Here is a 288,358-nt window from a genome sequence, read left to right on the forward strand (position 1 = left end):
TTTAGGAACAGAAATGGTTCAAGCAGGCCCTTAGGTCTCTTTTGACTGTCTTCTGTTCTACCTATACGTCTCCTTCTTGCTCTCACTTGCCTCTTGAGTGTTATTCTCTTTCTTTGTCTTTCTTTCTTTTTCTTAGCACCTGCAGCATCCTCAGGAAGTCGTGCCATTTGTGCTTAAAAATTTTACCATTTCATTTGAAAAGGTTACTGCAAAACTCAATCATTTTTCCCCCTCAGGCTGAAAATACCAGGGTTGTAACTGCAATAGATATTAAGGTATTTATGTGTCCCCATCAATATTCAGATTGGTCGGCAATAAATGTAGTTTTTTTCATTGGCAAATTCTTAAACTAGTACTCCAGTCCTAAATTTATGACACTTCTGCTCTGATACAGTGATCGTGCAGATTCTTCAAACCATCAGATTCATCCGCTCAAAAGAAGTGTACTGTATATAAAGTATTCAATTGTCATATTTAAGTAAAAAAGATGGAAATTAACTAGTTAAAGACAGACATTTTAAAAAAATTCTATCTATGCCACACACTAGATGATTTTCAAACCTTAACCGATTTTAAAATCATGGGAGACCACAGACATAAAGACAGTTACAACTCATTTTTAGGCTTATAATCCTCGAAATGGACATGTAACGGAGGCCAGCGCCTGCCTCCCATGCCGGAGACCTGATTCGAGTACTGCTTTGAGCAGGTGCCAGTAGCACCCGGGGGGGTTACATTGGTGCCGTGACCGGATGTGAGTGTCGTTTAGTGTGCACGCACACTAGATGATTCGATCAGACTACGAGTATCACAGCACTGCTGGTATCACTTCAGAGGCAGCCCGATCAAAAGTCCTAAATAGCAAACATGTTATTTATATTTATGATTTGAGTTCAGGAACACTCCGTCTCGATAGGGAGCAGTTAAATAATTGTAATGACACCACACAATAGAGGATTTTTTGGACAAAAAAATGTTTGTAACAAGCCTCGAATGGCCACACTTCCAGATCATTCGGGGGTTGCAAATTGGGCTTAAAATCAGCCTTAAAATCTTCTAGTGTGCTGCCATCCTTAAAGACACTTGCTGTTTTATGAATACTGTGAATTCAGACAGTATTTTTTCCACATACAGTATAAAGTACAACAGGGCTAAAGGCACTCTGCTCAAATTGTATTATTGGAGAAAAATATATACGTTTGTACTGAACATTTATGGAGCAACAGATTTTGTGTAAAAACAAAAATAAACCATACAAGTGGTTTATTTTCTTTAAAAATCTTTTGTCTAAAAATGTATGAGGGGTAAAAGCATGGGGTAAAAGGCTCACCAGTATGGGGTAAAAGTCACAAAGTATAGATACAAATACAAAAACTAAAATAATGGTTTTTTTTTGTTTGTTGTTTTTTAATAATGTCTGAGTTAATACTTGTTTAAAACAATCACTTTAGCAAAGTTTGTACTATTTTTCTGCTTATTTTGATAAATAAAATAATTATTTTTTGTTCAATAAATATACATTTATTAAAATATGGTGATATAAAACATGGACCATATGTCAACTGCACCATATGTCATATATATGATATTTATCATCCAGATCTAACAATGTCATGTCAACAAATGGAGTCAACCTTCTATTAATTATCATGTTAATTATTGTGCCTTTTAGCTCCAACAGCAGTGCCACTTTTTGTCCCAAATACCTTTCTTTTACATATTCTTTAGTTATTTAAAAACTGCTGTTTTAATTTATCTTAAAACTGAAAATCATTAAGAACACCTTAATATATTCAAGAATTTTAGCGATACTCATTTGCTGCTTAAATCTACAACATTTTAAAAAACATCAAATATTAGATCAAGTAAGCACAGAATTGGCTTTGTGCTGCTGTCCGCGATCACGTCAGGGACCAGCCAATTTTGCACGTGTATCTTGAAAAGGGAATGTTTTGGAAAGTGCTACATCATGTTTTTCTGCCATCTAATGGTTTAGAGGAAAATAATATCAAAGGCGCCTTTTACCCCGGGGCGACTTTAGCCCCGCTGTACCCTACTATTTATCACCTACTAGCCTATATAATAGAGAAGTCCTCAAGTTCTGATGCAGCCTATGCACTATGTACTCTACCGTCTGGCATATGAATTTTAGAAGGTTATGATGTCATCCAGCATTAGAGTTACTTCTTTATCCTGGTAAAAAATATTACAGACGTCGGCGCCTATAGCCTTGTGAGCAGCACGGCAGCATGTAGTGCCCACTTTGCTTCCTGTCTCCTCTATTATGTCCTAATAAAAGACAAAAATACCAAAAAAAAATAAATAAATCAATCAATATGTATCTCACTAAATTAAAGCTAAAATCATGTATACATTTTGACAGTTTAGAATTTTAAGCGACATATATCTAGTCAAACTCATGAATTGAAAGGGAGCCAAAGCTGTGAACTTTACCCATCCCTGTTATACACACTCTTTTAGCAACTGACATAAAACCCCAGAGAACGCCTTCAATACACTGACATTCATTTTATTTTATTTTTCATGAACACCTTTTCCCCCTCTCTCCTTTTTCATTAAGTGCCCTGTCCAATCAATAGGCTCCCACTACAATTTCCATCTTTCTTATTTTGAAGTACTTGCATGGCACACAAAAGATTCACCATATCTGCATGGCACATGCTGACTATTGAGGCCCAAACACATGTGCGGAGTCACACATACACACGGTAATGAGTGAGAGGAAGCTGAAAGAGCCCTATTCAGATGTCGGGCATCTGCGGGGAGCTGATCTCATTCTGTGGGGTGTCACGGGGCAGGGCCGCTAAGATTACTGCATAATAAATGGAGCCGGAGCAAAGGCAGCTGTTAATTACCAACGTGTGCGTTCAATGGGTTTCTCTTGTCCCCCATCATGTCCCTTTTTGTGTCTTTAACCCCTCACCTCCATTTCCTTTTTCTTTCTCCATCATCTAGAGGTTCAGCCATTAAAAAAAAGATGCAGAGTCAGACAGACATGCAAAATAGAAGACCCAATACATTATATTCTGATACTTTGTAGTAGGACTTTGTAAGCAGTGGCTGCTTGATATTGTAGAATCTTGTATTTGCAATGTGAGGCACATTGAGCTGATTCTGGTCCAAATCAAATGTGTTATTTATTTATTTAGTTAGTTAGTTAACTAACTCCCTTAAAACACGATTTTTACACTCACGCTAGTTTTAATTTGTTTACTTACAATGTTCAGCTTTCAGTGAACAGTTCTTAAAAGAACCATTTTGAAGAACATTTTAAAAATCTAAAGAACCCTTTTCGACTAGAAAGAACCTTTTCTGCATTTGAAAAGTTTCATGGATGTTCAATGGTCTTCACAGAACCATCTATGCCATTAAAGAACCTTTTTTATTAAAAGTGTGTATATTGCATATTAACACAAAAATCCAGCATTTCTCAAACATGACATGAGTTTGAGTAAATGATGATTTTATTTATTTATTTATTTAGGTGAAGTATTCATTTAAGTCATGCATAAAACGAAAAAATAAAAATCATCTCCTTGGACATTAAATTATCTGTATTTGCGAGCAAAGGATGCACATTTTGTGTGTATATGAGGCTTTATCTGTGTTCTTCTGCAACATTACATTTGCACAGTCAACAATCATTGAATTACTGTAAATGCTAATTAGCTTCCACCATTATTTAATTAAATGACAATGTAAAGGTACTATAAAATAGCCTATTCATAGACCAATTTGGTGTTTGGATCATTCTACAGAAATGTCCACTTTTGATATGACAAGATGTCTTAAAATGTATTTATTTTTTATAACATTTAAACCTAGATCACATTATTATATTACCTTTTGACTTTATGAATACACATGCATATGTGTGTCGATGACAGCATAATGATTTTTTTGTGCATTTATTTACCCATAAGCAAGGTAACACCAGTGACAATTTTCATGAAAAATGCATGTTACAAAATGGCTGCTGCAAGGTATCAAACCACATGTTGTCAATCATGGTGTACTCACTAAATTAAGTAGTTTAGTCCATTTGTAGGTTTTTACAGTTTCTTAACAATAAAGGAGGTCATACCAGTGACTTCAACTAAAAGCTTCATATGAAATCACAAGATAAATAAGAAAATGTCTGATAAGTAAAAAAAAAAAAAAAAAGAGACAGTGGACTTATCATGGGCCTTTCTTTATGGATCTTCAGGAAATAGGAAAAAGGAAGTCAAGTGATGTCATCAGTGTGATTTTTCTTTCAAAATAAATATTTTTTGTTAAACGGTAACACCAGTGACAATTCCAGGGGACCACTACATTATATGATGCCATTTACATCATATATTTGATAGTTATGAATATATTATGGTATTTTAAATGGTAGAAAACTAGTTTTTGACCTTAAAATAAAGCACTTTCCCTCTGTACATGGCTGTGGGGACAAGCAGTTGGTGCTTGAAATTCAAAACAAATATTGCCACACTGATAGCTCAAAAAGGTCTAATTGTTCAAATAACATATTGTTTCAATTTAAAACATAAAGAAATTACAACCCTAAAGTGTTTTTCATTGTAATATTTCTGTAAAGGCTAGAAACAGAAGAATGGACATTTCCATAGAATGACCTGTTTGCAAACAGTGATGACTGTGACGGTGGCAGAAAATGACAGTTTTCAAGTAGCGATCTATGGAAGCCATGGAATAAAAGAATAAAAAAGGTACATTTCAGTTTATATTTCAAAATCCTGACTTCATTCTTGCAATTCCGTGATTATATGTTCTTATCATCTTCTGATAAAAAAAGCGTCATTCTCTTTTTTCCCCTTGACTCAAATCATGAGTTTATATCCCACACGTATGTTTTTTTTTTCTTCAGAATTGACAAACGTGCTATTGTTGAGTTAAACTGAGATATAGGGTAAACAAACCTGCATTTGAAAAAAAAAAAAGTCAGAATTGAGAGATAAAAAAGTTAAATGTTACGTAAAATGTTATAGGTTTGAATAGAATTTCATGCTGTAACTGTAGGGCTAATACCATATGTTCTCTATGAACTGCATATGTGAATATTATGTAGACCAATTGTTTAAATCAAATTTATGCTTTAAAAGAAGAGTAATCATAGTCTGTTTAAAAATCTGCATTTAGCTTCAAATGACGTCTTTGACAAAGGTACAACAATAAATCTTTTCTCTCACTCAATGGATTTTACCCATTTTCCTCCACTTGTTACCAGGGTTTTTCTGCCACCACAATGCGCAAGCAGCTGCAGGTGATGTAACTGTGATGTCTACTTCAAATTGGTCTATAGTATATATGATGAAGCAACAAACAAAAACATTCATGGCATCCCAATCAGTCCCAATCAATGAAATACATTTTAAGCATCTTTTAAAAGCAACACATCTATGTAATGTCTTTACACTGCTATCAGCCAAATTGTGCCTCTTTATCCACTTTAATGCATTTAAATTTATCTGCCTTGAGTTGCGGTGGGCAACTCTGGCATGTGTCTTAATGTTTACTGCTATAATTTACCTGCTGTTATAAACTACATCAGCCTCCATCTGCCTGCAGTCACAAGGTGAAAATAGAAAAGCTTTGCTGAGCTCACAGGGAGAAGACCAATGTGGTGTGTTATTAACACCTGCCCATGACATACACACAAGACAACAATAGAGAGCAAAAAAGAATAAGAGAGTGTATTTGCTCATATTCTAAATCAATTTAGTAATTTGTACAAACCTTTAACCTTAAGTATTATACATCTCAGGTTACTCATCCTAGAATATTTGTGCTACAAATATGAATGAGACCTCAGATCAGTAATTTGTTGAGCTATTACTTTGCTAAGTGATAAAGCTTGCAGTTTTTACCAAGCAGACTATAAAAGTCAAACAAAATCTCTTAGACTTATTAAAAGAGGAACCTGGGACAGAATAGCAAAAAGACCCCCAAGACCCTAAGAGCTAAAAACTATTCAGATCGCCATGCTACAAAGTGCTGCCAAGACCAGCTCATTAGAGACCAGGCTGAAATCTCGTTCTCCAAGACAAGACCTAAAGAGGGTCTGAACAATTCAAGAAACATATACATCTTATTGGGGTGAATGAAGACTGGTTTTGCATCAGTCACGCAAATTTTTACGATACACAGTGCAAAACCAAATCCAAATAGTCCAAAACAAGTCCATGAAATTATGGACTTGAGATGGACTTAATAGCGAGTCCATTCTCAACTACTACAGCACTGCTAAAAACCACAAAGATTATCTTAAAATCCTTACAGCAACATCCTGGCCACCATTTAGGATACTAACACCTCCACCTTTATTAGACAGTAGCTGAATGCTCCTGAGGTCACTGTGTATCTGGCTTGCATAGAAGTTATTTTAATTTCTTCTAATTAATCTTGATGCACACACACACTTACACATTATTGAACTATTATTGAATTTAGAGGAATAAAAGAGTTTTGCAGGAATAAAAGACAGTGCAGATAAAAATAATACCATTAAATTGCATCCAACTTAAACAAAAGTTTGGGAAAGTCAATCATTTTTATCCCAAAAAAGTGTAAACAAGAATTTTTTAGTAAACAGATATCTTATCTCCATAATTAGGTCCAGAGGGGAAACGTGAGTTGTTTGACATTCAAACTACTCACTTTAGACAGCAAGCCAAGTTTACCTTTATTGTTTTTGTCGATGTAGATAATATACGAACAGTTAAAATGTATGTAAATTAAGACATCTGTTCCTTTTTCCAGGCATTTATGCCTAAAACCATGTGTGATCCATTCTTCAATGGACTGTGGGCATATTTGACAAATACTGTAGTCATGCAACATATGGAAAGCAGTTGGTTCAACGGCAAAGGAGCCAATGTAGATTTGCTCAGAGTACATGACTGCCAAACTAAGGCTGCAACCAAGGAAAGTTATTTTATTTAGACACACAACCTGGTCAGACAGTGCAGCAGATGTCTCCTTTGGATTCCACAACCTAAGACATGAAGATATTTGGTGTGTGTGCAGCTCAGAAAAGTATATATGGAATAGCGTATTACAAACTTTATATACACACACATCAGTCACATTAAACCACTAACAGATAAAGTGAAAAACATTGATTATATCCTTACAATGGCACCTGTCTAGGGGTGGAATATATTAGGCTGCAAGTGAACAGTGAGTTCTTGGATGTGATTTATGTGTTGGAAGCCAGAAAATTGTACGTTCAAGTGACAAAATGGTGATTACAGCTTTGAATTCCAAATAACTGAAAAAATGTTACATTACTGGTATATCAAGAAAATGTGGTACTTGCTTTTGCTAAACTTGCCCCTAGACCATAGGTCTTCAACCCTGCTCCTGGGGACCCACTGCCTTGCAGAGTTCAGCTCCAACCCTAATCAAACACCTGATCCAGCTAATCTTTAGGATCTTTTAAAAAGTCCCAGGCCAAATGTGCTGAAGCAGGTTGAAAATAAACTTTGCAGGACAGTGGGTCCCGAGGAGCAGGGTTGAAGACCTATGCACTAGACCAATTTGGAGTATAAGTCACAGTTACATCACCTGCATTGTGGTGGCAGAAAAACACTGGTACCAAGTGGAGGGAATCAGGTAAAATCTGTGGAATAAGAGAAAAAAAAAATTATAGAATACTGTCGTCAACGATGCCATTTGAAGCTAAACAAAGATGTTTAAACGTTCAGACTATGGATGAAACTGCTATCTGCTTGTTAAAGGAGAAGTCCACTTCCAAAATAAAGATTCACATATAATGTACTCACCCCCTTGTCATCCAAGATGTTCATGTCTTTCTTTCTTCAGTCGTAAAGAAATTATGTTTTTTGAGGAAAACCTTTCAGCATTTTTCTCCATATAATGGACTGCTATGGTGCCCTGATTTTGAACTTCCAAAATGAAGTTAAATGTGGCTTCAAATGATCCCAGCCAAGGAAGAAGGGTCTTATCTAGCGAAACGACTGGCTATTTTTATTAGAAAAATACAATTTAAATAATTTTTAATCTCAAATGCTCTTCTTGCCTTGCTCTCCCTGAACTCTGTGTATTCTGCCTCAAGACAGTAAGGGTAAGTCGAAAAACTCTGATCGTATTTTCTCCCTCAACTTCAAAAATCATTTCAAAATCATCCTACATCACTGGAGAAGTACCGACCCAGTCTTTGCAAAGTGAACATGCAAAGACGATCAAAGACCCTTAACAAAAAAGATAAAACAGTGATATAGGACAATTTCGAAGTTGACTTCTTTAAGTCTGACATCACGCATCACCATTTCCGTGTCCAAATACTTCAGATGTCACGAGAAAAACAACAAACAGTGCTAATATACACTCACAATGTGATACAATACTACCAAAAAAATTATAATCCTCCCCTTTAACTCCATACCGAAATCCCAGATAGCCAGACAATGAAAATATACATCTAAATAAATAAATATAAAAATTATTTGTGTTCAGGACTGTGAGCATGGAGACTGTAGTGTATACCGTAAGTTTGAAAAAGTTTAGCTTAAATGTTTAATGTAAATAAACAGTGCTCATAAACAGCTGTTGAGATAGTATTCGTTGCATTCGTTGGACACCTTATGTCACCACTTAAAAAGCCAATTATTAAACAATTTGTCTACATAATATTCACATATGCAGTTCATCGGCGACATATTATATTAACCCTACAGCATGAAATACTATTTAAACATTTTACATAATATTTACCTATTTTATCTCACAATTCTGGCTTTTTCTCGCAAATGCGAGTTTATATCTCCTAGTTCGGATTTTATAACTCGATTTAACTCAACACTAGCAAGTTTGTCCATTCTGAAGGAAAAAAAAACAGAAGTGTGGGATGTAAACTCATTATTCTGAGCCGAGGGGAAAAGAGAGAATGACAAGTTGATTTTTCTTAACAGAATTGTGAGATATAATCTCGGAATTGCGAGAATAAAGTCAAAAATTTGAAATATAAATGCAAATGTACCTTTTTTATTCTTTTATTCCATGGCTTCCATAGTCTGCTACTTGAAAATTGTCATTTTCTGCTACCAGATGTGTGTTTCTCAAAAGCATTGTTAGACAACCGTGGTGTCGAGTCCACAGACATTAATCTACCATCCTGTCTGGTTTGTTTGTCAGACAAAATAGCCGATTCTGCATTATAATTGGTAAGAAATGGCCAAAGTGATTCAAACGACAGAGATTCATCCATGTTATGGTTGTGACTAGGTATAGCTCATTTCCCCAGTGCATTGTGTTAGGGTGGTTAAGAAACAAGTCACACTGATGTACTCAAAATTTACTCATGGGTGTTTGGAGAACCAATGGTTTTGGGTTTGCTTGGGTGTTCTGAGTGGCTGCTATAGGGAGTTCTGGGTTTTTACAAGGTGGTTTATTACTGGTCTAAGTAAAAAGAGTACTCTATGATATTTTGGTGATACAGTATTTTATTCTATTCTATCCAAATGTAGCAGGGCTCGAACAACTGACAGCCAGTATGGAAGGTGGACGCACTAACAAGAAGCTACAAGGTTTACGTGCACAGCCCTACCAGCTGGCCTCTGTTACCCCTTTTTATCACCTGACAGGTGAAAATGCCAGGTCAAAAGTGAGATACACTTGGGCACTTAGTGGGTTTTTACTGATCGGATAGCAACTTGATTTGTTAAAACTGTTCCATTTACACTTTGTTATCAGTTTATCTGATTATCTGATTATCAGTTCCCGTGCTATATGCAAATTAACGGAAGCAACAGGTATGAGCTGCATTTATTTATCATTAGCTAAGCTCAAGATAACAGGCGGCAAGTAAAGAGAGAGCTGCATCGGCATTGGTAAAATAATGTAGTCTCACTACTTTTAATAAAGATGATTGTGTGTTAGGAGTCCGCAACTACAGCAATGTGTGTTGCAATAGCACTATCATATCTGGGTATAACGTGGCATATAGGCTATTGCATGCTCTAACACCTTCATTTTATTTTTTACGTGGTCTTTTCAGATATGAAATGACCAGGAGTAAACAGGCCCATTCTGTTCATAACACAAATTGTGTTGGACAACTACTTGATACTTGGGTTAGGGTTTGTATGAGCAAGAGTGATAGTAATGTTTGCACAAGTGCCACCAGTAACCCATAAAATGTTGTTTTTCATTGTGTATTTACAGAGTTACAAGACAGATTTACTTCTGGAAACCAACCTTGCTTCAAACTCAGCAGCATTGTAGAACATGACACATAACCTGAAAGAAACCACGAAGAGCCTTGGTAAAGAGCCATTGCACCTCTATTTTTGGCTCCAATTGGGGAATCCAGCAAAGAAAGTCACTGTGATGCCCCTGAAGACAACATCATGATGTTATTAACTAGGAATCCATCTTAATTAGAGTTTTCTTTTACAGCAAACAACAGCAGCCATTGTAAATAAAGTTCAGGCTGAGCTGATTGTGACCTGAGCTCAGGGTTCCTGTGGGCTGAATTTGGGCTCTCAGTGGCTCTGTGGGAATGAAAGCTGACTAGGGCCCAATTGTGATTTATGTCAGCCAGAGTTTGTGGAGCAGCGGGTTGCCAAGAGAAGATGAATACGAGACCCAACTGCAGGAGACAATCTGATTACACCACACGGCGGCTTTTCATCTTCATTTCACCACACCAAGGCCCAGTTCAATGGCGATGGAGGAAAGCCCCTGCAGTCACCTGAAAAAAAAAAAAAAAAAACTGTTCAAGATTATGACGATGGCTCAGGAGATGAGATGGAAATATTCTAATTATCATTCCAAAGGTTGTGGTGTGAATAACATTTACAAATTGACTAGTAGCAGTTTCTTTGGAAATTGGATCTGACATCCATTTTAATAGATTCCCCATGTCTGGGGGATGTTGCTGAAAAATAAACCTTGATGACTCACTGGTCTTAGCTGGTTAAAGCTGGTTTAGCTGGTCCCCTAATATAGCTATCGTCAAGGTTAGTACGTAGCCTTCTAGTCTCCTACCTGCCAGTTTCGTCAGACCATGCTTTAAAATGTATCATATGAACAGTACATACAGTATGTTTAACAAAATATCAAGTATAACTATAGTTAAAGCTGCAAGCAGCATTGAAAGGGCCCTCGTACCCAGGCTCACTGCCACCTGGTGGCTTTAGAAAAACTGAGAACGGTGATATGCATTTAAAGTGATAAATATATAAGTAATATCTTGAAGTCACTGATATGTGCCAAACCTCCTGCATGTTTATGTCAGTGTAAAACAAGTCATTCAAACAAGTCAAGGAGTTTGTTACAGCGTAAAACATGACACTTCTGCCAGTAGGTGGCGTTATAACTATAACCGAATATAGGCATGTGTTCAGGACATGTCAATTTTGGTGCAGATTGGACATTGTATGCCTGAATAACAACTTTCTGTTTCATAACAAAACATCGAAGTTTGTCAGTCCGCCACCGACACACCCTTCAACGAAAATTCAATGCCACAAAGGGCTTTAGATTACACTGACCAAATTTGGTGTCTAGGAGGACTTTTGAAACTTGCAGAGAAAATTCTAAATAACAGACTTCCTGTTGGGTTTCGGACTTCGTACCAGGGGATTTTTTTTTGAAGGAATTGGTGTGTTACATGTGTCTACCATATTTCATTCATAAATGTGAAACATAGCTTGAGGGGCAGAAAATTTATAGGTGGCGCTATTGAAGAAGAAGAAGAAGAAGAAGAAGAAGAAGAAGAAGAAGAAACTGAGCAATTCCAATAGGGTTCTTGTACCACCGGTGATCGGGCTCTAAAAATATTGTCTAAAACATTTCCTGAAAATGGTAGAAGACATCGGAATTGGATCTGGATGTGATATTTTATCGAATTCCTCTTTCAGCAGTGAAATTCTGCTAAATATAAACTGGGGGTTTTGTGGTCTTAACTGGTTTAAATTGTTTTTTCTTGGTCTCCCAGTCTATCCATGTTGGTGTTTAGCTGGTATATTGTATATGGTCAACCAGCTGCTCTCACTACCTTACTACCCCTCCTTAATAAAGTGTTTAAAAATATAACCCGGGTCAAGGTTTTGATTGTCGAGACTATGTACTGATGATGTCATTGTGGCCGTTACTTGAAGTAAAATAGACCATCAGACACTCTCTCAGTTTTATATTCTTCAACTTCTTAGGATGACTCAGAGGACACCATTTTTCGTAGCATGCACATGGCCCTGCAGGTGCATTAACAGGTTATTGACTCAACCTTGAGCACAGCACTGAAAGATGTGATTGCCTCGACTCCCTTCACACAGATCAAAGCTCTACTGTTTGAAGCTGAGTAGACCACAGAGACCATGAGCCAGAAAGAAGACCTCCGTATTAAACATAAATCACTTAGCTGAATGGATGTCTTACCAGCAGTGACACAATCTAACAGGCTAGAGTTAAAAAGATTGTGAAAATGCTGATGGCTAATTTAGAAGATCCGTGAACAATCTGCAGCTTACTAACCTGCTGAAAGACAACAAGAGACAGGGCACTACTGGTCACTGGGAAAAGACCTTTCCAATGTGGAGACTGTCACCGGCTGACAGGGAAATTATTGAAGGGTTAAGAGGTGTATGCAAGGAGCAAAATGGAATTTTTACCTACCAATGGTGGTATAAAGTACGGAAATTTACTGGCTATAAATATTTATTACTAAACATGAAACTGTACTTTGCATTTTTATTACAAAATATAATATATAGCTGTGTCCCTATACAAATGGCATTATTCTTTCTTGCCTATCTGTGACAAACAGCTCCAATCATTTTGCACCATTTACAAGTCTTTCAGCTACATTTGTCAAAAACATCAAGACACATTGATGTGATTTTGTTGCAAAATATTTTATTTTTGCATGTTAATGTGAGGACTGCATGTAAATTCTCAATATAAAAATCTTGCACCATAGATAAAATGATATAAATAAACGAATAAACACATACATACATACATATATACATAAAGTAAGTAAGTTTTGGTAACAGTTTACAAGAAGGTGCAATTATAGTAAGTTTGTTCCATAAATTGATAATGACCCATTCATTAATTTACTAATTTTACTTTAATTTTTAATTTACTTTAATTAATACATATATTATTGTTTATTGTTAACTATGCCAGTTCACGTTATTAACTATAGTTATTTAATGTTTAAATGTTTTAAAATACAGTATGTAGAAATGAACATTAACCTAGATTAATGAATGATGTAAAAATATTGTTTTTTGTTGACTGATATCTTATGCACCAACTAATGTTAACGAATTGAACCTCATTTTAAAGTGTTATCAGTTGTTATCTGATGTGCCAGTCACAAAATATAACTTCTTTAATAGTTTGTCTTTGCTTTTTACATTCTTATGTTCTTTAGAATTCAAATGTTGCAGTTTCTAAGAAAGTTTCCAATTAACATGTTATGTGTGACTAGCGAGTGTTAATTTTTGACCTAATTATCCCTAAAAATTTTCAAACCTCTCATCGTCTTCTTCATTTCTTCATTGGTCATCCTGCTTGATCCATGCTAAAATAGAGAACTTTCCATTTACACTAAGTACAGTTCTGTTGGTTTTGAGGAAGATCAGGTTTTGAGTGGAGCAAAGATTTGTGAGTTGAACTTCATTTGCTTCAAGAGACTGAATATTTCCCAACTGGTTACTCCTCCAAGACCTGAGCAAAATACACCACATCTGATAGGATGGGGACCATGTCCAGTATTGCAGATGAATGCCATGACACCTGTTCAGCAAGAGAGGCCATGAGAGATTGACTTACATACTGTACTGGACACTAGCCAGTGTGTCATGTCTTATTTTTGCTCAGCCGGAGGACCGGAATGCCAGTTGTGGCAGCTTCATAAGTGTGCCTTTGACACTTCATTGACTCCGGCTGCTGTGCGATGCTGACTGCGAGATTGAACCTTTTTTGCAGTCAAAATCCCACATGACTACAATAAGAACAAGGTCAATAAGTTTGACAAGGACCCACAAGCTGTTTGCAGTGTCATTTACTTTACAGTTTTATTACTTCTACCTATCCAAACCAAAGACAGAGCCCTGTGAAAGGAAGTATTCAGTTGAAAGTGACAGTAAAGACTTTGCATTGATGCAAAAAAGTAAGTTGCCACAAAAATATTAGGCAGCGCAAGTGTTTTTAACATTGATAATAGGAATGTTTCTTGTGATAGTTCACCCAAAAATGAAAATTAGCCTATTATTTACTCACCCTCCAGGCATCCTAGGTGTATATGACTTCCTTCTTTCAGACAAATGCAGTCGGAGTTATATTAAAAATTATCCTGGCACTTCCAGCTTTAGAATGGCATAGCAAGTGTTTCTCTTCATCAATCCAAAACAAACCCAATAAAGTGCATCCATCCACAATAAAAAGTGCCTCACATGGCTCTGGGGGGTGAATAAAGGCCACCTGTAGCGAATCAATGCATTTTTGTAAGAAAGATATCCATATTTAAAACATTAAAATAATTTTAATCTAGCTTGTGCCAACTGCTCAAACACAAGAGCAGCTCCAGGTAGGATGGCGTGATACGTTGGCGTTGTGCATGTGCCACGGACGTGCCGTGGAGAAACCAAAACAACAGTCATGAATTTGAAGCACAAAATAAAGAAAAATGTTGGAGGATTTCAATATAAACCAAGATGAGACTGTTTCCTTTACTGAAGTAAGGAAACTTTGCTTTCTTTGCTTCTGTAAACAAACGATGGTTTTTGCACAGGCACATGCGCAACGCAGACATTCTATGTTATGCGCCCAAAGCTGCTTCCGTGTACAACTGCTGGCACAAGCTTGATTAAAGTGGTTTTTATGTTTTGAATATGGATATTTTTCTTACAAAAATGCATCGACAGGAGGCCCTTATTCACCCCCCGGAGCCGTGTAAAGCACGTTTATGGATGGATGCTCTTTACTGGACTTGTTTTGGACTAAAAGGACTGAAGTTTGGACTTCAAATTGGCCATGAAGAGAAAGACTGCCATGATAGAGTCTTGGAAATGCCTGGATAATATTTAATATAACTCAGAAAGAAGGATGCCTGTAGGGTAAGTAAATAATAGGCTAATTTTCATTTTTGGGTGAACTAACCCTTTTAATGGGAAATTGCCTATTATGATATGAGCCTAGGCAACCCATCTTTTCCACATTTTTTTTTTTTTTGTCTCGTATATGTAAAGTAACTCTTTACTAAAGTTTCTCTTGATCAGTTAGAAGAGTTTTTTTTTTATATAAAGGAATGTTGCACATTATAAGGTCAAACTTGTCAAAACTGCCCTTATGCTGCTAAATGACTCAGCCAAGAACATTCTACTCCCTCCTGAATTATCATCTGGATGGCAAGATCTCTCCAACTGTGCCCAACATCATTAGGGATTCTCTAGGTTTCTCTGCAGGCAGCATATCCATCATTAAGATTAATGCCTTACCACATTTCAAATTCCTATTTTCATGCCAAGCCTCTGTCCAGCTTCTGGTTGTTTTGACAGGGGACATCCAAAGATATCTAAATTCAACAGAATGCCCTAAAATACACTTTAGTAATTTAGTATGACCAAACATGTATGTTGATTTTCGATATTAAACTGCATTTCTAAACTATTTCACTTAGAATGTCCGGAATTAATTATCACCGCGGCAAAGGGTGTTATATTCTGTAGGCTGCAACAGATGGTATATGAAAAGATATCAATATGATTTGATTTCACACTTCTGGTATCTTCAGGTAATTTTTGACCTATGTTCATTAGAGTATATGCATTAAATAGCCTACAAAAGTACATAATTACAATATGTAAGTTTAAAAAAAAAACTTTATTAGGTGGAAACTGACTTTTATGAAAGCTCAGTATTAGAAAGCTTATGAAAGACAAATTATTTAAATGAAATAACAGCAGCTTTTGTGCTTATTTATAATTGTTTTATTACAATGTTATTACTATGTTGGACTGTTTTTTAAAAATGTTTTTAATTGTTTCAATATAAAAGAAAAGTATTCAAAAAGAACTATTCAAAATATTTTGATCAAATTTATACCATGTCTCAATAGCCAGTTTGTTATTGCTGTTAATTTATCTTGAAATAATACATATTCCAATATTTAGGCCATGCTTAGTGGTCTCTAAAATCTATGCGCTGATTCTTAGTACAACAGGAACATTAACCATGTAAAATTGCAGTTCATAATAAAGCTGACATTCAATTGACGAGTAAAAGTTTTATTTTACAGGAAGAGAGACAGACAGAGGATTCATAGTTGTGACATAACTAAAGCATATTTGATATTATAAAAAAGAGATAAGCATTTTCATATGTCTAACCCACACTTCTCGCTTCAGTAGGTAATACCTGAATGTGAACACAGCAAAGTAAACTGCACTTGTCAAACAATTTCCTTTGCGTCTTAACAAAAATGGTCACATATCTGTCTACACACTGTTCCAATATAACAGCCGCTTCCATTTCCAACACTCTCTCTCTCTCTCTTCATGTGCCTCCTGTGGGCAGTGTTGTTTTATTGGGAACACCTGTACTGCCTGCTCTAAATTAATTTCTAAAGGCTGGTGGTGAGGGAACTTCACCACCCAAAATAAATTCAACTCGCAGGGGAACCAACCAGAGGAATCAACTTTCTAAAGCTACACTGATGGGAGATGTAGTTCTTCTGACACACTGCACTATTTGTTAGTCTGAGAGTGTATATTTGTGCCACAAGGAAGAGACTTTAAGTAGAGACATATGTCATAAGAGAGGGAAAAAAAATTTAAGTGAATTGAAGTGGTGCTATTAGCACAACAGCCCTGTAATCATCTTTACACAGTGTCTTTTCATAGCCCGGCTAAACGAAAGAGCTTGGTCCTATAATTGAGGATAATATCTTATTATTTCAAAGCCTTCATGTACTTGGGATTGGCTTTGAGAGCTTTAGATATAGTCTTATGATCTGATAATGCTGCTCAAGGGCTTCTGGGTCGCCTATTTTAAGGATCGTTTTGAGAGCGAATACAATGAAAGCAGTACCATAGAGCTCTTTGCGTAAAAAGCCCTCTGAGCTTTATTATGACAGATAACTGTATTTACGAATGAGAACAACTGAAATGTTTCGTAATTGTTGCCTGTGCAAATTTGTATGTGTTTTGTGTACTGCTGAATAAGAAATGGCTCAATAGTTGGTCCACATTCTTGACAAAATCGTAATTTCCCATTACTCTGTGTATGAGAATGATAATGGAGTGATCCTGTCTGTTAAAATGATGTAATTACAATATACAAGGTTAAAAAAGATGTTTTTGTTGACCTTGTACTTAGGTGGAAGACTTTTTTATGAAAGCTCGAAATTTTTCCACTTGATTGTTTGGACAAAATAATCAAATGTAATACAAGACATGACTTTAGCTTTAATATAGACTTATAAACGTAGACTTATAAATGTTTTATACGAAATTTATTACAAAGTTATTTCATAGTTGTTGTTTTGTGTTTCCAATGAGACTTCAGCACAGCATAAAAAACATAAATAAAGCATCAATTATGCTTCACAACAATATTGAAACAAACATCCTTTGTTTCCATATGTTGTGTTACTGCCAAAAAGCTTCATTGTTATGAAAATATGAAGTTTATTTGCAAAATCAGATAACACAGTTTTTTGTTTTTTTTTTAATTTTCAAAAATCATGTTTTTTTTTTGTCATGGTTTTGTTGTGTTATTTATCTGTTTTTTTTTTTTTTTTTTTTTTTTTTTTACTTAATCAAAATAACCCAACTACAGTTTGATTGAGATTATTTGGAATGCACAATGAAAAAACAGGACTTTTGAAAATTGTTAAAAATGGAGTTATCTGTTCTTGCAAATAAACTCTTCATATGTTATTATGATTTGATTTCACACTTCACGTTTGGTCATGTTTGACCTGTTTTCACTAAAGATGCAATAATTATGGAACAGTATTCAAAGAATTATTCAAAACATGTTCAAATTTGGACCATATCTGAATAGCCAATTTATTGTTGTTGTTGTTGTTGTTGTTATTAATTTATAATGTTAATTTATTTTCAAATATAACACTGTTATACATATTCTAATTTCTATACATATTCTAATCTATATTTAGGCCATACTTGATACTTGCACTGATTCTTAGTACAACAGGAGCATTAACCATGTAAAGAAATCACAGCAGCTTTATTATTCACTTATAATTGTTTCATATGCAATTTATTACAATGTTATTACTATGCTTTTTTTAGTTGTTTTGTATTTCCAATGAGACTTCAGCACAGCATAAAATACATAAATAAAGCAGCAATTATGCAACTAAGGAACATCCTTTGTTTGCATATTGTTGAGTTAGGCTAAAAAAAGCTTCCTTTTTCACTGGATAACAAACAGAAAGACATATGAAAATGCCTAACACAAGCTTTTTTCTTCTTTTTTTTTTTGTAATTACTATAGCTTCTTTCACACAAAAATTGCAGTTTGAAGTTTTTTGAAGGTCAGCATACAGAAACATTTCAATGAACACATTTAGCAGTGAATCAACCATAATTGTTGCAGTTTTGATCATGTGCAGACCATCTATTTGGGCTTGTAAAAAAGCAATTAGCACAGCTTCTTTCCCAGAATTTGGCGTTTGGAGAAAAACACTGCTTTATAGGACTTTTGATTCCCAGAGTGGAACAGCAGAGTAGTATGTAAATACCACAGCTTAAAGTGCTTTTTCCAGCTTCCCGTCACCACAGGAGCACACATTCACCAGGTAGGGGGTCTTCAGCATCACATAAAGAACAACTGCTGGGCTAGTAGAGGGTCCAACACATCCAAAGTAGTTCAACCCTCTGAGAAGCAGCTCTCATTCCAACCAGAACTCTAATTTAAAAGCTCTCACCACCATTACAAATGAGTCTCACAGAGCACAAGAGAGACCACACAGCAGCCGGCCAAATCTCTCCTCTCTCTCTCTTTAAGACAAGAGTGGCTGGTTTACTCGTTCTGTGAAATACAACGGGTGTTAAGTAGATGTGAAGACTCATAGTGTCCATGGGAACCCCTCGAATGGAAACAAGGCCTTTTAGGGGGACCGCTCCCATGGTGCTTTGTATCTGTAGCCGTGGTGGCTCAGAGCCGTCCAATGGGAGTTCTTACGCTCTGATTGTCTGGTACAGCTTACAGGGAAAGAAGCCGCAAAGACCCAGGCAGGAAGGCCATAATGGGCCAAAGATGTGTCTGTGAACAATGGTGATCTCTTAGTATGGCAGTGGGGAGATAAGCAGCATTTCTTTTGCTTGGCATGGCATTAAAAGCACACTCACTGTTTCTGGAGCGATCACGGCTGGTGAAGGCAAGAAACAGCAGCCCTGCAGGTTCATATTATTGCCGCATGAGAGTTGGATGCTACGAGAGTGCCGTATGGTGGTCGCTTGCTAAACTGCAGCAATGTGCTACGCTTCACTAGCCAGTAAATGGACGATGTACTGACTGATATACCTGTACCTAACAGCAAAATGTTCAAAGAACAATCATACTATGGAAAAATTAAAGTAGACCAAATCAGAGAATGTATAATATGAAAATGTATAATACCTGAAGAGAGCTCATTCCTGTGAAACATTCATTCTATTCAGCAGTTAAAAATAAATATAAAAAGGACAGCACATAATGCTAAAGTTTTGGATATGGGCATGGTTAACTTTTATTAAGACTGTAATTTTGTCTTTTTTGGAACAGTGGTTAGGCTGAACATTATAAGTACAAGTTTGGTTACCACAAGACTTGCCCTAAATGGATAGTTCACTCAAAAATGAAAATTCTGTTATAATTTGCTCAAACACATGTCATTCCAAATCTATTTGACTTTCTTTCTTTTGTGGAATGTAAAAGTAGATATTTTGTGATTTGATCATGTTTCTGTTTTGTCAATTCAATGAAAGTCAGTGGTCACTAAATTTGGTATTCAGTTACTAAATCTTCAAAATATCTACAGAAGACTGTCTTACCTATAAGGAAAGACATGCAGGTTTAGAATGATGTGATAGCGGGTAAATTACAGAATTTACTTGACAATGACAATGACAAATAGGTAGATAATTGCTGGTTATAAATCTCATTTGTATGTTTTTATATGATCTGCTTACAGTTCGGTTAAGACAAAAAATACTTTTTTTAAATAGTTTTTGTTCCATGCATATAGCTTAAGCGCATAGTCAAACATGTAACCTTTCAAAGTAGACAGCCAATTGACGCACGCACACTAGATTTTTTTTCTTTCTTTCTTTCAACTGTTCAAGTTATGGAGAACTTGTACCATTAAAATACACTGACAACCACCAAAAACAGGTGGTGATAAGAAAGTCATGCGATGAATCAAAGCTCATTACAAGCAGCTTTTACACAAGCTGAGGAGGTAAATGATAATATAGAAAGTATAGAAAGTGCATAGCTTCATATACACAAATACAAAACACAATCAACACACAACACTAAAAACATAGCTCACTTTAAAATGAAAATTCCGTCACTAATTACTTACCTTAATGTTGTTCCAAACCTGTAACCCCTTCGTTCATCTTCGGAACACAAAGATATTTTGATGAAATCCGAGTGCTTTTTTTTTTCTCTGCATAGACAGCAACACAACTGAAACATTTTATGGACAAGAAAGCTAGTAAAGATATTGTTGAAATAGTAACATCAGTGGTTCAACCATTACAAGAATACTTTTTGTGCAGAAAGAAAACAAAAATAACGACTTTATTCAACAATTTCTTCTTTTCTGTGTCTGTCTTTGACACACATTCACAAAAGTTCCACAACGCACGCTGATGCAGGACCTGGCATTCTGACGTAGAACGTCCATCTCTCTTAGTTCATCGTATGTATATTCTGGTTTAAATAAGTGGGTAATAAGGCTGGGCAAAAAATTGCAAATCATCCTCACTACTGAAAAATCAGACATGTTTACAAAGAGTTTTATGTACAGCGTGCATCTTCTTCTGCTTATAAACAATGCACAGTGCATCGTGCATTGTACGTCAGAACGCCGGCTCCCGTGTCAGCAGCACCACACATATGCGTTGTGGTATTCTTGTAAATGGTGATGAATACTGACACAGAAGAGAATAAATTGTTGAATAAAGTTGTTGTTTTCTTTGCACACAAAAAGTATTCTTGTAGCTTCATAACATTATGGTTGTTGCTGTCTGCAGGGTCAAAAAGCTCTTGAACTTCATCAAAAATTCTTAATCTTAATTTGTGTTCCGAAGATGAACACAGAAGAGGTCTTACAGATTTGGAACGACATGAGGGTGAGTAATTAATGAGAGAATTTTCATTTTGGGGTGAACTATTCCTTTAACAACATATAAAATAAAACTTAATTTTAAGCAATTAACAGGTTTTTACCATAGATTTTTTAAACAGTATTTTACTATTAAAGTCACATTCATTTTTGGTTAGAAAAATCTGGGCTGCTACAGTGGCTAATTCTGTAGTAACCCAGAAATTATACATTTAAAAATACAAGATGTAAACAACAGTGTTGTGGCAATTTAGTTGCAGGCGACCATATTTTCACCTGCTTAGTGGCAACCTCGAAAAAAGACTTCCCTGATATGTTTCATGGCTTCCTGTATTTGCAATGTAGAAGCTAAAAGGTAGTTTCAAGCATCCTAAATCTATTTCCAAATACAGGGGTCAGTGGCTCCATGAATGAATTTAATACCTCTTTGTGGAGTTTGGTACCTGAGGTTTGATAAATAGCCCTGACCTCTTCGAAACGCAGCAGAACTAATGTAGCATCACGGTGTGCTAGTGTTAGAGGCTGGGTGCAGCACATGCCCTCTTCATTATTCAAAGGTAAAGAGACCCCCGGGCATCCAAGACAGTCAAGCGAGTCCACTGGCATGATGGGAACGAGAAAGCAGGACTCATCCGTTGGGAATGCCGTGCTTGGTTCCAGCTCGAAGGAGTAACTTAACCCATGCCTCCTCACCTCACCTTACCTGTTCCTGGCAGACAGTAGTTTTTTAAAATTTCATGACAGTGACAGCTGTTTGTTCCATTAAACTCAGGCTTGATTCATATACGGGCTGCTATACTGTCAAAATGATTTTTAGGAAATATTTTTGTCATGTTTTCCAGTACACATAACTTCCTCCTTAAAGAAGATGTATTCATCCAACAAATCTTAGTGAAGACAATGCTTAAAAGACTTCATTTTTTTTTACATTTTCATTGACATTGACATTTTATTTTAGATTTATGCTTTAAAAATGCTTAATTCAGAATATAAATTCATAATATATCTGATTTAATATCTTCACGCTGTTTAGCTTCTCAATTTTTTTTCTTGTTTTAAAAATTATATATATTTTTTATATAATTTTTGTAAAATTTATATATTTTTTAGACAAAATACTAAGTCTGAACACATCACATAGCTATTATTCATTATTTCTCTCCCTTTTCTTATTCTTTCTAGATGCTTGATTTTCTAAATGCAAGTCCTATGAGTTGTTTGTAGGAAGTTAAAGGTTTTTGAATTCCAAAATCTGTCTTTTAGGGACAGTCTTTGCATCAGTAGTGACTATGTTGCCTTAAAAAAGTGCTGTGGGCAGCTCACTAGGTTTTGAAAAGATCACTAGTCCGTACACAGTCAACCTGCATTCTGAAAAAGATCCAAGGGCCACTGGGTAGCATCTGGCAGAGACAAAAGCAATTCTGGCAGCCCTCTGACCCTTCACTGGAGTCTTCCATTCTGTCATGCTGTGACATAAGCCAGCCTCCAGAACGATTTCATCTATAAACTCCCCAGTTTGGTCTGACATGTCTCGCCATCTCACAAACAAATAATAAAACCTTCTCTGCCTGGGTGACAGCAAGAATTAAAGACACCGACAGGCCCCAAAGAGCAGAGCAGGGCGTCCCGTTTCTGACAGCATGCGACAATGTGCGTATCAACACTTCAGATGCTCATGTTTATCATGACAGGTATACATCTGTACAGACACTTTTGTCAACTTGGTAATTTCTCAAATTCACTTAGTTATGAACAAAGCAGTGTGGGAAATTGCTAGGATGATGCTGTCAGAGATGCTGCAGCAGTGCCTGGTGCTGACAGGATTTCCCAAGACTTTCTTTCCTGATTGCAGCACAACATGACAGAATTTGCAGTGACTTTTCTCAGAAATGGCTACTTGCTACCTTTTTGTGTTGTTTTGCAGTGAATTTCACTAATGATCAGTATAAAATTACGTAATTAAAATCAATAACAGCGGAGTTTAATTACCGGGAAATATTGTAATGCAATATAGCTGAATGTGCAGTAACAACAAGAAGTTCTTGCATTCATATCTGTCATTCCAACCTGATCACATGAGAAAAAAAAAAAAAAAAAAAAAAAAAAAAACTTATTTTAATTTTTTACATTTATTAAAGCATGAAGGTCCACCCCTTACTTCACCCCTATAATTCAAACAATAAAGCATGTGGAGCAGCAGCCATGGAAGACAGGCACTGATAAAAAGTATGGGTAATTCTATAATTAGGGGTACATTTAGAATTTGACAATGTGAAGAAAAAATATTTCCTTTTTTCCAGAAATGACCTTACGTAGCTTTGAAACAAGCTATATTGTATAAAGTGCTATATAAATAAAGGTGATCAGGAATATGCACATAAAATACAATCTATGTTTGCTACTGTCCACCATGTTACCTTTATTGGGTAACACAGTTGACAGGTAACTTAGTTGACATTTTTAATGTTTTGGGCCTATACTCAACAAAGAAGCCTAGAACTACTGAGCATATGGTATGTTTGGAAAAATATTTTCATAAACAAAACATACATTTAGTTAAACTGTCTTGTTAAAATTTGCAGCAATAGTACTTATGTAACACTGTTGACAGTCAATTAATTCACTCTTGACAGGTTTGCTAGTTTTACCAATATTAGGGGAAAGAGAGAGAACATAACTTCTAGTGTTTCATCCATGTGCTTCTAGAGGAAATATCATCATACTGTGCAAATTATGCCAGAATGGGACAAACCATTCCTTTTTGAGGGGGGGGGTTTCTAGTAGGTAACTTAGTAGAAGATATGGCTTTTTCAAAATATAGTAGTATGATTGGGAAAAATATAGAAAATTAAGCTTCAGGACTTCACGAACATGAGATATACCCACAATTATAGAATGGCCCATATACATTGAATGTCGCTTTGGAAAAATTGTCTGCCAAATGCATATATAAGCAGGGTGTATGAATGAGATTGTACAAATTCATGTAAAATAGTTACAAATTGCCATGAGATTGTGTTGGTCATTTTGATTGTCATCTCACAACTGGAACACAATAATAAATTAGATTTCAGTTTGTTTCCAACAGTCCCTCTCATATGCCCTCAGAACATTTTGAGCAATTATATAGTCTGGTCAATTTCATGCTAGGCGCTATGCATTCATTTATAGTCCATTGTTTAACTACCTATTCTTGTCCACAAAGTCATATCATTTAAGTCAAATAACCATTTTTACACCAACAGACATAACTCTCAGGCTTAGCAAACTGACTATGAAAAATGGATGTTTGAGAATCTAAAACCACAATCCGTCCAACACACACTAGTTTTACACTTGAGGCCAATAAAAGGTGTTCAGATGTCTGTGAGAAGGTTAGCTGGTTTTTCAGCACAACTTGGCTAACAGCTGTGCCTTGTGTTTCCGTTTTGACTTTAACATCTGTCGATAAGAGCCCAGTGGTCCCTTGCCTCTGATGTGTACGGCACATAAGATCATTAAAAACAGGCAGCCGTCACCCCATGTGCAGCAGTGCAGCGGGCATGACGGGTAAACAGTATGCTAGCTCATTAGCAATAGACAATGCAGACAGTTTCGGCTTAAAGCCGCCATCAAGAATGTGAAAGCGATGGATTTATACCCAGAGCGAAATCAACAGTGGAATTAATTCTCGAAATGGGGAGGATGAGCTAATGTCAAAATCTGATTCATTTATTCATAAGTAACCTTCAACACTAGGCGAGAGGTGACAGTGAGATGATGAACCAATCAGTGTGGAGATTTACTCAGTCTGTCTCAACATTCACCCTGCTTATCCTGAGAGAGAGAGTAAGAAAGAAAAAGATAGAGACAGAGTGATTATTCTCATGAAAACATCAAAAAATACATTTTACATTTAGTAAAGGTAAAGGGGACACTGTGATGAACTGAGCTTCCCAAAAAGTTTCCCAAAAGTCTATTAGCCCTTTATGGACGCAAATTCCATAATTTCCAACCTATTTCAAGGATTTATGTTTTTAAATCCACAGTTCAAAAGAACGTTCACAAACAACTTTGCGTTGTGTGGTTTGAATAGCCATCGACCTGTGGTTTGAGTTATTTAGTCATGTAATAGTGATTTCATACATTTTAACACAATTTATCTTCAACAACAGATACAGCATCCATCCTATCCAGATACATCCACTAGGTTTTTTGGATCCACCATGATACAATTCTAGCTTGGAAACATCCTGGTTTCGCGCTCTTCATGGTGCCATTCATAAATATTGTATTATGACTTAAATGCATTAAAACATTTGGAAATAAAGCAACAAAAGACAAAAGTAGATCAGATACTAAATCACTTATATATCTTATCAGTTCATTGGCCGTGTTTCAATGTTCAACTGATTCATTAACAAAAGTTATTACTCCATTACATGTGTAACATTTACGTTCTACAGTCTGTTATTGGACTAACGTGGTTCAAACAGCAAATGTGCAACAAAGTTATGAAGATTTCAGGAAACAGATGCGACTTCTCGAATGTGTCATACCTGGTAGTTTTTCAGTGAGTTGCATCATTGTACAGGAAAATCATCTCTGATCTAGATCAGCATCATATCTATAGTTATCAAAAGACAGTTATCAAAAGAAAAGTATGTATGATTCCACACTGAGGCTCGACAGGACAGGAATAATCTTTTCCATCATTCTGTTTCATAGACAGGCCTACTGGCTTTCATCTGTGTTATTGCTGACCCTCAGGGATGTGTCACATCAGGCACATCATGCTAATGCTAGTATTCAATTAAGTACTTATCATTGATAAAGTGTGTTCTTTTAATGAGTTTTGTTTCTCCATCATCATATCAGGACGGTTGCATCACCCACCCACACCTATGATGTACTAACGGCACTCAACCCTGGTGAAAAAAACAGCATATGCTGGTAGGTATGTTTTGATGCTGGGATGCTGGTTAGGTATGTTTTGGTGCTGGTTTAAGCCTGTCCTTTGCTGGTTTATGCTGGTCCTTTGCTGGTTCATGCTGGTCCTTGACTAGCAACATGACCAGCATAAACCAGCAAAGGACCAGCATAAACCAGCATCAAAACATACCTACCAGCATATGCTGTTTTTCACCAGGGAAGAAACTGATTTACATGGGTGTTGATAAAGATATGAAACATGTTCTAGACAACAGCACTTACATTATTTCTTTACATGATTCTACAGGAATCATTCTTTTAAAATCTGATGGCTACTCAGCTCAAGTGGCCTCATGAGTTTTTAAAGTTTCCATTGGAATACTCACTTTAGATTCTTGATAGAAACAGTAGGTCAACTGGGTTACTTTTTTGACTGATGTTATTTTGTGGACACATTTTTTATTTTATTTTCATTTATTTCTGTACAGCCAGTAAGGTAACCTAGAGATAAGCACTCGTTTTAGTGACTTGGACACGAATTGCATTTTAATGACATTCAGGCTGGACTGCAGACTTGACACAAAACGACTTTAGACTTGACAAGACTTCAGACTTGACAAGAAGACTCGTGAATATTTTAAACAGAACTCGAGTCTTTTATCTTTAACTACTGATACCACAAAGAAAGAACTGGTGATTTACTTGCATGGTGTTACTATTTATGCGTCACATTTTTCCCTGTATGTTGTTGTAGATCGGACTCTTATCATAGTATTTGATGACGTATGTCCGCGTATTGCGCGTACATTTCGAAATGTCAGAACTGTTTGAAACATGGCGGGAGTCACCGTGTCATATGTTCTTAAATTTGGTTTTTAATAATGTGTCAGAATCAGGAACTTCATGAAGATAGGCAAAGAATGTGGGGAAACATATCGGAACGACTGCATCAAATTTTATTAGACATCTAACAACACATCCGAGGTTAGTAGTAGTTGTAAGCTATATCTACCACGAATCTTTCAAAACTGTTAATTTATTTAATCTTTTTAATTTATTTTCTATTATTTATTTATTGTTATATGCATGTATAAATGGTGTTTTGCATGTAATGTCACCATTTTGTACCTAATGTTGACATATTTTTTGTACTTTATCTTTGGTACCTTAACATTAATAATAATAAGAATAATAATAAGTAGTAGTAGTAGTAACATTTACTCACATATGCTGCCGGTTGTCCTTCCTGTTAAAAACATGAAAGAAAAATCTAGATTTAAACCTAGCAAGACCTTTTATCAATCTTTTTGTAATATAAACGCTTTTCTCTCTCTTTATGTGTGCGCGTCGGTTTGACTTTGATCATAATTCAAAAACTGATGCTTCAAATAAACATTTTGATAGTCTCTAAACATGTATCCAGAATCTGCATAAACCCAGATGGAACACCTCATAAAAGTAATTATGTCTAGTCTACTTACTGTTTATTTAACGTGTTAATTGGTCTGTTTACTGAGAAAAAAAAAAGTGCATGTGGGTTCATATATGATATGAACTATATCATATAGTTTAGGAGTATCACATGGGCAAGAGTGTAGCAACACAGCGGAGTTTCGTTCTTTAATGAATCTACCTTAAGTTCTTGAATGAATCAACTGAGCTCAGTGAGCAAATCATAAAGGCAGCCACTTGCTTAGTTTCAGAATGAATCATCAGTTTCATTCAGAATGAATGACTCTCTCACTCTTTAAAACAGTGACTTTCCGCCACTGGAGGTTTTAATTCCATAGTTATCATGTTATATTTCAATATTCATTTTTGAACTTTTTCAGTTTATTAGCATTATTTACACAATGTTGAATCAAAATATTTATTTCTAAAGCTACTTTTTGTATTGTCTATTCAATTCTTTACTCATCTAATACAATAATTTTAAATGGTCTTTTGGTGGGTATATTCTCAGCTAAAATTGATGTGCAATTAATTTGCCATTAATTAGAGATTATTTTGAATATGAATGGGCCTCTTCAAATGATTAATTTTTCATGTTTTTGTATTTTTGTATCTTGGATTGACTCTGTGTATACAGGCAGACAGAGAAAGATAAGCTGGAATCCTAGTAGTATCCCTGGAACATATATTTTGTCTTTAAAATACAACCTTGTAAAATAGAATATTTAATGATGAGAAATTATTTGCAATGATTAAAGAAATGACTTCAGAGTTGACTCAGACTCATGATGAAAGACTCAAACTCCAGCTTAAAGACTCGAGACTTGATTCGGACCTCAAATGAAAGACTTGTGCACATGTCTGATGTTGCCACACTACTTTACACTGTGTGCAGAATTATTAGGCATGTTGATATTCTGGTCATATTTTTTTCCAAACACATTTTACCAATTCCAAACCACATCAGACTTAATAACTACTGTTAATTTTGTGTTTAATCATTTATATGTGATATATAATTGTCCGTGAAGGCTGGAAGTGAAAAACTCCTTATATTCAGGTGTGCAGAATTATTAGGCATGTTTTCGTTTACAGCTAAAATGAGCCAAAAAAGAGATTTAACCCAGACTGAAAAGTCCAAATTATTAAATGCCCATGAGAAGAATGCAATACTAATGCATTACAAGAATTTGCAAAGTTAAGGCTTGACCATTGGACAGTGAAATGCTAGTTGAGTCTGCATGCTCAGAAAAAACAGGTGGAGAAGAAAAGATGCATGTTAACTGCAAAAGAATTAGGAATTAAGGTGAAGAATTAGGTGTGACACCATCAGGAACCGTTTCCAGTTCTCCAGCGCCACCATTTTCCAGAACTGCAACCTACCTGGAGTCTTCAGAAGTATAATGTGTCAGGTTCTCAGAGACTTTGCTTGGTAAAAAATCCTAAAAAATGCCCCTGACTTAATAAGAATAACAAGCTGACGTCTTGTGAAATACATGAAGACAGTTTTTTTATATGCTTTAGAGACAGATAAGTTGAGAGTGACTCTTGAAGGACAAGCATCACATCCTCTTGTACCTCTGATTCAAGAATTTATCTTCTAAAATCTGGCAGTAAGTTTTGGGAGTTCATTTTAGTCCATCTCTGCAAGTCAGACTTTTCAGGATAAGAGACTAAACATGAACTCCCAAAACTTAATCAGAGGCACAAGAGGATGTGATGCTTGTCCTTCAAGAGTCACTCTCAACTTATCTGTCTCTAAAGCATATAAAAAAACTGTCTTCATGTATTTCACAACACGTCAGCTTGTTATTCTTATTAAGTAAGGGGCATTTTTTAGGATTTTTTACCAAGCAAAGTCTCTGAGAACCTGACACATTGCACTTCTGAAGACTCCAGGTAGGTTGCAGTTCTGGAAAATGGTGGCGCTGGAGACTAAACGGTTCCTGATGGTGTCACACCTAATTCTTCACCTTAATTCCTAATTCTTTTGCAGTTAACATGCATCTTTTCTTCTCCACCTGTTTTTTCTGACCATGCAGACTCAACAAGCATTTCTCTGTCCAATGGTCAAGCCTTAACTTTGCAAATTCTTGTAATGCATTAGTATTGCATTCTTCTCATGGGCATTTAATAATTTGGACTTTTCAGTCTGGGTTAAATATCTTTTTTGGCTCATTTTAGCTGTAAACGAAAACATGCCTAATAATCCTGCACACCTGAATATAAGGAGTTTTTCACTTCCAGCCTTCACGGACAATTATACATCACATATAAATGATTAAATACAAAATTAACAGTAGTTACTAAGACTGATGTGGTTTGGAATTGGTAAAATGTGTTTGGAAAAAAAATATGACCAGAATATCAACATGCCTAATAATTCTGCACACAGTGTATTGCCTATACCTATTTCTGTATATACATAAAATTGGCATATTTGGATATATGGATGCTTTTACTTGACACAGCTAATGCGTTTTAAATAAAAAAACATATTATCACATTTAGAGTAGTTGGTTGCTAAGGCGTCCTGTTTGCTTACAATCCATGTCAAAGTAATTTTAAGTTTTATCATGTATATAGAGTAGGTTTACTGTAACTTCATAACAGATGATCAGAACTGCACATCACAGTCTCTTCTCAGCTCCACAGAGCAGATTTTTCTTCTCTTTTCTCCCTGCTCTCTTGTAAGGGTCTGTTAGATGCCTTTCACATGTCTTTCTCAAAAGATCCTTCAAAGGTTCTTTAGTCATCGTTTTTTTTAGTTCACATTTTATTTAACGCTTTATGTAATTCCTTGTAATTGTTAGTTATTTTCTGCTCGTTTTCTTTATTTTTAACCAGGATTAGCAGGTTGTATTTCTTTTTTATTTTATAAAAAATGATTGTCTTTCTATTTTTTTTTCTAGCTTGTTGTGAAACGTTTTTCAAAAGAGTAGCTGGATTTTTGTTTAAACCTCAGATGATCAATGCTCATTTGTATCTTTGCCAGCACAGTTTATGTTCATTAGCTTTGGTGTCTTTATTTACTTTTTGCATATGTTGCAATGGTATGTCATACAATTCCTAGCATGATTTTTATCTAGATTTTTGAATTTTATGAGATGTCATTAAGTAGTGTGCATCAGCTCTTCTATGAAGTTCCTATGGATATTCTATTCAGCACCGAGTTAGCAGTCGGTTTTGAGTGAGTGAGTGCTTATGGTCATGTCCCTGCGCTGCTGTTGCCACTTTTAACATTTGTCTGTAAAATATGGGTGACTCATAAGTTGTGAAATGACTATGGCATGGCCTCCTAATGCAATAGCAGGGTCACCTCTGCCACAAAGATGATGATTGCCACATCATTCAACAACCCGGCATCAATCTGTGTGTCCGTTATTGGCCTCCAGAGATGTCCCAAACCCTCTGTCATATCCTTTTCTCTCCCCCACATATCCCTCAACCTCTCCTCTCTACCCTCTGATCATCTAGTCTACTCTCCATCAGATGATGATGGATCTGAAGCGTCACAGAATCACCATGTTCCTCACCATTTACAAACTGCCCTGTCAAAAGCGACATAGAGGTCACGCTTGCCAAAAATACCCTGCCTTCATCATCATTTGAAACTTTTAAGTCATTATTCACTGAAAATCTTGAATTCCACAAAAGTTCTGAAAGCTTATCCTTGAAAGAAAAAAAGCTTTTCACTGTGTCGCCATTGGCAATAAATAGCACTGATTCAGGCTGCATGGATAATTTCATTAGAGGTACCACAAATAGATACTTTTATGATAATTGAGTTAAATTGGCTCATTAGAAACATACTTAACCCTAAAGCCTACTGTATGATATTCATAGCACAAATTTCCAAGGCCTCTAAATCAACATGATCAAAACTTTACTGAATTTTTTAAGGGGGTTCAAGCATGTAGCACTGAGGTCTGTGGTCCTATGTCATAGAGTGAAAGAGGTTCAAAGACAGCCGTTGTCATGGTCTTGTCAAGTCAAGTCAAGTCACCTTTATTTATATACCGCCTTTAACAATACAGAATTGCGACAAGGCGGCTGTACAGTATTAAATAGGAAACAGTACATCAACAATGCCAAAGGCAATATTAAACACTCACTTTATAGGTAAAGGTAGTTAATCAAAAACAATAAAATAAAATGCAATATTGTGTCTTGTGACCAAAAAAAGCCTACGATCTTTTTCTGACAGTGTCAGAAATTCAGCCTGATCATCGCAAGGTGTGTTTGCTGCCACGATCCACGTTTACTGACCAGCCAATAAAAATACGACATAATATCAACGTGACATGGTGCTAAAACTTAAAATTGCTTACCTCAAGCTCCTATTCCTTCCTCTTTCGCTGCTTCCACTTTTTTTCAGCACACATAAAAACTGAAACTGCCAAAGTGTGATTTATTATGCTCTTTTGTTTACCACTAGCGCATGCTGATGACGTTTTACGCTGCGATCAAAAGTACGAAATCGCTCATAACTCTTAAACCATCAGTCACAGACTCAAGTGTCTCATGTCGCTGGAATCCTCAGATTTGATCACGAGCCTAGCAAAACTTTCACGTATTTTGAATTTTTTTGAAAAACCTGCTTTTATTAGTCCTAGGTTTTCGCCAGATTGGAACCAAAACAGTGCACAAAGATTCCCTGGAGAGTGAGTATCAATAATTATCAAAAAAAAGTTGAACTTTCGACTCACCGTCGCAAAGGGATGCCAAAACGTTCGAAGAAGGGCCACTTTTAGTAAAATACCTACAACTCCTAAATGGAATAAGATATCTTTGCCAAACTCAGAACACTTGTGTAGGAGCTCAATCTGAGGCTACAGGACAAAATTTGCGAAGCTTAGCTACTTTGTGGCGCTATAAGAGGGGAAAAACAACATAAAATGGCTAGATACCTATGCAACCATTTGTCCTACCAACATAAAAATTGCTGAGCACGGTCTTGATGCAAAGTGCCACAAGTGTCTATAAGGACATTCGTATATTTCAAAAAAAACATGGCCGCCATTAGTCGATGAATTTTGAGCGCCTATTAGACAAGGTTAATAGAGGCCGATCGGAATGAAACATGGTGGGCCCATTTGACTAATGGCCCCAAAGGTCTGTGAGAAATTTGAAAGAAATCGGCCACTGGGGGGGCGATATCGTATGATATGCACAATATCATACGATGTGCGATATGCACAATATTCATATCGTATGATAGAACTCCTCATTCCGGACAACTTTGCCTCTAGAACCACTCCTGTCAATCAGATCAATTGTTAATAACCAGTGTAATCAATAATCAGTCACCAAGGCTCACCCCAGTCGGCCTGACGGGGGCACTACAATTCCTAAACTCCTAAACCGTCAGTGGCGGGCTTAAGTGTCTTATGTTGTTGGAATCCTCAGATTCGACCGTCACCCTGGTAACATTTTCGGGTATTTTGGAATTTTTTGGAAAATGTAAAAAAAATCGTAAACTAGTCTTAGGTTTTTCGCCCGATCGGAACCAAACAAGTGCAGAAAGATTCTCTGGAGAGTGAGTATCAATAATTATCAAGAAAGAACGTTCACCTCACCATGACAAAGGGTCGTCAAAACGTTAAAAAGGGGCAGCGCCACTTTTAGTAAAATTCCTATAACTCCTGAACTGAATGAGATATCTTTGTCAGAACACTTATGTAAGAACTCAATGGCCGTTTCTCAAATGGAAGGCAGCATCCTCCGGAGGTCACATTTGTAGGCTGCATACATCATAAAGAGGATCTTATTTTATAATATTAACAGTTATAAATTTTACCATTAATCTTAGTGAAGTGTAAATTGTTGTGATATGCTTATGACTCGCGAATGTAATGCTGAAATAAACTGGGATTGATGACGTATACAGCCTGCTAATATGACTTCCGGAGGATGCAACCTTCCGGTTGAGAAACGGCCAATCTGAGCTTACGGGACAAAAATCGCGGAGCTTGGCCACTTGGTGGCACTATAAGAGGGGAAAGACAACATAAAATGGCTAGATACCTATGCAATCATTTGTCCTATTAACATTAAAATTGTTGAGCACGGTCTTGGCGATATTGGGGGTTGATATTGTATTTTTAACGATTGTACATTGCATGTTTTTTCACGCACACAGGCAAAATATTCATATTATATGATAGAACTACTCATTCCTGATAACTTTGCTCATCCTCTAGAACCACTGCTGTCAATCAAATTGTTTGTTAATAACCAGTGTAATCAATAATCAGTGTTATTCATTTCACCTGTCAGTAGTCATAATGTTATACCTGATCGGTGTACATTTTTTAGTCATGCTGCTAAGAGGACCAATGACCACAAACACACTGCAAAGTTTCAGAAGACCACAAGTGTTTGTAGAAGTTTTCATTACCTGATGGGACTCACTCTCCAATTTGTGCTCACTCTTCAAACTGCAGTGACTGACATAGTAATATCCATAGCAATGGACAGGTCAAAATAGATCCACATTAGGGCTACAGTACCCTTAATAATTTCACCATCAGTGCACCATTACCACCAAATCACCATCATTCATTTCTGGAACCATGCAGCATGCTGGGGAAAACAATCAAAAGTATCAGTTTTCTGTTTATAATAATTATAATAAAGCAAAAATCCACAAAAATATACTGGAGTAAAGAAAACTGTATTGAATTACAGTAATGAAGTTGATCTTGAAAATAACGTTTTAATAAGTCTTTTATGAATTTAATAAATTCTTTTTGTATTTTAACATACTGTAGTCACTATACACTGTCATTCTCCAAAAGAAAATCTACCTGGCTGTCACTATGGCTTCCATAATATTTTCAGTAATTGCTACTGACTCTTAAAATAGAATTTAATCATTCATCTTTTCCCCATTTTCTGAAATGAGCAATACATTGGAAAAACAACAATGTAGTTAAACATAATGATAAACAAGAAAGAACATAATATAAGTTATTCGCTCTCTATCTTGGAATGCAGCCTAGATGTAAATGTCTGTGCCAGTTTCTTGTGAAGGCTTAAGTAGATACGGACTGAATGACAGCCAGAATGTTTTAAATTGGATGGAAATTCTTCCATAAAGGCACAGCACAGGCATTGAGAACCTTTTTGGACATTAATAGGACTCTGCTGTAGGCACTTGATAACAATAATAGGCACTTGAACCTCTGCTGGAAATAACATTTGTGGTTATGTGCATTACACGCTCCACAGAGCCTTTTAAGACTACCATAATAAAAGCATTTACTGCTTTATACAGCCATATTATGTGATTTACAGGTATTTCTCTGCATGTCTATCTGGTGCTTTCAACGTCTATCTGGTGTCACCTCAGTGCCGTCTAGTGGCTGCTGGTCAAAATGTCTCAGATGGTAAGTTCACCCAAAATATGTGAATTTGAAGTAAAATGTGGGGCTTTTAAGTCAAAAATCATTCAAAAATGTACAAAATCAACAGACAGACACATATAAGTCTATACAATTAATTAATTTACTTAAATTAAAAAAGGTGTACAACACATTATGATTTAACAATATACATTGTTCTATTCAAATCAGAACAGAACATTTCTTATATTACTCTACTTTTGTATATAAATTCCTTTTTAGTCATTTGTCTTCAGACAGCCAGAAAAAACACATAACAAATAATAACAATAATTCACATCTGTCAGATGAGCTCTGTAAATGTTATTTTGCAGCGAAAATATTGTGAAAATAGCAAACATTTACACAGTTAACAAATACTTTATCAACTACTGCCAACTTGAGCACCTCCAGATACACAATGACATTTGATGCTTAGTTAAACAGCCCAACACAGCGTGTTGCTTTTAAAATGTATATTGTGTGTATGAACCTCATGAACAAGCGTCATATTCCACCACTAAATTAAAAAAAGGAAAGAAATTAGGATCAAGCAAGTGATTTTTTTTTTTCATTGTGAAATTATTCAATTAAGTATCCCCAAAATTCTCACTACCTAGTGCAAAAAGGAAAAGAAAAGAACAAAAAAAACACACTAAAATTTGCATAAATTTAAGGCAGTACAATATTACCATGACGTATAAATAATTCAAAAGCTGCAAAATGTAATGTCTATTCCATTTTCTTTCACATTTGAATGAAATATGACCTGGGCATGTACTGTATTAATTTACTCATAATCAGTTTCTACGTTCTGATACATTTTCTAAAAGCATTTGTACCCAAAACCGTAAGAAGATGAGAAAAAAAAAAAAGACAAAAATGATATTGTTCCAGTTTTCACACCCCTGGGCTGGGCCGGTTAGCAGGGATCAAACTGGTCTGGACTGGATTTAGACCCAGCCTGTGTAAACATCAGTTTAAGACAGACAATGTTAAAGAAGAGTAGTTAAAGAAACAACATTTGGCAAAACTATTAGTTACCCGATTCATTCTGTGCTTCATTAGTGCAATCCAACACAACAGCCATCATGCGGGAGACTTCCAAAAGCTCTAAAGGGCCTTTGGTAAAATACACTGATTCATCTTTGGGAGCTGAGCAACATTCAACAGTCCCTCATGTGTTTGAGTAAACTAACAGATGTATGGGAAGACAAAGTATGAACAGTATTTTCTCATAAAATGGTGATCTTTGGAATGTCTTAGATGTGGCCCTGAACATTAATTTTCAGCTACTTATTTAAATGACCTCTTAATGTTATAGTGTGTCTGTGCAAAAAAGCTCTTCTGTTGCGGGTAGACGACCGAAAAGTGCGGCCCACTATAAATACAATTATACAATTCATTCATTTAGATTTCTCTTATATTCAAAAATGGAACTTGTTATGGTAAATTGCAAAATTAGAGGCTATTGCCATTGTATGGCATTTACCACTACATCCATCAAGGAGATGTCTTGTTGACTTGTTGTGCCAAAGGATGGTTATCAATATTTCATACAATAGCTGTTCTGAAATAATTATAGCTGAAGGTCAACCATTTTCCCCCTAATGTTAATTAAACCAAAAGCAATCAAATATTGTAGTTAATGGTGTCTGGTTCAAGATGAGCGCAAAGGGTGAATCTCACAAAAACTGAAATATTTTCAAGTCATATTTTGCCTTTAACCTCTTTGCTTTTTTTTTAAAAAAAAAAACATTACTTTTATTATCCTAAATTCTCATTACCGTAATGTGGAAAAAATCTCATTTACAATAAAAAATAAAGTACATAATAAGTCTCTTAGCATTCTTTTGATTTTGGAGTAAAATATGATCTGGATATTTCTCAGTGAGATTCACCCCAAAAATTGTTAAAGGAACACGCACTATTTTTGAAAATAGGCTTATTTTCCAACTCCCCCTAGAGTTAAACAGTTGAGTTTTACGGTTTTCAAATCCATTCAGCCGATCTCTGGAGGTAGCACTTTTATCATAGCTTAGCATAGATCATTGAATCTGATTAGACCGTTAGCACATCGCTAAAAAATGACCAAAGAGTTTTGATATTTTTACTATTTAAAATTCAACTCTTCTGTAGTTACATTGCATACTAAAACCGACGGAAAAAGAAAAGTTGCGATTTTCTAAGGCGATATGGCTAGGAACTGTACTCTCATTCTGGCGTAATAATAAACGCTGATAGCACACGTACATCTCGGAGACGTCTATTTGACGTCTGCATTTAAATAGACATCTTTTAGATGTCTTTAAGATGTTTATTATTTAAAATGTATGTAAAACTGACATCTTACAGATGTCTGCCAGACGTTTGTACACAGCAGATGCTTTCCAGATCAAGAGATCTTTAACAGACATCTTGCAGACGTACGGGGGCTATGTGGGAAGGAACTTTGCTGCTAGCAAAGGCTAACTTCCGTCAACATAACCAAAGTGACCACCCGCTAGCACAGGGAGACTATTTTCAGACACTGCGTAATATCATTACGCCTGCTGCACCCATGGTACGGCAGCAAAGTTCCTTCATTATTACGCCGGAATGAGAGTATAGTTCCTAGCCATATCAGTCTAGAAAATCGCAGCTTTTCATTTTCCGTCTGTCTTAGACTTCTAGTACAGAAGTGTCAAGTTTTAAAAAGGAAAAATATCAAAACTCTTTGGTCATTTTTGAGCGAGATGCTAACGGTCTAATCAGATTCAATGATCTATGCTAAGCTGTGCTAAAAGTGCTTCCGCCAGACCCAGAGATCGGCTGAATGGATTCCAAAAAGGTAAAACTCAACTGTTTAACTCTAGGGGAGTTGGAAAACGAGCCTATTTTCAAAAATAGTGGCGTGTTCCTTTAAGCGTAGAATAAGATTGTCGTCAAGATGAGTTTAGAGTCGCTTTTGTGAACATAAAATGTTCTAAGACTTTTCTGTACTGAATTTAACTTCATTTAGTAACAGTTTAAAGTGACAAAACATTAACAAGTAATTCATCTTTAAGACAGACATACGTGAAATACTTGGTAAAAAATGTTCAGTAGCACTTTATTTTACAGTCTTGTTCTTTATGTATGTACTACATACTTAGTATTAATTATACAGCTAACCCTAAACCTAAATTTAACCCATATTAAGTCCAAGTAGTTACCTTATACTATTACTCAGTACTTGCTTGTGTAAGTACACAGTTAAGTGTACTACTGCAAAATAAAGTGCGACCAAATCAACACCCTTCATATCTAGTGATTTCATATCAATGATTCCACTGACTGCTACAACATCATGACATTACAATTTAAAAGAAAGGCATTTTAAACCATTTAAAACTACACTTTCCCAAAGTTAACTTTGGGAAGGTGTTCTGCTAAAAAGACATGAAGCACACTTTGCTGAGAGGTGAGATTTAAGTGAGTTTGTGTGTGTGTTTTGCGCACACAACAATGTAAACAAATGTAAAGAAAAAACAAGGCTTTGTTTATCAGTCTTAAAGGTCATTTGCACTGATAGTGATTTGCAGTGACAAAGTTCATTTGCATTCATTTTCAATAAAAGTTTTCAATTCCTGGCAATTTTATAACTGACCTGCTGACCACTAGCGTAAAATAAATTTGAGCTGAGAAGGTCAAGATCAAAAACTGTGCACAAAACGAACTATACTTTTATGTTTCCTCAAATTGCTGAAGTCTGGTTTAAAAAAAAATAATAACTTTGTCATTTTTTTGCTGCAAACCACTGTAAGTGCAAACACACCTTATAATAAAATTACTGCAAAATTACTTTTTTATATTAATCAGTATTTTTGTCTTGTATTTCCGTATAAAATATCAAAATTTTGTTTAAAAACAAATTTAATTGAGAAGGAAAATACTTTGTTTCAGAAAAGCATATCTTAAATTAGTTTTTTGATTTGGTTTTACCTAACAAATTGTGGTCAATTGGCTTTTTTAAAACAAAAATACTGATTAAGACTTTTAATTCAGTGTTTAAAGTGTTAAAGACCATCCTGTGTGATTGGCTTTCTTAACAAAACCTCCCTGTAACGTCTTCCAGGCTAAAAGCAGACATGAAATCTGAATCACCGAGAGACGAGTACAAAACACAAGTCTGTACACTGATCAGTGTGCTCATTTTTAAAAAGCCAAAAAGGTCACAGTCACATGATGAGAAGCCGCCCGCATCCCTAAGGTTGGTAAAGTCTCTGCTTTGAGATGCAGAACCCTCGCTGGAATGTCAGCTCGCTGAATCTCCTGCCCAAATTACGGTCTGTTAAAGTTAACCAGACAGGAAACACTGGTCTTGTCTTTTTCCAAATGAGATATCCTCCAGAAGGATAAAGGGCGAGTTACGTCTCAGGGTTGGCTGTGGTCATGATCTTCATGTACTGGGTAAAGATCGTCTCAAAGGCCTCGTCTCTGTGTATCATGGCACCAAAGACCAGTGGCTGCGAGAACAAGATCAAGAGTTTCACTGTCAGACTTTACTTAGTTATTAATCAAAGCAACAAGACAGACAGCCTAACTGTTTTAATGAGGGTAGTAAAGTATATCCAACTTTAGGAGCATACATATAGTACATTGACAATGCGATATGTGACCCTGGACCACAAAATCAGTTGTAAGTAGCATGACTGGTTTTTCTTTTATGCCAAAAATCATTAGGATATTAAGTAAAGATCATGTTTTATGAAGATATTTTGTAAATTCTGTATGGTAAATATATCAAAACTTAATTTTTGATTAGTAATATGCTTTGCTAAGATCTTCATTTGTTCAAGTTTAAAGGTGATTTTTTTTTTGGCACCCTCAGATTCCAGATTTTCATCCAAATATTGTCATATCCTAACAAACCAAACATCATTGGAAAGATTTCAGTTGATGTATAAATCTCAATTTTCAAAAACTGACCCATATGACTGGTTTTGTGGTCCTTGGTTACATATATACTATACAGCATATCCCAACTGCTTGAATGCTTATATTGTCGCAAAATGTATACTATTTTATCGCCCAGCTCTAATCTGCTAAATGCAACTTTTAGGCATGACGATATTATAAATATTAACAGCATGATTTTCTGTAAAGCTTAAAACAATGTGTATTAAAAAAGCGGTGTACAAATAAATTGAACTTGACTTGACTACCTTCTGCGTTGACGGGGTGGCAATAGAAATGCCCATTCCAGACCCAGGGAGAACTGATAAAACTTTATACTGTGGAAAAAGAAATCCAAGAGTTAATCTAATTGTAATTGTACAAACTCTTTAAAAATGACCTTTTTCCTCAATACATATTCAACCTGATCTATTAAATATAGTAACAAAATGGTGTAACATGGGGTGGGGGGTATTATGAATACAACATAGTCCATGTGGAAAAAAAAGTGCTACTTAATATACTAAAAATTATGGGTAACACTAGTATTTCACAATGTTAAGTAGCTACTTATTATCATGAATATTATTAGCATATTGGCTGTTTATTAGTACTTATAAAGCACATAATCTGCATGACCATATTCTACATCCCTAATCCTAAATTTAACAACTATCTTACTAACTATTAACAAGTAGCAAATTAGTAGTTTATTGAGGCAAAAGTTGTAGTTAATGGTTTGTTAATAGAGAGAATTGGACCTTAAAATAAAGTGTGACCAAATTAGGCTTTACAGTAGTCAACATTTGAAGTGGATCAAAAATGTTCATGAACGTTGTCCTAAGATTTTAGGACAACTTTTTTTTCAAAAAAAGTATTTAGTTACCACTTGTAGTACACTTGAATCCATCTTTAATACACTAGTACACTCAACTGTACTACAAGTGGTAACTAAATACATTTTTTGAATACAGAGATAGAATGTTAAAAGCACATTTTGGTTCATATTCATAGTGTCCCAAAACTGTACATTTGAGTACACTTAGATATTTTTAAGATTATCATAAGAAGTACTAGAGAATCATTTTTAGTATATTAAGTACAAAATTAGTGCGTGAAAATAAAGCATTTTAAGTACATAATAGAAGTGTACATTTTTTCTTCAACCTGTTAATTTGGATCAACTTCACCATCATGAAAATTAAAAAAAAGTTTATTATTGTTCTGTCATCAAAATTCCAAACCTGTAGTTTTGCCTTCTGTTAAAAACAGAAGATATTTGAAAAATGTTTGAAACCAAACAGTTGATGGTAGCCACTGAATGCCGTAGTATTTTTTCCACACTATGAAAGTCAATGGCTACCGCCAACTGTTTGGTTACTAAACATTCTTCAAAATATCTTCTTTCGTGTTCAATAGAAGAAAGAAACTTATACAAGTTTAAAAAAAATAAGTAAATAACGACAGAATGACAGAGAGGCTGGAACTACACAGCTTTTCCCCAGATTTTTGGCTGGTTTTCAGTCTGGACATGTTTGACACCAGCTGACGAAATTCATTGTCAGTCTGCAAATTCTGTTGCTCCAAACTGCAAATCTGAACAAAAGTCATGCATTGTATTCCATTTATTAAGTATGAGAATTTCATTATTTTCAGTATTAAGTATTTGCATGTTAATTTTATTATAGCTGAATTATATTATATATGTTTCAGATTAAAATGAGCTTTCCTGTAGCTCAAACAGTAGAGCATGGGTGCTAGCAACACCAATGTATAAATGTGTACCTTGTTTTGTTTTGTTTTTTTTATGAAAAGGATCTGCCAGATGCATAAATGTAAAATGTAAATATATAATTTATAAACCTTAAAGTGTATGTATATTTAATCAAAATTGCCTTTTCATGTGAGGTTTTTAATGCAGGACTGTGTGCAGCCCATGATGCAATGCTGCCACCTGCTGTATGACACAAAGGCATAGTGCTCATATTCAATAGTCAAAGGTCCATAAAGCTAATAAAAAAAGCTATTGCTTTTTTCTGAACAGCTTTTTCTTTAGTGTTAGTAAGTGTACGCAATTTAGATTTTTTTTATTTTTTCTCGGCTTTTATACTATAGTATATAGTATAATTAATAAATTGATATAGTTTAAGTAATTTTAGTACTTAAACATTTATTTCAGACAGTTTTTTTAAGTGTTAGCTTCAGCTTTTATTTCAATTACCGATAATTTGGTTTTTCATTTTAGTTAAAAATGTCAACATTTGCACAACCTTCTGGATATCTGTGATGTCCACCAGTTTGATGACTTTGTTCTTCTTTGAAGACCCTGATCTTGAGCTGGAACTCTCAAAACACAGGTAGCTGTTGGATGGACAACCAATTATAATTATACATCAAACGATGACTGCAAATAGTGTGTGAAACTATTCATAACAGCATGAAAGAGAGTGAAAAGAAGTGCCAGCATGGCTGTGCTCAACAATCACATAATGAGCAAATGTTTCTTACTTTTCAGTGACGTAGAGCATCCCATTACGTATGTAGTCAGTTGGCATCTTCCTGTCTCTGTTTATCAGACAGCATCTCCATCCATTCTCACACACTGCAAAAGAATACAACACTAAATCAGAAATGTAAAGAGAAGTGAGTAAAAATCAGTTTGGCGCATCTAACATATGTCTGTTTCCTTTTTTCGATTTAGTTTTCAAGTGCTGTTTTTATTCGGGATGGAAAGTCTCAAGATGACAAGAAGTATAAGAGAAGTCTCACCAGGCAGAGGTCTCTCATTTTCGGGTAAGTTGAAGATCTCATGGAATGCTCCTTTCTTTGTGCTGTGTGAGCGACCACTCTCTTCCTCTCGGGTCACCCCGGCCGGGATGGTAGCTAAACTACTCCGTGATACCACCGGCTGGATCTAAACATAAAAAGGAGGGATTTTAACATAGAGAGGGAGAGAGTTGTTTTCCATTAATGTTAAGCCTTGGTGATGTCAGAAGGATAGTTGTGAGAAAACATTTTTTCATTTTATCTTCTGGAAAACATACACTAATCACACGCAGCAGAAATTCTAACATGTATTAGAAGTAAATATGGTTCATTTTGATTTCCTGTTCATTTTAAGGTCACAACTGTTCATTACTAATACTGTCAACATGATGTAGTTAGTTTTTTTAGTATGTTTGTGCATTCATGTGGGTAAGTTGGGTTTTTTGTCAGTGTAATGATGTTTTAGGAGAAGCAGCTGCCATTAATCTCATACAAAAGGACATGTAGTATTTACACTGTACGTTACAACAGTCAAACTACTTTCTTTCAGTGTTCTAAAGCCAAACATTCAACTATTTCTACCTCTAATGATCTAATACTGCACTACTGTGGAAACCAGGGTTAAACTAAAAATGAAAAAAAAAAATAATAAAAATAATAAATAAATAAATAAAATAAATACATAAATAATTACACACAAAAAATAATAATAATATATAATTAATTTACTCTATTAATAAAAACTATAATAGTATCACAATGATACTAAAATAGCACTGGTGGAAAGCAATCCTTTTTGTCTTGAATGACACTATCTATGCACACACAGAGCATACCCATCACTTAGTCTGTGAAAATGGATTCAAAATGCCATATTAGCTGTACACATTAAATTAAACTGCAGTAGTTACAGTACATAAGATTATATTAAGTAAAGCCAATTAATACGAAATACAATAGGTAGATGAGTCAGCTAATGAGATTAAGTATGACTTTTTCAATAAAATGTGAAAAGAGTAAATATTATAATAGGGTGAATTACACAAAATCTGTCAAGAAACGCCCATCTGATATTTCACCACATAATAACAAAGAAAATTGTATTTTGACAATATAGTAATATTTTTGGCAATATGGTAATGAGAATGTGTGATAGGGTTGTGGTTTATTGTCATGAAAGTGATGTCACAATGGTTAAAACTAAAACTGGGAAAGTGCTATTTTAGTATCGTTGAGATACTATTATAGTTTATAATATTATAATAAATTAATAATATATCTTTAAAAACATAATCATATATATATATATATATATATATAGTTTTATTATTATTATTATTATTATTTGTGTATTTAATTCCCAGTTTTAGTTTTTAGCATTGTGACATTGCTTTCATGACAATAAAGCACAACCCTAACACACATTCTCATTACCATAATGCCAAAAATACATTTACGTGTGTGTGGTTTTATTTATTTATTTATTTATTTATTTTTTGGTAAAATAATTTAATAAATGTAACATAAAAAAAGAAAGAAAAATACTCCTATTAGGCAAATTATAGTTGAGGACAGAAATTATAGTTTAGTACGAGTCTATTGTGTATTCACATAGTGTTCTTACTCACACAAGCATATTTCCTATATAATATGCTTAATTGTAATGAAATAAATGTAACAATAGGAAGAAAAAAACCTGAATGTTTGAAAAAAATAAATAGATGTATATTTATTTTTGGATTTTATGGTGATATACAACCAGGACATTTCTTTGGTAGATTCACCCTGTAACGTCAGTTGGACCATTGGAACTATATGGCCATTTTGATCCATTTGAGCACAGACAAAATTCATATCACGCTTTGCATCTAGATCCAAACACACAAAGGTAAAGAAAGGTCAGCTGGTTCCATCACACACACACACGCACACAGGTGCTGGCAGAAGCACATCACAAACCCTACCTTCTCACACCCAGACAGCTGAGAGAGAAAGACAACAGATTATGTGTGACTGTCATGTCAACTACCTACACTGATGTTTCCCCTACGAGGCAACACCCATCACTCTCATACACACGTATTTACAGCGTCTGACACTTTGAAACAAACGTATGACATTTAAAGTGTGAAAACACCCAGGAGGCTGGTGTTAGAGCATGACATTGTCTCTTCCTCTCTCACCCGTCGTGACACTGTGGCATTGCTACGTTCTTTCAGTTGAGGGTCGGTGGGCAGGTTGTTCCACATGATATATGGAGTGTCATATTTATCTCGGAGTTTTGGGCAGCTCTTAAACAGGAAGTCTATAATAAAGAACTTGATGCCCGCATAAAGCCCTGCCAGAGAAAAGACACACAACAGGAGAATGATAAAATAACTACAATTTTAGACTGCTGGATTTCAACACAAATATCTTTTTAGATAACTTTCATTTTATGGACCATGATGGAAGCACACTTAATTTCCTGGAATGCTCATTTGCTTAAAAAAAGAGCAAAATTTTAAGGGCTGTCAAACGATTAATCGCATACAAAATAAAAGTTTGACTTTGCCTAATATATGTGTGTGTACTGTGTGTAACTATTATGTATATATAAATACAAACACATTCATGTATATATTTAAGAAACATTTACAAGTGTATGTATTTATTATAATTGTTATATAATTTATATTACATATAAATAAAAGTATTTTGTACATAACATTTCTCTTAAATATATACAATAATTTGTGTGTAATTATATATACAAAATAATTACACACAGTACACACACATTTATTAGGCAAACTCAAACTTTTATTTTGTATGCGATTTAATTTAATAGATGCACATTACTGTTCAAAATTTGTAGGTTGAGAACACTATTTATGCTCACCAAGGCTGCATTTATTGGATCAAAAATACAGTTAAAACAGTAATATTGTGAAATAGTATTACAATTTAAAACGGCAGTTTTCTATTTTAATTAATTAGTTTGAAATATAATTTCTAGTTTTAATTAATTAGTTTGAAATATAATTTCTTTTTGTGATGACAAAGCTGAATTTTCAGCAGCCACTACTCCAGTCTTTAGTGTCACATGATCCATTTATCATTATCAATATTGAAAACAGTTGTGCTACTTAAATTTAGAGCAGCAAAACGATTAATCACGATTAATCCATTCAAAATTAAAGTTTATGCTTACATAGTATAGCTGTGTGTACTGTGTATATTTATTATGTTTATATAAACACACACACATACATGAATATATTAAGGAAAAGTATGTTAGATTTACATGTAAAATATTTATATTTATATATAATATAAATTATATACAAGTGTTTACATACAAGTACACATACAAATATTTCTAAAATATATACATATATGTGTGTATTCATATGTACATAATAAATATACACAATACACACACATATGTGACCCTGGACCACAAAAGTCGTAAGTAGCATGGGTATATTTGTATCAATAGCCAAAAATACATTGCATGGGTCAAAATGATAGATTTCTCTTTTATGCCAAAAATCTTTAAGATATTAGGAAAAAATCATGTTACATGAAGATATTTTGTAAATTTCCTACTTTAAATATATCAGTTGTATTTTTGATTAGTAATATGTATTACTAAGAACTTAATCAGATTCCAGATTTTCAAATAATTGTATCTCGGCCAAATATTGGCCCCTATCCTAACAAACATACATCAATGGAAAGCTTATTTATTCAGCTTTCAGGTGATGTATAAACCTCAATTTCAAACAATTGAGCCTTATGACTGGTTTTGTGGTTCAGGGTCACATATAGTATATACACAAACTTTTATTTTGAATCGATTAATCACGACTAATCGTTTTGCAGCTCTACTTAAATTGTGAAAACAGTAACTCTTTTACATTTTTTCCAGGATACTTTGATGAATAGAGGTTAAAACTGTATTTATTTAACTTTTTTTTAAATCAATGTTTTCTCTTTTGATTAAAAAATGCATCCATACTGGATAGAAGTATTAACTTAAAAAAAAAATTAAAAAGAACAAACGAACAATACCTTGTTGCTAATGGTCTCTTGTTAACTACATTCAGATGATAGCATGTTTGTACCATTATCTGATCTGCATAATTCCTTTGGTGCTTAAATGACTCAAAGCACACAAATAATCAACCCAGTTTGTGGTTCATAATTCATGCTGTGCACAATTCAATGAGCTCCCCCTGAGGAAGCATTTGTCTGGAAGGTAATGTGCTCCGAGTAGCTACTGCTACACAAGAGACTTGTCTGTATTTGCTATAGAAGCAACAATAAGCCATTTAGAATGACAGCGTGTGTTTGTGTCTGATTGTTATTAGTGAGCATGGGGTGTTTATGTACATGTGAAGAGTTATGGGTAATGATTCTCACCGATCATGAAGCCCATCAGCTTGTAGGGCAGGACACAAGAGGAGATGAAGGCCACCCACAGAGCGATGTACAATTTCTGAGTGATCTCAGGCTGAACCCACATGAACAAACTGATGTACACGTACGCACACAAACATCCACCCATAACACAAACAAACATGGAGAAACGATCATTAGTTTACTTTAGGTCACGTACGGTACAGAGCCCTTATTTCAATGCTCCTACAAAACTCTGTGCGCCCCCCTGAGAAACTTTGCATATTCTTCCCATGTCATATTATTTCCATTGCCAAAAATATTATGAGTTTGAAACATAAATGTTTTGTGAGTAAACATAAAAGCATTGAAATATAATTTGTTCTCTCATCTCATATTTTTTTCTATCACTGTGATAGAAACCCCTACAGCATTAAAAGTTAAAACAGCTACTTACTTTTTGATTTTCTCCAAAACATCTGCCATCTTACCAAAAAGATTCTGTTGAAAAATGAATTGCATGTCAGTCAAAAAGAACAATATGCAAAATAAAATTTGAAATGTGTCCATAAAATTTCAAATCACAGATGTTAAAAAATGAACAGTTATTTATTACGACTATATATCAGATTATAGAATAAAAGTCCTCAAAAACTGTTAAATAATATGAATGGGTCACACAGGTCTGATCACAGCTCATGCACTTTTTGCATTCTCTCAAATAACTTTATAAGGTGTATCCTGGGTTACTTTTAGGGATGCGTGATATTGGATTTTTGCCGATATCCGATACGCAGATATTTTTAAACTCATTTTGGCCGAAAGCCAACGCCGATACCGATATATTTACTTTTGTTTGGAAACAACACCAAGTCTCTCCTGTGCAGAAAGTACAAGCAAATTATTTTTCATTTCGGTTAGTTTTTAATAAGAACTTATTTGTTAGAATTAAATAAACAATAATGAATTAAATAAACAATAATGAAGTTCTTTTATAATGACAGTACATTGACATTTTGAAAATAACTATATTTATATACATATATTTACTATATTTATATAAAATAACTTTTATTTTATTTTATTTTATAATTGAATAAAAATAAAATTTTAAAATGTAACATTTGTAGATGGTCTAAAAGCAAAAGAGTTGTAAAAATCTTTTAGAGCTTTATATGTTAAAAAAATATAACATATAACACAATGAATAAATCAGTATATATAAAATTATTTAATTTACAAGTGTCATGTTTGTAATTTTTTTTTTTTTTAATTCATTTAGCTTCTGACCTTTAAATCAATACATATTCATGATTTTATCGACATTACTGCTTTATTTAATCAGAAACACATTTTAAATATTATTTTTGTATTTTGTTTTCATTTTATTAGAAGTAGGCTAACAGTGCCCCCTCAGATTAAATGGCCTGATCCAAAACAGTGAATCTAATCATTATTCAGGCAAAACTTTGCTTCCTAAATGAGCGACCCTGCTGATGTGATCTAATCACTAGCCGACCCTCAGCACATGCGAGTTATTCCTCTTATCGGCAAGACATATCGGCATAATTTGTCATATTGAGCCGATGGTGATTATTTAAATTTAAAGCCAATATCAGACATCGGTATGATAATATTGCGCATCCCTGGTTACATTTTAAATAATATTAAAGAAATTTACATGTATGCTTAAAAGTTGTTGGCAGCTTATCCTTCACTATCAGGCCAAAAAAATACATTAAACTAAAATTTTAGTTCTGTAAAGAAATCCATAAATAATCTCAAAAGCCTTCAGATCAAAAAAGTTCTCAGAATCAGGAGAAACAGTAAAGTGTGTCAAAATTCTTGACCAATAGTGTAAATGCAATGGACAGGTTTTTATTAAAATAAAAGTCTAAAAATATATAAGCATTCAAGTTTAGTTACCTGTGCTTTTTGTGCAACATCGAGAACTAACTGAAACTTTTCAGACACAGTTAAGTCTTCCTTGGGAGGTTCCTGGAAGAAAAAATAAAAATTATATATGCACAACATAAAAGCAAAAGTTACTGAAACGGTCAAATATTATCCAGGAAAAACATTCCTACCACAGGTTCAGAAACTTCAGGCACAATACTCCACTGAATTCTCCATCCTCTATAGAAAACAGACCAATGTTAATCAATTTGTGATGCATATATGCTTTAATATAAACCAAAATACATATGTATGTATACAAAATGTATGTTTATTCTGTGACAACATACAGGCATGGTATTAATACATAGACTGTATATGTACAGTGCTAATGACTGTCTGAGTGGATATTATTTCTATCAAATATGCCAGTATGAGTACTGATCTTTTGATCTTGTTATTGAAAATCTCAGCCAATATACAACAACATCCTCACATATTTAAATATATGTTAAATCTAGGTAACATTTTAAATTTAACACAGTTTCAAATACATACTAGTAAAAAAAAAAAAAGGAAATATCATCTTACCTGGCTATGAGGTAGTTCAATGACAACCTCAGAATGGCTAAGAATAGAAACAAAGGAATAGCCCAGCCATGCCATGCTGCATTCATATAAATCTGTGGCGGACAACAAAAATACAACACTTATTATCAGTTATTATTGGGTACAAAAACTTTGAAAAACATCTTTAAGTTAAGCTGAAATAAAATAAAACCTAAATGTGACCCTGGACCACAAAACCAGTCATAAGGATCAATTTTTTAAAACTGAGATTTATACATAATCTAAAAGCTGATGTATATAAGCTTAATAAATAAGTTTTCCACTAATGTATGGTTTGTTAGGATAGGACAATATCTGGCCAAGATACAACTGTTTGAAAATCTGGAATCTGAGGGTGCAAAAAAAAAAAAACTAAAAAAAAACAAATGAAGTTCTTAGCAATGCATATTACTGATCAAAAATGAAGTTTTGATATATTTATGGTGGGAAATTTACAAAATAGCTTCATGGAACATGATCTTTACTTAATGTCCTAATGATTTTTGGCAAAAAAGAAAAATCAATAATTTTGACCCATACAATGTATTTTTGGCTATTGCTACAAATATACAGTGCTACTTAAGACAGGCTTTGTGGTCCAAGGTCACAAATATTAGATTAAAAACTTATACTGAATGAAAATTAGAATAAGTTTATGTACTACAATTGCTAAGGTACCTCAAAAAATATACAAACTTAAAAAAATAAATAAATGAAACCTATTTAGTAATATTAAAATAACCTCAAAGTTAATGCAAAATAAAAAAGTAAAAAATAAATTCAACTGATATAAAATATTAGTAGAACCTATAGCAGTATATAAAAAAACAGTAAACTAAAACTGGTACAAATTTGTTACATTTTAATGAGAAAATAAATAGATTTTGTCATTATAATTACATAATCTAGTGGTAAAAAATACAGGAGCAATTATGTCACTCTCCCACCTATAAATTACAAAACTAACATGCGTGTCTAAAAGAGATGGAGGATGTGTAACATGCAATATATATTTATATGTGTAAACATGGAAAACCAATAGTCACTCACAATGAAGGCAATCGCTGATGTATATACTGAGTGCCAGTTGGATAAGGCGGAAAGATTCCGTAAGAAATTTGTCACCGGTCTGGCACCCCGTTCTAGAATTAAATAAAAATAAAAAGATAAATACAGCTGAAAAATGTTCAAAAATCCATGAAGTAATCCATGAAGTGTGCAGCCTAAACATCAACAAAACCACGGGAACAGTTTAATACAACAACAAAAAAAGACTTACTAAGTCGTCGCATATTTTCTGTTAATCTGAAACGAAGACAAGACAAATTTTCAAGCAAAAGCACATAAGAACCACAACACACAGTTACATTTTGACAGATTCTGAGTGATGCTCAAATTAAGAACAGTTTGAGGTATTATTCATACACAAACAGTGAGGGAAAAGTGACCTTGCCTTCGGCAAACACCACTGATTTCTTCTACCGACCACAGCCTGTCTTGTATTTTTATAGCAAAGTGACACTGAAACCGTGTAAATCAATGAAAGCAGACAGTTGTGGCCAGCGCACACTCAATACCTCTCTTCAGAGACAGATAGATGTACTTCATTGATCCCTAAGGGGACATTCAGGAGACATAAACTTAATAGCCTCATGTATAATTGAGGCAGTTACATGCATTGACTGGACATCAGACCCAGAACTCCTGCTTGGCAAGTGTGAATTTGACCACAAACCGCGAAACCTTCAAAGATTCTGAACAGGGTTCAAAATAACTGCCTCAATGAAGTAAACCAAGTAGATTAAACAGTGAATCTCTAAAACTGGACTTTATAGACTTCAGTGCAGTTTATATAATAAGACAGAAATAAAAAAGAGCTTTTACAGAGTCTGTTCAATATGTTGTGTACCTTGGTATCTTTCAGATATGAAAAATTGAAAATACATGGGTTTGTGGTCCATTATTTGTAATATCTTTTAACTTTTTTTCTATTATGAAACTACCAGCTTCTTAGGGAAAGTTCTGAGCAAAACCAGGATTTTTTTTTTGACTCTTTGTTAATTGTAGAGTCCTGTTTCACTAGTTCGGTTTGGTTTGGTTGGTAGTATAAACTACAGGTCGACCGATGTATCGGTTTTGCCGATTAATCGGAACCAATAGTTCATTGCCGGAACTATCGGTTATCGGAAAAAATCCATGGCGATAGTTTTTCCAAGTTAGGTCTGTTGCTGGAGCGGCTGATAAGGTTCTCAATTATACAGCAAAGTCCCTATAGTCTTTGTTATTCAGCACTGACAGCACGTGTCGTTTGTTTAGACACGTGACACTGTTTGCTGCACAGAGCAGGACACTTCAAAGGCAGATTTAAAACACTGACAACGAAACCCCGTGTACAGTATACTGTAGTGCATGTTTTCATATCATTACTTAGTGATGAATTTGTTGACTAGATGCTGCATTAGTGGAGAAAGGACAGCAGTATACTTTTGCCCGTTTGGTGATTAAATAAAGTCTTGTAGACCGCCACTTGAATTGAACGCGACGTGTCCGGTGTGTGATACCGGATAGCTACGAGCTTTTCTAGACGCAGCGCTGCACTTTTGCCCTTTGTGTGAGTAACATATTTTTTATATTTTAATTAGATAACCACAAATGTTCTAGAATAGAAGCATTTAAATTGTGAAAGTACACAATATCCATATGTATGCAATTTCAATACTGTGGCCTTTGTGTAGATATTTAAAGATGGCCATCTTTAACATGACTGTTTAGCATCTTTAGTCTATTTGTAATATTAAGATTGATAAAAGCTTAAGAATAGAAGTATTTTTCCTTGTTAGAATGTGTTAATTTAAACATTTACTGATATATTTTGAAATTTCAGTTGCTTTTGTTAACATTAATGAACAGTGAACTAACTGTAATGATCAATAGGTGATAATTCATATATTTTTATTCATTTACAAAGTATGGTTCAGCAGGCTACTTTTTTTTTTTTTTTCTATTTATTCACTATTTATTTTCCGCTCAGCAGCCATTCGATTAATCGGTATCGGCCAGTGTGGTCCAACCTAGTTATCGGTATTGGTAAAATCCGATATCGGTTGACCTCTAGTATAAACTGTAGTAGAACTAATTTTTAATTTTTAATAAAGATTAATTATTTATTTATTCAATTTATTTAGTCCAGTAGAAAAGCATATAATATGTATCTCTTATTTTGAAGGCTCCTTGTAAGTTTCTGGGTTCTTCAAAATGAAAGTGTTTAAAAAACATAAAAGACCTTAAAAAACTTTTAAAAGCACTTATTTCACTTGTATCAAATGGATAGACCAAAATGAGATAAGCTCTAATAATAATAATAAGGTGATAATAGCAGCTATAATACAAATATGTCCAATTTTTGCATTAAACAAATAATATTCCTCTACATAAGCCATCAGAAAGGGATATACATTTAGCTTCAGCCCAAAAAAGGAGGCCAGCTCTTCAAAATTGAACAAGATCTTCAAAAGAGGGATGAACCATGTAAAGAAAACCTTAGACATGTAACAACAAAAAAAAACATATATGTGTTGTAATGCCATCTAAATCTCACATGTTAAAGTCTAACCTTCTGAGAAATGCATTGTTTGATAGAACCAGAAGGGAACATATGTTAGTATATATGCAAACTTTTATTTTGAAAGGCAAATTAATTTTCTGGCGAAAATAAAAGCTCCTTGTTATGTCAGTTGATTTAAGTCCTGCCCCTTTTGAAGATCTCCTCTCTGCTACTAAACTTATTCTGACTAAAAGCATCCTGGCCACAGGGGGGGCAGATGTTTACTAGACAGAATCAGGATCTCTGGGACATGGTAATGGAGCAGAGTATTGCAGTTTCACATCTTTCTTCACTGACCTTTTAGCACTTAGTGGCTCCTCAGCCTCAACCGTGTTCTCCTCAGGCTGGAAGCGAAAATCCTCTATATAAACCCCAAAGCGTTCATAGAGCCAACTCTGCAGCCGCGAACACACTGTCTCCTTCTGCTGTTTGTCTGCAGAGAGAGTTTAAATATGTATGTCATTCAGACGACAAAACCAAATCTCTATTAATCCTACAGTGGGCGTACTGAGATAGAGGGAGACCGAAAGAGAGAGAGAGCAAGAGGTTTGTGCTCTACATTCTCATTTCCTGCCTTAAACAAAAGGGGTTGGTCTGGCCTAGATGGTCTACAAATTTAGACAAGTGCCTAAAATAACAGCTGAAAGCTTCCTGAAGCAGAGATTTCAGAGTCACTAACCTAAACCACAAACCAGCCAGAAAATCCAAAACCTCAATACAGGATTAGAGCCCCAATTTGAATCCAAATGACTGACAGATAAATAGGGAAGGTAATTATTAAATCCTGTTAGAAAGTCTCACCAGGTATGCTTTTTTAATTTTTTAATAACATATTTACCTACGACAGCGTTTTAGTGCCACATAAACACCCCCCCCCCCCCCATGTTTCAAGAACAAAGCGAAATGTTTCGAGAATAAAGTCAAAATATTTAAACTTTATTCTTGTAATATTTCAACTTTATTCTCATTAGAATAAGGTCAAAATAGTCAATATTTGATAGGGAAGGGAATTTGGATAGGGAAGGTAATTATGAAATCCTGTTAGAAATTAGGAGATTAGGGTCCATATGAATTTATGTCACCCTGATATTTAACAGTCTCACCAGGTTTGCTTTTTTAATTTTCGTAATTTTCTTTACTTTTTTTGGTAGCAGGCAAATTTTCAGATTTTGCTTTTTTTTTTTTTTTTTTTAAGGGTAATTAGGATACCACATTTACCTATGATGGCATTTTAGGGCCACATAAAAAAATAATAATAAAATAAGATTATGAGATTAAAGTCGTAATATTTCAAGAATAAAGTTGAAGTTAAAAGAATAATGTTGAAATACTACGGGAATAAAGTTGGAATATTACAAGAATAAAGTCAAAATATTTTGAGAATAAAGTCGGAATTCCAAGAATAAATTCAAAATGACGAGAATACAGTCGAAATTACGAGAATACAGTCAAAATATTTAGAGAATACAGTCGAAATATTTAGAGAAAAAGTCGAAATATTTTTCGAGAATGAAGTCGAAATATTTTTCAAGAATGAAGTCGAAATATTTTGAGAATAAAGTCGGAATATTTCGAGAATAAAGTTTAAATATTATGAGAATAAAGTTGAAATATTTTGAGAATACATTTAAAATTACGAGAATAAATTTGAAAAAATTCCAAAGTCTTAGCTTTCAAAATCTGTCAGTTTTATAGCGAAATACAAACACTATGTCTTAATAATAATGTGTTTTTCACACTCTTTAATGTGGTGTGACAGATTTCTGTATTCGCTTCAGTTTAAGCAGCATGTGAGTCAATCATCTTTCCAATTACACTAATGAGACATTTGTTTCATTACATTTTTGGTATTAAAATAAGAACAAAATAATAACTGGCAAGAATGCTAATCTGAAACTGTTTTTGGTCTGAAATTATTTGGTTAGCTTCACAATTCCATAAATGTATGTGAATTTTTTAAAATACAAAGCTAACAAAGTCTTTCTGTAATAAGCATAAAATTTGACAACAGTAAACATTGGTAAAAATAGAACATTTTCAGTAAACAATTTTTGTTGATACTTTTCAAAATGAAATAAAAAAAGTTCATAATAACAGTTTAGATACATACAATTATGCCTTAAAATTTACTATTGAGAACTGATCTAAAAATAGTAAGGTGCAGAAGTATAGTGATCTTAAAAATAAATCATTTTGTTACTTCTGATGTCAACATTGAGGATTGTATTACCTGTGCCGTTAGCTGCAGGTGGCTGCTGTTTCCGTGGAGGCTGAGGTGGAGAATCTTCACACCTTAATTAGGAAACACAAACTAAATTAAGTTTCAGTTCAGTTCTCTCAGTTCAACTCTACTTTTCTGAGCCATTTTTAACCATCTGAAGTCAGTTCCCCTCATGTTCACCTAGGTATTCTTAAACTATGGACACAAAATATTTTTGTCTGCAATTTGTCTGTCATTCTACAGCCAGTGTTTTTAACAACACAAAAGTAGTAAAAATGGTTTTTGTTAATTGAAACATTTTTAGTCTAAGCTAAAACAATATAAAACAGTTTAGGTTAATTATCATAAACTTCTACTCAGCGTAGTTTAGCATACTCCTGTGCAAGCTCAAAATGTGCTGGCAATCAAATCTGAATCAATTAGTTGCTGAAATGACATCAGTGGAAAGAACACTCTGTACTGACATATTGCTGTGTGCGGCTGTCTACGTATAGACATCGACTTCCTGTTGAACGGTCAGCGGGGGTGGGGTGTAGTGGCTATTTTTATAGCTCAGTGTGTGGCGTGGGCAGCCCACTGCGGTTAGTCCTACTGTGACAGCCAGACAGAGTACAGGACCGGGTCACTGAACACTGCCAACACTCATCAATTTATCACAGACTATAGAAGGAAACTATTAAAAAACCTAATGCTACCATAATAATTTTCTATGAAACAACAACTTAATTCAACTTTCCGCTTTTCGTGACTTTTTATTCTTGATTTTGTGCATTTTAATTACACATCATTCAAACAACCACACAGTAAAATACTGCTTTTTTGAGGTTGTAAATAATTTTGAGTTTTACATCAAAATACTATTTCATTTATTCTACTTCAAAATTCCATGTTTAATTCAGTGTGTTACTTTGTGAAATTTACTAGCAATTTCCGAATTGTTTCAAAGTAAGTCCTATACCTTTTTTTGGAGTGCAGTTGGTAATTACGGTAATGTGTGATCTCACAAGCCTCATAGGATTAGTTCACTTCCAGAACAAAAATGTACAAATAATTTACTCAACGACTTGTCATCCAAGATGTTGATGTCTGTCTTTGTTCACTCGTAAAGAAATTGTTTTTTGAGGAAAACATTTCAGGAATTTTCTCCATATAGTGAATGACTATGGTTCCCGCGAATTTGAACTTTCAAAATGCAGTTTAAATGCAGCTTCAAAGGGCTTTAATGATCCCAACCGAGGAGGAAGGATCTTTTCTAGCAAACCGATTATTTTCTAAAAAAAAAAACTCAAATGCTTGTCTTGTCTAGCTCTGCGATGCGCATGTGTACTCTGTGCACTCCGGTTCAATACAGTTAGGGTATGTCGAAAAACTCTCATCTCATTTTTTCCACCAACTTCAAAATCGTCCTACATCACTACAGAAGTACCAACCCACAGTGTTTACAGAGTGAACGTGCAAAGAAGGTCAGATGGCCTTTACACGAAAAGGTAAAACAGCGATGTAGGACTATTTTGAAGTTGGAGGAGAAAATGAGATTGAAGTTTCTCGACATACCCTAACTGTCTTGAACCGGAGTGCACAGAGTACGCGTCGCAGAGCTAGACAAGTCGAGCATTTGTGGTTAAAAAGTGGCTGAATTGTACTTTAAAAAAAAAAAAAAAAATACCCGAACGCTTCGCTAGATAAGACACTTCTGCTTTGGCTGGGATCATTTAGAGATCTTTGAAGCTGCATTTAAACTGCATTTTGAAAGTTCAACCTCGCGGGCACCATAGAAGTCCACAATATGGAGAAAATTCCTGACACGTTTTCCTCAAAAAACATCATTTCTTTATGACTGAAGTAAGAAAGACATCAACATCTTGGATGACAAGTGGGTGAGTAAATTATCTCTAAATTTTTGTTCTGGAAGTGTACTAATCCTTTAAGAACAAATGAAGGCACGGATATTAAAATTCTGCCTGACAGCAATGAGCGAATAATTAAATAAATAATTTTACTATTTATTTAAAATCTACTATTTTGTTTATTTATTGGTATTGATAAATTACAAAATATTCTAATGTCAAATGACAACTGATATGGTATTAGTATATTGTGCTTCCCTAATACAAATAAAATGATAAATCAATAATAATGAAATAGATACAAATTCAGTTAAATAAAAAAAAAAGATCATTTGTTAATAAATTAGGCTACAATAAATGTGTGTACAATAAAATGGTAAAATGTGGAATTTCAAGAATTATTAACCAAATTGAGCTCAGTGGAACTAATTCCAAATACGAAGCAGTTCTCTATTTCCAATCCCCAGTACTTAGTGTTTGCATAGAATGTTGCATGTTTGTGGCCTAAGGCTCCTGTGCTCCTCATCTATTGTTTGACACTTTATGTCAACTCTGTAAAGCTTATTTGTGTTGGTGTGTCTATATTTGAGTTGGTTTTTCACCTGGTCTTCAGGACATCACTCATTTTCTGTTCCAGGTCAACTCTTCTGCTGCGTTCTCTCTCCAACTCCTGCTTCAGGGTCTCCACATTGGTTTCTTCTCGTAACTTCCGCAGTTCCTCCTCTGAAAGAAAAATGAATTGCCTCACAATTTAATGAACCATCTATAATGAAGACATTACAAAAATATTATCTAGTCAAGGATAAGCGTTAAATATTGAAGTGTGTACATATATCTTAACTTACAAAAATTTCTTTTGATATATACAACAGTAATACCATGGTATTTTTTGTAAATGTACCATATAAATAGTGACAAGACAAGACAATTTTACTGAAAAATGCCATTGTACAAACCTGTTCATTGGTTAATTGTGCATTACCTTACAATAAATGGCAAAAAATAATATAATTTTACTGTAAATTGTTCTAAAATGTTTTAGAAGTATATAAAAAAACAATTTACAAATAAAATGTATAATAAAATGTATATTTATGTGTAAACAACAAGCCAATACATTCATAATATTTTAAAGTATCATTATAAAAACATAAGTATGAATCTGAATTGTATAAACCAAATTTGCCCACTTACCCTGGAAGGTAATCGCCTACAATGTCCTACTTTGATGTCTCTAGTTTCACTTCACACACTCTTTTCATATATATCACGTGATTAAAGGGCTGAAATCAATATTTAATGCCTATTCATTTTGTTCTGATAGTTATTAAGTTGCTTTGTTATGAACAGGATTATGCACACTCATTCAGCAATTATCACAAAACACTCCTTCTGGGTGATCCAAGATGTGTCAGCTTCACATTGAGGTCAGTTTGAGACTTTTCTCAATATCTCTTCCTCTCATCTGTTTGCAAGTTTCAGTAGTCTAATGTGCCGCTGTGAGCCTGCAGCTATGTATCCAACATGGTCTTTGTTCCCAGATAAGCGTTATAAATATTTGAGTGCTAATATGAGCTGCTCTCATACAGAGCACCATAAAGGAGAGAATGAGGTCTGAATGACCATCAGCGCTCTATAAAACTCTAGTACTCTAGTTCGGAGTGATGGCCATTAGTGGAAGTGCTTCTGTCTGACACATGGTTTCAGATGAGATGAATGCTGTCAGTGTACAGAGGTACATCACTAAGCAGTCAGTCAATTAATCTATAGCAATGTTTCTATTAACAGCTTTTAGATTTTAACAAGCCTGAGCTGCCTAAATATAGATTCTAACTAGAGTAAAAAGGCCTGGAATGTTAAGAGAGCACCCTGCCCTTGTTAGTGGTGTTAGATAAGGTAAGCATCCCTATTGCTATTGAGATAAAGCAAATTTAGTGTTGAACTTTGGCATGTGATGTTTGTTCTGCATATGCAAATGCATATCAAACCACAGGGCTTATTGAGGAGATGTGTACTATTACTTTTCAAAAAATATCCAACCAGCGTTTTTGCCTTGTTGATGATAAATTAGTTAAAAATCACGAGAACTTAAGCATAGAACGCTTAGCCTTTCAAAATACACTCCATTTATAGTAAGCACCATCACAGGCGACTTTGCGCACTAGAAAGTTTCATCCTTGTCCAGTGTCTGCACTATTTCTCTCCAGAAGTTATGAGCAATAAAAAAAGCCCCTTTGCCGGAACGAATTTGGTAGTAACATTACCAGTAAATTACCAGTAATGTGCTCTGTGTGAAGGCAGAACGAGATTGCCGGTATGAGCTTGTAGAAGTTCAGAATAAGCAGACTAAGATGTCTACTCTGGGCCAATCATTCTGACGCATTTAAGCACTTACTTAATGCTGCATAGTTAAGTTTGTAGTCATCTATTACAATGTCTCAGGGCCAAAAGTGGCTGAATGAATGCAAAGGTTTGACACAGACACACACATACAAATCAACAAAAAATGTACCAGTATTTTGAAACTGATGTGTGAATGGTGCTTTACCAGTAAAAATATGGAACGACATTGCCTTTGTGAATTTTTTGTATTTACTGGTAAAGTAGTTCCGGTAATTTTCCGGCAATTTATTGGTATTACTGTATGAAAGGTGCTAATGTCTTCATACTCAACTAATATAGAGCTGTTGTGGTCAAAAGTAGTGTGTTGTTCCATCTCCTTTGTTTTTTTTTTTTTTTTAATCAACTGTGAAACAACGGTCTGGGCCACTTTTGCCACCTTGTGGATAAACTAATTAGCGCTAAAAATTAAGGCACATGTATGAGCTGAGAAAACATAGTATGCACAATTAGAAGAAAAAACATTTTTACGCATTGAATCTGACATCCCTTACAAAAATTAACCATGGTTTTATTATAGTAAAATTGTAGTAACCATGTTTTTTTGGCATACTGAATCCATGCTGAAAAAAACTATAGAAACCATTACAGAAATTCTAATGGTTCCAATAAAAATAACATTACAACTATTACAAACCATCAACTATTAACTATTTAAAAAAAAAACAACAACTGTGAAACAACAACAAAAAGGCAACAAATTACCAGAGACAGGGACCAATACAGTTTCCATTAAAACAGGTATAAGTCCCATTATTATTAATAAACCCATTACAAATTCTGTGATGGTTAATAGTTAGTTATTTTCTGGTCCTTGACCAGCAACATGACCAGCTGAGGACCAGCATAAACCAGCAAAGGATCATCTTAAACCAGCATCAAAACCTACCCCGCCAGCATCCCAGCATCAAAACTGTTTTTTTCAACAGGGTATTAAAAACACAAACCAACACATTCCTACCTTGAAAGTTTATCCAGCTAATTCAGGAATTGAAATTTAGGTGTTTTTTTACAACCAGATACTGTGCAATGTTGTTGCATTTTCAAACTTGGACACACTATTGACGTAAAAAAAAAAAAAAAATTTAGTATATTTCAGCATAAATACACATCGTTAGACAGGTAGTGAACACATATAGTTAACATTTATAATTAATATTCAGCTGAAATGTTCTTTCATGTATCAGAACAATGTGTTTAAAGAGAATAAAAATAATATCAAAAAGAAACTGGTCCTGCCTGTTGCTGATTAATTCTAGTGGTGACGTTCTACAATGTTGTGTATAATCATGTCACCAGAAGTCTCAATATGCAGTGAGCCAGGGTACTTACCAGTGACCGTATTCGTGTACATGATATACTGATTCACGTGCTCAGGAGCTAGGGAGCTGACTGAGACGCACCCTTAGAACATCTTAGCAATGTCTTGGCAGCCACTCAAAACACCCTAGTAACTGCACAGAATGTGCCAACAATCACTGAAAACATCCTAGCAACATTAGCATCGCAACACCTCTCACAACACCCTAGCATTGTAGCAAAAATTGAGTCATAAGAATTAAATTGTTCATGCCAAAAATTCTTGCTGAGTTCTCTTGCCAAAGGATTATTCAAAGCATTTTTAATCTTGCTGATGGCCAAATTACACAATGTGTCTAATCAACTGCAACCAACATCTTTGGATCTGTCTCCATCATCACAGACAGGCCACACTGAGAACAGACTGATCATGATACACCAGCAGTCAGTAAATCTGCTCCAGAATCAACATTCTGTCTGCAATTCTCATTGATCTTCATGCCACAAAAAGAATCGGCCTGTTCAGCTATAAAGATCATATATTTCGGCCTTTTGTTTTCTTACTCGAAGGCTGAATCATTCGTTTGTCTGTCATCAGTCTGTTATGAACTCCAGTAGGCTATATGTTGAATGGAGTGTTGAAATTATGTGTTGGAAAGACATGTTAGTCATATCACAACATTGCCCGAAATGTCCTTGGTAACTGAACCTTGGAAGGACAAATTGTACAAAATAGAAATACACATTTACACCCATTAGCTTTAGCTTAAGTGCAAGGGCATGACTAGTACAATGTCTGGCTACTAGGCTATATAGCCAGAATATAGACAAAAGCTGCCATTTGTATTGCATCAGAAATGTATTTAAAGGTGCACTATGCATCATTTTCTGAAAGACTTACATAATCCCCCTTAATCATAATTTATGATGACACACTAGAAGTGTGTGTTGGAGCATGTCTACAGAGACACTGCCCTGTACCTGTATTATCTTCTTGTTATGCTGTGCTTAGGACGTTTCTCTGGACTGCAACCTTTGGCAAGTGAGTTTGTAGCCCCCAGAAAATAGCAACAGATGGCACAAGAACAGGATTTTTTTGTCTGAAGCTTAAGAAGCTGTACTAAGTTCTTCTGCCTCCTGTCTCTTGCTTGACAGATTACTAGGCATTGTAATTATGTTTTATAATGACACAAAATTTATGTAATACATTACATTGTAAAATATATTAAAATAGTTAATTTATTTGTAATAATATTTTATAACATTCCTTTTTAGTGTATTTTGATCAAATAAATGCAACCTTGGTGAGCATAAGAGACTTTCAAAAACATTTTACTGGCTCCAAACTTTAACAGTAGTATACACAGATCAGGCATAACATTATGACCACCTTCCTGATATTGTGTTGGTCCCCCTTTTGCTGCCAAAACAGCCTCGACCTGTCGAAGCATGACTCCACCAGAGCCCTGAAGGTGTGCTGTGGTATTTTGCACCAAGATGTTAGAAGCAGATCCCTTAAAGGAGAAGTCCACTTCCAGAACAAAAATTTACAGATAATGTATTCACCCCCTTGTCATCATTGGGAAACATTTCAGGATTTTTCTCCGTATAATTGACTGCTATGGTGCCCCGATTTTGAACCAAAATGCAGTTTAAATGTGGCTTCAAACGATCCCAACCGAGGACGAAGGGTCTTATCTAGGGAAACAATCGGTTATTTTCATTAAAACGCTTGTCTTGTCTTGCTCTGCCTGAACTCTGTGTATTCTGGTTCAAGCCAGTTGGGGTATGTCAAAAAAACGTATTTTCTCCCTCAACTTAACTCGACAAAAATAATTTCAAAATCATCCTACATCACTGCAGAAGTACCGACCCAGTCTTTGCAAAGTGAACATGCAAAGAAGATCAAACACCCTTAACAAAAAAGGTAAAAGCGATATAGGATGATTTTGAAGTTGAGGGAGAACATGAGATGGGAATTTTTCGACATAACCTAACTGTCATGAACCGGAAAAAAAACAGTTCAGGCAGAGTGAGACAAGACGAGCGTTTGACATTAAAAAGTATATAAATTGTATAATTTTTATGAAAATAACCGATCACTTCACTATAGAAGTCCACTATATGGAAGAAAATCCTGAAATGTCTTCTTCAAAAAACATAATGTCTTTACGACTGAAGAAAAAGAGACATGAACATCTTGGATGACAAGGGGTGAGTACATTATCTGTCAATTTTTGTTCTGGAAGTGGACTTCTTCTTTAAGTCCTGTAAGTTGCAAGATGGGGCCTCCATGGATTGGGCTTGTTTGTTCAGCACATCAAGTCATTCGAATGCATCTCAGCATTTAAATACAGCTTCAAATGGCTCTAAATGATCACAGCCAAGGAAGAAGGGTCTTATCTAGCGAAACGATCTGTCATTTTCGAAACAAACTGACAATTTACTTTTTAACCTAAAATGCTCGTCTTGTCTAGGTCTGCGTGAACTGTGTTTTTTTTTCTGGTTCAGTACGGTCAATACAGTTAGAGTATGTCGAAAAACTCCCATCTCATTTTCTTCCCCAACTTCAAGTACTGACCCAGTGTTTACCAAGTGAACATGCAAAGATCATCAAATGCCCCTTACAAAAAAAAAAGGAAAACCGCGATGTAGGACGATTTTGACGTTTAAAAAAAAAATGAGACAGGAGTTTTTCGACATACCCTAACTGTATTGACCCGGATTACACACACTACGCGAGCATTTGAGGTTAAAAAGAATATAATTTGTCAATTTTTTCCGAAAACGACTGATCACTTTGCTAGATAAGACTGTTTTTCCTCGGCTGGGATCGTTTAGAGCCATTTGAAGCTGCATTTAAACTGCATTTTGGATGTTCAAACTTGGGGGCACTATTGAACTCCACTATATGGAGAAAATTCTTGGAATGTTTTCCTCAAGAAACATAATTTCTTATCGACTGAAGAAAGAAAGATATGAACATCTTGGATGACAAGGGGGTGAGTAAATTAGCTGTAAATTTTTGTTCTGGAAGTGAACTTCTTTTTTTAACCCCCAAATATTTACCCTAATATTGTTTATTAAATTCCCTCATCATTTACTCATCCTCATGCAAACAAAGATTGTTAGACAAATAGTCCATCAATGAACCCTCTTATTAACAATGAACCTGTCGAATGTCCCAGCCTATTGTGCGTAACAGGATGTTTAGTGCAACATTTAACAGTGATAATAGCTGGGTCACAGCATATCCTTGTCTAACATGGACCAAAATGTTGGCAGATAGTCACACCCCTCCTTAAGTGTTAACAAAACTAGTGAGCTCCCTCACTGTATGCAGTTTACATAAGCACTTAACAGCTACCTTAGCCAGCATCCTAAAACAAAATCAAAAATTTAGAACTAAAACGCTCTTCAACAGCAGCCATTAACTTTGACAGCATTAACAATATAGAAATATCTTTAGTCACTTATTGTTTAATTATGCCACAGAGCTGTGGTTCCCAACTATGTTCCTGGATGCCCTCCAACACTGCACATTTTGCATCTCTCCTTTGTCTGACACACCCATTTCAGGTCTTGGAGTCTCTACTAATGAGATAACGATCTGAATCAGGTGTGTTTGATTAAGGAGACATGGAAAAAACAAAGTGTTGGGGGGCCTCCAGGAACGTGGTTGGGAACCACTGCCAGAGAGTATAAATTAGCAATAGTTTCTTGTAACAGAAATGATAAGCAATATGACGCCAGTGGTAAGATTTCTGGGAAGGTAATGAAATATAAGCCACTCTGTCTCTCTTTTTGGTTCTCCCTCTCCCATCACTCTTTTTCTCTATTCGTAATAATAGCTCTTCGCAATGTGCCTCATGATCTCTCTCCATGTCAGTAAATTCACCTCACCCCCACAGACAGACAGGAGTCGCCGTCAGGCACCAATAACAGAAGTGGAGCAATCTACTGAAGTGCTGATAGTTTTCCATCCTGTACAACAAAGCCATTTCAGAATGACCACACAAACCAGCCAGATAAATAGAGACATGAGTCATTCTGTGTGATGTATTTTAGGAGTACACATTGCATTTTAGTCACAGGAGATTAAAAATTTATTCTGTTTTTATACATTATGGATAGGTTGAAAATTGACAGAATATATGCATTTTTCATCTGTGTTTACAACTGCCCTTACAAAAAAATGGCTGTGACTGTGTTGCAGTAGAGTGATGATATTGTAGTAATAAATTAAAGGGTTAGTTCACCTAAAAATGAAAAATGTGTCATCATTTATTCACTCTCACGACGTTGCACACCCATACGACTTTCATTCATCTTCAGAACACAAATGAAGACATTTTTAATAAAACCTGAGACTTATGACTTCATGATCACAAACCAGACATTCACTAAGCTGAACACGTAGTGAAGATATTTTGAGAATTAAGAATTATGGTTTTGTTTTCGCAACCAAACACTGGAGTCGCAAGGTTTGTTTTTTAATGAGCTTCTAAATGAGAGTTCCCTGAACTTCTTAACATATGAGTGCATCACTTTTTGCATATCTTTGAATGTAATGTACTGTAAGATAAATAGTACACTGTCTGTGCACTCATATAAAATGTGACATGACTTTATAAAACTAGGCCAAGGAAAACTGCACTTCATGAGAACTGGCACATCTTTTAATTATTATTTTAATGACATTAACATAAAATATATTGCATTAGTAAAAGCAGTCATCTTGCCGTTTACTCATTCAATATGAATAATCGCATTAATGTAAACACATCATAATACCATGTTTTAACCAGCTGCAAAATGGTGCAACACACAATAAATGGTATCTGTCAGTGTTAATCAGAGTTTGTGTCCTAGTCAGCCACGACAACAATATGTGACAAGCGCGACAGGAAATTATATATTACAAACAGTTTCTATTTCTGCACCTTTGCATCTGGACAAGATAAACTGTATGTCCAAAGATGATCATCTCAGGTACTGATTATATGCTTTGTATAGTGTTAAAAGGTATAATCTTAATTAAAATATCATTGTGCATGACTATAAGCCATAATGACAGCTTCAATGGCTAATTTACCTCGGATCTTGAATATAAATGAAAGGAAGCAAAGTGCTTGTCCCTGGAATCTTATAGCATTGCATTTATGTGCATACAGTAGCCTCTCTGTAATATTTTAATGTCTATAATATTATCTCTTAGCAACCACTTAAATAGCATTAAATAAATCAGATGTACAGACATAAAAGACATACTGTACATGTATGCAACTGGTCTGAGTATTTTCAGTATCTTCTAAGACTAGTTTAGATCTAAATATACTTAATTCACATACAGTAAACCAACAATATTTACCCTAAATAAATGCAGTGACAAACTGCGTATGTGTACCTCAGTTTCTGAGTCAGAGCACTGATAAATTAATAGCACACATACACAAGCTAATTTCATCTCCACCCGTTCAGACCTTATAAAAGATTCAGGAGCTCTCAGAGCTGGTACGCACACTCAAACCGGACTAGCCGTGTGAGGCTGTGAGGTCATTTTATGTATCCATCCCCATCCATCTGTCCCTGAATAAAACCTCATTGACTTCCTTGCTAATGGTTTCACACTGGGACATTATGAGTGTTGGCAGAACAACACAAAGACACACTGCAAATTACTTTGAGAGCTCACTGACAGTGTCTATGTTATTCTCAAACATTTAAATATAAAAGCAATTACACAAAGACTTAAAGGGGAAAAAAAAGTGACATTCTCAGGCCAACCCATTTATCTCCCAGTGGTGGATCCTGACAGAGGCGATACAGGATTGCGCCCACTCTCAGTTCTGTTTGAAACTTTAATTGAAATTGCTTCCTTACGAATAACTTTTTTTAAGTAGCTCCATGAGCTATTTATCCTTTCCTGCAGCCGACCGCTCCATCTCACTTCTGCTGCTGTCTAGGCAAACCAAACACAGTGGGCGAGGGATGTATTAATATCCATGTGCTGCAAAGGTTGAGTTAATAAAATCAGTAAAAGTCTAAAACAAATGCAAAGAAAAAGCATCCAGTTACTTCGGTTTCTTTTTCTGGGATTCAAACATATGGCTTTTTGATTTCAGTCCAAGTCTCTTATTTCTTGACCAACAGATCTTTTTTCTTCCTATTTTAATACAACGCAACATAGCTATAAGACAAAAGCTATGACAAATCAGTCAATCAAAAGAGCCTTTGAGTGCGCTCTCTCCAAACATTTTTTCACACGTGCTAACTCAATTAATTAATTAAATAACAGCTGTCTTTGTAACTTAAAGGGATAGTTAACCAAAAAATGAAAATTAACCCATGATTTAATCACCTTCAAGCAATCCTAGGTATGTATTCCTTTCTTCTCTCAGATGAATACAATTCAGAGTTATATTAAAGACCACGGGAACCAGATGAGTCCTCTGCGTCTGGTCAGAGAAGAACTGGCCCCCCGACTGAGCCTGGTTTCTCCCAAGGCTTTTTTCTCCATTTGTCACCGATGGAGTTTTGGTTCCTTGCCGCTGTCGCCTCTGGCTTGCTTAGTTGGGGACACTTTTTCAGTGAATGGCTGGTGAGTCTTAGAAGTCCAATAAAATGCATCCATCCATCATAAAAGGCACTCCACATGGCTCCAGGGGGGCCTTCTGAAGACTTATCAACAAAGTCAACAAAAAAAATTGTCGACAAATATGTTTGTTGTCAAGTAGTTGTTTGATTCCATATGACCTAATGTAAGAGCCTGCAATAATGTGGTTTGACCAGAGTGGTGCTGTAGCGCACAACTGTAATTCAGCCCTCCTAGATGCAATTCAAGAGAAGACGACACATAGTGCGTCAGATCATTCCTCGACAGCAGTATTTGAGTATCTTATCCTTTTTAAAGCATTCAAATTGGATTAGCGGTTCAAAAGTTATTACACATTTAAGAACAATAGTTATTTTTAACTATTTTTTTTAAGTTATTTGTCTTTATTTGAGGGTAAATTAGTGAAATAATTGACGATTAGTCGATTAATCGTTCCAATAATCATTAAATTAATCAATTGTTTGTTGCAACTCTATTCTAAAGTGAATTGCTTTGCTTGTGTAAGAAAAATATCCACATTTAAAACTTTAGAAACCATAATCTCCAGCTTCCCGCTAACTGTCGTACATGCGTTAACGATAAAGTGGCATTCCAAAGGATGAAGTAGGGTGTAGTCATAGCATAAGCTCCGGTGAGAATATGCTAGTCTTGTGAGAACCAATTTTGTTTTTTTACAGCAAAAAAAACTTTTGCTCTCTCCACTGCGCTTCTGGGTTCGTCACTTTTGGGTTCATCACCATGTTCGTCTACGTCCTGCTTCATCCGCTGAAATGCCACGTTTTTCCGTGTATGACAGTAAGCAGAAGCTAAAATTTGCAGTTTATAAAGTTTTAAACATGGATGTTTTTCTTATACAAATGCATCGTTTGCTTGTTCAGACATGTGGAGTACTTTTTACGATGGATGGATATACTTTATTAGACTTCAAAATCTCACCAGCCATTCACTGCCATTATAATGCTTGGAAGAGCCACAACATTTTTTTTAATACAACTCAGACCGCATTAGGGCTGTAATGATTCCTCGATTCTTTGATTCCAGAGTAATCTGCAAAATAGTGCTGCATTCTACATATTAAACCCATTTAAAAATCATAATAAAGCATGATGCTATTAAGAAATCACAAGTGCTACAATTCAATTAAATAATAAATGCGATGCACGTTTAATTTTATATGCGCTGTAATTATTTACATGCATGTAGGTTACATACGTGCATCTCAGAGAAGCTCCGTTCACAGCAAATGCTGCTACACAAACTGTTATCATTTACATGTGTGGAGCATCTAAAACTCCATCTCTGCATGTTGTTGTGAGTTTGGGTTTATTATAACATTCATCTGGGAACGTAACATGCGCTATTTCATCAGATTTGTAAGGTAAATCATTTATAAACCTATGCTAACACAGAAGAATACATCATTATCTTTCTCAATATGCTAACTGTTCATTGTGATATCAAAATAAAAGTGTAAACCCTCACTCTGAGTTTACACGTACATGTCCACATATTCAAGCAATTACAGTGGCTGTAACTTTTCTGTCATAAAGAAATGCCCAAATATTAAGATTTGTTACATTAGATTTGTTGTTTATAATACATTAAGTATTTTTACATTTTTGTTCGATAAAACCATACATATACTTGCTTTTGCTACTTTATTATTGCCTCATTGCTATTATATATGCATTTTACGTCATTTTAAAGGCTATTGTTCACTTTGGTCTAGTTTTAATACTACCAAAAATATTAGTTATACTTTTCTGATTACTTGATTAATCATCATGATTACCAAAATAATCGTTAGTGACAGCCCTAGATTGTATTCATCTGAAAGAAGAAGTGAGTAAATCATAGGGTAATGTTCATTTTTCCCTTTAAATTATATTTTAAAACATGTCACATGAGTCAAATCGGTATCAATTACATAATACAGCTGGCAAGTTTATGCATGTAAAGACTACTATAGCAGGGCATTAACCTTAGTTGTCTTATGATGCGCTGAGAAAGTCCCGCCCTGTTTTTGGGTCCCAGCCCATCTCTGACCATCAGCATAAAGTATGATTTAAATCTTATTCTCATAAAGAAACCACTTAGACAGGAAAAACACTGTTCGGCCAACATGTAAAGACAGCAACTACTTAAATTGGTGATGACATAATAGATGACCATCAGAGACCAGTTCAACATCAGTGGCCAAAAGAAGAAGAGCTGACCAACCTCGAACACAGCCTAAAGCAAAGTTCACAAGCGGCCACTTGTAGGTTGCTGGTCTTAGGAAGCTTACATGTGCTCTTACTAAGCTTGGCAACAATTCATGTAAACCTATTAAGAACACAGCAGAGATGAATGACCCTCGCCTGGAGAAATACTAACAACACAGGTAACAAAGCTAACAGCTAGCAAAATCCCTGTTAGCTCAGAACAAATGTTCTACTAATGCTATCAATTCTCTCATTTGTTCTCTGCTTGTGTAATTAGCATTGACCAGTGGCCTGGTTTGCTGTTCTGGTCATACTGTCACACTTCATTGCATCATGGGACTATAGCTTTGGGCATGACCTGTTTTAGTGTTGTCACAACACACCATCAAACTCTCAGCCTGTGTGTTAATATGTGTGGATGCCACAGGACAAGTATATCAATTATCCTAAATAGTACACCTTTAAAAAGCACTCCACGTACAGAATTAGCAATAGAGATTGGAGTACTTAAAGAAACAGTACATCCAAAAATAAACATTCGGTCATTAGTTACTCGACGTTCCAAACTTCTTTGACTTTCTTTCTTCTTTGGAATACAAAAAGAGGATTTGCATTGCATCGCAGGTTAAATAAATTTTCAACTATTCATTTCAAAGCACTATAAATATCTCTTAAAAGTAGTAACTTGTACACACAATTCCTGTCTACTACATTTGATAGGTTTTTGTGAGAAAAAGATGGAAATTTAAGTTGTTATTCAAACTGGTCTGAATGATTTATCTACAAAACTGATTGATTCTGATCTCACAATCAGCTCATTGAGTAATGATCCAGACAAAGTGGTTAACTAATCAGTAAAAACTTACATTTCAGTCTGTTTATCACAAATGATTTTCAGCAAGAATAAGGGGATGAAGACCTTGGCTAAAATAGTGTTAGCCACTTACTTAGGCTGAGGTTGTCTTTGAGGTCATCTGTGATTTCATCGCAGAAGAACTCCATATCTGAGAGAAAAGGCCACCATGCATTAAGACCTCATGACCAGTTAAAGCAACACACAGTCTCTAATGTTCAAACAAAGTTGCTTTCAGTCATCAAGACCCCAGTGATTTTCTAAATCAGCAAACAAAAGGCTCCTTGAGGTTTATCCTTGTATCTTGGTGCACCAAATACAAATACTCATGACCAGTTTTCCCTGTTGCGAACTAGTCCAAATGGCAGGAAATGTATCTAGAAGCTGGCATCCGTTAGATTATGTAAGTGTTCATCCACTACTGCCTACTACAACCCTTATGACAACAATCATAAAATGCAGCTCAGTTGACTGCATCTAAACCCTGTGGGTGGATTAAGCACCTAGAGGAAAACTACTGGTCCTTACTGATTGAGGTAAAACAAAAGCTCTATTCACCAGAGAAAGCCAGTGGCCCATTCTGACACTTTGTTCACATTGTGTAAGGTCTTTTTCACAACACTAAGCAGCAAGTTGTTTGAAATAGAGCCATGTGCTACGCAAAGACCTTATAGTGACGTACCAAACTCAACATGGTCATGTAATTCAGTCCGGACATTTGCATGACTCAGGTTAAGTAATGTTGACCATGCTGTTGTTAAAAATAGATCCATTTGAATTTTTTCCATTCATAATTTGCATGCTCACATGCTCACACCTATTTATAACTCTAACAGTGCTGCACCATTAGGAATAAGGGTTCAGGTTTCTCTGAACATTTTTTTTTAAGATCTAAGAGTATTGGTATAACTTTGATATTGTTTCATACAGTGCCTTGCAAAAGTATTCATACCCCCTAATTTTGTCACCTTTTTTTAAAGTTGAAAAAAAAAAACTGAAATAAGTAAATTGCATAAGTATTCATACCTTTAACTCAGTACTTAGCTAAGGGACCTTTATAGCCTCAAATCTTTTAGGGTATGATGCAACAAGGTTTGCACATCAACATTTGGCAATTATCTGCCATTCTTTGCCTCACCTCTTCACCTCTCAAGCTCTGTCAAGTTGGATGGAGTCTGGCAGACATTTTCAGGTTTCTCCAGAAATGTTTTATTGGGTTCAAGCCTAGGCTCTGGCTGGGACACTTAAGGGCATTCACAGAGTTGTCTATAAGCCACTCTTGCCATATACTTAGGGTCACTGCCCTGTTGGAAGGTGAACCTTCTGCCCAGTCTGAGGTTCTCCATGTTCTGGACTAAGTTTTCATTATGGCTATCCAAATATATTTTGGAGCATTGAGCTTTTCTTCTACTCTGACGAGTCCCTCAGTCCCTGCCACTGAAAAACAGCCCCACAGCATGAGGCTGCTATCAGAACACTTTACTTTTGTGATGGTACTCTGCAGGTGATGAGCAGTGGCTAGTTTCCTTCAAACATGGTGCTTGGAATTGAAGTTTATCAGACCACAGAATCTTGTTTCTCACAGTCTGAGGGTCCTTTAGATGCTTTTTTGATAATTTAAGGTGTGTTTTCATGTATCTTTGAAGAGAGGATTGAGTCTTGGCTCACCACCATAAAGCTCAGATCGGTGGAGCGCTGCAGTGATGTTTGCCCTTCTGTAAGTTTCTCCCATCTGCATATATGATCATGGAGTTCAACTAGAGTGACCATCAGGTTCTTGGCCACCAATGTAGCCAAGGCCCTTCTCCATTAATTGCTCAGTTTGGCCAGGAAGCCAGCGCTAAGAAGAATCATGGTTGTTTCAAACTTCTTCCGTTAAGGTTAATGGAGATTATATGCTTCTGTGAACCTTCAGTGCAGCAGTATTTTTTCTAAACTCTTCCTCAGATGTGTGGTTTGATGCAATCCTGTCTCTGAGCTCTACATGCAGCCTTTTTTTTTTTTTTTTTTTTTTTTTTTTTTTACGTCAGGGCTTGGTTTTTGCTCTGACATGCATTTTCAGCTGTTAGACCTTTTATTTAGGCGTGTCCCTTTCCAAATCATACCCATTCAACTGAATTTGCCACAGGTTCACTTGACTCGAAATGTAGTAATATCTACAAGCAATATGAATGCCCCTGAGCGAAATTTCAACTGTCCCAGATAAGGGTATGAGTACTTTTGCAATGGAATGATTTAAGTTTTTTATTTTTAATAAATTTGCTAAGATGTTACAAACCTGTTTTTCGCTTTGTCATTATGCTGTATGGAATTCAGATCGATGTGGAAAAATGCAGTTTAACATAAGGCTGCAACATAACAAAACATAAAAGGGTATGAATACTTTTGCAAGGCACTGTGTAATGCCAATCCCATGGGGGTCATGGGGCATGACATTTATTTACTGCATAATCAAGCAGATATTGTCTTTAGAGATAAATGGATAGGCCAATGTTATCTGCTTTTCCAAACCAACATTCTGTTTCTAAGAAACTTCCTGTGATGTATCTTATCTGTCTGTTGGTACACAGGAACTAGCTACTTCCTGTACCTCAAAGGCCAATAACCATTTCAATCATCATTTTCTACTTTGATATCATCAAAATATATCATCAGATAGCATAGGATGAGGAATTATTTGTTTGTGCCCCATTATTTCAGGTCTTGGTTTGAATTTGGTGTTAAACCTTGACATTTGGAGTCTTGTCTTTGTTTGGCTCTTAGGGTGTTTGGTATTAGTTTAGGTCTTGGTCTAATGGGTGCTGGTATTGGTCTGAATATGGTGTTTGGAAGTCTCATATTGGCCTTGGTCTTAGGCAATCTGTTATTGATTTGTTACTGTTAGAGTTTTGCTGGAGGGCCTGTTATTGTCGTGGGACTCGGCTTTAGGGAAGCCTGGTATTCATCTGGATTTTTAGTGGTCTGATATTAATCTGGGTTTTAGCAGCCTTTAGAATATTTGGTAGTCTGCAATAGGTTCAGTCTTAGGGGGTCTGGTACTGGAGTGGCTCTGGGCCTTAGGGGGTCTGGTACTGGTTTAGGCTTTTGGCAGGGGTGTCCAGATTCGGCCCTGGAGGGACACTGTCCTGTTTTGCTCCAACCCTAATGAAACCCATCTGAACCAGCTAATTAACGTCTTACTAGGCAAACTGGAAACTTCCAGGCAGGTGTGTTGAGGTGAAGTTGGAGATAAACTCTGCAGGACTGAGTTTGGACACCCCTGGCCTGGTATTAGTCTAGGTCTTTAGGGAGTGTTGGTAATAGCTTGAGTCTTTGGGAGTGTCAAATTGGTCTTTGTTTGAGAAGGTCTGGTTTTGAAGTGACTCTGGGCCTTGAGGGCCTGTAAAGAGTATTAGGTAGTTCAGGTGTTTTAGGCATTAGTTTGGCATTGTTTTGAGTCTGGGTACTAGGGAGTCTGGTATAGCTATTGGTTTTCGGGGGTCTGGCACTTGAAGACTGTTTTAGAGATGGTTATTGAGACATTATCCATTATTAAGGTTGAGGAGATCATTGTTTAGTTAAATTTTTAATGTCAAAGCAACAATATTCCAGTAAATTATAATAAATTGTTGAATAGACTATTCTGCCATCATCCTTAATTATTCATGGTGAGATCTTTGAGACACTGTTCTTAGTTTTGCGAGCATAGGGTTGAGACATGGTTGATGTATTGTTGTACTGTGATGCGTGCTGCCTTTCACAGCAGTGAACCTCTCGTTGTTCTGAGAGGAAACATAAGCTTTCTCTCTCTGAGTCAGCGGCAGCCTTTCACAGCAACAATAAACCTCTAGCTGAATGCCGCTGTCGCATGGTAACCTGCCTGAAAGGAAGAGAAAGCGGAGGAGAGGGTGTGGGTGTAGTAAATAAGAAACAGTCTCTCAGAGTTTAGGAGGAACAAAATTGGAGGAGTACTGAGGGAAATGACAAAGACACGTTGTTTCTGTATATAGCAGCAAACCCCAGCAGGATGAGGCTATCTGAACCACCAGGCTTCTGCTGGTATTTATCATTACAATGTGTGGGGCGCTTCCAGGGGGGTAAATTACAAAGACTACTTAGTTTATAGAGGTATAATGAAAGTCATTTTCATATATTATTCTATTTTAACATCCTCATTTCTCTTTCTGCTGTTTTATTCTCCTCTGCCTATCTAGTCTCTGTGTAAAGAGCTCTGAATCAATGTTGGCCCACTCACTGGCCTAATTCTGTCCCACTCTTCAGCTGATATTTTACAGGCTGTCACAGTTCCTGCCAACGGCACCACTGTCATACTAATTATAAGTCAAGGCCAAAATGAAGAGACAAATCTGACAAGCAACCAATGATGCTTTATCACTTTGAAGTTTATGAAAAGAAAATTACATTTTTACATTTGTGAAGAAATGTGAGAAGTGTGTGCCCATACAACTGTGCTAGGCTGTTGACAGGTTTTGGTATGTGGTTGTTAAGGTGTTCTGAAATGTTGCTAGTTCATTGTACACTGTTATGTGGTTACCAGGAGGTTCTAAATGTGGTTTCTAGGAACTATTCATATTCTGAAACCTACATGACTTGGGTTCTTCTTTTTCAGTTTAGTCCATTTTATTGTCTGCAAGGCAAAAACCATAAGTCTGACTGCTTAGAAAAGTAATCAAAAATGTTTGAAGCATAAATGATACAAAACAAATTCTTTTGTTCATTCAAATAACTAATGATAATTCTAAGCAACATCCCAGATGGCACACGTATGTCAGCAACATATCTGTTAAAGATCGCTTGATCTGGAAAGCCTCTGCTGTGTACAAACATCTGACAGACGTCTGCAAAATGTCAGTTTTACGTTGAATCACAAACATTTTAAAGACATCTAATAGACGTCTATTTGACATCTGATAGGAAACGTCCTATAGACGTATTGCAGATGAGCAAACACTAAAAAATGTGTCTTCCAGATATAAATGCAGGCGTCAAACAGATGTCTCCCAGATATGTGTGTGCTATTAGGGATTAGTTCTATAGTAGAACCATGTTCTTGTTTCTTTATGAGAAGTGGTTTTGTTTAATTTTAATATTAATATTTTAATATTATTTCAAATTAAGTCATGTTATGTGCCACAACAATTAAACTTATGTCTATATTGCATGTTCAAACCTTAATATCATTAAGTTTACCAGGTTAATAGATGTTTTCTCCTGTACGATTAATGTAATTTGCAATGCCTCATAGAATTTTCCCTCATCAAAGCTGTGAAGTACACAATTTTGCTTTCAATTTAAGTTTGTAATGTTATAAGTCATTTCATAGCTAGTTGGCTTGGTTCATGGCTTATAACGATTTAAAGGGGTCGTATTTTGTACTGTTCTCTAAGGTCCATTGTTATCAAGATTTTAAACATCATAATTTAGAAGTAGCAGGCTATTTTCCCTCCATTTTGTCTGCTCTGTTTGAATAGGGGTGGCAGATTGAAGACTTAGAAGTAAACACCCACTGCTATGACTGGCTAACTGTTTTGTAGTTTTTTATAGATGGACGCTGCTGTCATTTATGTTAAAATTGCATAAAATTGCATAAATAAGTATTTATATCAAACGATCTGTAATAACAGAAAATGCAATAGTGAGTATGTGGTGTGACATCACTGTTGGATCCAATGTAGTTTGCACCCAGATAGCACACGTACGTCTGCAAGATGTCTGTTAAAGATCACTTGATCTGGAAAGCATCTGCTGTGTACAAACATCTGACAGACATCTACAAGATGTCAGTTTTACATACATTTTAAATCACAAACATTTTAAAGACATCTGATAGACATCTATTTGACATCTGATAGGAAACGTCCAATAGACGTGTTGCAGATGAACAAACACTGTAAAAAATATGTCAAAAAAACATCTCTGTGATGTATGTGCCCTGATAACACACGTACATCACAGAGACGTCTATTTGACGTCTGCATTTACATCTGCAAGACGTTTTTTTTTAGAGTGTTTGCTCATCTGCAATACGTCTATCGGATGTTTCCTATCAGATGTCAAATAGACGTCTATTAGATGTCTTTAAGATGTTTAGATTTATTTAAAACTGACATCTTACAGACGTCTGTCAGATGTCTGTACACAGCAGATGCTTTCCAGATCAAGTGATCTTTAACAGACATCTTGCAGACGTATGTGTGCTATCTGGGTGTGCCATCAGGGCACGACATCGTCTTTTAGTTTCAATCTTTCTAAAAATCCTGTGTAGAATTGTGCCTTGTTTGTAAACGAATCCATGGTAAAATGTCAGTGGACCACATTCTTACTGATGCAGTCTGCAACTTAACATCACTGCAACTTCCACTTTTTCCTAATGTTGGGATCAGAAGGAGAGGACTGCAAAGACTGTGTTTTTACACAACTTGGCACTGCACAGCTTCTTGTTGTCTTTGGAGCCATCTTTATTTAGTTTCTGCATAGACCTGCGTTTGCCTCTTTCATTGTTTACACACGTGCATATCGATGGGCGGGGCTAAACAGGCAGTGATTCAGAAGCAGGCGCTGATCTTCTTCTGTGGTGGCATGTTTAGACAGTATTATGTCATAAAGTGGCACATTCCACAATCTGTTGTTTCGGCAGATTGGCTTTAATATTAGCTGTTTTTTTTAGTTCTGAAACTTACAAGATGTTTTTATAGCACAGTGGCCTCTTATATGTTAAAAATCAATGGAATTTTGATTTCTCAGTTCATGACTCCTTTAACAAAGACTTTTTAAAGAATCCTTGTGGGAGAAATGAATGGAAAACCAATGCAACTGAAAAGGGGTTGGACGCTGTCCATGCTCACTACAAAACATACATGATAATGCATAGGTCATACAAAACAAAACCCACTCTTACTAATATTTGGTTGATCTTATATTATTTGTTTCTGGCCTGTTTTAATTTCTTTATGAAAACCTACCAAACATGATGTCTGCTGTGGGGAGGGAGAAAAGGGAGATACCAGACAGAAAACATGGGATATAAATAACACTAAAGAGAATAGCTCATTTAAAGCAGTCTGGTGTTAAAATGAGAGATTGAGAGTAAATAATGCAGGAAAAGGAATCCTCAGCTCTGATGTGTATTCACTAGGAACTGTTATGTAACACTTGTTCCCACACATGTGTTATGAATATTGTGAACGGTAGTTTTCAAAACACAAGCCTCAGAGAAATCATGGTTGGATTTTCTTTGTGTCCCAGACAATCGAGCTTCCACGGACTCTGATACAAAAATTAATCCAAACAGTGTTCAGTTCTGATAAATAATTAAACTCTGAAGCCTAGCATTCACTTTAAATTTAGTAAATTTTCATACAATACAGTTTAAATGGAAACATGTCTGATTTTATATGGTTGAATCAGCATTTTCATGTGTGGATTTTGTATGTGTTCAGTGTGTGCTGCCAGAGAGAAGGCGATGAACTTTTCATCTCTTAATCTCATTACTTATCCCTAAAAGACACAGAACTATGACACTGTCACAGACACACACATGCTGCCATGACTTAATCATGTCTATAAATCACATCAGAAAACCATCATATATACAGTAAGGTTCAAAAGTCTGACACCACAAGATTCAAAATGTAATGTAAACCTCCTTGTAGGTCACTAATCAAATAAACAAATTCATAAGACAGAAAATTATGAATATTTCCTGTTTTCTTTTTACCACATTTTTATGTTAATAATATAAGATACATAAAACATGTATTATATTAAAAAATAGATAGATTAGATTGCTTAGATAGAGAATAGATTGCTTACGAATTGTAGCCTGTCACTGATTTCAGATTACACTATTTCAGATTCTACTACTTTTTTGGATTACTTTTAATATTACTTTTTATTAAACCTGTTTAAAACTTATATATATATATATATATATATATATATATATATATATATATATATATATATATATATATATATATATATATATATATAAATATATATATATATATATATATATCATAAAATGCATTAAACATTGTTAAACCAGGATTAATAATGTAAGAAATGCTGTGGGTCTATGAGTTCATAAAAGCTAACAATTAATTAAATCGTAAAAAAAAAAAAAAAAAAAACATTAAACATTAAACTTGAACATTAAACTATTTTATTTCTTTTATTTCTTTACCTGCATGTTTGGTTGACAAAAAACATTGGTAACACTTTACAATAAGGTGTCATTTGTTAACGTTACTTAATGTATTAACTACCATGAACAAACTATGAACAAAACATTTATTACACTATTTATTAATCTTTGTTAATGTTAGTTAATAAGAATACAGCTGTTCATTGTTAATTCATGTTAGTTCACAGTGCATTAACTAATGTTAACAAACACAACGTGTGATTTTAATAATGCATTAGTAAATGCTGAAATTCACATTAACTAATATTAGTAAAGGGTGTAGAAGTATTGTTCATTCTTAGTTCATGTTAATTAATGTAGTAAACTAATGTTAACTAATGAACCTTATTGTAAAGTGTTACCAAAACATTATTAAACCTGAAAACAACGACATTAGACAGCTAAAATCTTCCAGATTTAAAATATTTTTGTCCAGACTTCATTATTTGTTTCTATTTGTTTTCTAATTATTTGAAAGGTACTTCTTCAATCAAATTCCATGGTTTGCAAATTTACTTATACGACATTTCTGAATACAGTCAAAGCTAAATGGTATGTCACAATAAGATTTTTAGAAAGAGAAAAAAAGAAGAGGAGAATAAGTAAATTTTGAATAATTCACTGCCATTGTGTGAATAATATGTAATTACGTAATCCATAAAAAAGTAACTGTAATCTGATTATGAACATTTTAAAATTTAACATATTTTAATTACATGTACTTAATTTTTGGAATCTTATTACATAATACAGATTACATGTAATCAGTTGCTATCCAGCACTGGTGGTCTCAGACTTGTAGTCGGTATTCTATAACCTCATTTATCTAGATAAATATCTATAACCTCATTTATCTATATAACATCATCTATAACCATATCATTTTATGGACTGATTTTGATTGAAAAAATCAGCCTTTTGGGCAGTGTGCCAACATAAAGCGCTGTTGTGCTATGTGCTATGTTGTGCTATCCCGACTTGAGGACCTTTCCCGTTCCCGCCTCATCTCTCTCCCACTTCGCTTCCCGTCAGCTCTAATCTGTCCTTTTATAATAAAGGCAAACATGCAAGAAATAAATAAATATTAATAATAAAAATTCTATTGTGTATTTATCTAAGTTCTAGAAAAATACTGAAACAATAGTGAAGACCAAAGTGTAACAGGAAATGTCTGTGATGTCAACACAGCTACTCTGCGATGACTGGTACAGCAGTGTTAAATGGGTCAGAGCTGTAAGACGGGAACACACGAGATAAACACACACGCACTTAAAATAGACTCAGTCATATGTGGGAATTGATGTCAGCAGAGGGTCAAACTCAGCTTCTGTTCCACACACACTCCCATCAATACCTATGATAGATCATAGCGCTGGCAACAGCAAAATCATGGCTTCAACTTCCAAAAAATGCAAGTCATTTTGGATAGTCAAAATCATCCATGTAAAATATAAATGTACTTAGCTGAATGAACAGTAGAAGGACAAAAGGAAAGGAAACTCATGATTGTGTTATCCATGAAACATAAAAGAATAAAAGAAGAATTTCCAAATTTACCCATAAAAGGATGACGATTTCCAATGTGAAACTCCAAAAAGGAGAGAAAAGCACAATAAAAGCATTATAAACGCAGCCTATAGGACCCTGTATTTCAAGAGGCGATAGCTTTGTCTGATGAAAATCTTGTCCTTTGCAGTGCTCAAATCTCATTCATGTTAAATTCAATTCAAACTTTGCTTCAATTATAAATTGATGGCTTCAGACATGTCATGCCAAATCTTCCTTCAGAAGACATATTGTTGTTATCAGGTATCTTTTTACATCCTGTAGCTCAAGCAAAAATAGTATGTGTCAAATCTGTAATAAATTCTGGTAATAATTAGAGGATGACCAATAGTGGATTTAGCCAATATCAATAAGTAGGTTGGATGTAACCTGAAAACACTCATTAATTGGTTATCGAAGCCGAATAATCGGCAAAACTGATTAATCGGCTGACCTCTAGTAATAATGGTATCGTAAAAATCTTTGGCTTAAATCACACAACAACTGTGATCTGGTCGAGCTAATGTCATGCATGTTCAAAATTTCAAACTCTAAGTTTTATGACAGGACTTCCATTCATCCACACAGCGACTGGTTCTTATAACTGAGGTAAGACTACAGCATTGTGATTTCTAGCAATAAAATTTCTCCCATTCACATATATGTGCTACATCTCTGAAAGGAAACACATCAGAGCTCACAGAAATGACTATAACTCTGCTCCTCTGATGCTCTAACAGCTTCACTCCATAATCCCTTTCCTGCTTCATATTTTATAGCTCTCTCCCCATTCATTTTCTTCTAGCTTGTGTGTGCTGTCTCGGTCCCTCTGCAGAGCTCATGTGTGGGTTCTCCTGTGTGTGGGAGTCTGCTGACAGTGGCACGCTTAGTTATATAACAGATGATTGTGACTGTGTTGTTTACTAATGACCTTCAGTTGCTGTTCATATGTCATTTCAATGTTTACTGTAGCTGCGATGGACACAATGATCATATCCCCCCACACACGCACATTTTAATTGTTTTTCCTGTCAGGGCAGAGACTGCCTATTGACTTCTATTGTTTTTTATACTGAGCTAATTACATTGTCTATACCCCTAACCCTTACAGAAACATTTATGTTTAACATTTTATACATTTGGCAGATGTATTTTTTTTATCCAAAGCAATATGGGATATTCAAGGTACACATTTTCTCAGTATGTGTCTTCGACACATAAAAAGCACATAAAAGCACAATAAATAAGTCATGTACTACAGTCTTCTAAAACAAAAGTCATTATTCACTGAAAATTTGGAGGTCAGTCTAAGCTCTGTTTGTGAATGAATCATTCAGTCAGATCTTTTTGGTGAATCGGCTGATCCAGTTCACAAAACATACATTTTCAGAATCAATTTCAGAATCTTTTTTTAAAACTGATTAACTGACTCGGTTTGCAGCAGTTCACTAGAGGATTATCAGTAAATAATAATATTAATTTAGTTTGTTCCTCACAACGAAGACTCCAGAAATCTCAATATTTAAAGTCAATTGGATGACTTTTATGATATTTTCATGCTGCTTTTATATTTAAAACTTGAGAAACTTCGGTTTCTATTTCTTCAGCAGAACGAAGTCAGAGCAACAAGGCAAGCTTAATTTTTGGCTGAACAACCCTTTTAATAAAGACATTATTTAGTTCCATTAAGCACTTTTTCTCATTGGAACTGCAGTGAGAACATTTTGTTCCTCTATTCTGTCGCATAAAAAAATAGCAAACGCTCATTTATAACAACACTCACATACTAATCAGTATGGGTAACAAATGGGTAAAAAATTTAAAGTTCTGACACTCTAGATGGCACAGTCCGTAGGTCTAACTCAGTCTGATTAAATGGCACCATTATGACATGGCGCAGCTGATTGATTTTCTTTTGTATCAGCAGCTAATGAGCTTACTGCTCAACATTCAAATACTTGGCTAGTGCTTGCCGTAGCAGATGCAGCATGCTTCAGAAACCCTCCACCTTCCCCAGCTCCACCTGTATAGATCTGCTACAGAGTCATGCAGCAGCATGTTGTGGATGTATTGGCAGTAGCAAGTCTGAGTACTTGCTCTGCCATAGAAGCAGCAGCGTAGTAGATCTATTCTGCCAAGACCAAACACATTAACATTAGCCGGGTTTCCATCCAAAGTTGCAATTTTAGGTGCAAAATTGGAATATTGCTTAAAACATTTGCGAAAAATCACTGTTTCCATCCAATGAGTCAAAATCGTCACTTCCTGATAAACTGATACTAAATATTGCTAAGAAAAGTAGGAAAAGCCACTGAATATAGGAATCTTCATATATAATAAATTACTTGTGCCTCAGAGAGAACAGACAAAACACAATAAATGTGGTCACTGCTTTCGGAGGCTTGTAAGACACTTGTAAGACACCTCTAGGAGGCAAATATACAGAAATACTTTAACAACAGACTTTGCTCAGGAATTTCAGAGTGACCATAACAACATTTCAGATGCTGTGCAATGAGATCAGTCTACTGATTAGTCAAGTTATCCCATCCAATAGTGCAAAGTCACATGAATTTTTTGGTGCATATGGAGGAATTTATTTGCAAATTGTGTTTCCTTCTCAATTATTTACATTAGCCCTTTTCTGCAGAAATCAAAAACCACTTCAAGGTAGTTTTTTCAGAATTTTGGCATTTCCATCACTCGTTTCTGATGCAGTTGTTCAAAATGCGCATAAAAACAGTGTGATGGAAACATAGCTATTGTCATGTACATTACCATGCTAAAGCCTCAGAGAGTTGTCATGATAGGATTGTAATTGGTTTACACCAGTACATGTGACACAACTTTTTAATTGTTTTCTTGCTATGAACAAACCATGTGGTGAAACAACTACATAAACACAATCCTACTGTCAAAATACAAAGGATACAAATTATCTTCTAAGGTTCGTCACTACAATGCATCTTCCACACACCAAGGGCCAAATTTACTAACAGCCTACTTTTGGCATTAAAATAGTGCTGTCAGGATTTATTAAAGACGGGCAGTCAAGAATTAGCGCAGAAAAGGCATGGACAGAGTTATTTTTGCACCTGACCTTATTGTATATGCATTTGTTTCCCTTTCAGATGCAAAACTTATGGGAGGAGAGTATTCAAATTAATCACACAGTTCATTTTACGAATGTTTGGGCCATTATTTAACGCTCCAAAAAAGTACATCTTAAACTATTTGGCGCTTGAAATTGTGAAACTCATGTATTAAATAAATTCAATGCACACAGACTGAAGTAGTTTAAGTCTTTGGTGCTTTTAATTGTGATTATTTTGGCTCACATTTAACTCAAAACACCTGCAAAGGTTTCTTGAGCCTTCAAAATGGTCTCTCAGTTTGGTTCACTAGGCTACACTATCATGTGGAAGACTGCTGATCTGACAGTTGTTCAGAAGACAATCATTGACACCCTTCGCAAGGAGGGTAAGCCACAAACATTCATTGCCAAAGAAGCTGGCTGTTCGCAGAGTGCTGTATCCAAGCATGTTAACAGAAAGTTTAGTGGAAGGAAAAAGTATGGAAGAAAAAGATGCACAAACACCCGAGAGAACCGCAGCCTTGAGAGGCTTTTCAAGCAAAATTGATTCAAGAATTTGGGTGAACTTCACAAGGAATGGACTGGGGTCAAGGCATCAAGAGCCACCACACACAGACATGTCAAGGAATTTGGCTACAGTTGTCATATTCCTCTTGTTAAGCAACTCCTGAAGACAATGTCAGAGGCGTTTTACCTGGGATAAGGAGAAGAAATGGACTGTTGCCCAGCGGTCCAAAGTCCTCTTTTCAGATGAGACCAAGTTTTGTATTTCATTTGGAAACCAAGGTCCTAGAGTCTGGAGGAAGGGTGGAGAAGCTCATAGCTCAAGTTGCTTGAAATCCAGTGTTAAGTTTCCACAGTCTGTGATGATTTGGGGTGCAATGTCATCTGCTGGTGTTGGTCCACTATGTTTTTTGAAACCAAAGTCACTGCAGCAGTTTACCAAGACATTTTAGAGCACTTCATGCTTCCTTCTGCTGACCAGCTTTTTAAAGATGCTGATTTCATTTTCCAGCAGGATTTGGCACCTGCCCACACTGCCAAAAGCACCAAAAGTTGATTAAATGACCATTGTGTTGGTGCGCTTGACTGGCCAGCAAACTCACCAGACCTGAATCCCACAGAGAATCTATGGGGTATTGCCAAGAGGAAAATGAGAAACAAGAGACCAAAAAATGCAGATAAGCTGAAGGCCACTGTCAAAGAAACCTGGGCTTCCATACCACCTCAGCAGTGCCACAGACTGATCACCTCCATGCCACGCCGAATTGAGGCAGTAATTAAAGCAAAAGGAGCCCCTACCAAGTATTGAGTACACATACAGTAAATGAACATACTTTCCAGAAGGCCAACAATTCACTAATTTTTTTTATTTTATTTTTTATTGGTCTTATGAAGTATTCTAATTTGTTAAGATAGTGAATTGATGGGTTTTTGTTAAATGTGAGCCAAAATCATCACAATTAAATCAACCAAAGACTTAAACTACTTTAGTCTGTGTGCATTGAATTTATTTAATACACGAGTTTCACAATTTGAGTTGAATTACTGAAATAAATGAACTTTTCCTCGACATTCTAATTTACTGAAATGCACCTGTATGTAAATAAGATGTTGTGTCTGTGTTCTTCAATTTGCGCATTCCTAGTAAATCACCCACAGAAATTTCCCCTTTTATCGGCGCTGTTTTGGAATTGCGCTCTCGCGCTAATTTGCCCTGTTTAGTAAAACTGGCCCAAAGTGACAAAACATCAGATCTAAAATGAAGCACAGTATAACATCTAGAAGAGTTAAAATAAGAAATTCACACAACTGAAGACTAAAACATCCAACATAATTTACCTACATGAAATTGCACTATAAGGAAGACACATACAAGGGCTGGATCATAACTGAGCCCTGGATTTAAAAATAAATAAAGAAAAGCAAATTAGCACACAGTCTTCTTCAAAACTCATGTGCAATCAGAGGTGAGCATATATCGACTATTTTACAGCGGCTTTAAATCCTATAAGAATGCAGAGTGATGCAATACAAGAATGTTTATATAAAATATTTGACCTCTGGAACTGATTTCAGGGACATTTTTATGAAGGTATATTTCTTTGCATGAAAATCTCATCAACTTATGACAAAAGCTCTAATGAATTAATTCAATGAAATTCCAAATAAATCTTTCTGTTTAAGAAAGCCATAGAATAAAATGTTATGAAATATATAAGCATTATAAAAACTAACCTTAAGGAATTCAGTATGGTAGCATTATTTCTCACAAAATGTTAAATATAAAGTGCATTTTTGTCACTTCCAGTGGCATTTTTTCCACAAGCCCTTGTTAATTTTTACCCTGGCCAGAAGTGTTTTTAAGAATAATAGTCATTATAGTAATGGCTTCATACATCATACCAATAAAAAAAAAAAAAAAAAGTATGCTATAGTGCTGCTATTAAACTCATATTAGTGCAGCACACTGTCATTTAGGTTAGGTACTAAAAAAAGGATGATATTATCCCACTGTAAATTTTTGACATGGTATACAACCCATGGTGAACCCAGTCTTACTACTCTATAACCTGTAGGTATAAATTAAACTAGATGCATATACATAAACAGCATCCCAACTTTTGTTCAGCTTTACTCCACATATCATACATAAAACACAAGCACAGATATTCCTCTAGTACTCACGTAGGAAGTGTTTCTCCAGTAAGGCAATTTCCAAATGACCCTTGACCTCATTGAGACGCTCCGATTCACTCCTCAGGTCTTGCATGACAGACAAAGTCCCCAAACCAGCCTAGAAAAAACACACATGGTTATTGACAGTATTGGCATACACAAACTAGTCTCTCCAAGCTGTGACTTACAGAATACCAGTCTTCTCTATGGTGTCTTCCTCCTGTTTTAGATAGATAAGCCTCAAACTGGAGGCCGGTCTCAATGACAAACGTAGACTGTAATATTCTGACTCACTGGTAGCACGACATGAACCTGCTCTGACTCCATCCCACCGCGCACACACACACACACACACAGACTGAAAGAACGCAAGATCTGCAGAAAGACGAGCCGCAGTGAGAGAGAGACAGAGAAAGTAGGTGAGTGAGAGATTAGGAGAGAGGGCGGCACTGCAGAGAGAGACAGCAGAAAAGCAGAGGTGTCTCTTTAAGAGGCCAATGCGACTGACAGAGCAGGCATGCTCTCTTCTCACACACACGTTTGGTGTCATTGCATTAAACCTCTGATGGTAAAATACTCGCTTCACGCAATTTGCAGCAGGATTATATCCAAGCTGATGAGACACGTGCATAAACATAAGCAACAGCAGGGGAAATAGAAAATGGGAAAATGTGATGGCAAATTAGGGATGCATGTGGAAGAGAAAAATAGAGTGAAATTAAGAGGATGAGAGAGACCCAGAAGGGCACAACACAGCAAAAAAGGAAACATTCAAGCAACAAAGTAGCTAAAACTACTTTGTTGGGGGATTTGGTTATGGGCACTTAATGCTGGGCTGCACAATCATGTGTGCCATAAATGTCATGTAACCAATCACCCTGTAGCCACAGGAACTGATAATACATAATGCATAATGACATAATAATGCAGCCAGTCACATGCCGGTCACTGGTGACCATCTTAAACTAGTCATTAGAAAATATTTGCGACATAATGGTTTAATTACGACATTTACCAGCAGGGGCTAAATGGTCCAAGATAATTAGCCAAACATTGATGCCTGAACCCAACAAAGGGACAATCTGATACAGAAAGACTAACCAATGAGGACAGAAAGCAGAAGTGTAGATTCAGATTGAATACAAAGTCTGTTACGTTATAGATTTTATTAACAATTCTATTAGTACTTTTTAGCACCTCTTACTAGTGAAAGGCAACACTACATTTCATCACCTTAGAATTATAAGGTTCTGACATTTTTGTCAAAACTGAGTAACTTATTCACATTGTGTTGTTTTAAGTTGTGAACATTTTGGGCCTTTTTTTTAGAAAACAAAAATGGTTCTATCTACAGAAGTCTATGAAATGCAAAAATTTCAAAGCTCAATATTCAAAAGTGCTCAGAATGCAGATAGAATCTTATAATTCTAAGGCAATGATTTTTTTTTTTTTTTTTAAATATTTTGATATTTTCAATCAAAACCACCATATTCCATGGCTGGGAATCAAAACATTGTCTTAAACTGAATCAGGCAATCCAATTGCATCCAATTATGTGACTCGGTAACACTTTACAATATGGTTCAAAATTATTAACAAAATGCATTTTAAGTCAAAAGTTTACATACACTTGCAGAATCTGCAAAATGTTAATTATTTTACCAGAATAAGAGGGATCATACAAAATGCATGTTGTTATTTATTTTATGTACTGTCCTGAATATGATATTTCACAGAAAAGATGTTTACATATAGTCCACAAGAAAAAATAACAGTTGATAAAGGGGGCTGAAAACTTTGAATCTGAAGATCAAGTAAATATAACTTATTTTGTCTTGTGGAAAACATGTCAGTATCTTCTGTAACTTCTGGAAGGCAATACTAAATGAACAAAAAATATGATATTTAGGCAAAATAAGAAAAATGTACACATCTTAGTTCTTTTTAAAAGTTTACACCCCTGACTCTTTATGCACTGAGTGTTTGAGCCTTCTGTAATATTTGTATATAAGTCCCTCAGTTGTCCTCAGTGTGAAAAGATGGATCTCAAAATCATACAGTCATTGTTGGAAAGGGATCAAATACACAAAAATGCTGAAAAACCAAAGCATTTGTGGGACCTAAAGGATTTTTCTAAAGAACAGCAGGCAGCTTAGGTAACAACACAGTATTAAGAATCAAGTTTGTGTAAATTTCTGAACGGGGTCATTTTTATAAATTCAAGTAATATTTTCTCTTGTGGACTATATGTAAACGTCTTTTCTTTGAAATATCTTATTCAGGTCAGTACGAAATAAAAAACAACATCCATTTTGTCTGATCCCTCTTATTTTGATAAAATAATTAACATTTTGCAGATTCTGCAAGGTGTATGTAAACTTTTGACTTCAACTGTACGTTTATATCATGTGTGGAAGGCATATGACCATAAAATGTTCGTCCAATTATGTTTCTTGATCTGAGGGCTACGATAGGCTGTCCTACCTGCATGTGAACGTATTTATTTGAATACTTCTGCGCACCCTGTTCACACAGACATGATATCATCAACACGTTCCTTTACACAGTTGCTACTGCTATTGCTATTATTGTAATATTACATGCTTTGTGCTGTAATGTTTTCTCACTGGTAAAAGAAACATGAGGTAATCTGACAGCATTGCATTTAACCCTCCACCAATGCCATCTCTCATTGTGTCACTGATTAACTGTTACGATCTCATCCTGTGTTTCTCTTGCCTTGTTTTTGTGGACTTTTATTTTGAAGTGTTTCTGTTCCCTTTTGTTTCCTTGCTCCCTTCCTGTGTTTAGTTCCCGTTTCTCTTGTTGCATTTGCTACCCTGTTTTTTTCCCATGGTCACCCCTTGTTTGTTGTCATGGTTGTTCATTAACTCCTCCCCCTTGTTAACCTTGTTAGCCCAACTATATAAGCCTGTTTACCCAAATGCAATTCTTAGTGGTCCTTGTTTTCATGTTGTTGAATTTCTGTTGAATGTCCTGGAATTCTCGTTTCTGTCTTGCCCCTCAGACCTGATAATCCCACCCACTTTGAAGCGGTACTAAACTGCAATGGAAAAGCAAACCGAGCCAAAGTAAAGTGAGCCAAGCTGTGCTGAGCCGAGTCGTACCACTCAAGGAAAAGCACAGTAAGTGTTACCCATGACTCAATACTAACCAGAATATTGCAGAATTCTGAATCATTTAGGAATACTGATGTACATGTAACTGTAGCCAATGTGATGACACGTCATGTCATGTTGAGTCCAGTTTACCACTGCATCATGTCTACTGATTCACATACAATTTAATAAGAACAATAGGTTCTTAATTTCCATCCCTACTAGCTACTGTTATCTGCATCTTCCACCTCTGCGACACAAAACAATGTGTCCTTAAATACAAGATGTCAGAAGGGTCATCAGTAGAGCGTGAAAGAGGCAGTTTCCAGCAGAGAGACTGTAGGCAACTGGCTCTCATAAACGGGATATTCAGAGTCAATCAAACCCCTGCTTGTGTGAAAAACTGATCTCATTACCTCCAACCTTCAGGGAGTCATTAGTGCATGAATCAAGAAGCAAAAAGTGCTGTGACGACACAGTCTAAACTACACAGATATACAAGTACTCATCTGAGATATACTATCGGACAAGAGTTATATTGGCTCCATGAGTGTCTATGTTTGTGTGTGTGCACCAGAGCTATTTGGATCAGCATGTGAGCGATGACTCACTCCTCACTGCTGTCTTAACATCATGGCAGCACTGGTGATTCTGTTAGCAGGCTGTTGCATTCAACACTAAATCTGCCCGCGATGCAGGAAATTACCAATGCAAACACATGCAAACGGAGTGGGAAGACTGGTTAGCCTTTCAGTGTGTGCAGAAAGTGAGCTTACATGCTTTCTGAAAGCCATCGCTGAAGAATATTGATTTTTTGGCTATTCAAAATGTTTTATTGCCAAAACACAATTATGTTGGAAGGAGCTCAAGGTCTGTGGAAACCATTTTCACATCACTACACATCATTTTGAATTAGGCAGAACTTTTTAAAATCTGAGCCTTTGGACTAAAGGCTTTTTAGGTACCACACCCCTGTTGTAAAAAACTGCATATGATGGTTAGATATGTTTTGAAGCACGGCAGCTGGTTTGAGCTGGTTTAAGCTGGTCCTTAGTTGGTCGTGAGCTAGTTTAAGCTGGTTATGCTTCTGACCAGCTTCTGACCAACTTAAACCAGCTCATAGCCAACTAATGACCAGCTCAAACCAGCTGCCATGTTTTTTTAAAAAAATATATATGTATTTTTTTTTTTTTCAACAGAGGCTGTGGGTGCACTTGCAACACATCAACAGAAAAACAAGAAAACTAGATTGGAAACTGTAGGTGTCTTTATACAGCCAAGTTAAGGCTGCTCTGTGCACAATGCTGCATAAACCTACCCACCTCAGCCCGTTATCAAAGTATACAGTTGTAATTGCTGTGTAAATGGATTTATGCCACCTCTGAGCAGCACTAAACACTGTGGAAAGACAACTGAATGGCTTTTGTGCCACGTTTGTAGTGTAAATATGACATATCATATTTAGATGGGGACAAAACAATATAGACAACCACATATTTTATTTTATTGTGCATAAAAACGCAGCTTTGTATTTATTTTTTATTATTGTTTTTTTTTTTTTCAGTATGAAAATGTGCTATTAAAAGAGATATTCTATAATTAGGCATACATTTAGAATTTGACAATGTGAAGAAAAAGGTTTTCCTTTTTCCTTTGCTCTGCTTGACTGTCTATTTTGTATAAAGTGCTATTTAAATAAAAGTTATCTTTAGGAATATGTGCATAAAATCTCTATGTTTGCTACTATCCACCATGTCACCTTTACTGGGTAACACAGTTGACAGATAACTTAGTTGACATTTTTAGTGTTGTGGGCCTACACTCAACATGGAAGCCTAGAACTACTGACCATATGGTATGTTTAGAAATATATTTTCACAGACAAAACATAAGTTTTAAAATTGTCTTGTTAAAATTTGCAGCAATAATACTTGTGTAACACTGTTGACAGTCGATTAATCCACTCTTGACACAGGTTTGCTAGTTTAACCAATATTAGAAGAAAGAGAGAAAACATAACCTTTAGTGCTTCATCCATGTGCTTCTAGAGAAAATATAATCATACTGTGCAAATTATGTGAGAATAGGACAAACCATTCTTTTTTGACTTAGTTGACAATGGTTTTGGACACAAATAACACAAGTTACATCACAATAAACACTTATTATTTTTAAAGCACACACCCAAATGTCTTGATAGCTTAATCTAACTGAAAGCAAAACTATGAAATTCATTCATATTTGAGGTAATTTTCATGCTTAAATGCAGCAGAATTAGCAACTTTACAAAATCAGATGGCTGAATACCAGGGTTGTATGTGATATCACCATCATTTTTAAACAAAAGTTATGACTTTTATACATATAGTAGTGTGATTTGGAAAAAATATTATTGTGTACTAGAAAATTGAGCATTGGGGCTTTATATTGATGAAACCATATTAAAAATATACTTTACGGACATGAGATGTACCCACAATTAAAGAATGACCCTAGCTATCACTCTACAGCTCTCGCCTGGTTGCCCACTGAATCTAAGCAGTGTTGAGCCTGATTAGTACCCGGATGGGAGACCTCCTGGGAAAACTAGGTTGCTGCTGGAAGTGGTGTTAGTGAGGGTGCTCACCCTGTGGTCTGTGTGGGTACTAATGCCCCAGTATAGTGATGGGGACACTATACTGTCAAAAAGCATCATCCTTCAGATATGATGTTAAACTGATGTCCTGGCTCTCTGTGGCCATTAAAAAATCCCAGGATGTCATTTAAAAAAGAGTGGAGTTGTGACCTTGGGATCCTGACCATCATGGCCTCCTAACCACCAATAAGCTGGTGTGTGCTGGGCATTCTGGCGCAATATGGCTGACATCGCATCATTTAGGTGGATGCTGGACATTAGTGGAGGCTGAGAAGATCCCCCCTCTATGAAAACATGAGGTGTAGTGTAGTGGAGTAGTATTAGAGTACTAGTGTACTAGAGTGTTGTAATAGTTGCCCATATAGTTTCTAAGACGATCTGTGTTATCTGTTATTGTGTTGCTATGGGTGTTCTGGGTGGTTCCTTACTGATGCAAGTCAAACCTCTATGATATTCTGGTGCCTATTTATGGCTAGTTCCTTTTTCAGTGAAAGTTTTTTTTTTTTTTTTTTTTTTTTTTTTACACATGTCCATCAGATGAAAACTGTCCAATCAATTAGAAATGGAAAAGCAAACAATAACACCACTAATTACAAAAAAGAATTCTAAGTGGAGTTAATGGATGCACAGAACCTTGGGAACATTTGGATGCAAATTGACACTAGCATGCTAACCTATAAGCTAAATAATCATACTATATAGTAAATCTTTATTTTTACATAATGTTATATTACAATGTGAAAGAAAACAAGAACGAGTCAACATTTAGAAGCAGTTTTCAAGCTAACGGATCAGAATGTAGTAAGAAAGGACAGATAAAATGCCCCATAGGGTTTCGAAAATCATGTCAATTTACAGTTCACAGCGCGTGGCTGGGTGACTCCCACAATTCCATGCCACTACCTAAACCCAGACCTTAAATCAGTGAGTGCACTTGGGATTTCTGGGATTTAAACTCATGACCATATGTGCTGGTTTGATAGGATTTCAGCTTGAGAGGATAACAAGACGTGACTCTTGCCTCATAACATTCATTGCCCCTTACGTCTGATGTCCAAAACGGTTTTTCCACTGCCAACAGTAAATAAAGCTGATACGCTACTGTTGTTACTACCAGCTAAAATTTTTAAGTAGCTTCATGCTGTTGTTTCACTAGGTGCATTAACAAAGAACATTAATAACAGTAAAATATTAAAGACTTGAAAATGTCAAGTTGTTTTCACTAATTGGATGTTTGACATGCGGTGTCTATAAATTTCAAGAAAATAATGTAATTATAGAGTGCGTCTTCTGAGGTCATATTTAGTCTGTTTCCCACAAAAACTTTCTCAGAGACCTTTTTATTAGTTTTCACCCAAGGTCTTTGGCTTTCTCCTCATACTACTCATTTTCATAGTGCTCACGGCAAAGATCCATGCTGAGAGGAGAATGAGAAAAGAAAGTGATTATTTAATTTCAGACTACAGTGAGACATCTCTGTGTATAATGTATACAAGGACAACTGTGTCCTAAGGCAGTATCTTATACTGAAAGTATCATAACTGACTGTTTGAAAAACAAAACTCTATGAGTTTGATGTTAGCATAAGGCTGATGTTTGCTAGGCTATTGACTTAATACTCTAATAAGCACAAAACATAAAAGTTAAAATTGCTTATTTGCAATTAAGATAAACTATATTCTGCATACACTATTTCGACTTTGCCACCATTTTATTGTTGTTTTTTCTTTTTTTTACTGAGCTCACTAACATTGCTTATACTTAGATGATTTTCAAATCTTAACTGATTTTAAAACCACGGCAGACCACAGACATAAGGACAATTTGAACAGAGTTTTTAACATTATAATCCTCCGAAAGCACACAGTAGACGTTTCGACCAGACCGCGATACCACACACCTGCCGACTATAGTAACCACTTCACAGTAGCAATTCCACAGACACAACATCTCACAAAAACTTAGATGATCAAATGCTACTTTAAAAGAAAAACAAATACGGAAGATGATCGACGTCGTCAGCTGGCTCTCCTGGTGTGTGTTCTGTTTTGCAAATACTTTTGTGACATTTCAGCTGGCAGGTTTCAGCTAAAATAAAACACAATATCCGGTGATGAAGCTTAATTACTCTCATTGGTAATTTGGGGGTATCTCATCGGAGACAGTTCGATTAGGAGTTAATATATCAAACTAAAAATCAAACATTTTTTTTGAATATACAGTTGAGGTCAAAAGTTTACATCCCCCTTTCAGAATCTGCAAAATGTTATTATTTTTACCAAAATAAGAGAGACCGTACAAAATGCAAGTGATTGTTTATTTAGCACTGACTGGAATAAGATATTTCATATAAAATATGTTTACATATAGTCCACAAGAGAAAATAATAGATTAATTTATAAAAATTTATTTAAAAAAAGTTTACATCCCCTTGATTGTTAATACTGTGTTCTTACCTGAATGATGTTCTTGAGTCCCTTTTTTGTCCTGAACAGTTAAATTGTTAAACTGCTGTTCTTCAGAAAAATCCTTCAGGTCTCACAATTTTTTTTGGTTTTCTAGCATTTTTGTGTATTTGAAGCCTTTCCAACAATGACTGTATGATTTTGAGATGCGTCTTTTCACACTGAGGACAACTGAGGGACTCATATGCAACTATTACAGAAGGTACAAATGCTCACTGATGCTCCAGAAGGAAAAACCATGCATTAAGAGCCAGGGGGTCCAGATACATTTGCTATATACATTTTGATTACTGGAAAACCAAAGAATTTGTGGGACAGAACAGCAGGCAGTTCATGACAAACAAGGGACTTATGAACAGCTATCACTAAATGAAAAACCACAGCTGTGGATCATTCAGGTAACAACACAGTATTAAGAATCAAGGGGATGTACATTTTTGAACAGAGTCATTTTTATAAATTCAATTATTTTCTCTTGTGGACTATATGTAAAGATATTTTATGTGAAATATCTTATTCAGGTCAGTACTAAATAAACAATAACATGCATTTTGTATGATCCCTCTTATTTTTGTAAAAATAATAACATTTCGCAGATTCTGAAAGGGAGATGTAAACTTTTGACCTCAACTGTAGGGTAGGCTCTGACTCAGTCAGGAGTAGTAAAATCTTTGTAAAGATTCCACACAACTCAGGGGGTTTTTTTGGAAAAAATTTGGTTACGACAATTGGGCCATGGATTGGACAAATTAGCGACCACCTTACCAAACACATAGCGGCACCCTGCCAACCTCCCATAACACCCACAACAGCGCAGATATGAGTTTAGCATGGATCAGCACTACTTTTCTTGAATATGTAAGCCAGTAGGCCTTTCTGTGTGGAGTTTGCATGTTCTCCCCATGCTGGTGTGGGTTTTCTTTGGGTGATTTGTTTTTTCCCCACAATCTAAAGACACTGCAGGATAGGTGAATTGAAGAGAAAAAACTGCAGGTATGAATGTGTGTGTCAGTCCTGTGATAGACCGTGATAGACTGTGATAGGCTGTTTCCCTGCCTATTTTTCCAAAATTATGGGATATGCTCCAGCATCCCCGCAACACTTAGGATAAGCGGTTTGGAGATTGGATTGATAGACGGAAGGTTTTGCCATCTACAATTCAAAACAGCCAACGTTGCCTAAAACGACCGGGCGGCTCACTAGGTTTTGGTACAGAGCCACGGTTGAGGGATGAGCATTAGACGCACTACCGTACAGCATGACGCCCTAAAGCGTCCAAGAGAAACCCATAGACCTGTCACTCGACATCTCAGTTTACATTTCCAAAACACACACTCATGTTGCAGATGGAAGCAGAGGAAGCTGGCTCTTCTGTGAGACACTTATGCAACACCATGACTAATCTGAGGCTGCACCATTGAGGGGAAAGCCTCAAAATAAACAGAACACCAACTTACAGAGATACGACTACAAACCTCTCAGGAAACACCTCTAACACGATTACGGTAAATAATTCGTCCATAAACCATCTGTGAAATGAAAAGGTACCAGACTGAAGCTACAGCGTCTGGTGTTAACAGGATGGTAAAGTGCATTAAAGCATCATTTGGCTGCAAGGGTTGAGACCTTCCTGTATTTCTTAGGAACATCAGCGCAGTTTAACTAGGCGAATGAGATAATGTCGAGACAGAACATTAAACAAGCTCTTTCTGCTTTGCTACATTATAGAAGATAAGGAGAAAGTTGACATAAAAAGGTCAGACTCTAAAAAAGACAGAGAAAACTGGGCCTACTAAGGGGCCGTTTGCACAGAACATATTTTTGCCTTCCACTGCGCTACTATGAGACACTGTTTTAAAAACTTAAAAAAAGAAAAATGCATCCTGAACTCATAGAAAACAATGTGTTCAAATTTGTGCTGTAAAACAATTAATCGCGATTAATCGCCTCCAAAATAAAAGTTATTTACATAGTGTGTGTGTGTGTACTGTGTTGATCTATTATGTATATATAAATACACACATACAGTATATATTTAAAAAATATTTACATGTATTTACATGTTTGTATATATATATATATATATATATATATATTATATTATATTATGTAAACACAAACTTTTATTTTGGATATATGGCGATTAATCGCTTGACAGCACTAATTTGAACAATTTCAATAGAGTTTAATGTCAACATGATTCTATGCTAACATGCTTACATTTTCAAATTTTAAACACAAATACTTTTAATATATATCTGTTTTGTTTTTGTTGGTACTTCTCAGTGCTAAATAAAATATATCCACAATCTATATTTCTCTTGACTCATCCATATAGATTTGTTTTTCTTCACTAAGCTTGACGCAATGCATCATCTGCGTTATCTCAAAATAATACAGTTGGCAACATCAGCCCTCATGGTTTTCCTTTGAACATTTGTGGTATAGAATGTTAGGTAACAGTGTACTGTGAAGTTTAACCAGTGTTGGCTCAGCAAAGGGCCACACTGGGGGTCTAAAATAAGACACAGAGTCCGAATCCAAGTCGCAGTTACTTTAGACAACTTGTGATACCTTAAAATGTTGTCTCTGTAGTCAGCTCAGTAAGTTTGGAAACTGACTTTTATAACACATGTATTACTTAACTAACTGTAGTATACTAACATATAGAAGCTCTTAAGCGAGTCGTTTATACACTACCAGTCAAAAGTTTTTGAACAGTAAGATTTTTAATGTTTTTTTTTTTTTTAAAGAAGTCTTTTCTGCTCACCAAGCCTGCATTTATTTGATTCTGAAAATGTAGGAATAAATTACATTTAAAAAAAAAATCAAATGGAAAAAAGTTAGTTAAAATATTTCAAAATTTTACTGTTTTTGCTGTACTTTGGATCAAATAAAATGCAGGCTTAGAGGGCAGAAGAGACTTCTTTAAAAACATTAAAAACCTTACTGTTCAAATACTTTTGAACAGTAGTGTACTTCATACTTACTCAACAGAGAGTTGTCAATTAAAATGAGTGTAATTACTTACAGGGTCTCTTTGCTCGTCATTGTCTCGTACTGAAGGTCGAGGTCTCAGCAGCATGTCATCATTACATTCTGTGTCCGATCCTGTGGGGGACTCGGGTAGATCCAGGAAGTCATCTCGCTTTGGACCGCGGAATCTTATTTTGTCCAGCCGCTTTAGCATGTTCAACACAGCTGCTTTAGGCTTTACCTTAACATTGTGTATGGCAGCCCTACATGATTAACAAAGAACAAACATGTATTAAGGAAAAAAGTAACGACTTAACAGAAAACTTTAAAAATAAGAACAACTTGTTACATAGTAAAGAGGACACAGGTGTCCACTGCTGGAGAAATCCTACTTACACATAATGAAGATGCAAAGTGGCTTCATTACAGTAAGCCAATAGTACAGACAGACCGATATATATCATCCTGTCAATTTAATTAGCCAATTTTTGGCTCATTTGAGATTACTGGCATTGGCTGATGCTGATGTTGACTTGGTCGGCTGACAAAAGTGCTAGTAAATACAGTATAAGTGTTTCAGCAGTTTTGTTTTCAGTAAATAATATTAAATAATGCATAACAGTGGTTCTGTCAGATAAGGGAGACATAGAAAGTGTGAAGTGGGTGGTCCCCGGGACCAGGATTAAAGGAGAAGTCCACTTCCAGAACAAAAATTTACAGATGATGTATTCACCCCCTTGTCATCTAAGATGTTCATGTCTTTTTTTCTTTAGTCGTAAAGAAATTATGTTTTTGAGGAAAACATTTCAGGATTTTTCTTCCCATAATGGACTGCTATAGTGACCCGAGTTTGAACTTCCAAAATACAGTTTAAATGCGGCTTCAAACGATCCCAAATGCGGTTGAAAACAAAGTTTTTCGACATACCCTTGAACCAGAGTAAACAGAGTTCAGGCAGAGTAAGACAAGACGAGCGTTTGAGATTAAAACGTATTTAAATTGTTTTTTTTTAATAAAAATAACAGATCGTTTCGCTACATAAGAGCCTTCTTCCTCGGCTGGGATTGTTTACAACCGCATCTGGGATCGTTTGAAGGCGCATTTAAACTGCATTTTGGAAGTTCAAACTTGGGGCTCCATATCAGTTCATTATATGGAGAAAAATCCTGAAATGTTTTCCTCTAAAAACATAATTTCTTTGCAACTGAAGAAAGAAAGACACAAACATCTTGGATGACAAGGGTGAGTACATTATCTGTAAATTTTTGTTTGGTTGTTTGGAAGTGGACTTCCACTCATGTATAAAAATAATGTACTATGAAAAATACGCTTGCTCCATTTTGTTGCCTATAATATTAATCAATTAAAATTAATTAAGTAATGAAATAAATGTATATGTGTGCATTTAAAAAAAAAACATTATGTCATGTAAACATTTACAGATGTCAAATTAAACCCATTAAAAAAAAAAAAAAAAAAAAAAAAAACTTAAAAACTATACACAACCATAATAGTAAACATGCATTAAATCATCAGCAATGTTTTATTTACTTAATACTAATAGGCTGATTTACATAATTACCAATCTGGGGCTATTAAAATAAATACGTGCACGCTCATGGATGACAGAAAGCTACTAAAGAGCTGACCTTTTAAAACAAAAAGGAATATATTTGCTCTTCTGTCCTGTAGTCCTTTGCCAAAAGAACATCTCAGATCGCAACAGGTTGTAAATGGATTTCAGGTGCTTTTCCTGCCTCAAGCAAGAATCCTTGACCAAAGTTTTTTAAAATACAGAGGAGATCCTAGTGGAAATGGAGTGTGGATTTCCTACAGAACTTAGGAATGTTATTACCTCTTTAAAAGTGCTTCATAACCATCATGATGTAATCGTTTCCATTATTGCACATGCTGAAGATTTTATGAAACCAAGTTATTTAAAACCAAATGTTTAACAGCCCAGCAAATGCAATTTTGTTATTTCAAAGTGTTGAACTTTTAGAACGGCTTTACAGCAGCGTTTCTATAATTGATTATGTATTTTTCCTTTTTTATGTCTATGAACCTGCTTTGACACAATCTGTTTTGTATATAGTGCTATAGAAATAAACGTGACTTAACTAAATATATATGAATTAATATTTTCCATGGAAGCAGGAAAGTCAAAAAGCTCTGAAACATAAACACGAGGCTCAGTATTTAAAAGTAAAACTTTTTTTTGCTCTACCACTCACAATGTAGTAAATTAAAATCCCAAAATAAACAGGTAAGAATAAAACGGTATTATGTAAAGAAAATAATGGCATAGATTGTAAATGCAGACAACAACACGATGGGGTCATGAGCTCCAATTGTAACCGTCTCTCACTGAGATTACATTATAGAACAGGGACTGCCTTTGAGAGCTCTCAGTGCTTATTATTATGAAATTATATTTGGCTGTTATTGTGATTCTGCATGCTGTGAAAGCAGCAGAAGTCTCTAGTCAAGTACACAAGGAGGAACTAAATGTGTCCACCCACGTAACCCACCGATATCTATACTGCCCACATCTCTACATGAATATCCACCGCCAAGGCCCTCTGATTCACTTCTAACTAAACACGATTGAGAGCTCTGGAGGAACGCCATGACTTACAACAGCAAACAATGACAAGGACATTCATATCTGCATGAGAGAAATGAAATTCAGTTCATTCAAGATCAAATCTGTGCTACATAACACGCAAAAACACAAAATGTATTTCTTTATCTGTGTATGAGTCATACAGAGAGTTCAACACTACAGGTGCTGCCTACATAAACTCTCTCAGTGCAGGAATACTGCGTTTATACTGATCAAAGAAATTTGTCTTGGAAAAATCAGCTTGATGTGAAACCAATTAATCTGAAAATGACTGAATCAGTCAGTGATCAAATTATTAAATTAATCAAGGAACAACTAATTTTAAAAATGAGTCATTTATAATAAATCAAATTAACGACAGCTGAATGAATCGATGGGTCAGTGATTCAGCTGATCAGTTGATTTCCTAATGTCCAAATGAATCTGTGACTAATATGTCAATAGATTAACAAATCCATGGATTAATTAATCACAAGATTAAGTCATCAATTACAACTGATCAAAAAACACTTGATCAATAGTTCAGTTGATTCCAGTGATTCAGCTGATTTAACAATGGTTTAGTGACTTCATAGAACAATGAATGAATAAATCCATGGATTGATTAATCAGAAGATTAGTTCATAAATTAAACAATCAACTGATCTGACAATAGATAAATAAACCAGTGACTCAGTAGGTCAATAAATCTGTGGATCAACTGCTCAATAGATTAATTAATCAGTGGCTTTTCCCATCAATTAATTCAATTTATGTCAAAAGATTCAGTTTATTTCAGTAGGAATAAATGAATCAGTGACTCAATAGGCAAATTAATAAATGAATTCATGGATCAGTTAATCAAAAGGTCATTTCATCAATGATTTAACAAATCAAATCAATCGAACAATGATTCAGCTGATTTCAGTGATTCAGTTTATTTCACAATAAATGATGAATCAGTGACTCAATAGGTAAATTAATCACTGAATATATAGATCCAATAATCAAAATATTAATTAATCAATGACTCAATGTAATCAAAGAATCAATTATTTAGTTGATTTTCCAATGGAAAAATGAATCAGCGATTCAGATCAATGAATCAACAGAACAATGTCTACAATCAATGGAACAGTAAATCAATGATTTACATCCACTGATCAGTGATTCTATCGATATGAATAGATGGATCAGTGAACGAGTCAGTGAATCAGTCAGTGAATCATTAGATAAATAACCAATGAATAACTTCCTTTCAGAATCACGCGACGATCCGTTTTCATCATCGCAACATCAGTAACACATGTAAGCACTCTCACTCCATCATATGCATGTGTTCTCTAGGCCGTCTGCGTACTGTGTGGATACAATGTATTCAGTCCTGCGTTCTACAGAATGATACATTTTGTTCCAATGATCAATGTGTCTGAATGACAGAATCACGGTCACGTTCTAGCAACGCATTTAAATATCACATCAACGCGATGACACATTCGATTATGACGTACAGATACTTAGCTATTTAAATCAGCGAGTCTTAGTGCGACATTCTCAATAATACGAACAGCTTATTTTAAAGATCGTTATTTAGAATACAAACGATTTCATCTATGAATTATGACAGTTCCACTGTAGACACATACTGTAAATCGCCTGTTGCCCTCTTGAATATTATTAAAGGACACATGGTAAAGATCCGCTTACCCAGCTCGCAAATCGTAGCAAAGTTTCATGAACCCTGCTGATAGTCTGTGATAGATCCTTCAGTAACACCTGCTGGAAAACTGCTGTAAATATACACAAGATCCCTGAGCAGCGGCACGCTCTTCCCTACTGCCGTCTAAAAGAGCTGTGCGATGTCCCTAGAGTCTTGATTATGTGTGAGTTAATGTCAATCCCCCCAGAGAGCACGGATCTGCGTGTCTTGTTGATGTCACCGAACTCACACACACAGCAGACTGGCAGATCTCTTAAACGCGTCCGCTGATCTCTTAAAGGGACCGCAGCACTGTCTATAAAAAGTTTGGATGCAAAACATACGTTGTTTTTCGGGTATATGATAAATAACCCTATTTGTTTGTTTGTTTTCTTTTTAATTAGTCTAATTTAGCTTATTATTTATTTATTTATTTATTTTAATGTTTTTAAAAGAAGTCTCTTCTGCTCACCAAGCCTGCATTTGTTTGATCCAAAGTTCAGCAAAAAAAATAAATAAAATAAAATAATAATAATAATACTATTTTAAAATATGTTTACTATTTAACATAACTGTTTTCTATTTGAATATATTTTAAAATGTCATTTATTCCTTGATTTCAAAGCTGAATTTTTAGCATCATTACCCCAGTCACATGATCCTTCAGAAATCATTCTAATATTCTGATTTTCTGCTCAAAACATGTATTATTGTTGAAAACAGCTAAATAGATTTTTTTTCATGTTGTTGTTTTTTTTTTTTTTTTTTTTTTTGATGAATAGAAAGTTCAAAAGAATAGCTTTAATAATAATTCTAATAATAATAATAATAAATGTTTCTTATACGGCAAATCAGCATATTTCTGAAGGATCACGTGACACTGAAAACTGGAGTAATGATGCTGAAAATGTAGCTTTGATCACATAGATTTTAAATATATTCAAATAGAAAGCAGTTATTTTAAATAGCATAGTTTTTGCTGTATTTTGGATCAAATAAACTTGATGAGAAGAAAAACATTAAAACTTTAAAACATTAAAAATCTTATTGTTCAAAAACTTTTGACTGGTAGTGTATTAAATGGGTAACTATGTATAAAATATGTAATTTTTGTGTTTGTATTTAATATTATACATGAACTATTGAACTAGAGTGATTATTGGTGAATAATTCAAAGTTTCACTATTTTCACTATTTTTTCCCTCATAACATAATTTTACACCAATAAATACATTTTACTTCACAAAATATATTTATATTTGAGATGAAGGCTGAAGTCGTATCAGTTAATAAAAGCTGTAATTTTAGTTATGCAACTCTTTTTTTAGACACTTTCACTAAATCATGGCTGATTGCAAAACAATAACAACAACAACAACAGCAGCAACTAATTCTTTCAGTTAAAATGATATAAAACAGACTTTACTATTTCATATGAATAATAAAATGCATAAAATCATGGAAGTGAAATTAGATATATTTTTAACAATTAAAAATAAAAGGTTGTATGCTGAACTAAAGGTAGATTTATTCTGCCTGTAAAAAAATAATGGGAGTTTAGGCAAAAACACCAAAGTTACTGCTGTAAAATCACAGTAAATTAAATCAATGGAAAAGGTGTATGACGCTTTTAGATTATTTCGGTCAATATATTTATTGTTCGGTTATTTGTATTAAATTGTTATTTTTGCAGCAATAGCTGGTAATTTATTTTATTTATTTATTTTTTTTAAATTCACAAATACATAAGTATAAACAGCAAAAAAAAAAATGTTTATGTCAGAGCCTCATAAGTTTTACTCACATTTTTCAAGCATGACTCTCTGTGACTATGAGCAGAACTCTCAAACTCCTTTCCTGGATCAGGCTTGTGACCTTTGACTGCTACGCTTAGTAAATAATCACCTTTTAAACAATTTTCACGTATTCTACTGATAAGATTACACTGTATGCAAAGCAAAAGCAAATCACTCACTTTTGGTTAGTCAGTATGTTAATGTAAAGCAAGTTTTATAAAAAAAGTGACCAACCCAACAACCCAACGTATAATGTCTTTATTATTCATGTCAAACACACTTGAATGAGCCTTACCACTAGATGGCGCCAGATATTACCAGAGATGTTTACTGGGGAACGTTCTTGTCATTTTAATCACATAATTTGTTTGATGCTTTGCTTCATGACTGTCTTTTAATTTGTATCGCATATTTCATTCTCATGAAACCCTGAAGTACACAAGATCCAACGAGCCTTGTTAAAATATGTTTTTAATTGAGCATAATACTAGGTTTCTTTATGCAATAAACCATTCCATTAATTATCTTACCACACTTTGCTGAACATTTAAAATTTAACCCTTTTAACTGATTTTTCCAGTAGTTACAAGAGACGGTTAAAAGTTAACATTTAATTCAAAAGAGTAAATTAGAGTTCACTTATATATAAAGTTCATGAAAAAAGGAGCATGAATACCTGACCCTAGACCAGTACTTAACATTCGAAGACCAGATTCAGATCAAGACCTGTTCATTTAAGAATTTTAAATTTATAACAAACCCTATCATACAGGGTGAAAAAATATATACTACACTATGTAAGTAATGGTTGTGGTAATTGTCACCTTCAGTACACTGCAGAGACCATAAGACCAAGATCTAGACCAAGCCTGTAGTTGTTGAGAACATGTTTACATGGTTCAGAGATGCCTCAAAACCAAGATTAAGAATTTGGAAATGGAGACAGAAATACTCCTGCCAAAACAAGACATCGGCAACTAAAAGACCTACAGGAAATCAATAGAACTGAAACGATGTTTTAGCAAGGTGTGAAGGCACACAATAGCAAAATGATCATAAATTATCATATTAAAGCCTAAAATATCCGCTAGGTAAATGTTGTGCCAGTAGATGGCGTTAAAAGAAGGTGAAACAGCCTCACAAAACAAGTAGCGTTTTCAACGTATGATTAAATATCCCAGCAGAAGTCACACCATTCTCTTTTAACTATTCAGTTGTTTAGACTGACTGTGTTTTAAAAACTATTTTTCTGTGAGAGCTATTCAAGAATTAACAGCTGCTGGAGCACAAACCACCCTGAGCTTCCCGAGTGTTGAGCATTAACATCACAAGGGGAGTGAGGTAAGTGGTTGTCCTCCTTAGGCAAGAATACATGAGATAAAACAGAGGTAAAACTGATATGCATAATAATATTTCAGAGTGTCTGCTATCAGCTGAAGGAAAGCTACAGTATAATACAATTAGTTAAGCACAGCATACCCTGAAGCACAACATACTGCCTCACCATTATCACCTTAGAAAAACATGCCTTTTTCAATAATTCACAGCTAATCTTTTAAATCTATCCCATTTTTTTATGGTTTACATAAAGAAGTTTGCTTTAGCAAATAACAAATAAATGGACATTTTTTACATGCAAAAAGAAAATAAAAACAGTAAATATTACATTTGTCATATGTTTAGTTTTGCCATGAGAGAGTTTAGCATGGTAATGTATGACCTTGTTAATGTTTTTGGAATAAATTTTGCTTCGCTGCTGCAGCAAAGCAAAGGTTTCTGAAGGGTAACAAGCATTTAAATGTTAAACAGCAGCTCATTGGCTGCTGATACAAAAACCAATCAATCAGCTGAGCCGTGTGAATAATAATGTCATTATTGTCATACTGAGTTAGAACTTATTGGACTGCGCCATCTAGAGTTTCATGACAGAACTGGATTTTATTTTCAGAATTTGTGGCCATGTGAAATAGACAGATAAGTTCATAGAGCTATTCTGTTCTTCTGAAATTACACTTCTCGTGCCGCCCTCTTCCCACAGTGCCATTCGCTGCAAAAAAACAGCATTAGGATATTTTCCAGACTGTCATTAGGTGGGGATATTTTATTCAGGGACTATTTATGCAGGTTACATTGTTACATCATTAGGTGATGACAAGTGAATGTCTTTATGGGTGAGTCATTGACTTATTCACTTAACCAGTTTGTTCAAACCTGATTTATTCACAAATGAAACTCAGTGAAACTTTCTATCTTTAATAAAAAGACATGTAATGTATTTAAAAGATTCTTTTTTTTTTACTTTGAAGTATTTTCTTTACAATCTAAATGTGTCAGATTAAGAGGAAGAAAAAAACACATTTAACTGGAGTTTTGACTTAAAGCCTCCAAGTTATTAAAATAGACTGAAACAACTTTTACTTGTCATTTACTATATGTGACCCTGGACCACAAAACTAGTCATAACGGTCAATTTTGTGAAACTGAGATTTATACATCATCTGAAAGCTGAATAAATTAGCTTTCCATTGATCTATAGAGATGTACTGATAGGACAATATTTGGCCAAGATGCAACTATTTATTGAAAAAAAAAAAAAAAAAAAAAAAAATCTAAATATTGAGAAAATCGCCTTGTGCAAATTAAGTTCTTACCAATTTATTTTACTAAACAAAAACTAAGTTTTGATGTATTTATGGTAGAAAATTTACAAAATATATTCATGGAACATAATCTTTACTTAACCTAATGATTTTTAGCATAAAAGAAAAATCAATAATTTTTACCCATACAATGTTGGCAGATTTAACCCATTCTGCTGTGAAAATACTGAATAAACACCCCAGTGTGTTCTTCCCAAAGGCCATTTCCTACCTATTTTGCCCTCATTTTCCCATCTACTCTGTCTCTAATGGCACTGTGTATGTGAGACTTTAGGAAGGGGCAAAGTTTATCAGCCCTAAGCTGAATGACAGCTGAAAGTAAGCTGTAACTCTATCCACCAAATTAGATTTCTTCCGAAACCCTGTCAGACCTGACAACAGAGGAATGCTCTTTCATACATGTTATTTGGGATCTGCAGTCCATTTCATACTTACACCCAGCTTATTTCTCTAATATTACATATTAGAAGTGAAATTCATTGTTCAAGAAGAAGAAAAAGTAGGACAGGATCTGATTGTGATTGGAAGGTAAAGAAAACGAGCATTACATACCAGTGGATTGTGAAAGACTCCTCCCCTTTTGAAAAGCCATAGGCATCTGCTTTCAAGGGCGGAGTTTTTGACAGTGATGTGGAGGCTGACGGTCAAGTTCACCCTTCAGTGTAATGGTTATGCTTCCTTTTGCAATTTGCTAGTAAACAAAAGTTATTTTCACTTCAAAAATTTGATTTGAGCGGTATCACATCTCCGCTTACAGGAAAATTCCAATTGGAAGTTCTATTTCTGTTCACTTAATTTGGGAAGTTTGGGAATGCTCTTTACTTCACCTCACACATGTCAGCAGATAAAAACTGCAGAAATAGATTTATTTCTTTTATGACAACTCTCAGAGGGATTGGCATAGTAATGTACATGACAATGTTAATGTATTTGGTCTTGATTGGAATAGATCTGCTACGCTGCTGCTGACTTGCTACTGCCAATACATCCATAACATGCTGCTGTAAGCATGCAAGAAATGCTTCTGCTGCACATATGAACACATATGAATAACCCCCATATAGCATACATGAATCACCCCATAGCAGATCTATACAGGTGGAGCTGGGGAAGGTGGAGGGTTTCTGAAGTGCACTGCAAACTGCTACAGCAAGCAAAAGCCAGGTCTTTAAATATAGAGCAGTAAACTCATTGGCTACCGATACAGGAGAGAACCAATCAGCTGCCATGTGACAATGATGTTGCCAGGTCAGATCAAGCTAGACCTTTCGGACTGCGCGATCTAGAGTTTCATGGCAGCACTTTGTATTTATTTGTTTGTCTGTTTCATCATTCATTTATTTATTTTTCTTTTTGAAGCCGATGTAAACTTACTTTCGGTTTTAATTCAGAATTCAGAAAATTTTTTGACTTTCAAAAAAATATATATATATATTTTTTTTTTCTTGTTGAAGCTAATGTAAATAAGCTAATTTTTCTTTCATTTTTAATTGATGAAATAGTATTGAACATTAGTTTTTACACTATATTGCCAAAAGTATTGGGACACCTAATGAGTGTTCTAATGAACAGGTTTAACTACTTTAGTAATTTCCATGAGTACAAATCTTAATGTTTAAGCATATGATGATATTCTAGGGGATTGCATGCTTCTAATTTTATAGAAACTGTTTTGACAGGACACTTTTCTAACATGACAATGCCTCCGTGTAAAAGCAAGGTTCAAAAAGAAATTATTGATTCAGTCAGTGTGGAAGAACTTGACTGGTCTGCAGAAAGAAAAGTCCTAATCTCAGTTGAACACCTTTGGTGTGACTTTAAATGCAGACCTTGAGCCAAAAACTCATCATTAAACCCCAATGACTTGTACATATGGGTACGGTCGTTTTAGACACTTCCAAAACTGTTGCAACAGAGATGGAAATACAATTTTTAAATACATGAATTATATTTCCATCTTTGTTGCCACAGTTTTGTGCCTTTTTCTGTTCTAAAGAAGGGGACGTCCCAGTAGTGTATGTACGAGTCATTGGTGTTTGGTGATGAGTTTTTGGCGCAAGGTCTGCATTTAAAGTCACACCAGAGGTGTTCAACTGGTATTAAAACTTTCTTTCACACTGACTGAATCAATAATCTCTTTTTGAACCTTCCCTTATACACAAAGGCATTGTCTTGTTAGACTAGAAAAGGGTCATGTCCAAACCTTTGCTATAAAATTAGAAGCACACAATTCCCTAGAATATCATTATATACTTAAACATTAAGATTTGCACTCATCGAAATGACTAAAGTTGCAAAACCTGTTATTTAGAAGGGGGTGTCTCAATACTTTTGGCAATATAATGTATGTTACCTCATTTGAACGCAGACAAATATTCCTAAACCATTTTTTCTCTTACAGAAGCCAATGTGTACAGGCCAAATTTAGTTTTTTTTAACTCTCAGTTGATCTAGCAGTATTTAACGTGTGTTTGAACGTAGAAGAAGAACGTACAAGGGAAAACAAGATAATTTTCTATTAAACAAGAAAGACACTTTGTGTGGTGCCCCTTTCCCTATTTCTGCAGATTGTTGCATCATTAGGTGGCGGCATGAGTGAGTCACTAAATTTTCTTTCTTTCTTTCTTTCTTTCTTTCTTTCAAGAACTCTTTTTGTTTCTGTCATCTTTGGAGTACTTTTTACAGTTTAACTCTGTCCGATTAAAACATTCTACCCCTCCACCCACACTCCTTAGTTTCTCATTCCGAGCGTGAGTTCAGCTCAGTTGTTAATATTTCATGTGCCCTTTGAAGCGAGGCAGTTAAGAGCACTCAGGATAATCAAGCTCAGCTGAAGATGAATTCTTGCTCTGTGCCACCTGCGACAGTAAAAGCTTCACACTGGAATTTAGGGTAAAGGGCAGAAAGCAGGCCTGAGTAAAGCAAGTCCCAAACAAAACACTCATACTAACCTAGTTAACCTGATAAAGTTTGCATAGTATCCATCCAAACTAGTATACACAGTTAGAGTTACAAAGTAACAAATAATGTGCTAAAGATATCTGAAACCTTTATTTCTAGTAGATTTTAAAGTGTGGATATGTACATGCTTTTTGGGCTGAAATTTCAATCTGTGTTTTTCTTTAGAATTCTTAAGTGTAAAAAGTTGTGATGCCTTTTAAAACAATATATCAGCTATAGCTATGCTAACATGAAGAGTGAGTGAGGTATGTAGTATTGACACATTTCTATGACTTGATATACTGGCTTCTTATTAGATACTATTATAAAATTAAGCAATAATTGACTATCAACAACACAGGTGCTTTGTGTATTGACTGTTTTAATTACACTTAAGGTTCAACTGTGAAATATGCCTATACTAACACTATAGCCTCAAGATATAAAGCAGTAGAGCAGTGAAGTAGTAAAACAATGCATACTTTTAAGAAAAAAATCATTATACTTATTTTTATACTTCATACGTAAACTCCACCTCACATTTTGTGCTTGTAATGAGAAAAGACAAGATATTACACAACAAAAATACAAATTCAGAGAGCCTTTATTTTTACAGCTTCAATTTTTATCCAGTGTCTCAAAACATAAAAATAAATACAGCTATGTCATAAGAAATCCAGTGTCTTGTATTATGAGAAATGATTTAAAACACCTGCAAGTCTTTTTTTTTTTTTTTTACTGCTGCTTCTTTGGAATATGAACCGTGAACTCACTTAATTACAAAATAAGACACATTCATTTTTATTTCCTTGAGTCTAAGGGCGTATCTTCACAGTTCAAACATTATTAAACATCACCACGGAATATTGTTGAACAGTGTTTTTAATAGACTTTTAGTCTTGTGGTTTGGGACTACAGCACCATAGAAACCCAAATTATTAACTCTGCAAATCAAGTACAAAACATTTTCGATTTAACCAAATAATCTTGCATTAAATGTTATTAAAAAGACTTTTCAATATACAAATTACAATTTCAAAACAACAAAAAATACATATCTACACAATAATTACACGAGGAAGGAATTAGTTAAGAGACAGATCTCCTCTATGAGGACGGGCCGAGCCGGGCACTTGGTGAAAATTTGAGCATTCTGTGAATTACGTTTCGCATTCAGAAAATGTCTTTACACAGTTCCAGCCTTGTGTGATTGTGTGCACACTTGCACTGCTTTAAGAAGCACTAGTGGTAAATCATACAAAATTACACAAAGTCTTATGTGTTTCTTCAAGTCCACCTGTCGCTCAGTCAGAGCGTACCGCTCGGCATGCTGGGAGGTTTACAGTCCCACGTCTAGTGGTTTGGCACAGTTTCCATATATCCTCGCTGATGGATCTTGCATATTTACATACATTCCCTTTTCTTATCATTCATTTAACAGGCAGACGTCTGCAGTAATACTGTTCTCCAATGGAGCCTGGACCCCAAGGACACGCTGGAGAGCAAGGTGCGCCTATAGGGAGGGATTTTGGGTAATCCACCGTCACTTTCCAGCTTCCTCCCACTGTCAAGGGCTGATATTCTCTCCTCAAGAGGGCAGAAGTTCCTCAGGTTTCCTGCTGGGTCAGATTGATGTTTCATTACTGCCGCTGTTGTGAGCAGAAAGGGAGAGAAAAGGAAGGAGGATACATGCGGGTTAGGAGGGTGTTCGGGCAGGAATACAGGCCAAGTACAGCAGCCGCATGCCACATGAACAACAGGTGTAAAGAAGACGTTCTTTGTTTCGCCACACATGCTTCAGTAGACAAAAAAGAGCTGAACAGAATCGGAGAGCTCAGGTTTCAAAAACATGCAAAAATAAATAGCATTTTAAAAAGGTGTTATTTTATCTTCTTTTTAAATAAAAATGTAGGGATGTCTGGTTCCACTGCTTTGGTAATAAATAGATAAATAAAACAAGGATTGAGTGAAACAAGATGGAGTGAAGAAAATATCTTACTCTGAGTCTGACTGGTTGCCGCCGTTAACGGTCCCTGATCTCAGATTCATGGCCATGCCGTTCTGCTGCTCTCGTGGAGGGACGGCCAGTCGATGAGGAGGCTTGATTAGAACGTTGTGGCCGTTGCCCCCATCATTAGAGGCTATAGAGGGTGCTCTGGAGGAGATGGTGGGAGGGTTGTAGTCCGATAATTTCTCCCTAAGTTTGTTTTTCATGTTTTTGTCTGTGAGTGGAGGAGGATACGTGATCTTATTCTTCAGAATACCTATAAAAAGAAAGTACATGGGGATATTAGTATATATGTAGACATTAAATCAAAATTTGACTTGATTTTAGTGAATATATATATATATATGTTATCCTAATGAAAACATTTCTTTACATTTAATTACATTTGAAAACCATCCACTTTTTTTACTGAACGTTGCTTGAAATAAAATTGAAAATTGAACATTGAATATTTCTCATTTTAGTTTAACATGAAGTAGTAAAATAAAGTAAACTAAAACCACTAAATAAAAATAATAAAAATACAAAGAAATATTATAAAAAAAACACAACTAAATGACTAAAACTTAAACAAAAATTAAAGAGAAAAAATAATCAAATTTAATTAAAACAAAAACGGAACAAAAAATTTACAAATAATGCAAATAGCAAATAGCAAAACGATCAGTCATTTTCTAAAAAAAAACTAGAATGTATAGACATTTTAACCATAAATGCTTGTCTTGTCTAGCTCTGCGAAGCGCATGCGTACTCTGTGTAATCCGGGTCAATGTAGGGAGGCTAGGTCGAAAAACTCCCATCTCATTTTCTCCTCCAACTTCAAAAACATCCTACATCTCTTGTTTTGTCTTTTTTTGTGAAGGGCGTTTGAACTTCATTACATGTTCACTTTGTAAACACTGCATTGGTACTTCTGCAGCGATGTAGGACGATTTTAAAGTTTTCGACATACCCTAACTTTACTGACCCGGTTTACACAGAGTACGCACGTGCATGGCAGAGCTAGACAAGACGAGAATTTGAGTTTAAAAAGTATATACATTTTTAAAAATTTTTAGAAAATGACCAATTGTTTCACTAGAAAAGACCCATATTCCTCGGCTGGGATCGTTTAGAGCCCTTTGAAGCTGTATTTAAACTGCATTTTGGATGTTAAAACTCGCAGGCTCCACTGAAGTCCACTATATGGAGGTAATTCCTGAAATGTTTTCCTCAAAAAACACAAATTCTTTACAACTGAAGAAAGAAAGGCATGAACATCTTACAACGGGGGAAGTACATTATCCGTAATTTTATGTTCTCAAAGTGAGCTACTCCTTTAACACCTGCTCAGCTGACATTTTACAAATGTTTATTTGCTACTCTCACCTTTTCTCTGTTCAGGCTGGTGGTTGCTGTTGGCTTGGATGGAGGGTGTTGGGTGGTCTTTGTCCTGAGTGGTCTCTCCTGTGTGATTGAGTTTATTTTCCTGATGCAGCTCCACGTTAACTTTAGTCTCCACTCTCAGTCTCTCTGCCCCTCCGGGATCTTCACTGTCACTGGCTGTCATGGATTCAGTCGGCCAGTACGGCTTGACATGATTGGACACCGTGTCCACTGAGACATGGAAGAAGTGGTTAATATTATTTGACACTTTAATAACGCATCCATCATTTTCAGATTTCCATATTTTAATGTAATTCCAAAAGCAAAATACCTTCTTTTGTACCCTTTGGAGTGCTGTGTAGTGGTTGTCTCTCATTATTCCACTTTGGCTGGATGTCCATGTCTTCGTCTTCACTATCGGATGAGTGAGATGAGGCGTATGAGCTGCTGTGTTCATCCACGGAGAGCTCACTGTCTGAATCGGAGTCTGAACACACAAAACACATGTCAACGAATTTTTGAGGTCACAGGCGCAAGCTAAGAAATTATTGACAAGTTTGGCAGTTCACAAATGTGACCCTGGACCACAAAACTAGTCTTAATTACTACGGGTATATTTGTAGCAATAACCAAAAATACATTGTATGGGTCAAAATGATTGATTTTTCTTTTATGCCAAAAATCATTAGGCTATTAGGTAAAGATCATGTTCCATGAAGATGTTTTGTAACTTTCCTGCCATAAATATATCAAAACTTAATTTTTGATTAGTAATATGCATTGCTAAGAACTTAATTTGGACAACTTTAAAGGCGATTTTCTCAATATTTTGATTTTTTTTTTGCTCCCTCAGATACCAGATTTTCAAATTGTTGTATCTCGGCCAAATACTGTCCTATGGAAAGCTTATTTATTCAGCTTATTTATCATTTAAGAGATGTATAAATCTCAATTTCAAAAAATAAATCGACCCTTATGACTGGTTTTGTGGTCCAGGGGCACAAATACACATGTAATTCTGCATTGTGCTTGTCTACATGTGGATAACGGGCAGTAAATTTTAGTGCTGGCTTTTTCCAAGTTTTTCTTACCATCTGCTTTAGTGCCGTTACGGAAAAGTGAGCCGTCAATGTCAGTGAGTCCGGCTTTAGCGTTTCCAGATGAAACGCTGGGCTTCTGACCCAATTCATCTCTGTGTAGGAGTAAATGCAGGAGAATGAGAGACATACAAGACAGATGCCAAACACATGCCATTTAGTTGCAATCAAATTAGATTCTAGTGAAAAACAAAAAATGAATGTGTCATATGACACATGTTGACTTCATATCAGCTCATGTTGACTTGCTTAGTTTTTTTGTTGTTTAGCTTTAAAAAAAAAGTGTAAATACAGTTAGGAGTCTAAACTCCTCACAATTACAAAATATGACTAGCCTATATATTGAATATTTAAATTATACACTACATTTCAAAAGTTTGAGATCAGTTTTGAAGTCTCTTATGCTCACCAAGACAGTATTTATTTGATCAAAATACAGTAGAAACAGTAATATTATGGAAAATTAAAAACAAAAAAAAATTAATACCATTTAAAATGTTTCCCATTTCATTAAATCCTAAAATGTTTATTTTTTTAAATCTGTGTAATTCATTTCCATAAATCAGTTCCTCCAAACTGTCAGTAAATCAATCCAAAATGTGACGCACCTAAACTAAAAAATGTTCATGTGGATAATGTAAAATTGATAAAAATTTGGAACCAAAATAATAATTATAATAATAAAAATAATAATAACATAATTGCTAATGCGACCACAGACTAAACAAGTATTGATATTGTAAATATTGTCACACTAACAGTTGTCTGAATCATTTTTATAATCCAAAGGAATTAAAGTTATGACATTATCAAGATGAATTTGTTCTGACACAGTTTAACTCTGAGTTCCTGTCATATTTTATGACCATTTTCAAAACTATAATAAATAAACTGTGATAATGTGAGAAATGTTAAAGGTGTTCTAATAAGTTTTGGTTTGACTGTATGTAATATATTTGAATACTGCTATTTATTACTATGTAGTGTTATATCGTAGCATACAAATGGAAAAATTAAATATCTCACTTTCTAGTGCCCTATTAATAAATATTATATTAAATTACTACTTAATTTGGCAACAATAGCTGTTTGAGAGTGAATAAACATCAAAATGCTGAAACCTTTTTATGTAATTTATTAACCTTTATTTCTCAAACCTATTTCTCAAAACCTATTTTAGCATATTTATATACTATTATACTTCTATACTATACTTCTTTTCTTTTTATTTTTGAACTTTTAGTAGTAATTTTTGTCATTTTATTAGTTTAAATATGTTTTAACATATCTATTTAGCTTTGTTTTTATTTAGGTTTTAGTGATTTTAGTACTTAAATATTTATATTTTATTTATTAATTAATATATCAAATGAAGAAATAAAATAAGTGACTTCTAATTCACTGGAATTTGAATATGTTTTTTCGAATTGCCTTTTTTAAACAATCCGGTCACTTATACTGTCAGCTAATTAGCAGGTCATTGTGCTAGTAAGCCATGCTAACAAGAAACATGCAGGTGTTTACAAGACAAATTCACACTATTTACACATTAAGCTGAATCTATAAACAGAGCATGTACAGATGTCAAAAGGTCGCGTTCAGTGTATTCATGGGAGTTTATGTACATTTTTGCAGCATTGCAAAGCAAAGCAGAAGCAATGCACCCTTTGCTCATGCATAGGAAAAGAGAAAAGTAATTTGAATAAGACAGGAATAGTCATTAAGGTGTTATTGCGTAATTCAGAACTGTTAGGCAGGATGAAAGGAAGTGAAATGTTAATGAGACTGTAGCGCCATGCCCCAGCAGTAGCATGTTACCTGTGCGTGTAAGTAAGGAAGCTGCTGTGACTCTTGGCTGACCTGACTGTGCTCTCCAGGGACACCGTCGACTCGCCGATGGCCGAGCGGTACAGCGTGCCGTCTTCCATGTACGTATTATTGCAGTTCAAAGTGCGCTAAGGACAGAAAGAGCAAAGATAAAGATCACTAGACCACTTTACAGCTTCCTTTGATACCAGATTACATGAAATTACTTTCTTATTGCTTGCAAATTACTCCAATGACCTCCTTATTAATTGGTTACCAGATAAACTGACATTTAAACCACTTTTAGCTGCTGTTTCCAGACTGGTGAAGGAGAATTAATGTATAAATATTTAATAATGTACACGTTGCAGTAATTTACCGTCAGTAGGGTGGTGCGTGTGGTGCTGGACTCATCAGGTAATGGTTTCTTCCCCGTGAAAACGTTCTTCAGATTTTTCCTCACCTCTTTATTGAATACGATGTGGAAGAAGAAAATGAATATGCCCTAACAAACAGAAATAAGAAATGGAAGTGTTATTTTAGTATTTTTTTTAATGTAGTATTATGTAGTAATATTAAAGGGACAGTTGACTTCCATAGTATGGAAAAAAAATACTATGGAAGTCAATGGCTGTCGGCAACTGTTTAGTTACCAAGATTTTTGGGTGAACTATCCCTTTAAAATATTTTCAGTTTTACATTTGAGTTCAATTTTTGTTATGTTTTTTAACATGTCTGTTTATTTTTATTTCATATTTAGTTTCTGCAAGTTGATAAGGCAGTATTTTAGATGTTTGTTTTATAGGGTTCATCATCATCTAATATTTATATTTTAATTTATTTCAGCTTAGTTCTGTTATAGAACTTTATCTTTTAGTTTTAGGTAACAATCACAACACCTGTTGATGTATTAAACAAATCCTGCATCTGCAGCCAGATTTCCGTACACAAGAACATACATATAGCGGTTGTTTAGTGCTTTACTATGAGAAAAAACTGAGGTCAAGAATAATACAACTGTTACCTGCAGACAGCTAAAGATGGCAAACAGGTAGTGGAAGGTCATGACGTCACTGTTAACCGCCATTAAACCCAATAGCCAGGTGGCGCTAATGAGCAACAGGAGCAGGAATGCCATCCGCAGAGCAGGACTGGAGCACATACAAAAACCACAGTGAGTACTGTATTTCATAAAACAATTCTCAGGAAATGCTCTCAAGGGAGAAGGTAACAACGTCTTACATGACTCCAGACTTTTCATAGGAACGTTGCCTACGGCCACACGACGCCTTTGCCGCCAGCACGAAGATAATGATGTTGACCTGTTAAAGGAATTGTTTTTGACATTTGATCAGCTGAGTATGGAGAATGGAATGAGATTAGTCAGAATGGTGAACAAATGATAAGTAGATGCACTTACCAGCACCACTACAGCGATGGGTCCCGCGAAACTCCAGATGAGTGTGTCGTGGACAGACAGCCAGCAGAAGTCAGGGTTCCCATATCCTTGAGGATCCAAACCTACAGCCAAACCTGATGAGACACAAACAGCAACATAACTTTTACATCATCCTAAGAAAACATGCTGTTGTGAGTGGTTGCTAATGTGTTCAGAGTGTGTTTTTAATGTTTTGCTATGCTTTTGAGGTTGTTTGGAGTTGCTAATGTGTTCTAACTGCTGTGTCCTGAGCATAGACTGTAAAAGATGGACGACACATCTCCACTTCCTTCCACTATAAAAAAAAGAAAAGCCAAAACATCCCAGGTTTGGTCACTGTCTGTCTACAGCATTAAATGTGTGTCAGAACGTCATGAAATAGAACGAGGTAGCTGTTTACTGTCAGGGATTTGTTGTGTTGCACCACATCCAGTGTAGACAGCATCACTGATTATAATGAGTTCTATAGTATTTTATCCGGTGTAGACACAGTGTAGGTCTGTGCAGAATCATGAGCCGCGGTATCAGTCCCGCCCAAACTCCCACAAACTCAATCACAAGCATAAATCATGATGCCACACCCTGGTTTTTATAGCATCTTCACAGTTTTTTATAGCATAATCACTAACTAAAAGCAAACATATTAGAAAAACTCTTGAACGTGCATCAACATGATAAAAAAACACCTAAAATGAAACCATCTTTGTTAAAAATGTATTTGAAGGGTCATTTTGTTTTAGATCGACTCATGTCCCAATTTACATGGGTTTATGACCTATACAGCAGCCAACCACTAGGGGGCAATTAAAATGTTTTGGCTGCACTTTTCAGGATTTGTAAAGCATGGGGGGTTGCTAAGGTTTTCTGAGTGATTGTTAAGGCTTTTCTATGTAGTTACTAATGTGTTTTTTAGCTTGTTGCTGTTGCTACGTTATTAGGAGAGCTTTTTTACATGCAGTGCTACAGTGTTTGTTTCTAAGGTGGTTGGGTCATTGCTAAGCATGTTGCTATATGGTTGTTATGGCTTTGCCATGCAGTTTATAAGGCTACAACTACCAGTCAAAAGTTTTTGAACAGTAATGTTTTTTAAACAAGACCATTTTGCTCACCAAGCCTGCATTTATTTGAGTATTTCAAAAATAGTCAACTTTTGAAATACTTTTACTATTTAAAATTTGTACTATTTTCTATTTGAATATGTTTTAAAATGTAATTTATTCCTGTGGTCAAAGCTAAATTTCCAGCATCATTACTGCAGTATTTAGTGTCACACGATCCTTTAGGAATCATTCCAATATGCCGAATTGCTGTTTAAGAAACATCTTTTTATTATTATAATTATTATCAATATTTAAAACAGTTGAGTATATTTTTTTTCATGATTCTTTAATAAATACAAAGATCCAAACATCAGCATTTATCCGAAATTAAAAGCTTTTGTAACATTATACATTATACCATTCAAAAGCTTGGAGTCAGTATAATTTCTTTCTTTCGTTAATTTTTTTTTTTTTAATTATAGAGATTAATACTTTTATTTAGCAAGGATGCTTTAAATTGCTCAAAAGTGATGATAAAGACATTTATAATGTTACAAAAGATTTCTATTTCAGATAAATGCTGTTCTGCTGAACTTTCTGTTCATCAAATAAACCAGGAATAATTATACTCAGCTGTTTTCAGCATAATAATAATAACAATAATAATAATAATAATTTTTATTTTTTAACAGCAAATCAGAATATTAGAATGATTTCTGAAGGATCATGTGACTGGAGTAATAATGCTAAGAAATCAGCTTTGATATCACAGGAATAAATTACATTTTAAAATATATTCAAATAGAAAACATTTATTTTAAATAGTAAAATATTTCAAAATGTTATTGTTTCTGCTGTACTTTGGATCAAATAAATGCAGGCTTGGTGAGAAGAAGAGACTTCTTTAAAAACATTAAAAATCTTATTGTTCAAAAACTTTTGACTGGTAGATGTTTGGACATTCATCATTCATCTTTGGATACATCTGAAAACAGAATTTTCATTTTAAAACGCTCTCCATCCACACTAACATTTTCAAGCGCTTTCCAAAAGTGACTCATCCACATTGAAACATCGGAAAAGTACAAAGTAACAGTCTTTCACAACAATGTGAAAGTAGCACACAATAGGCACAATACCGGTATAAACATAGATATCTATTGCTACAATATGCATCACATGGCTAAACATGCATCATTGTTTTCAAAAGCCTACGTTTTCACTGTTTACACTTCAACGTGTTTTCAAATGGATCCACTTTGGAGAGCGTTTTTTACAAACTACAATGTTTAAGGTGGTTCCTAGGGAGTTAATAAGATTTTCTAGGTGGTTTTTAGCATCTTGTCGAGTGGTTGCTACTTAAGTGGTCTTTACTGTGATGCTATATGGTTGTTTGGAGCTATTTTTAAGATATTTTCATGTGATAACTAGAATGTTCTGGGTGGATCTTGCTAGGATATTCTAGGTGTTTGCAAAAGTTTTCTGGGCAATTACTACAGCTTTACTATGGTAGTTAGCATTGCTGTGTGGTTGCCAGATAAGGTAACTGTGATCACTCAGAAAAGTAACAGCATACTTTTCTATAAGCAGAACAGAGCAGGATGAGTTGCACACTGAAGTTTGTTAAAATCCCTAACCCATAGTATGAGCAATGAATTACAGAACAGAGTATAGAAAGCAGGCAGCCATTCATTAAGCTGGGAGGAGCAGAGAGGAGCCGGGTCAGCCTCTATTATCTCTAGGATAGGGGCTTTTTCACTGCTTTGAGCATTTGCCAGTGGAGAAAGTGACACCCATTATGGAGAGCAGAGCCATCGGAGAGAAAACAGAGAAAGAAAGAGAAAAGAGCGAGCAGGAGAGCGAGAGCTAGTAATATGAAGACGTTGGCGTCCTGTCTCATTCCCACAGGGATCACACACAGCATGCAAAAGAAGGGGCGAGTCCAAGCACGACGCTATGAATGCGTGTGTGTGCTGGTTTACAAACATTTCTAATCTATTTCTAGTCTATTAAGGAAATTCATGAAATGAAGGTGTGTATCTGTGTTGACATAGTGGACTTACACTGAGTACATGAGTGTACAAATATAAACCTGCAAAGACGGTGGGTTGGGCGTAATACACGTACATGAAATAGTAATTAGTGAATAGACTGAAAAGGGTGTGTGCATGTGTGTCTGACCTGTAATTATAGCAGGTATCCCCCAGCCGATGGCGTAGTAGAAGCGCATGTGGCCGTGGTTGATGTTTCTCACTTCAGTGAGCATACGGTAAATGTGCAAACCCTCCACAAATGTCCAGGCGAACGTGCACATGTAGAAGTAGTGCAGGAGGATGGCTATCACCGTACAAACAAACTAAAGAGAGAAGAAGATGGTTAGCATTCGACAAAAGTCATTCTGCCAAAGTTGCATTAAGACAATTAGGTTATATTTCACCGTAAAATTGAATAGGAAGAAATAAATAAATACATAATTAAATACATGAAAAATAAAATAAAATTTGCATAAAAAATCATACTTATTTTGATGTTGACTAAATGTAAATAAATACATTTTAATAATAATATTAATAATAATACATAAAAGGCAGCACAACAAATACTACCATGGTGTACAAAATAAATAAAAATGTAAACGTTTTCCTGCAGAATTTGGCTACTGTTGCAGTGGGCTGTTTTTCATGTCCACGTAATATTTAGCCCTTGGAATACTAATTTTACCAGAGGAACCCCGACAAAAAACGTGTATTTAATCCCCCTCAAATCGCTTTCGCGCTAGTTTTGAGTAGCAATTGGGCGGGTTTTGGTGTAAAAAAACCTGGCAACCCTGCAATGTGGTTCATTAGTTAACTACATTAGTTAACATGAACTAAGAATGAACACTTCTACAGCGTTTATTAATCTTAGTTAATGCTAATTTCAGTATTTGCTAATGCATTATTGAAATCAGTGTGTTTGTTAACATTAGTTAATGCACTGTGAACTAACATGAACAATGAAAGATATAAAACAGTATTTTTATTAACTAACATTAACTAAGATTAATACTGTAATAAATGTATAGTTCATTGTTTATGTTAGTTAATACATTAATGTTAACAAATGACACCTTGTTGTAAAGTGTTACCGTTTAAACTTATACAGATAGTTTATTAAATGTAAACAAATTTAATAGTTCCAAACTTGTATGAGTTTTTCGTCCCACTTTATATTAGGTGGCCTTAACTACTATGTACTTACTTAAAAATAAGTACAATGTACTTATTGTGTTCATATTGTACTACAAAACACTTCTGCTGCTATTAAGGTGGGATACGGGTAAGGTTAGGGGCAGGTTTGGTAGCATGGGTAGGTTTAAGGGTGGGTTAAGGTGTAAGGGATGGGTTAACAGTGTAATTGCAGAAAATGTAATTACAGAAATTAATGACAGATGTAATTACATGCAGGTATTTTTAAAAATATAAGCACAATGTAAAAACATGTATGTACAAAATAAGTGAACTGCATCAAATGATTAATTGAAATGTAAGTACATAGTAGTTAAAGCCACCTAATATAAAGTGGGCCTAAGTTTTTTTTTTCCACTGAATGCGGAAAGATGATTTTTAACATCCCAATGTTGGTAACCAGTTGGTAGCAATTTGCATCCATACTATAGAAAAAAACGTCAATGGCTACATGTGGCTACCAACATTCTTCAAAATATATTCTTCTGTGTTAAAAAAAAAAAAAAACTCATCCAGGTTTGGATCAACTTAAGTGAGTATGACAATTTTCCATTTTTCATTTTTGGGTGAACTATCCCTTTAAATTTATATCACTTTATTTCTATTTACAGTGTTTATTAATATGTATCGCAATTTCCACTCAGAGTAAACAGGATGCTATTAGTTTCTATTAAGCAACACTATCTACGACTTTTTACACTATGTGTAAATAGCATCTGTTTTCCATTATACTTACTGTAAATAGCATCTACCTTTTTTTTTCTTTTAGCCTAAATTGTTGCCACTTTACATTTTTATTCTTGGACATATGCATGCCATGCTGTGTCAAATTCACCCACTTAGTATGAAAGATCAGAAAAGATATACATGCCTTTTTTACAGAGTTAGACCTAAACAGTTTGCTCAGCATATAGCCAGACTTCACATTTATTAAAATAATGTGAAAGTGTGTCGGGATAACTCTAAACTGAATCCTAGTACTAGCAGACACCAGTCACAGCATACCTCCATAAGAAACCAGTTCATTAAAACAAAATACATTATGTGTAGTGTAAAACTACTGCTGTTTCACATCTGTATAAAAGTGCAGAAAGCTGTAATCCGTAATCCAGAGAGTGCCACACAGCCACTGGCACAATGGAGACAAGAAGATAGTGTCAAACCACATAGAAATTGATTTAAACCATTAAAGCTTTTCTCTACTCAGTACTGGATGACAAATACCCAAAATAAAAGCCACCTCACAGTAATCGCAGGCATTTGTCAAAGTGACCTCAATCCACAAGTATATAGAGTTGTTAATTACAGACTTAAGAAAGTAATTAGTGGAATTTGAGAATGGCACTCTAAAATTCTAGATATCGCTGAGAGGGAAAACTATAACATCAGTCTCTCTTGATGAGAAGACACAAAACCACATTTGAGATCTAAACGCTCACTTGCGATTTAACTTGATGAAAGATCAAACCCATAAAACCAGTCTTGTAATTTCATGTGCGGTCTTTTGAGTTCCTTCTCACATTCATTTCAGATTATTTTGCTATTTTCACTTTAAAAACCATGCTGGTTTCACAGTAATGTTCTAAAGATGAACCCCTCACCGGGTTGTCGGTCTGGTTGATTCCGATAAGGAAGACCAGCTCAGAGAAGAACAAGGCAGCCACGAGGTTCTTGTGGATGCTGTGGAGGTTAGAGCGGAGTTTGTGCAGGATGGCCAGCAGGATGAAAGTGATGAGGAGCGCCAGCAAAGAGGCGGAGACTGTGGCGTAGGTGACAATCTTCAGGGGAAGAACATCACCGTGCTGACAGAATGAGAGAAAATTAGATTTAATAAATAAATTAAGAAAAAAGAAAATAATTTACAGTAATAATCTACACAAAAATGATTATATCATTCCAAACCCATTAAACTAATCAAGACTTTTAAGCTTTAAAATATAGAGATCATAAACGTAATCAGTATGAATCAAGCAGTTTTAATCAAAGTCTTGCATTAGACACGATTACTCAGATATGCTTGCTTGACTCAAAAGAACCAATGATGTTTGTTAATTGCTTAAATATGATATTTAACTTGCAATATGAACAAAAATGATGAGAAAATGTAAAAATAATTAGGGGTTCAAGTCATAGAGACTTGAAACTTGGAGGGATGGTAGTACTCACACTGCCTACAACATAACCAAGGCTTGTCCCAATCAGCCTGATGGGGGCGCTACAGCGACCAAAAGTATGAAATGGCTCATAAGTCCTAAATCCAAAACTCACATGGACAAAACTCCTCAGATTCGATCGTGAAATTTTCAGGTATTTTGCATTTTTTTGAATTAACTTGCGAACTAGTCCTATTTTTTTTTCCCCCCCGATCGGAACCAAACCAGTGCAGAAAGATTCTCTGGAGAGCGAATATCAATAATTATCAAAAAAATTTAACTTTCGACTCACCATCGCAAAGGGGTGCCAAAACATTTGAAAGGGGCAGGGGAACTTTTAGTAAAATGCCTATTACTCCTGAACGGAATGAGATATCTTCTCCAACTGAGAACACTTATGTAAGAGCTCAATCTGAAGTCACAGGAAAAAAAAATCAAAGAGCTTTAAGAGGGAAAAAACAAACAAACAAACAAAAAAATGCCTATAACCGCACAATCATTTGTCCTTTCAACATGAAAATCTCTGTGCACGGTCTTGCCACAAGTGTCTATAAGGATATTTGCGTATCTCAAAAAACATGGCCGACATTGGCCGACGAAGTTTGAGCACCCATAAGACAAGGTTAACGGAGGCTGATTGGAACAAAGCTCAGTAGGCCTGTTCGACACTGCAGCACAAAAACACTGCAGCACAATTCTCCGGACTCTCTAGGCCAGAAACTATCAAAAAAATGTTGAAATTTATCCTTTGGGAAGCTATAATGGGGTTGTTTAAAAAAGGGGCCGGTCCAAATTTACCCAGAATCCTATAAAGCCTAAAGGAAAACTCAACAATTCACGATACCTGCTCAGCACATGTGACAGGTGATTCTAAACAAGCATGCAAAGTTTTAAGGGGATCGGACCACAGTTGACGCTATAACAGTCATAAACATTAAAAAATATCTCAGTGCTAAATTACTTGGATTTGTCAAAAAATGCTTTTTAAATAACTGATTTAGGTGGGTACAGCCCTGCTAAATAATATGTAATGTCTTTTTCCTTATATGCTTAAATGCCTTAAGCTGCCACGGTAATCACTGCTTGCAGCTATATTCTTTTCTTGTGTTTTCCGAAGATGAACGATGATGACAGGCTTTTCATTTTTGGGCGAAATACACTTTAAGTGATTAGGTAAAAATGGTGCATTTTTAGCACCAGTACCTCTCTCTTGGAGATGTCCATAAGCACGGCAAAGCTGGTCATGTGATTGCACTGGCAGCTGATGTGGGTGTGGTTTCTGGAGATGAGGTCACATCCTTTGGACGACCAGGCGCCTGTGCCACCAACACTGAAATACCAAGACATATCAGATTGGCATTAATACGTTCTGAAATAAACTGTGGACTGATTTAGGAGATTTTATTTTCAATCGAGTGATATCTAGATTATATTTAAAAGTGCCTATGAAGGGTTTGTGACTTACGTGATAGAGTGGTTCCAGAACACACACACAGGTTTAGTTCTCTCCTCTGTCTCCAGAAGGTTGTAGTCCAGCGTGATTGGTCGCTCCAGAGGAATGTGTAATGGCTCGCCTTCACTGTATACAGTCGTGCTCACGATGGGAGTGTTAATGACAGGACGGTTTGGCAGCCTGGGGAAAAAAATGGGCACCAATGACATGGTAAATAGATCATAGCATGGCAACCGTGTTCTGTGTTTGACTGTGGAATGCCACCAAGACTAAATATTTGGACAAGCGCTTTATAGTTGGACAAGTACTAAAAAGTGACGTTCTGTACCTGAGACTGCGGCGGTCGGGGTCGTAGTTCTCTGGTAGGAGCTGGCCTAGAGATTTATAGATGATGACTGTAGCTACAGGAAATGGTAGAAGACTCTCTGCATGTCTTTTCCTCTTGTTTGTGGCCGGATTGTGCTCTTCATTAGAACTGTTGTGGGATTCTGGATCAGCTGTAGGAGTAACTACCAAAGAGAGAATTCACGTGAACGCGAGTTCCATGAGAGTTCATGTGAGAAGTGCAGTATTTATTACCACTTTTATATATTTTATATGGTGTTTGAATATTATTACAAAATGAAATTGAAAATAATCTGACGGTGCAAAAAAATCTAAATATTGAGAAAATCCCCTTTAAAGTTGTCCAAATTAAGTTCTTAGCAGTGAATATTACTAATCAAGAATACAGTTTTGATATATTTATGGTAGGAAGTTTCATAAATATCTTAATGGAACATGATCTTTACTGACTTTTTTTGGCATAACAGAAAAAAACAATAATTTTGACCCATACAATGTATTGTTGGCTATTGCTACAAATATACCAATGCTACATTTGACTAGTTTTGTGGTCCAGGGTCACATATATCTATTTTATTCAAATTTATTGCAGATGTTTTAAGTTAATCATAACCCAGTGTCTTTTTGTTACTAGAATGTCTGTTTTTACCTTTATGCTCTGAAGACTTGAAACTGAATTCTGGGAATATAACAGATGACTTAAGGTCTTTGGGACACTCCTGGTCAGTCAGTTGAAAACGAGGGATTGTTGCCTCATCTGGATAAATGGCATCCAGATAATCCACTGCAAAAACTGAGAAGTCAAAAATGTTAAGAAGAACTGTATAGTGTTCAAAACACTGTGTTCAGTAATTGGTTGAATCTACATTAGTAAATGATTTTAGCAGTGTAACTCACCCATATTCTCAGTTACGATGATGAAAGGTTTCAGGTAGGTCTTCCTCATGTTCTTAGCCACAGTGTTGGCATATTCCTCAAAGTTTTTCAACAGATGTGCTGTACCTCCTTCTGTTCTCTGTATCTGATCCCAGTGCTCTTTATTACTGGCATCCAGGATTGCGCTGCCGGCTTTCACTATGTTCTGCAAAATGTAAACACATTCAATGTTTTAGTGTAAAATTCTAGACTTTTGAGAGACATTACAAAACTGAATCTGGGCCAAGACAAGACAGTCTTAAAACGCATCCTTATCCTAAAACCATGTATCATGATAAGTACTTTCATGTTGCCAGATGTGCTTTAACTGTGGGCGTTTTCATTCTCATGACATCAGTTACTTTATGCTGTGTTATTTACACTAATCTACTTAACCGCAAGGCTAAAAGCTCACAATTTTGGGCTGCCAAGCTCAAGAAGAGACCAAAAGAAAATTGCCCCCATTGTTGGTATAGCTGTAAACAATGTTAAAAGTGCTTACATGTGCAAAAGTTGACATCACAATGCTCAGAGTTTGCTAAGGTGTCATAAGTGGTTTTTAACTTTTAACAAAAGGGTGTTATAGGTGGCTGCTATGTCAGTGCAACTAGAGTGCACCTTTTTACACGTCAAAAGAGCCCAACCCCAAGTCTTTGTGATTTTTTTGGATATTGTTCTGTCTCCAATAGGTACTGCCAGTCTAAACAGCTCTTTTAATTATAATGGGACCTTATTTTATCCCGTCACGACATGCCGCATATGTCCGGTGTAGACACGGTGTTACAAAAATGATGTCTCCTCAGCAAGTATGATAATTTGAGGTATAATTCATGAAGAAAAAAATGGTGTGGCAGAGAGCTGCAGTTTAATAGCTGGGTTACTTTATGTATGAGCAACAGTGATGCTTGTCTGAACAATAACCACTAACTTTTAAGTATTAAAAATGAAGCAGATAATATTCACAGTACATATGAAGGAGCAAAACCAACCTCGTTGAATTTGGCGTCACGCATGGCGGCCAGGTTAAAGCCTTGCTGCTGGCTCTCATAGTGCAGGATCCAGGAAATGAGCTGGTAGGTTGTCTTAACATCATTTCCATAGAAGGACTTGGTCTGGTCTGTGGCATTCTGTAACATTCGAGCGATGTCCTTTGATTTCTGCCCATCCATTATGGATTCATTACGATGCAATTCTTCATTCTAGTTTAAAAGAGGTAGGACATGAACAAGAGGAAGGGAGAAAGAGAGGTTACTTGAGATAAGTCAATATCAGCTTTTAAATCATTGTTTATAATTTAAACATCCAGATATACCAGTTTCTTGAGGTGGGAGAATGTGATGGTGGTACAGTTGAAGAGTTCAGGGGGCAGCCATCCTTTCTCATCGCTGCAGTGTCTGACAGCAGTGCCTAATGTCAGTTAGAAAACAGTGTAATTAATAATAAAATAACTACAATTACATATATTTAATGAAATGTTAAATATACATTGTATATACAATGTTTTTTACTTTTACTGTAGAAAGAAGTTCAGTTCAGAAGTTTCTCAAACTGAAACCTCACTCCAACAAGCACTTGGGTAAATGTGTCTTTATACAAGCGCTGCCAAGTCGTGTCCTACGATACTTTTGTGTTTGCCAACCAGCTCCCTCTAGAGACAAGGCCTCATTAACATTCAGTTACCCAACCAATGAAAAGATCTAACTGCAGAGTTCTGCCAATGAGAGTTCTTTGTTAACAAAGCTGGGCAACGTCAGTGGGGGGCGGCAGTGCTAGTTGACAGAAAGCCACTGAAAACAAGGGCATTTGCACATGTTTAAGCCTATTATTTCTCTTAAATATCATGCACTAGAATATAAATCATTGTAGCTAGCTACACTAAAATATATAACTTTTTTTATATAAATATATAAGAATTTTTCAAATTCTGTTTATTATAATTGATAGTTACACCACTTGACCTTTTTTAAGAAAATTCATAAATAAAAAAAGTTAGTTTAAAAAATCTGATTTGTTAAGCCGCGTTCAGACTGTCAGCCCAAATCTGATTTTTGTGCAAATCCGATTCAAATCTGATCATATTTAGAAAGTCTGAATGGCAACGAACAACATGAAATCGTGATTTTTGATTTTTGCAAATCCGTTATGAGCTACATTCGTATGTAGTTTGGAATCCTATTCAAATCGCAGTTCTGGAATCAGTTACTGACTCAAACCTAAACTGATCTTCTGTAATTGTTAAGCTTGTATATGATAATTTAGATACTGACTATGAATTTGTCACAACAACAAGGCCAGTATTACTCACCAGTAGATCCCTTGGGACAATTCATGGCAACTGGGCGTCCAAAACTGGTCCTGGGCCACCAAATTCCAGCGTCAAAGGCCTTTGGGCACCCCTCATACACAACTGAAGGGTGAAGAAAGGAAACATAATGATACTCACTTTGGACTTCACTAGTGTAGATAGACATTACCACATCTTTCATTTAAACTCAAACCAGGTTGGAGGAAATCAGTCCATACCTTCACAGCCCGTGCTAGTCACTTCAGAGAAGGGGTTGTCACAACGGTTGCACTGTCGCCCAATCACACCCGCCTTGCAGGGGCACTGACCCGTCTCTGGGTCGCAAGTACGTGAATTGGCACCCAAATGGAAGCAGTCACAGGGGAAACAAGTGTCACTGTCTTTTGGTTGATAGTAGTTGTCCTGTGTGTAAGAGATACAACCATCAACATTTGTGGACAACAAGACCAGTCTGAAAGGCTCAGACCACTTTGGGTAAATTATGTAATATTTCATCTTCATACTTTGCAGCGGCATTCTCCAGTAGTCTTGTTGCAGTCAGGGTTGAAGCCTTTGCTGACATCACAGTTGCAAGGACCGCACATGGGGTTGCCCCACCAACCCCGAGGACATGGTTTTTCCACCCTGTGTGCAGAGAAAAAGAAAGTATTTTTTACTACTGTAAAGTGACATCATTTGCAAAGTTTACACGTTACACGTTTTAACCTGCAACATCTGAACATCTCACTCTCAGATCACCAATGCGTCAAGCAAATCAACCAATAAGAACCTTCTCATCAATCACTTGCAGGATTTGTCATGGTGTAGAGATCAAAAGATTAGATGTGAGAGTTGGCAGACTTTAGACGATAAGTAATAACACAAAACTGGCGACTGGAAACTGATGAGAAACAGGATTGTGCCTGTTTGAGCAAGCAAATAAAGACAGACTCCCCAAGCAAACAAATTTTAACATCATTGTCTTGGATGGTCGAAGACCGTTTTACAGGTGTATATATATACATAATTTATCCTGTGCATTACACGTAAAACAGGTGATTTAGAAAAGTCCCCAGACATGCTCTAAAGATTGGTAAGTCAGCAAGGAAAATGACTATGCATAATTGTAATAGCATAATGAAATGGCTTATTGGCTTATAAATAAGAAGAGAAATGCTATTGACGTCAGAGGTTGTGTGTCAGTGTATTTTAATGCAAAGCTCGACAAAAAAGTTAAATTGACCTAATAAGCCTATGCCATGTTAATAACTGCATATTTTTATGGTCATAGTAATTCATTTCCATTTGATTTTAATTACATATTTATTTACTCTTCTTCATGAAAATTCAGTACTGTTTTGGGTCACCCTTGATGTCAAATGTGACATTTCCATACTTAAGTACAACAGGGCAACATACTGTATGTTTGAGGTTTGTTGGCCAAGTATTTGCATAAAGTATGTTTTTGACCTTAACAAAAATTGCTAATAAAGTTCTAGGGCTGCCACTGACTAAAGGTTTTTCTAGTCGACTTGTAGTTGTTCATTTTAAGCTTCAGTCAAATATGTGTTGCATGTTTATTAATAAACCAATAATGAGACTTTAATTGCCTACATAACCTAATAAGCGCTTAAGCACAAGCCAAAAAAAAAAAAAAAAAAAAAAAAAAACTAGCCACAATGCACTGTCAGATATAATAATTATGAAAGGGTTAGGGAAAAACAACAAGAAGACTGCATTATCGTTTTAATAATCTATTGATAAACTAGCACTTTGTTTTTGTTTTTTTTAAGAGGCAACACTGACTTGTCATCTCAGCATCTCTTATTATGTTATGTTTCATACGGATTACATAATCTGAGAATATTAGTTTTCTATTTTAATTGGTTCATTTAAAAGTAGATATTTCACTCTCTATAGACATATTTTTCATGTCTGTAAGGCAAGTATACACAGTTTCGAGGTTTCACGCTCAAGTTCACAGAGACCGAGAAGGCAAAAAGCGCATCCTGTTTGCTTTAATTATTTTACAAAACCACGTTTCGTTGTTACTCTGAGTGCACACAAATAAATGTGCACACAAAACGCACTGGCGCTTCCATCTGTCATGCATAAAGTGCTACTATTCAGCTTCCAGACTCTGCACAGACACTTGAATAGCGCACATTGTAAGCAGAGTAAGCAACTAATAAAATTTTGGCCTACCAATGGTTAGTCTACTATTAGGGGTCAGCCCTATAAAGTTCCAAGATATTATTTAATGTTCTGTTGCTATTTTTTTCATTGATGGCCAGTAAAATGTCAGCTGGAGGTCAACACAATTCCACTGTGGACTTATTTCAGAACACTGAGGCTGAGGAAAAAATTCCTTGTCTGCAGTCCTCTCCTTAAAATGTGCAGACAGCAGGGCCTCATGGTGCTTATTAACTCAGCATCAGGTGCTAGCAGCGTGTTTGGGTCTTAATCTAATAGAGGACAGTCATGTCAACAGACTAAGTAAAGAACCAGACAAAAAGACATCCCATGTGTAAGTGATGAGACAGCGTGACATTCATCGCTGATCAGTAAGTTTAGCAGATTAAATATGAAAATAAAAAGGAAGTTAATAATTCTGTGAAGCTTGTGTGGACTTGTGATAGGGTGTACTGTGTTGTTTTCCCCTGTTTTGTGGAGAAGAGCCAACACAGTGACAGACACACCCACAAACACAAACCACTGGAATGAAGATGACTTCTATAATGCAAATCATTTACTCTGATACACTGCACAACTGCAATGCAAATTTCAGACACTGTCAGAAATTTAAACATCTCGCAAGTCTGCCGGTCTTTGTATAATATATACTGTATAGCATATCTGAACTGCTTTATTGCTTGTATTGTTGCATAATGTAAATTATAATATTCCTCAGTTCTAATCTGGTAAATGTGACTAATGGGCCAGTTGCATAAACAATCACTAGTTAAGACTGTGTCTTAAGAACTAGTTTCACCAACTAGCAGTAGACAAGGAGTAATCAGTCTTACTTTTCATATTCCAATTATACCAATCTAGCTTTTTGTAACTGAATTAAAAAAAAGTTATGACCCATCTTGAAGGGAAAAAAAATAGATCACTAACATTTTAAGACTAGTCTAAGCAGTTTATTCAACTGGCCCCATGTTTATAAAGGTCAGTTTAATCAGCAATAACCTTGTTTCAGCCATTAAATTAGAAAAAAGTAGGTTATTGTGACCTTTTCATCTCGGAATTGCCAGATATGAACTCACAATCTCAAGTTATAAAACCCACAATTACAAGCTTATATCTCACATGTCAGAATTGCGGTATATAGATTTGCAATTATGAGAAAAATGTAACCAAAAAAATCACAGGATATATAGATGATATAATTGTGTTATAGAATATAAATCGCAGGATATAATTGTGAGAAATAAATCCAGAACTGTGAGACAAACTCGCATCTAACTTTCTTTTTTTCTCACAATTGTGGATTTATATCTTGCAATTTACACTCAAATAGTGAAATATAGTGATCTGTTATTTTCTATTTTTTTTTTTCGCATGCGTACTCTGCGCACTCAATACAGTTAGGGTATGTTAAAAACCTCCTGTCTTGTTTTCTCCTCCAACTTCAAAATCGTCCTACATCGCTGCAGAAGTACCGACCCAGTGTTTATAAAGTAAACGCAAAGACGATCAAACACCCTTTACAAAAAAGGTGAAACAGTGATGTAGAACGATATTGAAGTTGGAATCTCAAACTGGAGTGCACCGAGTTAGACAAGATAAGCATTTGTGGTTAAAAAGTGTATAAATATGAATTTATTTAAGAAAATGACAGATCGTTTAACTAGAAAAGACCCTTATTCCTTGGCTGGGATCATTTGAAACTGCATTGATACTGCATTTTTAACTTTCAGTCCGTTGAGCACCATTAAAGTCTACTCTATGGAGAAAAATCCTTTAATGTTTTCCTCAAAAAACTTAACATCTTTGCTACTAAAGAAAGAAAGACATGGATATCTTGGATGACATGGGGGTGAGTAAATTATCAGGAAATTTTTATTCTGGAAGTGGAGTAATCCTTTAGCTAAAAAAATCTACTTTTGTTCAAAAGATGAATGAAACCCATACAGGTTTGGAATGACATGAGGGTGAGTAAATAATGACAAGATTTCCATTAATTCGCTTAACCAGCAAGATTCATAGGTCAGTCACCTTCATTAGAAAGTTAGTCACGCTAGTTTGTTTAGCAGTACGGCCATGCTGGTTCACCAAAATTGGCACTAACTAGAATAAACATGTCTGGTCTTATCTGGTACTGTATCCGGTATGCGACTTACTTGTTCTCACAATACTGTCCGTAGTAGTCCTGACTGCACTCGCATGTGTAACCGTGAGAGGAGCTCGGCTTACGAACACACGTGGACAAATGCTCACAGGGGTTCAGATGACATGCATCAACACAGTCTTTGCCAAAGAAACCTGTGAGTGACAGAAAGAGAAAAAGAACGAAAGAAAGAGAATTTGATGAATGCCCTCAAACTGAAATCAGATGCATCTGTACAAATGGAGTGAATGTGATGCAGGTGTCAGTACCGGGGTCACAGATGCAGGTGTGTGCATTCCAGTCGTCTGTGCACTGGCTGTTGTCAGGGCAGATGTTGGAATCGCAGGGGTTGGCCATATCACAGCCTTCTTCCACATGGATCTTTAATGCCTGATGCATGTTGATGTTAGCCGTGTTGGTGGCAGTCTCCCCCATCCTGACACCCTGTGACACAAGTTTACATAAAGTCAGTCACCCTTCACTTATTCTTGAGAAAGTTTTTTCTAAGATCACACACCCAAATTCATCAAAAGTGTGTTTCAGGGTATTTTTATGTATTTATTTTCAAATAAATGCTGTTCTTTTGAACTTTCTATTGATCAAAATCCTAAAATGTTTCATGGTTTCTATAAAAATATTAAAGGAGAAGTTCACTTCCGGAACAAAAATTAACAGATAATTTACTCACCCCTTTGTCATCCAAGATAGTTGTGTCTTTCTTTCTTCAGTCGTAAAGAAATTATGTTTCTTGAGGAAAACATTTCAGAATTTCTCCCCATATAGTGGACTTCAATGGTGCCCCGAGTTTGAACTTCCAAAATGCAGTTTCAATGCAGCTTCAAATGGCTCTAAATGATCCCAGCCAAGGAAGAAGGGTCTTATCTAAATTGACAGTTTATATACTTTTTAACCTCAAATGCTCATCTTGTCTCTGCAATGCATATGTGTGTAATCCGGGTCAATACAGTTAGGGTAGGTTGAAAAACTCCTATCTCGTTTTCTTCTTTAAAGTCAAAATCATCCTACATTGCTGTTTTACCTTTTTTGTAAAGAGCGTTTGATGTTCTTTGCATGTTCACTTTGTAAACACTCGGTCGGGACTTCTGAAGAATACGAGATGGGAGTATTTCGACAACTGTATTGACCGTATTGATCCAGAAAAAAACAGAGTTCACGCAGACTTAGACAAGACGAGTTTTTAAGGTTAAAAAGTATATAAATTGTCAATTTGTTTCAAAAATGACTTATTGTTTCGCTAGATAAGACCCTTCTTCCTCGGCTGGGATCATTAGAGCCATCTGAAACTGCATTGAAGCTGCATTTTGGAAGTTAAACTCCACTATATGGAGACAATTCCTCAATTCTTTTCCTCAAGAAACATAATTTCTTATTGACTGAAAAAAAGACATCTTTGATGACAAGGGGGTGAGTAGATTATCTGTACATTTTTGTTCGGGAAGTGAAGTTCTCCCTTAAGCAGCACAACTGTTTTCAACACTGATAATATGTAAAAAAAAAAATATATATATATATATATGACAAATCAGACTTGAGTAACGGCTGTTGAAAATTCAGCTTTCCCATCACAGAAACAAATCTTCATTAACTAAGCTTTGAAGAATGCTTGGGATGTTTAGATAATTTACCTCACATTAATTTGGCATTCAATTATAGGTGGTTTTCAAATATGCTGTCACAATACAATCATCAGCTGTCAATGATGTCATATCTTCTTCAATAGGTAGAGTTGACAGTCCATCACGCATTCTGAATTCATGCTTAATCCAAGTTTAGTTTTGCCCCCATCTGTGTTTACAATGCATTTCTAACAACAGTACACGCCTTATGTATGAAAGCTAGAACACGTTTGTTGATTCACAACTGCTATTGTATCATGCAGGGAAAAAGATTGAAGGGCTTTCTCTCGGTCTCACCTGCATGCATCCCTTAAAACCCTGCAGGACGCTGGTACCCTGTTCCAGAAGTCCACCAATGAACAGACTCCTCAGCTTGAGTCCAGGCAGCTCGTTTCCAATCTCTGCTGACTTCTGTAAAGCATGGAAGACTTCAGTAAACAGGTTTCAGCAAAGACTGTTCTGTTTTGTTAAAACCAGAAAACTGACCTTGAACATGTCGTAGTCCAGGAACACATGTGCCATGTACTTTGTGTCCTTCCCATCTTTGCTGCTCCTCAGCTCCACAAGAAGGTGATGCCATTCCCCGTCATTCACTCGGACTTCTAGGAAATCCAGCGTGGCCACTTTCTGGTCTCCCAGAAGTACTTCAAACCGCACATACTTGTCCCTTATCTTAGAAAAGGTCAGGAAATGGTTTAAATTGACAATGAATTTACATCAAATAAGAATGACTTGTATTTGACTCTTACCAGAAGGTTAACTTGAGATGTGACGCCAGCATTGACTTGCATTAGGGTTGCGGTCCCGCTGCTCTGTCTGGTGCGAAACATTAGGCTGATGTACCAGGGCACAGCGATTGTGATATCGGGGTCATTCCATGACACCATGGCATGACCATCAAAGTGCTGCGGCGAAGGCATGACTGCAAGAAAGTAAGAAACAGTTATGACTGACTGCATTAAAAAAAAAGAGGCTTTTTCCAGGAAAAAGGAAACCTTTTGGCTCTGAGCCACGTATTAGGCACATATTTAAAGGAGTGGAAAAGCCTTAAACAAACCAAGACTTATCAGCGATGTACTCCCGTCTACTGTTTGATTTGTGTGCGGGTAATCAAATAGCAGAAGTGTGATGGTATGGAAATACTTCAGCTATGAGCCCTGACATTTACGAGTCCCAGAAAGCCCCAGAAAACCAAGCCTCAGTAATTTTACATTCACGCTTATGCTTTTGACCTACGCTTTACTGTGAATAACAATGAAATCTAGTTTTGAAATGAATTTTAATACCTTCACACACATTGACTGGAAATCAAACTCATGGCCTTTTTTTTTCAAGTACTATTCTAAGTACTAATTTGAAATTTCTCAGTATACTGCGGTGACCAGGAAATTATGTTACAGTTAAATAAACAGTTTACCCAAAAATGAAAATTTGATCATAATCATCATCGTTCCAAACCTGTATGACTACTGTGATATTTTGGAGTTCATCTATGAAATTGAAGTCAATAGTTATCAAATCTGTTTTGTATCCAACATTCTTAAAAATATCTTCTTTTATGTTCCACAGAAGATCATACAGGTTTGGAACAGCATGAAGATGAGTTAACTATCCATTTAAAACCATCTTTTAAATTGGGCCCTGGCAAATACCCACAATGCATTGTTTTGTACAGGCAAGCTCAACCCATATCGTCCTTTCTTTCAAAAAAAAAAAAAATAAAAAAAATGTAAAAAAGTATATATTCTTTGAGTTTGATTCATGATTCTCAAAAAATTTTAAGATTTCTGAAGTTTGAAGATGCATAATGAACTCAAGTATCACAAACATTTCCAGATGACACTAAAATGACTGAAGTTTGAGAAGTCGCCAAGGAACTGCCAGCCATAGCAGGCTGAATTACGTGTTTTACTAGAGATGGACACTCTATCTGTGCTATGGCAGAAGTGTAGAGATGATAATATCTAAATTACGCTCTGCTCGATCTGGAAACAAGCCATTAGCTCTAAAACAGAGCTATCCTGTAACGAAAACAAACCGCAAATTGGGGCTACTTCAGGCATCCATCTAATCAGCATCAAAAATAACACTCTTTCCTGGCAGGCATGCTTCCCTGCCAAAACATAAAATTGGAGAAGGCTCTTTCAGTCAACACGGTTGTTTGTTAGATGATGACATGACTTGAACATCCAGAATTTATAACGGAGCGCTGCCCCAACAGGCCTGTGGAGGGACCTAAAAGAAACCAGCGTGATTCACGCTATCCCTTATTGTTTGGTGCCCCAAGCCTTACAGAATGTCCACCCTCTAAAAACAGCCAGTGGGGATGTCAGGTACACTATCATTTGGGTCGTTCAAACACATGCAAACACACCCACTTTCATACACGTCTGTCAATTAATCACAGTGGAGTTGTAAAGTAGTGTGTAAAGTCCTGTTGAGTATGCATCAGAATTGACTGCCAATGATGGCAAATGTGGCAAATTTATTGGGCTGTAAACTGTGTCAAGCATGTTTTCCCAACCAACAAGAGCAATGACTTCAAATCCACCAAAGAATGAGGTAAGAACAGAAGGTTGTGTACTTCCTGTAGCTGTAAGCATATGTGGGAACAGTCATTTTAATCCAGACTGACAGTTACTCCTTATAAAACCTACTGAGCTTAAAACTTATTTATTTTCTGAGATATCTCATTTTGAGCTAAATCTAAGACAGCTTTGCTGTATGCTTAACAGAGATGACAATCCCAGAATGCATTGCAAAAAGCATGGTGAAAGAGTTGAGAGAAAAATATGAATATACACTTGAAGTCAAAGGTTTACATACACCTTGCAGAATCTGCAAAATGTTAATTATCTTACCCAAATAAGAGGGATCATACAAAGTGCATGTTATTTTTTAATTAGTGCTGACCTGAATAGGAAATTTCATATAAAAGACGATTACATTACATAGAGTCCACAAGAGGAAATAACAAATGAGTTTATAAAAATTATACCGTTCAAAAGTGTACATACACTTGATTCTTAAAACTGTGTTGTTACCTGAATGCACAGAGCCCAGAAATTAATAGCAACGGCCCTGCCTGAATGATCCACAGCTGTGCTTTTTTGTATTGTGATAGTTATTCATAAGTCCCTTGTTTGTCCTGAACAGTTAAACTGCCTGCTGTTCATCAGAAAAAATCCTTCAGGTCCCACAAATTCTTTGGTTTTCAGCATTCATGTGTATTTGAACCCTTTCTAACAATGACTGTATGATTTTGAGATCCATCTTTTCACATTGAGGACAACTGAAGGACTCATATGCAACTATTACAAGAAAGTTCAAACGCTCACTGATGTTTCAGAAGGAAGCATGATGCATTAAGAGCCGGGGGTGAAAACTTTTGAAAAGAATGAAGATGTTTACATATTTTGCCTAAATATTATATATATATGTAACCCTGGATCACAAAACCAGTCATAAGGGTCAATTTTTCAAAATTGAGATTTATACATCATCTGAAATCTGAATAAATAAGCTTTCCATTGATGTATGGTTTGTTAGGACAATATTTGGTCGATATACAGCTATTTGAAAACCTGGAATCTGCAAAAAAGTCAAAATATTGAGAAAATTACCTTTAAAGCTGTCCAAATGAAGTTGTTAACAATGTATATTACTAATCAAAGATTAAGTTTTCATATATTTACAGTAGGAATTTTACAAAATATCTTCAGGGAACATGATCTTTACTTAATTTCCTAATGATTTTTGCCATAAAAGAAAAATCAATAATTTTGACCCATACAATGTATTTTTGGCTATTGCTACAAATATACCCCAGCAACTTAAAACTGGTTTTGTGGTCCAGGGTCACATATATTTCATTTAGTACTGCCCTTCAGAAGCTACAGAAGACACTTACATGTTTCCCAGAACACAACATAAGTTAAATTTACCCTGATCTTCAAATTCAAAAGTTTTTCACCCCCCAGCTCTTGTGTTTCCTTCTGAAGCATCAGTGAGTGTTTGAACCTTCTGTAATAGTTGCATATAAGCCCCTTAGTTGTAAAATATCTTATTCACATCAGTACTAAATAAAAAATAACATGTATTTTGTATGATCCCTCTTATTTTAGTAAAATAAGTAACATTTTGCAGATTCTGCAAGGTGTATGTAAACTTTTGACTTAAACTGCAAATCTAATTAAAATGGACCATTTTACCTTTTTTATTTTTATTTTAACACATTAGAGTATCAAGGTGTTAGCTTAGCAACATATGCTTAATGCATATTGATGCTTATCTGTGAAGACATTTCCCTTTCAGGAAACACCATTACATTAACGCCACTGCCTGCTTCCTTTAAGTCCGTGAGCAATCGACACCTAGTTCAAAATAACAAACGCACACACGGATGTTCGACGCATGCATGCACAAGCATTCGTGTCCAGTGGCACGCTACCAAATAGTCCCACCTACCTTGATCGCAGTTCTTGCCGCCCCGTCCTTCAGGACAGTCACAAAAGTAGGTGTTCCACTTATTTTCACACTGAGCACCATGCTGACACAAACCCTCATAGCAGAAGTTCTTCTTCGCTGGACAGCCTGACAGTACAGTAAATATACCGGTTTTGAGTTACATCAATCTAAAAACAAGTTTGCAATGCAAACTATAATTTTGAATTGTGTTATGGTTTGTGTCAGACCTTCAGTGGTGCCATTGTTGGCGATGTAACTGGCCATGTCTACGGATTTACTGTCAATCATCAGGTTCCTCATGCAACCCACAAAGTCCCGGTTCCGTATAGGGAAATCCTCTGGAAGGTTGGGCACCCCGCCAAGCAGAAGAGGCCCAGTGAGGTCCAAAGACCTAAAGAGGGAAAACAAAACTTTAAAATGTGCCACCAAACTCTCTAACAAGTTAATGGCATCAAAAGCTCACAATCTAGTGAGCTGTCCTGCTTTGTACTGTCTAAAGCCTAAAGTATACATTGTTTTTTTTATGTATATCCTAGTATGCACTGCGTATTAGTACAGTATGCACGAGTTTTCATGTGCCTTGAATTTTATACCAATTAGTTGGCAAGGGGGCTAAAGAACAACAAGAACCAAACTACTGGAAACAGCAACAACAACATATGCCCGAATTAGCAATTTGATTTTTTTATAATTTTTGGAGAGAAATAGCGCAAACACTTGACAAAGATGAACCTTTCTAGTGCAAATTTGTCGAGTGCCTGTGTTCACAGATGCTATAAAAATGGAGCATACTTCGAAACGCTATGAATTCAGTTCTACACATACGTGAAAGCCCACATTTTACTTCACTTTTTGCGCATACATTTAAAGTACAGTTTAGGTCATAAGTTTACATACACCTTGCAGAATAAATGTTAATTATTTTACCAAAATAATAGGAATCATACAAAATGCATGTTATTTTTTATTTATTACTAACCTAAATAAGATATATCACATAAAGGATAATTACATATAGTCCACGGGAGAAAATAATAGTTGAATTTATAAAAATGGCTCCAATCACTTGATTTGTAATACTGTGTTGTTACCTGAATTATCCACATTTGTGTGTTTTGTTTTGTTGTTGTTTTTTAGTGATAGTTGTTCATAAGTCCCTTGTTGGTCCTGAACAGTTAAACTGCCTGCTGTTTTTCAGAAAAATCCTTCAAGTTCCAATTTATTTATTTATTTATTTATTTATTTTTGGTTTTTGTGTATTTGAACCCTTTTCAGCCATGACTGTATGATTTTGAGATCCATCTTTTCACACTAAGGGACTTATATGAAACTATTACAGAAGGTCCAAATGCTCACTGATGCTTCAGAAGGAAACCCAAATGCATTAAGAGCCAGGGAGTGAAAACTTTTTGAATTTGAAGATCAGGGTAAATTTAACTTATTTTGTGTTCTGGGAAACATGTAAGTATCTTCTGTAGCTTCTGAAGGGCACTACTAAATAATAATTAAAAAAAGATTTAGTAGGGGTGTGACGAGACACTTATCCCACAAGACGAGACGAGACATGAGACTGGGTTCACGAGAATGAGACGAGACGAGATTTTTAAACTTTTCTTAAGAAATCCCCAATGATGAAATATATAGGGAAAATAGTCTTTTATTCAACTGAAAAAGACCAAATGCAAAGAAATGTAGGTGCATTTTGAACTTTATGAAATTAAACTTTCATTTTTATGAATTATATGCAGTAATAAACAACATTTAAACAAGACTTTCACGATTCTGGATAAATTGAGAATCCCAGTTGTTTTTAATAAATTGGAGACCATGATTTTCTCACGAGTCTGGAGACAAAAGATTAGAAAACTAATATAAAATAACTTCATTTACTAGTGGTTCTGACAAACTGTTCATTGCTTAAGTCTTTTAAAAATATATATTCATTTAAACAAACAAACAAAAAAAAAAACATTCAATGAAGCAGTCAGTGTCTCACTTCATTAAGACTATTGAAATCTCTTTCGTTTTGATCGCTACTGTAGACGATGTGTTTATACCCAACCTATAAACTTTTATCCCAGTACTTCTATTATTTAAATGTCTGTAACACATAAATAATGATTATAATGTGGTTAAAAAGACTGTTCAAAAAAGTGTGTTGCTCTTTCTGCGTTTACATTTACCCTGACCCTCTGATTCATTAACGTGGGCAGCGACAAAACGTGCTTTTCACACTCCACTGACACTCGTGATATGAAACAGTCCTAATAGACATAGCTAAATCTTTGTCATTCAGGAATAAGATTCCGTGGGTGTTTGAATCGAGATCTTGATATTTTAAGGATTAATCGTGCAGCTCTAGTGTAAACACTGTAAAATGTTATACCGTCACAAGATCTCGCGAGATCCGACTGAGATCCGACAAAGGCTAAAAACAGTAATATTGTGAACACTATAAACAGTTTAATAAAGATTCCAACAGTAAAATTTCGAACTTTCTTGTATGATGTAAATTATCATAAAACTATAAGATTTTCCTTATATTTGACACCTTCTGATCCCTCATAATAGCATAGCTAAAAAGGATTATGAGAAAAGCAAGACAGGTAAAAGGGGGTGTGACCTGTCCTGGCCAATCTGTCAATCACTGTGTCCATGACAACACAGCCATAGGGAGTGGAATGTTGCCATGCAGTATAAAACAGGTCGGTGCTTATCAGACTGGAGCGACGGGTTAAACCTTCAAATTTATCTGTTGTTCTTTCTTTGAAGTATTTTAATGCACAGCCCTGTTCTAGCATGCAACAATATCTGATGCAGCAATTGCCACTTAAAAGTATGAGAAGATCTTTCACAAATGAAAGATTTTTGGACATGTGTCCTGAAAGATTCCAAATGGGCGTGAGAGAGTAAACAAAAGTGTTATTATGAATAATTACCAAAGAATAATTATCAGAAGAATACGTTCTTGTCTGATTTATACAGACAGAGGGATACACTCACTTCTTCTGTCCTGTCTGGGTGCCTTGGGCAGCGCAGGAGTAGTTGCCGATCTGACTGCCGAACCGCACGGCCATGGCGATGTCACAGTCGTCCACCGCGACTACGGCCACCTTTTCACTCGATGGGCCTTGAGGCAACCCCAAATGACTTATCTTAGGCTGAAAACAGAAGAAATGCAAAAGAAGCTACAGATTAAAACAAACATGATGACCACAGACTCACAGAAACATATTTTGAAACCAGATTTTTACACCTTCTGAAGACAGTGAGAGTGTTGTTCATTCTTGCAAAACTAGCAACAGTTTTTGCTATCCACTTTCTTGTATTTATTCTTATATTAAATGTGCACTTGTACTGTACTTCATCTTAAAAGTATGTTTCTGAAACTATATTTGCATATAATATACAAGTCAAAAGTTTTTGAACAGTAAGATTTTTCATGTTTTTTTTTTTTTTTTTAAGAGTTCTCTTCTGTTCACCAACCCTGCTTTTTTTTTAATTCAAAATAGACAGTAATATTGTGAAATATTTTTACTATTTAAAATAACTGTTTTTATTGGAATATTTTTTAAAATGTAATTTATTCCTGTGATCAAACCTAAATTTTCGGCATCATTACTTCATCATTACATCTTTAATGTCACATGGTCCTTCAGAAAACATTCTAATATGCTGATTTGAATTTTTGTTTGTTTGTTTTTTCTTTCTTTCTTTCTCTTTCTTTCTTTCTTTCTTTCTTTTTCCTTTTTTTTTTTTTTTTTTTTTTTGAACAGCAAATCAGAATATTAGAACGATTTCTAAGGGATCATGTGACTAGAGTAATGATGCAAAAATTCAGCTTTGAAATCACAGGAATAAATTACATTTTAAAATATTTTCAAATAGAAAACAGTTATTTTAAACACTAAAAATATTTCAAAATGTTATCAAATAAATGCTTGTTTTGTGAGCAGAAGAGACTTCTTTAAAAAACATAAAAAAATCTTACAGTTCAAAAACTTTTGATGGGTAGTGTAATATTAATGAAATAAAAGGCCACTTAAGTGTAAATCATTGTTTTAATAATTTTTCATTGTGCTTTAAATATATATACTTAATTTTATGTGTGGACCCACTTACTAAATCAAATTTAAAGTACTTTGTTGGATTCAATAGTACAATTTAAATTGATGTATTTTAAACAGAATAAACTCTAACCTTTAAAAATGTGTAATTACAGATTCAAATACATGGCATACAAATGCCAAAAGAAAATACATTAAATTATATTTTAGTTTACCATAAATGTTTGTCAGTGTATTTGGCAGTACACTTTAACCATATTTCAATGACATAAAAGTAATTATGAAAGTACATATTAAGTCCTAAAATTACATATTAAGTACTGAAGTCCTACTTAAATTGATTCAGCTAATTGTATTTAATATAAATGTAAAATATAATACATTTTAATTTTATCGCAGTTAACGTAACTCTAAAGTTACTCTTGCTAAAGTGCATTTTTTTCACATGGGTACATAAATAATATGTAATACTGCAAGTAATCTTATGCATTGCAAACATTGTTGCAGATTCTCATCTTTTTCTATTCTAGTACAGACACCAGCCTCTTGCAATGTAGTCATCTGATCTAATCAATATTTTTTAAACAATTGTAAAATTTTAATTATGTTTTTTTTTTTTTTTTTTAAATTCTGTAAATTACAGAAATGTTTCAACTAACACCTTTCATGTAATCTCATTTCAGAAGTCTATTTCATGAGTATGTTCCTAATGTAAAGATGATTCCGGATGTTTATAGAATCCCATGCGCACACATGCGTGAATGCACGAGCTCAAAGATCAAAGCTGTTTACAGGAGATATATCTATGTCCCATGTGTTAGCTCCAAACACCAAGCTCAGGGCAGATGTGGGTCATTTGTCTGGCTGTGTAATGCACGGCAGGAAAGTGACAGTCGGAAAGAAAAGTTGTGTCGTGTGTAAGCATTTACTCCCAGCACTGCACACTTTCCAATGCACAGCAGCTTTATCTGAACTATCACTGCCACTCCTACAGAAATGACTTTTTCCTGCTGCAAAAAAACACTCACATTTTCCATTAAGTGCCATCTGAGTCTATGTTTCTTTTTGCCTTCCTCTTGCTATATATATATATGAATATCTCTCTTAGCGTTTACTTCAAATACTGACAAACAAAGTCCCAGGGGTTAATTTTATTAATACGAACAGATTTCAACTTATTTTATTACTTGATGGTCACATTACTGTTTGCAACTTGCAGACGTCTTCTATTTATAGAATTTTCGTTTACCCTCATCCTAGACCACAACTTTCAATTCTTAACTATAACAAAACATCATTTATAATCAAAAAAGCAATCACACAAACAAATGAATAACTGAATGAATGACTGATTGAATGAATGAGTGAAATAAACAGAATAGTTTTGTTTTCCAATCAAACAAACTATGTAAAACGCAGGAAAACATGATGTTATTAATGACTTTAATATGATTGATGATTATATCAAATTGTAATTGTAAATAGTGTATTTAGGCTCCAAAATTCTAACTAGGAAATTTAAAAGACAAAGAAGCAAATTTTACGAAAAAAATACATGAATAAAATGCAATGTTGAGGAAAGTAGATATGTTATTTGAAAGAAAGAAAGAAAGAAAGAAAGAAAAAGGCAAGGATGACAATTGTCTTGTAATACATATGATGCTGGGCATAGTTTAGTCGTTAGTTAGTAGTTTAGCAGTTTATTTAATTTATCATTTTTAATGTTTATATTTTAAAAGCACAAAGAACAAAAGTGCCTATAGTTTAAAAATCATTCAAAATGATACAGTTATACCTGTATAAAATGTATTTTCTACTTTTTTTTTCTCTCTCTGTCTGTCTAGCTGTAGGCATATTTTATCAGTTTCCCATGGAAATGTAAAGGATGAATAGAACAGGAATCTTAAGGAGCATGGTCTCACACACAAATCCTACCAGGGCAGACCAAAGTAGACAAAAGCAGCTTCAAAGATCTTATAGGAGTCTGTCTTTCAAAGGAAACACACTGTTTAGGTGAATTTTGCCACATTCATCTGGCCTGTTTCCAGCAGGATATGAGGGTGTGAGGTATTATTCAGATGGATATCTGTGGTCATGCTGGGTGCTTTCAACACATATCTGGCTCCTAATCTGGAACCGCTTGTATATACACACTTTGTATACTTGTATGGCATGCTTTCTTATTTGTTTTTAAATAATTACGTATAAATCTTACATTTTAAGATTTACACTTAACATTAATATTTTCATTTTTCAAATTTACAGCATAACTATAAAATTATATCAGGATTTAACATGTGGATTTATATGAAGGACTTAAATTTATGTTTTAAATATATTTTTTTAATTGTTTAGTTTGAATTAATCATTTAGATTTAGATTCAGGATTTGAGAAGACAAATTCTATTTAAATATTTAAAAATGTAATTGGTTGATATTTATGTCTTTTAAAAAAAAATATCTGTAATCCTATACTCACGCCACACATTCAACTTAGGAACTGACTTTATTTACTGGGTCTTATTCAAAAAACAGAACTAACAAATTTATATGTAAATTGTTAATGCAGCCATTTTTATAAGAACTGCTGAATTGAAATTACAACTTAAAGAAAAGAACAAAAAGTACAAAACCAACAAACAATTATATATCACATGACTTGGAGCACAATAACTGTGTGCCTTGTACCATGCAGCACAACAGTCAACAACAGACCGGGTCAGGTATGTTCTCCCAACTGCCTTTGATTTAGGAGCTCAGCTTCATGCTGCTTGATTTCTCTCATTTATCTGACCCCTTAATCGGTGAAGTAGAAAAACAACACTCCAGCTGCCAAACGCTGCAGGAAACCACTGTTTTTTAGAAAGCCACCATCCGAAAAATCACAAAAGGCAGCGATAAGACACAGTTCATGATTTGCTGAATGAGACCAAATGTATTGTTATACTAGCAGAGTGGCCTAGAACATCTCCTTCCTCATCAACTTCCTCTTTTTACTGTTCAATGATTCATTCGTGCATAAAATTCCGAAAACAAGTCTTTATATTGTTTCATCAAAATGTAATAACTTGCTCTCCCAATAAAAAAAACTCAGTTATTTACTCTTGCTCTATTCTCATCCTGATCTCATGACGAAAACGCACCTGTGGGAACTTATTCGCAAGATGCGAAATATGTATCGCCATGTACATTTCGTGTGAAATGTCCACTGAGTGGCGCTAAAACAGTGTTTGTTTTTTTTCCCCCGGAACAGATGAATGTACATATGGTACGTTTTATGTGACATTGGTTTTGTATTTGTCACCACAGTTCTGACTTGAAATATCCATTGAGTGGTGCTATAACCCTAAAATAATGTACCATCTGCACTACACCTAAACCTACCCGATGGTATGAGCAAAAGGGAATGTGACGTAAAAACGCAATCATGCCGTTTTAGCTTGTTTTTCGATCTCTCATTTTTCAGCTCTTTCATTCTGAGACATGTTTTTTACAGGATTCGTACCCAAGGATTCCGCATCCTAAGTCCCATTTTGTGCCGACTTAATTACCGAGCAGGCTTGTTACATCTGGAAAAGCGAAACATATGGAAATCATAACTACCAAAACGATTAAAAGAGCTCGCTGTTTTACTGCCTCTAGTGTTCATTTCTGTTGGAAACTGTAGTGATATATACATATTGTTTTTTTACGTCTTGCGAAAAAGGTATGTTTTCATCATGAAATCAGGTAGTCTATCAGTAAGGAAATAGCTACTTAAACCTTGTTTTAGTAAACTCGGTTATTAAGACTTCCTCTATTCTCAATCTGTTCTAATGACAAAAACGTACCTGTGGGAATATTTTCGCAAGATGCGAAATACGTATCACCATGTACGTTTCGTGACATATTCAATGCAAAATGTCCACTGAGTGACGCTAAAAAACAGATGGTACGTTTTATGTGATGTTGGTTTTATACGTGTCACCACAGTTGTGGTTTAAAATGTTCGTTAAGTGGAGCTATAACTCTAACACTCTGTTACATTTTTAAATAACGTACAATCTGCACTACACCGACACCTACCCGATAGTATAAACAAAAACGTCTTAGCTAGTTTTTCGATCTCTCATCTTTCAGCTCTTTCATCATGAGTCATGTTTTTCACAGGATTCGTACCCAAGGATTCCGCATGAGCAAGCTTGTTACATCTGTAATCATAACTGTATACAAAAACGATTACAAGTGCTCGCTGTGTTACCACCTCTGGTGTTCATTTCTATTGAAAACTGCAATGATATGTACATATTGGTACTTCATGTCTTGCGAAAAATTTCCCACAGGTACGTTTTTGTCATGAAATCAGGTAGTAACATTTACTTTTCATGGATAAAATAATTCCCCCTTTTATCTCTGAAACACACTTGTGTCATATTATGGCCATTCACACTGACTGTATTATACAGAGCTTTGCTAATATCTCACTTTGTGTCATTTTGAGTTCATACTAAGTTCTCAGACTATTGATTGTAGACTTTTAACATATCTGAGCACAGCTGAAACTCTCAGGAGAAAAGTCTGAGAAGTAAGGATTTCAGCAGAGACTCCATTTGCTCTTCTTTTAACTCATTGCTATCTAGGATAAACAACTGAGAAAGATCTCACTACTGTTTCTTACCTAAGGGTTTGTCTGAGTGTTAAACCCTTGTGCGTCCGGGTGCAATTTGAGTCAGATTAGCCTCGTTTGCTCTTTTGCATGGTGTAAAATGACCGAAAGACCTAAACAAAGACTTCTGTGTTGAGACAAGACGCCATAACTCACAATCCCACTAAGTTTTGCTATTTCCCAAACCTGCGAAACAAACTAATTTTGAATACTTGAAAACGAAACTGTGGAATTCAAATGACTGACGTACAATGTTCGATAACTAAAACCTATTAGCCTAAATATCACTAATCCCGCTTTGAACTTGTTAATCGACTTTTCCTCTGTTCTTTCTCTGTGAAAACAGCAGAGGTCTACAAACCGCTCTGGTGAGGCTGTAACCTTTGGGTTTGCTGGGGGTAGTTTCAGATCTCTGGGGGTTCTGGCTACATGCCACATGTTACTGGCAAAACAGAAAACAAGAAGGGCTCCAAACATGCACCTCAGACACAGATGAGAGCGCTGTTTGGGCAGGTACCACCATACTGAAGGTTTTGTACAGTTCCCGTCAACTGTTTAACAAAAATATTAGCTACTAGTGTTTTACTAACTCGGTATCTCAATCAAACTTGATCTCAGCATCTGGCTGCATACCATGCATCCACCGGCTTCTGACAAAGGCAGGTGTCTACTTGCGTGAGGTTTTCACCCCGGGCTGCTTCCTCAAAATCCATCTGCACATTAAAACACTGCATATTTATGTTTTACTATGAATGAATCTGGATCAGGGGCCTTTTAAGTGTGTTTTTTTTTTTTTTTATTATTGCTGTTCACCCAAACCTCTCCCCTATATGATATGGCAGTGAGGCACAATAATGCAGGTGATTTTATCCAGCACAGCAGATGTGGTATTTGGTTTCATGGCAGAGAGGGTGGTACATAAACCCGGATGCTGGAGAAATGAGGGTTTCTCACAAGTCTAAATTGATGCCAAGTTGATATGGTAACAATATATGAAGATTCTTTACATTTCTCTTTGGTAGAGAATATTGGGAATATATAACAATCATTGAATCACACATATTATTACATAATAATAAACGTCCTATTTCTGAACTTCAGGCCAACTTAATCAGGTGCATTCATATATTTGAGAAAAATATGTTATTTTTGTACAAAATATTTTTATTTACATACAATATAAATTATATAACAATTATAATAAATACATATATTTGTAAATATTTATGAAATATATACATAATTGTGTTTGTATTTATATATACATAATAATCACACAGTACACACACATATATTAAGCAAACTCAAACGTTTATTTTGTATGCGATTAATCATGATTGTTTTACTTTTTAAGTCATTTTTGTACTTAAACTTATTTTATTTCATATTTTTAAAAGTGTAATATCTTTATTTTATTTTTATTTTATTTATTTTTGATGACTTGTATTAAAAAGTAAAATATTAAATAATATAATTTCTATAATTCATTAAAATATTATGTATTTTATGTCTATACTGTCTTTTTCTATGTACAGTATAACTGCATTTATGGGTTTGTGCCGTAATTTGATTTGCATGATACTTTTTTTTTTTTTTTTTTTTTTTTTTACATAAATGCTAAAACAGCGCTTATAGTTTTTGCAGGCACAATTCAGCCATAATAAATTCCCCCTCTGTGTGCATTCATTTGTTAAAGCAGGGTGCTGCCCTCTGCCCCTCCTTTGGTTTCTGGGTAATTCTTCTGTGAAATCAGCTTGACCTTTTAAAACTTTCCTTAGCTCGGCTATGGCTGACCAAAACATTTGATTTATATGTAATAAATATAAATATAAAGCAATTTATGAAGTGATTCTGTTATCAAAGAGAATGAGTCTGAGCTTTCTTGGTTTTTAAATAAACAGTCTTAAAGAAATAGTTCACCCAGAAATAAAAACTCATCACTCATCTGAAAATTCAATATTTACTTTGCAAATTGAGTCAGTTTTCAAGTTCAGCTCACTGACTCAACCATCCGATGTTTCACAGATAATCTTCTGTTATCAGAAGATCTTAATATCTTAATCTTAAGTTATCAGAAGACTGTGAAAAACTAATTTGGTTTCAGCCTGTTTCTCACACAAAGCTACTGTATAGCTTTAAAAGGTTTAAAATACAGTCATAAAATTGTACAGATCATATTTTTGGTGCAGTTGCAACAGTTTTGGTCCTCAGTGCAACTGAATGTAAACGGAACAACACGATGTGAGTAAATGATAACCGAATTTTCATTTCTGAGTAAGCTTTTCCTTTAAAAGAGGCCTCCAGCTAAGGTTTTCTCTCTGGAGTGTTGAAAACTCCCGTCACCTCTACACACGGGTCTCTAGGGACGGAGGGTTTGCTGGAGCCATGGCAACACACTTGATCCCAACAGCTACTGACAGAGGATGAGGTCAGAGAGAGAGGCTCACTCAAACCTTTATTTCACCCGAACAGACCAGGGGGAAGTATGAAGGAATAATTGCTTTAAAAAAATCATGGAAAACAGGATTTTCATGTTCTTTCGAAATCAAGTTCGATGTTTCAGAAAGAATACTCGAATACACAAAAAGCAAAACAAAGCCTCCTCTCGAATCCACCCACACTCTAACGAAACAAAATTCTAAAAGTCTGTCATTCAGAAGAACATTTCTTCTCAACAAATGAAGTTTTGTTCCGTTTCCTAATCCATCAGCAATATTAATAAAGCTAAAGTGTAAGCCTGGCATGACTCTATGAGAAACTTGCTTTAGAGATGTTTGGCACTGTTTGGGTACATTGTACATTTGATAGCTCATTTGCAGGGCTCAAAATTGCAGTCTTAAGGGTACATCAATGTTTCTGCTCTGAGCAGGATTCTTAAGTTTCACATTCTCAAATGATCTGTTCTGGACATGTGCGGTTCAGCCCATCCAGTGTACTACAAGCACAAGACGAAGAATCAATCACCGATATGCAAACGTGCCCCGAGTCTACCTTCACATCAGCGTTTCCCAGTGTTTCGACTGCTAACACAAGTCAGTACAGGAGAACACGACTCTAAACTACCCTAAATGGCTTGTGTTTTCCCCAGAGGGGCAAACTGAGCTCGGGTTTGACAGTAACGGTTGTATGGAAGCCCTGGAGTTGAGGTAAAACCGCTCAGCTTTCAGATAAATCCGCCGCTGCTGCCACTGGCCTGTCAGTTAAATGAGAAGACAACTGTGTTATGAGGGATTAGTGCAGAATGTCAATCAACGGATTGGGTTACACACAAAACTACAAAACACTATGAAAAAACTGATGATAGAGTCATCTTACACTTTCGCATTACTCGTAAAATACGGCTTTCTCAGAGCCGTGAAGGTGGGTATGTTCAAGAGATAGCTCATTAATTACTCACCCTCTTGTCATTCTAAACCTGTAAAACCTTTGTTCATCTTGGGAACACAACTTAAGATGTTTTTGATGAAATCTAAGAGCTTTCTGACTCTCTATAGACAACAACGCAACTACTATGTAGGCCCAGAAAGGTGGCAAGGATTTTATTAAAATAGTCCATGTGATATCTGTGGATCAAACGTAATTTTTTGAAGCTGTAAGAATACTTTTTGTGTGCAAAGAAAACAAAAATAACAACTATTCATTCATTTCTTCTCTTCCATTGCATTCTACACAGGGTCAGAAAGCTCTCGCATTTCATCAAAAATATCTTAATTTGTGTTCCAAAGATGAACAAAAGTCTTACAGGTTTGGAACGACATTACGAATGAATGTGGAACAACCAGCTAAGACCAGCCAACCAGCTTTTTTTTTTTTTTCAGCAGGGTAAATAATTCACATTAAATTAGTAATTAAAATATTGTACTATATTTAAATTCTCATATGTGTTTAAGTGAAAATAGTACGGAAAATATGGCTTGATTATTATTTTTACTGTATTTACTAAATACTTATAATTTATGATTGCTTTTTACCTGTAAAAGATTCATATATATAAAATATACACATATGTGACCTGGACCACAAAATCAGTCATAAGGGTCTTTTTTTAACTGAATAAATAAGCTTTCCATTGATGTATGGTTTGTTAGAAAAGGACAATATTTGCCCGAGATACAAAAATCTGAAAATCTGGAATCTGAGGGTGCAAAAAAAAAAATCCAAATACTGAGAAAATCACCTTTAAAGCTGTCCAAATGAAGTTCTTAGCAATGCAATTTACTAATCAAAATGTTTTTATATATTTGCGGTAAGAAATTTACAAATATCTTCATGGAACATAATCTTTACTTAATATCCTAATGATTTTTGGCATAAAATAAAAATTTATAATTTTGACCCATAGAATGTATTGTTGGCTACTGCTACAAATATACCCGTGCTACTTAAGACTGGTTTTGTGGTCCAGGGTCACATATAAACACACACAGACACACACGCACAAGGGTCATGAGGGTAATTTTTACAATACAAGGAAATACACTCATTATTATCATCACCACACACACACACACTTTCTCTCCTCTGATGAATTGTGTCTGGAGCAGGTGTCATGGCAGAATCCGTCTGTGTATGAATGTCGTACAGGAGGGGGTGTCTTTGTCACACTGATCTCCTTCACTATCAAACAGCATTACCTCACCCGCCCTCCGGCTGTGTAAACCTAGAGCTGTGAATAATTCAAGAGAACTGACCCTAGTTCACACACACACACACACACACACACCTACACCCTCAGGACATACACATTGCACGGTGTTGTCGGCTGGCCTACGGGACATGGGGACCACTTTTAAACTCATATGTCTCAATAACGCATCTCATTTATCAATGCTCGGCCGTGCTCCAGACAGTTAGAGATGGACGTGTGCTTTTGTCCCGTGCTATGTGCGTAATCCACAAAACTCGCCTTTAAGAAGGAAAAGCGTGCAGGTACAAAGCGTCTCTTATTTCAGGTGCTGTCCACTTCTCACCAAACAGGTTACTGAAGACATTCATGTCAATAATCAACTCTTTACAGCTGGATAGACCCCAAAACTATGATGTATTACAACAAAACTGTACAGATTTTGGCAGACACGGATAGCCAAACTACTATACTATAATAAATGGCATTATTTTTAAATCATATCCCATGTGCAGAATATTATACCTAAAAGCAAACAATTAGTTGTCTGGTTTACCCAAAAAAGCTCCACTTTCGCTGTGTGGCGCCTCCAAACAATGGAGTGAAATTGGGGCTGGACTATCTGTCTGTCTGACCAATGGCAGGGCGAGGGAATGTTTGGAAAGCATTTGAAATTCAACTGTATTGCAGTTATGTTTGGTGCAGTGTTATTTTAGTATTACTGAAACAGTACATATTCCTATTTTTGTACATCAAAAAGTTAAACTACATTAAAATAAGAACTGTTGATTTGGCAACTAGCTGTAAGGTTTTTACATTCTTTCAATTCATGTTTATTTTCAGTAATAAATTATTTTTTTAGACGCACAAAAAATTACACTTCAAGTTAACAAATATAATGCACAAAAACAACATTATTACTCAAGTTCAAATTAAATTTGATGTTTCAAATTAAATAAGGCTTTAGCAGAATGCAAAACCACAAAATAATAATGATAATAATAATACAATTGGATAAAACGGCACTCCAAACGTGCCTGTACTTCACAGAGTCTGACCTCATGTACAGTATGATAAATTAGTAGGTCATAACGGTCCGTTCTAAAGTAAAACAGGCCAGATCGTACATTCAGCTTGAGTGCGTTCCTCTGGCGAGAGCTTTCAAGAGTGAATGACAGCTGAATAGCGGGTGGAAGAAGATCTACAAACCGTAAAAATCAGCAGTCATTCTTGAAAAAACCCTTGACATGAATGTCATCATCTTGACACTAACTCACCACTAATCTCCTCATACGCCGGGCCAATTATGTCACTGCTGACTAAAGGTAAAACAACAAAAAACAGCTTAACGTGGACAACTGATTTTGTACTATAGATCATTCACACGTATCCTGAGTGACTGGATGAGATGTATGTACTGTAAAGACACTAATGTAAATGTCACATACTAATTCTTTCTAAATCCACCAATCTGTGGGGAAGATCTTAAACATGTCTGAGATCCACATGTTCTTGGATGACTTTTAATTCATGTTCTATGCACATTTTGACAACCTTCTTCAGTAGCCTCAATGACAGTTGCTTGGTTGACGCGTAAAGTACACGTTTACTATTCTGCAATCTTTGCTCTTTGACACACTGACCCAGTTACTGTTTTTGAGCTAGTCACCTGAACATCACATATAGGTATGTTACACAACTAAGATGTGGAAAAGCTGAAACCTTCTGCAAATTCTTAAATACATCAAGAACTCAGTCAACTGCGTCTTCTATAGGTAGTCTCTTCATGCAGAGATTTTAAAAAGCAACAGCTCTGAATAGCTGCACGGAGTATCATGATGTCATTCTTCCTTCCTCTACAGGGTGTGATGTGCTTACTCGCTGTGTGTCTCATCCTCTCTCCTGACCCATTTCCCTCTTTAAAACATCTGGGTGATCCCAACACCTTTTCCATGTGGTGGAGACACACTGGTTTTCAATATGTGAAAGGGTTCACTATATTCCTACATGCAACATTCCTACAGTTATCAACCTGGTTCCTGTAGTTACCTGAGCTGACCTATGGTGACAAAAATAGAAGATATCTGCATAATACATCAGTCTCGTTTGCCCTCAATAATTGGTGCTGTGAACAAACCTATTTCAACACTTCATCCAGCTTCCTGTATTTCTCACACATTACAAATGTGTTCATAGAATACAGGAAAGTGTGGAATACAGGAAACACATTTTCAATGTGCTGACACAACTGGGAGTTGGCTAAAATTACATTACAAATATAATTAAGGATTTATCAAATTGCTCAAAATATACCAACTTAAAAGTCTAATCTCACTGAACCCAATTTGTTCTGCAACAAGTTGTTCAAATCAAATGATTCATTCCGTTGGACCTCTTTAAACCCAATTTAGCCTGCAGACGGTAGATCTGCATTCTTCTAACAGACAAAACTCCATGACTACTCAAGTATTTTTAGCAGCAGTTTTGGTTTGATACACAAACTAAAGATTCTTTTTAACAAATATTCCGAATACTTATTAGTGGTAGTCATTACATTATTCCCAATAATTCTTAAAAGAAGTACTAACAAACTCACTAAGTATAAACTGAGCTCGATCGTAAATTTCCTCGAGATTCTCATCTCTACTAATGAATCTCTTTGGACACAGACACAAGCTGTTGGAGTCAGAGAAGAAGATGTGGGTCTGTATTCACAAAGCTTCTCAAACTACATGAGCAGATTTGGGATTTGATTGCCTCCTGCCAATGCTGCCCTTTGTCTCTATATAACCGAGCGCAGAACTGATCCGAAAGCAGCCCGGGAGACTCTGAGACGCTTTGTAAATGCGGACCCTGAGGCCGGAAGGATAGCAGGAACCGCCACCGCAGAGCTACGCTACGTCAGTGGGTACGGTACCTCCTTATGAGTGAGCTCCAGCCAGGCGGTATAGAGATGGACGCTCAGCACCCCACTGGAGTCCAGCAGGTGCAGGCTGTCCTGCGTAGACCACGGGAGAGAAAGCGGCAATTAGAATGTATGATGAAGCCCTTCAAGCCCACAGATGTTGAAAGCTCTTTTAAAGCTGCAGCAGACGCTAGTAAAATCAGCCCCAAAGCACTAACATACCACTATAAAAAACCAAGGACTAATGATTTGGTTTGATTGCTTGTTCCGACCCAAGTTAAGTTCTACCCACTTCCTCCTTTTACTTTTTAGATTCCGTATTTAGTCAAAATTACATTTACATGCAACCAAATAATCCATTAATAAATGGGTTTATGGCTCAATCAGACTGAAAACCCTTCATGTCAAGTTTAACTTTCTCATTTGGATTCAAAACAACAGCATATGCGCATATTTGCTACATAATTGCTAAATAATCCTTTTTTAGACGTCATCGCGGCAGAAATGGTTGATCAAGTTCTATAGCGATAGCTATGCTAAAGATGCTAATGCCAATGTTATGAATAACAATTATACGTATTGTTTGTATACCAATAAACATTAGACATACTGTTCTCGTACCGATTGTGCACTACAATAAATCTACATATTTGAGGAGATTCTAGAGCTTTCACCCCAACCAAACAAACTTAACTTTGGTGTTAGATGAACTTATTCTTCTAGCTTTAGCATGAATATGTCCAAAATCTAACAGTTTTTTTTAAGCTAAATCTGTTCTAAAGTCCATTTGAATCAATACACTCGAATTTATGACTCATATAACTAATTGACTGTCAAACAATTAATCACGATTAATCACATACAAAATAAAAGTGTGAGTTTGCCTAATATATGTGTGTGCTGTGTGTGATTATTATGTATATAAAAATACAAACACGTTGATGTATGTGTTTAAGAAATATTTACAAGTATATGTATTTATTATAATTTTATATAATTTATATTTTATATAAATAAAAATATTTTGTACATAACATATTTCTCTTAAATATGTACGTTCATTTGTGTGTATTTATATATAGATAATAAATACACACAGTTACACACACATATATTTGGCAAATTCAAACTTTTATTTTGTATGCGATTAATCACGATTAATCGTTTGAAAGCCCTAAATTATAACAAATTGTGTGTATATGCAAAAATATAAAAGGAACGGTAAATTCCACAAACTGAGCTTTTTCCAGCATCTATAGTTCATGACCTACCAGTAACCCAGCCCGCTACCGTTACAACCCATCCGCAGGCTAAATTAAATGTGTGGTGGTGCCCTTTACTATGACCTGCATGCTTGCGTTTAAACCCCAAATCCACTCACTTTACTTCCAATACTATGCACATGTCTTTATTAGGTAAACTCTACAAGTTATTTTAGCATGCTAAACAAAGAATGGTTTATTTTCTGACTTTCTTCCCATTGGTCTTGTGTTTACTCACTGTGAGTGTAAGTACTGAAGTACTGCCACCCTGTTAAGCTGCTTTGTGAAACACTGTGCTTTGATCTCATTCTAAAAAGTGATTTAGAAGTAAAGCCAAGTTGAACTGCATTGAGTTCAGTGTGGCCTGTGTTAAATCAGGTTTTGTTTATATATAGTACATAATGATGCACTTTTCCAGTTTTGTATGTACATACGCACTTTGGTACAAGGTTCTGACTATAAGCACATGAAGTTTAAAAAAAAGTCACAAGGATAAACAGCTGAAACTCATATGTGAATAATAATTAGAGTTATATGGGGATGTCTGGGAATTTAGATTAGTGTGTGTGATATATATCCAGCATGTAATGAGTACTAAGCTAAAAATCCAGTTCTAAGCCACAGGAAAATTGAACGGTCTGAAATTAACTGTGAGAACTGCAACGTGTGCAGTCACTGTAAATACAGAAGCACACAGTGATTTGAACATGGATTTCAATACTACTACCATACAAATATTAAACATAAAATATACCCTATCAGTCAAAGGTTTGGGGTAGGTAAGGTTATTTTAATTATACTCTTAATTATACTCACTGCATATATTTGATCAAACATATAGTAAAAACAACAATATTGTGAAGGCAAAGCTAAGTTTTCAGCAGTCTTCAATGTCACCTGATCCTTCAGAAATCATACTAATAGGCTGGTACTCAAGACATATTTTTTTATTATTATCAATGCTGAAACAGTAATTAAACTTTTTAATGAAATTTTTATAACCAGCATTTTATTTAACTTGGTCTCACCACAATGCTAGGACTGCCTAGAAAACAGGGTATTTTAATAATATTGGAACATATGTAAAAAAACAATGTCTACAAATGTTGTCTAATAATAATTGTAATGTAACTCCACACACACCCCTACCTCTCTCTGCCTTTAACAAAACTCTGAAATGTTTAAAAACAGAAACACACTAAAGCCATATTGCTCAGAAATGTGTCAGATTGCAATTCTCAGCTTGGCCACAAGGGGTGTTATATCAAGCATTAATATAAACGGTCTTTTTCTGTGGTCAGTTTTGTCTTTCATGGCTTACTGGCACGAAGGCGTTTGTAAGAATTTTGTCCAGCAAATCCGTTAAAGTCAGTCAACATTTTTATTGCTAGTAACCTAAATAATAACCTCTCTTGAATTTTTATTGGACAAACATGTGTTTGTGAATAAGAAGTTAACATTTTGTTCACATTACACAGCGTCACCTTCACAAACGCAATTTTCTTCTGATGCACCATTCGTTTTGAAATGTATGTATCTGCAGTCTTCTTTGACATAGCATAAACTCTAGTATGTAGCCGCCCACAGGCTTTTTTATATATTCACCCCCTGACCCCATAAATTCAGCACTGGGCATTAGTATGACTAAGGTACTTTGTCTTTCTATAAGTTCTCTTAAGTGCAGCGGTACCTTAAAAGGTTGCGAAAGTATGAGCAGATTCCATCTGAAATCCTCTAAAATCCCAACAGGCCTCTCTCTGGCGCAGTATGGAGGTGATAATCAGGGAAAGCATTAACTGATTGTGGAGGAATGTCTTTAGATCTGGACAGTATATCTGTTCTTGACAGTTCTCACACTCCACGAGACATGACTCGAGGCAGTTTCACCTCCAATTCCAAGCATGACCCTACTGTTGCTTATTCTCACACAGACGGGCTCTACTGTGCCAATGGGCCTCATTTACGAAACAAACGTATGATAGAAAGTGAGTGTACAGTTGTACAGTTGAGGGCGTACAGCTCAATGTTTGAGCATATGAAGGATGATGAATAATGAATGGAATCATTTTGGTTTCTTGTTGAAAGTTTTGCTTTAAATTCATTTTCACTTGACGTTTGTATGCTGTTTAGCCTAATTTGTGTTTCATTTTATACTTTATTATTAGCGCTGTCAAGCAATTAATCGTGATTAATCGCAATTAATCGTTTGACAGCGCTATTTACTATATAATTTTATTGCAGTGAGGGGAACTCACTTTTGTTATATCTACTGGTATTTAGTATACATACAAATTAATGTAATTGTTTGCAATTACAAAGTTAACGGGTGTTTCTAGAGTAAGATCAATTACTCTTTCATTTTACTCCCTCTTTTTGGCTGGGTTACATTTCTCCATATCGTAAACTCCAGGTGCAAAGCTTCTAAACTGGGGTATTTTTACTAGCATGATATTCAAATGATGATTGTTTTCAGTAGCCACATTTATCAACGTACAATCTTTTGTACGATAGGATAGGCAGCATTCGAATGTTTCATGAATCACCCGTGAACCTTGTCATAGATATGTGCTTGTTTCTGCATTCTACGTTTAGATTGATAAATGAGGCCCATTGTGTGTGTGTTTAAACAATTCACCATGGTAAATCACAGTGCACACTCAACAACAGCTGCAGGCAGTCACACACTTGTTGCGTCTCTGGCCTCCCTGTGACTTTTCATTCTGTGTGTGTGTGTGTGTGTTGGAGGCAGGTGGAGTATTTTTGACACAGGCGTGTTTGGGGACTCCCACTTGGCTGGTGGTCTAACACCTTCTCGGCACCCACTATGAGTTCTGTTTATTTAGAGCCTTGTAAACGTGTGTGTGTGTGTGTGTTCCACCAATGGAAACTCAGGATATAAGAGTTCTTCAAACTAGCATGTCCTCAGCAAAAACTGCACAACCCATAGTATACTGCTTAGGGAATAATGTATACTGCATACTAAACTAGATTTTTTGGCACTTATACTGTACGTTCCAAAACTCTCTCACGTGATGCTGTGGTGTATTGTGTGGTTGCCAAGCCCAGATGCTTTCACAAAAATCCCAGGATTTTCTCTACCATTCATGCTTGTATTACAAACACTGCAGTTTGCTCACATGCTTATTTAAAAACCAATAATAATGCAATGTAAAATTTAAAATAGCTTCATAAGCAACAATTTTTTCTGTTGTCGTATCTTTAAAAAGGTCCAACAATACAATCAAACATATCTTTAACAACTTATGTAATTACAGAAAACTGCATTAGCCTCTTTGCAGTGAATTAAAACATCTCCCTTGAAATTCGAGACCTCTTCATTGTTTCCGTCCCCAGCTACTGCTCACTTTATACGTGTACAAGGATACGCTTGAAGAATATGTGGAAAACAATCTTTAAAGCGGGATTATGAAACTCAAGTTGGAATCTCTTACAAGCAGGAAGACTTCTGGCACATCACAATGGCATATTCAGTTTCTAATGTTCTGGGCTTGGAAGAGTCGAGAATCACAGGACAGAAATAAAGACGACTGTGTCTTTTGTTACCCATGTGCATTAGTTTTTTTGAAGCTTTACATGAATCCTGTGGCCTCCAGTTAGCAGATTGTCTTTCTGGGGCTGTCACATGGACAGGGCAACGCTAGATAAACTCTACTCGTAATCTTCTTGCGGAAGAGTAACCAACGCATGCAAAAACATGCTAGTAAGTGCATTTAGGCTTAATTATGCAATGTCGTGCTAACACGTTGTTGCCTTTGGGTGTGGAAGCATTTGAAAACAATCTCCAGTTGAGTGAAATGCAATGCAAGTCAAACATGGAGAATCCGATAACTGCTAAATAATCTCCTGTCTTCCTCAGGTCAGATGCAAGTAGAAAGTAAGAAAACCATTGTGGGAAAAAACAACATCCATGACTTGTCCTGTTTTTCCAGAATAAGCAAGAATCTTTGGGAACAACTTTATTCTGATAATTAAAAGCAAAACAGACTTAATGTCTTACCTTGTTGTAGTAGTGAAGCTGAACCGAATGCCACTGGCCATCGCTAACTCCACCTGGTACAAAAGGTGCGACAGTTGTTTTAGCCTCACCTAGGGGAGAAAGACAGGAAAAAATATTAATGTAAATGACAGGACAAAGGCATGTGCATTGTATATGTAAGTTACATTAAATTATGAGTAGGTAAAACACAGTTTCATAAGTCATTAACACATTCAAGCTAGGCTTAAAACAAACTGTTAGCTATACATGCTGCTAACAAAAAGCAGCAAACTACACTTTAGCTCTTTAATATGGAAGCCCATTTGTGCCACTGAATAAAAAAATGTAAAAAGGTAACTGCGACTTTTTATCTCAAAATGTTTCTCGCAATTGTGAGTTTACATCTGGCAATTCTGTCTCTTTTTTGCAGAACCGTGAGATATAAACAAAATGTTGAGTTATAAAGTCAGAATTGCGAGATATAAACTTACAATTGTGAGTTATAAAGTCAGTAGTGGGATATAAACTCGGAAATGCAAGTCATAAAGTCAGAATTGCAAGATGTAAACTCAGTTTTGAAAAAAAGTCACAGCTGCAAAATATAAACTTGCAATTCTGAGGAAAAAATACAGAATTTTGAGTTAAAATCTTGTAATTCAGTTTTTTTTTTTTTTGTTTTTTTTTCGCAACTGTGAATTTATATCATGGATTACAACATAGCAAGTTATAAAGTCAGTATTGTGCGATATAAACATGCAATTGTGAGAAAAAAATTGGAATTGCAAGATTTAAACACAATCCTGGCTTTTTTTCTCTGAATTGCAATTTTATATTTGCAGTTACAAAGTTATAAAGTCATTTATAAAGTCAGAATTATGATTATTATTATATTATAATTATATTATAATATAAACTAGAAAATCAGACTCTTTTCTCAGAATTACATGATATAAACTGCGAGAAAAAAAATCAGAATTTTAAGATTTTAACTCAAAATTCTGTATTTTTTTCCTCAGAATTGCAAGTTTATATCTGTATATTAGCTATATTCTGACTTTATAACTTGCATTTCCGAGTTTATATCTCACAATTCTGACTTCAATTCAAAGAATTGTGAGTTAATATCTCACAATTCTGAGAAATAAAGGACAGAATTGCGTGTTTGTATTACACAATTCTGAGATTTGTTTTTGTTTTTTTTTTAACATTGCAAGAAGCAAACTCAAAAAGTTGAATTGTGAGATAAAAGCTTGCAATTACCTTTTTTAAATATTTTTTATTCAGTGAAAACAGGCTTCCATAATCTGTATAGGAACCGTGAACAAATAAATTTACACTAAATACAACTAATAAAAGTGGTAATATAAATATAAAACATAACTGTTGAAAACAGCGATTAATTAATCTGTGAATCTTTTTTCAAACAACTTTGCTGTCTGAACAAATTTACTAAAATACATTTAGTTCGTTTCTTACACTCCATGTTAATTATGTGTAAGTTGAAAGAGTTGGTAAAGACTTTATAATATTATAACTGCAAATGTTCAATGTTACAATTATGAGTATAACATAAAAACAGATATATCTCAAACATTGTGTTTCGGTATGCATCAAAGGTGTTTCATGTATTGTGGCTTTGTCACCTCTGCTCCAATGTAAAGTCACTTAGTAGCTACAGCACAAAGCTGCTAACATAACAACTATTAATCATGTTTAGATATTCTGTCTCATCAATTGAGTTCATTCGAAGGGCAAGGGAGCAAAAATGTACTTTGGGTTTAGAAGAATATTTACCTAAGGCAGGAGCTCCTACTGGTATTCATAAAGAATCAGTAAAGACAAAACAGAACATTGTGGCCTCTTGGTAAACAATTGCAACACTGCCTAACCTATTTATTCATTTAGATTTTTGTTAATAAAATTTGGTACACCCTTGCAACCTTTGATCACTGAAAAACTAAGAATGGTGGTCCAGCCCTCTTGAAATGGTCAAAAGAACAATTTTAGTACAAGTGTCAGGGGTTACAGCATGTAAAACAGGCTCCACAGCATGACACAGCATTGTTCTCTTTGTCTGGGAAAGATTTATGTGTGCTATAAGATCAACAGTCCCATTATAGGGCTGTGCTCATCTTGTGTTATTTATAACCGCCTGTGAGCTAAAGTGTGTGTACGTGTGTGTGTGTGTGTGCGTGTGTCTTCCCCTGCACATGCAAGGAGACGTTTGGAAAGACCATCTGGGTCACTGCATAGCCTCATTATGGTTCGGACACTTTACAACTTATAAATCCTTTGTTGTAAACACATTCACCTAGAGCAATTCTCTCTCTAAATGACACATGGCTACACAAACAAGCAGTTTAACGTATCATGACGTCACCTCGTGTTACCGTATATATTGTAAACACTACTGGCTGTTGTCCCAGGAGTGAATCTGACATACTGACCAGAATGCTTAGCTAACATATTGGAAGTGCATGGTCCTTTTGTACATGCTTAAGGTGTGTTACTGTTGTAACAAACCTCTGAACTCGAGGCGATGATAGAGTTACCTTCGTATGTCTGTGGACAGTTAGTATTCACAGAGCTAACTGTAAACATGTTGACAATTTAGCTAACAGGTTCTGCAAACATCTCCTCAAATTGTTGCTCTGTCATAATAGTAGTTGAATTGTAAGGAAAAACTGGCCATAGATAGACATTGTTGTTTGTTGTTTACATTAATGTTATAGCATAAGAATGCATACTTCCACTGTGTTATGAATTGTGGTCGGACACGCATTCTGAAATTGACCTTGTATAGTGGTCATACTATAATTAGGTATATTTAGAATTTGACAATGTGAAGAAAAAGTTTTGCTGTTTCCCAAAAACCCAAGCATGACCTTACACAGCTGGTTTGAAACAGTCTATATTGTATAAAGTGCTATATAAATAAAGGTGATCTGTAGAAATATGTGCATAAAATACCATCTATGTTTGCTACTGTCCACCATGTTACGTTTACTAGGTAACACAGTTGACAGGTAACTTAGTTGACATTTTTAGTGTTTTGGGCCTATACTTAACATGGAAGCCTAGAACTACTGAGCATATGGTATGTTTAGAAATATATTTTCATGAACAAATCATAAGTTTTAGTTTTGTCTTGTTAAAATGTGCAGCAATAATACTTGTGTAACACTGTTGAGTCAATTAATCCACTCTTGACACAGGTTTGTTAGTTTAACCAATATTAGGGGAAAGAGAGAGAACATAACTTCTAATGTTTCATCCATGTGCTTCTAGAGGAAATATCATCATGCTGTGCAAATTATGCGAGAATGGGACAAACCATTTTTGAGGGGAGGTTTTCTAGTGGATAACTTTGTTGACAATGGTTTCTTGGACACAAATAAAACAAGCTATATCACAACAAACACTTATTATTTTTGAAGCACACACCCAAATGTCTTGATAACCTAATCTAACTAAAGGCAAAACTATTAAATTAATTTGTATTTGAGGTCATTTTCATGCTTAAATGCAGAGTAGATAGAGCAACTTTACAAAATCGGACAGCTGAACACCAGGGTTGTATGTAATGTAAACATTTTTGATTGATTTATCATTTTTTATATGGCTTTTTCAACATATAGTAGTGTAATTGGGAAATATATAATTGTGTACTAGAAACTTAAGCATTTGGGCTTTATATTGATGAAAATATATAAAAAAATATATTTCTCAAACATGAGATGTAGAATGACCCACAGCTAAAAAAAATGTGTTTGAGTAAAGCATGCTTTGGTTAGGGGTGCATAAAATATCGGTGCCATATTGGCTAATGGCAATTTTTTTTGGTAAATACTGGCCACTATTAGATATTTATTTGTGCATGGTCATTTCCCATGTTAGATTTTTAGTTTATTTGCCATAGGACAAAAATATCCAATGGGTTATCATATCGGCTAGAGTTTCAATATCGGTGCATCTCTAGTTTTGGTGCTAACTAATGTTACCCTACGTTGACCTGGGTTTCTCAGTTGTAACAGTGGTAGGACTGTCGTACCTGCAGAGAATGTGAGTTGAATCTGTTCCTCAATGATCTCCACAGCAATAAAATCATGTTTCTCATTAAAACGACCGTTGTAGAGAAGAAGGGCGTTTCTCTCTCTTGTGGCAAACCTGAGAAAAAAAACACATTGATCAGAACAACCAGAACTACAGGTTTTATTGAACGCTTGCACTACCCCCTCATAAATCTTTACATGTATCAAGATTTAACTGAACTCCTCATTTGTTAGCACTCAAGACTACAATCAATTGAGCTACAAGAAACCTCCAAGCCAGACAGAAGAAATAACATCTATTAATCAAGGGAGGAAAAGAAAAAAATCAGAGAGGAAGAGAACGTAAGGCCAGTGGTCCAGAAACAGGAAGTGGTTCCTCTGCCCTGGGCGGCACAGCCCACCTCTATCAAGACTGGGCTGTGGCACAGAGGGCAGAGGTGTCAGAGACCAGCTGCGCTACAGGAAAATGATACAAATAAAGAAAAACACTGATAGTGCTCTTTCAACATATAGCCCTTCCTGTTTTTACACAGGACAGGAGCCCAAATATTTCTCTTGTGACCCTGTCTCAACATTTGTTGCTTGAAGCTTAATTTTCAGCTTTACAACAATTTTAAACAAGTTATCCATATGTCTTTGCAGCTTTACAAAGCCAACAGCTAACAGGCTAAAAGAAATTCTACAGAAAGGCCAAAATTGATTTGAGCTTGACATCAGGATTATCCATGTATGACCCAGAATGAGTAGAAGATAAATCCAGGCATGCCGCCCAGTCAGCCGGAGCTCAAGGGCTCCTTACGCAACCTCTTCAACAAATTACACTTTAGAGCATGCAAAGCTTCTGGCAAAAGTGTCAGCGTGGCAAGAAGGTAAACAGGGGCATGACATAGAGATCAACAATTTTCTTGTCAAATATAGTTCAGCACTTACATGAAGGAGACAGTGAAGTGGAATCTCTGTCTCAGGCCTCGGAAGGTAATGAAGGACTGTCCGGGAAAGCTGCGTGTCGTCATCTCACAGAAAGGTTTCTCGTATTCTCCAGAGGGGCAGTTGCATGTGAAGCCCCCCACTAGCAGGTTGACACACTCACCTCCATTTTTACATACCCCGGGAACACAGCGACCAGAGCGGGCGTCTATTTCACAGTTCTCACCTGCACAAGATTATCAGAAGAAAATTTGTAAACTGAAAGTTAAATAATCAAGGTGTACAGATGTACTCGTAATGTAGCTTACATTGATACTAAATTTTGCAGGGCACTTGCCCTCCAGGACTGGACTTTAAGAGCCCTTGCTATATTGGCCTTAAATCAAAGTTTCAGCCCTGACTCAGTCTCAGCTTTCCATACGGAAGCACTTGACGATCCAAGAGTTCCTTTATGGCACCACCAATTCCCATACTGAAGATGGACACACAACTCATGCAGTGTTATATATCAGCCATTATCCAGACAAGATCTGGACAAAGGGTGTTTATGTGTGATGGGGGAACAGGATGGCAGTCCCTGTGCCTGTAATGACCCTTGATTTCCTCTGGATAATCTTTCTCTTGGAAGGAAATAGACAGATCTGTTTCCCTCTAATGTGAGAAAGCCAGAAAGGGATAGATGTTGAGAGGCAGGTTGTCATCGGCATCATAATGGATCCAGAATATCTGGAGTTGAACTGTGACCTTCAAAGCACTGAAGGAGATGATTAGAGGGGGTAATCGGCCTTGATAAAAAAGGGGGAGGTGGTCAGGAATGCCAGAGGAGCCTACGAATCTGAGACTGATCAGATATAGGCATCACTGTGCAAGTCTTTCAAGTTATATTTTGTCATTAAGGCACAAAGCTTTATTTGACATGGTAAGTTCTTTGCTCAAGACTCAATAAGTCCTTCACAGGTGGACACAACATTCCACTTGTTTGTCCACCTGTGACAAAGACACTCTGACTTTTGTTTTTGAAGGCAGTGGCTCTGGTGGTTTCCCTATTTGTGGTTTACCCCAAATGATTGACAGTTCTACCCTCTAGTTCCCTCAGCATTCCTTCGGCTCCTGACAAAACACCGCTCCCTAACCACAAACCACTCTACCCAAACCATATTCCTGCAAGTAAACAGGCTAAACACACAAATGCTGTATGCCATAAAACAGGGGTGCCCAATCCTGTTCCTGGAGATCTACCTACCTGTAGAGTTCCATTCCAACTCTAATGGAACACACCTGTCTGTAATCATCAAATGCTTCTGAAGATCAGCTGTGTTTGATCAGGGTTGGAGCTGAACTTTACAAAAAAGGTAGATCTCCAGGAAAAAGATTAGACAACCAAAACACATAAAATTTTTTTGAACTCACCAGTAAAGTCCTCCAGACACTCGCAGGTATACCCTCCTTCTCGACTGCGGCAGCGGCCGTTATTGCGACATGGCCCTGAGTAGCACAGGTCAATCTCGGTCTCACAGTAGTCGCCGGTGAAACCGGCCGGACAACGGCAGCGCAGGCCGTTAATGGGATGGATTGGCCTGAAGAGAACTGTATCAGAGGCTATGAAAGGTGGAGAGCTATCGAACTTTAATACAGAGACGCATTTCATGTAGTTCTCGCAAGGTTCCCGCAGGCAGATGTTGTCATCAAATGGAAGGACACTTTGGCTTGAGATTTTCTGCAACAGAGTTCGGTTCAGGTAGATTTGCTCCTGAAGTTCTTCCGAAGGAAAGTAGCGATCTGGAGCTCCTCCAGGAAGCAAGGCGGAGAAGGTGACATTGAGGATATTGCCGCTGACATCTGTGTCATTCTGGACGTTGAAGATGAAAACTCCTTCTCGAGTAGTTGACAGGACGGCCGCCACACCTTCCGCAAATAGAGACAGTAGCGGTGATAGGAAGCGTTCCTGGGACATGTTCTCCAGACGGACAGTGATGCTGTTTGTTAGCATCTCGTCAGTGATGATGGTCACACGGAGAGTACAGAAGGCCGTCACTTGGTGGATACCATCTAAAAACGACAAAAACACCACCTGTTAATAAATCAGTTTTACATTCTATGAAATCAAAACCTGCTTCTAGCCTGTTCACAATAAGAACGATAACTATAAAGATCCACACCAGTGAAGCTTGTCTACCACTTTAAATTCTCGAGCTTGTTATAGCAGGATTGATCCTGATTGGATGTCGAAGTTTTTATCATTAATCAGATGAAAAAAGAAAACGTTCTGAAAGTGATTCCAACGATGTTGTTTCTCTGTGCCATTTTGGTGTGAACTCTGCTATTCTTTTCCCTGAGAATACTGAGAATGATTTTTATGACTACATCTTTAACGTTATCTTTATAGTTATTGTCCTTGGTGTGAAAAGCCCCTTCGAATGCCGGAATTTTGGAACGATTCAGTTGGAAGTCAGCTGCTTCCCGAAGATAACAGTATTTTCTTTTCACATTACGAAAGTCTAAATACTGTTTTGGGTTGGAGAAGAAAGCATGTTAACAGACAGGATTACTACAAAGTTGCACCACAATTAGACAGATCATCTTGGTATCTTGCTTCAGGACACAAACTCATCTTCTCTGTTGCAACTAATGCTATTAAAAAACCTCAGTTATGATGGAGACTTGACAACCATAAAACACGATAAATGCTTTCTTCCTCAAAAGTACAAAAAAGGTTGGAATACTTATTATGGGATTATGCATGACCTTAACCACAGAGTTTCACACTGCGTAGCAAGAAAACTTTCAGGATAGGACAGCAGCTTCAACATTGTTGGTTTAAAGTGCATGTCACTGAGGTCAGTGAGCAGGAGTGATAGTATTTAATCTCATGTTGTTTCAAAATTAAATGACTTTCTTCAGTCATAAACCAACATCAAAAAGAAATATAGAAATATAGCACACTGAACTAATAACACTAATAATTTAATGCATTACATTTCAAAGTTTCCTGGAGTACTGTCTGTGATAATATACATCTTAAGCAGTCTTAAATTGCATAGCATAAAGAGAGGATGGATTTGACAGGAAGCTCCCACAAGTACCGCACTGGCTGTTCTGTTTTGCCAAGGGAACAACTGCATAACAGGTGGTATATCCAATTAATACCCCCGGCAAAACAATGTGGCTAAGACCTTTCAAATATAGAGGTGTCGTGTGTCTTTGAGTTGAGTTATGTGTCTCTAAATTATATCACCGCCATAAATCACAAGAGAAGGGGTGTGGGACAGTCACCATTCCCAACTCTGTCTGGTATGAAGTGCACTAACATAAGCACACTACAAATAAGACTACAAATTGTAGGCTAAACCTGATACATTTGTTCATTGATTTCATAACATTTCTACTACAAACCAGATTTGTGACTTTTGTGTTTAAAATGAGCAACAAATGCAAGAGCTTGGTTGTGACATCTTTAACTGGATGTCACATGAATGGAAGCTATACATATGAACGTTACAGCTGAAAAAAAAAAAAACCTCAAAAGAGCAAGAAAACTCCTTTCACAGCAACTGTTGCTGCATACAATATACTTTCAACTGTGTTGTTTGAAAATTAAACCTATTAGTTCACTGCAGGCACAGAGAATGTCATTTTATCAAGAGGTGAGGATGCTAATGAAAATGTCTGCTGGTACCCAGCCTAACAAAACAGGAATATCATATGTACTGTTTTTTGTTCTGTTCTGAGACGAAAGATGGATCTAACAAATCTTTTCTCTCAGGATGGGGAAATGTGTTTTTAAACGCTGTATTATCATAGATATCGCCAGCAGCTCTAGATCTAATTCCAAACTACACAAAAATAATTCAAAGTCATCAGAAATTTTGACAAGATTTCTTCTAAAGAAAGTTTTTCTTCTTAATTAGTTTAACAAACTCACTACATTAAAATATCCTGTGAGTATTCACAAGTTTTGTACAACAGTACAAAAAAGCAATATGTTTTCCTGATTTTTTTCCCATCTGTCATTGCAGTACGGTATATATTTAGTCTCAGCTGTTCACATAGTATCAATGTAAAGTTCTGTTGCTGTCAATAACCAGGCAAAGGTTGCTGTCATGCAAAATGCTGTCATTTCCTCCTCTCAGATAAAAAAGCTGTGCAAAAGCTTACAAAATAAGTATTTATTAATAAAAATACCTAAGAATACACTTATGCGCAAACTAGATGTAATGTTAATTATTTTACCAAAATAGGAGGGATCATACAAAATGCATGTTAGTTTTTTTAGTACTGACTTGAATAAGATATTTCACATTACATTTACATATAGTCCATAGGAGAAAATAATAGTTGAATTTATAAAAATGACCCTGTTCAAAAGTTTACACACACTTGATTCTTAATACCGTGTTATTACCTGAATGATCCACAGCTGTTGTTTTTTTTTTTTTTGTTTGTTTGTTTTTTTAGTTCTAGTTCTTCATGAGTCCCTTGTTTGTCCTGAACAATTAAACTGCCCAGTGTTCTTCAGAAAAATCCTTCAGGTCCCACAAATTCTTTGGTTTTTTCCATTTTTTCTGTATTTGAACCCTTTCCAACAATGACTATGATTTTAAGATCCATCTTTTCACACTGAGGACAACTGAGGGATTCATATGCAACTATTACATAAGATTCAAACGCTCACTGATGCTTCAGAAGGAACACAAAGCATTAAGAGCCAGGGGTGTAAACTTTTGAACAGAATTAAGATGTGTACATTTTTCTTATTTTGCTTAAATATCTTGTTTTTTTTTATTTAGTACTGCTCTTCAGAAGCTACAGAAGATACATACATGTTTCCCAGAAGACAAAATAAGTTAGATTTACCCTTATCTTTAAATTCAAAAAGTTTTCAACCCTACTTAATGCATCTTGTTTCCTTCTGAAGCATCAGTGAGCATTTAAACATTCTGTAATAGTTGCACGAGTCCCTCAGTTGTCCTCAGTGTGAAAAGATCTTAAAATCATACAGTCATTGTTGAAAATGGTTCAAATACACAAAAATGCTGAAAAAACAAAGAATTTGTGGAACCTAAAGGATTTTTTTCTGAAGAACAGCGGGCAGTTTAACTATTCATGACAAACAAGGGACTCAAGAACAACTATCACAAAACAAATAAAAACAAAAACAAAACAAAACAAAACAAAAAAAAAACATCTGTCGATCATTCTGGTAACAGCACAGTATTAAGAATCAAGTGTATGTAAACTTTTGAACAGGGTCATTTTTAAAAATTCAACTATGATTTTCTCTGGTGGACTATATGTAAACATCTTTTATGTAAATATCTTATTCAGGTCAGTACTAAATAAAAAAAATAACATGCATTTTGTATGATCCTTCTTATTTTGATAAAATAATTAACATTTTGCAGATTCTGCAAGGTGTAAACATTTGACTTTAACTGCATTTCTTTACAGCATGAAAATGTAATTGCCTCATCAATTATTCAAGTCTGTCAACTTGTGTCATAATTACTACACAAGAATTAAGTCACAGTCTATGAAATTATACTACATTAGCAAATCATTACTCAAGATAACACAAATAAAAAATAAACACTGATTAGTTTATGAACTTACAGTATTAACTATCTTAGCATGATAAGCTTTATTTTTATAACATATGTACAAACTTTCAGATAAACAAAATAAATTTAATTTGTATGTGTTAGTGTAGAGTATGTTGATGTTTAACTTGAAGTTGTTAAAGTGTGCGATATGCCTCACACTTCATCTTATCACAGGTATTGGATAAAAGCCACGAATAACCCAGCATGCCCGCTGCTGTCACAATGATTGACACTGTTTTTTTTTTTCCTCTCAGACCGGCGTCTTGTGTAACTCAAGCTGACTAATGTAATTACACGGAGAACATGGGATAACAAACTCTGCCATTAGCATTCCCTGTCATTATCCACAATGGTCAAAGAGCAGTGATCTGACACAAACAGGACAGAGGGGCAGTCTGGTCTGTTTCAGAGTGTTTCAGGGGTGGGTTGGCATGAAATGAGTTTAAATAAGTTGGCAAAGGATGACTAAACAACTGGTATGCAAGATAGGACAAACCTCACTGCCCATCCTAAACAGCCTTACTTGTTGTCCGTGTTAAAACAGGGATATTTCTATAAATGTTCCTGTCTTAAATTAGCCATACAAGTAAACAAAAACAGTCTTTCATTACAAGATGCTGCCCAGGGCAACAATGTTAAAAACAAGTCATTAAAAAAGTGTAGGAGATGTGGCTATTGTAGGTGAGGTACAGCCAATGAAAATCAGTTCCTGTGCCAATGTGACAGTCAGCATTCTACCTCCCTCCCTCAAGTTCAAATGTTTGAATCATAACAAAGGAAGCGAAGGTGCCGCCCACCAAGCCAATAACACTTGAGGAACCCGCCCATGAATCCCTCCCATCTCAACAACTCTGTGACCTGCTTTAGGTACGGTGAGACAAAACCATGTGACTTACTATTGTCTTGTTCTAATAAATACACTCACTCATAATCAGGGTGTGAAGCGTTAAGTATCCTAGTGTATGAAATTACAATACTTTTTGTTATTATCTCTTTCATGTGTAACGCAATTCACCAGTAAATCAAATGTTGTGATTCACTGCCATGCGTCTGCACTTTTATATAAGATTTATGTACAAGATTTTTATATAACTCTGCTTGCAAATCAAGATGTTTAAACATGCAGTCATACGACAATCAATTTTACCATGATCTGTGTGCCACTGCATGTGCTGTGATTAAAACATTAACACATTTATCCAAAGTGACTCAGACAAAAGGAACACAACAAGTGATTTGTCCTAGAGAAGCTGTAAAATGAGAAGTGCTACAATGCAAAGTTTTTGTACACCTCTCTGTAATACCTGACTGTGATTGGCTGATCAAGAATTCTATATATTTTTTGTTTAATGAACACTACACCATATAAACGTGTGCTGTCCTAAGCATAAGTTTGTTGCAGATAAACACAATCTGACATTTCATGGCATTGTATATTATGAGAACTACTACACTGTTGGTAATTGCTTTCATTATTATGAAAAATACTGCAGATTGCAATGATTTCCAGAAAAACGAAGAATGTGGGGTGACTTGATAGATGGTATATAAGATCAGTCCGGACGCAGGTGTGAGCAGGTGAAATGCTGATGGTGATCTCCATACGGGGCCCTCAGACTGCTCTAAACACCTGTCTCTACATGCACTGCTGGCATGAGAACCACAAGGAACTCTGGGAAATGATGAACTGATCGATTTCGATACGACTGTATTCAGTTAAGTATTAAGAAAACATTATATTTATTACACAAAGACTGTGGATCCATACTAAAATGTATTAAATTACCATCAAAAAGGCTCTTACAGAGATGTACAATTGGGACAGTTGCTAGGCGTAGTAAGTTGCAAAGGGTTCTCACTGGTATAAAGCCATGAATGAGACTCTTATGTTCTTCTTTTGGTACTTTGCACATTACTCAAGGTGTTTCAGAGTCAGAGTCACTGATTAACCGGAAGCATGACGCTGAGAGAGGGGATAAAACATTCTTGGCCTTCCAGGAAACGACCCTGATCCACAAATGTAGCAGTAATCTTCTTTGCCAAGAGAAATTAATCAATTTTTGTGATAAGGACTTCATTGTCATTGGCAAGATTTTGTTGATAAAGGGTTAGATAGATGAGGTCGCTTTTAGGCATAGTTGTGAGGGCCATGTTCAAACATGTTTGTGGTTGATGTGTTTGGGGCGGTTCTTTCTAACTCACACTCTCTTACACAAACAAAACCTTCAATTTCATGCCTTATCCCATCTCTGAACCCCTCTAGCCCTCACTGCAGGGAATATGAGGGTTAGACGTTGTTAGATTCATTCAGTGTTTCCGTCGGCCAGATGGGACCAGGCGTTTAATGAATGGGTAAAATGAGATTACAACTCGTTGACATCATCATCACCTCCTCTGGCTTCAAAACCAACAGATGGAGCAGACGGGAGGACGAGCATTTATTTCGTAATGCATTGAGAGTCATAAGGCTATTGATTGTTGGTGAAGACGCATCTGGACGGTACAGAACAATTATAGAACCGTGCACATTTCAAACAGGCAGTTGTCAGAAAAGATTGAATTAATTCAATTCAACTCAATTCATGATTTAAATGAAAATAAGGCTGTGAGCAACACAAGTACAGTCCGTATTAAGAATGGTTTCACAATTTACTCAAAATCTTGTTCTGCATTACGGTAACTTCCTGCATTCTGCACTTATTTTCTAAAACAATTTATGTAAGAATTGTTCAAGAACAATGCGTTCTAAAACTGTACATAATTATGGGTTTATGAACAATTTCTAACAATTTATATTAACAATTATGAAACATCTTCCAAAAAATTCCAATTGAGGAAAAAAACAGTACAACATAAACTGTGAAACTTCAGTTGAACAAATTGTTAATTTGCATCAAATTAAATAGAGTATCTAGTCTAACTAAAGTCTATTACTGTCAATCTCGCTAAACGTTTAAGAACCACTGCCAGTTAACATATCTTGGTAATCCAGCAGCGATAATGGCGTCTGGGTGTAGATGTCTGCTATGACAGCTCTAAGGAGAGAGGGATGAAAGATAAATAGTAGAGGATAGAGATGATGAGTAAGAATGAAGTGTAGGCGCCTACAGTAGTCACAAGCAGGCTAGGTTCCCAGAGAGCGCACTTGAGTTTTAAGAGAGTGCTTCATGTTGACTTTGAAAACTCTGTTGTTTGTATATCAAGTGTGGGTGACAGTAGGGACACACTGCTGCCAAAGGTAGTCTTGTCCAACTCAACATCCTCTACACAGTGAGGGCGGCTGGAGTCATGGTGTCTTTTCCTGTTCCACTCGCCACTGAAAGCGATGCATGCTTCTGCTTGGCTTGCTGGGATTAGTCGGCTCTCACATGGACGCACTTTAGAGAAGGGCCGCATGCACACAAAAGACTTTATTCAGCTTGGGGTAGAGGGAGGAGGTGGGGAGACTGCAGGAGTACATCTCTCCAGCCTGTAACAGGTGGGATTACAATACAGACCTGGGTGCAGTGGGACCAGTCCTGGAGTGCAGGGGGTGGGTTGATTTCAAAGTAGACTCCATGTCTACTAAGTCTCAAGACCCAGAGTAATGCAGTCTTAAATATAAAACTGGGTATTCAGCAGTGACTGCCACTGCCATACTACTAAAATAGATTTTTACCAGTTATTCTAGTGTTCAGACTACTGAACGGATTTTCAGTAGTTAAGTGTTCAGACTACTAAAATAAATTTTAAATGTGTTCAGAATGTTTAAACTGCTTCAGTATTCAATTTATCCTTCAGAATTTTGGGATAACATTTCCTTAGTTGAACTACGGTTGAACGAAATTTGTATTTAGTAGTCCCTTTCAGACTACTGAAATAAATTTGTACTAGTTAGTCTATTGTTCAAACTACTGAAATTGATTTTCAGTAGTTACTCCAATGAATACAAGACTACAATAAAGTAGTTAGCAATGCTTTCAGAATACTGAAATGCTTTCATAATATATCATTTAGAGTGTTGAATTGAATTTTCAGTGGTTAATTCAGTTCCCAGACTACTGAAATGGATTTTTACTAGTCTATCGTTAAAAATACAGAAATGGATTTTCAGTAGTTACTTTGATGTTTAAGTGACAAAAGTAATTTTCAGTAGTTAGCTATGCCTTCAGACTACTGAAAGTGATTCAGAAATTAATTTTCAGTACTTAATCTAGCATTCAGTTTTACTGCCAGACTACTAAAATGGATTTTCACCAGTTAGTCTAGTGTTCAGACTACTAAACTAAATTTTAGTAGCCAGTTATGTGTTTCTTACACATAACTTATTCAGTATTCAGTTCAGCATTCAGGATCTTGACGTTAATTTTCCGTTTATTTTATTCAGTAGTTATTTCAGTACTCAGACTGCTAAACTGAATATTCACCTGAACTGATTTGATGGATTTGTAGTTTTACAGACTACTAAAATAGATTTTCAGTAGTCGGTCTATCTTCGTAACAAGCTGATTATACTTCTGGTACACTGCACCAACCTGTTCTTAGATTGTCTGTTTGTTTTCGACATGTTCAACGTGTTATGACAACATGATAGAACCCTTTGGATAAGAATTTCTCACGGAGTAATGTTACTCATTCCCAAAGAAGACAATCAAACAGCACTTCACTTATTACATTCACTTTCTAGTTCTCTTTTTTCTACCACAAATAACATGAAGATATGTCTTAAATCTAGTATACTGAACTGGATCTTCCTTTTTGGGGGGCGGGGGGTGGGGGTTTAGTTGTCTATATCTTCATTTGAATGTCTATTTTACCATGCAAAAAGAGGGAGAAGAGACGAAAGATACTGTTGGGTCCCTTTAATGGGTCTCTTTAAGGAACTAATAGTTTGATTGCTAGATTCTTCATCTGTCGCTGTGTCATTGTTGACAGACTGTGCTTACTGAGCTGTTCCTCTGGACAGCAGATCACATCAAGATAGAGGCACACAGTGCTGCTCTTTGTGCATTAGTGGAAACGTTTGGGAGCACTGGGAGTGGGAAATGCCATCATTATTGAGTTAACAGAGAGTGTCATGTTCATTTTCTATTAAATTACTCCAAGTTTGATGGTGAATGGCATACAGTCTTCACCTAATGAGGGTTGATCAACAGTCCCTATCCATTTTACACATAAGTCTCAATTTTTAACCAAAATCAGATTCAGGAAAAAACCAACATACTCACCAAATGACAAATACATTAACAAAATGTGAATGACAAATTAAAGGGTTAGTTCACCCAAAAATAATAATTCTGTCATTAATTACTCACCCTCATGTGGTTCCAAACCTGTCAGACCTTTGTTCATCTTCGGGAACACAAATTAAGATATTTTTGATGAAATACAAGAGCTTTCTGACCCTCAACAGACAGCAACGCAACTACCATGTTCAACGTCTAGAAAGGTATAAGGACACAGTTAAAATAGTTCATGTGATATCAGTGGTTCAAGCTTTATTTTATTAAACTACAAGAATATTTTTTGTGCACAACAAAAACAAAAATAACTTTATTCAACGACTTTATTTCTTCTCTTCCGTATCAGTTTTTGATGCGTGTAGTACTGTTGCTGTATATGGAGGGCCAGAAAGCTTAAAAATATATTCATTTGTGTTCCAAAGATAAACGAAGGTCTTACGGATTTGGATTGACATGAGGATGAGTAATTAATGACAGAATCTTCATTTTTGGGTGACCAAACTCTTTAAGTGAGACCCTACCGAAACATAAATTCAACGTTTGAACCCAATCATGGTCAGTAAATTTTCTCAGTTTTTAACATTGCGTACAATCCAGCAGCATAGTGCTGTCTGTGTTAAGTAATTGTATTCTATCCATTAACCCCCTTTCACTTCCAAGTCAGAGGTATCTACAAACCAGGTGTTTTCACCTGACAATGCAAAACAAACTCAGATTAAAAAGGGCCAGAGGTCAACGACCAGCAACATGAGAACAGTCACCGGACACTCATTCACGTGAGAACCAAGCCAAGACAGTGTCTTGAGAGAGATTTAATATAAACAGGTTTTCATAGATCCCACCTTATTCATTCTCAAGCATGCAGAACTGACCTGACTCATTCTACTGATAAAACATTCACTACTAAAAGCTAGCCAAAACAGACACCTACCATGAATGAATTGCTCCTGCAAGTTTCCTGTTATAATCTGCTAGCCTCTGCTCAGGCAAAGTGCTTTCCAGATTACTGGAATGCTGACTGTGATTTGAAATCAGATATTGAAAAAATTAAACACGCAGCTGGCCTGTTGAAACGCTCAGCAGGTGATACAGTAGGCTGGCATGTGGTGAAACAAACATGCCCTCAGGAAATAAACTCATCGATCTGACACTGAGGTAAAAGCACCAGACTGAATCATAACAACGCAGCACATATGTCAACATAAAAGAGTCAGGAGGCCTGACAGTATTTCAGTAAGGGAAATGTGCTTTCTGGAATCAAGATGTAAGATAAGACATAAACTAAATCAAGTGATGAGAGCTGACAAAGAAGCCGTACGACTAAGCTTTTATTTCTTTGTTGTAAAGTTGTAAACAATCTTTTCCATTATACTATATATGGGAAAAACGTGATACAGAGGGATTCTCATATCTAAAGGTAATTTAGCAGCCAGGTACTTATGTTTATCAGAGCGTCCGTCTGCAGTAGAGTGCTCAGATACTGACAGGGCTCTGGCTCTGTCTGCAGTGGACATGAACACACTCCTTTGTTCCTGTGAGCTCTGTGGGCAGGTAACCGATGATAACCCATGTATCATGGGATGCTGCAAGTGTGAGTAACGAATATGCAAAAGATGAAAATTACACTATCAGAAGGGACTAGCAACTGTAATTCAAAGTAGACAACAAAAAATATTAATGTACAACATGGTCAAATACTGGGACGTGCAAAAATATAATTCCTATGCCAATAATTGAGGCCAAAAGTACCAGTACTGCAGTACCAAATGAATACTATATACTCATTTTTAGCTTTTGGCTGAAAGTGAAAAAAGGTGAAATGATGAGCTGCTTTAACATTTATTAACTTGTCAGATTTTATATCCATACAGTTTAGATAGAAGCCAGGTTTCCATCCAAAGTTGCGAATTTAACGCAAAATTGGAATATTGCATAAAACCGTTTCCATCCAACGAGTCAAAGAGAACAAAATCGTCACTTCCTGATAAACTGACACTATATATTACTAAGAAAAGTAGGAGAAACCAATATAATATTTTTCATATATAATAAATTACTTGCACCTCAGAGCGAGCAGACAAAACACATCAGATGTGATCATTTTTTTCGTAAGTGGATGCCTGCTGTTTGGGAACGCAGACGTGTAAGACAGTTCTGGGAGGCAATTATACAGAAATACTTTGATGACAGACTTTGCTCAGGCATTTCAGAATGCCCATAACAACATTTCAGATGCTGTGGAATGAGATCAGTCCACTGGTTAGATGGGTTTTGCCGTCCCATAGCACAAAGTCACATGATTTTTCATGCGTATGGAGGAATTTATTCAGCAAATGCGTTTCCATCTCCCATTATTTGCATTAACCCTTTTTCGCACAAGTCAAAAACCACCTCAAGCAAGCGTAAAAACCTTTTTGCAAATTAAGGGATTTTTATTCGAAATGTGGCTTCCATCACTCGTTTTTGATGCGATACTTCAAAATGCGCATAAACGGTGATGAAACCATAGCTAGAGAGAGAGAGATCTCTGTGAAGGTGTTTAGAGGAATGTTTCTTAAATTAACAGTATATTCTACAGTATTAAAATCTACTGCCAAAGACACTCCTGTGTTAAGCAAGGGGATTTTTGCACTGTAAATCTTTAACCTGCAAAGAGCTGGCAGTGATAACTGCAATAACTGTGAAAAGATTTCTTGTCGTTCTAGTTCACACCCCACGTCTTCAGCAATTCATTCACTCCCGTTTCAAGAAACTTCTCACACAGGTAGAAGACAACATGTGGCAACACGGCCCAACTTCAAGAGCACTTCACAATGAACACAGGCAATAATTCACCTCAAAAGAAAACCGTCTTTTTGTCTTTCAATGCTTTTCTATGAAGTGACAGAGCAAAAGTCTTCAAACCTTAACTGGGCCAACACTTGAGTGATTTATAGCACTACTCAAAGAATCCACCGGTTAAAAAGAAGGTAGAACAGAGCAGAGACGAGTGTTTTAGAAGTGTAAGGAATGCTCTCATCTTCCTGGTTCTCAACAGAGCGGCAGTGCCCCTAATAAGGACAAGAGCCAGACAGAGCTCATAAACGAATGAATGATGGTGTAAGTTCCTGGTGGATTTTTGTGAGACTACCTGAATTCTTTCTTCAATTAAGAATGCAACCGTTCTCCTGCCTTAGGGAAGAGAACTACGGAAGCTTTGAATAACTTTGCTCCTGCTGGACTAAACTGATTCACTTACACACAGCAATAAAACATTTTACAAGCTTCATATCAGATTTGTTTGTGTATGTAAGTGCTACTTTAAAACTAAAATGGCAGTTGTAATTGTAGTCGTCTAAAAAGTGCTCTTTGCTAAAGCCCTATGATTTCCGTGATGAGGAAAATGCGGACGGAATCACGGAATCCAGTTATAAAAACAGAATTTACAGTTTAACAAAGAATGTCGCAAAATTTGACAAAGTTTGGATGAATTAATCCAAAGTAGTTCACTTAAATCAAATTGTGATATGGACTAATATTTGTAAACATTAAGCTGCAAAATTACTATTTAAATATGAATTCTGCATGTCTCTGTTAATGAATGGCACAGACGCGCAGTTTTGTTTACTACTTGTACTGAAACGCGTGACACTCGCGATGATATTAGCTTCTGCCGCCTTACTAAATAAGGACAAAAATACATGAAAAACATCTCCAGAACTCCAGAACTGAGAGTCACTTTGTGAGCATTTTACTGTTTCATTTGAGTAAAACCATCAACATACACAGAAATTTAAAGCTATTCACAGCAACTCGTCAAAATAAAAGGTCGGTTTAACATGAAGAGATTTTGACAGGAATACATTACTATTGTTTAGCAGAATGTACGTTATATTACTACTACTACTAAAATTATTAAAACCTTATTTTTAAGTAATAATTATATATTTTTTCAATGTTTTAATTGTAATAGGAAATCCTGTTTATTTGCCAAAAATAATTAATTAAAAGATAAATTTAATGAATGTTTATGCCTTCATTTTATAACCATAAAAATGCAAATACACAACAGAATTTCTGAGAAAAATAAGGTTTCACAAGGTTATTGTAAAAATGAATGAAAGTTGTTTTTATGCATTTAAATAATTAGACATGCTAGAACACAGAATTGGGTAACAATAAAACATAAGGTGGGCAAAAACAAAACATTTCATGTTATTCTGGATAAACTTTCATGATTTTACTTAATTAGACATGCTTTCTGATGAATAATATTTATTTTACCTTTAAAAAGGAATAAAATGGATTTCATAGAGCCCTATCTTTGCCCATCCTCCTAATACCACCAGTAACCAACTAGAAATAACAAGTAGCAAATCTTTAAAATTCCTTTTTCCATCTGCGTTTTTAGTGATCCGATCACAAGTTGAGGTCCACACTGTTTCCATCTGGTATTAAAATGTATAAAAGCCTGTTCCATCTGGTATTAAAATGTATAAAAGTATGTGTAGAGTACACATTTGTTTCATAGTTGAAAAAGAAACCAATGAGAACAACAACCACAAATTACTGGAGATAGCAACAACAGTAAATGACCATGTTGATGACTATGAGCATTTGGGAAATGAAACAAAATACAAGTATAAAAAAGCAGCTCTGTGTTTTGGTCCAACGCAGCCAAGTTTGAATTACTTGTTGAATCACACAATGACTTACTTATTAAGTCAACAGGCGGAGATCAGGCATTTGACCACATGAGCATCTACCCTACAAAAACATTTCGGTTGAATGTGTCTTTGAATAGCTCTGGAAGTGGTCAAAAGTAGCAAACCTCAATATATTTAAGACCCTGTCTACACTTGTATTTAGAAGGTGTGTTTTAGGACTAGTAAGTAAAATTCTATCTTTTTGGTTTCTCTCTCTTTTCTCTCTCCCTTCCCGCCTTCCATGTGCATTTCTTCTCACCTTATTACTGAAATCACAAATCACCCTCCAGCGCCTCCAACATGTCACTACTGAGCCTAATTAACCAGCTAGTCTTCCTGTAAAAGCATCCAACCGGCCCAATAAAGTCTCAGGAACGAGCGGCATATGTGTGCTTCGCTGTGGTCTGATGAAAAATAAAATGCACCTGGCTTGCCCTGTAGAGCCTCTTCTTGGCCTTAATCCACCCAGATCCCCCCACTCGAAACCACTGTGTTGAAATCTTTGTTCTCCTCTCAGAGGGGTGGTAAAACTACGGGTGTGGGGGGGCTCAGATGGATGTCTGCTGCCATGATAGTGAATTGGGCTTACGGCGCTCCACGGGAGTAAAGTACGGGATAAAAAAGAGAAAGAGGCCAAGCCAAAACTTAATTAAAACATCAAAACCTGAAAGCGAGCCGCAGGGACAGTTGTAAGACCTCTTCAGGGATTTTTCTGATATCTGATAAATATAAAGGAACATTCAGAGAAGTACATGCACACAGAAAGATAAAAAGCCTGCTTTGGAATGATGTAATGATGTTCATTAATTGTAAAAACCATTAATGTTGGAGATTAACAGAGTTACAGATTTAAACAAACCTAAGGATTAAACTTTGACTGCTAACTTGTCCCACATCATGGAGAAGACCTTTTCCTTTTCATAGCAATTATATGTAACTTACCAATTAACAATTAAATTTGATGGATTTGGATGTTTTGCTTTGATGGGCTCAAGCTTTCCTGATTGCTATGTAACTTTTTTGTTGCTAATTTAGATTTGTGAGCTCAATCCTTGTCTAGGCAAAACAAAATATTTTGCGACAGAAACTCAGACGTAGGGAGACGTTTTCTAATTGCGTGTCTGCGGTGAGTGGTAAGTGCCGATGCTATGATTAATTAGGTATAAAAACTACTATGATCACACACTTGCAGTCATCTGATCATATTTTACATAGTTTCTAAGGCAGACAACAGAGATTATGTAAGGAATGAGAGGTATGTTGCTGTATATCAAGTTACTTCTGCATCTAGACCACAAAAAGCAAATTATACATAGCACAACAAGCCCAAATCACAATATTCTGCAAGTGTATTCATCAGAAACAACCAATCATGCTGAATGTCTCCCATGGCAGTGTTCCCACTGCTTCTAATAAAGAGGTCAGCAGTGGACGAAGTACATCATTAAACAGTTTATGGGTGCCGTTTTTCACAACAGGCCGAGGGCAAACGAATAATAATTGCGTGCTCGTAACGGCTATGGAAATGTCTCCGCGTTGCCTACTGATTCAGGCTGTGTTTTTTTTCAAATGTACACAAGTTCCTGCTTTCCCCCGGCAACGCTTTTTTCTCCTTTTGAAAAGAGCCAACCATCCGGGGGCTGGTAACTAAGCACCCTGTTTATCAGTAACCAGGCTTAACAATGTCCGTAACCAAACACCGCTGTGGCAAGAGAGAGAATTAGAGAGAGAAAAGGAAAGAGAGAGAGAGAGATCTTATGACATTGCAACCGATACACTTGGCACTAAGAGTCATGAGGAGGTACATGGGTGGGTGACTTTGAAGACGAAACATAACTATTTGTAAAGTTCTAGGCAGAAATGTTCTATACGTACACTACAAATCAACATTTCGTTAGCGAAAACCCAAAGTCCACAATTGTGCATTTTTGAGTTAGTAAAATACCTAAAATGGCGACAGATTTAACTTCTATATCAAATATCTGTGGCAAATGTCGTTATTATTCAGGTATCTAGCTTAGTATTTAGCTAGCTAGCTATAAACATGTTTCTTAACTTTAACTTGTTCCGCACGATTCTCCACAAACTGTTGACTATAGTTGACCTGAACGGACCAAAAAGATGCAAATTTAATGTAAAAATGATGCACTATAGCACTCCTTGTGGTAATTCTGAGAATGCAATTCATACTTGTTTAGCGTTAACTGCAAACTGACACATTTCAGAAAGTAGCTGCACACAGTTAAAGGGTTACTCCACCCCAGAATGGACATTTTGTCATGAATCACTAACCCCCATGTCGTTCCAAAGCTGTAAAAGCTTTGTTCTTCTGCGGAACACAAATTAAGATATTTCTGATGTATTGTGACGGCAATGTAATTGACACGATCAACATCCAGAAATGTAGCAAGGTGATCACTAAAATAATCCATGTGACATCAGGGCTTTAACTGTAATTTTACAAAGCTACAAGAATACTTTTTGTATGCAAAGAAAACAAGAATAACAACTTTATTCAACAATTCGTCTCCTCCACATCATCCTAGCACCATTTTGGAGAGTATCCACTGAACGCAGACAGCATATGCTGTCTTGTGTCAGCTGCGCCATGTGGATACGTTTTCTACATTTATTTACACAGATTTTAATGGAAATGTATCCGTGTGGTGCAGCTGACACAGAAAAAACAGTGCTAGGGTACGCAGAGGAGGCGAATTTGTTGTATAAAATTTTTGTTTTCTTCTCGTAGTTTCGTAAATTTACGGTTGAATCCCTGATGTCACATGGATTATTTTACTCATCTCCTTGCTACGTTTCTGGACATTGATTGTGTTAATTAACAATACTGTCTATGAGAGGGTCTGAGAGCTGTCAGAATACATCAAATATGTTTATTTGTGTTCCGAAGACTAAAAAAGCTTTAACGGGTTTGGAATGACATGGAGGTAAGTGATTAATGACAAAATTTTCATTTTGGGGTAATCCTTTAAACTTGCCTAACTAGAAACATTTGTGTAGTTGCTATGTTTCGGCCTTTAAGGCCTGTTCATACTAAAAGCCAAAGTATACTTGGTTTTTACGCATACATGAGGGTTCGCATAAAAGTGTGCATGATGCAAATTCCGGCACCAAAATAACACGCACATACTGTTAGAGCGCTATCCGATTTTTGTAATCACACATACTTTGTACATGCAGGTCGCACATGCGCATTGACTTGATTTTGCATTGGTCAGTTGTTCCACAAGGTGGCAGCTACTGGCCCAGGCCGTTGCTTCATAGTAGAAAATGAAACTACAAAGACAGAACAACAACAAAATAGCCACAAAGAGCACAAAGACATTTTTATCAGCCGTAACCTCTGGAGAAACATACATCAGAGGCTGGACAAAGATGAAGCTTTCTAGAAGCTTTCATTTGCGCACACTTTCAAATAAAGCATTGCATTTGGTGTTGTTTGATAAACACAAAAGTAGCAGAAAAAAAATTCCTGGGGAGGTTTAGAAACGAATAAACTGTCAATCCAGACAGCATTTTTAACCAATTGATCACTTAAATTGTACATATAGAAAACCTGTGGACATTCAGTGTACGAAACTGTTATGCTACTATCCACTTTTTGAAAAGCTGGACTGCTCAGGTTTGGGCCATGTGAGCATAGCGTCATAGTGGCCATGTGGTCACAGTTCACTGACGCTAACCTCTACTGAATGAGCAGGTTAACTCCTGCCCTGCTGCCCTCTCCTCCTTAGGAATCTAATATCCCTCCAAACCCTCATTCACTGCTCACCTCATCCGATCTCTTTCTATTTTTATCCCATACAACAGGAATGACCGGATTTCCGCATGAGTATAATTCACTTTTATTTGTTGTATTTCAGCTTTTCTGCAAGACACTTTTAGATGACTAAATGTAAAATATATATACAGGGGTTGGACAATGAAACTGAAACACTGGCCAATATAGTGTTGGAGGTTTCATGGCTATATTTATGCAGCCTGGTGGCCAGTCTTTACTGATCGCACATTCCACCAATAAGAGCAGAGTGTGAAGGTTGACTATGTGCACCCAATAGCTCAAACATTGTACCCTGAAGGTGGTGCCGTGTATTAGGATGATAATGCACCAATACACACAGCAAGACTGGTGACAAGAGTGATTTGATGAACATGAAAGTAAAGTTAAACATCTCCCATGGCCTGCACAGTCACCAGATCTGAATATTACTGAGCCACTTTGGGGTGTTTTGGAGGAGCGAGTCAGGAAATGTTTTCATACACCAACATCACATAGTGACCTGGCCACTGTTCTGCGAAAGGAATGGCTCAAAATCCTTCTGGCTACTGTGCAGGACTTGTATTTGTCATTCCCAAGATGAAATAATGCTGTATTGGCTGCAAAAGGAGGCCAAACACCATACTAATTGTGGTCTAAACCCAGGTGTTTCAGTTTCACTGTCCAACCCCTGTATATAGATTGGTGTAAATTGTGTTTAGTTGATAAAGCTGGATAGATTAGATCTGCATCTAATCAGCTAAAAATAGAACTAAAATTATCACCTTAATTGAAAACGGTGATAAACAGACAGATTTAGCCAAATATGTGCATGGATATCTTTGTACACTTTTTATCAGTGACATAATATAAAGCTTAGCAGTTTAGATAGTGTAGCAGATATTGCCTGCCAAGTCTCTAGATATATGCAGCAGCAAAAAGCCATTTCAATCAAATTCTTTTAATCTGTTTATTAAAATAAACTTTCCACATAAACCAGTTGACTAAAATAAACGAAACTTTCCAACGGTAGTTTGTAAGAGCACAGGTTCACAGTCAAAGTAACATGTTCTCACAACAGATAGCGAGCTAACCGTTGACACTTTTTTGTTGTCGAGAACTGCATGGCAACATTTTTACTTCAGGGTGATTCAGAGCCAACACAGACCCACTGAGCCAAATGACTAAGAGAGCGCAGCAGTCACCATGACACTGTCCCGAGAGTCAGTGTGTGTGTGTGTGTGTGAGTGTGGGTGGGTTTGTAAGGAGGATAACAGGATGCTGACACAAGCTACTTTTAGTTTAGGGAAGAACAACAAAGACAGAAAGAGACTGGCTTAAGATATGCAGTGTACAGTGTTGTCATCACGGTAATAATTAGGGCTGCCCTCGACTGAAGATTTTTCTAGTCAACTTGTAGTCGTTAATTTTAGGCATTAGTCGACTGTTATTTGCGCGCTTATTAACAAACCATATAAATCATAATAATGAGGCTTTAATTGCCTACATAGTCTAATAAGCGCTCAATTGCATGATATATTGATGACGATATTGATAAACTAGTGCTTTCTTTGTTTTCATCTTAAGGGATGAAGTCGGCAACATTGATGCTTCATCTCCGCAGTAGTGATGTGCCTGCATACACGTTTTATATGGATTACATAATCTGAGAATATATGTTTTCTGTTGGAATTGGTTAATTTAAAAGTAGACATTTCACTATCTCTATATATATTTTTCATGTCTGTAAGGCAAGTATACACAAGGTTTCAAAGTTTCGCGCTCAAGTTCACAGAGACCGAGACGGCAGAAAGTGGATCCTGTTTGTTTTAATTATTTTACGAAAGCACAGCGTTTGGTTGTTATTGTGAGTGCACACAAATCTGTCCGTCATGGACTACGTGACTTTGCCACTTCCTGTAGATTTTTTTTCTGCGACTAAGCGACAAATGAAATTTTGGTCGACAAAGCTTCTTTTCCTTGATTAACAGTTAGTGGACTATTAGGGGGCAGTAATAATAGTGTACTTATGCTTGCACAACATTAAAACATTGTGCCATGATGAAAATATCTGTGTAGTTTTTTGATATCCTGTGGTGTAACATGCTCTGTAATAATTTTATTATATATATATATATATATTTTTTTTTTTTTTTTTTTGGTATTTTATATTGCACATTTTGCTTTTTTAATGATATACCTAAATTGTATTTTTGTACTGTTGAAAGTTTAGCGCAGGATCATTTAAAACTGATTAGTCAAAACATAAATTTGACCAGTTACAGTAATAATTCACAAAGTCTAAACAATAAAAGAACTTGCTAAGCGTCAATCACATCAGTACACAAGGCAACTGCACTCAGTAAGTTCTGAATAAGCCCACAGACAACTCCAAGACATCTATTAAACAGTAACATAACATGAATGTAAATACATAAAGAAATAAATAAGACCATAGTCCACTGGTGCATTGTGGGTAAATAATCCCTAGATAAACAGCACACCCTCTGCTCAAACAGAGTTTTTCCCATGGTGTGACTCTGTGGCATCCCTTATGAAAGGAAGTGGACCCTTTGCTTGCAACAATGAGCAAATCTGTTGTCCACAATGACGTCTGAGAGACTGTCTCACAGGAAAGAAAATCACAAATGAGATCTCTTAAGTATCACAATGGCTTCTCCTACACATCAATTAGATTAAATAAAGTACAAAAGGAGGCTTTTACTTAAGTCTCCTGCTTCTCAGATGTTTCTTTAGAAAAAAATGTGTCTCCTATACAGTCTTAGAACAGATGTCAATAATGTCTCAAACTGTCCTCAAATGTGTCAAAATATAAATTTTGATCTTTTTAATATGCACTCCAAATTATTTAATCAAATTCTACCAAAACCAAAAGGTTTGAGCTCTTATATAGGACGCTTTATAGGTTTCTAGCTTTATAGGAATTTTAGTAGAAAAACCTGAAACATACAGATGACACATACAGTAAACAAAACAACTGAGAACTTTGAGTCTCCAGAGAACAAGAAAGCATTCATGTAGGAAACATGCTTAGAATGCCGATGCATCTGTTGCATCTGTCCCTGTATAGAAAACTAATTCCTAACATCACAGAGATGACTGAGGGGCTGTTAAACCAACCCGATTGACCAGACATGGGGACACATGCTATAGGCATCTGTTTGTGGTAAAGGCCAGGACAAAGACAGCACACAGCTATAACGTTTGAAAGAACATGTATGGCAGTATACAGAAGAAACGCAATTAGTAATGAAATTTATAGTATTTTCTTATTTGACATCATTTAATGGTATAACGCATATAACTTAAATAATGTGATGTATTTCCTATAGTGGAAAAAAACAATGTAGGATGACTTTATTTTGTATTTAGTGGGATTTGATTGGATTGTGTATATTAGGCTATGATATTATTGGTTAATATTTAGTGCCCCCGCCCACAGAGCCCTGATTACATCAGCAGAAAAGACAATTTTTTTGAGATGGAGAAAGTTATTACATTTTGATGTAATGTTATGAGGGAAAAAATATATATATATATATTGTGCACTGATTAATTGTGTGCAATAAGACGAAACAATAAGAACATCAATAAAGTACATTTAATTTCCTGTTGACCTTAACAGGCATAAAAGACATCTGTCAGCCTAGTTCGGCAAACTGCACAGTACACATTAAACCTGACGTTTAACAACAAACGATTAACACAGAGGTGATTCTATTTAACATACGAAAGGAGAACCTGCAGACAGTCAACAAAACTTCCGACACCCCCAAAGTTCATGGCCAATTTAAATGTACCAGGACCATAGAAACCCTCGCAGGCTGATGCATTGTCTGTCAGTCCATTAACGGCTTTGTGAACTGAGACACCCTGACGAGTCCGCAACACCTAGGAACAGTGTGGACAATGGGCCGGACCCTTACACTAGCTCTGACGACCCACATCCATTCAAGAGAAGCCTTTTGACATGGAAAACCCCCTTGAACCTCCCCCTCTCCTTTTTATAAGAGTATTTGCATTGAAGAGAAGCCCAAGGGACACTTCCGTAACATGAACACAGAACTGTAAATAAAGAGATCAGCAAAGGTAAAACAGCACAGTCAAAGAAATAAATATTCTAATACTGTAACGAATATCACTGTTTAAATTTATTTCAAATATTCCCATAATGTATAAATACTTCACAATGAAAATAATAAAATAGCTTTCTAAATACATTTTGTCTGCATTACTGTAAATATTTTTACTGACAATATTTTATTATTTTTTTTACATTAAATTAATGCAAATTAGGGGGTTAACACGATTTAATTGTGATAAAAATAAAACTTGTCTTTAAAATACTTTTTTTTTCTTAACGCATAATTTCTTCCTATTTTTATTTCATATTTTATTTTAATATTAATTTAACATTTAAATATAACCTAGATAATTTATTTTCTAACTTTGGCCATTATATTCTGTTTTTATTTGTTTTTCTCATTTCCTTTGTACTCTAATTCTACTCATTACAGTTGTTTTTACAGTTTTTGTGCCTTATTTTTACGCCAGGTTTTTATTTATGGAAAGTGCCATGCAAATAAAATGTATTACTGCTGACAAGTTTTTATGAGTATCACTCAGACACATATTATTTTTAATGTAAAAGCTACCATTATGAGGCGGAAAAACATTCTATGTGTAAATGATTTGCTTTTATCGAAGATTTCTGCACTTTTTTCAACAAACCATCCATGTGTGGATTCTGAAAACACAGATGACCTCTCTTGAGAGCTTGAGTGTCAGTATTGATAAGGCTCTACACTGGCACTATAGTCATTAAACTGAACTGGTCAGGCCAGATGTGACCTCTTTGACCTTTTTAAGTAAATGTTGTTGAGCAGAACGGAGGTTATTACCCATGATCTGTTTTACCCAAAAAACCTAGAGCAGACCAACTGCATAAATCATATAACTGGCAAAACACTAAGAAACAAGAAAGGATGACTTCCTATTATAACATATCCACCTGACTACAACAAATCAATAATTTATTACTTTTAAAAGATTAATATAAGGTAATGTGATAACTTGCTTCCCTTCTGAAATTATTTTTCTTTATTGCTGATATAACAGATGGCACGTTGGCAGGACAAAATGTATTAACCAGTAATATTAAACCCTAACATTCAAAAAAAGCATCTTTAATTTCTCCTGCAGTCTCCTCTAAACTTCAAGCTTACTAAATCGGCTTGCCATTAAAGGACGAGAGATAAATAAAATACCAGGCCTGGCCAAGGTTACCGTGGCACACAGATCATTTTTCCAAATAACACAGATTACGAACGGAACAGAGAATAGCATTGTGTGAGAATATCTGCCTCCGTCATGAAACAGAACCTGCTTTAATGTAAATGTAATTTGAGAGGCGACCTCATGTTTAGTTGTGAACATTCAAGTAGAGAAGAGCTTTGTTTTTAAGCGTCGCTGTGAGGTGAGAGAGGTCGTGAACGAAATGGTTATATTGGCTGTATAATCAGGGGGAGGTGAAACCATCCCCCCCGAAAGAGGTGACGCCGTTTTTTTTTTAAAAACGGTGGCTTGACACCTTCTCTAAATGGCAGGACAAATTCAATACAACTAAGTTGGTTAAGCTTAGCCCGAAGGTTCAGAAAGTGCAAAGTGCATCTCAAAATGAAGACTAAAAAATGCAAAACACCCTGCAAGCCTCTCATGACTTTGGTTAACCAACAACTTTCTCTTGTTAGTGGTCACATTTCTGTAGCCATATTCAAGCAATTCCATGTTGTCTTGTTTAGATTTTTGTTAGGCTGACAACATTTAATTTTAGTTGGCCCGAAAAGGATACTATGAATGTTAGATGTGCTGTCTGTTCAGTGTTTTGTACAGTGGAATACCTTGGTATTGATCAATAAGCCAATGAAACAACAAAAAGGTGTACAACATACTGGTTCCAGTGTCCAAATTTTAGCTTATAAACCAAAAGCAGCTGATAGAATTTAACTAACCAGTCATTATTTTTACATGTCATTTTTGGGCTGCATTTCATGACAAATAAACAACATTGTAAGCAAGTTTAATTGTACTAAATATAAATTAAAACTTGTTGAGTTCATAAGTTTACATACACCTTGCAGAATTTTCTGAATTTGAAGAGCACGGTAAATTTATTTTGTCTTTTGGGAAACATGCAAGTATCTTCTGTAGCTTCTGAAGGGCAGTACTAAATGAAAAAAAAAGATATTTAGGTAAAGTAAGAAAAATGTACAAATCTTCATTCTGTTCAAAAGTTTTCACCCCCCGGCTATAATGCATTGTGTTTCCTTCTGAGGCATCAGTGAGCGTTCAAACCTTCTATAATGGTTGCATATGATTCCCTCAGTTGTCCTCAGTGTAAAAACATGTATCTCAAAATCATACAGTCATTGTTGGAAAGGGTTCAATACATAAAAATGTTGAGAAACAAAGGAATTTGTGGGACCTGAAGGATTTTTCTGAACTGTTTAGGACAAACTCAGGGATTCATGAACAACTATCACTATACAAAAAAAAAATGTGGATCATTCAGGTAATGACATTCAAACGTATGTACAATTTTAAATGGGGTAATTTTTATAAATTTATGAAGCTTTATCATTCATAAAATCCTTGTTACATGAAATGTTGCACCGAGTTCAACAAGTTCTGCTTGTGTTTCATGAACACAGGCTGTACATTAGGTGATTTCTTGACAACAAGTATGTTTATCTGAGTGAGGTAATATCACCTACAATGCACAGCTTAAAACGTGTTGGATGGCCGCCTAAGTATCATATTTCTCGAAGTCTTTCTTTGCCCGCAGAAGGACCAAAACACCCCAACAGCAAGCGCATGCCGCTCAAGCTATTGAGCAGAACAGCCAAGACACAAGTATTTGTTATCAAATACATGCTTCTATTATATAGTGGCATTGTCATACATCAGTATTGATAATACTATTGAATTACAGGCCAGCCATTATAGAAATGCATGTGCTAGTTCATGCATGCTGAGTGAAAACAGGAAAGTCTTTGAAAGCAAACAGGACTTTAATTTCCCGCATTAATCCCTAAATGCTGTGCGTGGATGACCTTTGGAGTATATTTCTCCAAACCTAGAGTCGGCCACCACTGGACACATGTAATGTCACACTTTTTGGCCGTTGGCTGAAACAGATGCTTTTCTAGCTCCTCAGCGTTAAGGACAAAGACATCTTTTATGTGCTGGAGAATAGGGTCGGGATAGAGCGGAAAGTGTGTCATGTTACACGCGAACAGGTTCCCCTTCCGACTTCTAGCCGGGAGAATCACAGATCTGGATTACGTCTGAACGTCTGGACTAAATCTAGCCCCTGAGAATGAGACCTCCACTTCACCCGAGCTCACAGGTCAGGCCTAGTCAGTTAAAAAACGCACCTTGATGACTACTCATCCTGTCCGGACTGCCCAACCGGAGATGTGTCTGAACAAACTGCTATTTAATCCTGGGCGAGAGTTCATGGTATGCTTAAAGAGGCTTAGAAAATCTACAAAGAGACGAAAGTTTATATATCATTCTTCACTGAATGCCGCAATTCAGTGATTCTATGCTTTGCAGGATTTCTTGTCACTTCAGGAGCGCTTCATATTTCTGTTAACTTAGAGGAAGTTGCTTTTAAGATTCTATGAAGACTATTAATTTTCCCTTCTTCACAGAAGGGCTGTAGAACATCATCAAACATCTCTGACATTTCTGGAGACCACAGGTGGAGTTAACTATGGTTAAGATCTCAGTCGTATTGCCTAAGGGAGATGCCATTTTCAGACAAGCACCCAGTAGGCGGTTTTTGAAAAAAAGCCCTGTAATTTATTTTCCAAGTTGTCTCCACTGCACCGGTCAAGCTGGATATGAGAATTACATGAAAATCCACTCAATTAAAGTTTAAAATTTTGGGGTTTTAAACTCTATAAACACTATAAACGGCATGCAGAAAATTTCATACAGCCTTGATGAGTATAGTAAGATCAAAATATATGTTCTAACTAGTCTGTGAAGTAATATTAAATCTTTCAACTACAGTCATGCTTATGTGATACCGGTAAGAGCCAGGTATGATTTATATGCACAGTGTGTTTAAGAATACCAAAAGGGGCATAACTATCCACAAAGTACTGTTTACATTGAGCAAACTCCACCCAAAAGAATTACGTTGGTAAAACACAACCAGAAAGTATCAGTCTCAGCCCAGAACAGTATAGTTCCACTGCTACAAAGATGATTTAGACAACTTTACAGATGAAATAACACACATTTTTGTATGAAATAAGTCATTTAAGCTCTTCGGAAACAATACGGGGTGCATATTTCTGCTTTAAGCCCCTTGGAATGACTTCCGTTGTAAACTTCCATTGTAAGTTACTGTAAACATAACTCTTGTTTTGAACATCAGAGCGAGTGAAAATGATTTCTGTGGCAGAGCATAAGTATGTAAACCAGAATATTCCATTAAATTTAGCAACATTTTAAACTGTATCTGAAGGACGAAAAAACATTAATTATCATAAAAAGATATTTCCCAGCAGTCAAGAGCAAATGAGCCCTGAAAACAGTACAGCTCAAACAAAACCATGTAATTAGCTTACAAAGGCTCTACTTAAAACACAATGCTGACCCATATTTTCATGTAAACTACCCTTGAATGACCCAAACCTTGAGCGGTTATTGTTTGCCCCTCTTGGCACTGGCTGGAGACCACATCACTGTCTCTGTCTTCTCTCTCCACCTTCAAATGAGTTTGCAAGATTAAACATGAATCAAATTCCTTTCCTGCTCATTTAACAGAGATGCAGACAGCTCGCACTGTTATTTTAGCTTAATTAATGTTCAGGTTTCCCAGTCTCGGGCTGTATTATACTATCAGAGTGCAGGAATGTGAGGAGGAGGATTTCTGATCTTCATCCTTTTGAAAATAAAGTTGTAGATATTTCCCTTTAGATATTCTAAAGAAACCTGCGGTTAACCGAAATTGCTAGTATCAAATACAGTACAGGCCATTTGTCTGTCTGTTAATAAAGGGCAGTGTTCAAGAGGAACTGCACCAAATAAAGACGGGCAAGAGAACAGTGCTGACACAGTTTGCCTCAGTAATCTAATTACAGTTTCAACAGACACTAGGGACGGATATAGCAATGCAAGTAAAGTGAAAAGTTTCAATAAAACGGAGCTTGTTTAAAGTACACAGGCCTTGAGTCTTTTTTGTTATGTCTACCTAACTTCAGCAATGAAACAGTGTTTGCTTCTAGAGAACAGAATTTCCAACAGTCTCTCATGGCAATTTAACCTATTTGTGAATTTGTATAAATTTGTATGAGCACATTACATACGTCTTTGAAGGAACTGTTAACACCCCACTGAGGATTATGTTTATGTGTATGATTTTCATGCTTATTTTTCAACTCAAAACATGCAAAGTCACATACAAACTCCCCACCAGTTCACCAAAATGTAAAATAGTGATGTTTTCTCATAATATCGAGCTTGAACATCAAAGACGCTGGGTGGTGGCCACTTTGGACTTAGGGCATTGAATAACCAGTGTTGTTAGTATCATTAGCTAAATAAAAACAATTTCATAAGTAAAAATAAAAACTAACATACATGGGAAAAACTGAAACTAAACATTTTTGTTTTTGCCACTTTGTATATTATAAAACTTGTAATAGTATTTTTAATAAAAATTTCCAACATGCCTGCGTTAATGTTTACTTTTTATTTTTTTATTTATACCAGTTAGCAGAAAGTAATGAACAGGGCTAGAACGATTAATCGAAAATTAATCGACATTCACAACCTCTAACCGACGTAATATTCCCATGTTGGTTATTTCGCTTTTCTAATAATTTTAATAAGTCTACTTTCCCCTTAAAAACATACTACCGCGTGTGTAGTTGGTGATATATATGGACGTGTATGACCGTTACACTCGTGTGTTTTGTCAACTTACAAGAATTTAAACTTTTACACGCAGCACTGCTCATCAATGTCATTTCCAAAACAGTGGACCAATCAGAAGATCCCGGAGGTGGGGCAAGCTTTCCGAGCTTTTGTTTACGGTAGCAAGATGGCATGGCATTGTATTTGACAGCAACATGGCAGAGGAGGCGTTCCGCACTGTGTCTCGTGTTTTTAGACACATAAGTGTTGTGTTTTTTGTAAGATGTTTTCATCTTAAGCGATGTGTACTTAGATTTTAATTGTTTGGAATATTCAATAAATAACCATAAATAGTTAGTTTCCTTCGATTGTTTTTAAATCACAAAGATAAAAAAACGCATTGTTTCATTTAGAGCTGCAAAACGATTAGTCACGATTATTCGATTAAAAAAAAAGTTGATGTTTGCATACTATATGTGTGTGTACTGTGTATATTTATTATGTATATATAATATATAATACACACACTTATATGTATATATTTAAAAAAATATTTGTAGGTATTGTATGTATATGTAAACACTTGTATATGATTTATATTATATATAAATATTAATATTTCACATATAAATCTAAAATTTTTACTTAATATACACATATGTGTGTGTGTATTTATATATACATAATAAATATATGCAGTACACACACATAGAGTATGCAAACATCAACTTTTTTTTTAATCGAATAATCATGACTAATCGTTTTGCAGCTCTAAATGAAACAATGCGTTTTTTTATCTTTGTGATTCGAAAATCGAATTGCTGTCAAATACAAATACTTATTTTGAATCGATTAATCGCGATTAATTGTTTTGCAGCTCTACTTTAATTAGAAACTAAATATTCCTCCTTTAATAGTTGAGTATATTTACAGTTCAAACCTTGTCAGTGAACTATGAGGACAAAAAAAAAAAAAAAAAAACATTTATTGTAATCGAGGTAAAAAGTTTTAGGTCGCATTGTCCAGCCCTAATAATGAATAACTCTGACAGTCCTAGGTAACACTTTAAAATACAAATCTGTCAGTAGTGAATAACTACACAGGAACAAATGACTAATGCACTATTAACATTCTAGTAACTACTATTAACTAATAAGAAACTGATTAACGAATCAGTAAGTAATAGTGCTCAGTTGAACATGGTAGTTCACTATTAGCTAATCAGTAACTACTATTTTTTCATGTCTCCCAGAACTACTAAGAACTACTATATACATGCTCATAATTAATGTAAATAATGCACAATGTATAATTAATTCTAAAGTGAAGATCATGGTAACCCACTAGTAATGATTCAGGTATTACCAAATACTTCAGAAGGAATTACTAATTATTTGGATCCGTATTCTAAAGTGAAGATCAAGATAACTCCTTAGTAATGAATAATGTCATTAAAAATATTGAGGTTTTTGTAAGGTTCTGGATAGTGATACTTCTGATGGCTTTGATAACACTTGAGTCGTTACTAGTGGGTTGCCATGATCTTCACTTTAGAATACGGATCCAAATAATTAGTAATTCCTTCTGAAGTATGTAGTAACACTTGAGTCATTACTATCCAAAACCTTAGATATACCTCAATAGAGTCATTACTAGTGGGTTACCATGATCTTTACTTTAAATTAATTATACATTTTGCATCATTTACATTAATTATGAACCTGTGGATAGTAGTTCTTAGTAGTTCTTTGGGAGACAGTACTAAAAATAGTAGTTACTAATTAGCTAATAGTGAACTACTACTACTACTGATTCATTAATCACAATTTCTTGTTAGTCAGTAGTAGTTACTAGAATGTTAATAGTGCATTAGTCATTTGTTCCTGTGTAGTTATTTACTAATGACGGATCTGTATTCTAAAGTGTTACCCAGTCCTAAAATACTAAACCTAAAATAACATCTAAACAAATTGAAAACTATATAAGATATATATAATTAACTATATAACTATATAATCTAATATAAAAAGTTAAATAAAAAAATAAAAACTAATTTAAAAATTGACACTATAACAACCAAACCAGAACATCCTTAGCATAGCAAAAATTACAAATTAAAAATACAACCGCATACCAACACAAACAGCTTTGTGAGAATGAATTTTGCATCACTCACACCTTCTTCATAAAAACTGTAAAAATAATACTGCTTAAACATCTAAACATATGATTTCAAACCACTTTCTTTTACTATTTCACTCATATTTATAACCAATATTCTGTTGAATGGGATTTGTGCTTTTAAACAAAGTATGTTTAACAAACTGACCCACAGCATGTCTGTGATGTCAGAGGTCAGAGGGTCATATGTAGACGGGTAGAGGTAGAAGGACAGTCACACCTGGACTAAAGATCTCCTCTGTTAATGACATGCAGATGACAGGGGACAGGCAGTGCAAGGCTCAGGGCAGTTTCACAGTGATTAAAGTATCTGTCTGTCTCTCTTACAGCTGCTGTGTGCATGTCAGAAAGCAGATCTGAGGACACAGCTGGCCAGCCCCAGTCTGACCCTGTCTGTTCACACAACAAATATAATACATCCATGAAATGCACAGAAATAGCTTCTATAACTTAAGACAATTCACAGTCTTTCTAGTAAATAAGTTATCTTTGTGGAAAAAAAAAAGTTTTCAGTCACATTATTTAAAATATTAGCTCTATGAGGTGTTCAAAGACTTTTACATTTAACCTACATATACATTCATAACAGTCATTGCAAACAAATTACTCAGCTCATTACACCATTTACTCATAGGTAAGCCTGAAGGGAATTGACAGCTGCAGAATTCCGTAGAAACCCACGCCGATTTCCATCATTCACTGAAAGACTTTGAGTTTTACACATCCGCTGCCTCTCGTTTTGTTGTTGTTGAAAGATTTGATCGACACATTGAATTTAATACAAAAAGGTCAGAATGTTACAGATGCCTCCTTTATAGGGCAGATGTTGGATTATGATATTATCTAACTATATGTTAAAAAAGAGCACACCTTAAATGAACAAATAATGATATAATTTGTGACTCTACCTTTTTTTTTTTTTTTTTTGCAACTTACTGGTTTCCACATAAAATCATGCTTCATAATGTAAAAAAAAACATTCATGGAAATAAAACCTTGATGTGTCTAATATTGACTTTAATATTGGCCATGTCGAAGATTGAAATCACAGTGAAATTAATGGTTGAAATCTTTGATGCTTGTTAATTTGTAATTAGATTTTGATACTTTAACTTCAAAAACTTCAAAAAGATTCTGAGATCCATCTTTTCACACTGAGGACAACTGAGGGACTCATGTGCAACTATTACAGAAGGTTCAAACCCTCATTGATGCTCCAGAAGGAAACACAATGCATTAAGAGCTGGGATTGAAAACTTTTGACCTGAACTGTATTTTGAGGAAATTATTACACATTTTAAAGTTTAAATCACAATTTTAATTTTAAATTCGGTGTGTTTCAGCTGCCCTCAGTCTCCCTTACTCTTAACTTAATTGGTTTTACTGTGTTTATATCAGTTTTACTGAATTTCATCAGAGTACTTTTTATGTACTTTCTAAGATCTCTTTCTACATGAAAACTTTGTATGCTACTTGCCATTTCTTTGTAATTATTTCTAAAAATTTACTAACAATTTCTGAGACAAAATTCAAAGTAAATTGTTTCGGTGGAAAATAAAAGTGCAAATTCCATGTGGAATCATTTAAATTTAAACCTCAGCCATCCAACACTTTGAATACTCAGAAGTCTTTTTGCAAAATATGAAGCTATGAAGCTATCAAGTCCCAACTGAAATACAAGTTCAGAGAGTTTGGTAATGCAATGCAGAATAGTCCAGGTATGCGAGTCCTGCAGCGCTGAGTGGGCTACAGTCAACTACATGAGACATAGACGCAGTGGCCCACGGGCAGAAGCTCAACCCGCCGAAAAAGTCTGCAAGTATTGGCAGGCTCATTTGCTGACAGCAGGGGTAAAAGAGGAAGAAAATGGCTAGAAGTGATGAATTACCTTCCCCTATCTTTAGATGTGACATGGATCAAAATCAAAGGATGAAGACCTCAAAAAGTTGGGAAATTCAATTTCACCAGTATAAGTGATGGGTGGCTCCATCTTTCTCAAGGCTTCGACAGATGGCTTATCACCCGTATTGATTCAGTGAAACAAAGCACAAAGGTGCAGGGCTATAAAAAAAAAAAAAAAAAAAAAAGCCGCATCATTTTGAGGACACCCCTCAAATCGGGAAAAGGCTTGTTGAATGTTAACAGACACAGATAAGAGAGATTAGGTTACTGTTCAAACACACAGCCCTCACTCTGTTGTGTTTGCTGTGCAAACCGGTGTTGTTTTAGGTTAGAATGGCCCTTGTTTTGACTAGAATGTTAACTTGCTTTTATCAGGGACATATCTGGGACTTCTTGTGTGTCCCCAAGTACTTGGATAAATAATTAAAATCAAGTCGATAGGAAAAACACCTGTTGAGGAGTGAAAGATAACAGTGTCTTCATAGTGTTCCCTTTGTGAGGTAAGCCAAAAATGTGAGCCATGTGGTAATATTTAAAGAAACTTTATATCAGTCCAAAATATTGTTTGACATGACTGCCTTAAGATGAGTGCTTTAGGCTAAACCAAAAAATGCCATTTTTAAGGGTCGGCTCAGATAGAAAATGTTTTTAAAATGGCACATTTTCACTTTTTGCAGTCTCAAACATTAATAAAATGCTTTATCACTTTGCATTTAAGTGTGGTATGGTACATTTAAATATGAACGACTAGAAATGTTAAACTTAAAAACTGAAGAAATCAAGTAACAAAATCTTTCAAATGTGATAAAACAATATTTTTACATTTTATGAAGACAACGTGAGTGGTGGCTGGCCATGCAAAAGTCACCACCATGATTCTAGTGGGTGTCTCAGTGGGTGGTTGCTAGTGTGCTACTATGCATTTGTTTTGACTGGGTTTTAACATGTTGCTATGTGGTTTCTAGGGTGTTCTGTGTGGCTCCTTTCAGCACCAAATCAAAAGAGACCATCCCCAAGTCTCTATGATATTTTGGTCCCTATATGTGACTCTGGTAAGTCGATTGATTATCTATTTGTGTTTGTTTGCCTGTTTTAGTGTTTGCCAGGACAAGCCTAATTAATTAAGAGTAAAATGAACGTTTATACTTTAGTTTTGTGGTTTAAATAAAGCCCTAACCTTAAGTACTAGCTGAAAGAAAACATAATTCATCTACATTATTTCTATCTAAGCTGTGCTCTTTCAGCTCAGCTAAGACTCAAACATCAAACGATCAAAAAACATTTGCTACATTTCTGAGGACGGCCGAATCTGAGAGACCTCATTATCAGCTAAAAGCATTAAAGTCCAGGATAGACATTAAAATCTAACAAAGAGCTCTGTCACATGTTTTCCCTTAAGGGCCGTTTCCTTTTCCCTGGACTGGAGGTGAAGAGGTCACATAAGCAGCGTTAATGGTTACCTAACATCTGACATGTGGGTATGTCTAAGGAATAAAATGCATTAGTTGATCAGACCAAAAAGAAAGAGATCTGTGTGGAATAAGAGGGGGTAAAAGAGGGTGGGAACAGCTATGGCAATGGAAACCGATGTGTCTTTGTCATGAATGAGAGAGCATGGCATGAATGTGGCTCATTACAACCTCAACAATGACCATGAGCATGCACATTCAGATGAGGACCGGCAATCAGACCAACAAAGACACGGCCGTAAAGCCACAAAGTACAGACAAGAGAGCTGTATTCTGTGAGACGTATTTTGAAGTTGCAAATTAACAGGAAGAGCGGTATGTGGGAGGAAAAAGAGAAAGAAGGACAGAAAAAGAAAAGGAAGAGCGTGAGATATGAGAAGCTGATGCCATTTGAAGAATGTGAGCATGGTATAATCTAACACTGCCAAAGATATGATAAAGCACTGTAACAACACATTAACATGCCACGCAATAAGAATTATTAATGTTAAGAAGTAAAATCATTAAAAAAAAAAAACAACTCGCGTTAGAAAAAAAAATAAATATCACAGAGAATAAGTGATCTGTCATTGAAGAGTAATTCTCCAAAAGTGCATAGTCGTTAAAATACTAAGAGGGACCTAAGTCAACAATATGTTGCTCATCTTATTTAAATAATCCTTTAAAAGTGATCTGAGACTTTATTCCCAAACACAAACAGTTCTTGCCTGCTTCAGCAACACCTCATAAGCAGAAGAACAGGATTGTGGTTCAGCCTGCAGCAAACACAGCCTGAAATCACGCAGCCCTTTGGAGTAGCAGATCCATCAATTTGACATCAACGCAACAGATTAAAATTACATATTAAACATTAGTTTGTCTTTCAGATCATTGGCGATTACCTTGATTTTTTTTTACCCTGCTTACCCTAAACTGCAAAATCTCAAACTTCAACAAAGACAGTTGATTCAAAAGATCCAAAGAACTGACCTGTGACAGAAACTTTCATGGTGGCCTCCAGAGGTCTGTTGTTATCCAGATCTTTGCTTAGTTTGAGCTCTCCGGTATTTGGATTTAGAATCAGCAAGCTCAGCTCATTTCCTTCAACGAAACTATACTTCAGCTTATCAGACACATCTGGGTCATAGGCAGGTACCTTTCCTATAATCCCAGATGGAAAACTGTTGGATTTGTTGGTGACGTAGTTATTGAAGATAATCTCAAAATTTTGGAGGACAGGATCATTGTCGTTGACATCAATCAGACGAATGTGGACGGTTGCTCTGCTGACCAAAGGTGCGGACGTGGCCTGTACGACTATAACATACTCCATTTTAGTCTCGTAGTCCAAATCCACGAGTGCTTTTAAGTCTCCAGTGAATATATCCAAATCAAAGACCTCTGGGATATTTCCTTCCACGATCTGGTACAATATCTGAGCGTTGGTTCCTTCATCTGGATCCATGGCATTGATTCGGGCAACCACTGAATCGACAGGACTGTTTTCTTTGATGTAGATATACAGTTCATCCTTCTCAAAAACAGGAGCATTGTCATTGATGTCCAAGACGGAAATCTGGATCTCCACCGCTGCTTTGAGAGGAGGAACACCTCTATCTACCGCATAGGCCTTCAGGTTATACACTGGAACGTTCTCTCTGTCCAGCTTCCGTTGGGTTCTTATAATTCCAGAGTACTGCTCAATCATGAAGTCTCCTTCTCCATCATCACCACCTTGAAAAGTGTAGCTCACACGCCCATTTGACCCCGAGTCCCTGTCTGAAGCAGATATCTGGAGCACACTGGTGAACACAGGTGCGTCTTCAAACACGGTACCCTGATATTTATCCCTCCCAAACTGTGGCGCATTATCATTGGCATCCAAAACAATGATTTCCACATAGGTGGTGTCAGACTTCTGAGGGATTCCATTGTCACGAGCAATGATGGCCAGTGTGTATGAAGCTTGATCTTCATAGTCGATCTCCATCTGTGTGGTGATGGCTCCTGTGTCCGGATCAATCTTGAACTGTGGAACATTGTCCTCCATAATATAGGTAATACGTGCATTCTCACCTGTGTCTTCATCTGTTGCACTGATTACCACAACAGTTGATCCAATGGGTCGATCCTCGCTGAAGGTCTGATGGTAGCTTGCACTCTGGAACACGGGTCTGTGAGTGTTAGCATCAGTTACATTGATAAACACCTGCGCGGTGTCGAAACGCGTACCATCAGAGGCGGTGACGGTCAGAACGTACTGCCGTTCCTGTTTGTAATCTAACGGAAGTGCTAGTGTGATAAGTCCACCTCCGCTTTGACTAGTAATGGCAAACCGGTTCCGCGTATTACCACTGGAGATCTGATAGGTGACCACACTGTTTACATCACGGTCCAGAGCAGTAACAGTTAACACACTGGTCCCTACAACAGCATCTTCGTTGATTTTTAGCGAGTATACCTTTTCGGTGAATGCAGGGATGTTGTCGTTCACATCTAGGACGGTGATGCTAACACTAGCTGAGGATGACATCACCGGAACACCATTGTCTCTGGCTTCTACTCCAAAGGTGTAATACTCAGTCGTTTCCCTGTCCAGCTCAACACTGACTGTTATCCATCCAGTGCTGTTATTGATGGTGAATGGAAAGCCTGGAGTGGTGTCTGTGAGGCTGTAATCCAAACGCGCATTTTCTCCAGAATCAGAATCAATGGCCTGAATGTGAATGACGGAATATCCAATGGGCACGTTCTCTAAAACGGTGGCTTGGAAAGGAGTGCTTACAAACATAGGAGCATTGTCATTCACATCCACAACTTGGATCACAACAATGCCTGTTCCATTAATGAGAGGAGGCCTCCCTCCATCCTGTGCCTTTATGCGTAAGTTATACTCTCTGATCATTTCGTAGTCTAGAGGGTTTATGACATCAATGGCTCCGGTAGGGGTGTGAATGAAGAACTGACCTTTTACATTGCCGCTGATTATACTGTAATGAACCTTAGCGTTATTGCCCTCGTCTCGGTCAGTGGCTTCTACTTGGGCCACTTTAGTGTTCACTGCCACATTTTCTGGCACCTGAACTACATATCTTTTCTCACTAAACTGAGGATAGTTGTCATTTTCATCTTCGACTGTGATGTGCACTGTCGCGGTAGCACTGCGGGGCCCAGGATCTTTTCCTTGGTCATTGGCCTCTACTATCAGCTGATACTGGGACATGGTTTCTCTATCTGGACGCACACGGATCTTGACCAGTCCGTTCCGAGAATCGATTTCGAATCCAGAATTAACACCCTCACCATTCACAATCTTATATATCATGTTCGCATTTGATGGTGCATCTCCATCTGTCGCCCTGACTGTAATTACCTCAAAACCAACTTCCACATTTTCTCGTATCCTAACCCTGTATTCGTTCTGTTCAAAAACGGGACCGTGGTCGTTGGTGTCACTAACTGTGACGGTCAAGTACGACGTGGTTGTGCGTCGCGGTGTGCCATTATCAGTTGCAGTGACTTTAAACACGTGTGTGTCTTTCACTTCTCTGTCTAAGGGCTGGACAGTCTCAATGCTGCCGGTTTGAGGGTCTATCCGAAAGAAGTCGTTAGAACGGCTGTCGAACAATGCTTCCATGCCATACTCGATCTTCCCCGCCTCTCCAGGGTCGCTGTCAGTCGCTTTGAGGGTGATGACGCGCGTACCCGCAGGCTCGTTCTCGGGCACTGAAACCTGGTAGTTCGGTAACTGAAACTGAGGCGCTGAATTCACGGCTCGGCGTATTCTCGGTTTCCATTGATCTGATACGTGTTGCATAGAATGTAATGATGTTTGGACTGGGGCGAATCGTAATTTAAGGCACATAGAAAAGGGCTCACCGTTTGAATCGTGGAACGAACAGCGAATAGTGTCTTTAAGGCGTCTCAAGTCCGTCTCCAAACAGTACGCGTCCTTCACAAGTAAAGTCCCGTTACGCACAAACACATTCAGATGGTCTGAGGTGCAAGAAGTAGAAAAAACGCCAGAGTTCCTTGTGAAGACAGGTAAATAGTCCTTAAAACTAAGCAGTAAATCACCTGGAGAAAAGCAGGAAGTTAGTCCCACGTTATAAACGCAATCCACGTTAATATCAGGCTTAGTCACTGTCTTCCTTTTATATTTGAACACACAATTTCGTCCATGTACAAATACATTAAAATGTGCGTTAACTAGTCCTTCAGTTGTTAATGATTGAATTTTAACATAAAGAGGCAGCGAGCTCTGAGGGGCGCGCGCACAATCCACCTCTCCATTTAAACGCACGACTCCATCTCTCCAGTCCACTTTAATAAAGTTTCCAATGTACTTGGAAGTTAAAGTCCTGTCTATTTTATACGTCCAACCTGGTCCCAATGACAAATTGGCCAAAACAGCTCCAGAATGTAAAGTCTCCGAAAGGTGCAAGTCGAAACATCCCATGAGAGGAGCGCAGAGGAGAAGGTGAACCCATAATAACCAACACATTACTAGATCCATGGTGTAAAACTCCACAAAACATGCAGAAAAACACGTCAGCTCTCCTTCTGCCGGCACGTCGACCCTCTTTTATCCTTCATTGTAGCTTTTTAATAGTAGAAAACACAGTTTATCAGGCTGGTATCCATGGAGCCAAGTGACATTACCCACGTTAAGTTTTAAATGAGGACAAAATGGCTCCGTGCGTGCGCGTCTCTCCCCCAGCACACACACCACACACACACACAGTCATTAACATAAACCTGCACTGCACCTCCTCTCGGGACTAAAGAATAACTCTCATGGAAATTCAACTATTGTTATGCACCTCTGCATTTATTCTTTGGTTCTTTTGGAGACTTTACGTGAGAGACGCGGTGCGTCAAACTAGAAAGTCCTCATTATATTTAATAAATGACGTTAGGAGATTAAAGAGTTTAACGCAACTGTCCGCATGAAGATTTCTGGACGTAAATTCTTTCATTATAAATTCACGCCGTTTTATTTATTAGTTTGTTTGGCTATATGGATAAGGTTTTCTGCTTTTTGTCTCCTAAAGTGAATGCGCACCACGTGTTTAAATCGCTCAGTTTACAAGCGGCCGTAAAGTAATAAAGAGTTATCAAAACAGGATTCCCTATCTTAAACTAAACTGTGCATGAAAAACAAAAAAAAAACTTATTATTTATTTTCTATACAAACCATTAGAAAAAATACCATGGTAGCCATAATTTTCGGCAAAATGCCAGAAGACAATTGTTATATTTGAACAGTGGTGACATGGCATGGTCACTGACAATTACCGAAATAATTTGAAAGCTTCTTACACTGTTTTAGCCCCTTGAGACCTTGCAAAATGTTTTAGAATTTCGTTTTTAAGCATTAAAATAAGATTTGGTGCAAAAGAATCGACAAGGATGTTTTTACTTATCTTTGTAAAAAAGAAAATCAAAAGCTTAGATTTTAAAGTTTTGAAATATATTTTTTTAAATAGTGTATTTATAGTAATATGTATTACTAAAATTGTAAGTTAGAGCAAAAGTGTTTGATAGGATATACAGGAGTCAACATTCGAAGTGGATCAAAACCTTTCATCAAAGTTGTCCTAAAACCAAAGCAATACCCATTCTTGTTTTAGGACAATCAGCTGTTGGCTACTGTAAACGTATATTAAAGTTTAGTATCTCCTCAAAAGATTAAAATGTTCACTGACTGTAATTGTTGTTCATAAAGGACATATGGATTTCTTGTAAAAGAAAATCATGCTTTTTTGAAAACTAATTTTTCTTAAGAAGTTTATTTACAAAAATACTATATATAACATATATTATAATACTATTTATATTTACAAAGCAATACACCTACACTCTTAAAAATAACGGTTCTTTATTGACATCGGTGGCCCCCGAGAACTTTTCATAGCACAAATGATTCTTTAAAGTGGAAAAAGTTTATTCTGATTATGAAAATGTATTTCACATTTAAAAAAAGATCTTTTAAAAACCATTCGATGAGAGGTTATTTGAGTAACAAAAATTTTTTCTTCCATGACATTGCTTATGAAAAGCCCATTTGGAACCTTTACTTTTTAATAATGTAAAGTTTATCTTATACAGTTTGTTTAATTGTGAGGCCATACATATTTTAAAATGCAGAAGAGAAATTCATACCAAACCGCAAAACATCTGGTATTATGTATATTAGGTCTAAATTTCTTTTAAAAGATTTTTGATAATATTATCAGAGGTTAATCATTTATTCTCCAAACCCCATTTTAAAACAACAAAATGTCTTAACATATGTTATATTGCAATTTTCTAACTATATATAGTTTAAATACATTAACTTAGTGTTGTGTGTATAGCATAGCTCTCATTAATTGAAATTGAGAAAGATGTCCAGCAGCACCAGAAATACAGTATGTGATGCGCTCACGCCCTCTATTGGCAGAGAAAAGAACTCAATACCAATACTCAAGAACGAACTGTGAACGTGTAAGTTACTATTTGTGACCCTGGACCACAAAACCAGTCATAAGTAGCACAAGTATATTTGTAGCAATAGCCAACAATACATTGTATGATTCAAAATTATCGATTTTTCTTTTATGCCAAAAATCATTAGCATTTTAAGTAAAGTTGTTCCATAAGGATATTTTGTAAATCTCCTACCATAAATATATCAAAACTTAATTTTAGATTAGTAATATGCTTTGCTAAGAACTTTATTTGGACAAATTTAAAGGTGATATTTTGATTTTTTGCACCCTCAGATTCCAGATTTTTAAAATAGTTGTGCCTTAGCCAAATATTGTCCTATCCTAACAAAACATACATCAGTGGAAGCTTATTTATTCAGTATAAATGAATAAATCTCAGTCGAAAAATTGACCCTTAAAATGGACCCTTGCTTGAAACATACAACTCACATTAAGGAGAAGTCCACCTCCAAAACAAAGATTCACATATAATGTACTCGCCCCCTTGTCATCCAAGATGTTCATGTCTTTCTTTCTTCAGTCGTAAAGAAATTATGTTTTTTGAGAAAAACATTTCAGCATTTTTCTCCATATAATGGACTGATATGATGCCCCGATTTTGAACTTTCAAAATGCAGTTTAAATGCGGCTTCAAATGATCCCAAATGCGGTTGCAAACGAGTCCAGCCGAGGAAGAAGGGTCTTACCTGGCGAAACGCTCGGTTATTTTCATTTAAAAAAAAAAATCTGATTTAAATACTTTTTAATCTTAAACGCTTGTCTTCTCTTGCTCTCCCTGAACTGTGTATTCTGGCTCAAGACAGTTAGGGTATGTCGAAAAACTCCAATCGTATTTTCTCCCTCAACTTTAAAAATCATTTTGAAATCATCCTACATTGCTGCAGAAGTACTGACCCAGTCTTTGGAAAGTGAACATGCAAAGAAGATCAAACACCATTAAAAAAAGAGGTAAAACAGCGATATAGGGTCATTTTGAAGTTGAGGGAGAACATGAGATGGGAGTTTTTCAACATTCCCTAACTTTCATGAACCAGAAAAAATAGTCCAGGCAGAGTAAGACAAAACAAGCGTTTGACATTAAAATGTATATAATTTGTATAATTTTAATGAAAATAACAGATCGTTTCGCTAGATAAGACCCTTCTTTCTTGGCTGGGATCCTTTACAACCGCATTTGGGACCCGCATTTAAACTGCATTTTGGAAGTTTAAAATCGGGGCACCATAGCAGTCCATTATATGGAGAAAAATGCTGAAATGTTTTCCTCAAAAAAACACTGTGTATTCTTATATAAATTGTATAATTTTAATGAAATTAACTGATTGTTTCAGTGATTGTTTCACTAGATAAGACCCTTCTTCCTTGGCTGGACTCATTTACAACCGCATTTGGGATCATTTGAAGCCGCATTTAAACTGCATTTTGGAAGTTCAAAATCGGGGCACCATATCAGTCCATTATATGGAGAAAAATGCTGAAATGTTTTCCTCAAAAAAACAATTTCTTTACGACTAAAGAAAGAAAGACATGAACATCTTGGATGACAAGGGAGTGAGTACATTATATGTGAATTTTTGTTTTGGAAGTGGACTTCTCCTTTAAGGTTTCACCCATCCTAAATGTCTGTGAATACTAAGAGTGTCCTAAGTTCTTGTTATTGTCCTTAAAACATAAAACACAAGAGATGAGAGGTGTGCTGGTTAGTGCCGCATGTGTCTCAGCTAGTGTTGTTTTTGGCGGCCTGTTTTAATTTTAGTTTTAGTCTAGTCTTTGTGTGAAGCTGTCATTTATTAGTTTTTATTAGTTTTAGTCACGTTCATACTGTTTTTAGTCCAATCAAGTTTCAGTCAACTAAAAGTCTGAGCATTTTAGTCTTATTTTAGTCAGAATTATCCATGACTATTTTTGTCTAGTTTTAGTCAACGAAAACTGATGACATTTAGTCTAACTTTAGTCAATGAAAATTGTATTTTAGTCTCTTTTTAGTAAAGCAATTCTATTTAGCCAAACCCATTTCAAACAAGGTTATCTATTATATTATTGTTACCTTATAGACTCAAGAATACATCCATTCCAGACACGGAAGATGCTCTGATTTGAATTTACAACATTTATTTTACCAACCAAACATGTTAGAAGTACACACACATACATTTTAAATCGTTTCTTCTTTTTCTCCCAAAGACGAACCCTGGCTGGCCGGCAATCAGTCTCTTTCTCTGTGTTTCTTTGTTGTCATCTTCTAAATAATGCCACGAGTGGGGCTTGAGGGAGTGATGTCGCCTGCGTCTACGCAGTGTGACCTGATGCAGCCCACTTCAGAAATACTGCAAAATAATAATAATAACGCGACTAAACAGAACGAAATAACGTTATAACATTTTTCACAGTTTTCAATGTCCATAAAGCAATAAGTCACAGAAGATTATACTACCATGATTTTAGCCCAGTAATACAGTTTATTAATCTAACATTAGGCTGTTTTTAGTTGCCAATCAACCTAGCAAGCTTGAATGCTGCTAAAAATGTACAATCAAAATGTACTTTTTTTTTTGTTTTATAATACTATAAATTGCACAGAACGCTGACTTGACACATGTATTTTTAGCAAAACAAAAAGGACTACAGTCCATTGTTTATAGAGAATATGTCAAAGTGATGGAAGACGAGAGTTGAATACATCTAGTAAAAGGTTTCAGACCTATTTAAAAACAAAAACGTCCAAATGAAGTCCCATTTTCCCCAAAGTCTACAACAGTTGATTCAATGGGTTGGTCCTCAAAAGCAGGAGTATTGTCACTGATGTCCAAGACGGAAATCTGGATCTCCACCTCTGCTTTGAGAGGAGGAACACCTCTATCTACCGCATAGGCCTTCAGGTTATACACTGGAACTTTCTCTCTGTCCAGCTTCCGTTGGGTTCTTATAATTCCAGAGTACTGCTCAATCATGAAGTCTCCTTCTCCATCATCGCCACCTTGAAAAGTGTAGCTCACACGTCCATTTGACCCCGAGTCCCTGTCTGAAGCAGATATCTGGAGCACACTGGTGAACACAGGTGCATCTTCAAACACGGTATCCTGATATTTATCCCTCCCAAACTGTGGTGCATTATCATTGGCATCCAGAACGATAATTTCCACATAGGTGGTGTCAGACTTTTGTGGGATTCCATTGTCACGAGCAATGATGGCCAATGTGTACGAAGCTTGATCTTCATAGTCGATCTCCATCTGCGTAGTGATGGCTCCTGTGTCCGGATCAATCTTGAACTGTGGAACATTGTCCTCCATGATATAGGTAATACGTGCATTCTCACCAGTGTCTTCATCTGTTGCACTGATTACCACAACAGTTGATCCAATGGGTCGATCCTCGCTGAAGGTCTGATGGTAGCTTGTGCTCTGGAACACGGGTCTGTGAGTGTTAGCATCAGTTACATTGATAAACACCTGCGCGGTGTCAAAGCGCGTACCATCAGAGGCGGTGACGGTCAGAACGTACTGGCGTTCCTGTTTGTAATCTAACGGAAGTGCTATTGTGATTAGTCCACCTCCGCTTTGACTAGTAATGGCAAACCGGTTCCGCGTATTACCACTGGAGATCTGATAGGTGACCACACTGTTTACATCACGGCCCAGAGCTGTAACAGTTAACACACTGGTCCCTACAACAGCATCTTCATTGATTTTTAGCGAGTATACCTTTTCGGTGAATGCAGGGATGTTGTCGTTCACATCTAGGATGGTGATGTTAACGCTAGCTGAGGATGACATCACCGGAACACCATTGTCTCTGGCTTCTACTCCAAAGGTGTAATACTCAGTTGTTTCCCTGTCCAGCTCAACACTGACTGTTATCCATCCAGTGCTGTTATTGATGGTGAATGGAAAGCCTGGAGTGGTGTCGGTGAAGCTGTAATCCAAACGCGCATTTTCTCCAGAATCAGAATCAATGGCCTGAATGTGAATGACGGAATATCCAATGGGCACGTTCTCTAAAACGGTGGCTTGGAAAGGAGTGCTTACAAACATAGGAGCATTGTCATTCACATCCACAACTTGGATCACAACGATGCCTTTTCCATTAATGAGAGGAGGCCTCCCTCCATCCTGTGCCTTTATGCGTAAGTTATACTCTCTGATCATTTCGTAGTCTAGAGGGTTTATGACATCAATGGCTCCGGTAGGGGTGTGAATGAAGAACTGACCTTTGACATTGCCGCTGATTATACTGTAATGAACCTTAGCGTTATTGCCCTCGTCTCGGTCAGTGGCTTCTACTTGGGCCACTTTAGTGTTCACTGCCACATTTTCAGGCACCTGAACTACATATCTTTTCCCACTAAACTGAGGATAGTTGTCGTTTTCATCTTCGACTGTGATGTGCACTGTCGCGGTAGCACTGCGGGGCCCAGGATCCTTTCCTTGGTCATTGGCCTCTACTATCAGCTGATACTGGGACATGGTTTCTCTATCTGGACGCACACGGATCTTGACCAGTCCGTTTCGAGAATCGATTTCGAATCCAGAATTAACACCCTCACCATTCACAATCTTATATATCATGTTCGCATTTGATGGTGCATCTCCATCTGTCGCCCTGACTGTAATTACCTCAAAACCAACTTCCACATTTTCTCGTATCCTAACCCTGTATTCGTTCTGTTCAAAAACGGGACCATGGTCGTTGGTGTCACTAACTGTGACGGTCAAGTACGACGTGGTTGTGCGTCGCGGTGTGCCATTATCAGTTGCAGTGACTTTAAACACGTGTGTGTCTTTCACTTCTCTGTCTAAGGGCTGGACAGTCTCAATGCTGCCGGTTTGAGGGTCTATCCGAAAGAAGTCGTTAGAACGGCTGTCGAACAATGCTTCCATGCCATACTCGATCTTCCCCGCCTCTCCAGGGTCGCTGTCAGTCGCTTTGAGGGTGATGACGCGCGTACCCGCAGGCTCGTTCTCGGGCACTGAAACCTGGTAGTTCGGTAACTGAAACTGAGGCGCTGAATTCACGGCTCGGCGTATTCTCGGTTTCCATTGATTTGATACGTGTTGCATAGAATGTGATGATGTTTGGACTGGGGCGAATCGTAATTTAAGGCACACAGAAAAGGGCTCACCGTTTGAATCGTGGAACGAACAGCGAATAGTGTCTTTAAGGCGTCTCAAGTCCGTTTCCAAACAGTACGCGTCCTTCACAAGCAAAGTCCCGTTACGCACAAACACATTCAGATGGTCTGAGGTGCAAGAAGTAGAAAAAACGCCGGAGTTCCTTGTGAAGACAGGTAAATAGTCCTTAAAACTAAGGAGTAAATCACCAGGAGAAAAACAGGAAGTTAGTCCCACGTTATAAACGCAATCCACGTTAATATCAGGCTTAGTCACTGTCCTCCTTTTATATTTGAACACACAATGTCGTCCGTGTAAAAATACATTAAAATGTGCGTTAACCAGTCCTTCAGTTGTTAATGATTGAATTTTAACATAAAGAGGCAGCGAGCTCTGAGGGGCGCGCGCACAATCCACCTCTCCATTTAAACGCACGACTCCATCTCTCCAGTCCACTTTAATAAAGTTCTCAATGTACTTGGATGTTAAATTCCTGTCTATTTTATACGTCCATCCTGGTCCCAGTGACAAATTGGCCAAAACATCTCCAGAACGTAAAGTCTCCGAAAGGTGCAAGTCGAAACATCCCATGAGAGGAGCGCAGAGGAGAAGGTGAACCCATAATAACCAACACATTACTAGATCCATGGTGTAAAACTCCACAAAACATGCAGAAAAACAAAAAACATCAGCTCTCCTTCTGCCGGTGCTATGGTTTAACTGGTGACAGTGTTATCTTGTGACCAACTTCCTCGTTCGAGTCCTCGACTCCAGATGCGATGAAACGACCGCAGCAGATTCCCCGATTCTGAAAGCACAAGCTGACGTGATAAGCTGTCTAATAAACGCACACTTGCTCCTTACATGATTTTGGTATTCCTGTAAAGATTACAAATTATTGGTATGATGGCCCGTAGCGGCAGAAGTATGGGAACCAAATAAAAACTTGTTTGGCACGGGTTTCGAACACGCGCAAAAAGCAGTCGCATTATGAGAAGATAATAACGAAATTTTATTTTATTTTTTCGACTCTTAATTTTATAATGCTTATAGCTCCGAAAGTTGGAAACTTAGCAGACTGAAACCAGTGTCATGTGAACCAGCTTGATCTGTGAATTTTTTCACAGCAAAGCTCTTGTCCGTAACCCCCTTGGTAAGTCCGCTATAGTAAGGAATGTGAAAAATATGCGCTCTTCATGTTTAACGTATTTTACCATTAAACACGCAGACTGCTCGAATACAAAAACATTGTTTTTAAGTCAAACTAGATTTGTGAAAATTTTCACAATCGCTATTTATTGCGTAACAGTGTTTCTTTATGCTCTGCTCTCTTTTTCTTCTATCATAATGTCACACGGTGCTGTTCCAGTGAATAACGGTTTTCCAAGCCCTTAGATAAATCATATACGCCTCTAATGAACGTTTCACGTACGAGGAAATGTTTCAGTTTATTTTTTGTCAGTTGATCCTTCCTGTGCCATTATGTACTATTCTGATTTGTGACACATTTCACAGAGCAATTTTGGACATTTAACCCTTCACTGATTCAATAACATCACAATTTTGATATGTGAAAATTTTCACAGTTCAGTATTGGTCAGCTGACCCTTCCCTGAGTCAATAACTCTTCACAGGTCAGTACTGGTCAGTTGGCCCTTCCATGAGTCACGTACATCACTATTCTGATCTGTGAAAACTTTCACAGTTCAGTATTGGTCAGCTGACCATTTCCTGATTCATGTACATCACTATTCTGACCCAAATTGAACTGTGATTTTTTTCATAGATTAAAATAGTGATGTTACTGACTCAGGGAATGTTCAGTTGACCAGTACTGACCTGTGAAAATTTTCACAGATCAGAATAGTGATGTTAGTGACTCAGGGAAGGGTCAGCTGACCAGTACTGACCTGTGAACATTTTCACAGATCAGAATAGTGATGTTAGTGACTCAGGGAAGGGTCAGCTGACCAGTACTGAATTGTGAAAGTTTTCACAGATCAGAATAGTGATTTACATGACTCAAGGGTCAGCTGACTAGTACTGAACTGTGAAAGTTTTCACAGATCAGAATAGTGATTAATATGACTCAGGGAAGGGTCAGCTGACCAGTACTAACCTGTGAAAGATTTCACAGATCAAAATAGTGATGTTAGTGACCCAAGAAAGGGTCAGCTGACCAGTACTGAACTGTGAAAGTTTTCACAGATCAGAATAGTGATGTTAGTGACCCAAGAAAGGGTCAGCTGACCAGTACTGAATTGTGAAAGTTTTCACAGATCAGAATAGTGATTTACATGACTCAAGGAAGGGTCAGCTGACCAGTACTAACCTGTGAAAGATTTCACAGATCAAAATAGTGATGTCAGTGACCCAGGGAAGGGTCAGCTGACCAGTACTGAACTGTGAAAGTTTTCACAGATCAGAATAGTGATGTTAGTGACCCAGGAAAGGGTCAGCTGACCAGTACTGAACTGTGAACATTTTCACAGATTACAATAGTGATTTACATGACTCAGGGAAGGGCCAGCTGACCATTACTGAACTGTGAAAGTTTTCACAGATCAGAATAGTGATGTTAGTGACCCAGGAAAGGGTCAGCTGACCAGTACTGATCTCTGAAAGTTTTCACAGATCAGAATAGTGATTTACATGACCCACAGAAGGGTCAGCTGACCAGTACTGACCTGTGAAAATTTTCACAGATTAGAATAGTGATTTACATGACCCACAGAAGGGTCAGCTGACCAGTACTGACCTGTGAAAATTTTCACAGATTAGAATAGTGATTTACATGACCCACAGAAGGGTCAGCTGACCAGTACTGACCTGTGAACATTTTCACAGATCAGAATAGTGATGTTAGTGACTCAGGGAAGGGTCAGATGACCAGTACTGAATTGTGAAAGTTTTCACAGATCAGAATAGTGATTTACATGACTCAAGGGTCAGCTGACTAGTACTGAACTGTGAAAGTTTTCACAGATCAGAATAGTGATTAATATGACTCAGGGAAGGGTCAGCTGACCAGTACTAACCTGTGAAAGATTTCACAGATCAAAATAGTGATGTTAGTGACCCAGGGAAGGGTCAGCTGACCAGTGCTGACCTGTGAAAATTTTCACAGATTAGAATAGTGATTTACATGACCCACAGAAGGGTCAGCTGACCAGTACTGACCTGTGAACATTTTCACAGATCAGAATAGTGATGTTAGTGACTCAGGGAAGGGTCAGATGACCAGTACTGAATTGTGAAAGTTTTCACAGATCAGAATAGTGATTTACATGACTCAAGGGTCAGCTGACTAGTACTGAACTGTGAAAGTTTTCACAGATCAGAATAGTGATGTTAGTGACCCAGGGAAGGGTCAGCTGACCAGTGCTGACCTGTGAAAATTTTCACAGATTAGAATAGTGATTTACATGACCCAAAGAAGGGTAAGCTGACCAGTACTGATCTGTGAAAGTTTTCACAAACCAGAATAGTGATGTTAGTGACTCAGGAAAGGGCCAGCTGACCAGTACTGATAGAAGAAAAAGAGAGCAGAGCATAAAGAAACACTGTTACGCAATAAATAGCGATTGTGAAAGTTTTCACAAATCGAGTTTGACTTAAAAACAATGTTTTTGTATTCGAGCAGTCTGCGTGTTTAATGGTAAAATACGTTAAACATGAAGAGCGCATATTTTTCACATTCCTTACTATAGCGGACTTACCAAGGGGGTTACGGACAAGAGCTTTGCTGTGAAAAAATTCACAGATCAAGCTGGTTCACATGACACTGGTTTCAGTCTGCTAAGTTTCCAACTTTCGGAGCTATAAGCATTATAAAATTAAGAGTCGAAAAAATAAAATAAAATTTCGGCCAAAAGGCACATCATCACCAGAATTCACAAATCATGGAGAACCACATTCGGGATTATTTGCATGTTTATGACAGCGCGTTGTGTATTTATAGCCAAAAGAAATCCGAATATCAAACCGCAAACTATCTTTACTGAACTGCGCTATTTCAGCCACTGATTTCTGGATTCAATTAGGATTTTACTCTCAGCGTGACATTTTGCAACTGGCTGAATCAAGAAAATGTGCCCGTGTTAACTTGTGACCTGTGTTTACTTGTTATGAAAACTAATATTAAAGTAAAAGTATATTGCATTTTATGCTTTATGATGTTAAAGTACCTTTCATGGAGTCTCAGACAACTGTAAATTTGTGGCTACTGTGGTTTAATTACAAACGCTATCGTTAAACTATATTTACAATAATAAAAACATGGTACATTTTCTTCAGAGACTATCTGATGTCTCCTTTAATTAATATAAAAAAAAACTTAACGTTAATTTCCACGTTGTTTTGCCGTTTTTCTCATAGAAATACTTCGGAGACTTGTGATTTGATTTCTTGATTGTAGTGAATTACATGTTAAAGTTCTAGTTGAAACGCTGCTTAGAAATGTTACTTTATAAACGTTTTAACTTATTATTTGTGTTCAGTAGGTGTTTTTTTTTATACGATTATAACAGTATATCAAATATAATAGCCTTTTCTGTAGTCGAAAAGCTGCAACTTAATGCTGCACTTTGTAACGTGTTACTTTGTGACTTGTGTTCACTAGCAGAATAAGTCTGAAAGTATGACCTATAAACGTTGTTTTCTGCTTGTGAATATATTTGCAGTCGACACATAGGCTAAATGATCACACAGTTTGATTATACGAAAATGAAATACCTAAAAAAACACATACATTATCTGCTTGACTGGTACTGTATTTATGTGGGTTGGAACCCATATAAAACAGCACGTAGTATTATATGACAAGTGCAATCTCGGCGAGCTAATCACCGTTCTTGTTTTAGGAAAACTTTGATGAACATTTTTGATCCACTTAAAATGTTGACTACTGTAAACGTATATGAAATGTTAGTGTCTCCTTAACAGATTAAAATGTGCAGTCACTCCCATTGTTGTTCATAAAAGACACAGACATGGATTTCGCGTAGAAGACAATCATGCTCTTCTTTGAAAACTAATTTTTCTTAAGACGTTTACTTACAAAAAATACTATATATAATATAATATATATTATAATACTAATTATATTTACAAAGCAATACACCTACACTCTTTAAAAAAATATGGGTTCTTTATTGACATCGGTGGCCCCACGAGAACCTTTTCATTGCACAAATGGTTCTTTAAAGTGGAAAAAGTTTAATCTGATTATGAAAATGTATTTCACACTTAAAAAAAGATATTTTAAAACTGTTCGCTGAGAGGTTATTTGAGTAACCAAAAATGGTTCTTACATGACATTGATTATGAAAAGCCCATTTGGAACCTTTACTTTTTAAGAATGTAAAGTTTATCTTATACAGTTTGTTTAATTGTGAGGCCATACATATTTTAAAATGCAGAAGAGAAATTCGTGCCAAACCGCAAAACATTTGGTATTATGTATATTAGGTCTAGGTCTAGAACATATGTTATATTGCAATTTTCTAACTATATATAGTTTAAATACGTTAACGTAGTGTTGTATATATAGCTCTCACTAATTGAAATTGAGAAAGATGTCCAGCGGGTGATGCGCTCACGCCCTCTATTGGCAGAGAAAAGAACTCAATACCAATACTCGAGAACAAACTGTGAATCTGTAAGTTAATATTTGTGACCCTGGACCACAAAACCAGTCATAAGTAGCACAAGTATATTTGTAGCAATAGCCAACAATACATTGTATGATTCAAAATTATCGATTTTTCTTTTATGCCATAAACATTAGCATTTTAAGTAAACATCATGTTCCATGAGGATATTTTGTAAATTTCCTACCATGAATACATCAAAACTTAATTTTACATTAGTAATATGCACTGCTAAGAACTTCATTTGGACAAATTTAAAGGTGATATTCTCAATATTCTGATTTTTTGCACTCTCAGATTGCAGATTTTCAAATAGTTGTACCTCAGCCAAATATTGTCCTATCCTATCATACATCAGTGGATTTATTTATTCAGCTTTCAGATGATGTATACATCTCAGTTTCAGAAAATTGACCCTTATGACTGGCTTTGTGGTATAAGATCACATTTGTCTGTAAGATTGCAAAGATTAGGATGTGATGCACAATAAAGGCACTTTAACCACATACATTTTTAAAATCTTAAGAGCAATCCAACCATCAGTGTGTATATTATACAAATAAATTACCATATACGTGTACCATAAGTTAATTACAACTGAATTTTTAAAAAAGTACATAAAACATACAACTCACATTAAAGGAGAAGTCCACTTCCAAAACAAAGATTCACCTATACAGGTGCTGATCATATAATTAGAATATCTTCAAAAAGTTGATTTATTTCAATAATTCCATTCAAGAAGTGAAACTTGTATAATGTATACATTCATTTCACACAGACTGATATATTTCAAGTGTTTATTTCTTTTCATTTTGATGATTATAACCGACAACTAATGAAAACCCCAAATTCAGTATCTCAGAAAATTAGAATATTACTTAAGACCAATACAAAGAAAGGATTTTTAGAAATCTTGGCCAACTGAAAAGTATGAACATGAAAAGTATAAGCATGTACAGCAATCAATACTTAGTTGTGGCTCCTTTTGCCTGAATTACTGCAGCAATGCGGCGTGGCATGGAGTCGATCAGTCTGTGGCACTGCTCAGGTGTTATAAGAGGCCAGGTTGCTCTGATAGTGGCCTTCAGCTCTTCTGCATTGTTGGGTCTGGCATATCGCATCTTCCTCTTCACAACACCCCATAGATTTTCTATGGTGTTAAGGTCAGGTGAGTTTGCTGGCCAATTAAGAACAGGGATACCATGGTCCTTAAACCAGGTACTGGTAGCTTTGGCACTGTGTGCAGGTGCCAAGTCTTGTTGGAAAATGAAATCTGCATCTCCATAAAGTTGGTCAGCAGCAGGAATCATGAAGTGCTCTAAAGCGTCCTGGTATACAGCTGCGTTTACCTTGGACCTCAGAAAACACAGTGGACCAACACCAGCAGATGACATGGCACCCCAAACCATCACTGACTGTGGAAACTTTACACTGGACCTCAAGCAACGTGGATTCTGTGCCTCTCCTCTCTTCCTCCAGACTCTGGGACCCTGATTTCCAAAGGAAATGCAAAATTGACTTTCATCAGAGAACATAACTTTGGACCACTTAGCAGCAGTCCAGTCCTTTTTGTCTTTAGCCCAGACGAGACGCTTCTGACGCTGTCTGTTGTTCAAGAGTGGCCTGACACAAGGAATGCGACAGCTGAAACCCATGTCTTGCATATTTCTATGTGTAGTGGTTCTTGAAGCACTGACTCCAGCTGCAGTCCACTCTTTGTGAATCTCCCCCACATTTTTGAATGGGTTTTGTTTCACAATTCTCTCCAGGGTGCAGTTATCCCTATTGCTTGTACACTTTTTTCTTTTTTTCTACCACATCTTTTCCTTCCCTTCATCTCTCTATTAATGTGCTTGGACACAGAGCTCTGTGAACAGCCAGACTCTTTTGCAATGACCTTTTGTGTCTTGCCCTCCTTGTGCAAGGTTGTCAATGGTCGTCTTTTGGACAACTGTCAAATCAGCAGTCTTCCCCATGATTGTGTAGCCTACAGAACTAGACTGAGAGACCATTTAAAGGCCTTTGCAGGTGTTTTGAGTTCATTAGCTGATTAGAGTGTGGCACCAGGTGTGTTCAATACTGAATCTTTTCACAAGATTCTAATTTTCTGAGATACTGAATTTGGGGTTTTTAATTAGTTGTCAGTTATAATCATCAAAAATTAAAAGAAATAAACACTAGAAATATATCAGTCTGTGTGGAATGAATGTATACTTTATACAAGTTTCACTTCTTGAATGGAATTAGTGAAATAAATCAACTTTTTGAAGATATTCTAATTTTATGACCAGCACCTGTGATGTACTCGCCCCCCTGTCATCCAAGATGTTCATGCCTTTCTTTCTTCTGTCGTGAAGAAATTATGCTTTTTGAGGAAAACATTTCAGCATTTTTCTCCATATAATGGACTGATATGGTGCCCCGATTTTGAACTTTCAAAATGCAGTTTAAATGTGGCTTCAAACGATCCCAGATGCGGTTGCAAACGAGTCCAGCCGAGGAAGAAGGGTCTTATCTAGCGAAAAGCTCGGTTATTTTCATTAAAAAAAAAAAAAATACGATTTAAATACTTTTTAATCTTAAACGCTTGTTTTGTCTTGCTCTCCCTGAACTGTGTATTCTGGCTCAAGACAGTTAGGGTATGTCGAAAAACTCCAATCGTATTTTCTCCCTCAACTTTAAAAATCATTTCAAAATCATCCTACATTGCTGCAGAAGTACTGACCCAGTCTTTGCAAAGTGAACATGCAAAGAAGATCAAACACCATTAAAAAAAAAAAAAGGTAAAACAGCGATATAGGGTCATTTTGAAGTTGAGGGAGAACATAAGATGGGAGTTTTTCAACATACCCTAACTTTCATGAACCGGAAAAAAACAGTCCAGGCAGAGTAAGACAAGACAAGCGTTTGACATTAAAAAGTATATAAATTGTATAATTTTAATGAAAATAACCAATAAGGCCCTTCTTCCTCAGCTGGGATCGTTTACAACCGCATTTTGGATCCGCATTTAAAGTTCAAAATCGGGGCACCATATCAGTCCATTATATGAAGAAAAATGCTGAAATGTTTTCCTCAAAAAAACATAATTTCTTTACGACTGAAGAAAAAAAGACATGAACATCTTGGATGACAAGGGGGTGAATCTGTGAATGTGAATCTTTGTTTTGGAAGTGGACTTTTCCTTTAAGGATTCACCCATCCTAAATGTCTGTAAATACTAAGAGTGTCCCAAGTTCTTGTTATTGTCCTTACAACATAAAACAAAAGAGATGAGAGGTGTGCTGGTTTATGCTGCATGTGTCTCAGCTGACAGGTTCTGGATGTTGTTGGTTTGTGTCTTTAGGTGGGCAGCTTGTGCAGTTTTGACCTTTCTGAAGAGTGAATTTTGTGGGTCCTAGACGAATGATCTTCCCACTGCCCAAACACTCATCTCCCTTATACAGGACGGCAAACTGCAAAGCAAATACAATGGAGTCAGGTTGGAAAGAAAGATCCTGAGTACCATTTCCAAAATGCCCAGTCCTGTTCTATGTGTAGTTTTCAATGTGCATAAAGCAATAAGTCACAGAAGATTATACTACCATGATTTTAACCCAGTAATACAGTTCATTAATATAACAGTAGGCTGCTTCTAGTTCCCAATCAACCTAGCAAGCTTGAATGCTGCTCTAAATGTATAAAATACATATACAATAAATTTATAATACTATAAATTGCACAGAAAGCTGACTTGACACATTTCTTTTTGGCAAAACAAAAAAGGACTACAGTCCATTGTTTATAGAGAATATGTCATAGTGATGGAAGACAAGAGTTAAATACATCTAGTCAAAGGTTTCAGACCTATTTAAAAACAAAAATGTCCAACTAAAGTCCCAAAGTCTGGTGTAAATGTAAAACCACAAGTAAATGATTTAGAATGACACATCAGGAATTTAGTTAAACATTCAAGATACATTCTGCAGCGGTGTCGATATTTCTGGATTACCTGCCCAGGTGTCAGTGCTCTTATTGGCTCTTTCAACATTACCCACACTGACCCATCTAGATTCAAGGTTACAGTACATGGAGCTGAAAGAAACAAGAAGCTGATATTAGGACTGTTTACAACAGAACATTTTTGTACATGATTCCTATTATTGGTTACTAAAACCGAAAATAAAACTAATCAAAATGATCTTTAATAAAATATTACAAAATAAAAATGACATTTTTAAAAAATTAACATTCGGGCAAGTAAATGAAACTTAATTAAAGTACTACAATTTGTAAAAATAAAACTTTAAAAAAAGCTAAATAAAAATATTATAAAAATAAATAAAAATCACTAAACCTTAAACTAAAATTAAAATGAAAATAAAGGCTAATTCGAAATGTTAAAGGAGAAGTTCACTTCCAGAACAAAAATGTACAGATTTACTCACTCCCTTGTCATCCAAGATGTTCACGTCTTTCTTTCTTCAGTCGTAAAAAATTTTTTTTTTGAGGAAAACATTTTAGGATCCATATAGTCCATATAGTGGACTTCTTATGGTGCCTGTGAGTTTGAACTTCCAAAATGCAGTTTAAATGCAGCGCCAAAGGGCTCTAAACAATCCCAGCCTAGAAAGAAGTGTCTTATCTAGCGAAAGCGGTTATTTTCTTAAAATAAAAAAACAAAAGAATTGACAATTTATATACTTTTTAACCTCAAATGCCCGTCTTATCTAGCTCTGCATGAACTTTGTGTATTCTGGTTCAAGACAGTTAGGGTAGGTCAAAACTTCCATCTCATTTTCTCCTCCAACTTCAAAATCGTCCTACATCGCTGCAAAGGTACCGACCCAGTGTTTAAAACAGAGATTTAAGATGATTTTGAAGTTGGAGAATTTTTCGATCTACCCTAATTGTATTGACCCGGAATACACAGAGTTGACGCAGAGCATTTGAGGTTAAAAAGTATATAAATTGTAATTTTTTTAAGAAAATGACATTGTTTTGCTAGATAAGACACCTTATTCCTCGGCTGGGATTGTTTAGAGCCATTTGAAGCTGCATTGAAACTGCATTTTGGAAATTCGAAATCACAGGCACCACTGAAGTCCACTATATAGAGAGAATCCTGAAATGTTTTCCTCAAAAAAACAAATTTTTTTCGAATGAAGAATGGAAGACGAACATCTTGGATGACACGGGGGTTAGTAAATCATCTGTAAATTTTTGTTCTGGAAGTCAACTTCTCCTTTAATAAAATACTTTCAAAATATATAAATAATACTAAAATAACACTGCTGTAGACAAAACAGAAAAATATTGGCTGCTGGAAATTTTTTTTAACACTTTCCAGTTAAAATGGAAAACAAATGGAAAGCAACTGACTTAAAGGCATTCGGTTATTAAAACGGAAGTGACATTCCATCATCTGAGTGCGGACAAGTTCAGCAGGCGGGTCTTCGGCTATCCAGTGGAAGCGGTCTGTCTGTAATGTGTCTCGGAACAGTGCTGGGTGGTTAGTGGTTGGACCCTGCAAAAGATGGCATATTTTAATAATCAATCAGCCTGAAAAGTCATTTGTGGCCTTTTTTTAGCAAAATAAATTATGTAACTTACCACAAATACATCACCGGTTGTGATATCTTTATCAACTACAAACCAAGGATCCACCTGCCCTCCTATTCTAGCCCTCTGACCCAGTGTTAATGTGAACCAGCCTGTGGTGAAATACAGTAATAATGTGTGTATTAGTCAGTATCACAGATTGTACGAAGGATGCTATGAAGGAGAAAATGAACAATTATTCAATTAATATCCACCTTTATGCTGCCCCATGATCTTCCCATCTTCAATGGAGACAAAATTTCCCGGTTTGGGCTCTATATACTGTAATACATTTGACATAGACATGAAATAGTGCAAAATGAAGGATCTGCAGTAAATATTGAATAATGGCAATGACCAAAATACAGTACAAATTAGAGTCTGAAACACTCTTTCAAACAAACTATCTGTGGAAGGAGATTTTTAACTTGCAGAAAATGTTGATTGTATGAGGTTTGCCATTTCTGCCATCTTGTTACCAAAATGTGGGATATGTTTTAATACAGTTTATATATCTGATATTTAATTTAATAAAATATTAAATAAGAAGGTTAAAGAGGAAACTTTTTATGTAATATTTTATTTAAAAATATGTAAAATATATATTTAAAAACGTCAGTAAAAGTAACAGCATTAGATATTTAGAGCCAAATGTTGTTGTTGCTGAACTAACATTTCCTATAAATTAAAGAAAAAAAAAAGTATTTTTTTTTTCTTACAATAACTTAAATAAATATAGATAAATATTGTTAAGCTTGATAAATTCAGTCAACAATACATTGTGTGACACTTGGAAAAATAATAATTTTATCATATAAAAACATTTTCAGATTTTAATAGAAAGAAGATGTGACTGAGTGTTTTTATTGCTTTAAACAATAACAGGACACTACTTTGTACCCTGCATCAAACATACCTCAAGGATAAAATTCTCAAAATCTCTCTCTCCAATGAAACAGATCCCCATGCTCTTTCAGAGAAAAGAAAAAAAAATATTTTTTTAAATTAATTGCATTTACATATTTAGCAATTGAGCAGACACTTTTGTATTAATTAATCAGTGGAATATATAACATTTAAAATTCCAAGCACTACTAAATGGTACATGTCTCTTGCCAGAGATCCTGAATCTTGAATTAAAAGACTTAAAAAGTATGATTTATTTAATTCAGTACCTCTTTTTTCTTTAGAACATGCTGGAAGCCAGCCTCAGCAGCTATTTTCTTCACAAAGTCTTTGGTTAGCCCAGCTAGGGGAAATATTGTGTGTCGCAGAGCATCCTGGGAAATCTGACTGAGGAAGAATGTCTGGTCCTTCAAGAGATCAGCACCCTGATAGAGCCGCACAGCTAAGAAAAATTGCAGATACAACTGACATTAAAGCAATATAATTTTCTAACAAAAAAAGAAAAGTCCATGTCCATATTTGAAGCCAAAAAAATCAAAAGAAAAGAAAGATATATTTTGCATAAAGAAAAGTCTTTATTTATTTATTTACTTTTTTTCACCCCACTGTGACATTTTTGTCCCATTCTACACAGATATAGAATTTAAAGTACACATCATGGTGGTATTTGTTTATAATTGTAATTCTCTCTTTCTCTCTCTCTCAGCTTGCTCCCTTTTATCAGGGGTCATTTGTTTATAATTGTAATTAAATGTAAATATTTTTAAAACAATTTGAATAGGAAAAAAAAAAGAAATTAATGATTAAATAAAATAAAAATACAACATGGGTCTGGATGATTTTCATTACTAATTCTCAAATTTTGATTCGATACTAAAAAGAAAAATCCATCCTGCTCCTGTAAACACAATTTCCTCACTGTCCTGCACATACGTTATACTTACGCCTTCTAATTTCAAACCGATCTCTAAAGAGGGTTCTGGGAGGTGGAATGTACTTCTGTTGAAATACCTCCTCATCCTCCTGGGATGTCCGGGCGTAGTGTCCTGTTGCCATGGCATCAGCACCTGTTTTCAAATAAGACTGTGATGATGCTAAAAAAGACCACATACTTAAAAATTAAATAAAATCTATGCACCTCCTTTTACTTATTCTTGCTTAAAGTATTAGTTAAGTCCTACATTATTTAAGTCAAAAATTTCCATAAAACTTCTGCAAATGATTATTATTTTACCAAAATAAACAGGATCATACAAAATGCATGTTATGTTTTTTATTTAGTGCTGACCTGAATGAGATATTTCACATAAAAGATGTTTACATATAGTCCACAAGAAAAACATACTAGTTGAATTTATAAAAATGACTCTTTTCAAAAGTTTACATACACTTGATTTTTAATACTGTGTTCTTACCTGAATTAGCCACGGCTGTGTTTTTTTGGTTTGTTTGTTTTGTTTTTGTTTTGTTTTGTTTAGTAATAGTTGTTCATGAGTCCCTTGTTTGTCCTGAACAGTTACACTGCCTGCTGTTCATCAGAAAAATCCTTCAGGTTCCACAAATTCTTTGTGTATGTGCGTGTATTTGAACCCTTTCCAACAATGACTGATTTTGGAATGTATGATTTTGAGATCCTTTTTTTTACACTTAGGACAACTGAGGGACTCATATGCAACTATTACAGAAGGTTCAAATGCTCTCTGATGCTTCAGAAAGAAACACAATGCATTAAGAGCCAGGGGGTGAAAACTTTTAGAATTTGAAGAGCGGGGTAAATTTAACTTATTTTGTCTTCTGGGAAACATGCAAGTATCTTCTGTAGTTTCTTAAAGGCAGTACTAAATGAAAAAAGATATTTAGGCAAAGTAGAAAAAATGTACTCATCTTCATTCTGTTCAAATGTTTTCACCCCCTGACTCTTAATGCTTTGTTTTTCCTTCTGGAGCATCAGGTGAGTGTTTGAACCTTCTGTAATAGTCCCTCAGTTGTCCTCAGTATGAAAAGATCATACAGTCATTGTTGCAAAGGGTTCAAATACACAAAAATGCTGAAAAAAAAAAAAAGAAGAAGAATTTGTGGGATCTGAATGTTTTTCGAAGAACAGTAGGCAAACATGGGGCTCATGAACAACTATCACTAAACCAAACAAAACAAAACTAACAAACAACCAAACAAAGCTGTGGATCATTCAGGTAACAACACAGTATTAAGAATCAAGTGTATGTAAACTTTTGAAGAGGTTCATTTTTTATAAATTGAACTATTATTTTCTTTTGTGGACTATATGTAAACATCTTTTATATGAAATATCTTATTCAGGTCAGTACTAAATAACATGCATTTTGTATGATCCCTCTTATTTTGGTAAAATAATTAACATTTTGCAGATTCTGCAAGGTGTATGTAAACTTTTGACTTCTGCTGTATTATGTATCTCTTCATTAATCTCACTTAACTTACCTAAAGTATTAACTGCATACTGATAGAAGTGCTTAAACTTGATGTATTTGTTACACATTATGTCTGGATTTGGTGTCCTGCCCTTCTCATATTCCCTAAGAAGATTGCTACAAAATAAAGAGAAAAAGAAAAGAGAATATGAACAAACTGTGTACAACATTTTGAATTCAGTGATCTTGAAATATGAACCACCACAATATTTACCTAAACACTTCATGCCAGTATTCTTTGACATATGAGACCTGGTGGAAAGGCATATCCAGCATCTTACACACTTTATAAGCATCTTCACAGTCTCTCTCTGATGGACAGACCCCTCTCTCATCCTGAGAGTCCCAGTTCTTCATGAACACACCAGTCACATGATAACCTGATAGCAAAGAAACACATATCATACTAAATCTACAAACAAATGATGCTAGTTTGAACACCACAGAGTTACTTTTTTGTCTCCAACTCTGCGCAATGAACTTTATATGTATTGTTTTATCATTTTTTAAACATAAACAGCTTTCTTGAAATGTTTTTTTCTTTCATGTTTTTGTTTAAATGCTATTTTCTAGAATATTTTGTATCTAATTCAAATTAAAACATTCAAATAAAAAGTTGATTTAACATTCATACATATAGTTTGGCTTAAGTTTCCAAATACTTTATTATTGTTACAATAAATTAAACATACAATCCATAACAGAATATAAGCACATTACAACGTTTAATACACAATTTGTATTACTGTTAATAAATTAATAAATTATTATATAATATTATAATATACAATTATAGCATGTTATTTTATACATCCACACAAAGTACAACAGAGTTTATGGGTGACTGAAAACATACAACTTACGAAACTTACGTAACTTAGGAAATGTTTTGATGTTCATAATGTGTCCAGTGAACAAGACTGTAAGTTTAGTAAGTTAATGTAGTAAAAATGTGTAAAATTGTAATGAGTTTTGACTAGACTAATATCTTACCCATTCTTTTGAGTAACAATGCACTGACAGAACTGTCAACCCCTCCAGACATAGCACAAACAACATGTCTGAGTACACTCATGACATCTATTTTAATAACCGCTTAAACACTTTTAATCAGACAAGTAAAGAGAAATTTAAAGACATTTCACGCCTCTGCCATGAAGGTCGCCATACTTAAAGCTCTTTTCAAAATATTGACCGATCGGAAACAAAAACCGGCACTAATGAAAGCATGGTTCCGGGCATTGCTCTTAGTGGAACTCTTTAAACGGTAACACTGCAAGTAAAGCGTGGCGTTTAAAGTCCATAGAAATATAATAAGCAGTAGAATGGTAAAAAGAAATTGCGATAAAGTGAATGGGCGTGACTCTGTGGTTAATTCCAATTGGTCGGTTCACCATATAATTCTTCTGTTTAAATGAAACATTGGAAGTTTTATATAAAGGTTAATATATATTCTAATAAATCTAACATCTAACAAATATATGAGATCTCACAATAAATGTATATATGCAAGCTGCCGAAGTCTGTATTTATTCGATTTGAATTAGGCTTATACTTTAAGGTGCAAATACATACAGTTATTAAATTATAAGCTCCACAAATATCTATCAGCATTATAGGCATATTAAACGATGAAGTATTTATTTATATCATGCTGATATTTGTTACAAATATAACTTAAGTCGAGGATTATTATTATTTTTATTTTTATTTTTTTTCTGAGCCATCGAGCTCTCCCTACAGGAATAACCAGTTTGTGCCTCATAACGATTATTGACTGGTAATGTCCACCCAATCACTGTTTCATATTCATCAAAGGGTCTTTCACCGTTTCTTGGTCGTAATAACCGCAAATCAAATTGCTTAATTTGGAAAAGCAGCCTTATATTATACCCAGCATTATATTTTTGGATTGCACTTTCGGTTTTACGGTAATATTATCATCCAGAAATATTGTTTGTCAAAGCAGCAGTATAGTGCGACTAAATGCAGTTCAACTGAAAACTTTCGGGCTGTTATTTATAAGTTTTATGGTTGGGATATTCCAAAATAAACAATTATTTGCCGCCATTTGTTTCTGAAAACCTCTGTGCTGTACAGTTGAATTTATCTCTCTTTTTTTCCTCGAAAACATAGGGTAGAACAATCTAAATCTCTGCTGTGTTCAATGAATTAGCAATCAAAACTAGTTCTTTTAACAGATTTGTTAATGAAAACAATAATACACGATGTAATGAATAATACTACAGTATTAATAAATTATAAAAAATGTAACTATTAATATATTTAATAATTACTACTTTTATTTTTAGCATATTACATTTATTATTTGTTTATTTATTTATTTATTAGCTATACATCTAACAAAGTTTCACTGATCAGCCAAGAACAATGGGAGATGTCTCAGCAGACAACATTACTATAGAGATGCTTAAAGAGGCACATGAGACTGTCAGATGCAGTCCGCTGGATGTGATCAACACACCAATCATCCGATGGTGCCAAACCACACTGCCACTCAACACCTCCTCCAATATTCACATCAAACTGGAGAACATGCAGAGGACCGGTCAGTTTGTGTTAACTCTGTTTGCTTTGGCTATGACAGCAATGTGCAAGCATATCACGTTTTGTGTTCTTTCTTCTACCACCAGGTTCTTTTAAGATAAGAGGTGTTGCAAACCAGTTTGCCAAGAGACTCAAAGGGGGCCATTTTGTGACCATGTCTGCTGGGAATTATGGAAAGTCTTTTGCATATGCATGTAAGCATTATGGATCCAAAGGCAAAGTGGTGATGCCAGAAACCGCCCCCATCTCCAGATCTATTCTGATACAAGTACGACACTCTCATTTATACACTTTACTGATTACAGTTTTTTTGTTACTGAATCTGTCAAACATTTGTAGAGTTTGGGAGTTGAGGTCGAAAGAGTGCCAACTACTCATCTGATTGATGTTGTTAACCGAAGTGTTCAAGAGGACAGCATGACTTTCCTACATCCCTATGATGATCCGGATCTCATCGCTGGACATGCTGGGTTAAGTACATGTCTGGGATAGTTCTTTATTTACTCACCCATAAGAAATCATGTTGTGGTCTTTGGAACATAAAATTAAGATATTTTTGATGAAATCCTAGAACTTTCTGACCCTGCATAGACAGCAATGGAACTGACACCTGACACCCAGAAAGGTAGTAAGGACATTCTTAAAATACTCATGTGACATTAGTGGTTCAATGTAATGTTATGAAGCTACGAGAATACTTTTTGTGCGGGTTCTACGTCAGAACATCATGGTACTCTCATGAACGCACATCGAAGACTGACATGGAAGAGAAGAAATTGTCACATGGACTATTTTAATGACGTCCTTACTACCTTTTTGGGCCTTGAATGTGTCAGTTGCATTGCTGTCTATGCAGGGTCAGAAAGTTCTTGGATTTTATCAAAAATATCTTAATTTGTGTTCCGAAGACAGGTTTGGAACAACATGAGGGTGAGTAATTATTGACAGAATGTTTATTTCTGGGTGAACTATCCCTTTAAAGGTACATATTACTGTTTGAAGTGCATGATAAATTGAACATATGCATCGATAATGGAATATATTGTAACTGGTTCACTCATACCAGTGTCTTTTGGAATGGTAGCTTAGGTTTTGAGATCCTGGAGGTTGTACCCTATCCAGATGTTGTGGCTGTTTGCTGTGGTGGAGGAGGGCTACTTGCTGGTGTGGCAGCTGCTATCAAATTGTCTGGTTGTGGGGACACAAAGATCTATGGAGTGGAACCAGAAGGAGGTGATAATTAAAATTATATTTTACAATGATGTTTAATAGTGTTGAGTCATGCTTAAAGGAGAACTCCACTTCCAGAACAACAATTTACAAATAATTTACTCACTCCCTTGTCATCCAAGATGCTCATGTCTTTCTGTCTTCAGTCGTAAAGAACTTATGTTTTTTGAGGAAAACATTTCAGGATTTTTCTCCATATAGTGGACTTTAATGTTGTCCCCGAATTTGAACTTCCAAAATGTAGTTTAAATGCAGCTTTAAAGGGCTTTAAAAGATCCCAACTGAGGAAGAAGGGTCTTATCTAGCAAAATGATTGTATATTTTCTAAAAAAAAAAAAAAAAAAAAAAAAAAATATTTTTTTTTATTGTTTGTATACTTTTTAACCACAGGCTCATCTTGTCTAGGTCTGCCTGGACTCTGTTTTTTTCCAGTACAAGACAGTTAGGGTATGTCGAATAACTCCCATCTCATTTTCTTCCTCGACTTCAAAATCGCCCTTCATCGCTGCAGAAGTACCGACCAGTGTTAAATAGTGGGTAAAATAGTGATGTAGGATGATTTTGAAGTTGGAGGAGAAATTGAGTTTTTCGACATAACCCAACTGTCTTGAACGGGAAAAAAGACATTAAAGACAAGATGAGCGTTTGAGGTTAAAAAGTTTATAAACTGTAATTTTTAAAAAGAAAATGACAGATTGTTTTGCTAGAAAAGACCCTTTTAGAAATATTAGTTAATATAACATAATGTAGTTAACTAATAAATAAATTCCCTCTTCTAAAGTGTTACCGAAAAGGTTAACACCTTAACCTTAACCTTAACAGGTTAACCTTCAAGCAATCATATCAGCGAATTAAAAAAAGCATAATTAAACTTTCATCACACTTCACTTTGTCTTGCAATTTGTGCCAGGAACAAAATACGTAATGGGAAATAATGAGTTTGACAAAGCTGATATAATTGCACCATAAAAGTCCATAGTTGAAATTTACTTGTTTAAACCATGCAATTATTTTGTAAGGCGTCACTCCCTTAATTATGATGTCAGATCAAATTATAATTTTTAAAACGGAATTTCACAGCATGACGGGGTTGAACAAAAAGTGCAGACAAATCGTTTTAGAAAAAATTAACATAGACTGTAAAAGCATATTTTAACTTGGCCTCATGTTGTTCCAAACCCACAAGACTTTAATTAATTTTAAAAACACAAATGAAGATATTTTTTATGTCCATCCATCAAAAGTCTAGGTGAACCACCTCATTATTAGTGACGAATAAAGGCTTGATTTTCTGACAGAAAAGTATTTTTTGAATTAAAATGAAGGCTTAGTTCATTATCCTATTAATTAAATCACTAGTAAGTGAATAACACTTTTTTTTCTCTGACATGTGCACGTTCATTTAAATAAAACCTTTTGATTTTTAACAGCATGTACAATGTACAAGAGCTTCATTGAGAAGAAGCCGGTTGGTATGGATGCCAAAAGCATTGCATCAGGGCTAGCGCCACCATTTGCAGGTATGAATCCTACTTTGAGTAAAACTTTAAGGATTTTTTATAACTGTGCACTATTTCAGACTAAGGATTTGTATTTGGGCTTTTTGAACCTTGTGTACTGGGATTCACCCTCAGGTTCTTTGCCGTATGAGCTGTGTCAGAAGTATGTTGAGAACATTGTGCTGGTGACCGATGAGGAGATCAAATCTGCAGTTTCCACACTTTATAAGGCTGGACTCGTGGTTGAACCTTCAGGCACTGCGGCATTTGCTGCCATCATGAATGAGAAAATACCAGATATCAATGGCAAGAATGTGGTGGTCATCCTCAGCGGAGGAAACATTGGCAAAGATGAGCTTAGCAACTTTCCTGACTAAGTTAAAGAGTTAGTTCATTTAAAAATAATAATAAGAAGAATAATAGCATATATGGGCTGTCAGGTTCCATAAAATCAATCAATATATGGGAAAAAAGCAGCATAAAGTTCTACAAAATATTCTGTTCCACAGAAGAAAGAAAATGAGAGTGAGTAAATAATAACAGATTTATGTTTGGGATAACAACAAATTTTGCCATGTTGTTTGTGAGTTTATATCCATTTAGTCATAATCTCTTGTGTTTAAGGTGAATTACATTCATCTTTTAAAGGAGAAGTCCACTTCCAAAACAAAGATCCACATATAATGTACTCACCCCCTTGTCATCCAAGATGTTCATGTCTTTATTTCTTCAGTCGTAAAGAAATTATGTGTTTTGAGGAAAACATTTCAGCATTTTTCTCCATATAATGGACTGCTATGGTGCCCCGATTTTGAAATTCCAAAAGGCAGTTTAAATGTAGCTTCAAATAATCCCAAATGCGGTTGTAAATGATCCCAGCTGAGGAAGAAGGGTCTTATCTAGGTGAAACGATTGGTTATTTTAATTAAAAAAAATGTATTTAAATACTTTTTAATCTCAAACACTCGCCTTGCTCTCCTTGAACTCAAGACAGTTAGGTATGTGGAAAAACTCGAAAAATCGTATTTTCTCCCTCAACTTCAAAAATCATTTCAAAATCATCCTACATCGCTGCAGAAGTTCCGACCCAGTCTTGTGAACATGCAAAGTGAACATGCAAAGAAGATCAAACACCCTTAACAAAAAAGGTAAAACAGCGATATAGGATGATTTCGAAGTTGAGGGAGAACTTGAGATGGGAGTTTTTCGTCATACCCTAACTGTCATGAACCGGAACAAAAACAGCCCAGGCAGAGTAAGACAAGACATTAAAAAGTATATAAATTGTATTATTTTTTATTAAAATAACCAATTGTTACGCTAGATAAGACCCTTCTTTCTCTGCTGTGATCGTTTACAACCGCATTTGGTCTCGTTTGAAGCCGCATTTAAACTGCATTTTGGAAGTTCAAAATCAGGGCACCATAGCAGTCCATTATATGGAGAAAAATGCTGAAATATTTTCCTCAAAAAACATAATTTCTTTATGACTGAAGAAAGAAAGACATGAACATCTTGGATGACAAGGGGGCGAGTAAACTATTTGTAAATTGTTGTGGAGTTCTCCTTTAAGTACAAAATCTTATATCTTATATATCTTATGATTTCCCCCTTTAAAGCGGCTCACTCACATCTGCATTAAAGAGGAGATCTGAAAAGTAGAAATACAGTGTGTTTATTCAAAATATAAATATATCAATGTATAGATTAGCTATGCAGCATCTTTAGTAGCCATCCTGCAAACAACAGCGTCCAAAAGACTCCCACACTTTTCCTCCTGTGGTGCGATTTTGTAGAGCTGTAATGAGAGACATAGATTTACTTTTTAAACAAATGCAAAAAATGTACTCTAAATTGTTCTACATCAGTATTGTGTAAACACAGACATACCTTTTTAATCTTGGCGACATCAGTCAAATCAGACACTTGATCAACTGCAATCTGTTCTCCGTCCACTTTTGAGATGATGTCATCGATGTTAAGGGTCTCATCTTTGTTGTGTACTAACACAATGTGAACTGCACTGTCACTGTCTGAGATCCCAAACCTTTTAAATGCTTCCGATATCTGCCAAACATTAAAATTTGTTAAAACTGCACACTGTAAATGAATATGGTCCGTGTCAGTTGTGTTCCTGTACTGAAATATCACTCACGTTGTTTGTGGGTGAAAGATTGAAAATGATTTCCGAGTAAAGGCTCCGGGTTTTCATTTTCCCATTTTTATGTAGGTGAACGGCTTTATTTGTTGCCACCAGGATCTGGAATGCATCCACAACCTTTATAGAGAACATGAAATTAGTAAATATATGGCAAATATATTAAAATTTAGCTTTACATACAGAGGAATAAATATTATTTTTATGGTATTATCATATAAATATTATCACACACTACCTGTATTTAAAACGGTTTTTCCATGAAACCCTACAAAGCAGGGTATTAACATGGTACTTTTCAACGGGAACTATGGATACCTTGTTGAATTTTTGTATATAAAGTTTATAACAGTGAGCTATAAATGAGTTTGTACATAATTTGATAAGTGTTACGTGATCTTACCATTGATGGATTGATCAAGGCGCCTTTTATTTCTCCATTCACTGCCATTTTTCTCAACTCCGTCGCATTTTTTACATCTTTGAAAAGCAGTTGAGTCACCATGTATTCAGGAAACAGTTCTAACTCTTGCGTAAGATGCATTATTAATATTTTAATGTCTATAGTACAGCATGAACTTCATCTAGACAGCATGCGGTTCAGTGTGTCCATAGACGGAACAATAATAATGTGACACCGTCATTTGCTAAGGGAAGTGTTCCGACTCGGTAAATTTCAGTCGATGTAATTGTGTGTATATCATATTACATTTATTACAAAAACGTACATTAATGACATACAGCCAGGTTTTAGTTTATGAAGAATTTACGACAACTACAAAAACAATACACTGGCGCAGTGGTTAGTATGCGAGAGAGATGTATGAAATGGGCGGGGCATATGGGCTCAGAAGTCGTTTCTAATTGGTCGACTAGCTATGATTGACGTATACGTGGGCACATCGGCTTGTTAGTTTTTTTTTTTTTTTTTTTTTTTTTTTTTAATTCCATTTTATTGAGATTACAGAGGCGGATTTGTGTGCCATGCACTAATCTTTATACATGATGTAATTTAAAAATGATTCTTACTAGAGAATAAATCATTATGATTTTTTAAATAAAGAATTTAATAAGGAGCATATCATAGTAAAAGTGATGTACATATTTAAATATGACTACCTTATTACTTACAACGTATTTATTATTATTTTAATAGTCTGTGACAGCATCGGGGTGGAACTGCTTGTTCACGCTTCCGGCTTTTCGGACGCAAGTATGTGACGTACCAGTAAGCTGTCAAAAATCAAAACTTAAAAATGCGATTTTTGCATATACTTGCACATTTTTGATACTCTGGAGGAAAATCCATTGCAGGGAATGAATGCTTCGCATACTATCTTAACCGTCCTCATATATAATTCATTTCCATAAGTGTATTATCAAAGATCGCGTGTTTTTGTGTTTGTTTGAATAAGGATGGAGAAATTTGAGGTTTATATCTTCACAGCTCTGTGCAGCGTTAACTTTCTCATATCCTGCCTTTTGTTCTCTAAAATCACGCGGGAACAGAGAGATCCGTACATGGATGAGATATTCCATGTTCCTCAAGCCCAGAAGTACTGTGAGGGGAAGTTTAATGAGGTATGATTGTTGATGATGGTTGAATTTCTCAGTGTGTTTATGTTTTTGGTCATTAATGCCCATGTGTCCATTTCCACAGTGGGATCCGATGATCACCACTCTTCCCGGGTTGTATCTGGCATCAGTGGGTCTGATCAAGCCGGTGGTGTGGCTGGCGGATCTGAAGGGCAGTGTGGTCTGCTCTACTGCCATGCTGAGATTCATCAATCTGCTCTTTAATAGTGGGAATCTCTACATAATCTACCTGATCATTTGCAGACTGCACATGAAAGATAAGGTGTCTGATTTTCTTTCTTTCTTTCTTAAAGTTTAATGTTGATTCTTCCAGTAGTGGCACATTGCATAAGTTAGTTGACTTTTTTTTAAATACTGAAAAATACAGTGAATAATTTGCTTATGCCCTTGATCAACCTTAAAGTGTATGTGTAGTTTCCTATTGTTTGTAATATTAATTACGTTTTATAATGTATAAGCCTTGTTGGCTTAAAGGCACTACAATTATATATGTTCAAATATCTGTCTATCTAGCTATCTATCTATATAATATAAATAATAGGAAAGTAAATTTTCCTTGGTTTTAAAGCTCTTCATAATAATAATATATTATTGTAAGGATACAGGCAAATGGTTAGGAGGCAAATCACCAAATCAGTTGTTACAGCTTATTTTAAACATATATAAACATCTTAACTATTATATATTAATGATCAAGGGGGATGCATGGTTAGAATGCAAGCAACAAAAATAAATAAATAAATACCCTTTGACACTATTTCAAAAATATTTTAATTAATTTCTAAATGTATTCTAGCGAGCTATTCTTTTCTTTAAAATGACCTTACTGGACATATTTTTTAATACATATAATTGATAATAATAATAATAAATTTTAAGCATCATTACTCCAGTCACTTGAAGGGGGAGAAATTAATACTTTTATTTAGCAAGGATGCTTTAAATTTATCAAATGTGATGATAAAGACATTTATAATGTTACAAAAGATTTCTGTTTCAGATAAAATGCTGTTCTTCTGAGCTTTCTATTCATCAAAGAAACCTACTCAGCTGTTTTCAACATAATAATAATAATAATAATAATAAAAAAAAAAAAAGTAAACATGTTTAGCAGCAAATCAGATTAGAACGATTTTTGAAGCTTTGAAATCACAGGAATGAATTGCATTTTTAAATATATTCAAATCGTAAACACTTATTTTAAATAGCAAAAGTATTTCAAAGTATTACTGTTTTTGCTGTACTTTGGATTAAATAAATGCAGGCTTGGTGAGCAAAAGGGGCTTTTAAAAAAAAAAAACATAAAAAATTACTGTCCAGAAACTTTTGACTGGTAGTGTGTATTTATATAATAAATCTTTTTTTATTATTATTTTTTTATATTAGTTTTTTAAAATGGTTGGTATCATGGTAATAACAGCAGATTTTATTAAATTTCTAACAAAAAGTTAAATCTTTATTTTAAAGCTCTTCATAATAGCTTATTATTTTTATTTTTATTTTTATTATATTTATTGAGGGCATGCATGGTTAGGAGGCAAGCCAAAAATAGAAGAAAAACTGACAAATGTTTTATTAGTAGTAGTATTATTTCATATTTTCTATAATTATAATTTTTATTTATTTTTTTAATCTGAAGAAACTAACTAGTTCTTGCACATTCAAAACTCTCAATTGTTGAGTGTTGCTGGTTGCTAAGATGTGAAGTTATATAAAAACAATGATAAACCATAACAAAATCAGTTGTTACAGTAAATTATAAACATATATAAACATCATAATTTATTATATATTAATTATCGAGGGGGATGCATGGTTAGGAGGCAAGCAAGAAAATTAGTAAATACCCTTTGACACTCTTATAAAAGTATTTTAATTCATTTCTAGATATATATTTTAGCTAGCTATTATTTTCTTTAAAATGACTGTACTTAACAGAATTTTCAGTGAATATAACAGTAATTTCATAGTAAATACACAGTAACTAGATATTGTAATTAACCATAGAAACTGTGACTGGTGATTGCACATGCAAAACATTTTTATGTGGTTGCTGAAATGTAAATTGTTTTTCAGCATTGTGTTGGGTGCGGTCTATTTTATTTTTATTTTTTTTTTTTTTTATTGTCCACCAAAAGTAAATGTATAGTTTCAACAAAGACACCTGGCAACCACCCAAAACAATGTAATTGTATAGCCTTGGAATGAAGTTGATTGACACCCCCAAAGCAACTGTAAAGTGTAATACTATGGTGTTATATTTCATTCTCTTTCTCTAGTCCCGTTCTGCCACTCGTCGAATGTTCTCTGCCCTTGCTCTGTCCACATTCCCAGTGCTGTACTTCTTCACGTTCCTGTATTACACTGATGCCGGCTCCACATTCTTCACCCTCTTCATGTACCTCATGGCACTGTATGGATCTCACAAAGCCGCGGCGCTTCTGGGTGTCTGTGCCATCCTCTTCCGCCAGACCAATATCATCTGGGTCGCGTTCTGTGCTGGCACCGTAGTGGCTCAAAAAATGGACGACAGCTGGCGGACTGAATCGAAGAAGCGAGACGAAAAGTCACCCTCTCAGGTCCCTCCAACCATCAATGGGGCAATAAGAGTAATGCGTTTCCTGTTGGAATTCCTCAAAACGCCCAACAATATAAAAGCCGTGGTCTTGTCAACATGGCCATATATTGCCGTAGCTGTTGTTTTTGCAGTTTTCATTGTGTTGAACGATGGAATTGTGGTTGGAGATCGTAGTAGTCACGAAGCATGTATGAACTTTCCTCAGATTTTCTATTTCCTGTCGTTTACTCTTATATTTTCTCTTCCTACCTCACTGAGTTACCAAAGGGTAGTCAGGTTTCTACAGTCTTTAAAAAAGCAGCCCTTAATTTATGCCGTACTGATGATGTTCTCCTTGTTTTTAGTCTGGAAGTTCACATTTGTTCATAAATACCTGCTTGCAGACAATAGACACTTTCCGTTTTACATATGGAATAGGATTTTCCAGAGACATGACCTTGTGCGCTTCCTGTTAGTCCCTGGATATGTGTTTGCAGCATGGAACTTTCTAGATACTTTGAGGTCCAAGTCGTTGTTTTGGTTTTTGGCTTTCTCCACATGTCTGGTGGCGGCCACTGTTCCGCAGAAACTCTTAGAGTTCCGATATTTTATCCTTCCGTATCTGTTATATCGCGTCCACATCCCTGTGCCATCTTTACCCAGATTGCTTCTTGAGTTTGGCCTGTATACAGCAGTTAACGCAGCTACAGTTTATATATTCATCTATAAAACATTTCAGTGGCCCGACAGTACAGCTGCACAAAGATTCATGTGGTGACAAAAATATGAATTACAATTCTTGTTCTCACATTTTCTATCCACAAAGAAAAAGGAGTGATGTTTTCACCATTTATCAATAATAAATACAATTTTATTTCTGAATAAAATGCCATGACATTGCAATACTGTTGAGCCATGTTGAGTCTGGTTTTGATTTGCTGTTATTTTTATGTTCATTTGTTTGTTTTAAGCCACTGGTGACGTTAAGTTATTTGTAAAAGTATGAGCAAGGATTTCGTTTTTAGTTTACTTTGTATACTATAAAATACATATATGTATATGCAGTTACTGTTAAATGAAACCTTTCCTCTGACCGACCCAATCAGAATTAATGTTTGTTGTAATTTTTCCTGATATTAAGTAGGCATACAAGCTTCAGTTCACATTATGTTTGTGTATTAAATATTGTTTGAGTTGATTTAATTCAGATCATCATTATGGTGGCTATTGTTCTTTGTGTTCATTGTTGTGTAATTTTATATTTCCTTTTGTTATTTCATTTTTGTCTCATTTCCTTAAGGTAGACAACAGTTGTCAGGTTTTGAAATTTTGAAAGTCCTTATTGTACTTGGTTTGTGTCTGTTTCTCAAATTCTTATTTGTCTTCCCTCTTATTCCTTGTTTGGGATATTAAATTCATTTTGATACATAAACCTGACTGAATATGTTCATTATCTTCGTAACTTATTAGACCTTCTGGTTTAGTAAAGCCTGCAAAAGATGTAATGATGAGTTACTATGATGATAATATTGTTTGAATTACTGGCGATTTGAGAGAAAAGAAAGATCAGTTGAGGTCAAAAGTTTACATCCCCTTTTTAAACAAAAGATGGATCATACAAAATGCATGTAATTTTTTATGTAGTACTAACCTGAATAAGATATTTCACATTAAGGATGTTAACATATATTCCACAAGAGAAAATAATAGTTTTTAGAATTTATAAAAATTACCCCATTCAAAAGTTTACATCCCCTCGATTCTTAATACTGTGTTCTTACCTGAATGATCCACAACTGTTTTCTGTTTAGTGATATTTTTGTTTGTCCTGAACAGTTTAAACTGCCTGCTGTTCTTCAGAAAAATCCTCCAGGTCCCACAAATTCTTTGATTTTCCAGCATTTTTTGCATTTGAACCCTTTCCAACAATGACTATGATTTTGAGATCCATGTTGCACTGAGGACAACTGAGGGACTCAAATGCAACTATTACAGAAGGTTCAAATGCTCACTGATGCACCAGAAGGAAAATCATTCATTAAGAGCCGGGGGTGAAAACTTTTTGATTTTGTAGGTCAGGGTACATTTAACTTATTTTGTCTTCTGGGAAACATCTTCTGTAGCCTCTGAAGGGCAGTACTAAATGAAAAAATGTGCACATCTCCATTCTGTTCAAAAGGTTTCTAAAGAACAGCGAGGAGTTTACCTGTTCAGGACAAACAAGGGACTCGTGAACAACTATCACTAAAAAAAAAAAAAAAAAAAACAGCTGTGGATTATTCAGGTAAGAACATAGTATTAAGGATCAAGGGGATATAAACTTTTGAACGGGGTCATTTTTATAAATTCAACTATTATTTTCTTTTGTGGACTATATGTAAACATTTTATGTGAAATATCTTATTCAGGTCAGTACTAAATAAACAATAACATGCATTTTGTATGATCCCTCTTATTTTGGTAAAATAATTAACATTTAGCAGATTCTGAAAGGGGGTGTAAACTTTTGACCTCAACTGTACATTACCCAACAGTTTAATTAATTAGCTCAGAGACATATTAATCAAATTGTAACTTTAATTTGTACATTTACTCATGATGCCCCGATCCAGATTTCTCCCATACCCAGTCTCATATTCTTGAAAAGACAGTGAGATGCTTCACTTCCATAAAGCCATTTAGGAAAATTAACACTCATGTCGTTTCTGCTGGTTGACGTGAATCATCATCAAATATTTATGGCTGTAAAAAGTTTTTAATTTCTTCAGTAACCCTAATACACAGTTTTATGCGTCACTAATATCTACAGTTTGAAGGTCAGTGAAGGTTGAGCACTAGGTCAACAGTTCATGTGCTTTTAACTGTGTTTGAATAATGGTTAGGTTTATCTAAAATACAATAATTAGTTTAAAGTATTCATTGAAATATACACTGTTTAGACATAACATTATGACCACTGACAGGTAAAGTGAATAACTCCTGTTAAAACCTGTTAGTGGGTGGGATATATTAGGCAGAAAGTAAACATTTTGTCCTCAAAGTTGATTTGTTAGATGCAGAAAAAATGGGCAAGCATTGAGTATTTGAGCGAGTATGACAAGGGCCGAATTGTGATGGCTAGACGACTGGGTCAGAGGACCTCCAAAAGTGCAGCTCTTGTGGGGTGTTCCTGGTCTGCAGTGGTAAGTATCTATTAAAAGTGGTGCAAGGAATACTGTAAAAAATGCAAATGCATATTTTCCAGTTTATGAAACATTTTGAGTCTCAAATACTAAAAAAAAAAATGCTCTTTTCTTGAGACTACATAAAAGCCCTTGTCAGACCAACTAAATTGCCCCAAATGTTGTACCAACTAGTCAAAGAAAGAATTTCATATTGTTGAAATGTTAAGGCTTTGTGAGTTCCTAGCATGCATTGCAGCATGAATAAATTATGCAGTTACTGTTATAGGATTATTGTTTTGCTGTTTGCTGACTTAATTTAAACTTTTTGTTGTTGTTTTGTCATTATTGTTAGTTGCACTGTGATGTAAAGAGCTCATCTTTTTAACATTTGTTGATTAAAACCATTCTTGAGGTTTGTGTGTATACTTTTGAGGCCTAGAGTATGTTCAACCTCTTACATGTGTTTGCTAGATTTTTTTTACAAACAAAGCCAATGTTGTCTACATATTAGAATAATGAAGTTATTCATTAAGGATTCTGTAACAATTCTCTGTTTGTTATTTGTAAATGAACAAAAAATTGACAAAAAAAAAATAATAATAATAATAATTACCTCAACAACAGTAATTGTTGTTTCAGTTACTATGACAAGACTTTTTCTATTAGCAAAATAAGACAATTAGTATTGCATGAATAAACAAATTTATGTTGGCTAAATAAAGTATCTTTACTGAGAAAAACTAAAAAACTATTGTTGAGAGAATTCAAAAGTCTTACTGCATCAAGTTGCCTTACTTTTTTAAGTTTTCTCAACTATTTATTTTTTACAGTGAAGGAATAGTGGGGTCATGGCTCCCCAAGGCTAATTGATGTACATGGGGAGAGAAGGCTGGCCCATGTGGTCCGATTCGACAGACGAGTTACTGTAGCTCAAATTGCTCAATTTGCTCAAGAATACTCAAGTTAATGCTGGTTCTGATGAAAAGGTGTCAGAATACACAGTGCATCACAGTTTGTTGTGTATGGGGCTGCATAGCCGCAGACCAGTCAGGGTGCCAATGCTAACCCCTGTCCACCGTCCAAAGCGCCAACAGTGGGCATGTGAGGATCAGAACTGGACCACAGAGCACTGGAAGAAGGTGGCCTGGTCTGATGAATCACATTTTCTTTTACATGGACGGATTTCATCACATGGACGGCCGGGTGCGTGTGTGTCACTTACCTGGGGAACACATGGCTTCAAGATGCAACATGGGAACAAGGCAAGCCGGCGGAGGCAGTGTGATGCTTTGGGCAATGTTCTGCTAGGAAACCTTGGGTTGTGCCATCCATGTGGATGTTACTTTGACACGTACCACCTACCTAAGCATTGTTGCAGACCATGTTCACCCTTCATGGAAAAGGTATTCCCTGGTGACTGTGGCCTCTTTTAGCAGGATAATGCGCCCTGCCACAAAAATGGCAAAAATGCAATGGCTCAGATATGGTTTAAGGAGCACATCAACAAGTTTGATGTGTCGACTCAATCCAAGTGAGCATCTGTGGGATGTGCTGAACAAGCAAGTCCGATCAATGGAGGACCTACCTCACAACCTGCAGGATCTGCTGCTAACATCTTGGTGTCAGATACCACAGCACACCTTCAGGGGTCTAGTGGAGTACATGCTTTGACAGGTCAGGGCTGTTTTAGCAGCAAAAGGGGTGGTATCAATGTTGAGTCACTATATTAGAATGTACTTTTCATTTAGTGATCAGATGCTAGTCTGAAGTTTCCGTTTGAGTATTTGCCACATCACATGTTAGAGGAGGAGCACCTCTGTTATATAAAATGTTTGCCAGCTTCATCTGAGACTTCCGGTGTGGGAAACACTGTCCACATGTGGCTGCCATTCCTCGCTGGGTTGTTTGTTTGTGATCATCTGTGTTCGTTCCCAAACTGGATTTCCTTTCTCTGCTTGGCTTGATGGACTTTAGCAAACTGGACTTCACTTCACTGCTTGGCTTGGTGTTTTCTGTTGCTGTTGGGAAATCTTGGTTGTCAGCCTGTTGTGAGTTAATACTCTTTTTACCACTCTTTGTACTGGCTCACTGTCTGGCCGGGGAGCAAGAATCCGATGACTCATGCTATTCTTTTTTGCTCCATTTTCAGGAAAAGGTGGATGTTTTAATGTGGGACTTTTGGTGCTGAACTGACCACTTATGCTTGTGAGCAAACTCAAGTCTATTCAAACACTCAGTAACTTTACCTTGACTAACCCCATCTTAATTAGTAAAATAATACAGAAATCTAATTCTTCTTCATGCCAGTTAGATCCTCCACCAAACATTCCTGTAGGGTGACATCGGCTAAAATGGGTCAAATAAGTTTTTGATTATGAAAATGGGTGGCCTTGAAATTTTGTAATAACAGTATTTGAATATCAACATTTGATTTGTCAAATGTAAATCATATGAACGTGGTTACCACTCAAATGCTGGAAAATCTGAGAAAGTACATGTTAAATGCCCGTACATAGTTTTTCTATTGACATTGTTAAGGTAATATAAACAGCATTTCAGTCTACAGTATACATTTGTATTACACATGTTCATGTAATCATTTTATTTTATGCAGTGATGTGCAAATTTCTCCATTCTATTTAAAAAAAAAATATTTTTGTTATGTTACTGTCCCAATTTACCTGAACATGTTAGATAAATTGGGACACCTTATAAATTAAAACATAGTACATTGCTTTATGTAAGAAATTGTTTTGTTTTACAGAAAATGTCACAAATTCTAAGCAGATCAAAGGTAAAGAAAACAAATGAGAATAGAAATTTGTGAACACAAAGTTTTTGTGCGTAAAAAGTGCCTGTAAATAAACTCATGCCTGCTCTCACCCACACTTACACACATACAACATAAACACACTTAAGCACACAGTTGGATACAAACATTTACGGTATACACACAAGCAAGCACGTCATAAATGAAATTGTCGCATTTTTATAGAACACATAGTGCATTGTACTTCTTTTGAAGTGATTAAATTCTTTGTTTTTGTTCTTCAGTTGGAATTTTAATTGTTTAAATATGTACTTCTGTTGGAGTGCTTTAATATTTCTGTATGCTTCTGTTGAAGTGTGCTTCTGTTGAAATAAATAAGCAGGAAGTGTTAATGTGTCAATCAATAGCACAATGCACTTTGTCTATTTTTAAAATGTTATTCTTGAAGATTTTCAATTGAAAAAGATCATTTGTATAATGTCCTACTGTAGGAAACTGTCATTTTTAAGCACAAACTAGATTAAAATGTGTGTCCCACTTCACCAGATGCAGTGTCCCAATTTAGAATAGATTTATTTGCATGTATACACAGTTTACCAAAAAGTGTCCCACTTTTGCTGACTTCACCCTACCTCTGTCATTTCTGCTTCTATTTTATATCTTGCAAAGTCTTGAAAAACAAATCTGGACCCAACTGACTAATTTCGCCCAATCTCCAACCTATCGTTTGTCTCAAAAATCATGGAAAAGGTGAACTGAAGTCATTGCTAGCTCTCAGCGATCAGTTTTTGAACAGTAAGATTTGAAAACACTCCAAGCCTGCATTTATTTGATCCAAAGTACAACAAAATAACTTTTCTATTTGAATATATTTTAAAATGTAATTTATTCCTGTGATTTCAAAGCTGATTTTTTCATCATTACTCCAGTCATGTGATTCTTCAGAAATCATTCTAATATTCTGATTTGCTGCTACTTGTTTTTTTATTATTATGTTTAAAACAGCTAAATAGATTTTTTTAGGTTTCTTTGATGAATATAAAGTTCAAAAGAACAACAATTATCTGAAATAGAAATCTTTTGTAACATAATAATAGCCTTTATCATCAATGATCATCAATCTTTTGATCAATTTAAAGCATCACCTGTTCATTGAGTGGTACCTGTTCACCCCTGATCAGAGCCATGCATTCCTTCCTGTAGCAAGGGTTGGAGCGAAGGCATGTTCTGAACAAATGCGCTCCATTAATGGTTTTGTTTTGAAAGAGAAAAAAAAAGCATATATAGCTGGACTCGGAAGAGACAATAGAAAAAAATCTCAAGTCCGAGGCGACAGAAAAACGTCTCGAGTTCAAGACCAGACTTGAACATTACAGACTGCACTCGAGTACTACAGCACTAGCATCCACCCCCGCTCCCACACTGCAGCAGCAGCAGCCTCCAGCCAAGCAGCACCGTAGAACCGGTCGCAGGCAGGCAGGCCCACCCGTCCAGGCTTCCTGCCTGACCCTGAGACGGGTGACCCAGAGATGAAGGAAGCTGCTCGCTGCCCCATTGCGGGTATGTCTGTGGTTCCGCTGGTTTGCCTGGCGTCCCCCCCAAGTTCAGGGGCATCCATTTTACATCAGTGAATTTCACATCCATTTCATGTGCACTTTCATGTCTCGATCCTTCTGCACCACAGACCATTTCTGACGTTTGCATTTGAAGAATGAGCATATCAGTGCAAGGTCCTGCCCTTTGGGCTGTCCCTGTCCTCCTGCGTCTTCATGGAAGTTGCAGAGAATGTGAATGCCCTAAGAAAACAGGGCATTCACATTCTTAACTACCTTGACGACTGGCTCAGTCTCAGGATCAGTTGTGCAACCACAAGGACTTGGTGTTCATGCACCTCAGCCAGTTGGGTCTTCGGGTCAATTAGGAAAAGAGCAAACTCTCCCTGATCCAGAGGATCTCTTTTCTTGGTATACAGTCTGTGAAGGACAGATTGTTAACGGCTGGTCTATGTGGTAATATAGTATATTGGGCAGGACATCCAAATGCTCACCTATCATTCATCAACCTCAAATATGGCTTTTCATCTGAAAGTAGTAGCAACTTTACATGGACTTTCAATCTAATGTTAACCTAGAAAAATGTGTGCTTTTCAAGTGTCTGTGCAGTAGCTCACTGTATGACAGATGGAGGCACCGGTGTGGTCATGTGCTCTTAAAATACTCTGTAATTTTTGGTCATACAGATGTATGCAATCCATATAAAACGTGCATACAGGCGCATCACTACTGCGGAGATGACGAGTCAGTGTCGCCGACTTCATCTCTTAAGCCAAAAACAAAGAAAGCACTAGTTTATAAATAAATGATTAAAATATTAATGCAGTCTACTTGCAATTTTTCCCTGACACATTCACAATTATTATATTTTTATCATTATAAATAATAATGCAAAATGATTATCTTAGAATAGAAGATATACTGTCTCTAGCATCACTTAAATTATCAATACACGAAATTATCAATTTGTGGTCTTGAAGAAGATTCTTTTTTTTTTTCTTTTTCTGTTTTGACTGTCTCATTTGGACTTGGAGTCAAACCTCTTTGGACACAGTCTTGACCCAGACTCAATAGTCCTGGTCTTGGACTCAACAAAAGTGGACATTACTACAGCCCTAGCGGATAGGGTGACCACCTGTCCCGCTTTGCGTTGTACCGCACAGTATTTTCACCCCTTGTCCCGCATGTTGCATATTGAGAAAATGTCCCTTTTTTGTCAGTCTGTTGGTTTTTAACGATCATATTAAAAAAAAATCCATGCGTTCTTTTGCCTTTTTAAAAATAGCTTTTTATTCATTCTTTTTGCGGCATAGTTTCTGCGCAAAGGAATTGCAAACCTCATCAAGTGATATAGCACCACTGATGGAAATGGTCGAGCGCACACAGAAAAACATGATATTCTCCTTTAATAATAATAGTAATGCGCAATTACAAATCTCTTCTCTCACAGGTTCTCTTTACTCTCATTAAAAAAACGTGCTTTCTTTTGCTTGCATGTGCATGCTCAGAAAGACAGATTAGCGCATATGACAACAGATGTAATCAGTATAGCATAACAGCAGAAAATGTATCAGTCTCACACATGTCCCGCAACAGCCCTGTTGCCAGGTGGTCACCCTACTAGCAGATGCAGGGGGACGCTCCTGGCGACGAGGCAGAAGCTTCCCGTTTTATAAATGTTTTATAACAGTTGTATAAAACAAATGAAGAGTTCAGGTGCAAAACCAGCTAAAAGCCATCTCTGTCAAAAATGAGATAATGATAGTGAGTGAATGCTCCTGATACGTAGTATACGTCCATAAAATACTTTTACTTCAAATTCGCTAAATTCCAGCCTCAGCCCAATAAGAATTACCAGTACTTACATAGAAACCTATACAAAGTAGCCAGAAAGAAATGCTCATTTTAAAGAAATACCTCAGAGGATTTTGCATCTGAACTCTTCATATATTTAATTCAGGCTAATTTCTTGGCTTCCAAACTGACCTGAAACACCCTCACACTTATCTGACATTGTCACCTGGTTCTTGTTGGAAATTGAGAAATTATTCAGTTAATATTTATAATAAAGATGTTGTATATTTTTTCATAAACAAACACATCAGTCAAAATGAATACAATATAAGTAAACACATTGCCTGGATGGATTAAAACAAATAATGAAAAGACAGATATGAACTTAGGGTCTAGATTCTAGATTCACTAGTTTGATATTGTCACAAACGCGGTCTCTGTGGCTCCCTCCGACCGCCGTCAGCGGGAACCATCACCGGACTTTTAACGGACTCCATTTCCCATAACCCCGTACCTGGGACCCCCACTTCCGGTTCCGGGTTAGCCCGGGTCGCTTCCTTTTGGCGGCCATTTATACCCCGCTCGGTTGGCGGGTTCTTCGCGAAGTTTTGGTAGTTTGACTATTCAATCCTGAGCGTTTTTCCTGTGTTTGCTTACCCATTGCCGATTGGACTGTTTATTCCTTGTTTTGATTGATTGCTGCCTGCCCCGACCTTCTGCCTGGACTATCGTTTACTCTTGGATTATCTGCATTGCCCCGACTGCCGTTGTTTTGACCTCCGCCTGTTGTACTCCGATTTGATCTTAATAAAAGCTATCGCAAATGGATCCCACGCCTCCGGATCAGTCACTCACCACGTTACAGATATAGCATGAGAATACTCACCCTGTAACTCAAGTTACAGTAACCCAAGACCCAAGACTACCCAAGACTAGTTGAACTCTTATTTGGGACTTGTGTTGCCCTAATCTTTTCTAATGTGAACTTTTCTGTATCCAGTTTTGGCTTAAATGTGCAGATTGTTCATCTTTCAGACTTGACACAACAGGGATAAGGCTGTAGCAGAAGTAGCAGAGAGGACACAATAAAATAGTAATGAACACAAACGATAAACATTATATGTAACAGTTAAGTGCACAAACATCTTGGAAAATGTATAAAAACTGATGAAACCCCTAAGTGTTCTCTCTATGAACAATCTTTCATTATTGCACCCCTGGCTCCTGACTAGTCATTTCTCAAATCCAGTTTTAACAACACTCATTTCTGCTGTCACAACAGGACAGGAAGGAGAAAAATAAGTGGATTCTGAAATACATCGGCCACAACATTTTGAGCGTGTTAAATCTTCAGAGTGTGCCAAAGTCGAGCCAGCTTGAAGAAACTACGAACAGAGCCTTGCTATAAAAACGTGAGTTGAATCACTGCACCTATTCCTATCAAAAGAGCTGTGTTGTGATACTTTTGTGATATGTGTTGTTTAGGAGGAACTTAGAGATGTGAACTTTCTCTGAAGATATAAAAAGAGTTGTTATAGTAATAGAATTCTAGAATTGATGTTCATGTGACATGGGAGATATGTGGTCACCAGAGACAAGATATGCATGAGAGCTGAGAAATTGCGGGTGGTTACAAAAATGCATTGGTAAACTTTCAGAATTTGGTCAAAGGTTTGTAGACATACTGACAAGACTAGGATAATAATGAAATGTTCATTAGGTGTCTTTTCCCCCTAGTTGTTTAAGTCTTTACATTTTATTGAAAAATTATGTAATATGCTACATTTTTAATATGTTCAATTTTGACAGTGTCCCACTGCTTATGAACAATTTCTCATTTTTCTTGGTCAATAACTGTTAAAAATCTTCAATACTTTTGGGTACAGAGAAAGAGTCTTTCTCTGTTTCAAATTAGTATAAAATCTAATGATTTTTTTAGACCCACACACACACACATCACTTAAGAATGCACTTGTATTCAAAGGTTTGCTATAAATTCACCAGGAGACCAGGAACAGGGAAAAACACAACTAAAAGTCTGTAACTGTAACTGTAACAGGGCCCCCAGAAGGGCCCCCATAGTGTCAGAATTCAGCCTGGTCATCGCACGGTATGTGTGAAACAACCCACGTTTACTGATCAGCTAATACAAATGTGACATGAAAAACTACTTGAGTAAGAGTAAAAAGAGTAGTCTATTTAAAAGTACTCATGAGTACTGAGTACTGAGCTTTGGATTCTACCCCCTTATAATGAATGCAGTAAACTGCAATTTAAACATTTAGAAAACGTTGTACAATCACATTATATTGTTTGTCAGAAAGAATTAAGAATATCTATCATCCAGCAGCTTTGAAATACATTAAAACAATACAGAAAAACTATTAAAGTGATAAAAAAGAAGACGAAGATGCTAATAACTTGACTGAATTGATGCTTGAAGAAGTGTATTACAAATATTTAAGGGTAACTAATGGAAGACTTGTTTGAGTGTAACTAATGGAAGACACACTGGAAAACTAAAAATGAACAATACTCTGTTGTTTCAATATGCCTGTCTCTTGCGTTACTGCCATGACAATGTAAGATGTTTTCCTGCTTCCAGAGTCCCCTGTCACAGTCATCACCTCTCCAAAGTCCACCATGTTCCATCATGTTTCCAGGGCCTGGTCTGCCTTTGTCTCTAGGTTTAGGCCCTTGTCCACCTCCACTGCCCACTCCTCACCCATCCACACAGTAGCGCTTCCGAATTCGGCTGAATCCAAAGAACAGACAAAAACTCAAATGGTAAGTGAGATTGATTGATTGACTGATTGATTTATTTTTTTATTTATTTTTTTTTGTCAAATGAAACAATCATGTAAATGAATTATTATTATTAATATTATTCAAAATCAATAGTTGTATCTGTTAATATTAATGGACCTGATCTGACATTGAGTTAACAGTAAACAGTTGAAAAAATAGTTGGAAGGAGGAAAAAGGAAGGAAAGGACGTGATATGTGGCCAAGTATGGTGACCCATACTCAGAATTTGTGCTCTGCATTTAACCCATCCAAATGCACACACACAGTAGTGAACACACACACCGTGCACACAAACCCAGAGCAGTGGGCAGCCATATTTTTATTAATAAGCTACTGTAACAAATGTATTAACTAATAATTTAATTTATATTGAATTAATAATTTAATTCAATTCTGATATATTTCAATAGACAATGTCTTCTAGAAGTTTGCTTCTCATGAATGTTTCTTACACAAAAGTATTTGTACTAGAGTAAGAATAATAACATTACTAATAGTATAATATTTTGTAGCATGGGACTGCAGCTTTCTTAAGTTTTATGCATTTTATTACAATTTATTGAGACACTGCCAGGCAGTGCAGTTTGTGCATTAAATACTTAAGATCTTCTCCTTACCTATTCCCATCGACTGCCTTCCTTCCCCCACAAGAACTCCTCAACCAAGCTTCACACCACTCACACACACTGCCACTGTCTGTCCAGAAATAAGAATAATTTTAAAAGGTAACAGTGAAATTGTTTCATTGGTTTCATTACTGCCTGTACCAATGTCTCTCCAAGATGCTTATGGTTTTACTTGCATTTCCATTTCCAGGTATATAGAGTGCACAGCATAAATGATCATAAACAAATTCAGCAATTACTCTTTATTTAGATGACATGTTAGGGTTCTTTGGAGATATAATGTTCCAACTTGGTAACTGCTTGATCAGTTACCAAAGAAGAATGTCAAAATTATTTAGCAAAATAAGATTTTCTTATCAAAGTGATAAAATATTGAGTTGCAAAAATGAGTACACCTTCCTAAAGGTTACTAAATAAAACAAAACAAAAAAATGTGTAAGTTTAAGGCTATTTTAAAGGTAAGTATATTGAACCAAAACTTTTAAAGAGAGGTAATTGAAAGTTGACAATTAAAAGTGTTATATAGCCCACTGAGTCATACTCAAACTTAATGCTGGCAGCAGTGGAACCACTTGGGAGAGAACTGCCAGGAGATTTATTTCTTAGCATAAAAGAGGACAATGGTACAAGATGAATACCAAATTATTGTATTAAGTATGAAAATATAGCAAAGTAGCACCGACATTCAAAAACAATGGACTTGTGACAAGGCTTCTGAAATATTCAGGTCTTCACTTTAAGTTTTCATTTAGTGATGAATGAGTTTTTGCTAGAAAAAGAGCAGGAAAAATACCATGCAAGTGTCTCAGAGCTGGCAAAAAGCACAATAAACTCATTTAATCTCTTCCAAGGCCCATATTTACAAAATATAGACTTCTGGTCTCAAGAGATCAAGAGATCCAAAAGCATTTAAAATGTTCTGGTGTTGCTAGAGGAGGAGTACAGTGAGAAGTGCCTGGTACCCACAGTGACGTTCAATGGTAGTAAAGCTCTTATATAGGGATGTATACTGTAAGTGCAGAAGGTGTGAGGGAGTTGTACTTTATCAACGCTGTCATCTGTCAACGCTGTCACTATTAAAGACCAGGGCATTTAAGGAGGTCATTTTCCAGGAGTTAAACAGTATAAAAAGTTCTGGAGGACATACAGTACTAGAATATTATACATTTGCTGAATTAAATCTAGGGTGTACTCATTTCTGCAATCCTTCATTTAAACAAAATTTGCTAATTGCTTACAGACAATATTGGCATGTATTTTGTTGTTTTTATTAAGTATATGTTTTAATACATTTCTATTTTGCCATCTTTCCATGAATTATATTAGTGATCATTAAGAAAATACATCTTTTATATTTATTTAAGGGGGGTTACTCATTTATGCTGTGCAATGTATAAACTATTCTTAATCCTAGGTGTTCTGAGATCTCATTGTCTGCAGAAATTCTTGTGAATAGCAAGCTCAGTATTCGTGATTTGTTGTGCAGGGTGAATCTCATCTCATTGATTTGACTCCAGTTCATTTTTTCTGAGAAGTCATTAGTCTAGAGAAACTGCATTTTATTGAATAATTTGTTTAATAAATAAATGAAATATAAAAATAAATGCTATATTATATATTACATAGATATTATACATACACAGTTTACTTAACATGCAAACAGTGTGTTATTTGTTGTGTGTCTGTTGTTCAGATCACATTTTATGACCAATTTATACAGAAATCCAGGTAAATCCAAAGGGTTTGCATACTCTGCATCTGTATCATTTGGCTCACCACATATGTACTTGGGCATAGCAGACCTACCTTTTAAACGGTGTACTGTTTTTTTTCTTTCTTGTCTTTTCTTAGACCAACATGGCCATATCTGACAACCAATTACTCGAAGAGGAGAACACCTATTACTCTGCTATGATGAAACAATTTGAAATGGAAAATGAGGAAGAAAACAGGGACCCAAAAAATGACCCACTAGACCAAACTTGCTCTAGGTTCCAAAAACTTAGCATTAAGGTAATAGTAATTGATTGATTGATTGATTGACTGACTGATCTTAATGCATATGCAGAAGGGTAATGTATAAACTTTGTTTGGAAGAACACACAAATTTTCTTATTTCTCTTTTTTTCTACATTAATTTGTTAACATTTTAAAGTGTACAAATTAACATTAAATTAGGATTTTCGACAGGCCAATTAAAAAATACAAAAAATAATAATATCTGTTGTAACGGTTCATTATTAGGAATGTTGTATACACATAAATTCATATTAAAATTTAAAATTAAGTAATTTTTGTGTTTTTTCATCTCGAAGAATTGGCCATAACCTTAAAAAATGTCATGTGGTGCAACTATGATTTATATTAAAATTAATTCATGTCCTTAACATTCTTAACATTTTTTTAGATATTCTCAAGTATTTGCATTTATTTTGAGCTTTTGAAAATAATGATCTCATATTTTTGTTTTATAATTTCAGAGTTGCCTTTTTAAATGTAGTTAGCAGACTTATTTTTTTTTCTGTAAATTGCATAAAAATGTTTTAAAAATACAAGAATGCTGTGATTCATTGCAGTGATTCATATTTTATCCACAGAAATTAGATATTTTATTTTTATTTTAATACAGTTATTCCTATTATTGGTCGCACCACATGATGAAATGCAAATGCCTTACATCATTAAAAATATAAAATTGAATATAAAAGCACAAAAACTGCCAATCTGGGACATATATCTATAATGAAAAACACTGTTAAATTTATAATAAAAATAAATACTTATAAGAAATAACTTAATATTCTTTTCTTTTTTTTTTTTTTTTTTTTGAGGTCATACCACATGATATCTGTGTGTGGTAACTACATTCCAGCCGTTAAAAAGTTTTTTTATTGTTGTTCTGTGTTGTTTTTATAAATAACACTTTACAATAAGGTTTTATTTGTGAACATTAGTTAACTAAATTAGTTAACATAGGTAAAACTTTATAACTATACAGTATATTGTTAATATATGGTTACTATATAGTTAATTATTCATTTATAAACTGTAGTTAATACATTAATAGACCATATACAAATAGTTAGCAATTAACAAATGATTATTTAAATTCTAAAATTAATTAAGCGCTTTAAACCAAACTTTATTGGACATGAATTGCATTTACAAATTACAAATAAATTAAGCATGCAAACACAAACACAAACAAACAAACCCTTACCCTAAACTTAACCTTTACCCAATTATAACTTGATCCCTAGTCTTGACCCTCAAACCCTCAAACTTGACCCTCAAAGGCCTTTGAAGGGGTCTCAGAAAGTCAGGACCGGCCAAATTGTCCTCAATTTACACAACTGTCCTCACTCTGATAGTCTAAAACTTAAACCAGCCCTCACAAAGATAGTTGTACAAGTGTACACACACATTGGATTTCCACATTTTATAGAGAATATACTATTTATTTATACTTCCCATAGAAATAATAATTTACACTGTACAAACTGTATTCTGTATTCTGTCTCCTAACCTAAGTGAATATGTTTAGCTTTGGTGATAGGCTTAAAATATTTGTAAACATTTTTAGGAACTCACTGTTTGTACAGAGACTATTATTTTATTAACTACCATTTATGAACTATTAACTAACTATAAACGTTTTAAAATAATTTGTAAATACTGCATTACTGTGTACCTATATAGCATTTATTAATTTATTAGTCTATTAATTAATGCACTGTGAACTAACATGTACATGAACATTTTTATTTATTAATATTAACAAAGATTAAAAATGCTTTTATTTAAAGTGTTTTTTGTTTTTTTTTTATTTAAAGTGTTACCAACAATTATTACCTAGATTAGTTCCCTACTTTCTTTCCATGGAATAACACTAAAAAAAGAAAAAAAAAGTTTTCACTCAAAATTGCTATGAAATTGCAAGATTCAATTAAACAAAATTTTGAAGTAGAAAGACTGAAATACTATTCTTGTAAAAGGTACTCCAATAAACTATTTTATTTACAATGAAAACTTTTTTACATTTACTAGATTAAATGTATTTTAAAAACATATATACAAACTATAAAAAGCATACAACTCACTTCATTCAAAGTTTTCTGAAGCTACATAATAGTGTTGTGAGGAACAGACTGAAATTTAAAGTAAGTTGCTTAATTTAATTTTGAAAATCATGGTTAACATTCACCTCTTTGTTTGCTTCACATTAGAAATGTTATGTTATTTTATTTGTTATCTGACTGATTGATTGTTTGAGAGAGAGAGAACTCTTTAAGAAACATTGATCAATACAGTAAACTAATAAGAAACATAAACTTTTTATTCCTCTATAGGACTCCTTGAGATCAGCGGAACCATGTGATGAAGATCTACAAAATCTGGACAGAAATAGCACCAGGGTCAGATTTGTGATCAATGTCCCAGTGGAGGTTACACTTGAAATGAGTAAAAATCCTGAATCACATTGTCAGAAGTTTCTTCATCTTCTGAAGAGCACAGCTTTCATGAAAAAGGATGAGTTCCGTTATGAGGATATTGCTGTAGTTTTTGGTCTTAATGGAAAAGAATCAGATAGAGAAGCCATAGAAACTGAATTTGAGAAGAATATTAATAGTGAAATTGTTTTTGAAAAATTTTGGTTTACCTGGCCAGAAAAGAATGGCATCCCATTTCGAGAAATAAGAGAAAGAATTAAAAGCAGTGAACAAACCAGGAAATTAGTAAGACACTTTAGGGAAAGTGACCCTAATGTCAAAATCTATTTCTGCTTTTTTGATGCAGACACAATTGATTTTAATAATGTGTTGAGCTCTTACATAAATATAATCATAGAAGACAACTACCCAACAGTAATGTCAACTGGTTATCTGTTCCCTGAAGACAGTAAGTTTAGAATAAACAGCGAACGTGACCGACAGGTGCGTATAATAACAGCAGAGCACTTTCCTCTGGGCACTTACTACCCTGAACCCAATTTATGTGTGCTTCTACCTGATGAGTGTGATACTCTTCCTGAGAGTTTTACTCAGGGGCAAAAAAAAACAATAAACATGGAATCTCCTGTTTTGATGAGACAAGTAAAACTCCGTAGAAATTTCTTAGCTGTGTTTGCAAACAAAAACCCAATTATCACTCCTGTTTCAGAAAAAAAACAGTACCACACCAACCCAAGGACCTGGGCAATTAGTGCTTATGCACATGGAGAGCTTAAAGTTACTGAGGGATATAAACAGGAAAAGTTTGGAGAAGAATATGAAAAAGACAAGCGTGTAGCAAATCGTTTATATACCGCTTTGTTAATGGATCTGCTAGAATCAGATAAAATAGCTCTGTGGTTAGAGCAGGAAAGACCTTTTGAGGGACGTGGTGCAGGTCAAGTATTCAAGGCAGCTAAAGAAGTTCGGGAGTATCTTAAAAAAGTAGAACTAGGAGAGCCAGAAGAGCTAGAACACGCTCAGAACAGATGTGTTATTTTTTAACACATTTTTTTGTGTTGACTATTTTAACACGTTCTGTGTCATTTTGTGTACATACAACCTCAATTCCATAAAAGTTGGTATGTTTCATGAAATGCCATAAAATCAAGAATATGTTATGTTTATTCTCTTTAACCTTTATTTAATTGACTAAAGTACAAAAAGAAAATTTCCAATGTTTTCAGTCGCCAACTTTTAATTTATTTTTTTAACCAAATTTTGATTTTCATGGCTGCAACACACTCCAAAAATGTTGGGACATAGGCCTGTTTAACACTGTGCCACATCAACTTTCCTTTCAGGATATTAATACTTCAAGTTTTGCAAGCAAAGTTGTAGTCTAATCTGGCTTAATTAAAAATTACAGATGCTCAGCACTCTGATTGTCGTTGTCTGATTCTCCTTATATATATATATATATATATATATAGTGATATTTTTTTTTTGTACTACATACAGTCCCAAGTCCTTCACTAGTGACTATCATGTGCTGTCAAGTCAAAGACAAAGAAAGTCAAAGAAAAAAATGAGGACTAACAATCGGTCTACAGGCAAACATGATATTGTCAGAATACACAACACCTTCTGAGTTTCCGAAATCTCCCCATTTCACCTTTAGTGCACTACTCTTTAGGTGTCAGACATTTTTGTGAGTATTGGAGATTATCTAGTGTACTCATATCTTCCCATAATGCAGTATATTAAGAAGTTTATATGCTCCACAGCTTTCTTAGAAACAATATACAGAAATAGCTTGAAGAAATCACTTTTTTGAATTCCTTTTTGAGGTAGTAGGTGATTTGACATCCAGCATGTAGGGAATCTCTCTTCCTGCACTAGATGGCAGTATCAGCTTTATTTTTGTTGTACTGCACAATATCAAACTAAATTGCTAAGAGTGGCCATTTCATTCAAAAGCAATCCCATTGTCATGTTATATTTTTTGACACCTTTAATTAATTTTTGCATTTTTTTCACATAAATTGTTATGCAACAGAGCCACAAATCTCAACTAAGCCAATGTCTTCTCTGAACAAAAATTATAAATAGCTACTTATCACACACTCATGTTTTATCCATTTACTTCTTTTGTTTATAAACTGAACTAATGAGATTTTCTCTTCTCTTCTCTTAATCCTCCTAATTATATACAATAGTCTACTGGGTTAAAGCTTAATGTGTGTGTGTGTGTACTTGTTTTTGCTACATTGTGGGGACCAAATGTCCCTACAAGGATAGTAAAACCTGAAATACCTGCGGTCCCCACAATGTTAAAAAATGATTAAAAATAGTAAATTATGTTTATCTGAAAATGTAACGATGCAAACATGTTTTCTGTGAGGGCTAGGTTTAGGGTTAGGGTTGGGTTAGGGGATAGACAATATCTTTTGGTCAGTATAAAAACTATAGAAGTCTATGGAAAGCTTCTGTTTTATATGTCCTAGATAAATTGTTACCATTAAATGACAATTAATTGTTCAAATGATACATAATCTTTTCTTCATGTCAGAAAAACTGTTAAATTATGCTTATTTCGTACTAAGGAGCCCAAAGTGTGAAATCAGCATATTAGAACGCTCATATGTGACACTGTAGACTGGACTAATGGCTGCTGAAAATTCAACTTTGCCATCACAGGACTACACTATATTTTAAAATGTATTCAAATAAAAAAGTGGTTGTTTTAGACTGTAATAATATATCAGTATTACTTTTTTAACTGTATTTTTCAGATGAATCAGATGCATAAATGGAACAAGGCTGTGCATTATTGCAATGTTCCCTTTCGAGGGAACTTCGAACTGTGTCCTCTAGAGGTCGCTATAGGGGAACGTCTCCTACGTGACCCGTGTCTGAGGCCTATATACAAAAACTACACAGCACTGGCCGGCGACAGCCTATGACATCACTGCCGGTGATCACAGCGCGACCACATAGTACAAAAGGGAGCTGGCCGAACAAATCATCCTCTTCTTTGTCTTCATTTCTGACCTTTTGTCTGTGTGCATTTCTCTCACCAGAATGGCTCATCTGTGACGATGTGTGGTTAAGAGCAGCGTGTCCAGCTCTCGAGAGAACTGGATGTGCTCATCGCGATGCATTCGCAAAGAATGGAGGTGAGTCTTTACTGTTTACCCAAGTTGTGATAGCCGAATTTGCATGAGTGCGTTCGCCTCTCCCGGCATTAACATCGCATTCGCGGCGGCGGCTCTGTTCTCGCCTGATTCCCGAGGGAATCAAGTGCGTGGGTGGAGCGTGTCTAGCTCCTGCGGGAGCAGAATTATCTGCAAAAACTCGGTTTATGGACAGTACAAAAAAGGAGACCTCCTTAGTATAGCCATCTGCGGGTGGTTATATTTCAGCCATGTTTATGGTGGGACAGACTTACTTAAGGGCAGCTATCTGAGGCTAGCTGTGTGTTAACTTGCCCCTTCCTGGAAGCATAGCTGTCTGAGGGTAGCTATGTGCTAAGACCCTTCTTTGGTGTTCTTAATAGCATCATTCCTGGAGCCCTGCTAAGATGGTGCTGTCTTCCCTTTTCTGGTTTATATTTTAACAGCCCACGGCTGGTAATGGTCCTGGCAGTTACATGGTCCCCTTTCCTAAAGCCAGCTATCTGAGGATAGCCATGTGCCCTTAACTAGCAATGCTGTTGCCCCTCTTTGGAATATAGGTGGACAGCTTACTTTCTGTAGTCCAGGTGGTTTTATTCAGTTCTACCTGATAGCTCTTCCTACACACATCAGTATCCGACGATATCTATGTGCTAACTCAATGACTGCTCTCTTTCCTAGGATCTTTTAAGTAGCGGTTTCCTTGAGCCCTTGCCTAGATAACGCTATCTCCCCTGCTAGGGTTGTAAGTAGATGGCCCACTCTGGTGGTCTGGGTTGTGTCTAGAAGGGTTTATCGGGTTTTTCGAACTGATTAGCCCTTCTAGTATGTCTGTGGATGAATCATGTTGGGGAGCCAAGGTGGTATGATCCTTTTCTTTTATGTCACTAGAACTGGTATTTGTTATTAGCCGCTTAGGCTTGTGTTGCAGTATGTTTGTTTGGGTTCTGTGTTCTTCCTATGTTTCAGGGTAGAACCCCTTTTGTTCTTGCACACCTGAGGGTTGGCTAGAACAGGGTCCACGCTTTCTTTTGAGAGAAAGCTTTGGCGGGGCATGGCGATGCCTCTTTCTAGACATTTTTGGTTGCCCTGGCAAGGCCCCCCCTCTATTGAGGGCTGGCCTTGGTGCTCATCTCAGCCGCAGGCTGACGGTATTAGAGCACTTTACTTCACATGAGTTGTTTTTAACAAATTTATCTAAGAATGACTCGATTCCCCTCGATGTTGGATCTCGTTCTAATACCACCTACTGGATGCTCATCTTGCGGAGACGGGTTTTTGAAGCACGCCATCCTTTGGTAGAGAGGGTAGGTCCTCTCCCTCTCCTGTGGAGTTAGGTACCTACCCTATAGCTGCTGATGCTCCATAACAACCTCATCGGATAAGTCGGCCGCTTGCTGCTGCCCGATGTGTTTCTCCTTCCATCACATTAAGTGTGTACGGAAGATGCATTACCCTATTTGGGTACTTGAGGCCTTGGCCTCCTGGAGCTTCATAGGATCAGCAGCCTAAGTCATTAGACCTCTTCTCTACCCTTGTGGTGTCTCTCCTGACATAAGATGAGCAGGGCTGTGCTCCCCTCGCTAATGCAGGTTAGTTAAAGCAAGCCACTTTTGGGCAGAAGGGGTAGGTCCTCCTCTTTATAGTAGGTTAGGTACATACCCTACGGCTGCTGTGCACTCCATGGCTGTCACATTGGATAAGTCGACCACTTGCTGCCACCCAATGTGCCTCTGCTTCTGTCACATTAGTGTGTACAGAAGTTGTACTACCCCATTTGGGTATTAAAGGACTCTGGCCTCCTGGAGCTTCATAGAATCAGCAGTCGAGGTCACTAGACCTAGTTTCTGCCCTTGTATCTCTCCTGTCAGGAGATGAGCGGTGCTTCCCTCACTAAGTAGGGTCATTTAAGCACACTATTCTTGGGCAGAACGAGCAGGTCCTCCCCACTGTTGGCGAGGTATCTACCCTGCGGCTGCTAAATGGTCGCCTTGGTTGTTAGGACTGAGCTTTTATTACAATTACAATCTCATTGGATAAATCGGCCGCTTGCTACCGCCCAATGTGTTTCGCCTTTTGCCACTTTGACTGTGCGGAGGCTGCACTGACCCATTAGGGCTTTATAGGCCTTGGTCTCATGGAAGCTGCACAGACAGCAGCCTAGATCTTTAGGCCTCTTTCTCTGCCCCTGTGATGTCTCTCCTGACATTGCATGAGCTTGGCAATGCTCCCCTCACTGTGGGTCTTCTGTGAGCATGTCACTCCTTATTGGAGCTCATAGGTACCTCTCTATATCGAGAGAAGGGCCTTTGCTCCCTATGGCTCTGGCTGTTCCAGGTGGTAGCCCCTGGTGGGATGATGTTAAACCAGCCTTCTTTCGCTTCTCTCAAAGTATGAGGGTCTCTTGTGAGCATGCTCTTCCTTGTTGAGCAACTAAGATTCCTCCTGTCCTAAGAGAGTTTACTTCCTCTGCTCCGGGGCATCCCATTCAGGCCGCTCAATATTGAGCTTTGCAGTGCTCCCCTCTTACAGAAGGGTCACTTTGAGCACGATTCTGATATTCCGATATCTGATATCCCATAATTTGGGATTTGTGTTCTCTGCTTCCCAGAGCCTCTTTTTGTGAACGGTATTTCAGTGTCCAGGCTATCCGGGCACATTCTAAAATCCACATTGTGGTAAGAACGCACACTAGCTTCTTGTGTTCTTTCTGAAATCCTGTATGATGGGGATCACGTGTTTAGCTTCATACCCTTTCTTGAGATGTTCAGCTCCGGAACCTTGGGCCACACTCGACCTATGTATCTCTCTGAACGGGGTGCCGATGACCTGCCCGACCAGCTCCTCAAGCGAGGTTACACAGAGCAGTAGGTAAAACCCCCGTTGACAAGCCGAGGTCTAGGCTACTGTCCTAGACTATAGGCTATATCCCTTAAAGGAAGCTCTTTTTTTTTATTCCAAGTCTGACCTCTGCCCTACGGTCAGGCATCTTTAGCCCTGCCCTTACAGGTAAGTTCTTGGGTATGCAGCTCAGGCCTTTGGCCGAAGGGATTAAGTCACTGACAGCCACCTGGACATCTTTGGGGCAGCTCCCTCTACTTGGGTGGAGCTGGTACTTAGTGCTTGCCTTTGGTGTCTGGCTTGCATTCCCCTCAGCATGGCAGCGTGGGTATAACTGTTCCCCATAGCGACCTCTAGAGGATGCAGTTTGAAGTTCACACAGGGTAAATACATTTTTTGTTCTGCCAAACAGGTGTGTGTGTGCGTGTTTGATCACTTCTCACTACTGTGTGTGTGCACTTGGATGGGTTAAATGCAGAGCACAAATTCCGAGTATGGGTCACCATACTTGGCCACACGTCATGTCCTTTACTTTTCCTTTCCTTTCCTAAATTTCTTTTAAATTTGTTTTTTGGACTCTGATTACAGTCCATGGTGGGATTTTGAAAGAGAGGTTTGATGTCAGCAGATGTATATAATTCAAATCTATGCTACTGGATGATGATATTGGAAGACAAGAACATACAAACTACATACATAAATGTTCACACTTAGTGAATTTTACAGTTTACACAACATGTTTGCTATGTAAAACAAACATTTGTTGTAGCTGTATGGATTGTGTAAGTATAACTACCATACACTAAGCTTGCTAAAGGAAAATAGGACATCATCCATTTTTTGGATCCTAATCAACAAAAACTTGTTAAGAATTTTGACAACTTGAATTAACTGATGCTAGACATTGCATCATTATTATTGGTACATAAGGCTCTAAATTATTTGACCTACTACTTCCAACTACTGCACAAAAAAAAAAAAATAAATAAATAAATATTTGCCACCAATAAGTTAAACCAAAAAGTGCAAATTCTGGTAGACACAACCCACACAGCCTAATATTCAAATAATTTCCATTAGTATAATAAGGCAACAATTTGGGAAACATAACTACAGGACTATTTGCAACATTTTAAAAGCTAAAAAGGCAAGTTTTTTAAAGAATTTTAGTAATTACGCTATTAGGTTGTTGTTGGGATTGTTTCTTGTCAGAAGTGCAAGGGGCTGCTGGAAAAAGAATAAATTCTAACACCAAACAAACACCATATATTGTTGTTCACACCATGATGTTCCCTCTAGATCAGTCTTGTTATTGAACTCAGTGAGTGTTCATATTTGTAACTATATTTTTTTCTTTTTAATACTAAATCTATAAGAAGTGTGCAAATTTCTCAACCTAGATTTAGTACAAGATGGTTAAACTCATTATCCAATGAAATAGTAAATTCCAAACAAAGTCAAAGTATAATCCATATTCGAGCATCTTCAAAGGCCAGTAGTGTTTTGACTGAATGTTGTTAAATAAATCGGTTGAGTGAATGATTCAGAGCAACTTGTCACTGTCTATTGGAGTAGCAATCTAACCTGTGGAAAAAGTCCCAGAAATACTCTTCAGCACTCTCAGCTAATCAAATTTAAGAACCAGAAGTAACTGTTGATTTGTGACAGATTAACAGATTTTTCACATTTGGGAAAACACTAAACCCCATTCTATAAACCAAATTCTCAATTACCTAAACCAATTTCTCAAATAAATCACTCTTTCAGCAAAACCTTAAACAAGTTTAGGCAGTTTAGACACAGTTTGCAGATCTCATGCACAACTTTTGCAAAACTCTAAATTCTCACTCACTAAGCCACAATTTGATCTGTGATGAACTTGCGATGCAAAACCCTAAACACAAGAAAGCAAAAGTTAAGCACAACCTCAACACGGCAGTTATCGTTTACACACAATAATTCAAAATTCTTCACACTTGTTTCTAAATATTTAAATATACAAAATATAAGCCAGTTGAAAGTGCACATGGGTGCATCTGTCAATCTGAGAAGTACAGAAGAGAGTAGGAGTGTGAAAAAAAAAAAATATATATATATGTATGTGTGTGTGTGTGTTTATATATATATATATATATATATATATACTGTAAGATTATATGTAAGATGATATTACTGTACAGTAATCACACCTAAGAAAGAAATCATAATTGATCAGAAATCAAGTTTGGTGGATATACCAAAAAAAAAGATGTACACACACACACACACACACACACACACATATATATATATATATAGATGTAGATATAGATATAGATAGATAGATAGATAGATAGATATACTGTATATATAGATATAAAGATATAGATATATATGTACACACACAAGCACACACCCACACACACGTGTGTATTCTTACTTTTTTGGGGGGAATATTTACCAAACTTAGGTGTGATTTCTTTTAAGTGTGTGTATGTCATTTAACTGTGTGCATGTTTATGTAATGTATGTATGTTTACTTTGATGTAATGTCTAATGAATGATCTGTAGTGCGTATAATGTTGACTAATATGTGTATGATTTCAAAGCTTTGTTGATTTTGAGTACAGGTGAAATGGTTTTAAAGCGATTGTTTGATTTTGTCAGAAGAGTCAGGGGTTCTGTGAATTTAAGGTTTTGAGAAAGTGAGTGATGGTTTCAAAAAATGTGTTTTAGCATTTCAGAAAAACTGTAATTAAACATAAATTAATTTGTCTATTAATTGCCTTTCTTTAAAACTTATTCAAATGTCATAATCACTCCTAAACAATACATCAAATTATCATAAGCATTTTTGGTGCCAAACTGCAATGACTTTTGTGAAGTCTTGGGCCTGTAAAGATCCTAGTTATGCCACTGAATTCAAGCCAGTCTTTAGTTTCACATATTATACACTGATGATAATAACTCTTCCCTACATTTTAATAATTACTACCTGTCAGTGTTTAAATTGTGTTTTTTTCTCCCTTTTGGTGCTTTTTTAGGAAATAATTACAGCTATTTGAATGTAAAAGGAATACTTGAGCTACTTATACAGACGCACAACTGCAAAACACGAAGGACGGGTGACATTTATGACATTGCACCTCCCAAAAACTTCCCTTGCAAACCAATTAAATACAACAACACAAAATAAATGCAGTGGGTGCTTTTGTTGTTGCTTTGACAGGTTAATTATTCATCCTGTGTTGTTATGGAAATCTCACACAAAGACGGCATGCTGGTATGGCTCCTTTTTGCAACATTAAATGACCATTGTATTATAATCAGAGTATTTATATGTCGGATCAAAATATTTATATGTGCACAATAAAGATATTAAACTAAACAGATATTTATATCTATTGCAATGTTGTGATCTGAGAAACCTCACAGCACAATCATCTCTTTGTTTTTAATGATTAGAGGTGTAAAATTGTGTTCGCAAATGTGTATATGTATTCTTGTGCTCTTTAGGGCATAAAGACAAAGGTTTCTACAGGTGACCGTGTTCATTTTATCTGTATGTGGGTAAGATCTGTTTCCCTGGGATCAGCATTAGCCCAGTGAATATGGGGCTTTGAGAATGATGATTAGAGATGAGCTCTTATGTGTGATGTAATAGTCCAACTTACCTATACAATGAGGTAATAAGGGTCTTTCCACAGGGTGCATTTTCATTTTGAAAGCATGATTTAAGTTTTTTTTTTTTTGGGGGGGGGGGGGGTAATTTTGAAACACATGATATATGGCCCATATTATGCAATGATGATGATAACTCTTCACTATATTTTAATAATTACCATTTGTGAGTGTTCAAAAATCTGAAATATGAAAGTATACTTTTAAGTATACTTTAAGTTTAATAGTAGTAAACTTTGAGTACACAACTAGTTTACATCTAAGTTTTTAGTTTGCACTGCAACTATACTAAAAGTGAACTTATAGGCATACTGATAGTTTACTAAGTAAATGCTTGTAGCATTTTTACTACACTTTGAAGTATAGTCTCAGAAAACTACTAGTTCAGTAGTTTCATACTGCAAGTATACTCGTAAGTTTTCTTTAAGTGAACTTTACATCATACTTTAGGTATACTACTATGTCTATACTAGTAGTATATACTACTAAGTATATACTACTATTTAAGTATTATATTTGTATATATTTTGTTACATGAATATATGAACATACCAAACATCAAAAAAAAAAAGAACAGGGTATCTGCTTGTAAACAAAAACATTTTATTCTAGATTCATGCAATTTTTTGTGGGTAAGATTTAAAAATAAAAAAAGAAAGAAAGAAAGAATATTTTGAACAAAACGCTGAAAAAAAGAGTGAACTGGATTCATAATGATAATCAAAACATAGATGGAATCGATCAACACCCCAAACCTTGACAGTCATCATTACCTCTTCATGGGTTGATATTTTATTCCATAACGTCACACAGTTTTGATGATTTTTTATGTCTGATGATCGTGTTAGATTACATGTGGAAGCATCTACTCTTTTGGTTTCTTCTTTGCTTGTGTTTTGGAAATTCTGTACAGAAGATAATAGTGCCCCCTACCTTATAACAATTAAAACATGGATTCTCTAAGCTTTGTATAGTACATCTTAAATATATTTAGACTTTTTCTAAGTATAAGTCAAGTCCTGTGACATCACTACTGGCGCAACCAAATAGTGCGTTCAAGTCATGTCAGATAGATTGTATTTTTACGAGTTGAACACACATGAATGCCACCACAAAGTCGTTATTATGAGTGGGAATTTTCTTTAAGCCCTGAGTTTACAAATTAGGGGCGTGTCAGTGAAAAACATGTCGGACGCAATGGACGCAGCCAAAGATAATAGATATGCAGCGTCTGTATTGATGGTAAATCTGCTGAAATTAATAAAATGATTATTTTTTTGTAATGTACAACAAAACTATATAAGTTACATATACAAAATATTATATTATTGTATAATCACCATAGAATATATAATGATGCAGTTTACATCTCCTTCATAAATTTAATAAAAACTGAAAAAAACAAAATGATGCACATTCTTTATTTGTTGTTTTGTAGATGCAGAGTTACAAAAATCGTTGAATTTTATGTAAAAAATGTAAATCACCATCTTGTTCTGACCAAAGTGACTTGAACACACCTGACGTCGTAATGACGACTTGTCAGCTTATAACTACAAATGTCCCAGGAGGACTTGAAAGCAGCAATAGTATAAAGGGTTGCAGGGGAAAATATATCACATCTTCACTTCTGTTTGTCTAAGTAAGCTAGCATTTAGGCATGACTAGGAGTGCATGTCTCTTGCCAGAGGCTTTGCTCTAATACCTGTGGATTCACATGACTTGTGTGTTGTGTATGTGGGTGAGAAGCAGTGCATTCCACTCTCAAGGGAGTTGAATGTGCTCATTGTGCTCATTGCACTTATTTCTTTGTGGATATGGGTGAACTGAACATGTTTGACTCACAAGAAGGCAGGTTGTGGTCATTGTAATACTAGGAGGGGAATGCTGAGAGGGGAGGTCAGTACTTCAAGATTGCAGACAGTGTTTGCATGTGCTTTTTTTTCCCTTTCAGAAATTTCCTGCTCCAGCACCATCCAAAATGTTATGGTGTTGCTAGAGGAGGAGTACAGCGAGAAGTGCCTGGTTCCCACAGTGAAGTTCAGTGGTAGTAAAGCTCTTATATAGGGATTTATGAGAGTTGTGCTTTATTAATGCTCTCATGAATTCACAACACTGTGTGATATAATGCAAAAAACTTGAAACAGAAGACTCTACCCTCTCCTCATTCCCTGCGTTGTTGGGCATTGCAACAACAATGATTGGAGTCCACATTGCAACAAAAATGATTGGAGACCACCTGTTGTAAATTAAATTGATTAGACATGATTTAAAAAGGCGCACACCTCTCTATAAAAGGCCTCACAGCTGACAGTGTATCAAGGCACAGACCTTGGGTAGGCTACAAAAAAAAAATCTGCTGCATTGAAGGTTTCCAGGAGCACAGTGGCTTAGGGAAAACTCTGTGAATGTCCTAGAGTGGCCCAGCCAGAGCTCTGTCTCAAACATCTCCTGAAAATGGCTGATCCACCGATGGTATCCATCTAACCTGACTGAGTTTGAGAGGATTTTCAAAGGAGAATGACAGAAAATCCTCCAATCCAGGTATGCAAAGCTTGTTGCATCATACCTAAAAATATTTGAGGCTGTAATTGCTGCCAAAGGTGCTCAAACTAAGTACTAAGTAAAGGGTCTGAATACTTATATAAATGTTCAGTTTTTTATTTTTAATAAGTTTACAGACATTTTTAAATTTCACTTTGTTAATATGGTGTACTGAGTGTAGATTAATGAGAAAAAAATATTTTAAACAATTGTAGTATCAGGCTGCAAAGTTAAGGGTGTCTGAATACTTTCTAAATGCACTGTAAAGCAGTGGTATACCTACCCACAAAACTAACTACAGTCTTCCTAATTTCAGAGAGTTACCAGTCGAGATATAAATCTCTTCCCTGGAATACCTCTAAAAATAATAAATGAAAACAAAGCAAAACCAAACAAAAACTTAAAACCAGCTGGATTACTTAAAATAACTTGAGCTTTAGCTTATGAAATTCATCCCTACAGCACATTCCAATAATTTAGATCGCGGACAAGCCCCACTTTATGTTATAGCCTCTCATTAAATTGTGATTCAAGTCTATTTATTCACTCACTCGAGACAATGTATAACAACATTAATGGAAATATCAACCTAGTAAATATTTAATATAACTAACTAATATAACAAAAAAAAAAAAAAAAGTGAACATGACGGCGCTGTTTGCCTCCTCATTGGTGTCGTTTATCTTGCCATCTCAATCAGTCATTCACTCTCAAACAACAAACAGGTGCGGCCACCTAAGAAAGAGAGAGAGCGATGCCAAGAGAAACAAGGGAGGGGCAACAAAAAGTAAACACAAGACAGATCAAACCACCAACTGTAACAGAGGTCATCATCTATAGGAGTTAAACAGGACAAATGTGACAACTTGTTATGAATTTGTACACTCCGTGCTACAAAGGCCCAAGTGAAAAAAAGTGCAATTCGTAATATACTTAAAGTGCTCTATTTTCACACATGATTTTGGAATTAATATACTAAAAATTGTTCTTTGGTACTTCTTAGGATGATCTAAGTATACTCAACTGTGCTGTTTTGAGACACCATGAATATGAACTAAAATGTACTAAAGAATAAATTTTAGAAGATTATGTACAAAATTAGTTTGTAAAAATATAGCACTTTAAGTACATTATGTACTTAAAATTATGGAGAACATACTAAGTACGTTATACATTTGTTGAATTAAATTTAGGTGTATTCATTTCCGCAATCCTTCATTTAAACAAAATTGGTTAATTTTCTTATTTTATGGATATTGATGAAATGTATTTTAAGTTATATTTATAAGTATATCATCATTACATTAATTTTATTAGTGCTAATTAAGAAAATGCATATTTTGTATTTGTTCAGAAGGGGTGTACTCATTTATGCTCTTCACATACAGACACACATATACAGTGCACAGCATAAATGAGTATAATGAGTATATATTATTTTGCACTTCTGGTCTAATTGCATTTCATTAGCTGTGTACTTTTACACTGCACAATGACAGTAATATTAAATCAAATCTAATCTAAAGTACATGACCACTGGCTTTTACCCAGTCCATAAACAAAGTTCCCTTGAATTTTTTCACATCTGTAATTTAGCAGAATATCTAACAACTGAAAGCCGTAAGCCATTACGGGCCCTTCATCTGGTATTTGCACTGTAACTGATGCGCAAGAATGGTGCCCTAATAACTTTCAGTGCTTTCTAATTGCTCCCATAAGCATGTCTAACACTGACATATATTTGTGTGTTTCTTTAAAATCCTAATCTTTACATTAGGTTCTATGGATTGATTGTGTTTTGTTCAGCTGGCTGAGGAGTTCCAGTTTGATGGCGATATCTACTGTCATCACAAGTCTCTCATAGACAGGAAGCAGGTGTGTTCTCTGACCAAACCAAAGCTTTGTTGCTTTGTTGTTGTCTTTGTTATTTCACACTTCTGAGCACCTGCTACTCTTTTTTATGTTATGTTTTTTGGCCTTTTGTGGATTTATTAGATGGGAACAGTCTATAGTATCTGGGAACTGAACTTAGGTTGCCAAAGGCTCAGCTGTGCTATATGTCGGCTTGCAAACCACCAGTGGTGGAAAGAGTACTGAAAAAAAGTGTACTCAAGTAAAAGTACCATTACATTTAAAAAAGTAGCATAAAAAGTACTTTTTCAAAAAAAAAAAAAAAAACTACATGAGTAAGAGTAAAAGCGTAGCTTATTTAAAAGTACTCATGAGCAGTGTGAGTACTGAGCTGAATATAGATTTAAAATCAGGTGTAAGGCCATTTAGCCTGAGCATGTTGTTATTGCACATAAAATACCAATGTTCAGAACAGTGAAAAGAATACAAAAACTTTAGAAACATGTACAAGTTCAGCATCACACACCATGTGATGGGTTAAATGTCCCTTTTTGTCTGTCTCTTCTTTCTTTATAGTCACTTTCTTTTTCAGTTAACTCATAATTTTCTTTGCCACTTCCATCTTTTGAGAAAGCAAGCATAATTTGAGGGAACCTTTTTCTTAATACTCTTAGGGTTATCTGTACAATAAGCAGTGGCATACTATTGTTTGTATGCAGAGTTTAAATACCTTTAACGCATTTAAAGACGATATTATTTAAAGTGTAACAATCAAGTATATTTTAGTATAAGTTTAGTTGGACTTCAGCTTGTGCACAACAGTATGTGTAAATGTACAATTCAAGAGTATTTTTATTAAGTATATGTAAATGTATTTGTAGAATACTTAGCATGAAATAAATGTATTTTAAATACATTTTAGTACATTTATTTTTCAATAGGGAAAACATGGTGATTTTTTTGTTAACACAACACATTATGAGAACTTTTATTAAAAAAAAGACATTACGTTATCTTAGACCTCAGTAATATCCTTATAACCTTTTCTTAAAGTGGCTGAGAGAATGTGATTCATTTGTTATTATGCAAACAAACATTTTATTAAGAATATTGTATAATCTGTTACCTCAAAAACATTTCCAAAACATCCCTAAAATGTTGCAGTAAAGTAAATGCAGTAAATGTTGCACTGGTAAGTTTGTAAGTTTGTCAGTTTCTCGATGATTACAAAAGGTACAGCCCTCCAACGGTCTTGCAGCTTATGTTTTCCTCTAAATCCAACATTTCGGATGAGTACCCGATCACCTTTCTCCAATGCTTGGTTCCAGACTCTTTGATCATATTGTGTTTTGTTTTTCAGATGACTCTTGCTAGCAACATCAGAGGCAAGTTCATATGCTTTTTTAAGTCTCTTCTCATTTCACTGATGTATTTCTGATACTGGATCTCATTTTCACCATCTGTTGAGGTACCAAAACAGATGTCAACCGGAAAACGAGCTTCCCGGCCTAACATTAGGAAGTAGGGTGGCATCACTGGTCTTGCAATTATATGCATGTACCAAATGACTGATGTATTGACTCCATTTTTGTTTCTTGGAAGGGTCAAGTGTTCCCAGCATTGCCAAGAAAGTACGATTAAGTCGCTCAGGTTGGGCATTTACCTGAGGGTGGTAAGGAGTGGTTCGGAATTTTCTGACTCCCAACATTGACAAGAGTTCCTTGATTAATCTACTTCCAAAGTCAGTGCCTTGGTGAGAATGTATTCTGTCGGGTAAGCCATAGTGCACAAAGTATTTTTCATGTAACACCTTGGCTACAGTATTGGCTTTCTGATCTTTTGTTGGGAATGCCTGTGCGTACCGAGTGAAATGATCAGTTACCACTAGCACATTGGCAATTCCCTTAGAATCTGATTCTAGAGATAAGAAATCGATACACACAAGATCCAGTGGACCATTGCTTGTAATCTGATTCAAAGATGATTTCTGTGGTAAGGACTTTCTAGAAATACATCTTCCACAACTGTTGATGTATTGTTCAATCTCAGCATTCATTTTAGGTCAGTAAAACCGGGCCTTGACAAGATTTATTGTTCGTTCCACACCAAGATGGCCAGACTCATCGTGAAGAGATCTCAACACCATAGGTTGGTATTTCTTTGGTAAGACGAGCTGCTTAACTTCCTTCCCTGGAGACTTTTGAATCACTCTATGCAGCAGTCCATCAAGCATTACCAGCCTTGCACGTTCACGTTGAAGGAGGAGTAAGTGAGGATCACTTGGTGTTGTTAACGTAGCTTGTCCACCTGATTCTATTTCTTCCCTTACTGGATTTATAACAGGATCCAGATCTTGAGCCTTCTTTAACTGTTCAGGTGTCAGATGCTCAAGAGAACCTAATTCCAGATGTGTTGGAAAGGCGTAGGCATCAGGTATAACAATGGATGGCGCTCTGGATCAATTCCTTCACCCCTACACAAATTACGGAGTTCCGCCATCATTACCATATTTAGTGTTTCGGTCATAACTGTTCTTTCCATTTTAAACTAAATCTCAGATATTCAGCTTACTTCAACAGTAAATAAATAAAAAAAAAAAATTCCTCTTAATGGGGAAAAAAATCCCAGCGGTGCCTCCACTTATGTAACCCCGTTCCTATGATGGTTATGAAATGTAACTGAAATACTTGGGTAAATGCCACACAGGAATGGGGCCCTGGGTTTTGTTCAATTTAAACACTAATAAATTAAAATAATAAGTTGGGTGTTATGGCTGTGTATTACCAATGTATTTAAGCTTAACTGGAAATAATTATCTCTGCTAAATACATAAAAATATCCATGTACACAAAGAAATGGGAATTAGAGCAAGGATATTTATTGTAGGGAAATTATTAAAGGCAAAATCAAATATCCCATAGAGATTAGAGGACTATAAAATTGTGCAACAAACTGAAACCCAGTTAAACCAGGTCTGATACACAATGATACAATTCAGATATGAACTCACATTCACCTTATACCAGTCAAGACTGAAACTGGAAGTCAGTAGAAATCCTTATAAACAAATGAAGTGGGCCCACCACTCACACACTCTCACACATACGGTCCCTGTCCTGAATATAAACAAAACCAATCGTTTCAGGCCTGTGACGTGGCTTGAGAGCGGGGAGGCCAAGAAAATGACAACTGGCCATTTCACTGTAACAGCAAACAAAACAAAATAATTGTCTTGCACGTTCTTAGAAGTACTCATGAGCTGATGGGATGGGAAACCCACGAGCACGAAGGGCAGCAAGCACAGGCAGTTTGCAGCTCAGCCGAGAAGAAATACAGCGAAGAATACACGTGGTCCTGAAGTATCAGGGACACCGTTTTTTCCACAGACGAGGAGGTTATCCTGGTCAATAAACATAGGTTCATCAAAACAACTGTCCGTTTCCTTCAAACCATTAGATCATTAGCATCCCCAGAAGAGAACGATGATCTGCCATCCCTAACATTGGATTTGTCTTATCTTATTCCGGAGAACTAGGACGGATTGTCCGTTCTTTTTTTCTCTCTCCCACTGCGCAGCTATGCTCTCCCTAGTTAGCCCCGCCCACCTGTGAAATGTAAACTCGATAACGTGTAAAAACAAGAGGAGCAGGTATTTAAATGTAAACATTGTAGTGGATACGATAATGTGCTAATATTTAATATAAAAGAGCAATATTAATATTATTATTAACCCTTGGTGGTCTGTAATTTGTTTTTTGTTTTTTTCTCTCTGGCTGTGGACATATAAATCAACACAAACCACAAACCAAATCTGGGCTCCAAAAAGAATATTTTAGAGCAAACAAGAGCATCCACCCATTTAAAATATACATTTTAAGAACTCTTTGAAGGCAATCTAAAGAGCTTTGAATGTGCTACTAGGCTCTAGGAACTACAGGAACCCTAGATGATTAATTGCTGATCAAAATAAAGACAAAAGAATGAAATCAAAGAGTAATAAGTGCTTGTCAGCGCCGATAGCCTCATGGTTACTACACAGACATATAGCGCAAATGCGCTTCTGGCAACCAAGTTCGAATCCCAGCCCAAGATCCTTTGCCAATGTCCTTCCCCTCCTAATAAAGCCACAAAAGACCACAAGCATATCTTAAAAAAAGTTAAAGGTGCTCAGAAGTGTGAAAGAACAGAGACATGGCGAAGGTTTGGTTTGGTCAAAGAACACTCCTGCTACAAGACTGTGCTTCCTGCCTAGAGTAGACATGTGATGACAGTAGACACTGTCATCAAACTGGAAAAGAGTTGTTAGGGCACGATTCTTGTGCGTCAATTGAGTCCATTGTTTTTGAATTTCTGTTTGTTTTCTGTTATTATTTCACACTTAAAACAATGATTTGGTAATTCTCTTGTGCCACTGCCCTCTTTTGTGCTAAGAAATAAGTCTCTCTCTCCAAAGTGGTTGCACCGAGTGGGGCCCATTTTCAGCTCGGGATTTTCATGCCCAAGATTTGTATTTATTTATTTATTTATTTATTTATTTATTTATTTATTTTGAAAGGAACAAAGATGTGTTAAAGGTGTATGAAAGATGGGTTCAAGTGTACTACAAGTAGTAATTAAAATACCACAAAATTATTATTATTATTATTATTTTTACATACAGAGATAGTACGTTAAAAGCACAATTTAGTTTTATGGTTTTAGTTTTATATTTATGGTGTCCCAAAATAGAACATTTGAGTACACTTAGATGTTCTTAAGATTATGTTAAGAAGTACCACAGAATATATTTTAGTATATTAAGTGCTAAATTAGTGTCTGAAACTGTACTTTCAGTAAACTATGGAAGTCTACTAAGTGTACTGAAATAAAGTGTATTTTAGTGCACTTGTTTCCACCTGGGGAGATATTCTCTAAGGTAAAATGAAATATTTTTAGTATACTTGGCTTGTAGTGGACTTTTGATTAAGTAGTCTATTAAATACCTTTTCAGTTTTACATACTATCTTATGAACTTACACTGTTTGAAAATATTGATTTATAAACAACAACAGACATGTTCCTAATTCTCAGTATGTGATTTTGTGTGTGTGTGTGTGTGTGTCCACAAGGAGTCTAAAAGCCCTGGATATCGAGTGAGAAACTCCTGAGAAACTCCGTCAGTGGTTGCGGCGTCACAACTGGTTTCAACATTTTAACGTCCTGCCAGAATGGCTCTTTCATGTGGTCTAAAAGCATCAAAGGCATCAGGGCTAAAGTGGAGAAAACAAAGATGCGGGTCTTTGGGAAGATTTATTTATCCACAGGCATCTTCCTATTCTTTTCTCCTCTTCTTATTGCTAGGAAAAGCAGTGAAGAATTTACATAGTTTCTCTTGTTGTCCTTTGATTGAAGATTACAACCAAAAGCCGCACAATGTGGCATATCAATATTTTATTTTCCGAGTTGTGTTGTGGTAAAAATAGCAACAGGTCCCGGCAGTAGCTCACTGAGTGCAACCATTTCACATCACTGAATGGCATCCCCCGTAGTTCAAAATATGTATGAAACAATGTGTTTTTTTTTCACTGTCAGATTATCATATCTCATTAAATGGTGAGAAAACATTACAGTACAAAGCGCATAATATTATAACAATAGCACCTTACATTCTCGCTGGGACACACTGATGACGTATTATGTCTGCACAAACAGGGTGCCTACAGGTATACAAATATTTATCCATATTTGACAGGCAGGCAGGACAGCCTATCGTAATGTTCGGACCAAACATTTTGATTGGACGAACATTTGATGGTCCTACACCTTCCACAGCTGATACAAATGCATAGAAATACATTTAGACCACTTAACTTATTGATTGCTATCGGGATGTGAAAAGACTTTCAACCTGCTTAACAAAAAATGTTTCTGAAGACAATCACCTATTGCACCTTTAAGACAAGGTTTGGAAAGATTATATTCACAATAGATAACTGTACCTGTGGCTTTGTTAGAAATACTGGTTTTTGCAGTCCTACTGAGTTGCAAGGATGCTGAGTCATTTTGCTTTGTGTGGTGCGAATAAGGTCCCATTTGTTAACAGTAGTTAATAAAAATACAGCCATTGTTTGTTCATGTTAGTTCACAGTGTATTAACTAATGTTAACACAACTTATTTTAATAATGCATTAGTAAATGTTGAAATTAACAAGATTAGTAAGATGAATAAATGTTATTAATCAAAGATTAATATTTGGTGTACAAGTACTGTTCATTTTTAGTTCGTCAACTAATGTAATTAATATTAACTGATGAACCTTATTGTAAAGTGTAGCCGAAAAACTGAAATAACCTGTGAAACATGAAAGAATTATACAAATATTTAAAAAATTTCTCCTTATATAGTATTTCTTTTACATAAAGCATTCTTTAAATTTGAGTCAATTATCTATTTAAATTTTTTTTTAAAGAGTGTATGTGTTTCTGTTTTCAGCACATTTATTTTAAGACTAAATACTGTTTAGTAAGGGATAATCAGATTTTATAACATTGTGAGTGAAATTTCCCACAGCGTTAACTCAACTTCTGCTACAAATGGCAAACAGGTCAATCTGCGTAAATTTGTGCTATACTGTTTAACCAAAGACTTTAACACAATAAAGTCACAGAGAGATTAGTTTTTATTGGTGGATGAGGTTTGCATATGGTTTTGGTTTATTCAGATAAAAGGTTGTTTATCAGTTTCCACATATCAAAGGACATACTGTCAAATTCCTTATTAAAACTTCCTGGAAATGATTCAACTTTTGACATTAATACATTAAAATAAGAAACGATATGTAGTTCAGTAAGGCTTTGAAGTTGTAAGGGTGTGTGTGGCACCTAACTATGTGTGTGAAAGTGGAAAAGTTAGTAAGTGTGTTATGTGTGTGTGTGTGTGTGTGTGTGTGTAATAAGTTAAAGATAAAACAGGGAAGTGGGAGTATAAATTCAGTTCCCAGAGGCCCGGGTGAAGTAAAGGTGTGGAAGTGTCAACATTGTACATACCTGTTTTTAATACATGGACACATCTCCTGCGTGTGTTTATAAAGAAAGTTTAACAGGACAGGTAAAGGAGAGAGAAGAGGGTAAGACACTTGTTTTCTCTCTGATTTGTTACTGTTACTACATCTTTACCTGCCAATCTTCTTTAAAATAACAAAGATCAATGGTTAATCATTCAATTTCTTGAACTTGTGGGCTTGAATGCACTTGTGAAGTATAAACAAAGTTATAATAAATTATTAAGTCTTAACTTTGACAGTTTCGCTTTTGCATGTCATGCAATGAACTTTCCATATTTATGGCTGAACTTGTACCTGCAGTGCTTATTTGTTTTGTTTCTGGACAGATTGCAAATATGGGAAATCAGTTGAAAGCGATATTATTGGGTGCTGCAGTGGTAGCCATAGCTTGTACAACCATCATCGCTTTGATTCTCTCTCTTGTTAATCATCAGACTTTGAATCAACTATACTCAACACAGGTGCAAACTATGTTACTATGTGGTTTTGTTTACATTTTTTATTAATATATGCCATTCTGAGGTGAATAAGTCAACACTAGTAAAAGGCATTTACCAGAAAATTTCATACCACACAGTGAACACGTTGCATTAAGTTACAATATTTCTCATTGTTATAATGTATGCAATTTTGTCTCATATCTTGCCATTTTACTTATGCTACTTTAAAGCAGACAAAGACTACTTATAAGTAATAATAATAATAACAATATTTCTTTTTCTCAAACAGCCAAAAGATCTGAAATCAGATCAGATGAATGTGTAATATGACACATTTGCTTTGAACTGTTTTTATTGTAATATCAGTTTGAATATTTTGATGGTCCATAGTCAGACATACTGACTATAAATAAAATGTAACCATATAAAACAACTGCTTTTTTTTTTTTTTTAGTTGAAGAGTTTTAACTAACACATCAAAATTAACATTAGCCTCACAGGAAACACTAAAAATAACACTTAACACCTAACCACTCACAAGATGTAGTAAGATAATTTACAGATCTTAAATAAACAATGGCAAGATATGATAACGTCCATTATACTGTAAACAAAGTAGATTTAATATGGTGTTCATTGTGTTATAATAATCATACTCTTAAAAGTTACAACCACAAATACATAAGTATTATAATGTATTTTAATTGTTGTTATAATTATTGATGAGTTGATATAACATATTATAAGGTTTTTATAATGCATTATGCATTCTTTATAATGCCTTAAGAATGCCCTTATAATGTATTATAAATATGGACTTCATAGAAAATGTTACCATTTCGGGTAACATTTTAACATTTTAAAGCTCTTGTGTATAATGCATTATGAAGGTATTCATAACATATAGGTTATATCTTTTCACAAATAATTGTAACCTAAGTTAAAATGCATTATAATAATTGCAGATTTTGAAACAGGTTGTTTGTTGTGTGTTTTAATGCATTTTCTAAATGGTCGTTCAGTGAATAGATCAGTATTATAAATGTGTTAACATTAAAATATTATATATAATGTATTTAAATAAAAATGATCTTCCTGTGCTTTCACTTTAGTTTAAACCCTCCTCCCTAATTCCAGCAATGTATGAAACTTTGTATTATAAGCACTTCTTGTGTTTATTTGCCTATTTACAATGATTTGGTTGCTGTACTCCTAATTTGTAAGTCGCTTTGGATAAAAGCATCTGCAAAAGAATAAAAGTAAAAAAAGTGTTGCCATATTTTTTTTATTAATTATATTGAACATTATCGTAAAATTAGAATCAATAAAAGATAGACAAAACCTAAAAGCTAACATTAAAGAATCAGTAACACTTTTCAGCTAACTTATACAAGGAAATATACAAGTATGTGTTGAAATGAACATCAAACTAAATTAATTCTGTAAAAGTATTGTTCATTATTAGCTCATGATACCTGCATTAACTAATGTTAACATATGTATCCTTATTGTAAAGTAATAAAAATAACAAAATAACTGTGATGTGTGATTATTTGAAAAATGAGTCATGTATTTTACACATGATTTAGACTGCCTGACTGTCTTGGATTGTTTTTAAAAGTAAAAACTTCTAACAGCATGAAAAATGTCTTCTAAGTCAGCAAGTACCAAACAATCAAACTAATTCTACACAGTTTTTGAACACAAACGAATAGTGAACTACTATTTTAGTAATCCTTTGGTATAATATAAATGTGATAGATAGTAACTGTTAAAAAGTTTTCTCTCAGGAAAGTAATTGCAGCCAGTAAATCAAGTTTTGTCTAAATTTTTGGAACTCTTTGTCGGACTTGCTCAGTATGGGATTGCACTTGATGCCGGCTCCAGTCACACGGCCCTCTTCCTGTACCAGTGGCTGGGAAACAAAGAGAACAACACTGGAATAGTCTCGCAGAAACAAAGTGTGACGTGGAGGGTGAGTTTTACCAGCTATCTGTTCTTGTTTATACAACATTTTGAAGGGAGTTCATGAAGTGTCAAAGCAAACTGAAAACTGAAAGTAACATACTATAAATTATTTGTAAATGGTAAATTTGTATTTATTTTTTTTTTTAAATAGGTGATGGCATATCAAGCTATGTCCAGAACCCTCCAGCGGCTGGAGAGAGTCTTAAGAAATGCTTGGACGTTGCTAAGGCAGCAATACCAGAAGGCCAGTGGAAGGCTACACCTGTTTACCTTGGTGCTACTGCTGGCATGCGGCTTCTTAGGTGACTTGTACTTAAAGAGATAATTCACCCAAAAATGAAAATTCTGTCATCATTAACTTACCCTTGAGTTGTTCCAAACCTGTGTAAATTTCTTTGTTCTGCTGAACACAAAAGAAGATATTTTGAAGAATGTTTTAACCAAGCAGATCTAGGGTCCCACTGATGTCCATAGTCAACACGTTCTCACTCCCAACTCAAATCAATTGTTTTGCCTTGGAAGACTTGCAATATTAATAATTTTTAAATATATTATGACTGTACCTGTATCTGCCTGTTATATCTTGTGTTTTATTAACAAATGGTAGGTTTAGGGGCAGGGGTTGGGTTATGTGCTGGTAAATGTGTAAATGTTTGCATAATTTATCAGCATTGCCGGTTTCATAGATTGAAGAACCAAAGTCTAGCAGACAGCATCCTTGAAGAAGTCAGCAAAACACTCCAAAATTATCCCTTTGATTTCCAAGGCGCAAGAATTATAACTGGCATGGAAGAGGGGGCTTTTGGCTGGATTACTATCAACTACCTCTTGGAGAGCTTTGTCAAGGTGACTAATGGCTTTCTAGTACTGATGAAAATAGGACTGATTTGCCACACACACACACAGTCACTCACTAGGTTTCCACATTTTATGGGTTTTCCATAGACATAATGAATTTTATACTGTAAATAGAATATATGGTTAGAATATACAGATTCAAAGGATCCATCTTTTGTATCCTTCATTGCCTGTGAATAGTTGGAAATTGTGTTCTGCATTTAACCCATCCAAGTGCACACACACCACGAACACACACCTGGAGCAGTGGGCAGCTATTTTTGCTGTGGCGATTGGGGGTTCAGTGCATTGGGGCACCTAGGTAATGGGTATTGAAAATGGAAGAGAGCGCTATTCCCCACTCTCCCCACTCGCTCTTAATCACTTCTCTTTTGTTAAAACATCCATAACCTGTACACTCTTAATGGTTTTACTTGCAGCACACATTTGAAGGCCTTTGGATCCACCCTAAAGCAGGAAAGATTGTTGGAGCTCTAGATCTTGGTGGCGCATCAACACAAATCTCATTCACCCCAAAAGACAAAGTGAAAGATCCTGATTCGGCTTTTAATCTTCAACTCTTTGGGTACAAGTATGAGCTGTACACACACAGCTACTTATGCTATGGCATGGACCAGGCTTTGAAGAAACTTCAGGCCTATCTTCACAAGGTTGGTTTTTAAACAGTTTAGTTACATAGTGCAGCATCAGTTAATCAGTACCTTTTACTACATGCACACTGTTAAAAAAGTTGCTGCCTTAAACTTTTAAGTACAATTAACATAAACATTAAACTGACTCTTGACTTTTTGAAATTTGCCTTAACTTATTTTAATGAGTTAAAATAATCTAAAACATATGTTGTCATAACTTGGCCATATTATTTTTTACATACTGCTTTATGTTATTTATTTTTTTAGTGCTAGTTGTTTATGAGTCCCTTGTTTGTCCTGAACAGTTCAGGTCCCATAAATTCTTTTCAGATTTTTTGTGTATTTGAACCCTTTTCAACAATGACTTGTGGAACATCAGTAAGCGTTTGAACCTTTTGTAATAGTTGCATATGAGTCCCTCAATTGTCCTCAGTGTGAAAAGATGGATCTCCAAAATCATACTTGTTGGAAAGGGTTCAAATACACAAAAATGCTGAAAAAACAAAAAAAACAAAAACAAAGAATTTGTGAGACCTAAAGGATTTTTCTGAAGAACAGCAGGCAGTTTAACTGTTTAGGACAAACAAAGGACTCCTAAACAAAAAACACAGCTGTGGATCATAACAACACAGTATTAAGAATCAAAGTATATGTATTTTTGCTCCATCCAGACTGCTGGACCATCACATGTTATCAGTCACCCATGCTACCACAACGGATTTACACTTAATGTTACTTGGGCTGAACTTTACAACTCCCCTTGTGTGGACACACCAAATTTTAACCCCACGTCTACAGTCATTTTCTCAGGAACCGGTAATTCATCCCTCTGTCTTTCTCTAATTAAGATCATTGTCAACCTCACAGATTGTGCATTATCACCAGACTGTGGATTCAGCGGTGTCTATCAGCCTCCTGTCAATGGTGAATTCTTTGTAAGTGTTGCTTTCTTTATCAGCTCATCTTCATTATTTAATAGTAGCACAAGTTAAGAATTTTAATGTAAGGAAGGACATAAAACACAATTACAGTGGGAAGATGTAGAATTACACAACACGCAAGTTTTTGTATATAATGTATTTTTTAAATGTTATATCAACGTAAAGCAAACAAATCAAGTGTGCTATTAGTTTACTTCTTTTAAACTAAACATGATATACTTTTAGTCTACTTTTTATGTACTTCTCAGAAATACGCTCAAAATTACACTGAAGTATAACTGACATACTGTCAGAAAAGTCAAAATATAGTTAGCTTATACCTCTAGTCAATCTTTTGATGGAGATATACTCAAAAGTATAATTAAGTATTCTACGTATACTTGGTTTGTAGTGGTGTTTCTTTTGATTGAGTGGCCTATTTACTTTAAATCCAGGTATATTTTAGGCATAAAATGAATACCTAAACAGGAACATGGTAGTATACTTAAAGTGCAAAAATAATATATAAAGAGTAAAACTATAAGTACAATGTTAAGTTAAAGAAAACATATTGCTGTATAAAACTACTAAACTAGTAGGTTACTGAGAGTGTACTTCAAAAAGTACTTTTGTAAATGAATGTGTTACAAGTATTGGTCCCACTTTATATTAGGCGGCCTTAACTACTGTGTACTTACATTTAAATTAATCATTTGGTACAGTGCACTTATTGTGTACATACATGTTTTTATACTGTACTTATATTTTTAAAAATACCTATAGGTAATTAAATCTGTAATTAATTTCTGTTATTACATTTACAGTTACAATGTTGACCCATCCCTTACACCTTAACCCACCCTTAAACCTACCCATACCACCAAACCTGTCCCTAACCTTAACCGTATCTCACCTTAATAGAAGCAAAAGTATGTTGCAGTACAATATAACAACGGTAAGTACATTGTACTTATTTTTTGATGCAAGTACATAGTAGTTAAGGCCACCTAATATAAAGTGTGACCCAAGTATTTTACTAGTAAACTCAGTACAGTCTACAAGTTCAGTTGTAGTATACTGTAGTATATAGTTGTGTACTTAAACTTTACTACTTTTACACTTTAACTATACTTAAAGTATTTTTTTTCCCAAGTAGTACTGAAATAGTATACTACTGGTTACTACATAAAGTATACTTGAACTTTACTGAAGCATACTTAATAAAATTAACTTAAAGTGTACTTATTTTTTGTAAGGGGCCAGATTGAAGAACATAAGATTTAAGTTATGAGTTTGCTATCTAGAATCTGATTTGTATGCCAAAATAAAATCAAGAAACATCTTATATTTAGTTGCCCTAACATTCAAAAGCAACTCCAGCTCTTAAGAGACAAATCGTGTCCTCCCCGGAAATCGGATCTCTTATCCTAAACACATGTGAATGATATTAATTTCAAATATGTATGGCCTACTATATAGTGCATAATAAAACTAATGCATTTTCTTATACTTGATTGCCTGCCAATTAATAAATAAAAATAATAATTCCCTCTTAAGTGAATAATTGAACATCATTAATTAGTTTTATTTAATAAATAAAACTTTGCACATTTAACACTTAATTTAACACATAATTAAATAAAATAATTGTGAAAAATAATAATTGTGAGTACATGTAGGGTAAATGCAAATTCCTGTATAAACTAAGCTATGAAAGTGCATAAACTGACTAATAGATCTTAATGGTCATTATAACGTAGTTCAAACAGCATTTATCATAACATGATTTTGTAGGAATTATGATCAGGTGCTAAAGAGAGTACCTTCTAAAAGTAATTTGAGCCAGTAGGATGGTCCTAATGGAGACTGGATTTCAAAGAGGCACTCTGGTTCTGGTTCTTTTTATGAACAATAGTTTGATATTCTGATGAATCCTTCACTGAATTGAATCCATCAGAGACTCATCACATACAGAACACATACAGAAGTTATTTCACAGAAGTTACATCATTTTCAGTGATGTCTGTATGGAAATGGTCAGTTTTGCTCATCTTAAAATAATGATAAAAGTAGCATTTTATGTCCATTTCAGGCTTTTTCCTCATACTTCTACACCTTTGACTTTCTTGGTCTTGCCCCCAAAGCTCCACTGACACAGGTTCTTTCTACTATTGAGACCCACTGCAACAAAAACTGGACCACTGTGAGTCCACAAATATTAATACACATAGTAAATTCTACATTTCATAGTAAAAAGCCTGGTGAGATTTGAAATGAACATGTAAATTACAGAATAATTAAATGTACAGTATATTGGACAGTGCTGGTGTTCATGATGGTTATTCCTTTCTGCAGCTTACTGCTGAAAATCCAACCATTAAAGCAAAATATCTGAAAGATTATTGTGCTTCTGCACATATTATTATGACTCTTCTCCTGAAAGGATACAAGTTCAATACCATATGGGATCAAATCTCTTTTCAGAAACGGGTAAGGACCAGTTTCATCATTGTAAAATCTGATGTTATCTTACAAATCCTCATCAATATAGCAAATTAAATATAGATATTCAGTGATTCATAAATCATTAGATAATATAATGTAAAGTAACTGAGTTTACTTGCATTGCTCAAGATCATATGTCATACCATGTGCCTTAACTTCCAGGACTCTCCCTTTAAAGTATATGGCACCCCTGACATAAAGTCTTATCAGTGTGATGTGGGGATTTGAATTCATATGTGATCTTATTATGGTTACAGGTAGCTGACACAGATATTGGTTGGACGTTGGGCTACATGCTGAACTTGACCAACATGATTCCTTCTGAACACCCCAGAGCGGTGACAGGGGTGCCTCACAGCCAATGGGCAGCTCAGATTTTCTTCATTGTATTTGCTCTCTTCCTCAGTCTACTTATTATAGTCATCGTGTCTGTAATCCAGTGCTTTAAGTCCTGAGTGTGTTTACATTATTTTTTAACATTTCCATCACTTTTGTTTACACTGTAAATGTGTTTACATTATTTCTTATCACTTATATTTCAGAAAAATTGATATTGACAAGATAACTGTTTTGACTACTGTTTGAGATTTGAGAAACGTTCTTCACAAAGATGTCACAAACAGTGAAATAATCTATATATTTTGACATTATGATAAAAATGAGATTACTTTTTTTCTATCAGAATACTGCTTTTTGTGAGTTATTTAGTGTCTTGTTTTCAAAGCTGACTAGTTATACCTCTATAGTTTGTGCTAACTAGTAATCCAAGAAATGGAGTTACAAAGATTTTTCATCATTCGTAATCTGTGAATTGTAAGAGTACAGTTAATTTTTATTTGTTTGTATTCATGTTTACTTCCAATCAGCACTTAGTTGGACTTAAATCATTTAACAGACATTAAATAAATGTATAGTTACATTATTATGCGTGATATGAAAAAAGGAACAATTATTGCGCTTCAGACATATTTATAAAATACAAAAATTATATTTCCCTTTAAGCAACAATATATAAGCAGCCTTTTTTGCCTTTGCTTTTTGCTAAATGTTTATACACAAGCCTCAAAAGTGCGGAGTCAGTAAGATTTTTAGATAACACTTTTTAATAAGTGCACGCTTTGAACCATTAGTTAAGCATTAGTAAATAGTCAATTCTTCATTTAAATAGACAGTAGTAAGCAATTTATAAAATACAGCTATAATTGCGTTGTTCTTGATTTATGAGCATATCGATAATGTTTAATAACTGTGTTATCATAATTCACAGTAATAATAGTAATAATCATAATTAATAAACAATTCATCATTTCTAAGTTTTTACATTATTAACAAACCTGTTATTTAGGTGTTGTCAGTTGTTTATAAGATTAATTTAAAAGCACATTTATGCATATTATTTAGACATATAGTGATATTGTGTTAATAAATGCTTTATTAACACATTTCCTACTGTAATTATTGATTAATTCAGGTAGTTATAAAACATTTAGATATATGAAGTTTTGTAAATCTTTAAAATGTAAATCAGATTTAAAGGCTCAAGTGTCTTCTAAACAGAAAAAGAAACAAGCACAACATAGAGATATTTGAAGATGCAAAAAAAAAAAAAAAAAGAAACTGTACAACTGTACACTAGATATAAAATGAACAATAAACCTCTGCAATATCATATAAAAATAAAAAAAAGGAACTAAATAAATGACAAAATGAAAACAATAGCAAGTAAATATAAGCAACAAAATAAGCAACAAAACTAACAAAAAATGAATAAAACAGATAATAACTGAGCCTTTGAATCTTCTTTGAAAAAGCTTTACCAAAACATTAGTTGTCCTCACTGTAGATAATTAACTGGTTAACTACTACATGTTTTATAACCACCTCAACTAATAATGAATTACAGTAAAAATAACTGGTTTGTAAATAATGTAATACTTAATTTAGAAAAGATAAATTAATCCTTAATAAAGTATAAAAACACAAATGTTAAATACATTATTGATATGCTCAAAAATCAAGAACAAAACATTTTTAGCTGCATTTATAAACTGCTTACTAATGTCTATTAATGTAGGGACAATGCTTTAATTATGAATTGACTGTTTGTTAATGCTTAACTAATGGTTTATAGCATGCAGTTATTATAAAGTGTTACCAGTTTTAATGTAAAGTCCCTTATACTCACAAAGACTTCCACAAAAATCAATAAATAAATTCAGCTTATTCAAAAATCCAACTAGAATCAAAAAAGAGAACATATAACAGCAGTTTTGGGTGCACTGATTTTGAAGTCCTACTTATTACATATAAAGCTTGTAATGAACAAGGAACAAATAACATTGCTAGCTCTCTCATTAACTATATTGTTATATTGATGGAAAATAACAATTTTGAGTTATTGTAAGAATCAGCATAACCCAGGGAACGAAAAGACACAAAAATTACTTTGGACAATGTTTTCAAAAGTTATAAGGGTTTTTGCAATAATCTTTATATCTCTGTAACACTAGGTGGCACTAAGTTGACACTTCTCAAGTACTAGGACATGCTGTCCATGATCTCTAACACTTTTTCTGCCAATATGCCAAATCGTTCAACACATATTACAATTTATTCCAAATTCATTCCAAATTTCAAAAACAGACACCAAGATCTTGATTTTATGACTAACAGTTCTGAAGTTGTAAGCAAAAAGAGGCATTTATAATTCTCATGATCCATAAGTGGCATTGTTGCCCAATTTGGCATGGACCTTCAGATCATGGTGCTGAAGAAGCATACCAAGTTTCATTTTGATTAATCAAAGTTTGGCCGAGATACACTCTCTGAACCAATTTTGGGTTAACATCGTTATTGTAAGTTCACAACATCTTAACTTTTTTTTTTTTTTTTTTTTTTCACCAGTAGGTCATAAAATTCTGTTGTGTGCAGGATTGGACACAATTTAAAGGTTGATTTAGTGACAAAAAAATACTGTACAGATTTGTAATGTAATCTATTGAATGTGATCAGTATGATGAGAGTAATCAGATAAACTAAATTTCATTTTTTTTTTTTTTTTTTTTTTTTTTTTTTAGAACAAAGAGTTTAAAAGTTGAAAACCATTTGAAAAGTGAATGTTTGAAGTTGAGTTGGTCCAGCAGACACCAAAGCTGGTCAGATCACTATCCATGACCATTACTACAAGTGCCAACTTTTATTATTTTCCTATGCCTGTTCGTAGGGCTACCACATGGCTTGTCATTTGGGAAGAATAAGTCACTAATAAACTGAAAAAGTACAAGCAATAATGTTCAAATTAGAATAGTTTTCAGAAGTATGAATATAAACACAGCAAAACACTAAAAGCAGCCTATTGAGCTGATTAGTTTACCAGTTCAGCGTCCTGACAAGTCTCATATAGCGACAGGTTAGCAATTGCAATTTTCAAGATGTGTAAAAGCTTAAAATTCCTTGAGTGGGGCATTACTGATGTAGAATAAAATATGAAAATATTTTTAAATATTTAAACGCGGCTTCAAACGATCCCAAATGCGTTTCCAAATGCGTCTTCAGCTAGAATACACAGAGTATTTAAATTGTAAAAAAGCATTTAAATTGTTTTTTTTTTTTTATGAAAATAACCGATCGTTTCGCTAGATAAGACCCTTCTTCCTCGGCTGGGATCGTTTACAACCACATTTGGGGATTGTTTGAAGCCGCATTTAAACTGCATTGGAAGTTCAAACTCTGGGCACCATATCAGTCCATTATATGGAGAAAAATCCTGAAATGTTTTTCTCAAAAAACACAATTTCTTTACGACTGAAGAAAGAAAGACATGAACATCTTGGATGACAAGGAGGTGAGTATATTATCTGTAAATTGCTATTTTGGAAGTGGACTTCTCCTTTAACCAAAGACCTTATTTCAGGCATGTAACCAAAAACCCACTGTGGCCAGCTATGCAGTTTTTGCTCAACAATTTCATTGGCCTTTTCTCAATGATGCCCAGGCTCCCAAGTGTGACCCCTAGTGTCAGAACTTCGACACACCTTTGAAGTGACTGTCTGAAGAGGAGCTTAAAGTTACACCCTGTAGACCCACTTAAATGGAGATTTGCTACAAGCTATACCACATCACATGAATAATGTGTCTTCTTTTATAGGTAAAAAGAATGTAATAATTTATCAAATCCATGAATAATGTTCTAGATGGCTTTACACTTTTAAAATAAATATTACTTGTGAATAAGAAGTCTATCCTGCAGTGCAATGGCAACATTTCCAAGGAAATCATTTCAAAACGTAATGAATATTTCATTTTCATCCATAGATCATGATCATATGTCAGTAGTGGTGGGTGTGATTGGAGCAGTGTGTGGACAGAGCACAGAGGAAGTAAATTTAGCCCAGGGTGATATTAATAGACTCAGTGTCAGCCATGCCTGGCTGGTGCACACCTGCACAGGGGCAAAATTACACACACAGACATACACACGCACACCAAACCATGCACAAGTATACACACAAACAGGCTAACACACACAGTCCTGGTGATAGGGGATTTTGTGTCCTTGATCGGGGGGTTCGGACGGGGGTGCTGGTGTCCTCATGTCCTTCATTTGGAGGTTGGTTGGGTACATCTGAAGTGCAGTGCTTTCCAAATGTAGATAATTAGCTGTATAACAAAATATGTTACAGTAGTGATGCAGTCTTTACTCACATCCTTATCTGTTCCAACTTCAAGAAAATCTAGATTTTTTTCCTTCAAAAGAATCTAGAATTGAAAAAAAAGGTTGTTTTTCGGAACATTTTTTTTTCTATGCCCTTATTTGATCAGAAGACGTAATTAAACTGTTCACATTTCACCTATTAAAAAAAATGTTTGTTTTTTTTTAACCACAGAACGGTTTACTGAACCTTTAGATATAAAAGTATAAAAAAAGGCATGTGTTTTATGTTTTGCCTCATATTAGATACTTCAAGATTTTGTGCTCTATGTAATATGACATCATTAAAATATTGAGCTTACACTCACAGACAGAAAAA

The 288,358-nt window shown here is 35.7% G+C and overlaps 9 protein-coding genes and 1 long non-coding RNA gene across 21 annotated transcripts; 5 read left to right on the forward strand and 5 right to left on the reverse strand.

Moving 5' to 3' along the window:
* Positions 1-27,091: 27,091 nt before the first annotated feature.
* Positions 27,092-110,698, forward strand: LOC127164580 (uncharacterized). The gene is made up of 5 exons (XR_007827679.1): positions 27,092-27,262; positions 35,030-35,121; positions 42,734-42,825; positions 89,262-89,379; positions 110,570-110,698. It is a non-coding gene; the product is annotated as an uncharacterized LOC127164580 (long non-coding RNA).
* Positions 35,226-101,999, reverse strand: gramd4a (GRAM domain containing 4a). 4 transcript variants are annotated; one of them, XM_051108578.1, is made up of 20 exons: positions 101,741-101,999; positions 97,484-97,691; positions 86,243-86,351; positions 57,961-58,081; positions 55,521-55,582; positions 53,588-53,723; positions 50,966-50,991; positions 50,737-50,828; positions 49,669-49,760; positions 49,269-49,317; positions 49,108-49,179; positions 47,639-47,682; positions 47,206-47,315; positions 44,982-45,136; positions 44,763-44,780; positions 42,802-42,946; positions 42,541-42,634; positions 42,303-42,393; positions 40,302-40,370; positions 35,226-39,602 (listed from the first exon to the last, which is right to left on the reverse strand). In XM_051108578.1, exons 1-20 carry the CDS (start codon positions 101,767-101,769, stop codon positions 39,504-39,506), a joined length of 1,821 nt encoding a protein of 606 aa, XP_050964535.1. In that variant the 5' UTR covers positions 101,770-101,999; the 3' UTR covers positions 35,226-39,503. The 4 variants fall into 4 exon arrangements, with proteins under 4 accessions (XP_050964535.1, XP_050964536.1, XP_050964537.1 ...); XM_051108579.1 differs by lacking the exon at positions 44,763-44,780; XM_051108580.1 differs by lacking the exons at positions 97,484-97,691; positions 101,741-101,999 and adding an exon at positions 86,422-86,833.
* Positions 110,611-204,614, reverse strand: celsr1a (cadherin EGF LAG seven-pass G-type receptor 1a). Of its 5 annotated transcripts, none has more exons than XM_051108572.1 (36): positions 200,933-204,614; positions 166,586-167,224; positions 165,179-165,401; positions 164,248-164,363; positions 160,218-160,306; positions 154,950-155,030; positions 141,700-141,857; positions 138,924-139,087; positions 138,697-138,822; positions 134,979-135,151; positions 134,716-134,901; positions 134,527-134,640; positions 132,862-133,036; positions 132,606-132,747; positions 128,784-128,904; positions 128,499-128,682; positions 128,281-128,382; positions 127,288-127,382; positions 126,965-127,174; positions 125,958-126,141; positions 125,710-125,853; positions 125,044-125,224; positions 124,728-124,895; positions 124,466-124,592; positions 122,711-122,911; positions 120,064-120,238; positions 116,825-116,937; positions 116,647-116,726; positions 116,429-116,555; positions 115,784-115,909; positions 115,459-115,553; positions 113,593-113,693; positions 112,833-112,988; positions 112,505-112,732; positions 111,128-111,392; positions 110,611-110,744 (listed from the first exon to the last, which is right to left on the reverse strand). In XM_051108572.1, the coding sequence occupies exons 1-36, from the start codon at positions 204,456-204,458 to the stop codon at positions 110,717-110,719; spliced, it is 9,123 nt and encodes a 3,040-aa protein (XP_050964529.1). In that variant the 5' UTR covers positions 204,459-204,614; the 3' UTR covers positions 110,611-110,716. The 5 variants fall into 5 exon arrangements, with proteins under 5 accessions (XP_050964529.1, XP_050964527.1, XP_050964530.1 ...); XM_051108570.1 differs by having other exon boundaries at positions 115,417-115,553; XM_051108571.1 differs by having other exon boundaries at positions 110,638-110,777; positions 115,417-115,553.
* A 3,917-nt stretch (positions 204,615-208,531) lies between these two features.
* Positions 208,532-212,437, reverse strand: LOC127164578 (cadherin EGF LAG seven-pass G-type receptor 1). The gene has a single exon (XM_051108575.1). It carries the CDS (start codon positions 212,193-212,195, stop codon positions 209,142-209,144), a length of 3,054 nt encoding a protein of 1,017 aa, XP_050964532.1. The 5' UTR covers positions 212,196-212,437; the 3' UTR covers positions 208,532-209,141.
* Positions 212,438-220,288: 7,851 nt separating this feature from the next.
* On the reverse strand, positions 220,289-227,307 carry trmu (tRNA 5-methylaminomethyl-2-thiouridylate methyltransferase). 2 transcript variants are annotated; one of them, XM_051106923.1, is made up of 11 exons: positions 226,352-226,387; positions 226,148-226,254; positions 225,103-225,734; positions 224,632-224,754; positions 223,957-224,129; positions 223,698-223,751; positions 222,997-223,063; positions 222,794-222,894; positions 222,563-222,707; positions 221,193-221,275; positions 220,289-220,656 (listed from the first exon to the last, which is right to left on the reverse strand). In XM_051106923.1, exons 4-11 carry the CDS (start codon positions 224,741-224,743, stop codon positions 220,507-220,509), a joined length of 885 nt encoding a protein of 294 aa, XP_050962880.1. In that variant the 5' UTR covers positions 224,744-224,754; positions 225,103-225,734; positions 226,148-226,254; positions 226,352-226,387; the 3' UTR covers positions 220,289-220,506. The 2 variants fall into 2 exon arrangements, with proteins under 2 accessions (XP_050962880.1, XP_050962879.1); XM_051106922.1 differs by lacking the exon at positions 225,103-225,734 and adding an exon at positions 227,131-227,307 and having other exon boundaries at positions 220,290-220,656; positions 226,352-226,517.
* A 628-nt stretch (positions 227,308-227,935) lies between these two features.
* srr (serine racemase) lies at positions 227,936-232,169 on the forward strand. Its single transcript, XM_051106924.1, has 7 exons — positions 227,936-228,068; positions 228,490-228,706; positions 228,792-228,973; positions 229,045-229,175; positions 229,790-229,938; positions 231,366-231,455; positions 231,570-232,169. The coding sequence occupies exons 2-7, from the start codon at positions 228,529-228,531 to the stop codon at positions 231,809-231,811; spliced, it is 972 nt and encodes a 323-aa protein (XP_050962881.1). The 5' UTR covers positions 227,936-228,068; positions 228,490-228,528; the 3' UTR covers positions 231,812-232,169.
* A 924-nt stretch (positions 232,170-233,093) lies between these two features.
* On the reverse strand, positions 233,094-234,328 carry tprkb (Tp53rk binding protein). Its single transcript, XM_051107125.1, has 4 exons — positions 233,996-234,328; positions 233,590-233,712; positions 233,325-233,501; positions 233,094-233,232 (listed from the first exon to the last, which is right to left on the reverse strand). Exons 1-4 carry the CDS (start codon positions 234,134-234,136, stop codon positions 233,146-233,148), a joined length of 528 nt encoding a protein of 175 aa, XP_050963082.1. The 5' UTR covers positions 234,137-234,328; the 3' UTR covers positions 233,094-233,145.
* Positions 234,329-234,695: 367 nt separating this feature from the next.
* alg10 (ALG10 alpha-1,2-mannosyltransferase) lies at positions 234,696-238,632 on the forward strand. Its single transcript, XM_051107044.1, has 3 exons — positions 234,696-235,173; positions 235,253-235,450; positions 237,468-238,632. Exons 1-3 carry the CDS (start codon positions 235,009-235,011, stop codon positions 238,521-238,523), a joined length of 1,419 nt encoding a protein of 472 aa, XP_050963001.1. The 5' UTR covers positions 234,696-235,008; the 3' UTR covers positions 238,524-238,632.
* A 4,144-nt stretch (positions 238,633-242,776) lies between these two features.
* On the forward strand, positions 242,777-256,321 carry LOC127163774 (uncharacterized). Of its 4 annotated transcripts, XM_051107154.1 has the most exons (6): positions 242,777-242,957; positions 243,059-243,114; positions 248,309-248,438; positions 249,632-249,813; positions 252,312-252,473; positions 254,810-256,321. In XM_051107154.1, exons 4-6 carry the CDS (start codon positions 249,670-249,672, stop codon positions 255,953-255,955), a joined length of 1,452 nt encoding a protein of 483 aa, XP_050963111.1. In that variant the 5' UTR covers positions 242,777-242,957; positions 243,059-243,114; positions 248,309-248,438; positions 249,632-249,669; the 3' UTR covers positions 255,956-256,321. The 4 variants fall into 4 exon arrangements, with proteins under 4 accessions (XP_050963111.1, XP_050963112.1, XP_050963113.1 ...); XM_051107155.1 differs by lacking the exon at positions 248,309-248,438; XM_051107156.1 differs by lacking the exon at positions 243,059-243,114.
* Positions 256,322-275,945: 19,624 nt separating this feature from the next.
* LOC127163735 (ectonucleoside triphosphate diphosphohydrolase 8-like) lies at positions 275,946-284,167 on the forward strand. Its single transcript, XM_051107083.1, is given in 11 exon segments — positions 275,946-276,068; positions 276,332-276,466; positions 278,304-278,403; positions 278,406-278,420; positions 278,565-278,715; positions 279,100-279,259; positions 279,691-279,921; positions 280,575-280,838; positions 282,916-283,026; positions 283,179-283,313; positions 283,586-284,167. Coding segments are annotated over 10 exon segments (1,491 nt in total). The 5' UTR covers positions 275,946-276,068; positions 276,332-276,340; the 3' UTR covers positions 283,784-284,167.
* The last annotated feature ends 4,191 nt before the right edge of the window (positions 284,168-288,358 follow it).

The sequence above is a fragment of the Labeo rohita genome, chromosome 4 (assembly GCF_022985175.1).
Source record: "Labeo rohita strain BAU-BD-2019 chromosome 4, IGBB_LRoh.1.0, whole genome shotgun sequence".
Lineage (NCBI taxonomy): Eukaryota > Metazoa > Chordata > Actinopteri > Cypriniformes > Cyprinidae > Labeo > Labeo rohita.

What these genes read in the sequence shown, in the direction of transcription:
- gramd4a (XM_051108578.1), bottom strand. Translation starts at nt 101,769, where the DNA reads ATGAAACTTTGCTACGATTTGCGAGCTGG. An exon ending in TGCTACGATTTGCGAGCTGG is followed by an intron (nt 97,692 to 101,740) that starts GTAAGCGGATCT and finishes TTAATCATGTAG; the next exon opens with GGCTGCCATACACAATGTTA. An exon ending in AAATGAGAGACCTCTGCCTG is followed by an intron (nt 42,635 to 42,801) that starts GTGAGACTTCTC and finishes ATTCTTTTGCAG; the next exon opens with TGTGTGAGAATGGATGGAGA.
- celsr1a (XM_051108570.1), bottom strand. Translation starts at nt 204,458, where the DNA reads ATGGATCTAGTAATGTGTTGGTTATTATGGGTTCACCTTCTCCTCTGC. An exon ending in TGGACTACGACATGTTCAAG is followed by an intron (nt 134,641 to 134,715) that starts GTCAGTTTTCTG and finishes CATGCTTTACAG; the next exon opens with AAGTCAGCAGAGATTGGAAA. An exon ending in CACCTGCATCTGTGACCCCG is followed by an intron (nt 132,748 to 132,861) that starts GTACTGACACCT and finishes TGTCACTCACAG; the next exon opens with GTTTCTTTGGCAAAGACTGT.
- LOC127164578 (XM_051108575.1), bottom strand. Translation starts at nt 212,195, where the DNA reads ATGGATCTAGTAATGTGTTGGTTATTATGGGTTCACCTTCTCCTCTGC.
- trmu (XM_051106922.1), bottom strand. Translation starts at nt 227,212, where the DNA reads ATGAGTGTACTCAGACATGTTGTTTGTGCTATGTCTGGAGGGGTTGAC. An exon ending in GTATGCAGTTAATACTTTAG is followed by an intron (nt 224,755 to 226,147) that starts GTAAGTTAAGTG and finishes ATTTGAAAACAG; the next exon opens with GTGCTGATGCCATGGCAACA. An exon ending in ATGTTCTAAAGAAAAAAGAG is followed by an intron (nt 223,752 to 223,956) that starts GTACTGAATTAA and finishes TTTCTCTGAAAG; the next exon opens with AGCATGGGGATCTGTTTCAT.
- srr (XM_051106924.1), top strand. Translation starts at nt 228,529, where the DNA reads ATGGGAGATGTCTCAGCAGACAACATTACTATAGAGATGCTTAAAGAG. An exon ending in CTCATCGCTGGACATGCTGG is followed by an intron (nt 229,176 to 229,789) that starts GTTAAGTACATG and finishes TTGGAATGGTAG; the next exon opens with CTTAGGTTTTGAGATCCTGG. An exon ending in TGGAGTGGAACCAGAAGGAG is followed by an intron (nt 229,939 to 231,365) that starts GTGATAATTAAA and finishes GATTTTTAACAG; the next exon opens with CATGTACAATGTACAAGAGC.
- tprkb (XM_051107125.1), bottom strand. Translation starts at nt 234,136, where the DNA reads ATGCATCTTACGCAAGAGTTAGAACTGTTTCCTGAATACATGGTGACT. An exon ending in ATCTTTCACCCACAAACAAC is followed by an intron (nt 233,502 to 233,589) that starts GTGAGTGATATT and finishes AATGTTTGGCAG; the next exon opens with ATATCGGAAGCATTTAAAAG. An exon ending in ATGTCGCCAAGATTAAAAAG is followed by an intron (nt 233,233 to 233,324) that starts GTATGTCTGTGT and finishes CTCTCATTACAG; the next exon opens with CTCTACAAAATCGCACCACA.
- alg10 (XM_051107044.1), top strand. Translation starts at nt 235,009, where the DNA reads ATGGAGAAATTTGAGGTTTATATCTTCACAGCTCTGTGCAGCGTTAAC. An exon ending in GTGAGGGGAAGTTTAATGAG is followed by an intron (nt 235,174 to 235,252) that starts GTATGATTGTTG and finishes CCATTTCCACAG; the next exon opens with TGGGATCCGATGATCACCAC. An exon ending in GACTGCACATGAAAGATAAG is followed by an intron (nt 235,451 to 237,467) that starts GTGTCTGATTTT and finishes CTCTTTCTCTAG; the next exon opens with TCCCGTTCTGCCACTCGTCG.
- LOC127163774 (XM_051107153.1), top strand. Translation starts at nt 245,209, where the DNA reads ATGAAGGAAGCTGCTCGCTGCCCCATTGCGG. An exon ending in TGCTCGCTGCCCCATTGCGG is followed by an intron (nt 245,240 to 249,631) that starts GTATGTCTGTGG and finishes TCCTGCTTCCAG; the next exon opens with AGTCCCCTGTCACAGTCATC. An exon ending in AACAGACAAAAACTCAAATG is followed by an intron (nt 249,814 to 252,311) that starts GTAAGTGAGATT and finishes GTCTTTTCTTAG; the next exon opens with ACCAACATGGCCATATCTGA.